Source organism: Idiotropiscis lumnitzeri, chromosome 11 (assembly GCF_059441095.1).
Source record: "Idiotropiscis lumnitzeri isolate Australia: NSW breed Sydney's pygmy pipehorse chromosome 11, RoL_Ilum_1.0, whole genome shotgun sequence".
NCBI lineage: Eukaryota > Metazoa > Chordata > Actinopteri > Syngnathiformes > Syngnathidae > Idiotropiscis > Idiotropiscis lumnitzeri.
Window position 1 is genome coordinate 20,386,955 of NC_142401.1, and position 288,358 is coordinate 20,675,312.

The 288,358-nt window shown below is 40.9% G+C and overlaps 7 protein-coding genes across 21 annotated transcripts; all 7 read left to right on the plus strand.

The window, feature by feature from the left end:
- The first annotated feature begins 11,405 nt into the window (after positions 1 to 11,405).
- On the plus strand, positions 11,406 to 15,255 carry LOC148328148 (uncharacterized). Its single transcript, XM_088309365.1, has 2 exons — positions 11,406 to 11,646; positions 14,333 to 15,255. The coding sequence occupies exons 1-2, from the start codon at positions 11,460 to 11,462 to the stop codon at positions 15,160 to 15,162; spliced, it is 1,017 nt and encodes a 338-aa protein (XP_088165491.1). The 5' UTR covers positions 11,406 to 11,459; the 3' UTR covers positions 15,163 to 15,255.
- Positions 15,256 to 15,951: 696 nt separating this feature from the next.
- nfasca (neurofascin homolog (chicken) a) lies at positions 15,952 to 130,765 on the plus strand. 15 transcript variants are annotated; one of them, XR_015845831.1, is made up of 34 exons: positions 49,972 to 50,223; positions 66,269 to 66,318; positions 72,804 to 72,972; positions 74,096 to 74,113; positions 75,459 to 75,564; positions 81,199 to 81,395; positions 81,494 to 81,616; positions 82,415 to 82,585; positions 83,250 to 83,297; positions 84,801 to 84,912; positions 85,775 to 85,959; positions 86,042 to 86,173; positions 86,341 to 86,484; positions 87,125 to 87,236; positions 87,317 to 87,483; positions 87,827 to 87,974; positions 88,973 to 89,097; positions 89,814 to 89,858; positions 90,632 to 90,733; positions 94,918 to 95,115; positions 97,469 to 97,539; positions 98,752 to 98,974; positions 99,849 to 99,964; positions 100,076 to 100,286; positions 101,040 to 101,162; positions 101,970 to 102,143; positions 105,029 to 105,055; positions 108,203 to 108,454; positions 111,080 to 111,202; positions 115,739 to 115,888; positions 119,473 to 119,601; positions 121,766 to 121,817; positions 122,115 to 122,184; positions 126,081 to 126,168. XR_015845831.1 is itself a non-coding variant. In XM_088309514.1 (33 exons), exons 3-33 carry the CDS (start codon positions 72,879 to 72,881, stop codon positions 126,307 to 126,309), a joined length of 4,125 nt encoding a protein of 1,374 aa, XP_088165640.1. In that variant the 5' UTR covers positions 15,952 to 16,112; positions 66,269 to 66,318; positions 72,804 to 72,878; the 3' UTR covers positions 126,310 to 130,765. The 15 variants fall into 15 exon arrangements, 14 of the variants coding, with proteins under 14 accessions (XP_088165640.1, XP_088165638.1, XP_088165641.1 ...); XM_088309514.1 differs by lacking the exons at positions 49,972 to 50,223; positions 121,766 to 121,817 and adding an exon at positions 15,952 to 16,112 and having other exon boundaries at positions 126,081 to 130,765; XM_088309512.1 differs by lacking the exon at positions 121,766 to 121,817 and having other exon boundaries at positions 126,081 to 130,765.
- Positions 130,766 to 153,549: 22,784 nt separating this feature from the next.
- cntn2 (contactin 2) lies at positions 153,550 to 189,571 on the plus strand. Its single transcript, XM_088308628.1, has 23 exons — positions 153,550 to 153,800; positions 157,726 to 157,864; positions 158,895 to 159,036; positions 162,032 to 162,207; positions 164,194 to 164,289; positions 164,428 to 164,640; positions 165,865 to 165,967; positions 166,601 to 166,782; positions 166,888 to 167,024; positions 168,320 to 168,449; positions 168,541 to 168,691; positions 172,609 to 172,736; positions 173,003 to 173,178; positions 173,896 to 174,016; positions 174,930 to 175,088; positions 175,279 to 175,428; positions 176,940 to 177,010; positions 177,092 to 177,326; positions 180,081 to 180,196; positions 180,495 to 180,681; positions 182,264 to 182,376; positions 186,261 to 186,429; positions 186,828 to 189,571. The coding sequence occupies exons 2-23, from the start codon at positions 157,792 to 157,794 to the stop codon at positions 186,923 to 186,925; spliced, it is 3,126 nt and encodes a 1,041-aa protein (XP_088164754.1). The 5' UTR covers positions 153,550 to 153,800; positions 157,726 to 157,791; the 3' UTR covers positions 186,926 to 189,571.
- A 2,318-nt stretch (positions 189,572 to 191,889) lies between these two features.
- Positions 191,890 to 199,760, plus strand: chia.1 (chitinase, acidic.1). Its single transcript, XM_088308668.1, has 11 exons — positions 191,890 to 191,908; positions 192,173 to 192,202; positions 192,656 to 192,860; positions 193,156 to 193,212; positions 193,302 to 193,467; positions 194,513 to 194,637; positions 194,801 to 194,924; positions 196,788 to 196,970; positions 197,166 to 197,282; positions 198,423 to 198,549; positions 199,552 to 199,760. The coding sequence occupies exons 1-11, from the start codon at positions 191,890 to 191,892 to the stop codon at positions 199,758 to 199,760; spliced, it is 1,362 nt and encodes a 453-aa protein (XP_088164794.1).
- A 54,085-nt stretch (positions 199,761 to 253,845) lies between these two features.
- On the plus strand, positions 253,846 to 256,903 carry LOC148328152 (chitotriosidase-1-like). The gene is made up of 12 exons (XM_088308462.1): positions 253,846 to 254,041; positions 254,153 to 254,218; positions 254,336 to 254,362; positions 254,451 to 254,655; positions 254,792 to 254,848; positions 255,153 to 255,318; positions 255,452 to 255,576; positions 255,655 to 255,778; positions 255,858 to 256,040; positions 256,184 to 256,300; positions 256,377 to 256,509; positions 256,594 to 256,903. Exons 2-12 carry the CDS (start codon positions 254,194 to 254,196, stop codon positions 256,842 to 256,844), a joined length of 1,413 nt encoding a protein of 470 aa, XP_088164588.1. The 5' UTR covers positions 253,846 to 254,041; positions 254,153 to 254,193; the 3' UTR covers positions 256,845 to 256,903.
- A 2,580-nt stretch (positions 256,904 to 259,483) lies between these two features.
- Positions 259,484 to 265,740, plus strand: arfrp1 (ARF related protein 1). The gene is made up of 7 exons (XM_088310097.1): positions 259,484 to 259,797; positions 261,029 to 261,116; positions 261,218 to 261,300; positions 263,138 to 263,219; positions 263,563 to 263,633; positions 265,307 to 265,407; positions 265,488 to 265,740. The coding sequence occupies exons 1-7, from the start codon at positions 259,705 to 259,707 to the stop codon at positions 265,573 to 265,575; spliced, it is 606 nt and encodes a 201-aa protein (XP_088166223.1). The 5' UTR covers positions 259,484 to 259,704; the 3' UTR covers positions 265,576 to 265,740.
- A 4,939-nt stretch (positions 265,741 to 270,679) lies between these two features.
- LOC148328154 (serine/threonine-protein kinase 35-like) lies at positions 270,680 to 280,089 on the plus strand. Its single transcript, XM_088309556.1, has 3 exons — positions 270,680 to 271,362; positions 273,558 to 274,299; positions 278,054 to 280,089. Exons 1-2 carry the CDS (start codon positions 270,876 to 270,878, stop codon positions 274,274 to 274,276), a joined length of 1,206 nt encoding a protein of 401 aa, XP_088165682.1. The 5' UTR covers positions 270,680 to 270,875; the 3' UTR covers positions 274,277 to 274,299; positions 278,054 to 280,089.
- The last annotated feature ends 8,269 nt before the right edge of the window (positions 280,090 to 288,358 follow it).

Sequence of the window (288,358 nt, forward strand, 5' to 3'; positions counted from 1 at the left end):
ACTCGGCCAACAGGTTATGGGCCCAGGATCTGACTGAAGCCAGGACAAAATCAGGAATTTTTGGACTGTAACACCAGAAGGAAGCCGCAACGTACTGCGACTCTGGTGAGCATAACTGCGAGTAAGCCAATGGCGAGTGCAATGAACCGGCGGCCGACTGAAACGAGTAGCCGCTGGAGTAGACTCCTTTTTGATGGGGATGAGAAAAACTGCAAACTGCGGGAGACAAAGTTTTTGGGTCACTTAAAACTTCAAGGGCTCCAAGACGCGGTTCTGTACAATCCTGCTGAAAATGAAACGGATGATAAAACTTTGAAGCGAAAAATGCCGATGCATATGCAGAGTTGATACAATTTTTGGATGACAAAAGTTTATCGCTGGTGATGCAAGAGGCAGCAGATGATGGACGAAAGGCACTGCAAATATTGAGGAAGCATTATGCGGGCGCTGGCAAGCCGCGCATTAGCCTCTACAAAGCGTTGACAACGCTCAGGAAGTCTAAAAGTGAGAGTGTCACTGAGTACATTATACGGGTAGAGACCGCCATCACAGCACTTCGAAAAGTCGGTGAGATATTGCATGACGGATTGCTCATCGCAATGGTATTAAATGGGCTGCCTGAATCTTTTGAACCATTCAACGTCCACGTAACTCAAATTAAAGAAGCAATGACTTTTGCTGACTTCAAGATGAGACTACAGCGCTACGAAGACAACAAAAATATGAAAGGACCAGTATCAGAGGACAATGTCATGACGGCACGAGGACGACCAATTACGAAAACAGAAAGTGCAGACATTGAGTGTTTTAAATGTGGCCAAAAAGGACATAAAGCTAAAAAGTGTCAACGTAAGCAATGGTGCAGTTTGTGCAAAAACGCCACGCACCGCGACTCAAACTGCAGGCGTAAACAATGGTCGGATAACGCACAAAAAGTTATCGATGACAAGGATTACGCATTCGACTTGAATGACAGATATCCAGCCGGTGCGCAGCATCAACATAAAAGGTCTGATGGTTGACACGGGCGCCACTTCACACATCATAACCGATCTGAGGAAGTTCAAAGCGTTCGATGACAGTTTTCAGGCCAAGACACACTGCGTGGAATTGGCTGATGGCACAAGATGCAAAGGAGTGGCAAAACATAGGGGAGACGCGGAGGTCTGCCTGATGGTCCACAACGGAGAATGGCACTAAGTGACGCTGAGACAGGGGTTATACATTTCATCTTTTCCGCAGGACATCTCTGTGCAGGCAGCTACATCCAGTGGTGCGACAGTCATCTTCAAGAAAGGACATGATGTTCTACGACACAAGGATGGGACACAATTCAACATTCACAAATACAACAGGATATATTATTTACACACTGTGAATGGAGACAATGATGACCAATGTAAAAGGTGGTGTGACGTGCAGTGACTGCAATTATGATGATATTCAAAGGTTACAAGAGGTTGTTGATGGCATCGTGACAAAGGGTAAAATTGACAAAGCAACAATACAATGTGATGTGTGCGCTCAGGGAAAGTTTATTCAAGCTAGAAATACAGAACCTGATGCGAGAGCTAAAACTGCACTCCACATGATCCACACAGACATAACCAATTGATCCTGAATCAATTGACGGACACCGCTTTGCATTATCATTTACTGACGATTATTCCGGTGCAGTATTTGTGGATTTCATGAAACACGAGTGACACAGTGTAAGCGACTGAGAAATTCTTGGCAGATACAGCTCCATACGGGAAGGTCAAATGCATCAGATCTGACAATGGGACGGAGTTTCTAAGTAAAAACTATCAAAATTTGCTGACTACAAATTGCATTAAGCATGAGACATCTGCACCATATTCGCCTCACCAAAATGGCACAGCTGAACGTAATTGGCGCACGTTATTTGACATGGCGAGATGCATGCTAATCGAGAGTGGTATACCAAAGATGTTATGGACCTATGCAGTCCAGATAGCAGCTATTGTGAGAAACAGATGTTTCAACAACAGAGTAAAACAGACAGCTTATTAAATGTTAACAGGGAAACGACCTAACCTCTCCAGGATGCAAAGGTTTGGTTTTAAATGTTTTGCTTATATACAGAACAGAAAGAAACTAGACTCCAAGTGTGAGGAGGGAATATTTGTTGGGTATGACAAAAATAGCCCCGCCTATTTGGTGTTCTATTCAGACAGTGAACAAGTGCAAAAACACAAGATTAGTGAAGTTTGTAGTAAAAGTAGCAGAGCAGGAAACACAAACTTTCACTTGTGATGATGACGATCTGGTACAGAACAAAACCAAGGGCAAACCAATCTGTACCAACCATAAGTGTGAGCCCGAATGTCACTCAGGGTCATGAACCCAAAATGACACCTGATGTGAACAGCCAGTCGCAAAACGATGAAACAAAAAGAAATGGCGCCTGAAGTGGTGAGGAATTTGATGATCAGATTTTCACTAATGTTGACTACTGTTACCGGTTAATGTGTAACATACCTGTAACATACAGCCAAGTCATAACCCAGGGGTGTCAAAGTCAAATAGACAGGGGGCCAAATTAAAAAATTGCCAACAAGCCGAGGGCCGGACTGATCAAATGGTCATTGAAAAAAATAAAATTATCACACATAGTCGAGTGAACTGAATTGAACATACTGAAAACCTAACATATGTAATACTATATGATTGGATCGGACAAATAAAGCAATATTTTGTTATGGCTCTGTCAGTAAGGCACAAAACACAAACTTTATAAAATCCTTATAACTTGCACATTAAATGAATGAAGCTGTCATGACCCGTGTCGGTCAGGTCAGTGTTTTTGTTATTGTTTTTGTCACTTTCCTGCCATGTGCACTTTTGTTTGTTTGTCAGCTGAGTAGGGCGTTTCCCCTCAGCACTCTGTCTCACCAGCCACGCACCTGTTCCCCGTTATCATTAGCGCACCTGACTCCCATCTGCTTCCCTAATCATGGACTATTTGAACACCTCATCCCGACAGCTCTGTGTCGGAACATTCTCCTGCTACGCCCGTTACGGACTCTCTCGACCACCCTCCTTCTCTCTCTCGTTTTGCCTTGCCCCATGCTCATGCCCCATGCTCAAGCTCACGGTCCCTAGCGTTTGTCACGCTCCTCGTCACTTGTCCTTTTCGTTCTGTTAGGTCACGTTTTGTCTGTCTTTGTTACTTTGCACCCTGCCACGTTAGTTTGTCCACGCCACGTTGTTTCCACGCCACGTTGTTTCCACGCCACGTTGTTTTTCCTCGTTAAGTGCAATAAATTCCCTTTAAGTTTACCCGTTCCCTGCTTCCTCGCTTTCTGGGTCCACCCCCTCTTCGCCGAACGGCGAACCCTGACAGAATGTTCCGACCTCATCCGGACCCAGCGGGAAGCTCTCGGCGGCGTCGCCGTCGTCGCCGCTCGGACTACTCCCCTCCGCCTGCCGACCAACCCCGTGTCCTCCACGTAGGTTCCATTTTTCGTTCCACATCGGTCTCACCCTTTTTGTTTCACGATCACGATAATGAGTACCCCTCCGTCAAGCACCCTCCCGTGCAATTCAACTCGGAGTTCGACGACGACTCCGAGTCGAATTCGCGGATGACTCTCCCTCTGACGATGAGTTGTGGAAACCCCTCCGGGGTGACCCTTTCTCCCCCATTGCCACAGCGAGCCCTTACTGGGGCACCCGGTTGGCATTCCGGGCACCCCCATGTAGCGGTCAACGATGGCGCCTCAGTGGGGGTTCGGCTACTCCCCACAGTACCACGCGCGCCTCACTCCCCGAGTCGCGCAAGTCACAGCCACGTCGTTCACCTAGTCACGTTCCCGTCGCGTCTCACGGTTCACGTACACCTCGCCCCCCATCGGTTTCAGCACCTGGTCACGTTCCCGTTTCGTCTCATAGCTCACGTTCACCAGCACCCCTAGTCTCGGTCCCTCGCGTCTCCCATTCCCCTGATCCCCTATGGCGGCAGGCGGATAGGGATCAGGTTCCCCGTCTCGGCTGCGCCCGGCCCGCCTGCTGCGCCCGGCCCACCGCAGCCTCCCCGTCAGCGGCACAGACCATGCCGCCTCCATGTCAGCGGCGGCAGACCACGCCGCCTCCCCGCCAGCTGCTGAGCCCCGTCCCGGCTCCCCGCCCGCTGCTGAGCCCCGTCCCGGCTCCCCCGCCAGCTGCTGAGCCCCGTCCCGGCTCCCCGCCAGCTGCTGAGCCCCGTCCCGGGTCCCCGCCAGTTGCTGAGCCCCGTCCCGGCTCCCCGTCAGCTGCTGAGTCCCGTTCCGGCGCTTCAAGTCCCCGTTCCGGCGGCGCATGTCCCGCGTCCGTCCCAAGTCCACGTTCAGGCGGAGCAGACCCTGCGTCCGCCCCAAGTCCACGTTCAGGCGGAGCACATTGTGCGTCCGTCCCAAGCTCACGTTCAGGCGGAGCACGTTGTGCGTCCGTCCCAAGCTCACGTTCAGGCGGAGCACGTTGTGCGTCCGTCCCCAGGTCACGTTCAGGCGGAGCACGTTCCGCGTCCGCCCCAAGTCCATGGTCCGGCGGTGCACGTCGTGCGTTCGCTTCAAGTCCCTGTTCCGGCGGCGCATGTCCCGCGTCCGTCCCAAGTCCACGTTCAGGCGGAGCAGACCCTGCGTCCGCCCCAAGTCCACGTTCAGGCGGAGCACGCTTTGCGTCCGTTCCTTGTTCCCGTACCTGCGGAGCCTGTATGGCGTCCGACCCAAGCCCTAGTTCAAGCGGAGCACGCCTTGCTTCCGCCCCAAGCTCACTTTGCGGCAGAGCACGGTCCGCAGCCGTCACTCCAGGTTCCTGCCTCAGCGGTGGACGGCGACCAGCCGCCTGCCGTATCGGCCTCAGCGGCGCCCGACGAAGCGCCGCCGCTCTCGGTTCCGGTGCCCGCGATGGACGACGGTCCACCGCCGCGTCTCGCCTTAGTCTCGGCGACGCACGACGACCCACCATCGCGCCCCACTCTGGTCTCGGCGGCATCCGACAACCCGTCGCCACTGCTCGTCATCGTCCCGGCAGCGCCCGACGACCCACGGCCGCTCCTGGTTCCTGCTTCGGCGGCGTTCGACGATCTGCCGTTACTCCAAGTTCCGGTCCCGGCGGTGTCTGATGATCCGTCGCCGCTCCACGTTCCTGTCTCGGCGGCGTTCGACGACCAGCCGCCGCTCCACGTTCCTGTCTCGGCGGGGCTCGACGACCAGCCGCCGCTCCACGTTTCTGTCTCGGCGGGGCTCGACGACCAGTCGCCGCTCCACGTTCCTGTCTCGGCGGGGCTCGACGACCAGCCGCCGATCCACGTTCCGGTCTCGTCGACGCTCGACGACCAGCCGCCGCTCCACGTTCCTGTCTCGGCGGGGCTCGACGACCAGCCGCCGCTCCACGTTCCGGTCTCAGCGACGCTCGACGACCTGCCGCCGATCCACGTTCCTGTCTCGTCGACGCTCGACGACCAGCCGCTGATCCACGTTCCGGTCTCATCGACGCTCGACGACCAGCCGTCGCTCCACGTTCCTCACTCGGCGGCGCTGGACGACCAGCCGTCGCTCCAAGTTCCTGTCTCGGCGGCGTTCGACGACCAGCCCCCGCTCCACGTTCCTGACTCGGGTGCGCCCGAAGGGCCTCGATGGGACTCGCTGGTCTGGCCTCCTGGACATCCGCCAGACCGGTCTCGTTCGCGGATCTTGGTCCCACCTCCCGGCCCCTTCCGCCCACCCTCGTTTTTGGACATTTTTTCTTTTTTTTATGTTTAAGTGTTTGGGACGTCTGGAATCCGTCCCTTAAGGGGGGGGTACTGTCATGACCCGTGTCGGTCAGGTCAGTGTTTTTGTTATTGTTTTTGTCACTTTCGGGCCATGTGCACTTTTGTTTATGTTTGTCAGCTGAGTAGGGCGTTTCCCCTCAGCACTCTGTCTCACCAGCCACGCACCTGTTCCCCGTTATCATTAGCGCACCTGACTCCCATCTGCTTCCCTAATCATGGACTATTTGAACACCTCATCCCGACAGCTCTGTGTCGGAACATTCTCCTGCTACGCCCGTTACGGACTCTCTCGACCACCCTCCTTCTCTCTCTCGTTTTGCCTTGCCCCATGCTCTAGCCCCATGCTCTAGCCCCATGCTCTAGCCCCATGCTCTAGCCCCATGCTCTAGCCCCATGCTCTAGCCCCATGCTCTAGCCCCAATTCTAGCCCCATGCTCTAGCCCCATGCTCTAGCCCCATGCTCTAGCCCCATGATCTAGCCCCATGCTCTATAGCCCCAATTCTAGCCCCATGCTCTAGCCCCATGCTCTAGCCCAGCAGTCGGCAACCCGCGGCTCCGGAGCCTCATGCGGCTCTTTCATCCTCATAATGCGGCTCTGATTGGCTTGGGAAAATAAATTACAATTTATTATTTTTTTTTTTTTAATTGAAGTGTGTTTTATTTGTGTTAGTTTTTATATTCTTTTAGTTCTAAATTTGAAGATTATTGTGATCTTGAAATATTAAAATATTAATTAAATTATTTGATATTATTTTTGTCACGATCCGTCTGTTGCGCTCCCAGCGAGTGGGCGTGGCCCGGCGGCTCCGCTCCCGGAAGCGGCCACGAGCCGGACGCGCTCCCGATCGCCACAGCTGCGCCTCATTGGGACGCTCATTACGGACTATTTAAGCGTTGCTCTTGCGCTTGCTCATGGTCTTGTTCATAGTTTGTTCTCCTCGTGATTTGCTCTCGTTTTTGTCATTTGCGTATTTTGTCCTTGGTTTGCTCACAGCTACTTTACTGCTCGCTTTAAGTTTTCTCGTTCCAATTGGTCTTGTCTTCACCCTTTTTGTGCTAAGCATTGTTTTTTGGTTCCTTGCGTTGCAAGCGATTTCTGTTCTTTCCTTATTTATTTCCTGGAGTGACCCGGTCACCCAGCGTTTTCCGTTTCGCCCTCCCGGCGGTGGTAATCATAGAACCCTTGCGGTTAGTAAATTTATAAATATTGATCCTATAGTGATTATTGTGTGTTGCTTGTCGGCCTTCAATAAACGCCCTGTCAATCCTACCTCCTGAGTCTGCGCTTAAGGGTCCACCTTACACCGCTTCAGGCTGGGAAGCGGTCCTGACAATTTTTTCGTCGCTCAAAATAGACGTCACATAATTTTCTCCGTAGCACTTCATAAGACATAACCACACTATAGTTGTTTATACAAAGTGTAAAGGTAAGAAAAAGCAATATATACAGTGTTATCTTCATTTTAGATAAGATAAATGGATATAAGGATGACGCCTCATGGCATTTTTCTGCTTTCGTTTGCTACATGGACAATTTAAATTCAGCTTTTTAATTTATTTGAAAGAGACATTCATTGTTATTATTTTTCAAGAATTCAAAATGTTCAAAATGTGTTCATTAAATGAATAAAATGTAATTTTCTCTGTAGCACGTGGATTTCATAAGAAACATGCTGCGGTAAAGTAGTAGAAGTTTTTTTTTTTTCATTTTAGATGTGCGGCTCCCAGTGTTTTCTTTTCCGTGGAAATCGGGTTCAAATGGCTCTTTTGGTGTCAAAGGTTGCCGACCGCTGCTCTAGCCCCATGCTCTAGCCCCATGCTCTAGCCCCATGCTCTAGCCCCATGCTCTAGCCCCATGCTCTAGCCCCATGCTCTTGCCCCATGCTCAAGCTCACGGTCCCTAGCGTTTGTCACGATCCGCGTCACTTGTCCTTTTCGTTCTGTTAGGTCACGTTTTGTCTGTCTTTGTTACTTTGCACCCTGCCACGTTAGTTTGTCTACGCCACGTTGTTTCCACGCCACGTTGTTTCCACGCCACGTTGTTTGTCCTCGTTGTTAAGTGTAATAAATTCCCTTTAAGTTTACCCGTTCCCTGCTTCCTCGCTTTCTGGGTCCACCACCTCTTCGCCGAACGGCGAACCCTGACAGAAGCGGTATTATTCAAAGCACCATCAGTCTATTTTCTCAAGGAAATGAAAAGTCAAAAGTAGGCTAGATTTACTTTTTATTAGTCACTCAACTGAAATATTTTTAAAACAATTGGATTGAAACAAAATAAAGTGCAAACTACCACTAATGAGAGAAAAACAACACTTTCTTTTAAGAAAATTCACATGTGCAATGAAAACAAATATTTAACTGAACGATATAACTTTTTTTTATTTTAACTGAGTAAAAAATCTAAATATGTTATTGCACAGTAATGTTCACTTGTTTGAGGCTGAGGATGATACTTGGTGGTGTCTCATCTTTTGTACAAGTTCATCAAAGTTCGGGGTCAGGCTCTGACCTGAGGATACCCTCAGAATTGAGTGAAGGTGTTCAGCTGTAAATCGACAATGATAAACTGTCGGCTCACCTGTTGCGTTTTCCTCCGGCATCTTCTCCCGTATTCTCGCCACCAGTCCACTCCTGTGTCCACACCATTGCAGGTGCTCCATCTGTTGTTAAACCCACAAGTTTGTAAGGCTCACGTTTAAAAAGAGTTGCCTTTTATCTGGGCAAACTGTCACAAACTTTAAGCATCCAGCCTTTGATTGAATCCCCATCTGTGAATGGCCGGGCTTATTTAGGGATCTCTTTGGCCACAATAAAACTAGCCTTGACAACAGCCTCACTTTGTGACTTGGATTTTCTGAATAGAGCCTGTCGCGATTTAAGACCTTTTTTTCAATTCTTCCACCTACTGTAGCCTTTGTTTCATGTCCATATTCTTGTCTTTGTCAGCATGTTTCGTTTCATGATGTCTGAGGTTATACACTTTCATTACCGCCACACTTTCTCCACACAGAAGACACACAGGCTTTCCATCTACCACCGTGAACATGTACTCCGCCTCCCACCTCGTTTGAAACCTCCGATTCTCAGTGTCCACCTTTCGTTTCGCCATTTTTGATGGTTATCTGAAAGTTGACACTTGCTGTTAAGATAATCACTGCTGATGAAAAATGAAATGAGGCGGACTTGCGCAGCATGTTCCCATCTCCCGCTCAGCACGCCACCGTTGCATTATGGGAAATGTAGTTTAGGCGCATATGAAACACCAGCGGCCTGCGGGCCGGTTCTAATAATAAATTAATATCATCCCGGGGGCCAAATAAATTCCTCTCTTGGGGGGGCGGCGGTCAGATTCCTCTCGCGGGCCGGATCTGGCCCGCGGGCCTTGACTTTGACATTGATCGCATAACCCCATCCAACACAAAGCAATGGAGTGATGCAATGGATGATGAGATGCAGTCGCTAAAAGACAACTACATCTTTACCCTGACTAACTTAAGTTAGTAATTAGTTAGGTAATTACCTAGGGGTTAGAAAGCAGTGGGGGGCAGATGGGTGTATGCGCTTAAAAGCAATACTGAAGGATGTGAAAATTACAAAGCACGTTTTGTTGCAAAGGTATATAGTCAAAAGATGGGTGTAGATTATGATGAGACATTTTCACCCACCGCAAACATGACTAGCATTAGAGTGCTAATACAAAAAGCAGTACACGATAACCTGATTTTACATCAGATGGATGTCAAAACAGCATACTTGAACGCACCAATTGACAGTGAAATTTACATGGAACACCCAGAAGGCTATGAAGTAAAATCAAGCACTGGAGACAAATTGGTGTGTAAGTTACAAAAGTCACCTTCCGGACTAAAACAACCTAGAAGAAATTGGAACAAAATGCTGCATGAATATTTGGACAAAAACAAATTTGTGCAAAACCCAGCTGACCATTGTGTTTATACAAAAGTGAGCAATGATGACAAAGTGATCATAATAATATGGGTTGATGGCTTGATTATTGCTGCAAGTAATGAAAAGGAGTTGATGAACGTGAAATAATGATGACAGCAAAATTCAAGATGAAAGACTTAGGAAAACTGAAACACTACCTAGGTATTGATTTTGAACAACATGACAAATGTATAAAAATGACACAGAGAAGATATGTTGAAAACTACTTGAAAGGTTCAACATGCACGACTGTAAACCAAGAATGACACCATGTGAACAGAAACTTGACTATACTGAGAACACAGAAGAGATGCGTGATGTCAAGAAGTAGAGAGAGGCTGTGGGTAGCTTAATTTATTTAACTACGTGCACAAGACCTGATTTGAGTTTTGTTGTGAGTAAGTTATCCCAATATTTCACTACGCCATCAGAAGACCAATGGTCTACAGTAAAACACATCTTAAGGTACTTAAAGGGTACAATTAGCAAGGAACTTTGCTTCACTAAATGTGATGACAAACTTGGATTACAAGCATACAGTGATGCTGATTGGGCAGCTGACACAAGTGACAGACGAAGCACAACCGGTTACTGTATCAGTTTAAACAAAAACGGTCCTATTGTTTCATGGAGGACCAAGAAACAACCTACCGTTGCATTATCCACATGTGAAGCAGAGTATATGGCTCTAGACACCACAGTGTGAGAATGTTTATGACAAACATCTATATGAGCGACCAATTATCTTTGAGGACAAGTCACCATAGCACTGGCGAAAAACCCTGTAAAAAGGAAAAAGTGCAAACATGTTGACAGAAAGTATCACTTTATCAGGACAACTGTTAATGATGGGGAAATAAGTTTGGAATACTGTCCAACCGACCACATGGTGGCAGATGTTTTGACAAAACCAGCAACAAAAGTTAAGTTGAATACATTTGCCATGTTCATATTTGGGAATTAACGGGTATGTTCAAATGCAAGCTTTTTCCCAATGTTTAGTGTGGTCACAATAACAATGGGAGAGCAGTGTTAAAGATGTGCTCTCGAATGTGTTCTTACTTTGTTACATGTATGTTTATGATGCAATGTTTCTTTGATTCTTTGTCGCTATATTAAAGTCTTCACTTCTTCCACACCGTCAGACGAGACAGGTTGTGTGTAGTTATTCCTCTGTCAATACAGAAATTCTGGTTTGCTACTCCTGAAAATAGTTGGACGCGATACTACTGCTGTGTATTACCACTCTGCCAAGAAGAAGGTTGGTAACATATGGATCAATCAAACTTACAATAATAGTTTTAAATAAAAGTGTGACCTTTGCCCCAAAAAATAATTTATAGGCTACAAATAAAAAATGAAATATTTTGTTATTTTCATCATTATTTTATTTTTATTTATTTTTTTGGGGTGGGGGCGACTGTTATGTGTCTGCATACCCCCCAGAAAGTAGGTAGTTGCACCCCTGCCTGTGCCTGTGCATCAAACTGCCTATTGGCAGTCCTTGGAGGAGAGGTGCAAGATAGCACTCCCGAAATTGGACTCTCATTTGAATGTTTTGCCATCATTGTTCATTTTTGTTTGATTATTTTTGCGGGTGGTTGTTATTATTCTTTTATGTTTGTTGTTGATAGAAAATGTTAAATAAAGTTTTTTTTATTAAAAAAAAAAAGATTTTACTTCCGGGTCAGGAGACGTAAACAGAAGGGCGTTCCGCAGCGGAGAGCTGGAGACATGACCAATCTGGAGCTGTTCAACGTGTTTCTGAAAGACAGAATGACAGCGGCCGCTGAGGAGATTTTCCGAGCCGTCAAAGACATCTTTGTTGAATTTCAGAGTGAAATTCATCGGTCTAAAGAAGAGAACGAGCGCCTGAAACGGTTACTCAATGTCGCCGTCCAACGACTGTTGCTGCAAGCAGGTAGGGACGAGAAGGTACCCGCTGACTGTTGGTCATGTTTTCAACGCATCATGTTCTATCTTATTGTTTTCTGAGTGGGCATCAACGATTCTTCCCCTACGCAAATGTTTATCAATTTAGCGGAAAGGGACAGGTTAAAGGGACACTGGGATGACCTTAACATTGGCACTTGCATAATAGGTTTGCATGCAAAAATAACACCAGTACTAAAAAGCTCCCCCCTAAAAGACTCTTTAGTGATTTTTTTTTCGATGACCTTTACAACAAATTGGCACGCCCCCTTTTGTAGCTGCTTGTTATTTTTCGGTCTCAGCAGTCTACGCCACAGCAGGGAGGCAAGCTTGTAATATTGCTTGCTTTGTCAGTTCTGAGCGTCGCCAAAAGGCATCAAATGTGAGCTCTTGTGATCACCTCCACAAAATCAAAAATACCGTGCCGATCGTTTCTCCACTTAGACAGGCTGAAGCAAACAAGCGCAAGAATGCGCTCAAGAACCCCAACTGGTTATATTTTGGACATTTAGCTACGCTTAAATCGTGTCAACACTCAGGAGGCGGACGGCAGCTGACGGGCAGCAGGTAGTCAGCAGGCGGGCATGGGCTTTGCTATGGGGACAATGATTTTATTGAATACAATACAACTTTATTTATATATCGCAATTCATAACAGCTGTAGCTCTAACAAAACACTTTCCATATGGTGTAATATAAATTGAGGAAAGTAGAACACAAATTAAAACACAAACAAATATACAATAGATACCAGAAGAACAGTGATATTCATGTTGAGTCGAAAGCTAACGAATAAAAATGTCTGCAAACGAGTTTTAAAATTGGTCAGAGAGGGGGCTTGCCTAACATTTAATGGGAAGTCTTTCCATAGAGAAGGACCAGCAACAGAAAAGGCACGATGCCCCCTGAGGCTGTGCTTAGTCCACTATTTTCAAATTGACAGACATTTATGTACAAAGAAAAAGTACATTAGTGTGGACTGTATAACATTTTGGAGTTTAAAAAATTCCATTTTATATATACAATTACACATAAATACAAAACTGTACTTGACTGAAAGTAGTTTTTAAAAACTTGAGAAAGAACTGTCCCCCTCACAAAACCTCTTTAGTGTCTCTGCATTTCTACAATTACAGCTTTTGTTGTTTAGAATGGTATACTGGCATTTTCTGTCATGTTTGTGAAGGTCACTGTACATTGTGAAGAAAATCGCGAATTGAAATCGCAATATCCGTCGGACAAATAGTAATACGATTTTTTTTTCCTAAAAGCATTCAGCCCTACTACCTAATGATAATTGTGTGAAACAAGCTTAGCAAATCGGCGGCACGTTGGACGACTGGTTAGCACGATGGCCTCACAGTGAGAGACAGCATCGGACTTGGGATCGATCCCGGCTCCGGCCATCCTGTGTGGAGTTTGCATGTTCTCCCCGTGCTTGCGTGGGTTTTCTCTAGGACCTAGAGGGGTCTCAAACTCGCAATAGTTTGCGGCCCCCGCCTTATTATGAAAGTTTAATGTTCGTGCGGCCCGCGAATTTGATATGTCTGTAGTTATAAAGCTTTAACTACAGTGTAATTAAAGCTTTATAACTACAGAAGTAGGCCTACTCATCCCAGAACTATGGTTTATGCTTAGGATCTCTGCTATTTGACAAGATTTTGATTTGTTTGACAGGAGACCCATGCGCGAACAGGATGTGCAGTCTGACGGAGCTTTGCATCAGCACTAGCACAGACGGGACAAATTATAAAATGTAGGATTACCTGGTCACAGTGGATAAAATTGAACCGCGGGTTATTGTTGGGCACATCTTCAGCTTTAAAACGAGGGTAGGATTGTAATTTTTTTTCGATGTTTTAGTAGGGGTTTGATTGATGAATGTTCCACTCATGTTCAGGATAATTCATGTTCAGAAGAAGATTAAAGAACTGTTAATACAGACATTTGACTCATTATTATTATTATTATTATTATTATTATTTATTACTGATTAATTTTCTTATTAATTCCTTATTTATTTTCTTATTAATTCCTTATTTATTTTTAAATCTTATTTTATGTTAAAAAATAAAAATAAAGACATTTGAGAAGATTTGATTTTTTTTTGGATTTTTTTCTTGCGGAAAACCTGATGCGGCCCAGCCTCACCCAGAGTCTGCCTCTAGTGGCCCACAGGTAAATTTAGTTTGAGACCCCTGCTCTAGGTACTCCAGTTTCCTCCCACATTCCCAAAACATGCATGGCAGGCCGATTGAACACTCTAAATTGCCCCTAGGTATGAGTGTGAGTGCGGATGGTTGTTCGTCTCTGTGTGCCCTGCAATTGGCTGGCAACCAGTTCAGGGTGTCCCCCGCCTACTGCCCGAAGATAGCTGGGATAGGCTCCAGCACACACCGCGACGCTAGTGAGGAGAAGTGGTACAGAAGATGGATGGATGGATGTAGCTTAGCAAATCTATGAAGTAATAATATGAGGTTTGCGGCTCTTCATGCTCAGGACAGAACACACGTGTAATCTTTTTTATATTCTAATATTAAATAATTATGAATGAAATATTAACTCATTTACTAAAGATGTCAAATATCCATTTTTTTTTTTTACTCGGCTGGACGTGAATGAGTTAAATAGATATAATATATTTTCCATAATTGACACTGTCTGTAACTTTACAGAAGCCTGTCCTGTCCAGTCCCAAGATCACCACATCTATGAATCTGAAAGGGGAAGCAGTGTGCAAATACAAATGAAAAAAGAGCCCAACTTTGGAGATGTTCTCAGCGAGTGTGTCGATGATAGAAGACACCCAGAAGAACAACATTGTGGTCAATTTGAGACACGACTTGGGTCACATTCTATGTTAGTTCCAACTGTGTATAGTAGAGATACCGTCTCACCTTCTCCTTTGCCATCCCGGGAAACAAAGACAGACTGGGACAATGAGCGACTCTTTGCAGCCAGCAGCTCATCATCCACTCACACTGTCCGTTCAGACAGCAAAGACGCTGAAAGTGATCGTCGTGGTACTGCTGAAAATAGCCACAGAACCGCTCAGAAAGATCTGTCAGAATCAGTTGCACAGCAGACGAAAGGACTACTTTGCACAAATAGAAAGCAAAGTGTAAACTTACTGCAGCTAAAACACATGAAATCCCTCAAGTCGCCCCCTTCTCGTAATTCTCACACGACCATACAGAGGTGGCACAGCTGTAAAGAGTGTGGAAGAGGCTTCAGTTTTGCCTGCCAGTTGGAGGTCCACATGCGTTGGCACACAAAAGAGAAGCCATATAGCTGTGCAGTGTGCCGAAAGAGCTTTACCACGGTCAGCATGCTCAAGAGGCACCATCGAATACATACTGGAGAGAAGCCATTTCGCTGCCATGTGTGTGGCAAATGCTTCAATCAGTCTGCGCACCTTAACACACATTTTAGGCTCCACACCCGAGAACGAGCCAGCTGGACCCGAGCATCATTTCCAAGGAACCCTCAGTTAAATGGAAACTAAATTAAATTTATGCTTCTCTGCACAACTGTGTAAAAAGAGCGTCTTTGTCGCCGTTTTCATGTTCTCTGTGTGAATAAAATAGGTTGCGTGGTGCATTGTTTTATTTCAATTTTATTTTTAAAGGTCAATTTTGCATAACTTGTATCTTGCAATTAAATATTATTATTGCAAGAAAGGTCATCAATGCCTTAATGTTCAAATACACCATTGGATTATTTTTTGTCGTTCCATAAGACTATGGTAAGCGTTAGGCCAACTTACTCAAATGTGATGGCAATGAACGTATGTAAACCAGAGTTCACTCTATTGTTGTTGTATATTAAACAGAGTATACATAAGGGTCCTACGGGGAGAAATATCCACGTGTGAATCTTAGTGTTAATCAAATTGTTTAGGCTGCACTGTGGAACAAAGTGTGGAATTAGTACCGACAGGTTTTGGTGCGACGTAATAGGCAAGGCACAAAACTCTCAAGTCACTAATACATGTACACTCTGCTCACATTTCTATTAGTTCTACTTTATGTATTTTGCTTCTGTTTATTTCTGGTCTTTGTTTGTCCACCATGTTGACCAAAAGTAATGTATTTTCATCAGACATTTAGCTGCAATTGTCATTAAATAAAAGCAGTTATTGGACACTACTAATTTGGATAGCTGTATGTCAAACGTGTCATTCAAATAATCATAAAAAGTACAGCATGAGCCAGCCACATTTGTGATTGCGTACTCGCTGCACGCTTGTGGATCAACGCGAGAACAGCTGTGAGACAGAGGGAGGAGTGCCGAATCCACGAAGTGAGCGAGGAGTAGAACCTGCGTCGCATTGAGTGGGAACACACGGTGTCCCAGCTCGGGTAACACGGACAGCATCGAGAGGACGTCGATCGCTTCTCTTCTGATGCCGCCGCAGAGCTGAAAAGGTGTCGATCCGCGACCAAAAGAGCGCAGGTAAAGGGAAGCGTTTCTACTTTATACACTGCTGTTTTGTAGTTACTGTGACGCCCATCATAGTGACGCATTGGTTACCGCTCTCAGTGTTAAGACGATGATACGGAATATGACAACAGGACACAGTGCTGCAGATCGAGTCTTTTTTTTTCCGGTCACAGTGTATATGCCGACATCATGCTTGCCCCTCCTGCGCATCCGCTGGATGATGCTGCGGTTTGGGGAGCTCCTTTGCTGCTCTGCGCAAACTGAAGAGACATGTTCCAAAGTCCAGTGAAATGATTGGGCCTTGCCTCGCCGTCTGCTTCTGCAGAGGCCTGTGAGTGTGAGTGTGTGTGATGTAAGCATACAGTAAGTGTCATTGCAGAGGATGTGCGGACAGGAAAATAGCTACCAAGTTGTATTTGCTTGGTTTATCCCCAAGGTTGCAGCACGGGATGCACCGGGCCTGCCAGAACTGTCTTGCTGCACCACATCATATTGAAATTGAAATGGGGCAAGCTAGTTACAATATATTGGTTTCCATCACTTCTCAACTTATGGACAAACTACTGTATATTGTTTTGAGTGGAGTGATGTGTGTGCAGACCATGCAGTAGATATGCACAATGACCTTGAAGTTCAGTGGCAGTTGCTGCCACAAAATGAATACAGTACATGTACTGTATTCAAACTGTCCAGGCGCTACAACCCATGATTGACAGTGACAGGCCACTGAAATGTTTCATTTTATATCATGAAAGTGGTGTGGCCCAAAGAGATACTTTTCTCAGAGACCCACAACATTAAGTTTGAACATTTCCAGTCAAGCAAGACCTGTAGTATCCACACCCAGAGGTTCTTGGGACGTTACAGGGAGGTGCTGCTGATTTCCACCATGAGTGGTGAGTCAGTCGGACGTAGAAAATGCTGTCATTATGACCATGAAACTGTTACAATCATGTTACTACTTTGAAGAAAATCCTGTTTCATAGTTCATGCTTCAAATATATTTTAGAATAATGCAAAATACAGCCTAGAGAGGTGTTACATGTTTTTCAATGAGCCTGCATCTATATAGAAAGGCCAACCTATTGACGAGTGTAACGGGAGCTGAACGGATATATGGAGTAAGAATGAGCTGAGGTATCTGTCTGTGCTCAGTGCTGACTACTATATAAAGATGTGCGGCTCCAAAAAGAAATTGTGTTGTGTTTCAATATGTGCTTCAAGGTTGTATGTGAGTTAAAGTAAAGCAGTCAATATTTCAAACCAATAAAAATACGTAAAAATGCTCATGCAGCACTGCAATGTACAGTTTGTCCTGTAACTACAGTACATAATTGAAAGCTGTATTATTGTATTTTTTGAGAAAACTAAGATGTAGGGAAAAATGAGGAGACGTAGCAAAAGTGCTGTGTACATTTTTGCAGCGCCCCACTTGTGGAGATGAAATAATTTCCAGCCTCATTTTGACTCAAGGTAAAATAAAGTAGCAAACGTAGCAGCATGGTGATACGATTTAAAACAATATCTAAAAATACTCTTGTTGCAAATTAATGGGGAGCCCCTCCTAAATGTTTTTCTTAGGCATGTGTGTCTGGCATACTGTAACTGGCAAACATGGTTAGCCCCCTATGGTGTGTTTTTCCTTAAAATTGTAAACCTTCCCTCCTATCACAATTGAAAGAGGGACATTTAGACTGTTTATATGATTACGATCTGAACATAAGATGCAATAGTGGCGTCTCGTTTCCACTTTTTGTTTCGCATTTAGACGAGCGTTTACCAGAGAAAATATGCATGCATACAGGGAAAAAAGAGTGTGTGGAATTTTATGGTGTGCGCATGCCAGGCGGCTTGGTGGTGCTGTGGTATGACGCCACAATGTTCATGCACACGCATAGTCTCCCTTTGTCTCTGATCTGCGTTCTACGTCAATGATCAGCACAGCGCCAACCGAAATGATGGCTACTAGCAAAAACATGTGTTTACTTTCCTGTACTGGCATATGTACGTGACGTGAACATGTTGCGCAATGTGAGCAGATCTGAGTGCAGTTTTGGGCTGTGTATATGGGAATGTAACGGCGGACTGTATTCAAATTTTCCGCTCTGGAGAGTGGTTTCAAAGTTTTGCATATTCAAGCCCCCAAACGGCATCACCATCCAAATTAAAGGCACTTTCAATAGAATACTTTGGAGTTTTTACCTGCACGTGTCCTCATACAAACGGGCCCTTAGCCTCTGCAGCGGCTCATGAGAAGGATTTGTGTTCATTGCTTGAAATCGAGTGGGCACAGGCTTGCTGAGTGAAAAATAACCGGACGTTAAAGTTGCAGTCCGCTATGTACAAGCTTCTAGCAAGATTTGATCAAAGCTACACTCCGCACATAGGTTCATGCAGCTATGCGTCCGTGCACAGTATACAACCAGGCAGTAGCTAAGGTTGCTTAATAGCATGGCATGTTGGAATGTTGCCAAACATGAAACGTTACAGGTTTGATGTTTTACAAATACATCTAGAAAAAAAATATATTCTGGAAAAAAGTAAAAAAAAATTGTCAGTGATTTCAGAAACTGGAATTATTAGTTTATAGATTCAGTACACATTAAAAAATTTTGAGCTTTTATTTCTTGTCATTTTAATTACAGATAGGCTAATGGAAGAGTAAAAATCAGTGGCGGCTGCTCGTCAGAGGGGCAGCGCTATTTTCTTTTCTGGCATACTTCATAAGCTTATTTATTTAGGTAAGTAAATAAGTCAACCCTGCGATTGACGCTGTGTATAAAGCGGCATGGCGCAGAGGTGAATGATAAGGAGGTTGTGTCGTCTCTTACCTGTGCTCAGTAGCTGATTCTGAACAAAGGATAATAGTATTGTAGAGCATATTTAGTACACACAGCAGGACATATTTTACCTCTGTTCTTTGGTAAGGGGGGTGGCATTTTAGGGGGAGTAATCACCACTGCTAAAAATCTGTAATGTCATGTAAGATCAATCAAAAAGGATTTTTTTAGCACAAATGTAGGGTTTCTGAAAAGTATATTCATTTGTATGCATTCAATAGTCTCCCTTTGCATGAATGACTGTATCGCTTCAGTGTGCCGTGGCATGGAGGTGATCAGCCTGTGGCACTCTGTAAGTGTAATGGAAGCCTCGAGCTGCGTCCAAATTCACAAGGCTGGGTCCTCCAAAGGCCGCATTTGTCGGCCAAATGACCTCAAATGCCCTTTACAGGACTATTAGAGCAGGGGTATCAAACTCTTTTTTGTGGACGGGCCACGTCCTAGTTATGGTTTCCCTAAGAGTGCTGTTATGACTGTGAACACATGTATATGTATGATCACTTTACTTTATCACATACGCACAACACATTGATGGGAAGCCAGTTTAGAAATCAGAAGGCAGTCAGTGATTGTTTGTTTTTAAAATGGGAGGATTGGTAACAAATAAATGGCAATATCTCATATCTGTTAAAAGTGAAAAAAATGTGCTAGAAACAGGAAGTTGACGCAGTTAATTTGCCCACATAAAATGAGGTCACGGGCCAGATCTGGCTCTTGGCCCTTGAGTTGACTCCTGTGTAGTAGAGCGCTAAGGCTGGATTTCTTAAAATGAAGTTAGTAAATAATATAAAAATAAAAAATACACATTAGGTTGTGTTTATGCTTTATATTTCCATCTCAGTTTTCGACCAACCTTTACGGACGAAAAGTAATTTTATGACTTGGTTGTCGGACACGTCAGGCTTCAATTTTATATATTTCTTTAAAAAAAAAGTGTTTAAGTCATGCAGATAAAGAGCTCGTGCTATATGCCTTTTACAGGGAAATGTGAGCCTCGGGTGTCAGGTGTCAATTGTTTGACTTCCTCCCATGAATGACTGAAGACGAAGCTAAGAAGGGTGAGAATGCATATTGTAGAAGTTTTCTTTATTTGTACGCCATCATGTTTGTTAAAAAAAAAAAAAAAACTCAATTCAATGCGATATAGCTTACAAAAGCAAATAAAAAGCCACATATTGTCCTCTATGTAATGTAGTGTTATCTTTTGGTATCAGTTTATTAATGAAGACAACCCTGGAGAAATAATTCCTCTATAATTCTTTTTATAGAAGTGGTAAATAGAAAAAATAATCTTTGCTTGGTGCTGAAGATTCAGTAAATTGGGAATTTTTCTTTAAAAAAATTTACACTATAGTTTTTCACGTCAAAGTTTAATAGCATTTAATTAAGAGAGTGGTTATATATTTGCACAAACACAAAAATTCACTACGTAATACTCTCAAGATTGTTAAAATCTTGTTTATGGTCATAAATAAGAGAATAGTTAGTGTAGTGCAATGGAAAATAATACTGAATATATACCCTATTCAGTATTATTTTCCATTGCACTAAATATTCTCTTATTTATCTAATTTATATATTTATCTGAATTATTGTTGTATTGCACTGGAGAGGGGAGCTTTGCACACTTGAGTACAATGACAATAAAGGGATTTCTGATTTCTGATGTTATTTTAATGCTCAGTTCAGATTATTGCCAGTGGAGGGCAGTATTGTAAAACAGGCAAACCCAACACTTTTGACAGAGGCAGCATGTGAAAGTGTTTGAAGGTAAGAGTGCCAAAAGATTAATACGTTTTGTCATGAAAAATATATTTTGGAATTGTAGAAAACATATATATTGACAGAGGAAAAAATTACTGGCACAGAAAAAAATTGTTTGATTTGGGCTGTTTTGTTTCTTATGATGTATTTTATGCATGTCAGTCTTCAGATTTCCTGTACTTTTCCATTGTGTTTTTTTCATTGACAGTGCTTTTATTTTATTTTAATTTATTTTATCATGCGTTCCCAGATCCTCCCCTGGACACCAAAATGCTGTCATTAAGTTGAAAGCCCCAAAAAAAGAAAGTTCAATGTGAAAACAATTTGAAATTGAAGCATGCTGACCTTCCTTAACTCAGCTGCCATTGTGCCTTGGTATGTTGAACACATGACATAACACTGAGATGAGCCCTCATCTTAAAGTGAATGTTAAGTTGAAATACTGTTGTATCAGTGAGTGTACATGCAAAAATAGTTGTGCTTGCAAGTCTCAACGTTGTTGGTGGCTTATCAAGACTATTTTATTTTTATAAGTCCATAATTTTCTTGTAATTAGTTTAAATCAGATGAGCTATTATTTTATAATTATCGTTACAAATGTAATTCCAACTCTTCCTGCCTAGAGTTTGCATGTTCTCCCCGTGCCTGCGTGGGTTTCTTCCAGGTTCTCCAGATTCCTCCCACATTCCAAAAAACTGCATGGTAGGTCGATTGAACACTCTGAATTGCCCCTAGATATGCCTTGCGATTGGGCATATCTCTCTCTCTCTCTCTCTCTCTCTCTCTCTATATATATATATATATATATATATATATGTGTGTATATATATGTATATATTATATGTATTATATGATGTTGGATGGATGGATATATATATATATATATATATATACAGTGAACCGTCACTACTTCGCGGTTCACCTTTCGCGGGTTCAGTGCTTCGCGGGTCTAAAAAATATTCGGGGGCATTGTAGTTTCGCCGAGCGGCACGACGGGGCGCTGGAGCGGTTAGACGGCCGGGCGTGCGCCGAAGAAGAGCGTGGGCGAAGAGGAGAGTGGACGAAGAAGAGCACGTTCCCCCGGGCACGATTTGGGGCGACGTTTCGCGCGGTTCGGACCGTACCAGAGCTCCGGCCAGCGTGCGTGACAGTTAAGCCGAAGAGGAACAACTTCCGCCCGGGCACAAGCGGGGGCGACATTTCGCTCCGTTCGGGACCGTGCGAGAGCTCCGGAGGAGACCGGCCGGCGTGCGTGGTAGTTAAGCCGAAGAGGAACACCTACCGCCCGGGCATGAGCGGAGCGCGAGGCTCTCAGTTATGAATGAATAAATGAATTAATAAATCAATGAAGAATGCCACCTTTCATTTCACAGGGCACACCAGACGGCGTACCAGCAGGTAAAAGTCGAAGTAATTAAATAAATACAAAAAGAAGTAATTGAATAACTACAAAAATAATGGCTGGGGAATAAAAAAATAATAAGTTTTAATAATAATTAGTTTTTTTTTTGTTATAACATGAATTTCACTCTCTCTCTCTCTACCCGTATATATATATATATATATATATATATATATATATATATATATATATATTTTTTTTTTAAGCATTTTTGAAGGTGCGCCGCTACTTCGCACTTTTTTTTTTTTTTAAGCATTTTTGACGGTGCGCCGCTACTTCGCGGATTTTCAGTTTTCGCGGGTGGTCTCGGTCCCCATTAACCGCGATAACCGAGGGTTCACTGTATATCCATCCATACCGCTTCTCCTCACTAGGGTTGCGGGGGGTGCTGGAGCCTATCCCAGCTATCTTCGAGCAGTAGACACCCTGAACTGGTTGCCAGCCAATTGCAGGGCACACAGAGACGAACAACCATCCGCACTCACACTCATACCTAGGGGCAATTTAGAGTGTTCAATTGACCTGCCATGCATGTTTTTGGAATGTGGGGGGAACCGGAATACCCGGAGGAAACCCACGCAGAAACGGGGAGAACATGCAAACTCCACACAGGATGGCCGGAGCCGGGATTGAACCCACGACCGATGGTGTCTCTCACTGTGAGGCCATCGTGCTAACCAGATATATATATATATTTTAGGGCTGTCAGCTGTCAAAATTAAAGTATTAAAACTCAGGTGATTACCTCAGTTTGATTTACTTAAAAAATAATTTGCATACTTTGCAAATATTGTGCCATATTAGCTGTCTTTAGCACGTCTCAGAACAAAACACCTTGTTTAAGTTACCACTGGGCCTTGCAAACCAACACTGCTGGAGTGTGGCGCTTGTGGGCAGTTTTGAGAAATGTTTTGAAAATAAATGTCTGCAAAGATGTCTCCATTTGGATCGTATTCAAGAATCCAAGAAAGCCATTTGAACAGTCTTTGAATTAAATATACTTCATATTTAGTGATTATATAAAACAACATCAGAAACCAATATGGAAAAAAAAATATCTCACTGAATATCAGCAGGACATTAACAATGTAACATTAAATGTGAGTTGAGTGATTTAGTCTTTTAACACCACCAACATTGAATTGAATTATTTATATCTATACAGCCATATTTCATATAGAAATAATCATGTACTTTATTATTGTGGGGGTGGGGCACTGGGGAAGGCCAATGGTTGAGTCCTGGCTGGCTGCCAGGTGTTGAAAATAAGTTGAATATGGAGAGGTCAGTGTGCTGGATGGAGGCAGGGAAGCGTTCCAATTCTGCTGTTGCCCCAGGCAACAGACTCCACTGAGACCACCACTGAGATGAATATATGGCACCCCCCACCCCCAATAAAAGGCAGATTACAAATAGATCAGTAAGCATTTACTATATGACACATTTCTAATCTTTTGAATGTTAAATACACAACGAGAAAACAAATATTTGGCAATTACATATTCAGTTTCACAAAACATTTATTTTCATTGACTTTTCTAGATGAATGAAATCGGTCAAGGATGTCGCCTAGCTCCTTTCAGTTGTCCAGCTGAGAGCAGCAGAGAGCTGCTGAGAAAGTGACTTTGAAACCAGGGGTCGCTAAAGCGAGTCACTCGCATGATTTGTTTGGTCCAGTTTTCACGCTGGATGCCCTGCTTGACACAGCTCACCCATTTTTTTTTTAAATTTGGGACCAGTATATTGGAAAAATGGTCAGTATATAATGCAATAATAAATAAGATAGAAATATGCATTTTAAATTCAGTTTTAAATAGATCACCGGATAGATCTCACGGATCTATGAATTATTTATTTTCTAAAGGGGATTTCGGATAAATAACATAAAACATCAATTCAATTAATCAAAGAAGACTTCGATTTTTGTATTACAATGGACACAAAATTCATTTAATGAATGAAACAAATACTATACTTTAATTTCCCACTTTTTTGTTGTTCTCATAGTCACTAGTTCTCATAGTGACTAATCTTCCTTACTTTCTTTTTTTATTTAATCCAATTTATATAGCCTACCGCTTGTCCTCATTAGAGTTGTGAGCAACTGGAGCTGTGCCCCGTTTACTTCAGCTGTAAGGCAACAAATTTTTACTTTGAAATATTTTTCATACAATTTACAAACGCGTTGATTTTCTTGTTTTTTGATCAGTAACTGTCAATCCAGTTTTTATTATTAGCTTTCTATAGCATATTGAATCTTTTGAGATGTATTATATACAGTCATTTAACGTTCCTGTCAGTTCTATAAATGTTGGGCCATTTTCATGGGTGGGATCCAGATTTTAGTCTAATATCTGGAGACAAAGCAGCGAAGAGGAAATCCTGGCAGTATACAAAGGTCGCAACTCTGTTCAGATGGTGCACTGACAAAACTCGAACAACAATTTGGCCACAGGCTACTTTCTAAATCAAGCTGCGAAGTAGTTGAGATTAAAATATATGCAGCAGATCAGATCCCATGAGACAAAGCATCTTATTTGGTCAAAGCTGCTAGTCAGACAGATGTTGTCAGGATAATTCAACTATTTCATGCCGCTTGTCTCATATTTTTTGTCTTGATATTGACATACTGTACTTCAGGGTTAGGCATTCCCTGGTTCTACAAGAATGATGTCATATGTGTCTTAGTTGTTTGGATGTATCAAAAAGAAGTAATGAGCTGAGCTCAATCATACAGGACACCAATTTACTTTTATAAATGTTTCCCTCTTTTTATTCTACAATGAAAAAACTGCTCTGGGGGCACAAATAGATCTGTGTGCTGCACCACACATTTGTGTGTTGCACCCCAGCTGTAACTCATCCCAATTGCTGCATTACAATCTTAATCAAGGGCAGATGTGACACGTTGGCCTTTTCAGATATAATAAGGCCAGGGGAATGAGCAGGTTTACTTGACATGACTGAATGTTAAACACCATAGCAGTCTCTTTAATTTATTGTCATGTTTATTATTATTGTGTTTTCTGCTTTTTTTGGTCGTGTGCCCCATATGTAATAAATAAAACCAGAGTGACCTCTTTGCTTGTAGCATTTGTGGCCATCATCATGGTTACCTCAGTTGGATCCCTTTTTAGTGTAAATAAATAAAGCATCTCTACACCCTTGAATACTTCCTATTGCATGCTGGCTCGGGTAATGCATGGTTTTATTCACCCCCCCCCTCCTGTACACCACAATAATGCAATATTCAAGGAATCATTATGAGCAAGTTCATGTTTCGTCCCCCATCCCCCCCCCCCAATAGTACTGAACTGCTGCTTCAAAGCAGGGCCATTGTTAAGATTGTAGCCTGTGCCAAATATTGACGCCTAAAGGGTTGTTCCCACCATATATCCCAGCTGTCACCTGAACATTTTTTTTCTGAAGCTGATGGACTATGGCATGCTAGCTAGCTGTAGCCTATTAGTAACAAAAGTCATTCTTCAACATGAAAAACCACCAGAACCAATTAACAGAGGACTGCCTTCCTGTAGGCTGCATTAGCTGCGGCCTTTCCCACTCCTCTCTGACCAGATGTCATTGCTTTATTGATCAAGGTTAACACTTTACTACCGCTATGGAGTGGGAGGTGTATTAATAGATGACAAGATTAGTTGGAAGTCCCACGTTAAACAAACACTACTTTGGGCAAGTATTTCTGTCTTGGCCAAAGCAAAACATGCTCTGAACCATAAAACAAAAAAACAGTGGTGCCTCAACTTACAGACATAATTGGTTCTGTGAATGGTTCGTTATTCGTGGTAAATTCTCCCAATGAAATGAATGAAAATGCAATTAGTCCGTTACAGCTCCAAATCCAGCTTTTCCTTCTCTCTTTGGTCTGCAAATTGACGTTAACCGATAAACGGCAATAATTGCAAGAGAAAGAAGTCGACAGAAGATTATAGTAACAATGACTGAACATGCAGCTAAACGCACAGTTGATGGACAACCATGACTTGGCGTGATTTTCTGAAGGTGAAGCTATTTTGACAAGAGAAGTTCCTAACATTGCTTGTGTGGCAGTATATCTTCGGCGACGTGGTGTAAATATGGCATGTCGTCAAAAACAAGGCGATATAACACTCGTTTTGAACAAGTAGCACCCAAATGATGAAGTGGAAAGCATGTAAATGCGAGCAGAGCTTGCACAACATTCCCACATAAGCATTATCACTTTAGCCGTGAGTTGGTCCAGCCATTGAACAAAAGCAAGTTTGCAATTGTGTCAACTATTGCCAACTATTGCAGTTTTACTCTCTTTTCATCAGTCATCTGAGATGTGGTGATTTTACCTTGGCTGTGGCACAGGTTGTTGATCTTGGAAATAAAATGTTATGTTTTCACGCATTGCCTGCAATGTACTCAACTACCCATAAGGCTACTCATCCCCTGTTTTAGGGTACTGATCATGACAATATTAGCATCCAGATTGACGATAACGTTCAACACAATAAAAACATATCATGCTCCATTTCCCTATGAACATGGTCCAAGATAAACCAGAGAAGTGTGTCAACCAAATGAAAGGAGAACTCGAAACATCTGTCCATTAGCACAGTGATTCCTGACTGGTGTCCTTGGGCACATTGGTGTGCATGAGAAAACACAAGTGAGGTCTGGGAAATGATCTGAAAAGTATCATTTATCAATTACTTTATATATAACTTTGATCATCTATCTATGCACGCTATGCATAGTGATATGGAGAACAAGTAAATGTTCTTCTATTCGCAGAAGGTACAATAAACCCATGTATCCACCTGTTGCCATTCATATGTACAGTATCACAGAATATGCTACGGCTTCTTGGGAATATTTCAGTTTTGTGTTCAATTAAACAGATTTCACACCGAGTAAGGACTTTTAAGAGTAATTTGAAGCCATATCATCATTGTTTCCATCTTCAGAACTATATTTAATGCACCGTTAGTGCAGATGCACGCTAACCTGCCACAGCAATTGATATACTGGCTTGATATTAAAGCATGTGAATGATAAAAGCTGATTTAAAATGAAAGGAAACGATACAAATGTTTTTTTTTTCTCGCATTCAAAGGACTTTTTTTCTGTATGCATCAATATTGGTGATATTATTAAATGATGAGGATGTGAGCGGGAGAATAGTATGTATCGCCATCCTTTGCGCAAATCCCAATCTCATTCTCTCTTTGTCATCTGTCACCATCTCCTCCAACCCCCTTCTTTCCTTTCAGCACCTCAGCAGATGGGCACTAGGCATCTCTCACTCAGTCTCTCCCACTCCCTCTCTCTGTGGGGAGCAGTCTTTTGATAGTTTCACTTGCCCTGCAATCTACATCCCCTCCCGCTGCCTCAGGGGCTCGCTCCCCATTGTCTCTATTGTTTGCTCTTGAAAGTGGGTTAAGACAGACAGCAGCAGTGGACAGAAGGGATGAAGGGCTGAGAAATCTGGGGGGAAGTGATTGCAAAAATGACCAGATCAACCTAGAGGGGTGGGGCATAGGAGTTCAAGACTGAAATGATGAAGTGACGGGGGAGGAGGGCGGATTTGTAAAATAGAAACAGATTAGTAAGAGATGAGATGGATAAAACACATGTTGGCAGTTGATAAAAAAAAAAAAAAACAAGATGAAGAGTGGTAACAGACATCTGTGACATATAGATAATGCATCTAAAGTTAGATCTTTTTTTTTAGTGGTCATATTGCTGACTGCAGAAGGTTTGGGATTCAGTTCTTTCTCACTTAATGGGCTGTGAAAAGTCACCTTGCAACTGACTGGCAACCAGTCCAGGATGTCGTTTGGATTTTTCAGCAGGGGTCACCAACATGTTTTGACACTGAGAGCTACTTCTTGGGTAATGATTTATGTGAAGAGCTGCCAGCGTGACATACACTTCTGTAACAACAAATTTGCTTTAATTCTCTAATTCTAATTCTGTTCACTGGTATGAATGCTATAGTTTGGTCATGCGCTACAATACTGATCTTTGACGTATACTAAGAAAAGAAAAAACTCATTACTCTACTAGTTAAAATTCCCAAATGTGCAAGTGTGATTTAAAAAATAGCATCAATACAAGTTAGATTTAAGTGTGTTGCACTTTTATTTTTAGAATGGGAATACACACACATACACACAGTGAGATATTGTTAGCTATTGTTGCCTTGCCGCCTACCTGGTGCTCCTGGGCATGTTACCTTCATGCCCACAAAGTGCTGCCTGGAGTTTTTTTCTTTTTGTCTCATTTTGCGTATTCTTGGCGGTTGCATGGTTGTAGTGTGGCCTTCCATTTTCTACACTGCGCAATACCCTCACTACGACCAAACTGTATTATTTTGTAACCACGGAGTTACAGTGTTAAAATAATTCCTTTTGAGTTTAGTCACATTCGTAATACAGCTTCAGGGTGAAACTTGTGTATTCACACTTTTTTTTCAATTCAGATGTCTTCTACTAGCAGCAGTGTGACTCATTTCCCTTCCCAGCATGAAATCAGAAAGAGTTCTATCCAAGTTATGTAAATCATTATGTGTAAGTGATGACTAGACCACGGTTTAAAATAGCTATTCACCGTTGAACCTATTTTGCCCTTTTATTTGACTTGAATATATTTGTCTTCTCTGCATTATTCATTCCTAAAAAAAAGTATACAAACCATGCTTCTCGGATTGAGGCCAATTGCAGGTTACACTGTACACTAACATGCCCTCTGCATAACCTCTCAAGATTTTCTGATTTCAGGCAGCACCGAGTAACATGTAATTATAATTGAAAGGGAATGGTTCACGCAAATACAACACAATACAATACAATTGTATTTAATAGATTAGATTTTGATTTAGTAGTGCCAGTAAATGCATTTAGATCTCAACCAAGACCAAAATATTCCTTCCACAATTTGTAGTTGTTGGCCCTGGTGGAGAGCGAGCACACAAGCCAGGTGGACTCCAGCCCAAGCAGGCAGAGTAGTGATCATCACATCCCCCGGTCTTGGAGCAGTAAATAGAACCTTAACTTGCCGAGGAGCAGGAACTGGGGCTGAAGCGACCTGATCAACCTTCTGGGGGACCCCAGAGAGGCAAGAAGGAAAGTGAACAAGGGAACGCAGGTGGCACAGGAGAAGGGGTTACTTGGGGCAAGTTTGGAACGACATGACTTGACCGTGGAACAATATTGAGGACACCGGACAGAACAATTTGATAAAATAGGTGAGAGAAAAGGAGATGACAGCTTAGGTTTGTAACAAAGTGTGAAAACGACTGAAATTACATTGAATGAAAACAGGTACAAAATAACATGACAATGAGACAGGACCTTTATTCAGGCGACTCCTTTGGCCACCAAACAGTTGTAAATGGCCCAACGTGTACCCAAGTGAAAGGTCAGAGGGGAACGATAAGGCATACATGGGCTGCAATAGGAAAAATGTAATGCAATCTTACTAGAGGTAGAAAAATCTTAAGTGGGGGAGTCAGACTCAGAGTCCGGAAAGAGAGGTGTAAAGTTCGGCACTTAACCTTCAAAATTGGAACAATTGGAACCTATGAAAACATATGGAGGAGAAGGGAAGCTTGACTCGTGATGATAAAAATGGTCTTAAATCCAAGGGAAGTGAGAGGACACCGATTTGAGGCACAGACAGGAAAACAAGAGCGCTTACTGATTGAGGAGTTGCCTGGTCGGCAGGTTGTGGGGGATGACAGCCAGACTGATGACACCATGTGTCTGTGGATGACGGCTTGTGCTTCCCGCTGGGTCCTTGTACTTTGATTCATTCTGTTACAATTCAGGCGTTCTTTTAATGGTGGAGAGAGGACAAATAAGCCGGCTGGATCCAAGCCCATGGATGCAGGAGAAGTAAAGGAGGAGAGCTAGGGTCCTCCCCCTAAAATTATCTATTTGTACCCCCCAAAAATGTACAGTGTAGAAGGATCAAAAATACTGAATTAACATTGTACAAATATTTTGAGTTCAACTTACTTAGAAACACAAGAAAACCACTAACCACCACAGACTAGGGGCAACATGACGTGACAAAAGATAATGCGACCACAACAGAAACTGGGAACTAAATATGAACATAATGAGACAAAGAGGCACACATGGATAAGACGCAAATGGGTGGAGGCTGTTGATTGGTCGACAGACGGAACAGGGCTGACGAGAACACGTGGAGATGAAGACTTGAGGACCAGACAGGGATGGAACAAAGAAGGCAATAGCGACGTTTAGATGCAGTCAATAACGCTTTCAAAACCTGAATAGTGGCAATATTTGGCTTTCGAAAGGCCGTGCCTTGCTCATATTTGGGTTTTTAAAGACCCAAATAAGAACCGTGGGTTATCCCGGTTCTCATCTGAATATTTGGTCACAAATTGGAATTCATCCATTGAAAGGGACATTCATTTTTGTCCTGCAGATGCTCTATCCTTAAGGAATCTTGATCTTTTGAGTACAGGAAGTACCAGTAAGAGTCGTGATGTCAGAATTTTGACTTTAACCCCAAACATTGACTGAGTATAAATATAGTCAATAAGAAACAAAATCAAGTCAGATAGAAACAATGGAAAGCAAATCCAAAAGGTCAACAATAACGGAGATTATGACAATTCCCTCAATGGCCGTAATCCCCAAGTAGTAGAAAATTAAATTCTTAGTCCCAGTTTCAGCATGTGCTTAATTAGAGAGGCCACTGAGCTCATTTAAACTGACTCAGATAGACTCAGGCAGTGGACATTCTTGGATGACTAATCTGTTGACAAAGCGATGGTGATGGCCTGTGAGTGTGACTACTCTTAGTTGTGTTCATGCAGTCTTAAGAGCACAGGGAGTCTATCAAGGCTATGAGTGACAAGACACTCAGTATGGCCTCAGGCAGTGACGTGTCATAGCAATCTGTTCAGGATCTCTTCTCAAAAAGTCATGAATTAAAGTCCAACCGCCCATCCATTATCTGAGCCGCTTATCCTCACATGGGTCGCGGGCGTCCTGGAGTTTATCCTAGCCGTCTTCGGGTAATAGATTGCCAGCCAATCGCTGGGCACACACAAACAAACAATCATTCACACTCACAATCACACAGAGGGACAATTTAGAGCGTTCAATCAACCTACCGTGCATGTTTTCGGAATGTGGAAGGAAACCGTACGTGGTAACCACTGTGCCGCCCTGAATTAAAGTCATTTTACTTTATTAATTGCATGATACACAACAACAATACTCAAATACTGTAGGTATTTCAAAATAACTGCAAATGAATTGCAATGTGAGTGAGGAGTGTGGGAGGTGTTGGGTGATTCAGGCTGGGGATGCCCATCTATGATCGGCTTGGCTCACAGTGGTCACATGATGCAGTTGTGTCAAGTGATAGTGTTGATCATGTTTGCTTTTAGTTGAATTCTATTTGAAACAGAATGCATCATGTGGACCTGTGTTGTGAGTGCAACAATTTTGCTCTGAGCAGAGATAGTTGATTTGTGACCAATGTTGCCACAGTTACATTTAAAAAGTAATCGTGTAGTTAATTTACTGATTACTTGATATATACAAGTTAAATTACAAATAAATTATTATATTATAAATTACATTCAGCAGAATCCTGCTTAATAAAAATGACCCCGGGTTTTGTCACTTAAGCCTCGATTCGATTCGATTTTCCAGTTTGAATTCCAGATTTCGATTCAATTTGAAATCTTTTCAATCACTGCCATGCTTGTCTCTGTGCACTCGTGTGGTGCTGGAGTCATCCACTAACGCAACACGGATTGATATTTAGCGCAGGCGTGTAAAAGTTTAGTATATTTGAATTAGAACCATAAACCATACATGTGCTGAGTTGCACTAATACTATGAAGCTGCCTATAAATACTTAATATATTGCACTTTATATCGGCGCCTATTCACTTATTTTATGTAGACCGGACTGAAATCATGACTAAAATTAGGGAAATGTACTGTAGTAAAAAAAAGTAAAATAAACACACACAGTTTGATTTTCTATTTTGTTTTTATTTGACCTTAAGTCGTTTTGTTTTGTTTCTCTAGTAAGCATAATTAGATCTACAGATTCAAAATGTGGGATGTACCTCTAATTAACATCTATCCATCTTCTGTACCGCTTCTCCTCACTAGGGTCAAGGGTGTTGCTGGAGCCTATCCCAGACACCTTCGGGCAGTAGGCGGGGGACACCCTGAACTGGTTGCCAGCCAATTGCAGGGCACACAGAGACGAACAACCATCCGCGCTCATACTCATACCTAGGGGCAATTTAGAGTGTTCAATCGGCCTGCCATGCATGTTTTTGGAATGTGGGAGGAAACCGGAGTACCCGGAGGAAACCCATGCAAGCACGGGGAGAACATGCACACTCCACACAGGATGGCCGAAGCCGGGATCGAACCCACGCCCGACGCCGTCTCTCACTGTGAGGCCATCGGGCTAACCAGTCGGCCACCGTGCCTCTAATAAACATACGTTTTTTAGTTCGAGCTTTATTTGTTCGTCATCATTGGTAAATGTTAGATTTTGTCTCTTCAGTAATTTTTTAAGCTCATCTCTATTTGTTTTGGGAAATTCCGGCATGGTATTCATATTGATTTGTTAATAAGCACTTTGCCATCTTCTAGTGTAGTATTTGTACTACTTTTGTTCATGTTCATGGAGCTAAATCCTGATGTCACCATTAGCTGTTAAGGGTCCTCCTATACAACTAGTATTTCTGTCATTCACGGCTGCGGTTTTCTTTGGTCCACGTTTGAGATTGTTAGTAAACCCAGTTATACGTTTCTACTTCAGTGCATTTAAAATGGCTCAGAAAGAGTTTCCATCTTCTCTGAGCTTAAAAATTGCTCAAAGGCTAAAGGTGCTATCATCTTGTTTGTATATTCGAACCAGATATACAGATGTACTTTAAAATAAAAAAAAATATTTAATCCACCTTTTGATATATACAGCAAATCTTTTCAGTCTAGTGCAAAGATAAATTTAATGGCCTCACTATTCCTGTACGTTTGGGAGGAAAAGTATAATATTGGGACACAGTGCCTTGTTGTGTGTTGTCACAGTGGAAAGAGCGAGGTCAAATAAAAGGAAAATTAATAAGCAAAGTTGAATTCCGGTCTTCTTCGACTGAGTTTCTCTTTGATTGTGTTATCTCTTTGCATTTAATTAGGTCACCCTGAGCCACACTCTAATTTTATTATACAGGGTCCCATCATGGCAGGGTAGATGGCCAATCACCTCAAAGGTCGTACTCTAAAAGAATATGACACACAAACACACACACCCACACACCCCCCCACGCACAACCCCACACACACGCACGCACACCCCCACGCGTGCACATATACATTTTTATGTTTTCAAACTGAATTGATATGCCTGCTAAAGTTCAAGTAGATGTGTCTAACAAAGATAAATACTGTGATCCCCTCCAAAGGACACAGATCACGCTATAAAATGGTTCACTTCACCGGCCTGTATGGACAGGTTTTTTTTCTTTTTCAGAAGATAGTCTATTCATATACTATCGCACATTTATGCTTGTATTGAAGGTTATATAAAACCTATAATAAATGAATTTACTCAGATTATTGAGCTATGTTTGTGGTGAACATAGACAAATAGTACATCCTGTACATACTGACACAAACAAGCAGGGCTATTTCCAAATTAATTCCGTGTCAGAAAGCAGTCAAAATCAAATGCCAAGATGGGAATTAAAGCTCGGTCAAGGACATTAAAACTTGCAGCGTGATCTTTAAAACACACACTGAGTCAGTGTTGGCAGGTTAACAATGCTTGAGTGATGGAGGTCAGACTTGATGGAGTGCCATTAAAATAAAATAAAAAATAAATGTGTAGCCTTTGCAGATTACATGATTATAAAATGTTTAAGTTCTTTACTTTAAATACTGCAGCTGATACATTTAATTGCAAGCTTCAATCACTGGTCACGCCATTAGGCACGCCTGAGCAATATTCCCCCCCTAATCGCTGTGTACATTGTTAGCAGGATAAAAAAAAAATACTTAAAAGGACTTATAAAATGTCAAAGTAGCACACTAGGAATGGCTGAAGTGAAGCATTGTGGTGGCAACATCAGGTTTTTCTTCAGATGAAACTACGGCCTTAGTCGAACTCTGTGAATTATGAACAGTTAAAATACGTCACTTTTGGCACAAAACGTTCAGACTTCTGCTTGAAAGCAAAGAATGTTATGGGAGGGACCGATCACAGTTTGTCCATACAAAATCATTGTAAATACATTGCTAATAACGTCAGAATAACGGTACCAACTGGCTCCAAAATGTATGAGGACATCTCTACTTCAGCCCACTTCAACCTCTGAAAACATCCCATAACGATTTTCCTTTCCATGGCAGAGTTAAAAGAAAATCAGAAAATGAGCAACTTACCTCGGCTTTCTGACATGTTTTGTATGTCTTCTTCAATAAGTCACATAGATACGCAAACACAATGCGTTCCGACTGACTTTTTGTTCGGTTAATTGTTAACAGGTCTATATTTATTAGATTTTAATCCATAAATATTACCTTGACTTCCTTTTTTTCCCCACAAGACCACTCAGGGAGTACACCTAAACCACTCATCCAAAAATGACACGTCCACTTAGCTCTGGAGTTGGAGCTTCTGTGCTCAGAATTTTTCAAAATAGGTCCATCCATCCATCCTTTTTCTGCACCGTATTTCCTTACGAGAAAAGAAGCAATTTTTTTTTCGTGCTAACATTGTCTTTTATACAACCAAAAGCTAATTGCTGTCAATTTGAACATCACTGCAGCACCTACTATTGTTACCCATGGGGAGTGAGATGTAAACATCCATGTCTGGATACCGGCTGCCTCTTGACAATTAACAATACTTTAGCGTAGCTAAACGTCTGAAATATCACCAGTCTGGATTCGTGGGCTCATTCTTGCTTTTCTCCGCTTTAGCATGTGTAAGTGGAGAAGAGATTGGCACGATATTTTTGATTTTGTGGAGGTGATGACATGAGCTCACGTTTGATGTCAATAAATCCAAACTAATGTGCGAAACGCTTTTCTACTTCCACGGGTTGAAGTGGACAAGGGTAGTAATCTGCATTTGCATTTTGGTGGCGATCGGTTGCCGTTTTAGATAACAGAACTGACAAAGCGACCAATATTACCTTGCTTGCTTCCCTTGTGTGACATAGTTGCTGAAACTGGAAAAAATAACAAGCCCAGCTCCAAAAGGGGGCGTACCTATTTGTCTTAAATCTCATCACAAAAAAGCCTTAAATCTCTTTTAGGGGGGTGAATCTTAGTACTGATTTCATTTTTACATGCAAACCCATTATATAAGTGCCAATGTTCATCTCAATGAGCCTATAAACTGAGGCACTTTAAATGGTGTATGCCAACTGCCAAATCCCATTTTACAGAATTGTGTGTGATTTGTTAATTTTGAACATAGTGACATCCCAATAAGAGTTTGTGCACACTGGTGCAACCACATCATCTTAGTTGCCTACTTTTATTTTCATTGTTTTGGTGCATGTTATCAGTCACATTAACAGTGGAAAAAGGTTTGAAAACATTCATCATGATGTCGATTACCCCCCGAAAAATGTCAATTGTTCCCGAGCGAGTTGACTTTTTCTGCGCAGCTCACCACTACTAACGAAAATAAACACTGAGAGAGATTTATAAAAGTATTGCCTATTGATATTTATCTGATGGTAGTACTGGACACTTTCTTCCGTGGCATTTTCACAATGAACAATAATAATAAAATAAAAAGAAATTCTTACCAATATGTTTCATGGTTCGTGCCAGTTTCAGTGTAATTGGTTGAAAATTATGCAAATAATTAAACGAGAGTTCGATCCCGGGTCCGGCCTTCCCGTGTGGCGTTTGCATGTTCTCCCTGTGCCTGTGTGGGTTTCCTCCGGGTGCTCCGGTTTCCGCCCACATTCCAAAAACATGCATGGACAATTAATTGGACACTCTTAATTGCCCCTAGGTATGAGTGTGAGCGCAGATGGTTGTTCGTCTCTCTGTGCCCTGCAATTGGCTGGACACCAATTCAGGGTGTCCCCCGCCTACTGCCCAAAGATAGCTGGGATTGGCTACAACACCCCCCCACGACCCGAGAGGCGGTACATATAATGGATGGATATTCACGCTGAAGGGCAAAAAGGAAATAACCCAGCCTGTGTCCCTTTTGTCTGTGTATTTTTATATGGTTCATTTAACAAATAGAAACCAAGTTCATGGCTCTCCTATGCATTTCACACATTGAGATCTCCCACACGTGCATTTACACCATCATGAGCTCTTGTGAACTTTTCTAATGTCAGCAAGTTTTGTTTTTTCTTTCCTTCCCCCATCTCAGTTAGTTTGAAATTCCATACATTACATGTAGTTCAGCCTCTTTTGTTGGCTCCTGAAGCCATTACAGCATATGCTGGAATTAATTTAACAGAACATATTAATAATGAACTGTTTATTGTTTCAAGATGTTCTCGTTTTATAGAAGCACGTATCCTATATAATTGTGTTCAACACTTGTTTTTCTGTGATCTTAAGAGGAGGACACACATGAGAGTAATTGGTATCGATGACTTCATGTTCTGTTCCACGGAATGAAAAAATCATTGCTGGGGATGCTTCCCAGAAAAACGTATGTGCTTGTGTGTGTGTGTGTGTGTGTGTAGGGGTGTATGTGCTGTGTGTGTTCGCGCGCACACGTCTGTAAGCCTCTTCACTAATTAATCCCAGTGTCTTTGTTCAAGCAATATCATGCTGTGATGTGTTTATTTCCATGAAAAGATAATATTTTTTAGTCACTTGTAATCTGCTGGTCTGTGTTCTTAGTTCAAGTGATCGGGCGACACAACAATGAAAATAAATGCAATAAAACCAGTAAAAAAGAAGCAAAAGTTTGCAAAAAAAAAAAATTGCATCACTCATGAAGTTTAGTTGTTGTCTTTCATTACTGTTTACTGACATTTAGAATTCCTTTGTAAATTGAAGAGATCAAAAAGTTATTGTCGAAGTATGGGTGTGTTTTTTTTGGCATGTTTACTCAAGCATGCTGTGGTTTGTTTATGAGAGTAAGTCTGTTATTGATTGTCACAGATGTTCCTCAAGGCTCCCATGTCACAGATGGCCAGTCAAGTCGTCTCCACTTGTTCTTATGTCGTCTTGGTATGTCATTAGATATTCGGTGGCTTGTCCATGTTGCATGTTTTGTGTATGTGTGTGCGTGCATATGACACGTACGCCTGCTGCTGACCACCTGCTGCCTCAATTTATTGTGTCACTAAACACCAAGTACTACTTTCAGTATGTTTATGTGACTGTCAGTGACAAATGCGTCACTAAAATATTGAATTTCTCATGAGCAGTAATATTAAATCACTTTGAGATGTGTGGTCCAATTGTTTGCATAGAGTGTGCGCGTGTGTCTTTGTGTTTGTTTGGCAATGGGGGGGCGTTAGTGGGTGGTGGAGGGGGGTTGTCGAGGTTACATAGAGGTTTAACGGGCTAAATGAATAAATGACTTGAGCCTCCGCTTGGTCCATGTGGCCCTCGCTAACTCATTAACTGAAGAAAAAAAATACCACACCTTCTGTTGTAGGAGACAAACATGGGGATTGGAGTTAACGTGTGCCTTTGGGGCTGAGGCAGCTTTTCATGTGTGAAGTGATGGGGGGGTGAGGGTGTAGACAATAGGCTTGGCACGTGTTTGACTTGAAAATCTGGAGTGAAGTGTGCTTGGGCACAGGCAATATACTGCTCCCGCATCCTGCTGAGCAGGGCCGGCCCAAGCCTTCATGGGGCCTGAAGCAAAATTTGATTTTGGGGCCTCCTATTGATCATTCATACACCTATAAACTTATTTCATATTCTACTCGGTCATTACAAACACATTTATAAAGCTATATGTGATTGTAGTTATTGTGGTTTATTTATTAATATAGATTGCGATCCACAATGATTAAGGCCATCAAAGCAGACAACTGGTTAGCAAACTTGAAGGATTGGGAATTTCAGCCAATCCCACTACTGGCCACACAAAGAATGAACACAGTCTGTCATGTTTTAATCTGGATCATTATCAAATTCAGCAACAATACAATACAATGCATCTTTATTTGTACAGCGCATTTCACAGAAACTGTAAGAAAGTGCTGAACACAGAGTGGAACAGAAAATAGCAATAATCTAATAACAAAGACAGTCAAAACAGGAACTTTAAAAACAAATTAATGCTACTAACACATTTACAGTAGACACCAGAAAATATCAGAGCAGTAAACTGTCTCAAATTGTGTCGAAAGCCCAAAAATAAAAACGTGTCAAGAGCAGCTTGGGGTGGCTTTACACAGAATATCCAAAGTGATACAGTAATAAGTGAGACAGCGAATGCCCAAACCAACATGATAAAATAAACCAATCATTTACTGTAAACACAATCTGCTTTGTTATTTTGTTTTAAATAAGTACAGCAATAAATGTACAGAAAAGTCAGTATTAATTAATGTGAAAAAATAAATACCAAAGAAATATTAACCGAGGTAGAAAATTATTTTATATAAATAAAACATAATCACAATTATTTTGGTAATAATTGAAATCACAATTATTCAAACGATCATTTATTTTTTGGTGCAACACTGTACATTTATCTTGGATCAAATAAATCATCCTAAAATAATTTATATTAAAATTAAGAAAATGTGAAAATGTGTACATTCAAGTATGGTTTCATTGTTTAAACAAAGATTTTTAAATTGCCATAGAACTTAATTAACTATTATCAACTTCATTTTTTTTTTTATAACCATTTTTAAAAACTGTCTATTATGGCTTGCTAGCTGGCAGATGAAGTCATCTGTGCATGGCTCAAAACAACTCACAATTAGTATTAATAATTGAGTGTAATAAAATTTGTAGCTGAATTTTGATTAATTGCACAGCCTCATGTAAGACAAATCTTAAATTCAAATGGGTGGAAAGATCTAAATAATCCACAGCAATCTGTTTTTGGCCATAGTGTGTTTTGGGGAATATGAACGTCTCCTGCATACTGCGTACATTTAGCTAATTAGACGGTGATGTTAATTTACCAGGTATAGCTGAGGTTAAATCAGGCACAGTGGCAGAGAGGAAAGCGGATGGGGCTGAAGATGGAGATGGAATCAACAAAACACTAGCTGTGATGGATATCATATACGGTACTTAAAAACGATGATACTTATTTTGTGTTTCAACCAGTACAGCTATCTGCCAGTGGCACGATTGAAAATTGCTTCAGAATTTATTAAATCACATGAATTTGTCTAAAAGTATGTGATTATACCTTATGTTAGTATATCTTGATGAGATCATTTGATTTAAAATTAAATACATTGGCATCATTTTCCCCTCTCCGGATTCTTTTGAATTAATATCCATCCATTATCTGTACCGCTTCTCCTTACAAGGGTATTAACAATTATTGCAAACAATATACTTCAAACTACTTTTAGTTTACTGATGCAAAAACAGATTGCTAGCAATCTTTTGTTAAAAGTGTGTATTCATATCATCTCAAGATTTCATTAAGTATTTCTGTAAATTTATGTAAAAATATGACCACATAGAACTTAATACTACAAATAATTTTAAGGTTGATCTAGGTGTTCAGTATACGTCAAATATGTTTGTTTTATGTTAACTTGTACTAGATTAAATGTAGCCATCTCTGTGTGTTTGTGACTTGTTTTTGGGCATGGCCAGACATCCGGCATCAATGTATCCATGGCAACAGTATCTCAATAACCGTTGTGTCTCTTGTTTATTGTGAGTCTCACGCTCTCTCTCTCTCTCTCTCTCTCTCTCTCCCTGGAACAACTGACACCTCCTTCACATATCCTGCCTCTCGCTTTGTCTCCCTGTGCCTGTTGCTTTGCTTCTATGATGGTGGTTGCACGTGACAAGTTACACGTGTTACATGTGCCTGGCGCATACGAAAAAGCATTCATTGAGCTTACATTCTGATCAGAGTTCAGATACTGTTTCAAAGGCTAGCTGGTTCTTCGAGTTTAGTTGAGCGGTGATAAAAGTAAGCTAATAACAAAAATTTCCCCAGAATGCATCAAAAGCGCCACGACCAACTGTGCTTACTCACAGGTATCCTGCTGTTTGGATGTGGTAGCTTGCTAATCAATCCAAAGATTCAGCAGATGGGAGCAGCTTCATGGAGAGAGAACCACCTGATGGTCTTTTTGGATGGTGGATCACTTGATGAGCAAACACAAGCACAAAATGGATGCCATTTTATAATTCCTCCGTAAAATGGATGTCGCCGAGGAGCAATTGGCAACTTGCCTTGAAGAAATCATGATGAGTTACAGGCTAAAGAACTCAAGGTTGACCGAATTGATGTCAGACAGTTGAAAAACTTTTGCCCTGGATGAAAACTACTGCTTTTGTACACTAGTGTCCTTTCGTCTTACTGGTACAAAAAATTAACAACCTCTGCATCAATGTTAAGAAGAGCAAGGTGACAGTGGTCGACAGTTGCCCTCTGCCCAATTGCACATTGGTGGTCTGCAGCTATAATTACTACCTTAAATCCACTTATCCGAAGACCTCAACTCAAACCAACGAGCGGAAGAAGGCTCTGACGCACCGGAATAGGACATCTTCTACAGATGGGTGATGGAAAGCTTCCGCAACATGTGATGCCGCTTCACATTTTCAAACCCCAGAGAAATGGGTGAATAAGCAGATTTGTGAGTGCTCGCCCACACTTGCGTCACATCAACAGTTTCATTTGCACCGCTCGGCATGCATTCTTATCTACCCACACAAACTCCTTCGAATTGATATGCAATCTCACCACGAGAAATGCTCAACATGCGTTCACTCTCTCCGTAGCATGAGAGTGTTTTTCTCAAACATTGCTCTGTGGCGCCAACATCAGCATCAGCTCATGTGTGGGATATGAATCCTTTCGTAAATATGAAGAGGAAAAAAAACAAACAGTCTCAATCCAAAACATTTTTAAAGTAATGCGTCTCAATAAAACTTTTCACTGTTTTCCATCCCAAATAAATACACCGTCATAGTTGCACAAACTAGGACCAGCACCAGTAAATACAACATGATGTTCATTCATATTACACGTGTGTGTGTGTTCATGCGTATGTGTATAAAAGTTTTTATGTATGTTTCAAATCCTATAAGGCCTTACTTTATGTCAGGAGAGTTCACCGTAACCAATACTTCAATTAATCAATTAATTGAAAACAATTGGCCCAGGTGTTTCAGTGCTTCTGTTCTTGTTTTTGGTATCTGTTTTCCAAATGTATCAATCTGCATATGTATGTGGTCAAAAGATTAGGCACCAAAAACAATGCATGCAATTTATATTTATTATTATTTTTTGCTGATTAGAAATGTTTATTCTGTACGTGTTTCTGATATGCTGTTGGTTAGCATTAAAAACAAACAAAAAAACACCACCCACTCATGTGCACACGCACACACACGCACGCACTCAAGCTTGCATTTACTGGACTTTATAAATAACATCTGAACCCTTTTAAAAAGTCATCTAAGTGTTAATTTGTTGAGTGCTGTTTTCATGTTGACATGATGAGCCCAGACATGCAGCTCGCACACACGCATCCAAAGCCCGTGAAAGCGAGAGAGAGAGCGAAAGAGAAAACATAAGTGATTTTGGCTGCAGTCCGAAACTCCTTGTTTGTTCAAATCAGGCAACTCACTGCTCATCAAATTGGATGGAAATGAACAACAAAGGACTGTGGGAAGGTTGACGATGTCCTGGTTCGGTTGCACTTTGTGCTACTGAATTACAAAGCCAATTCATGACTTTTGTTTTATTTCTCTCAGTCATACAACCGATTTGTTTCTCCCACATTTTTTTTTATTCACCTGTCCCCATTTACACATTTTCTCTCTTTTTGACTACCAGATCTTACTTAACTTGTTTTCAAGGACCTCAATATGTCTGTGTCTGTTGCAGGAGCTTAATAATGTGTAATGTTATGATGTACTGTAGATACAAGGTTTTTCAATAGACGGGAATTAATTTTGTCTCAACGGAATCACCATTGTCACTGTACTGTTATTTTGACTTTCAACAATGATGAGATCTACGTCAAGTCAACGTTATATTATCAGTGTGTTAATGTCTTGGTGAACACAACATCTAAAACAGAAGTTTTGAACTAATCGTATTTGTAGGAGATGGTGCCAAGACATACACTTGAATGTGTTGCGACCTTGTTCCCCCCCCCCTGGGTTTCTCAAGTGACTGCTCAGTGAAATGTCTTTGTGTGTTATTTGAGAAAAGTCTGTTGCTGTACAATGGTACAGTCGTGTGTTCGCTCTCTGTTGTTTATCTTAATGTACAATTCACAATCCTCCTTCACATGGACAAAGCCTAATTGACAGAAGCCCACACACATGCCGAGCATGGCACGCACTCCACGCACACGCGCACACACACAAATTCTGATGTTTACTATAGACTTGTTTATAGTTTAATGAAGGGAATGAACTCCCACCCACACAAAACACAAGAGTGTGTTTTTGTGTGTATATCATTCGGTCTGTAGATTGTTCCAGGTCGCGGGCACGTACACACAACCCCACACACATACAATGTATTTATAAAACAACAGGCATACACTAATTAAAATTTCTCATAGGCTTGTGACTAATGAATACGTCCATATCTGCATAAAACTGGGCTCCTAAATGAGTCATAAATCTCCGTGTTTGTTTGTGGCCTATGCCTTGGGTCAACTCTGACCCGACACCCGGTTCAATAACCACCGGAAACAGTTGCTGTGTGTGCGTGTGTCGGTGCGTGTTGGGGTCATTACAGAGTTAATTAAGGCTAGGAACCCCTGGGCATAAATCGTTTATGTTGTCCTAATTTCTTCTATCCTTCCTCACATTTCCTTTCATTCCCCATTTGTTTAATAATTTTTTAATACAGGTTTCCCTTGACTAATGGTCTATATTTTTCTTTGTTTTTTATTTGTTTGACCCAGTTGATGGCAGTAGCACACCTTTTAGTCTCTGACTCCAAAAATTATACACTTTTCTTTAAAAATGGTTTTATTTGTGTGACAAAATAACATATTTTTCGTCATACTTGTTAAAGTAAGAATCAAGCCGTAATACAGTATAATAGTTCATTCTATCATAATACTAAATGACAGTTAATTAGTACAAGACACGATATTCTTCAAAAAGTAACACTTCCAGCCTGAAGTGATCAGTTGCTCTTGTATGGAGCTTAAAGCTATTTATTTTTATTTATGATTTGCTCACATACTTAATGCACAAAATGTTGGTTTCTTTCCTGATTACAAAGTCCCCCAAATGTTGCCGTAATGATAATTCCTAAAGCTTTTGTCAGGGGTTCTAAGGTATGTATAGGATATGATGGATGCTAATATTTGCTATGACATCTTTGTCTGGCTTGGGCAACTTAAATGCTGGCGCGGCCACAATTTTTCACAAGTACTCATGGATAAAATACATGCATGCGTGCTAAGCACGTGCAAGTACAAAGGGCTCTCTTGCATGACTCTAGGATGACACAAAACTGCTGAACAAGAAACTAACAATAAGGGTCTTATTTTGGTAGACTGGCGTAAAAATGAGCATAACTTAATATTGTGCAACATGTTCTGAGCGTACAGGCACACAGAGCTGCCTCGCTCTTAACTCATCTGACAATTTGGTAACAGAAAGTACGGTAGTCTGCGCTCAGCACATCAGTTTCATGCTGGGACCATGGTCTTAATCAGCGTGTTTGTAAATTTCGTTGAATTTTGTAGATGCGCTTTGGTAGATGGTGTTTCTGCCATGCCCCCCCAGTGATTCCAAGTGACTAGGATTTAACTTGGTAAAAGCAGGTCTAACCCATGGCGCAGGTGGTGCAATGCGAGTTTAGTGTACTTGATCAATTTACAGTCAGACAAATTTGGCGCGCCACCTAAGGATTTCTTTCATAAATATGACACCAGCGTAGTACAATTCCTCTGCGTCATTGTAGGAATCAATTGAATTAATTGTAATCATTATCATCTTAAAATTTGTTTAATAGCACCACAGTCACTATGTGTGTGTGTGTGTGTGTGTGTGTTTTGAGGGTTGTGTCACGCACAGATGCACGAAGGTCTCCAATTGGCCACGTCATATGCACGGCTGACGGCATCATCCGCAAGGGGAAATCTTGCAGTTTACCTGCCAATGTCATGCATGGACTCCAGCGACCGTACTTTTGTTTCCAAGCATGGTCCACTCAGATGTACTACGCCCCAACCAGCCTGATTTTGATGCAAATGAGGAACGCTGCAAGGATTGAGACTAGAGACTATGGTATTTCCATCCCACGGCACATAAAGGCCAAACTGCTCTGTTATGCCCAACTCTACCCGTTAAGAGTCTAGCAAAATACCAAAAAGAATGATAACTCCACCAATGCGCACAGTTAGATTGAGCTTTGCGTTAGACTTGTGTTGGGAACAAAAATAGGACCCTAAGGGCAAGAACTCATTTTGTAATTATTTTCACAAAAATCAACTCAGTCAAACTGTTAGTAATTATGTTTGTCCTACATCTCATTTCAAATCTGCCCAAAAATATTCGACCCACTCATGTAGTACAGGGCAGTACATGACCAAGACCCAAGACATGTCTGCTATCGAGTGGTGATTGGTTGGGTATATTACAGCATAAATCTACCCCTGTCCATATTCGCAGTTAGGAACCTGCAGATTTGCTTATTCTGTTCTTTTGAAATTTTTTCATGATACTGATATCTCTTGCTTTTTCTCAGATTTTTCTTCACATTTCCCTCCTTTTTTGGGGTCAACACATTGTTGGGATTGTAAAAGGAAAAAAAGCATTTCCCCGAAAGATTATTAGCATTTAATTGAATCTTATACAGGTTCAGCCCGCAGGTCACCAGTTGCCCAGTTGCCCGGTTCTGTTCTAGATCATCATTCTACATTATCCTTTAGCCTGCATGTAATATTCATGCAGTTTGTCGTATTATATGGCAGGAAACGTGTGTGTGTGCGTGCGTGTGTGCGCGTGTGTGTGAGGAAGCTTAATTGCATTGTGTCTGGAAGTGTGTCTGTTTGGCGTTTATTGTATGCAGAATTGATCAGAGGTCAACTGCTGCAGTCCATCTGGACACAAGTTCATGTCCTTGCTTTGTCTCCTTGCTGTATGTGTGTGTGTGTGTGGACATCTTAAGGAAACTCAGAAAGGAGATGCGATCTTCCTTTTGTTGCCATGGCATTATGATATATTATATGCAAGGGTGATTTGCATGACATAGCCCTGGCATATTGAGGTCTTGGGGGTTGGGGTGTGTCATGACAGAGGTTGAAAATGTTGGCTGAGGTCACGAGGGCACATTATCACACTAAAAAAAAACAACAAAAACTCTAAACTGTATACAGGTATGTCCTGTATGCCTCTGCACTCACTTTTGCTCATTGAGTTATTGTCATTCCACTTAGTTGGAATGTGTAACAATGCCACATTTATATAAAATAATTTACATTTTGATTTGGAAAAAAAACAAACCACTAGTATAGCTGCTCCTGTTTTAGCCATGAATAAAAGCCCGACTGCTGCGTTTTATTAGGAGATCAGCTCAAATTTATGTTTGATAAATAAATTGCTATTTTTTTTAAACTAAGTTTAGTATTCATTTCAGTGAATTTGGAGCATCATAATTCAAATCTCAATCTAAGCACTAGGAATGAATCTTTGCAGAAATAAATATTCAGAATGGAATTGTATTAAATCTAGTCTGAAACTAGTTGGTGGACTGCTTGATTACTTAGAAAATGTCATTCCTGCTGTCAGTCCTGCTTTTAGTCTGGAAAATTTTGTAGTTTGCTGTTTTTTGCCTACCCAGTGCCCCCCAACACACATGCACATACAAATATGGGTGCATACTAATTTACCGTGACTGACCTTCCTTCCAGCCATGTCGCATCCATGAGAAATCTCGGATAGCCTCCAGCCAAGGGGGAGCTTTCTCGCCTGTACATCATACGTGTGCAGCAATGTGTGTTTGTGTGTGTGTGTTAGAGCGAGAGAGAGAACGAAATAGAGTTTTCAGTAAGCACGCTTGCCTTGCCTTCATGCATGATCAGCCCTGTCTTCTCGGTGACCTGTGCATTTTGCGTGTAAATGTGTTCATGCATGGCTGCCGTGTGTTTCAGCTTTTGCTTACATGTTCATGTGATGACAGCGTGACTGGAACTCACGGATTTATTTAATCAGAAAGCCACACGTACATGAAGAGAGCTATGAAATTGAGAGAAGAGACTGTCGGAAATATAGTAATACATTTTCTTGGAACAAATAGATTTATACGTTGTAAATGTAGGTCATTGCTTGTGAAAGTGTTTAGAACAGGAAGATTACCAAAGTCTGAATCTCACAGAGAAACGAATGTTTGCAAACGTAGCGAATTTTATGTTTTGTCAGGATTCCTAAAAGTTTGCAATGATGTTTGCAAACAGATTTAATTGTCGCAGGGAAACGGCTAAGCATTCCTTGCCGATGCATTGTTTTGCTAACCGTGATAAGGGTTTGCAAAACAGTCATAAGAATTTGTAAAAGATTGTAAGACTCTTTTTTATTTGCCAATGCTAGAGACAATGTGGCCATTGGTTACTATGGTTACCAACTTATACCAACCCATTCATGCGAAGGCCCAAAGAGGAAGGCGATGAGGAGTACCCTGTGTTCTACAAAGCCTCTTTGAATGAATTTATTTAAGGAGACAAATAGCAAAAGGTGCAGTGTAAACAAAATGCAAGTGAAAAATCTTTATTGTCTGGAACTAAATATCTTTGGTTATGGACCTGATGCAGTGGCCTAACATATGCTTTTGGCATTTAAGTGTTTCAGTAAAAGCTATCGTCTACAGCCTACACATTTACCACGTTATTATGTTCAACGAAAGAACAAAACAACAAACAAATAACCAGAAGGGAGCGGTGAAGCAGTTTGAAAGATAAGTTTGAAGACACGGGCTGGCCTGCATCAATTTATAAGAAAATATTATAATCCATCTTCAACGGTGGACAGCAGCAAACTGAATGCTGGGAAAGGTTTGTGCACCTTTTCATTTAGTTGGGTCTGCTTGCTACTCCAAGAGTTGGCAAACAGTGACAAAGGAGTGGAAATATAAATAGCTGCGAATACTCACCCATCTATCTTTCGCAAACACTTTGCCAAACATTTGCTTGTTGCCTCTAAGCAGTGCTAAAAATCGCTCAGTCTCGCAAATGACAGAGGTGACCCCCTGATTTCTGCCAATATTCGGCAGAAAAGTTGACATATGCAACATTTGCTCCCTTCGCAAGCATTTGCAACTCAGTGAACTGCCACTAGTTTTTATGGGTGGCCAACGGTCGCCCACTCGTGCTGCTCAAAATTGTAATTATCGGTTAATGGCATTGCGACATTGCACTGTATTCAATGTAATGCTATTTGCTGTAATTTAACAAATGTTATCAAACATTAGTCGTATTTTTTTAATTAATGATGACCTAAAATTATATTTTATTATTATTATTATTATTATTATTATTATTATTATTATTATTATTATTATTATTATTATTATTATTATTATTATTATTGTTATTATTATTATTATTATTATCTAGTCACAATTAAAATAGTCATACAATGTCTAATCTCGACAAATACAATAATTTATTTACAGCAATAAATGCCAATTGCAATTAGTTGCCCACCCAAATACCTTGGAAAATCCCATTTTATCATCTATATGTCTTATCACATTTTAAGGGAAAATACAGATTAGATTTTTATTTTTTGAATGCAAATGGTTTTGTCTTTTAGCTCATGATTATGAAATGATACTGAGGGTTCTATTTTCGTGACCGGTGTAACTCCCACTGGAGGTGGGTCAGACTCGATATTGCTAATTTTGCTGATGAGTACCGTCAGATCTGAGAGAGGGATTGCTGCCCCACTTTTGGGAGTGGTCACAGCAGACTTAAATCATGGTCAATCAAAGAGGCTCCGCTCAATATGGTTGACTTGGAGACCGCCCCTAACCCTGATCTTTACTGCGCCACCCCTTATAGCTGTTCCGCCCAGTAGGATGAAACGTCCATCCATCCATCCATCTTCTGTACCGCTTCTCCTCACTAGGGTCGCGGGGGGCGCTGGGGCCTATCCTAGCTATCTTCGGGCAGTAGGCGGGGGAGACCCTGAACTGGTTGCCAGCCAATTGCAGGACACACATAGACGAACAACCATCCGCGCTCACACTCATACCTAGGGGCAATTTAGAGTGTTCAATCGGCCTACAATGCATGTTTTTGGAATGTGAGAGCAAACCGGAGTACCCGAAGGAAACTCACGCAAGCACAGGGAGAACATCCAAACTCCACACAGGATGGCCGGAGCCGGGATTGAACGTTATTATTATTATTATTTTTATTAATAACAATAAAAATAATTAAGAATGAATTAATTCATTCATTTGTACATTGATTTTCAGTGGGTTTGATGCACTGATTCAAAAATGAGGATGATCCAGCATTTGTGCCACTCTGCGATGCACTGTGCTTGAAAATAGGGCCCTCAATATTTTTCCTCGTTCTCTTTTTGCCTCTTTCTGAAACTGTCTGTGAGCAAGATATTCAATTGGCCCATCAAGAAAAATCCTTCATTGGATTGTAGTTTTTAAATATATATATTTTATATATCCATACAAAAACAATGTAGAATTGCTTATCATTTATTGACCTAAAATGATGAATTGGTTTTAGCTTGTTTAATAAAGTAAAGGTGAAGAATATCAAAGTGGCCCTTGCCTCTTTTTCATTCTTTTGTATGTAGGCAAAAATAAAATAGATATTCTAACTTAAATTAATACCACAAACAATCATGCGCATGTTTTCATGTTTTTATTGGACACGCCATGTAAATTGTTCACTGTCCAAGGTGGAAAAGTCTTTTTACGGCCATGAGTTCTCCAAGAACTATCACAGTCAGGAGTCAGAATCAGATCAATGTGACCAAATTGGAGGTGCCTGGGTCTGAGTTATAAAAACCACACCGGTTTTCAATGTTTCTATTCTCGACATTCTCTTTGCACAAAAGCGCCCTCGGAAGACCTAAAACTGACAATTGTTAACTTGTATGAAGTCGGAAAGGGTTTGCGAACTGGTAACGTGAGGAGATGTTGTGTTTAAGCACATTGAGTACCTAAGGTAGACAAGCTTTAAAATTGTGAAAGCCCATCATAATTTGGGGCGGCTTTGCTTCTTCTGAGTCTGGATGCATTACCACTTGATCTGTAATGCTGCAAATAGTCTGGATACTTTACGTTGCTCTTAATCAACTTTCTTTTTTTTCATGATTTCCCAATTTAGAATGTTTCAAAGGTTTCATTAATCTTATTTACTTCTAAACATACAGATGTAAGTCGCACAGTTTTAGCCATTCATGCAAGGTGGCAAGTATTTGATGCTTTGCCTTTGATGCATAAACTTCAATCTGAGTGACATCTGTATATTTTTGCTTTAAATTTTCCAATTGTATATTTTAAGTATTGTGTTGTTGGTATAGTGCAGGAAAATCCGCTTCATTTCATAGTTACGTGTGTGCGTACGTGCGTGTGTGCGCGTGCGCGTGAATTTGTTTGACCCGCAGTGCGTGTCTGAGGCTCATTAATAATTCATGAGGTAGGAGGGGTGAAACCAGGGGGCGGTGACAGATGGAGAAGAGAGTGAGAGGGAGAGCAGAGATTGCACACAGCCCGAGATACACCGATTTCTGAAAGAGCAAGAGAAACACAGTCAGAGAGATTAAGAAAAAAGAGGATGAATAAAAAAGATGGTTAGCAAATAGCGACAATGACATTTTTCTACCTGTCACTTGTGCTCAATGATTGTGTATTTGATTAACAGTTGTCCAGTCATTTTTCGTATTTTTTTTATGCGGTTGGAGATACAACACTGTGTGACAACCTGGATTTAAGAGTTACATTACAAAAGGTAATACAGTGCGCATTATGCGAATGTGTGTGCGTGTGCGTGTGTGAATGCGCGTGAGTATACCGTGTCATGTTTGCTGAAGAGTTTCAAGACAAAAAATTATGTTTTTTCCCGAATTGATTCTTCTGAATGTCATAATTACCTGTCACAAACCATTTTATGGGTTTTGCCATCAATGCATCTTTATGTTTAAAGTATTATTTGTTTTGAGGCTGTCTGGAGGTAAATGCCACCTGCTTTCATTGCTGTTGTGACTTTTATTGCACACACAAAACAGCAGAATTATTTTCCAGTCACAAATGATTGGAAAAGATTGGTTATGTAAGTTATGTTTTGTATGCATACTATTGCACTGGTTATAAATCGCAACTATTGGTTGTAATTTGACAGACAGTGCTAGGTCAGGCAGGGTTCAAGCTGTCATTGTTAAATTAGCCTGAGACTGATGACGTATTGAGCTTGCTGATAAAGATGTCACTGATGATTGTCTTCCATATTAGCACATGAATATTAATACTTCTATAAATATCATTGGGAGAATTCAGTTACCTTTTACTGCCTGGATTATGCTTGCGTGTGTTGGTGCATAATTCTATAAGGAATTTGCTTTTGCTTTGAGTGATAATAGAGCTTCGATATACATAATGCTTTGTATCGGTGTATGTGTTGTGGTCTGGTTAACGTGTAAACTTTTGGGCATGCAATGTTTGTTGGATTACATGATATTTCTTGTTTTTCATTTTTTTTATGGCTATGTGTTTGTGTGTCATGCAGGACCATGGATGTCCAGTATATGCACTGTGGTACACGTGTTATACACACGCGCACAAACACACGCACACCCACGCACCCACGCACACGCACACACATGTAAGGACACAAACACTCTCACACGTGCACGAACATGAGCACACGGCAACACACAAACACAGACACACACAAATACAGCCCTTTCTTTGTTCTGGAGCACTGTGGATCTGAGGTTAATGCAGCCAGAAAACAGAAAATGAAACAGAGAGTGTGAGAGAGAGAGAGAGAGAGAGAGAGAAAGAGTGAAAAAGACTACATGCCAGTGAGGTCTTTCACTCTTCCACTGCAAAGAATTTGTTAAGAGGACTCGTATGTCTGCCTTAAAGTGCTACACGTGGTTCAGTTGCTGCATAAAAGATAGTCAGGGTATTGGCTGAGGTGGACCCAAATGCGGGGAAGTGAGGCAGGGAGTGATTTAAAGGGGTATTTTGTTTAAAGAAACAAAAATACCAACAAGGGACTGTGAAAATAAAAAATATTACTATACTAGTACAAAACATCATGGATAAAGTAACAAAACAAACACTAGCAAACTAACTATGACTGTGACTATGACCTAGACTGTGAAAACGTAAACATGCTGAGGAACGGATGACAGACAGTAGACAATGAACCAACAAGGACTAAAAGGAACCAGGGAACTACATACAAATTGACAAGACAACAAGGAACACCTCGACAAGTCACGGAGGGTTGGAGGGACCTGATTGGTCAACACTAGAGATTGGGTAAATGAAAAACACTGGACACAGTAAGCATGATGAGAGAGGAACACAAATCAAGTACTAAACAAAAAACACAGATCATGACAGGTATGGCTAAACTTTTGGGATCAATGGTCACATTTGATTTTTAAGAAGAACATGCATTAAAAAGAATAAATACAATTTGAATAATATATATGTTCAATTCCGGCTCCGGCCTTCCTATGTGGAGTTTGCATGTTTTCTCCCACGTAACAAAAATTAAATGATCATTTGTTAATTATTTATTTTGAATTAAATCATAATTAACTAACCAATCACTTTATATTTATTATGTTACTATTTACAATAAATTAAAAACTACACAAATAATGAAATAATACATTTTAGTTTAGTAACCAATTTTAGTAGTAGTACAGCAATTATTATACAACTCATGATAACAAGTGGACTGGTTTAATGAACGCAGTGGGCCACATCTGACCCCCGGGCCATACCTTGCCTGCTATACTCGTAGTTTATTTGTTTAACCTCCAGGTGTCAGTGTGTTGTGGAATAGTCACAAAGATTTTGGCTCATACGACAGAATGAAGTTCCACAAAAAGAGATTACTAGATAAAGTTTTTATTTGCAAAGTTACGTAATTTTACCACAACTTTTGTCTTTTCCCAATCAGGTTGTCACTGCGAGTCAGTTATATCATTTGTGCGGCACACTTTTTATGACAGGTGCCCTTTCTGATTTTACCCATCCATTTTGTATTTGGGCTTGGGACTGGCAGTGGCTGAGGATTGGGACACGGGCTGGGACCAAAGTCAGACAGTTGCATGAAATAGATTTTCCACAATACTTGACGGCAAGGTGGGGCATGGATGTACTTGGGATCTGTTGAGGGTAGGCCAATTTTTCCACGAACAAGCTACGAGCTTTGTTCGGGGTTAATGCGAGGGATGCTACACGATAACGACACCATAATATTAATTTGCTCTAATGGAGAATCAGTAAGTAATAATCTTCTTTAACAACTGCACCCCAACATACTCCGCTATCCAGGTAATTGGTTCTGGTGCCAACAAGAGTAACATATGCTGCTTTTTTCCCCATTGCAGCCTTTCCAAAGGGTTCATTGCAAATTACAATTAGAATTTTAAGTCTTTCCAACTATTAATGTACAGGCAATGCCGAATGTAACATTTTCCCACTTTATACAATGCAAGTATAAATATTGACAAAATCACTCCAAGACATATCAGTGATAAAATCTGGTACATTATTCTGAATAAATATTCAAAGAACATAGTATCCTGTTTATTTGTAATATGATATTGTTTTCCTGCCTTGCATTTGTGCTTTTGATGATTTATGTAATGGTGGAGATTTAGCTTTTGGATGACTTTTCAGTTAATCTGTTGGCTGAGAGCAAGAGAGACAGTAGCCTGCCAGTCCCACACATGTCTGTGCATGTGATGTCAGATAGAATTTATTACAAAAATGCCAACTAAAACAAATGAACTACCCACCTGAAGATTAACCTTTTATTTATTCAAGCTATACAAATACATAGATAAAATCAAAGCTACCTTTCTGGCCATCTCTGCTAATGTATGATTGATGGAAAATTGCTTTCAAATACTTTAAGCAAGAAGAAGAGGGTCGAGGAATATGAAATTTAAATGAGCAATATTTTTGTGGGATATTATGGAACTTCTACTGTTAAGGTGGTTATGAAAATATATTGTAGACTGCGAATTTTAAATAATTAATTAGAAGAGGGTTAGTTTAAGAGGAAAGATGAGGATACTTTGTATGAGTCCAGGTGGGTATACAGATGTTGCCCCCGAGCCAGGTACTTAACCTACATCGCTGCTCATACTTCTGTCAGTGCATGAATGTGATAAAAGGCCCTGGGATACATCTGTCTGCTTCACTAAGACACAGTATCATGTACAGTGACAACCTACATTTAACACCATGCAACCTTGGGCTTTCAAACTAATGCAATAGCCTCCGACTAGCTTAGGAACAACTCAGAGTGTACCTTGCTTCTCACACAAAATCAGCTGATATTGGCCCAAGCTTCCACTTGACGCTAAGGAACACAAACGCCATAGAGAATGGATGAATGGATGGATTAGATAGAAATGCAATAGCAACGCTGTCATCAAAAGATTTCCGCAGAGCTACATGATACTGTCCACCTTTATTATTATTTTACTGACTACTTTAAAATGTGTTGCATTTGGGCTGCCCTCTGTCTAAAAATGCAGTTTAGGGCGTGATTTTGCATGCATTTTCCCACCGAGTGAGTCGCTTGATCGGCTGGGACAAAGGGCTCAGCTTGCCAATGGCCATTGCTCCACTCATTCGTGAAATAGTTCCTTTAATTTGGGACCAATGATGCTGTCGCAACGGGCCATATTTTTTCTGTTCTTCTTCCAACTCAAAAATGACTATTACACATGATTGGCTTGTTATTTGTTGTGCCTGTGTGCATCCTGTGAGTTCCCATGCCAAGTTAATAATGATGCAGTGAAATGTAATGTCACTCTTCTTCAAACAGTTCCCAATATAGATATATACATATACACATTCAAAGCAAAGGTGTCCTGCAAAATGTGTTTCTCAAAATTCCTTGCTACTCTTGCCTCACACTGCTTGAGCAAATCAACAACTCAGAAACTTGAAAAACACGTTCAACAATCACATTTTCCAAACTGACTCCACAATCAAACTTTACAAGGTCTTGAGTTTCGTGCATAAACATTGATCAGAGTTCCTTTGGCTCCGGCAGACTTGGACAGAATTTTTGTTTGATAAACAAAACTCCGTTTTCACCAAACCACATTTCATTTATAGCTGCTGGCAGCACAATGTGTTCCCGGATTTTATTATGTTTCTCTGTATGTGTTAGACATTAAGGGCTCCATTTTCCTCCTCAGTGCAAGTGAAGCGCAAAGCGCAATCTAAATTCCCTGATTTGGTAGATTGGCACCCGTGCGCTCAGCATAAAAAAGGGCGTAATTTCATTTTCGTGCCCACGTATGTCCCTTTTTGGGGCTGTGTTGCACCTGGGCAGTCCGGCGTACGAATTTGCCTTGCCTCCGAGTAATCCGCCAATTTGGTAACAGAAAGTAGTCTGTGCTCGGCAAGAAAACGGGCACCTTGTCATTTTCAAGCTGGGACAAGGGTCCGTCCGGATCAGCGTGTTCGTGAATTCGGTAGCTGCACTGGTGTTTCTGTCTCGCTCACTAGCGCATCTGTAAATTTGGTTACAAAAATTAGACTAAATTTCAGACTGCCTAAAAGGAGATTTATTTTGCGGCACATGCGGTCAAACACAATTTTTGTGTATTTGATCGAGGCACGGGTTGCCCGATTCGACGCTTTGCGTATGTGTGTTGGTGGTCACTGGACTTCATTCATAAATATGAAACCAGCGTGGGACAGTCCCGCCGAATCATTGTAGATACCAATTCATTGAACAAATTCTCATCAAAACCATCTTCAAAATATTTAAATAGCAACCCCGTCACTATTGGGGAGGGGCGGAGAGGTAGCACAGGGACCTGAGCATCCATGGGAGATGGCATCCAGCACCCAATTCAAATCCTGTCCGGTTGTGGTGGCATTGCAATAAAAGCAGGGCTTACATTTTTTTTTTTAATTTAAATTTGCCTTTCTTGCTGCATTACAACTTCAACTGTAAGAAAGTGCCGTCAATCAGAGATAAAACAATCATTAAAATGTTAATAACACCATCACATCTAAAAACAATGAATTAAGACATTATTAAAACCATTACATCAATAAGTAAATAATATGCATCTTTAAATTAAAATACAAAATAGGTTCCTTGGCAGAAAGCATTCACTAGCAAATTAATAATAAAAATATAAACAAAATGAATATGTTAAATATGTATCATTTACTCTTCAGCAGCGACATGCACTTCATCGCATGCATGGGCTTTCTCTCTCTCTCTCTCTGTCTCTCTTTCGCTCACTCTCTCTCATCCTCCCTGAAAGTTTGAATCGCACTATCTCAAATGCACATTTTTAACCACTCTGCTACACTGGTGATTACTGGCAAACACTCATGCACTGACATGTCTATCATTTTAACACCTTCGTCTGTGGGGAACTCAATGGAATTTCTTTCTCCATTCATACACTCAAACATATGTGCACAATTTTGTAAAGACAACACACACAAAATGAGAAATCAATGTGAATTATTTAATACATTAATGTCACTGTAATTTATGTTTTGAAGGATAGGATGACTGGACGGTTGAACATAATATTGTATATTTATGAAGGGAGATGAGAAACAGAGATGCTACTGATCACTATGCGCTTGCAGATGGTAAAACACATTCACCTCATGGAGGACTAAATAGATTTTGTACAGATTTAATATCATTTAGTACAAGAAAGGAAGGGAAAAAGAGAGACAGTGTCTGTTCAGAGTAAATGAAATTTGGTAATAATATAATTATGTAGAGACATGGGAAAGGACAACTGTGTGCCTGCGTGTCTGTGTGTGACTGAGACAACAAGCCAGACCAGCCAATGGCAGAAATACTTTAATCACCACCATAACCTCGAGGCAGATGGGCCCATCTCAGAAAATTAGGCCTGGAAGACATGCTAACTACCCATGCACACCCACACACGCTTGTGTGCACTAACACAAACATGCTCTGTAGTTGGTGTGAATTACAAATATATGTTCAATAAAATACAGTTTGCCTGCTTTCTATCAAAAAAAGGAACAATTCGAAGAGATTGTGAAAACAAAGAATAAATAGACTATAAAAGAAATGAAATACACTTCCAAGGTGGCTTAATGTGTGGAAGTGACAGGCTTTCATCAAAATGCGCCACAAATCAAGAATTATTACAAGACTTTATTCCACATGCAGTCGATGCTGAGATTCCGAACTTAATTGGTTCCATAAACCTGTTTGCAATTTGAAACATTCATTAACAGAGGTAATATTTCCTGTTAATATGAATGGAAATGCAATTAATCCATTCCAACCCCAAAATTAAGTTATACTTAAATTGTTTTACCAGTGTGTGGTGAAAAGTAAATATAATGTAATATATAAATAAGTGAAAACACCCTATTATAAAAAAAAGAAAATAACACTAAAAAATGACATGCTGATAATCTCCCAGAATGCCTCAGTCTGATAATCTCCTTAAATATTCATATATATATATGTATATATATATATATATATATATATATATATATATATATATATATATATATATATATATATATACACACACACACACTCACACACACGATTACTTGAGCACACATTTCATAATCTTTTTGGAGTGAAGGTGTCAAACTCATTTCCAGCACATTGCAGGTAAGGTTGCCCTCAGGGCGCCTGTTTTAATTGTGAAAACACATTAATGTCCAATTGCTAAGGGTGTAACGGTATGCCAAAAATCACTCTTGGCTGTGTACTGTCCGTCCGTTTGGTTTTTAAGTAAACTGCTCATCTTTTAGGTAAACAGGAAAACATTTAATGTCATTGCAAGTCAAACACAGATGAATGATCACCTTGTGTTATCATATACATACAACAAATTAATGGAAAGCCAGTTTTGAAATCAGAAGCCAGTAAGTAATTGTTTGTTATTTTTTATTCCAATTTATTTTAAAAGGGGAGGATTGGTAGCAAATAAATGACAATATCTCATACCTCAATATTGTTAAAAGTGAAGACAATGTGCTTGAAACAGGAAGTTGACGCCCATGATTAGCCCTTTGCGAGCCACATAAAATGAGGTCGCGAGCCAGATCTGTCCCCCGGGACTTGAGTTTGACACCTGTGCTGTACAGGGACTGGATTTGGTCTATCGGCCTTATTTTTTACCCCTGTTTCAAAGAGGCAGTCCTGTTCCAGTTCAATAAGTTACTATAATACTCACCCCACTGCCCTTGACTTCAGGGTGTGGTTACATCTGAAGTCTTTAGTCTGAAGTGTGAAGATACAAAACCTCTGAGAATGGAGGCCCACTTTTAATTGTTATTTTTCTTTATATATGGATATGTAGTAAGCATTCGTGAAGGCTGTGTGCAGACTCAGGTAAAGATATGACATCCACACAGTTTGAGACTGCACTGGTGGCCAGGATTTGAATTGCTGTCCTTGGTGTTCACAGTACATTTTCATTTTGTTGAGTTCAGCTTTTGTTCTATGATCGAACAAATACAATGAAGAAACACCTGTGCACATGTGTACAGATACACACATATTGTCAAAGATAAAAAAAAACAGTGAGTGCATTTTTTCTCTCTGTCCCTTTGAGCACACCTTTAAGTTCTTCCTGCCTACAATGTATTTTTTTTTTTACATGCGTGCACACACGCACACACTCACATGGCCTTCAGTTGCACACTCGCCATCTTTAGCCCTCCTTACCCTTATCTCCCTCATATTTTTCTGCCCCCATTTTCATCCGTCTTTTCTCTCGTGTCACTGTTGCTAGGGAGCCCTGCTGACTGGGGGCGTTTTTCATTGGACAGGAATGAGAGGATGAAGTTGAAAAGGAGGGGGGATTGATATTGAGGGGTACTGGGGGAGCACAAAGTGAAATCCAGATGTGCTAATGAGGTTGTATGTTGACCGACATTGTTACCGAGGGTTTCTATACATGGAGCAAATGATGGTGAATAAGGAAATGATGCACATTATGAATATATTGCAGATAAAAATACAGACTAATAAAAAAAAATGAATTTGCAAATGCAAAATTAAGGATGCGTTAAAAAAATAAAAGTAAAAACAAGATGAAGTGTTTTTCTTGCCGTGTGGGATTGTGAATAGAACTACTGGGACATACATGGCCAGACTGTACAATCTCATTTATTTCCGCACAAAGGATTGAAAAATTCTGACATATACTTGAAAGTCTATTGTGGAGGTTGTGGCAATGGGCATTCATCTTTTGCACAGAAGCGATTGTGGTTTACGTTGGTGTTTGTCTTCTTTGATGTCCATCTTTTGGTTCAAACACCAAAACTGGTCACCCATCTCAGACATCAGATTTTCTGGTCTTGTCCTTGCATTATTCTTAGTGTTATGTTGTCTGAGGACTGGGATGTGCAATAAAATAAATGATGTAACTCAGCTAATGTTTTGATGTGGATATATTTTAATGAGTATAGTTGTGATGCTTGAAAAGATACAGTAGTGCGATTGGAAAAGCATTTTATTTTGGACAATGAACATGCCTTCGGGGCTGCCAGCGGGTAGGAGTGGCTTTTACTGTGAGCAGTGTGCCTGAAGGCATCACTAAATGGTCTCTTTGTTTGTCATGAATATGTGATGTCGTGACAAAGGTGAGGGGCAATGTATTTAGTGTGATTTGGATGTCGGCACGTGGTCGTCAATATTTCAGACAGCATATTGAGGAGTGAGATTCATTGTTAATTCATGTAGAAAGAAAAATAAAGGAAGAGGCCAAGCTGCATAATGAGTCCTTTTTGGTCAGTGGTACTTTAATGGTCACGTCTGAGAGGGAAATTAATTTAAAAAGAAAAAGAAAAACAAAAGAATGTCCATGTTCATCTGAGAAATAAGAAAACCTTGTTTAACTGCTGTGTTATATGTAACTAACCTTGGAAATCTTATTTTGTAGTTTCACTTTGCCCCCTTATAAAATCTTTTTTTTGTCCATTGCATGTTTCATTTGGCGTTTTCGTTCAGTTTTCCTTTAACCTCTTGCCTCTCCTCCCCCAGTCCACCTCACTGTACGCATCCCTCCATTCTTTCTTTGTGTCAGTGATGGGTTGAAACTGACAGGGGGCAACAAACTGATTGGGGTCTCCTGCCTTTTATAACACCCATTCAGAGGGCATGAGCTTCCATTGATCCTCGGTTCTGGGTGAGCTGCAAAGGATTTGGATTTCAACCAACATGCGGTTGTGTGATTTGCTTGGCTTGCTTTTCCTTTTTTTGTATAGCAATATTATGGCTCATATTACTTTTTTTCGTATCTGTGTGGATAAGATGCCGTTTGACTGACACTCCAATTGTATAATCCGGGGACATCAGAAAAGAAAGCATGACTGTATTAAATGTAATATCTAAATATGCTCTGCCCCAACACCATGAAGCAATAAAAAGACACCAAGTTACTAGATACGACTGAACTGAATCTAACCCTGGTTAGCATCAGTTATTATGTATTTTGGAGATTTAAGTTCATTCAAAGTCTTATCAAAGTAGTTTTTATCTAAATAGTCAAACTAGAGTAACGTATTTTTATGGCCAGGCGCTGGCTCGCGCTGGCTCGGCTCGCGCTAGCTCGGGTCAGCTCGCGCTGGCTCGGCTCGCGCTGGCTCGGCTCGCGCTAGCTGGGCTCGCGCTAGCTGGGCTCGCGCTAGCTCCGGCTCGCGCTAGCTCCGGCTCGCGCTAGCTCCGGCTCGCGCTAGCTGATGCCAGCTCACCAGGACTCAATCCCTCAAAGGATGGCTGCCAGAGGTATCACCCCAAATCAATGACAGATGCCCTGAAACTATAAGGTATCACTGGCAATAAGACTGCCTCTAACCAATAAGAGGTGTCATGGGAATATGTCTTCGAGACAACGTCAGGGGAGGGACTTCACTGGTCACCACACTCCTTAGAGTCACGGTTTCAAATCAAAACCAAAAAAACTCATCATACAAGCAAACAATGAAACAAAGAAATAAGATTATCATGTATCACTCATGCCATCTATACACCCAAAAGAAATAAAAATAACACAAAAGGATTATAGCAATGGCTTCTTGGGAGCCACTCAGACTCAGCCAATCACATGGCTGTTTAGAGAGATGTGCATGGCTGTTGAGAGAGATGTGCGTGTTGTGCTTTGGGCTTTTTGCAGTCTGTTGTCTAAACCTGGGACGTTTCTTGCTTGCAATAACATAAATGATAAGACAGACTACAACATTGTGGACAGCTGGCCTTTTGTCCAGCTTTCTCCTACACCATCACCCAAACACCATAGTCACATAATGTATAAGTCACGGTCAATTCGAAGCATAGATGACTCAGACTTTGACCTGCAGGGAGTGCTAACATGCATTCTGAACAGCCCAATGAGTAAAAGGGTTGACGGTCGAGAGTGATGCTCAGTCCATATAATGTGCGCGTCGCTTTACAAGGCGCCGATGCTCAGTCCATATAATGGGCGCATATGGGCGCGTCACTTTACAAGGCGCCGATGCTCAGTCCATATAATGGGCGCATATGGGCGCGTCACTTTACAAGGCGCCTGCGCCTCGTTTGTTTTGGGGAAGATTTGGGACTTTAAAGTGCGCCCTATGGTCTGGAAAATACGGTAACTCGTGTAGTTTGATGGTATGAAACTCAGTAAAATATCAGTGTTGCCATATAAATACAATCTGCTCAAGGCCGTCCGAATCCTGAGTACTGATATTGAACACATACACACGCACGCATAAACCACTGATTTAGCTGGCTTTCACATCACATTTTAGATTCACCGCAGAGTGATGTCTGCATTTTTCCATTATCTGATTTATTCAGCTACGTAGTCTGCCATGTTTAGTCCTCTGATTGGTTGATCTTAATATGCTCACCAAAGATTGATTTACAAGGATGGACAATGTCGAACATGATTAATCATTCATTTTCAAGGCACATTTTTCAAGAAAATTTATGAGGTCAACCAGCACCAATGCTGGCTGGTTTGTTTTATTTGTTTTATTTCGGATGTTAATTTTTGGGGCACTTTCAGAGCAATATTGTATGAACTCTACAGCTAGAGTAGCTTAGAGTTGTTTGGAGTGATGTGATGTATGGAAAGGTAAAGGCAACTGCCTCTCTTTCTTCTTTAATGCCAGGCATTATTATATAGCGTTTTTGGACATTATTTTGCCACGTTATGGTGTTATTAAGAGGTGGAATAAGTCGCTTAACAGACCGTCACTGAGTCAGTGTTGTTTGTTATATTACATGGCCTAAGTGCAAGCTCTTTCCATTCTCCTCAGGTTCTGATGAATAAATTATAGCGCAAGCAGGACAATAGCATGTCTGGTTCTGAAATCTGATGGACTACATATAAGTGACACAAGAAAATTTGTTGTGAGACATTTGACAAGATTTGCCCCAAGAGTTCCATATTTCAGCTTCTTTTTCCAGCTATTTAAATCTGGATCTGATCTACAGTGGATCTTTAAAAACTAATCATTTAAGTGAACTACAACCTGTATAACTCAAGTGAATTTATTTCAATTATTTCAGGAGGGCAAGTAAACATGAACAACTGAGATAAAGTTGTTGACTACGTGTGACAGCCAGCATGTGCTGGATGAATGTACGTTAGCCGAACATCGCTCGGCGGAATCCTCAAGAGTGTGATGCCAATGAGTTTAGTGGCTCGAGCTGTTCACTTAGCATTCAGTGCACTTGACTTCCAACCGGTGATGCGGTGGCAGTGCAGAGCCCAGGTGTGACTGGAAAACGCAGGATTGCCACCATTACATATGTACAAGTACAAATTCAGGTTATAGTATCACCATAGAAAAGGAACTCCATTAAACCAAATAATACTTGTATGTGCCCCGACTTCTGATGGATGACTGGCAAACACTTCATGGTGTAGCCTGCTTCTTGCCCAATGTCACTTACTATAGGCTGTTCTTCACCAAACCCTGAACAGCATAAGCAGTTTTGCGACGAGGTTAAAAGACATTTTGTTTTTGCCCATCATGTCAGTTGTCATGAGCTTAAGTCCAAATGTATCATTTAATCTTGATCTGTGTAATGCTGTGATTCTTGGACATGTGTATTCCCCATCTGCTGCAAGACATAATTTAAGATGACTCTGATATGTGGACCCAGAATGTGCTTTGGCTAATATCACTCTGGGAAGCATTGGATTGATTTATCTGGAATCTCCCTGTAAGGCCCGCCTCCACAGAGCAAGCCCTCGAACACTCGACCAATCAATCAGCTTTGTATTCTTTTTCTATATCTCCTCTGTCTCTTCACAGCCTTCTCAATTTTTTCCAATCAACCTTATTTGCAAGACACTAAATATTTTTTCCAATTCAAACTCAGTTCTCACTCTCCTTGTGCATCTTTCTTTTTTCCTAATCTTGATCTTTCTTTTCTTCGCTTGTCATCCCATAGCACCCGATCGCCTCTTCCACGTTCCATTCATTTGTTCTTTCCCTCTTTTGATCAAAAGTAGGTCAGTCAGCATCATTGAGCCGCAGCTCCTTCCAAGCATGACATCCATACACACGTGCATTGATATGAACGCACGCGCGCACGCACACGCACACTTATTTCCTGACAACAGCTCATTCAACTTGCACCCCTCTATCCTCAAGTCTTGTTTGCTACATCACACCTTCCCTGGGGGATTTGAGCTGTGCAGTGTGCTGGGTTTGCAATCTGACACTGCTTTGTTTTGCCCCTCATGGGCAAAGTGTTAATTGAAGAAGACTTTGCTGACCTGCTCAAAAGCAGAAAGTTGGAACAAATGCTGCAACTCTGTATTTATAAAGGAATTAGAATAACTCTTTTAGTGTTCACATGAATACCACTTTGCCAGTTCATTTTTTACACCAAACTCAAAATGTTGCATAATGATGATGTTGACTTGCAATTAAAGGCTCCGATTCCAGAGACCCGAGAATCAGTCAGTTAAACTCACAAATACAAGAGCATTACTCGCCTACAAGTGGAACAATGATTTTTTTTTTTTTTAGTCTGATCACAACATTGCACGATAATATTCATTGGCAATGTAAGAAGTATATTTTGCTGCTGCAGAAAGGAATTAGCTTTTGTTTTTTAATCATTTATCATTCTCTTTATTGTTTGTAAAGAAACACCGATGACACAATCACTACTAATTAGCTCATTTCATGCAAATACCAAGCCTCGCCTCCCCCACATTTTTCTCAATTATCCCATCGGCTTTCAACAGTGGTTGCCATGGCAACTCCTTGAAAAGACATCTGCGCTACGGAAATGATGTAACTGACACAAGCCCGTCCCCCACAACCACTTTAACATGTAACCTGTGACCTTTGTGTGAGTAAGAGCCATTTATTTGAGTGTGTGTGCACGAGTGCGTTAAAAGACCATAGCTGGTGGCCTTTGGGACATTCATTAGGACTCACCCAGTTGCAGGTCAGCAGGGAAAAGCAGGTGATAGACTGTACATCAAAGTCTCCACACTCTCATCCAAATGCGCAGTCGTTATCCCAGGAGATGGGGAAAAGAGCATGTTTAATGGAGTCTTCGACTGTTATTCGGTATTCTCTTATTCACTTCACACATTCCATTTATTCTTGTGTGGAGGCCTGGACAGCTGATAGCAAAGTATGAGCACCAAGATATGTCCCCCCCCCCCCCAATAAGTTTATCGCACGTGGTCTGATTTTATGCATTGTAATATTTAATTCAGTGAAGACAATGATATATGGGGAAGTAGGGAAACTTGAGTTCACTTAAAAATAGAGTGCTTTTTCTTTGTATTGTATATGCAATGTATTTTATTAGACATATCCAAATCTACGTGGATATGGATTTAAAACGGTATATTGTTAAAATAAAATTCTGTCCTCAAGAAAACTTGGCTCTCAAGCGGATTTTGCTCTCTCAGACTGCTAAAAAAAAGCGGAATCTGCAGATTTGGTTGCACATTTTGATGCCTCGGTAACTAGAGCTGCTGTATGTGGAGCCCAGGAGGCAAGTTTTTAATTTTTAATTGGCTGTGTCTGTTAAAGATTTCACACATGTCTGTCTTTGCACAAAATGGAAGAACGCATTCTTTTGTGAAGTAAAGTTTAAAATACATTAGAGGAGGTGTGGGCAAACTACGGCCCGGGGACCACATGCGGCCTGTTAAACGTTTGAATCCAGCCCGCCGAACTTGAAAAAAATTGAATGAATAAACCTTGTTAATCTTTTATTTTCTAAATAGTGTGGTGTGTCATAGACAGATATTTTGTTGTCATGCTTTTGTTCATTATCATTTGAAATTAAATGTATTTTTTTTCTCCGATGAGGTGAGGTTACCAAAACACTCCATCCATCTGCTCCTGGTCTGGCCCCTCTGTCAAATTTTAGAACCCATTGTGGCCCACCAATCAAAAGGTTTGCCCACCCCTGCATTAGAGCATGTCACAAGCAACAAAAGCCTTCATCCACACACGGATGTCGAAGACAGTTTTGGAAACAAAAGCTCAGTTTTTAAGGACAAACAGCATTTGCACGTGGATGGTTCAAAATATAGTTCCCCCCAAAACGATTAAAAAAAAAAAATCATTATTTGTTTATTGGATTTATAGTATGTAAATGTCAGAAACCTGCATTAATAAAACATACTGAAATGCATAAGCTCATTGTACAGAATAATTAGAGATGCAAAATTTTAACTTCCTACTGAAGCAATTCCAAGTACTAGAATCAATAGGGCAGTCAGTTGGCGGCTGCAACAAAGAAAATAAATTTAAATGGAAATGACAAGCAAGCATCCAATCTAATCCAGCAATTTCATATGATAAAAATGTGGTGCTTGCGAAAAACACAACAACTTGGAAACATTGCGCTCAGATGATGTCAAAAAGGTTTTGTGTTTGTTTCTGTTTGTGTGCACATGGCAGTGTTAGTCATATACGTCCACTTCAAGTGGGGCAAATAAACTAGTGTGCCCTTTGGCAATGCACTTAACCCAGTTAAACATTTCTTCTCCAGATATTCCGTATGTAACATACTGCAGTCAGAAGGGATCTTGGTTTGGGTTTCTGGGGAGACAGTCGCTCATCTGTAAGAACTTGCATTCTGAAACTACAAGATCCCAGTTTGAGTCCCACTGTGGGCATAAATAGCAACTGATTGTTTGAGAGATGCCAGATTGCTTCCAGAGGACTGTTGAGGTGCCCGTAAGCATGGTTTTGAGGTATATTACTGGCACTAATGCGTGTGTGTGTATATTGTACGGCAGTGGATAATAGGTAACTTATGTACATGTTTCATCTTCTTATCAATAACATTTCCTTTTGTGTGTCAATATGTGAGGCTTTGTTGCTCTCGCAGACACTTTGTGTGCATACTGTATTTTTATTGTGTAGTCTTGAGTGAGTCTTTTCAAGCCTCCAGGCAGACTATGTTATAGTGTTTGTCTGTATAAGTGTGAGCCTAACAACCCAGGACAACAGAAAAAAATGGATAAAATAAGAGCACAGAGGAGCATCATGTGATCTTAAAGACCCCGGCTGGCGTACAGATGAGCTCTTTGAAAGCACAAGCTAGTTGGAGAAACAAGGCCGTTGCAGACAGTCCCGAGGCATGTGTGTTGTCTATAGTGTCTCTGCTGTCTGCACGGCTCCAACATGTTTCTTCCTCTGCTCAGGCTAACAGACACTAATGAGCATAAAACAGTCTTGCTTTGCATCACAAATTTGAGCCTGCTTTAATATAACATCTACAAAATAAAGATGACTAATATCTCTTTTGTTTTCTGTCTCATCAGGTCTGCAAAGTGGTCACACACGAAATATAGGTGTCCTCGTCATTATTAAGGTAAGATATCACTGTATGTATACAGAGATAAACTTGAGTGACTGGGCCTCATCTGACTGATCCTCAGTTGTCAAGAGCTTGGTTTTCCTAATTTTTTTCAGTTCAACACTCATTTAGAAATTTTATTTAACGTTGTTTTCGTCCCAGGCTATGGATCAATACCTTATGTGAACCATTTTCAGAATTCACTCACTTATGCCTTGGTTGTACATTCAGCCATCCATTTACTTCCGGGTTGGGTCGCTGCGACAGCGCCTTTAACAAAGATGCCCAGACTTTTTATGTCCCTAGCCACTTCATCAAGCTCTTCCACGTGGATGCTCAGGTGTTCCAGCACGTCCTGGGACTCCTCCCGGTGGGATATGCCCGGTACACCTCAACAAGGAGGATTCCAGGTGTCATCCTAATCAGATGCCCTCGCCACCTCACCTGGCTCCTCTCAATGTGGAGAAGCAGCACCGTACTTTGTTTGGTCCCTCATCAATGAACTGTTTACCGTGGGTGACCCTGCCCTCCACTATGATAAGTTGAGGGCTTATAGAAGGGGTTGTCCATTTAGTATTTACTTATTTGTAAATTAATGAATTGCTCCCACCAGTCTCAGCCAGACCATTGCAGAATGCTGAGGCTAATTGTGTATGATGGATGGACTACTATTTATTGGATCTTCAGTGGAGGAGCAGATTCCGACTCTGGTCTTCCTCTGTGGAGTTTGCATGTTCTCCCCCGTGCCAGCGTGGGTTTCCTCAGGGTTCTCCGGTTGCCTCCCACATTCCATAAACATGCATAGCAGGTAGATTGGGCACTCTGAATTGCCCCTAGGTTTGAGTCTGAGCGTGGATGGTTGTTCATCTGTGTGCCCTGCGACTGCCTGTCAACCCGTTCAGGGTGTACTGCTCGAAGACAGCTGGAATAGGCTCCTGCACCCCCCGTGACCCTTGTGAGGAGAAGTGGTTCAGATTATGGATGGATGGATGAATCTGCAGTGTTGTGTTAGAGGCTATATAGAGGTCAGACAAGTAGCTGTGGGGGAAGTGGATGTGGTAATGCAAATACTGTACTGTTTTCACAGTCTCGCTGTTTCACAGGAATTTAAATATGATCTGTGATGTCTTTTGACTCTTTTAGAAAAAGGTTTTCTTTGAGAATTTTTACTTAACCTTTCCAAATGCAACTGAATGTAGAGAAAACAATTCCTCTATGTATCTTTTTATTTGCTTACCTTACATTATAATATAAATTTATATTCTCCATTTATATGTTGAATTAAAAAAAATACTTTTATACAGTATAGTAAAAAAGCGCACAACAATTTCAATGTCAATTCTGTGCCATATTATATTTAATTAAATGAAAAACTAAGTATTTTTAGTGGATGTTTAATGCTAAGAACTGTTATATTATAACTACAATTGTTCTGTAGGTTTAGTATGTGAGCTACAATGATTTTGCATTTTTGTTATATTTGCCGTGTTTCACCTTTTGACCCCGAATATAACTTAGATTGATTGTCACACAATCCGTGTTGTCACACAATCCGTGTTGAACTTTCTTTGTTTATTGACAATCTCTTTTTTCATGGACTGATTAATTAAGAGTTTCAGAGATGCTTTCTTGACTCTCTTCAGCTTCACTTAGTTCAGTAGTTATCAGTGTTGTTTTTGACACGCATTTTAGATTTAGTCTTAGTCATTTGGACGAAAATGCTTATTAGTTTTCGTCAGATTTAGTCATTCCTATTCGTGATAGTTATAGTCGAGTTTTAGTCGACGAAAACTCAAAATGGTTTTAGTCGACGAAAACTCAAAAAGGTTTTAGTTGGTTTTGGTCTACGGAAACACACAAAAAAGGTTTGTCTCGTTTTTGTTAATTTATTAGACCAAAACTCAAGTCTGTTTTAGTTAAAAATAGCCATACAAGGTTTTCCTCTCAATAGCAAAGACTTTCTGTTGGACTATTCAGGATTATGCATGACAAACAGATAATGTAACAGTGGAATCAATGTTCATTGCTCCAAAATAAGCCGAGAACCAAAACGTTTTATAATAATAATATTGCCTTTATTAGTCCCACAATGGGGAAATTCGAGATTCGAACCCAGGCCTCCTGGGGAGACTGGGTCCTGAACGCGGCGCCTTAGACCACTCGGCCATCCTGTAACTGGCTTTATTTCACTTAAAGCAACATAAAATAAAAACGTTTTAACAACATAGAGTTGTAGTAGACTTGTTCAAAAGTACAGTAACACAAGTACAAACTCTATCAAACATACGTCATGTTTACTTGCACCAGCTTGCGGTTATCAGAGCGAAGTAGCCTTGCGAGTGTCCCAGTCGCCATGGTCCGTCAAAGGAAAAGCGTGTCAGTGTGTGCGAGCCAAGACACATGACCGCAGGCGTGCTCGTGCGACACCAGTAAGTGTGACGGTGCGTCCTGCTTGCTGTCCCGGTGGTGGGCGTGCCCAAACGAAAGATAGGTTGCACTTCATAGCAATGTTATGAAAGACAGAAGGGAAAGGATGTCATAAATTTTGAGCGTCTGACGAACGACACACTAACAATTTCGTCCAGTCTCGTCTCGTCAACGAAAATTTCATGTACGTCACGTCATGTTTTCGTCATCAAATAACCTCGTTTATAGCTCGTCATCGTCTTGTTGTCGTCATGAAAAAAGGGGCGTTAATGAAATATTTTTGTCATCCTCATCGTTGACGAACACAACACTGGTAGTTATCAATTCATGACTCTAGGTACTCTTAGATGCTTTTGTGTGAGAAACGCTTCTGTTGTGTGTTGTTGTTTTTAATCAGGGCAGCTTTAACCAACACCTCTAATATCATCACATTCAACTTGGTTGGATGATTTAAGACTTGACGTAGCTCTCGGAAAAGTCAGTCAGCCAAGAGGTGTGGCGTCAGTTTATGCCGATTTATCTTTTCCATGGTTGTGCCTTAAATGAGGATCAGATCAGAATTTCTATCCAATATACATATAAATTTAGGTAATTCCAAAGTGTTCATATACTTTTTCTTGCAACTTTGTGTTTTTAAAAAAATGTAGTCAAAGCACATGTCAATACAGATTTTTTACTGAATCTAAATGCAGCGTGAGCTTAACTTTTTATTTTACTTTTAGATTTTTTGGACCCGTTGCTCAGCTCATGTTGCACCCCCAACTCTCATTCACACACTAAGTAAAACTCATAGAACTTCATAGATCCCCTTTCGGATCATTTTCTGCAGTACATAATGCTAGTGAACGTTTATGTAATTTATGTTAAAAAAAAAAATACAATACAACTTTATTTATATATGACCTTTCTTGTTAAGATACTTGTTTGTTTGTTTTATATGTGCTAATGATTATTGCCGGGGCGGCACGGTGGACGACTGGTTAGCACGATGCCCTCCCAGTGCAGAAGTCGTGGGTTCGATTCCGGCTACGACCTTCCCGTGTGGAGTTTGCATGTTCTCTCCGGCCTGCGTGGGTTTTCTCTGGGTACTCCGGTTTCCTCCCACATTCCAAAAACATGCATAGTTGGTTGATTGGCCACTCTAAATTGCCCCTAAGTGTGAGTGTGGGCACGTGTGCCCTGCGATTGGCTGGCTACCTGTTTAGGGTAGCCTGAAGGCAGCTGGGATAGGCTCCAACACCAACCCACATAATGGATGGATGGAGTATTGCCTTCTGGCAGAAAGTCAAATACGTCTTCCCCCTGATTTGGATCTTGACCCTCTTTCTTAGGATTTAAACATTGTGTAGATGTTGCATAATCGAAAGAAGCTTTGGGGATTAATACAGAGTTATCCACATCCAAATCAAATTGTTGTGTTTGATGACAAGATTACAAGCTTAACGTGTTATTTGCAACCAAAGCCTTGTTGTAGACTGTAAATGCTTGTCTGTTCTCGTGGATCCATTGCCTAACATGCACTTGAAGCAGACATTTCTGAGACTGCCAGAACTGAGAGACAGTGCCAGATATTGTGATATATGTTTATTTTGGGAATAACAACAAGGGCCTGCACTCGTGGAGGGGATATATCGATATTTTTTTATGGTAGTATCGACTCGTAAACCGGAGGGCAGACGCACAAATTTAACGGCTGGCTGGGGATTTATATGTTAGTTTTGAAAGCTCATGTGATATGGCATGGTATTTAAGATTGACTGTTACATCTACAATGTGGCAAATTGTGAATTGCAGTAAAACTTGTGGTCTACGGTCAGCCACTCTTGAAAAATATTTGTCCAACACTGCACACAGTGGCAACAGTGCGGCCGTTGCTTGGGGTGTGCTGGGCGTAAGGCAGCATCATCATTTTGCTTTGTTAAATCTTTATTTCATTTGTATCATACTTAAAATATTTTCATTCATTTCAATTTCTGATGTTTATGGGTCAGACTCTCCTGAGCCATGTAACTGAGACCACAACACACAACAGTTCAGCTTCTAAGTATAAAAATCAAACAAGACCATTCCTGAAATTACTCAGTATTTAATTTAGGCCTTCCTGTGTGGAGTTTGCATGTACTGTCCATGCCTGCGTTGGTTTCCTCTGGGTACTCCGGTTTCCTTACACATTCCAAAAACATGTATGGCAGGTCGATTTGACACTCTAAATTGCCCCTAGGTATGAGTGTGAGTGCAGATGGTTGTTCATCTTTGTGTGCCCTGCGATTGGCTGGCAATCAGTTCAGGGTGTACCCCGTCTACTGCCCGAAGACAGCTGGGATCGGCTCCAGCAACCTGCGTGAGGAGAAACGGATTAGTTGATGGAAGGAGGAATGGATTTAGGCCTGCTGCACGTATAAAACTTTTTTCAAATCTTAAAAACCACAAGATCTGTGACAGACCCTAAACATGGATAGAAAATGAGGCGTTTAATACCTTTGGTGGTATTGTGTGTGGTCTTCTCCCATAATCCCAGCACAGAACACCACACACATTAAGATTCTGCTCCATCACTAGTCTACAATCGAGTTTTCTGAGTTATTGTTCTTGTGTGATCACACGTGATCTCAGTAACTCGGCCCGGCGCGATTATCACTGTATCAAGTTATTGTTTAATGAATAAAATGGACAGATAGTTGTTTTACGGACTCGATGAATGGTCTGTTTTTTTACATACCTGCTCAACATTTCTTTGCGCTGCTTCTTCCCTCTCCTGTCTGTCATGTTGCTCACCACTGTAGGAGTCGGTACTCACTTGCACACATACAATCTAGGGGTGGAACAACTTTTGAAAAACGGTTCGGTTTGCATGTGTTTAGTCAGTTCATATGCACGTTTCTCCTTTTCTCATTGTTTAATGAGGCGTAGCTGTGTACAGTAGTGCTAATTTTACCTAAGTAGCATTACTGCTCTCTGGCGCAGTCATACTATCCTCTTCCTCTGGAGACTATTTCAATGCTTGTTTATTTGTTTATTGAGTCTGTGAACATTCGCTAGGTCCACCAGAAACTTAAAGATACTGGTGATTGGCACTAGGTCCCTGTTTGGAGGGCCAACTTTTGCGACGGATGTCATGGTCTGTGTTTGTTGTCGTGTTCCTTTGGTATGTCTCTCGTTAAAGGTTATTCTGTCCACCTGTGCTTGTCGTCCACTCCCTGGTGTTAACCAGCTCCCTCCAGGTGTTTCTTGTTGTCTCGTCAATTTGTATGCATTTAGTTCCCTGTTTTTTACAGTCTTGTCTCATGTATCTGTCGTCCGGTCCTGAGTAGTTTTTTTTTTTTTAACTTTAAATTAAATACCTCTTTGAACCACTCCCTGACTTGCTTCCGTGCATTTGGGTTCTGCTCCTCAACCAAAATCCTGACATTCCAGCTTGCTGGAAGTCAAAGACACATCAGTCTATGTGAATCATTTAAAACATTGAATAACCTCAGCTTTTCTTTTGGAGTGTATTAGTTGGTTGAATAACTTATTCTGTTGAAGAAATAGCAACAGTTCCATACACAAGTTGATTGTACCTTTTGTCATCCAATGGAAGAACATTGCTTCCGCCTGCAAAATACATGCATGCTTTAAATTGCTGTAAACATTTTACGAGTGGATCTGTTACACATGCATTTACTACTAATTTGCAAAATGAAATATTTTAAGCGGGCATACTTTTTTCACATTTAAAATGGCATTTTTGTTATACATTCGGTTAGGAAATGCGCGGGCCATTGTGGCCCCCCAAGTACCACTGATGGAAAAGTATGACCCCCCACCAGCATTTAAGTTGCTTATCCCTGTTCAAAGCTATTTTAGCTCCAGAGCCGCACACAGATTCAGCTGTGAATGTAGGCCATTATACAGCCTATTATGCCTTCATTGATACACGTTGCAGTACACTAATGCACCAAAAACATGCACGCACACACGGACACGCACACACACACGCTCACACACATACGCGTCATTGTACATATACCTACAGTACAGTCAGTGCAGTCTTCAACTGACATAGACAACTATCTGTCCATGTCTGTTAACAGGTCAGCTGTGTGACTGACCTGGAGAAGTATCAAGTCTGTCAGGAGTGGTGAGACCGACTAATCAAAGGAGGAGAAATGTCTAGGCATCGTGGGCATTTGGCCCTAGCTTTAATGTCATTACAGCTGCTGCTATGGCACGAATCAGTGACAATCGAAGTTCCGCAAGATCGTAAGTGACTCAACAATGTTCTGTCATCAATTTTGCAACGCAATCATAATATTGTTATATTTCAAAATAATCCCACGTCTCCTCTGCATGCCAGGTACATTTATTGAACTGTGTACATATTATTTGATTCATTATATTGAGGGAAGAGAACCAGCTTGTCTCTCCATTACGTCTCCTTATCTTGGTTGCAACAAACTACACTCTTGACAAGTGATGATCTGTGCTTTCTCTCGATTCTTGTAGGACACACAGTTGCACACAATCCCACACATTATCTCTTACCGTTGTTGTTAGTCAACTAGTGCAAGCCTGAGGAGTTACTATCTGTATGGAAGACTTGGAGTCAAAAGATGCATATTGGTGCACACAACTATGTTAATGTCATTTATCAAAACAAACACAATGCAAGGAAGGCCATGCAAGTTGCTTCCTTAACTCATGTTCTCAAAACCTTAAACTTCAACAGAATATAATGGATGATAATGTATGTTTAAAACTGCACTGTTTTAGTATTTAAGGTAAAAAAAATAAAATAAATAAAAGTAGGAATTAGGAAACCTGTATGTTGAGTTTAGGAATTCTGTCTTACTGTGAATGACATTCAACTCCAACAGCACAAAATTAGCCCTGATACTAAGATTGCATTTATGTGTTTTTATGTCTGCCGCGTATAATGACCTAGTTTGTGTTTCCTTTCTTTTTTTTCTCATCATTTGTAAACTACAAACAGGTAAGTTAACCATCCGAATGCCCATTTATTGTAGTAGAACCCATGGAGTTATTGAATTCTGTCTCTTATTAATATTTGAAGTCGTTGGTTCTTTTATCACAAACAGATTATTAGGTTGTTATTTACCTGATATGTTTGGACGACATGTCAGGTGAAAACCTAATAGTCTGTCTGTGATAAAAGAACCAAAGACTAAAACTTATGTAGTGGTAGTGTGTCTAACAATATGCTAATGATGTAGAATGTGGAGAGAATAGCTAGATAGGTTAGTCAAACACGATAATGTACTAATGTGTTTGTGTGTGTGTGTGTATATCATGTACTGCTATTAACAACATTTTTGCAATTTGCCTACACTTTCTGTGTCCCTGTTGCTTTACGTTGGACTAACAGCAAAGATCCTGGCAGACTGTAAGTTAATATGTTCATTGTCGTCTTTCACACTCAATTTATGTGGTTCCTTTCCTATGCTGTCTACACGCTCTGGGAGCCTGCTTCCAGAAACATAACTGTAGTAGTATCAGTGACAAGCCTGTTCTGTAATGTTACAAGTCATTTATTTAATACTTAAACTGGGTCAGTTAAACCTGGACAATAACGCTGAGATTCCGCGTGTTTGGAAGGACAGAGTGCGCTCCGCTCACATTAATTTCCAAACGCGGCAGCAGTGGTGCACTGGCGTGCTGAATAACCGGACAACAAATGTGAGCAAAACTCAAGTTTCTGAGCTGTCGGAGTGAATCCGTGCACACTCGCAGAGTATTTTCAAATGCGCTCTAAATCAAACCTTTCTAACGTAAACTATCTGGTTCTTACTGTCATGGCGTCTTTGCCAATCACTCATGCTTTGCTTATTCACTTACCAGTTGACATTGGACAGTTTACATTTTGCTAAACGTAGGTATGGCAAGTCACATGCATAATAGGTCTTAAGGAGGAAGAAGAAGAATTCATTAGAATTTGCATACCATTTGAAGATGTATGGTAATTCTATTTCAGTCTTGCCTGTGGCACAACTAACCACTTTGTATCAATATTCAGATGGTTACCATGACAGTATACAACACATGTGCAATTAAAAATGTGTTTGTTGTGGAGTTGACCGTGTAAGTTGCTGTTAAAAAACGAAAGAAAAGCATTTCCCTCATGATAGCCAGGAATTCAGTCCTCTTTTGGAGTCTCACTCTTGATCGTTTAATTGTGTATAAGTGTGTGAGTATTTCTGTGTAGCGATTTAAAGCCCTGAAGGGCTCAGTGAGCCAGAAAAGCAAATGGGCAAAGACATGTTGGCTCTGTTTAGTGAGAGGAGGTTGTCTTTAGTAAGCCATTAAATATGTATCGTGGACTGAACACAGCTGGACGTAGACATGATGGTCTGTTCATTTATATCAGGCTGCACAACAGTTCTAGACTGATCATACACAAATTGCTATTTCCTCTATTTTAATTCCATATAACATTAAAAATTAGTGCCAACAAAATTAGGCACATATATGCCTACAATGAACAAAAAGGTCCAACAAAAATGTGAACAATAATGAGACGTTGTTCGGTTTAATTTATTTTATCCCAGTTTGAAATGTTAAAGGCCAAATCAAGTTTCCTCAGGACATGTTTGCATGAAGCAGGTTTATGACTTAGGTTGACACTCTCAGCAAGAGCTTTTGTCCGAATGATTTCAACAAATGCATTTGTGAAGCGTGTGTGTGTGTGTGTGCGTGTGTACCAATGTAACCACACTCCTGTTTCCCCTCAGTGAGACAGCCCCCTACTATAACCAAGCAGTCGGTGAAGGACTACATTGTTGACCCAAGAGATAACATCATCATCGAGTGCGAAGCCAAAGGCAACCCGGTGCCAACGTAAGGAATGTCTCTAATGGTTACATCATCAGGGAACAGGACAGTGGCACATTGTTTATTTGGGGTACTTAGCTGTGCATAAGGCACACACTTGCATCCATCTATCCAATCATGGGGCAGCTGCTTCAACAGGGAAGCCCAGACTTCCCTTTTCCACGACCGTTTCAGATCTTCCAGAGGCATCCTGATGTGTTCCCAGGCAGGGATGGCGCTACACGGGGCTTTGGAAACCTATAGCCTCTTCAGAAATCTGTGTAATTTTTTCAACCCCCTATGTATCAGTCAATCCCCTGGAGAAAAAAGATCCTCGAGCCGCCCCTGTTCCCAGGCCAACTGGGAAACAGTCCCTCCAGCATGGTCCGAGTTGACTTGGGCCGTCTGCCCGGTGATACATGCCCGGAACATTTCACCTCATACATATTAACCAAGTGCCCGAGCCATCTCATTCAACTCAATGCGGAGGAGCAGCAGCTCTACTTTGATCCTCTCCTGGATGACTGCGCTTCTCACCTCATCTCTAGAGGGCATCCCAGACACACATCTATCCATAATCTTGTTCTTTGGGTTATGACCCACATTTTGTTAGCATAGCTGAGCGTGTGAAATAGATTAGCCAATAAATCGAGAGCTCCTTCTTCACTATGCAAAGCAGATGACTCAGCATCACAGCAGATGGTACACCAATCTCCTTATCGATCGCATGCTCAATTTTTGCCTCAATCCTGAACAAGACCCCATGATATTTAGACTCTTATGCTTGGCACAGAATTTCATCCCTAACCTGGAGAGAGCCCAACACCCTTTCCAATTGAGGATGGCGGTCTCAAATGTGGAGGTGCAGATTTTCATCCAACCTGTTTCTGAGCCGTGCTTTGTCTGGTTCTTCACATTGGAAGTGTTTGCTCAGGGTGACTATGCCAGGGGCGTCAAGCAACTGACAACTTACTATTATTCCTATCCAATGTGGCTCTCCCCTTCCCTCCACAATCATGTTTATTCAACGTAAGACACTGGAACATGCATACAACACTTTTGGATTACTAAGTGTACTTGTCAGTGTAGTATTAATGCAACATTCCTGTTACTTGAGTATTTTGGGTGAGAAGAAATGCTAATTTTACTCAGCTAGATTGCGCTACATTCCGCTTGCTAACTGTATTTTGATCTACGGGTATTTATTATTGCTTGCGCTATTTTCATTTAACACTCTTGTGACTCTTTCAACAATCAGTTTCATTTCATTTGAGTAATCAAAGAGCCAGGCAGTCACACGGTAACACAAAGTCAGCCTGCCACAGCACCTAACGCAAGTAAAGGTTTCAAAGTGACTGATTTCCTTAAAACATGGCAAATCTATATTTACCTTATGCACAGGGTCCAGCTCACCCATGTCATGTGCTGTCATCTGTGTTTTCCTAAAATGTCAGAATTTTAGCCCACAAGAACTCCACACGGAACTTTAGAACCAAACAAGAGGCTCGGACTTGGTTTGCAAAATGTAAAACAACACAGGAACGCAAGCTTCATGTTTTTGACCTTGTCTGTTCCTCCCTGTGCAAAGGGTTGTCCACATTCATAAGGAGCAGGGAGATTAGCACTTTGCAATGTATGCACATCACTGGAGCTGAAGATCTAAGTTTGCAGAACTAAAATTGTTTTTGACAGCATGGCTTATAAATGACAATGAAACCACCTGTTGAAGTTCAACATAATACACTTACTTATATATAATTACATAATTAACCATCTCTGCCTGGTGACCCTATTGCACTGTTTAGTGTATGAATAAAGTTGATTTAAGACTCAATTTTCCTTAGTTCATGTTATTTCATTTAAAGATATGGCTTTGAAATTATATTGTTGGGCAAATCTGAATTTGCAGGTTCCTATTTTGTACTTTTGGCTATTTGTTAATTTTATAAGAATAAATCAATCAGAAATCACCCCTCTCCAATATATATCTGTCAGAGACAATATCAAACGGGATGCCGTGGAGTCGGAAAACGTGCTGGGTGAGTAGCTTGGCCGTCTCCAGGGCAGTGGGTAGCTTGGGTAGGGGGACGTAATGCACAAACTTGGAGAAGCGGTCAACGATCGTGAGTATGACGGTGTGTCCGTCGGATGGGGGGAGACCCGTGACAAAGTCCACGGCGATGTGGGACCAGGGACGGCGCGGGATAGGTAGGGGACGGAGGAGACCCGCCGGGGCGGAGTGAGAAGCCTTCCCTCGCGCACATACCGGGCAAGCCAGCACGAACTCGCGGGTAGTGGGCGTGGGCCATTCCACCACCGCCTGGATCTTGGCAGGGTCTGGCTGGAGCTGGCCCTGGGCGATAATGTACCCCAAGAAGTGCACCGAGGGGACGTGGAATTCGCACTTCTCGGGCTTGACGAACAGGCGGTTCTCGAGGAGGCGCTGGAGTACCAAGCGGACGTGTCGACGGTGATCGTGGAGTGAACGGGAGAAAATGAGAATGTCGTCCAGGTAGATGAACACGAAGCGGTTCAGCATGTCTCGGAAGATATCGGTCATCAGGGCTTGGAAAACCGCCGGTGCGTTCGTGAGGCCGAATGGCATAACGAGGTACTCGAAGTGACCCAGGGGGGTGTTGAACGCCGTCTTCCACTCATCTCCTTCTCGAATACAGACCAGGTGGTAGGCATTCCGGAGGTCCAGCTTAGAGAAGATCTGGGCATCGCAAAGGGGCTCGAAGGAGGGGTCGATGAGGGGAAGCGAGGTCTTATTCTTCACCGTTATCTGGTTCAGGGCTTTATAATCTATGCAGGGGCGGAGCGAGGAGTCCTTCTTCTTCACGAAGAAGAAGCCCGCTCCCAGGGGAGCGGAGGATGGCCGAATGAGCCCGGCGGCAAGGGAGTCACGTATGTAGGTCTCCATGGCTTCCTTTTCCGGTCGGGAGATGTTATACAGACGGCTGTTGGGAAGGGGAGCCCCAGGGAGAAGGTCGATGGCGCAGTCGTACGGCCGATGGGGAGGAAGGGTGCGGGCGAGGTCCTTGCTGAACACCTGGCCGAGGTCATGGTAGTCAGAGGGCACCGAGGAAAGGTCGGGGGGAGCAGGAGCGGGGGACGGAGACGCAGGAGCTGGGTCCGCTGAGCGCAGACACTGCGAGTGGCAGAGCTCGCTCCAGCCCAAGATGGAACATCTCCTCCAGTCGATGGTGGGGTTGTGCGTCTGGAGCCACGGAAACCCCAGCACCAGGGGAACTTGGGGAGAATTAATGAGGAGCAGCTGGATGGACTCCCGGTGGTTACCCGAAACGATGAGGGTCAGGGGGTTGGTCTGCTAGAACACCTGGGCTATGAGGTGGCCATCCAGCGCCACCACTCGCCGGGAGGAAGGGAGAGGTTCCAAGGTAACCCCTAATTGGCGAGCCAGGGCCAGGTCCATGAAGCTCCCGTCTGCTCCGGAGTCGACCAACACGGAGACTGGGAGGGACTGGTGTTGCCACAGGATGCGTGCGGGGATCGACATGCGAGGGGAAGAGCCAGTTGCCGACGCGATAAGGCTCGCCGTTGGGCTCTTGGTCAGCGACGAGCCTGATCTTTTGGCCTGACAGGTAACGAGGTAATGTCCGGGGTTGCCACAGTAGAGGCAAAGTTGGTTGGCAAGGCGTCTCTGGCGTTCTTGGGCGTCCAGGCGTGTCCTTCCCAGTTGCATGGGCACCTCCGGACAAGCGGGGGGCTGGGCCGGACCGGGCGGGCTGGCTTCGGCGAGGGGCGCGGAGGGGCGTGCGGCTGCCCTGGCCGTCCTCCGCGACCGGTCGGCCAGCCGTTCTCGTAGCCGGTTGTCGACCTTGATGGCGAGGGCGACTAGTTCCTCGAGGGTGGAGGTCTCGTCGCGGACGACAAGCTCGTCCTTCAGGGGGTCGGTCAACCCGTTGAGAAAAACTTCGCGGAGAGCGGGCTCATTCCAACCGCTCTCGTGAGCCAGGATGCGGAACTCAATAGAAAACTCGGCTGCGGGTCGGGACCCTTGTCGGAGAGCGAGCAGCCTCCGCGCCGCCTCGCGTCCCTTGACGGGGTGGTCGAAGACGCGCCGCAACTCTCGGCAAAACTCGGGGTAGGAGGACATCGCCGGCGACGATGCCTCCCACAGGGCAGTAGCCCATTCTGCGGCGCGGCCGCGGAGCAGATTAACCATATAGGCAATCCTGGCTCGGTCGGAAGGGTAACTAAGGGGTTGCAGGTCAAAGACCAGCGAGGTACTGAGGAGGAATTGGCTGCACAAACCCAAGTCGCCGGAAAAGGGCTCTGGCGTGGGGACATGGGGTTCCCTGCTGCCCGGAGGGAGCATTGCGGGAGCCGGGGGGTCTGGGGAGGAGCCACCGGGGGGATCGGAGGAGGAGGCGAGAGAGCTAACCTGGGTGGAGAGATGCATAAGTTGGTGGTGGAGCGCCTGGACGGAGTCCATGAACTCCATCATCATCTCGTGGCGCCCTAGCTGTCTTCCCTGGAGGGAGAGCGCCTCCTTGAGGGGGTCCGCGGTCGCTGGGTCCATGGTTGAGGCCGGATTATTCTGTGACGGTTCGGTGAACCGTGAGGAGGGAAAAGAGGACCCAAGAGCAACCGGGGTGAGGTGAAGAGGATTTATTGAGAGGGGAGGCTGCGGAGCAGCGAGAGCGGGAGGGGGAAGCTGGAGGCGATGCGGCGCGGCGAGTCCGGCGAGTCCGGCGAGGCTGCGGAGGCGGCGATCGGCGGGCAGGTGGCGAGGTAGCGGGAGCTGGGCGCCGGCGGTGGGCGGCGGGAGCGCCGAGAGGCGGGCAGGCAGGCGGCGTGGCGGAGGGAGCGCGGGCGAGGCGATCGGCGTCGAGGGGGAGACGTAGGCGAGGCGGCGGGAGCGGCGAGCGGCAGGCTGGTGAGGTCGGAGCGGCGCAGGCGGTGATCGGGAGCTCGGAGGTGGGCAGCGGAGGCACGGACTCGGATGAGCGCTGGGCGGCTGGAGGGGGAACACGAAAGCACAGGAGTTAGGCACGAGCGAGCGACGAGGCGATCAGGTGCGAGCGAAGCAGGCGAGGACATCAGTCAGTACCACGTGAGAACACGGGATAATCCGGCGTCTGGCTCCTGGCGACGCTGGGTCTTATACCGGTGGTGATTGCCGCTGATCAGCAGCAGGTGCGCAGGAGCCGACGCCCTCTCGAGCCGGAGGCGTGCCCGGAAACTGCCGAAGACCTAAAAACAATACAGCTCGCCAAGCCCCCCCCCACAAACCCGAACCACCACAGTAGCGTTGAATAAAAATCGGGAAAATCCTCTTTGTTCATTAAAAACAAAGCTATTATATAATCAGAAAGCATCATTATGCCCTTCAGCAGCACCACAATTAAGACAACCGTGACAGCAAGTAGGGTAACACAGTGGTGAGATGAAATTTAATTCCATTATGGCCAAAATGTCATTCTGCGAGATCACTGAAATGAAGATGGAATATTATCTCTAATTTGCCACGTGCCTTATGTTTTCTTTGAATCAATAGCAACTGATAACTTGGATTCACTGAATGAGATGCTTAAAGTTGAGATGATGATGATGTCAATGAAGAAATATTACAGCAGAACTAAATCCATCCCGTGTCGCAATGTTAACTCTTTCTTCCTCTATTTAATGGCTCAGGTTCTCATGGCGAAGAAATGGGAAGTTTTTCAACATTGGAAAAGATCCACGCGTAACAATGCGAAAACGCTCAGGAACCCTGGAAATCGGATTCCGTAATGGAGGACGGCCGGAGGATTATGAAGGAGAATACCAGTGTTTTGCTGGCAATGATCACGGAATGGCCATGTCCAACAAAATTCTACTTCGGGTTTCCAGTAAGATGACCAGCACACCGTTTATGATGTATCAGAAAATATTTACTTTTGCTTTTTAATTTGATCAAACTACATTTACATGCCTTGTCATTTTCCAGAGGCACCTCTGTGGCCGAAGGAAGTGCTGGAGCCAGTGGTGGTGACGGAGGGCTCCTCACTAGTCCTCCCCTGCAACCCCCCTCCAGGCCTCCCGCCTCCATTTACTTTCTGGATGAACAGTCGTGAGCAGCAATTTTTCATAAGAATATATACCTTCCACAGCATTAGATGGAATTGTACACCAAAACACACATGCATTGCATATGTATACCAAATAGGCTTGGTCTAAAGACCAGGCATTATAGCACACCATTGTACGAATGCTTTCTTCAGTTTCTCTAATGCCAAACTCTACTTTACCTTGCAAAAGTATTGTAATATTCCAATTGTTTTATTTTGTGCCGTGAACTTAAAACATTATGCTTAAAAATGAACATGAGAAAAAAGATCATTGTAGAATTAGTAATTTCCATGTATTACATCTGCATTTGAGACAGGATAGCACCTTTTGTAATGTCAACAAAAGCATTGGACCAAAGCCGTGTGGCGCATACAAGTGCACACAGGGTAATGTAGTATAGCGATGGAGTCAGAGTATCACATAGCGCAAGAGAGAAATAGAACAAGAGAGGGTACTATGGGCTGTAAAAGTCCCTGTACAGTCAAGTCTGAACTCAAGAGGTGCTGGTATTCAATATTGGTGCGTACAAGCCCACTTAAGGCACTGCATTGAATGCTATGTTTGCACTATAAATCAGAGAAAGATGTAAATACCTAGAAAGCAAACCTTAAATGCTCCTCTTCTCTCGTTTTTTTCCTCATGTGACGTCAAAGCATAATGTTTTCACTCCGCCACAAAAATAAAGGAATTGGCCACCATCGGATGTAGAGTACACATCATATTTTCACTGACACTAACATCCAAGATGAATATTGTTTAACTCCATCTCTCTCTATCATTGCCCTCCTCACCGTACAAGTGATGAGTCCGATTCCACAGGATAAGCGAGTGTCGAAGGGTTTAAATGGAGACTTGTACTTTTCCAATGTCATGGCTCAAGATTCTCAGAATGACTACAGCTGCAGCGCTCGCTTCCTCTTCACTCACACAATCCAGCAAAAGAACCCCTTCACTCTCAAAGTTCTTACAAGTGAGTGGACAACACACATCCATACTCCAAACCCAGACTAGCCATGCGGATAGAGGATATCACTGGCGTCGAGTGGAATCCTTGTATTGTACCTCCAAAGACCTACAAAAGGCCATATTTGTTCGATCAATAACAATTCATCGTCAAGGAGAGCCAGCCATTTTCAACACTTGGGATTAGTTGATAATTTGTAAAAAAAATAACACACACGTGGTTCAGAAAAAGAATGAGTGAACACCCACCCACACTTGTGGACGGCCCAGTAGTATACATTAGTGGAAAAAAATATGAGATTTACCAAATTGGGACATAGGAGGTGGTTCCATCCCAATGCCAGCGATATAATCATACTCATAAAAAATCAATATGAAGAAGCTAATCCAAGCGGTAATATAATTCTTAGCCTTTTTGGCTATGTATATTTTGACTATTACCTCACACTAACGTACCTGTTTTGGAATATGTCCCCATCTAGAGGTGATGCCATGTCATGGCATGAAATCCATTTATCCTCAGAACAAAACAAAATAGATTTTCTTGATAGTATATTACAGCTATTTTTGTCATCACAATATTGCTAGCATGTTATCCGAATGTGTTGAGCTCTGGTTGGTTTATATGTATAAATGTTTGTGTATGTGCATGCATATTCGTGTGTTTTCAGACGATCCTTATAATGACACCTCTTACAATGACAGTGACCCATACGGTGGTGAGTCACGATGTGTGGACAATTCCGTCTCCTGTCCAATATAACATGATTAGCACAATAAGTAGCTGACATCATACTCAATTCACTTACTGACAGCTTACCAAACATTCAGTCTTAAATTAACATACTAACATTTTTGGGGAATATTGCAAGTTATGTAAAGGACAAAATGGCCCAAATATGAATCTATTTTGCCTTTCGCCCAAAGTCAGATGGGACTAGCTACAGCTCACCCTCATTGCATCTTAATTTCTGTTGAAGATAATTTTTTTGGTGTGTCTTTCTAATTTAGCAATACTATTTTGAGCAATCACTTTGTGTGTAAATATCCAGCTCAATGGGCTTCATAATATTTTTCTTCTTGGTCATGGTACCTTTCTGTGGTGGCATCACACACAAAAAATAGTAATAGCAATACTAATACTAAGACTAATAACAATAGCAAGGCCAATGAAAATGCAAGACTCTTATGGAATTGGGCTTTAATGTTTACGATGCTATGCGATCATGAGCGATGCTTGTATTCTCAAAAGAACGTCTTATGTGATATAAAATATGACAGTTTGACAACCAAGATTTTGTGATTATGGAGGAATATTTAATTTGTTTCCTGCGAGGCGTTTGAATACATCGTGCAAGTTTCATGTTAAAACAAATGCATTGTCAGATTGAATGTAGAGATAATTGTGCATGAAGAACTGATATCTAATCCATAATGACTTTATGCATGTACTGTATATTTGGAAGACACATCGGGTACCTGTTTAAGATACTACTCACGTTTAGATATTGTTGTCTGTGTACAAAGACAGCACTATGTTGCTGCTGACCTTCCGATCTGCCGAAACCTTTTACCTATTTATACTGTAGCTCAGTCTCCATTCCTCCAGGTCACACATTTCTTAATGTGTTAAGCTTCTACACGAGGCCTGATGGTGTGAAAGCCAACTCGTTGAGACAAAGGTTCTCTTTGAAAGACTTTCATTTTGGCAAGCTTAGCTTGGCAAAGCAGAAAAAGTAGCCAGCAATGTAAGTTTTAGAAGCAAACAAAAACGTACCAAATAAATGATTTCAAATCTTCTTCATTGCGATGCCACACTAATGTCATCATAGAGAAAAATATCCGACAGATTTCATTGGCTGTTCTCTCTAAGCTTTTAATGAGAATCTCAGCCACCTTTGTTCCCTTGGACAACATTAAGGAAGATGGATGGCCCTGTTGTTGTTGTTTCTGCTTCTTTTAATGTCTTCCTGTGAGGCAAGCCAGAGGGTGTTGGAACCATTTACTGGCCGCAGTGACCTCACCAGACTCGAGAGAGCGACAATGCCTTGCGGAAATGGAATACAACCATTAGGAAGTTATCACAATTAAAGCATTCCATTGAGGTGGCAATAAAGCTCAGAGTAGACAGAACTGTCTTATAAAGAACCTGTAATACTTTGGTGTTTTGTCGTGAATAGGTTTGAATGTGTTTGAATGCCCCCCTTTTTCCTCATTTGTAGGCCGTAAAGTAGCCGAGTCCACGCCAACCTTCCTCTCACCGTTGGGGAGTGAGAGCTCCAAAATGGTGCTGAGAGACGAGCAACTGCTGCTGGAGTGTATTGCTTCTGGACTGTGAGCTTACACACGCTCGCGCACACACGCACACGCACACATACGCATGGCTCTTTTTCAGCCCAGCGCAAGCCATGCATGACAAGCTGTTGAACTCTGCATGGAGGCTAAACTAGATCAAATTTGGGCATGTTTGTGGAGGCATGCAGTGTAGCACACTTACTTAAAAACAGCCGTTTTGTGTTACTGTGGGCTACTAGATTCGCCGCCAAGCGAGGCATTACCCGGGGGTTGAAGATATTGAAGGGGTGTATTTTTCAGCTCTTACGCATTTTTCCATGCTGAACTCAGTCATTTCTACCGATCAAGTCACATTTATAATTAATGAAGCCTTCCTTTGAGTGTTTATTAAAGCTCAAGGTGTGGCATTTTTAATATAATTTTTTTTTTGTGGAATTTGCCTTTTTTATGCAAAATATAACATTTAAATGATCATCCTCCGGGAGCGGTTCCACAATTTTTGGTCGCAGTTCTAGAATAACTGAAAATAACTGAAACATTGATGTACTTTCTTCTCATTTCCAAGTATGAAACAAACACAATATTTTTGTTTTAGTTAATGCATAAGTGTGTTTTAGGTGGATGGATGTGCCATTTTGTGTTACATTTTATGTTTATCAATGGTGCTTCTGCAGGGAGGCCAGTCCATCACTGAGCCATGCCTGCAATGTTTTCAGAATGGATGCCTTCTTTAGTTGCAACCTACATTAGGCATCTTTGAGAATGGTTAAATACATGCATGTTGCTGTACATACTTGTCATTAAAATCTTCCTATAAATTCACAGCATGACAAGCTTGTTTATGACATATTGGAGGGTTTATTTATACCCTATGATGATCTGTGTATGTCTTCACCCACAGCCCCACACCAGCTATCAAATGGTTTAAGAAGGGTGGTGATCTGCCAGGACAGAAAGTGAAGTTTGAGAATTACAACAAGACTATGAAGATTACCAGTGTGTCAGAGGAGGATGCTGGGGAATATGTATGCATGGCCAACAATCATTTAGGTAGCATACGTCACTCGATTTTTGTTCAAGTCAAAGGTGAGTTAATGACAGCCAGGTGTTTTCTGACTGCCTATCTGTAATATACTGTCCAGCATGAAATCGAGTTTGTGTTCCACAGCTGCTCCTTACTGGCTGGACAAACCAACAAACCTGGTGCTAGCTCCAGAAGAGAATGGCCGCCTGGTGTGTCGGGCAAATGGCAACCCGAAACCGAGCATCCAATGGCTGGTTAACGGCGTACCTATAGACAGTAAGTACTGTGTCACTACTACATTGCAGGCTAACATGAGGTCACATTTCTTGCTGGTTTTTCTAATGTGTTATTCTATACAATTATCTGGCACTTAATGTAACCAAATAAAACATTTAATGATAATAATGAGTCTTCGCCATACTTTTTTTGCCCCTCCTCCAAAGGCTCTCTGCCCGATCCTAGTCGACAACTTATGGGTGACACCATCATCTTTCGCTCAGTGCAGATGGGAAGCAGTGCAGTCTACCAATGCAATGCCTCGAACCAGCACGGTTATCTTCTGGCAAATGCCTTTGTCAGTGTCATTGGTGAGATACAGAGGGTGGGAAGCCATTTTAAAAATGGAGGAGTTGCTGTTTACTGACTTTCATTAATTGACTGTTTGTGTGATAATGCATATGAGCGTTATGTGTGTGTGAGTTGATGCCAATGCTGTTAGTCTGTAGTCTTTTCACAAAGAAAGGATGTTGGTGAAAAGCACAATAAAAAATACACACCATTTTACAAAGGAGTGTTTTGGCTGTACCAAAAAGAAAAACATATATTATTACAGGGGGAAACGAGTACCTTTGAGAATAATGTCACAATTTTAATGTCATGATTCCCATGCAAATGTAAACACACCTGTATGAGACTGGAAACACTGGTCTCTCCTTTGGGACCTGCCATATATTCAATACAAATGTTATTTAATATTTTAAAGCAAAGCACTTTCATGGTTGAAAATGTTGAAAAATGTTCAAGTGTAATTAACAAAGAGCATGACAGTACTTACCTTAAGATATAAGTTTATACTGTACTATCCCAACATGACAAAGTACTATTCAACAAGTTTAATCAATTATTAATGTTATTACTATTTTCTTTTCAGTGTTCTACAAAGTTTTTTATCTTGACTAGACACGAAATTCAAAAATTCAATTCAAATTCAAAAATTTCTCTTTCTAGATATGCGTCCAAGGATGCTTGGCCCAAAAAATCATCTTATCAAAGTCATCGAGAACAACCGCACCTTTCTGGACTGTCCCTTTTTTGGTTCTCCTTTTCCAGAGTTACGCTGGTAAGCATGCGTGAAAATGCGCATTATTCTTTCAGAACGGAATTAAATTTTTAATTTTTGTCCCTTTTTTTTCTTCCCAGGTTTAAGAACGGGCAGGGCAGCGGCCTGGATGGCGGACATTACCGCGTTTACGTGAACGGCACCCTGGAGATCAAACGTGCCAGAGCAGAGGATGAGGGGACCTACACCTGTGTGGCCAGCAGCATTCTGGGCATGGCTGAAAACCAGGTCCGCCTGGAGGTCAAAGGTCAGCCACATCACGCTGTTGTGACTCATCTCTCTCATTCTGACATTGAGGTTTTAATTGTGTATCCTTGCTGCATTGAATCATATGAACTCTTTCTTTGTGCCAAATAGGCAACGCCGCAGTGTGTAAAACGCGTAGTGCCTTTCTCGTTTGTTTTTGAAAAGGTCATTAAGTGCTTCTTTTTTTTCTTGCATTGACATTCAGATCACAGCCAATATACAAATAGAACAAAGTGATACGTTGTTTCCATGTCAGTGTACTGAAAGACAACGATAATAAAATCAGTGTTCTCGAATCACATGAGTATATATAAGTGTCCCTCTTCAAACTCACTCTTCCTTAGAGCCTAGCCGTATAGTCCGTGCCCCAGAACACCAGTCAGCCATCAGGGGCTCCACAGCTCGTTTTGACTGTAAAGTGAAGTTTGATACCAGCCTGCCTGTCACTGTGACTTGGACAAAGGATGACAAGCCGATTTATCTCGGATGGAGGTAACAGCATCTTTGAGTGGCCCTCACACAGCTCAGAATTTTAGACACAAACTTAAGTGCATATCCAAATGTGTTGGTGTGATGGACAACATGTTAGTCAATTTTCTACAACTTTATTATAACGATATTATTCGCCTGATTTATTGTAGTTATTATACAAAGCAAGGGATGGGCAACTGGCGACCACATTCAGAGTGGCCCCTTGATCAATTTACGGATTTTTTTTTCTTCAGGGGGGAGGGAAATTATGAACATGTGTCCTCTACTACAGTGGACCCCATTTACTCATTGCTTGGCACCATTTGAAGATTTTTTAAAAATATTTTTTTCTGTATTTTAGGTTTTTATCTGTTTTCTTTGTTTTCATTTTTACCCCATTTTTTTGTGGAGATTTAGTGTATGAGGTATACCATAACAATGTTTTGGGTTTACAAAATATCTTAGTTTATATATGTACTTTTTTCCAATAAATTTCAATGGACATCAATAATGTGCAGATTTTCACTATTTAGTCCCTATCCCTTGCATATAGCAGGTGTCTGTGGTCTAGTTGTTGTAATAGCATCATTCACCTCACTGCTGCATCTTATATTGCCCTATACTACGTCGTGAGTTGGCATAATTTTTTTGCGGATTTGGAATGACATGCAGGACATACTATCATAATAATATTAAAATTCAGATTGTGATGATTTTTGTGAATTTTTTTTCAAAACTTAAATGTTTTAAAAAAAAAATGAAAAAAGACAACCTTGATGGTGATTTTATTTTGCTCTGGAAAAAAATCCCTGTGGCGCACTGATGAAACTCATCTTATTTAACTGCCCCACACTAGCTTTATATTCTACTTATTTTTTTCTGCAAAATGTGTTTTTTTTTTTTAAATAATTTTCCAAGCAATGTTTTCTATATTTGTGACTATTGTGATTAATAGTAAACCATAAATACGGATGATGTGCTAAATACTGACTAATCCTTTTTGATTAATTGTTTAACAGGCTGAGGAAAGATGAGGAATCACTGACCATTCCTAACATCAACGAGGGAGATGAAGGAATTTACACATGTACTGTTAAAACAGAGATTGACCAGGACTCCGCCTCGGCCCGTCTCACTGTGTTAGGTACAATCACATACTGTACACAACATAGTTGAAAGACAGCATTTAGCTTCAGTTTCACCTGCAACGCTGGGGTTGGAGTTGTGATAACTCCATTGAAATTATAAACAAACTCCACATGCAGAATAAATGGAAGTCTGTCAGATGATAGACAGAGATGCGCTCATACACTCACGCACGCAAAAGCCTTTGTTGTTGGATGTTGCATGCATATCATGCATGATGCTAGTAATGTAACACACTAATTACATTGTATGTACTTAAACTTTCTTTTAACTGCATGTATTGTATCTTATTCAACAATATATTTTGTGTGCTTTGTTGTTGTATTGTCGCAAAATTGAACGTTGTGTGTCTTAAACCTGATTTTAAACATTTGAAGTGATGGTTGTATTTTAGGCCCATGAATAATATGCAATATTTTCAGGAGGTATATTTACAAAAACAAATCCTCTGTTGCACAGGGGCTTAAATTGGTGGTTGTTTAATGATTGTTTGGGTAGAATAATGAAATCTTTGTCACATTGCTGGCATTAATTTCAAATCATCAATTCAAATGTGTCAATTGTAACTGTGTCTTAATCTAATCAATTTATATTGATTATTCACCGAATCACTTCTGTTAATAACAATTGTGCTTCCATACATTCTGATTAGCAGACTCATTTGCAAACTCTAACCACTATACCCATTTCCTGGTCCTTGACCCCGCCTTACAGAAGAAGCCTCCCTCAACCCCTCAGTTTCTAGTGCCTTGCCTCCAGGTAACATACAATTTAGGTAGCTTTTCTTCCCTTTCTTGTTTTTGATGACTGCTTTGCTTATTTGATCTGTTTCACTATCCACATGTGCCTCTTTTATATTGTAGTGATTATGTCCAGGCGGCACGGTGGCCGACTGGTTAGCACGATGGCCTCACAGTGAGAGACAGCACCGGGCGTGGGTTCGATCCCGGCTCCGGCCATCCTGTGTGGAGTTTGCATGTTCTCCCCGTGCTTGTGTGGGTTTCCTCCGGGTACTCCGGTTTCCTCCCACATTCCAAAAACATGCATTGTAGGCCGATTGAACACTCTAAATTGCCCCTAGGTATGAGTGTGAGCGCGGATGGTTGTTCGTCTTTGTGTACCCTGCAATTGGCTAGCAACCAGTTCAGGGTGTCCCCCGCCTACTGCCCGAAGATAGCTGGTATAGGCTCCAGCACCCCCGCGACCCTAGTGAGGAGAAGCAGCATAGATGATGGATGGATGGATGGATGGATGGATGATTATGTCCACTTAAAATTCACAGACTTGAATTTTACACGTGAAGATTGCATTCCATACTTATTTTATTGAAAAATTCCCCCTGTTCAAATTGTTCAACTCAGTTAGGCATTCAGTCGCACAATGTGACTCACTTGCTCATTGGTAAAATACTTTGGCAGGTCCAAGCTATTTGAATTATTGTTCAGAATCGCACTGACTTTGCTCAAATCATCTTAGAATTTTAAACATACAGTACCTGTGTAATGTACTTATAAGATCTTGTTTCCTTACAGACCGCCCAGATCCTCCTATGGATCTCGAGCTGTCAGACCCAGCAGCCCGCAGCGTTCGCCTCACCTGGATCCCTGGGAATGACCATAGAAGCCCCGTGACAGGTTATTATAGACAAATACACCCCCCCACCCCGACACACACACACACACTTTGGGAATTTGGCTTACAGGTGAAAAAAAAACCGTGTGAACAGGAAATGTATTTGTTGTGGTTGGTAAACAGCAGGGAGCTTGATAACAAAGCAGACACCATAGACAAGGACCAATCAAGTAATATTTATTAAAATAGAAGTACAAAAATCAAATACTGAAAACCAAAAACAACTAGAAAAAGTCATCGCGAAAGACAATTGCTCTGAAGTCAAATGAACAAAAAGTACTTAACTGAGCCATAGTGGAAAGAAGGCGCATGTGCTGCGAAACAAAAACAATGTAACTTACAAGTTAAACAGCGACAAGAATGACAATGATGCAATACTCTTAAATTCTAGGAATAAAATCTGACACACCAGACTTTCTGTTATGTGGCCATGAGGAATCCTCCATAAGACGCTTCAAAACAACACATAATTTCAGATTAACTGAAACCTGACAGTTCTTCCTTCACGGGGTTCTTCTTTGTTTGGATGGGCGGAGTTAAAGCTAGTCAATGAGGAGGACAAGATCAAGGACCCACGAGTGGGGGACCCTTGACAATTTTCTGTAGCATATCCCTCCCAGTTGTACCTCCTTCTGAAATGTAAAATAGAACTCATTGTATAAACTGGCTCCCCAGGGAGTGCGGAGAAGGAGGAGACGCTACCGTAACTCAGCGAACTTGTAAAGACAGACTTCATCAGAAAAACATGAAACACAGAGTTAATGACAGAGTTTATTTTAAAAGGACCGATGAAACTTGGAGCCAAACTCCAAGTAATTCACGCCAAATGAAGATCCTTTGTGGAAAGCGATATTTCTTGACAGGGACAAGAAGAAGGAGTCAGAATCCTGTCGGCTGTGGGTTGCCGAATGCGCAGCACAGCACCGGTATCTCGTCTGACCTGATGGGTTGATCATAGATGAAGATGGACTGACTGTATAGACACTTCATTTTCTTACGAGGGAAAAACAGGAGGCTGATAGGCATAAAACGTGTCATTCCAACCTCAGACTACACAATTCTAACCCGTTCTGGACACGACAAACTCTCACTGTCGTGGCGGATTACGAGTTGTTCTGAAGTGTCATATGGAGGACTCCTTACGACCACAACACAGAAAGTCATATTTGTTTTTATAATTTTTTTTTTGCATAGTGGCCCCACAATTTGTTCCTAGACATTGACCAATAGTGTGACGGAGCGAAACGCTCTTCACTCTCTATCTGCACACACCAGCTCTCAATTCTGCCTGAAATATCAGGCGCATCCTTCTGGCATTGGCACTCACTGAAAACCCGTGCCATGTGCTCATTGTTCTTTCAGAGCCAAGCACTGGCGTCGACCTACACTTGTGTCCCTCGGTCCTTGCATGCCCTCCAACTGTTCTCCTCCTGACTTCGCTCTTTTCTTTTTGTCCCGTCTCCCTGATGATGTGTGCCATCAGACAGTGCTCTTGGTGGCAGCATGTGATGGTCTGTGTCAGACTTGTAGTGTGGCCACTCATCCATGAAATACACAACAAACAAACACATTTGTTTTGTAATCTGACATATTTTCATTTATTTATTGTTGAGTAAAAACCTTGCTTCATGTCCCTAGCATTAACCGGGAAAAATTGCTCCTTAAGTTTATAAATGTGCCCATCAATTTAAGTCCTTGATTAACACAATTGCTCTTAAAAAAGTTATTTCGAGCCTTGATACACTGTGTTCCAAAGTATTATGCAAATTGGATTTAGAGTTAAAACTAGGGATGTACAATTCACACAAAACCTGATTCGATTCGATTTTCAGTTCCCAATTTCAATTTGATTCGATATTTCATTCTATTTTATTTTTTTAATTACTGACATGCTTGTCTCTGTGCGCTCGTGTGATGCTGCAGCCATCCACAAATGCTATATACGTATTGATGTTTAGCACAAGTGTGTAAATGTTTAGTGCATTTTAAATGGAACCAAAATCTATACACTATGCGATGTAGCACTATTACTATGAAACTCCCTATAAATAAAATTAATACTTGTAAACATTTTTCACTCTTTTCTTGAGCACCAATACAGTTTTTTTAGTTTATAAGTGACTGGAATCATATGAATAAAGTTGTGGAAATGCACTGTACTAAAGAAAACTAAAATAAACACTTGAATTGATTTTTAATTTAGTTTTTATTTAACCTGAATACAAAACGTTTTGTTTTGCTTCCCTTGTATGCATACAATCTAAGAGTGAGACAGAGCGAGCGAGAGATCTTGCGTGATGCATATCATAAAACTCGGAAATAACATAGCTCAGCAAAACAACACACATAACCCACTTTTTTCAAGACTTTTTTAGCACTGTAAATTTGTATATTTGAATGACTGAAGTAGGTGAGGTTTTATTGTTGGATGTTGCCGTTCATGGCTTGCGACAAATGCATCATGTTGTACTTTGGCTAGTGAGAGTTCTGAGTTCATAAACGCAACGCGCCATATGTGGTCGCGACTTCGCACATGTGCTCTTGCTGTCTCGATGTCATCCTGCCATTATCAATCTCGAGTATATAAAAAAAAAAAAATTAATACACGTGAGTTCGCTGACAAATGCTGTACCACTACAGCACATCGCGTGCGACGTTCAATCAGATGCACACGGTAGCCTGTGCGTGCTAACTACAGCTAGCTTTCAGAGACAACTGCCCCCGTCATAAATGAAATCGGGTATCAACCGCTACATTTTTCCTTTTAAGGCTTTGCTAAGAAAGGGTTGTTTATATCATGTTGAGAATTTTTACACATGCAATTTGTTTACAGCACAGACATAAGAGAACTATTCGTTTATTTTTTTATATCGATGTATATTTTGAGCAGTTTGTATCGATATTAAATCGATTTTCGATTAATGTTTACATCCCTAGTTATAACCCTTTTTTGTTTTTGTTTTTACATAAAACACGTGTGGCATTGTGTCTCAAGGCTCTGTAGATCATTGGCATACATCTCAGAAACCTTTGATAAATAGTCTCTCAGGTGTGCCCAATTAAAGGAAAACTGCTAGTGATGTTCCACGTTATTAAACAGGTCACAGGTTTCAAGCGATATGGGGAAGAAAAACCCTCTGCTGCTAAATGTATAATATAGTACACGACCTTGCTCATGGTATGAAAACATTGGATAGTTCCAAAAAAAAGTATGAGAGATCATCGAACTTTAAAGAAATCTGTTGCTAATTCAGAGCAGTGCTTAATAATTTCCAACTGTAGACTGTGAGTTATTTAACTTTGAGTTAGTTATTGTATTTATTTATTGTAAAAATACCATCATTTTGAGATTAGTTCAATGAATTTGAAATAAACTAACGGCTGATGACTTGAAAATTATAGTGACTGACATTAGCATGGGCGGCACAATGGCCGACTGGTTAGCACGATGGCCTCACAGTGAGAGACAGCATCGAGCGTGGGTTCGATCCCATCCTGTGTGGAGTTTGCATGGGTTTCCTCCGGGTACTCCGGTTTCCTCCCACATTCCAAAAACATGCATGGCAGGCCGATTGACCACTCTAAATTGCGTGAGCGCGGATGGTTGTTCGTCTCTGTGTGCCCTGCAATTGGCTGGCAACCAGTTCAGGGTGTCCCCCGCCTACTGCCCGAAGATAGCTGGCATAGGCTCCAGCACCCCCCCCCCCCCCCCCACGACCCTAGTGAGCAGAAGCGGTACTGAAGATGGATGGATGGATGAATGACATTTGCATAAATTATTCATGAAAATTTGAGTAGAATGTACTCTGCTTAATAACACAGAACACAGTGTCAAGGAACAGAAACTGAAAATCACAGAAGTATTTTGGTGAGAAAAAAAAGAAAAGTGGCAGAAAAAAAGGAACTTAACAATATTGGTTAATTCGTGGCTCTCTGTTGAGAATTTTGTCTGTAATAACCTTGTTAACGAACAGAAAGTTGAGCAAGCAGTAGAGAAACAGCAAAGGTCAAAATAACCTGTATGTCCTTAACTTTCCAGCAAACTTTCAAATGACAATCAAAACAGTAGCTATGGCGCTGCATGAGCATATGCTCACTTTTAGAGTAACTTGGGGCCAGAGCGTAGATGAGATAGATCTATACATTGTATTCAGTCTTTCTAATTTTGTTTTGCGCTCCTTTGCAGAGTTTTTGGTCCAGTTCGAGGAAGACCGCTGGGAGCCAGGTCGATGGCAGGACCTGGCCACCTATCCTGGGGACCTCAACTCTGTCATTCTGCAGCTTGCTCCCTTTGTCAACTACCAGTTCAGAGTTATCGCCGTTAATGCAGTGGGCCAGAGTGCAGCAAGCCAGCCCTCACCAAAATACCAAACCAGTAGCGCTGGTGAGTAGCATCCTGCTTGGTTATAGGACTAGAAAAAACTTATCCTAAAATTAGCAGCAAGCTATAACAATATTGCATATTTACTAGGGCTGTCAAAATGAAAGCATTAACTCAGGTGATTAATCCAATTTCTTTTTAACTCAGTTAAATATTTTAACTCAGTTAACTCAGTTTGATTGACTTCAAAAATAATTTGCATACTTTGCCAATATTGTGCCATATAAGCTGCATCCTTAGCACGTCTCAGAACAAAACACCGCGTTCAAGTTACCACTGGGCCTTACAAACCAACACTGCTGGAGTGTGGCGCTTGTGGGCAGTTTTGAAAAATGTTTCGAAGAAAAATGCCTGTAAAGATGTCTCCATTTCGTTCGTATTCAAGAATCAAAGAAAGCTATTAGAACAGTCTTTGAATTAAATGTACCGTATTTTCGCAGTCATACGGCGCACTTAAAAGTCCCAAATCTTCCCCTAAACTAACACAGCACCTTGTAAGGCGACTGCGCTCATTATATGGACAAAGTATGACTCGCGACCATCAACCCTTTTACTCATTGGGCTGTTCGGCGTGCATGTTAGCACACCCTGCTGGACAAAGTGTGAGTCATCTATGCTTCAAAGTGACCATGACTATACATTATGTGACTATGGTGTTTGGGTGATGGTGTGGGAGAAAGCCGGACAAAAGGGCAGCTGTCCACAATGTTGTAGTCTGTCTTATCATTTATTTTATTGCAAGCAAGAAACGTCCCAGGTTTAGACAACAGACAAAAAGCCCAAAGCATAACAGCACATCTCTCGAAACAGCCATGCAAATCTCTCTAAACAGCCATGCTGTTAAGGATGTTTCTATCAAAACAAGCCTGAACAAATGAATCAACCAGCCAAGATTGTCTGTCATTTACGCGCGGGGCAGCCCTCGAACTCCGAGGTGAAGCCAGCGTGTTCGACTGCACACATGGTTTTTATTTGCATCAGCATAAGCAATTTGAATATGCAATACAGAATGGGAAACTTGACATTTGACTCCATCACACTCTTCCAGCCTATTCTAATGGTTTCAGATTACAAGACATCTTTTGGTGTATGGTGTATTTTCACAAGGCCTGACACATACAAGTTATCTTTCTGGCCATGACGATATTGTTGCTTTAGAGATACCAAGCCTTGTGCTGAACCTCCCTAATTCATAAATTACGGCCTTATAAGTGAGTGAGTCTCACTTTATCTGCTAAGAGTCAGCCATTTGAACAGGGGTCATCAACGCCCCAAGGAAGGTGCCTACAGAAAAGGGATCTAACGTTGGGGAGTCACATCTGCAATGGAGCCGGACCTGGCACCCATAGGAAAGTTCAATTTGAGGCCAAAAAGATACGAATGCATGTGCAACAAAGGGGGCCTGTAAGATTAGTTATAGTTTGAAACTTGATAAGATGACAAACTAAACAACAAAACTAACAGATGAACATACAAACTTAAATTTCTTTAACACATGCAAATCTCTCTAAACAGCCATGTGATTGGCTGAGTCTGAGTGGCTCCCAGAAGGCATTGCTCTAATGGCTCTCAAGAAGCCATTGCTATATCATTTTGTGTTATTTTTATTTCTTTTTGGTATATTGATGGCATGAGAGATACATGTTTTGTGTTAATCTTATTTCTTTGTTTCATTGTTTGCTTGTATGCTGAGTTTTTTTTTTTTTGAAACCGTGACTCTAAGGAGTGTGGTGACCAGTGAAGTCCCTCCCCTGACATAGTCTTGTAGACTATTGCCATGATACCTATTATTGGTTAGAGTCATTGTTCATGGTAGTGATTGTCAATGGGATCATGGCAACTGTCTTTGAAATGTGGCGATTGCTTATGGTATTGAGGCAAAGTGAATTGCCATGGCTGAGTCAGCGCGAGCAGCCGAGCTATTGCTATGCTAAAAGCAGCTGAGCTATGCTAAAGCTAGTGCCTTGTAAGGCGGTGCGCCCAGTGTGTGCTTCAAAGACAGAAATAGCACCCTCAACAGGTGTTGCGCCCTTTGAGGCAGCGCGTCCAATGACTGCGAAAAATACAGTACTTCATATTTGGTGATTTTGCGTCAATTCCAAGATATTATTCAAGTAAATATCTGTTACAATCTTCACAAAAAAATAGTAGTTGAAAAATGTGATAGATCACGATTAATCATGGAATTTTTTGTGATTAATTAGTTAAAAAAATAATTGAAAAAAAAAATCACTTGACAGCACTAATATTTACCAAGAGGCTGAGGCAGGGAAAGATGACCGCTCACCTCAATCTGGTATAAATATTATCAGTTATTGTTTGATGGTAAGGAAATTATGTTCTATTTCAAATATAGCTCCTGATGTCATACCCAGAGGCCTCCGCGGCTGGGGCTCAGAGAAAGACAACATGGAGATCACTTGGGAGGTAAGTTATGTGCATCGTAGGCATTAACGGCATATCGTGATCGTTTAAATTATATGTTAATTCACATAATCACATCCTGCAAACTGTTACCATATCCTCAAAATATTTGGGTTGTTTTGAGCAGTATCTTATTAACAGTGATGGGCAGTAGCAACTTTGCGAGGAGTGTTACTAGTTTAACTACAATGCACGTTCTACTGTAGGACTACTTTTGTGATCACATAGCTTGGTACCGTAAGCTGACCATATTTTTAAAAATTCCAAACTGGAACCCTACAATTTCACTGAAATCAAATACAATAAATTCTCACCAGGAACTATCAATCCATTTAGAACAAATTTAATTGCTAGTCAATCTAGTGACCGCTGGTTGCGGTAATACTTTAGCTAATGCTAAATGATATCTTGGTTGACACTTCAATCGCACAAAAAATGAATCATTAAAATGTCTTTGAAAAATCTAAAAGTCCGGAGAATGAAGGAAGCTGTGAGGCAGGGCATGGGCGGATAGTTAGGAAGCTCCAGGCAGACACGAGAAGAACCAAAGCCGCAGGGAGTCAGATTAGCACAAATCAGGCTAGATGCAAAACAGGACAACTTCTTGGAGCACGGATTTGGGCCGGAGTACCACGACAGAACCGGAAATAATCTGGCGCTTGACTCCTTAGCTGCACTGATCTTATATTTTTGTTTGGATGAGGCTGATGAGCTGCAGGTGCGTAGTAGCCGGAGCCCGAAACTACAGGGGCGTGACCAGGAGTGGAGAGAAGAAGCCACCCATGCCCTGTCGGGAAATACAGAGGCTCCAAAACAGGGTGAAAACACCAGAACCCCGCAATGATGGAGATCCAGAGTCTAGCCGGTTCGAGGCCAAGACTTTTGGGAGTCCATTTCGAGACAATACCTTCCAGTCTTAGTCTTGAGACCGGTCTCAAGAACAAGACCAGTCTTGAGTGTAACAACACCAGAATGAAACCTCAGTGTTGTCTCTGCCTTGATAATGCAGTGGTAGTAAGAAGCATGATTATCCAAACATTTCAAACACTTTTATCTTATTTAACCACTTTTGTTGTTTGTTTTTTGATTAATAATTTACAGTACTCTAGCTCACTACATTTTTCAATTAGGTTGTGCAACAATGCATATTTAGAACTGTATCCAGTAAATATTTACACATGAGCATTTATTCTCCATTCTTATTTATTTCTTCAGCCCCTGCTTGATCTGGAGAAAAACGGCCCTAATTTGCACTACAGTGTGTGGTGGAGAAGAAAAGATTCAGATGGGGAGTGGAACAATGTGACCATAACAGGGACCAAACATGTTGTCCACAACACAGAAACCTATGTTCCCTATGAGATCAAAATCCAGGCCAGAAATGAGCTCGGAGCAGGACCAGAGTCAAACGTGGTAATTGGATACTCAGGAGAAGACAGTAAGTTGATGCACACTTTGAGTACGTAATCTTTTGTCACAATCGGTTTGAGTGGCTTTAAGCCCTTCTCTCGATCTCGTGTGTTATTAAATACTACTGTATGTGTATATTCTTCTTCCATTTGTTATAATTTCATGTATATGTATTTGGGAAGAACTCTGATGTTTAAATTTGTGCTGTTAAGTGATTACATATTTAAACTAACAACACACAAAGAATTTCCATGATTAATTGCGATTAATCACATTTTTCAACTACTATTTTTTGTGAAACTCGTAACAGGTATTTAGTCGAATAATATCTTGAAATTATTGCAAAATTACCAAATATGCAGTATATTGAATTCAAAGACTGTTCTAATGGCTTACAATCCTGAGACATCTTTACAGGCATTTTTCAAGGCATTTCTCAAAATGCCCAAAAGCACAAACTGGAGTAGTGTTGGTTTGCAAGGCCCAGAGGTAACTTCAGCAGGGTCTTTTGTTCTGAGATGATGTGCTAAAGATGTACTGCTTATATGGTACAATATTTGCAAAGTGTGCAAATTATTTTTGAAGTAAATCAAACTGAGTTAACTTAGTTAAAATATTTAACTGAGTTAAAAAAAATAGATTGATCTCCAGAGTTAACACTCTAATTTTGACAGGCCTAGTTTAAATATTACTCATTATATTTTCAAGCCACAACTTAATTCTCTAACCACAAGATACGTAATAATAATCCTCCTCCTCCTCCTCCTCCTCATCATCATCATCATCAAAATTAGAATTAAAAAAAATACATCAGTTTACAGTATGCTTATCTGATGTAAATTAATAAATGAAGCATTTTTAGGTCCTTCACTCTCTGTGTCTTCACCTTCTTATGTCTTTAGAACCCACCAGCGCTCCTACCGAGTTGCGCATTTCAAAGGTGGCCAGCACCAAAGGAAACATCCACTGGAAGCCTGTGAACCAAGACTCAGTCCGGGGAGAATTCAAGGAGTACAGAGTGAGACTGCCACGAATTCAATGAGCTCAGACAGTTCTTATTGATTATTTCCTCCTCCTTGCAACCCCAAACCTTTTAAATCCCTCTTTCTCTGCAACATGTCCCTTGTAGCTGTACTACTGGCGTGAGTCCAGTCATGTCCCTGGTCTGGTGTTTAGTAAAGAGAACAAGACCAAAGGTTTCTACACCACCATGGCCGAGCCCTCTGCCATCCTCAGTGAACTTGTGCCCTTTTCGCGGTACAAGATGTTTATGGTTGTGGCCAATAATCGTTACGAAGGACCACCCAGCAACGCTGTTGAATTCAGCACAAAAGAAGGAGGTAATGAATTAAAATTGTAATTTATATAATGTATGCGTACTGTTCTTAAAAATGTCTTTTAGCAACATGAAGAGGTACAACTCAAACCATTTGATCCAGATTTTCTTGGGGGGAAAATATGTAAATCCACGTTCATAACACATTAGATTATTGTTTAGAATTAAGTAAAGAATACCATTTAAAAAAGGCTTCAAATGGCATACGGAGTGCATTTAACGCGCTTTAGGTGTTGACAATTGACAATATTTTTTCTGACACATTGTTGGTATGCTTTGACTCAGAGGGTCCATTGAAATCATAAGTCAAGGATAATAGTTTGTTAAACTATTCTGTTCACGTTACTGTAAAAGCGGGTTTGAGTTTGATACCTGTGATCCACTCCACCAACTTCGCTTGTCAAAGCCTCACATTCAAACCCACTCATTCATATTCAAACACCCAAGGGCATCTGCTGCCATCCGAGGCACTGCCTTAGCCCGTTAAGAAAAAATTAGGGTACGGACACTGCCTCAATGGACAGTCAGAGCCAAGATTCAAACTGTGACCCTTCAATCAGTGGAAAACCCATGCAAAGACAGTAGCAACTCAACAAACCGTCTTTAAACATTTAAATACTGAATACATTTCATTTATTATGTATTTTTAGCACATACTGTAAATAGGACATCTTTATTTCAGTTCTGATGGCAACCACTGGAGTTTCGTGACCTTTTTGATATCCTTTCTTTTCTCTGTCTGTTTGTGAATGTGTAGTGCCTGATGCTCCCAGTTTTTTCCGAATCAAGCGAAGAGGTTTTGATTCTATTCACCTGGAATGGGACAAACCTCTGGAGCCAAATGGAATTCTGATCGGATACCAGCTCAAATACCAAACAGGTTTAGCATTTTACTTGATGTTATTAGTCAATCTACAGTTTGTATTAATTGCACATTTAAAATGACATTCAGAATGAACACATGGACAAAAGTGTTGGCACACCTGAACATGCAAATTCCACACTGGCAGGCCAGAGCCCAGGTTCAAACCCTGCTCCTCTGAACTGTGAGGCGGACATGCTAACCAGTCGTCCACCAGGCCGTACTATCAAGGTAGTCTAGGGAAAAAATGTGCTGCTTTATGTGAAAAACCTTGGTGTGAGTCGCAGGTAATGGGTTTTTAGATAGATTTTCAGATATCAACCTGTAATGGCTAAGAACAAAACTTTGGACTATTCTCAAGTGGCTTTGCATGAGCCCTGATCTAAATTTGACTTAACATCTGTTGAAGGAGCTGAAACATGGCATCTGGAGAAAGCAACCTGTGACAATTGGAGCAGTTTGCACATGAACAGTGGGCCCTTCTGTCAGGTGCAGAAGTCTCACGGAAGTTCCGAAAATTGGTTGCTTGCAGTAATTGCCTCAAACGGTTGTGGAACAAAATGCTAGGTTCTGGGTACCATCATTTTTGTCCAGGCCTGTTTCATGAGTTTGTTTTTTCTAAGATAACTGTTGAACCACCATTCAAAAGCAATGTCTGATTTTCTCTAGTTCATTTGCATAATTTTACATTTACTAGAAAAAAAAACTTTCTTTGATTATTATTTTTTCTTTCATTATTGAGGGTTTCCGACAGTTTTGTTCACGCATTTGTAGCTTTCACTCACGTGTGTGTGTGTGTGTGTGTGTGTGTCTTTGTGAGTTTAGCCAATGGTTCAAGAGAGAGTCGACCTCGTCTTGAGACTTTCCTCCCAAATGTAACAGAGTTCACTCTCCGTCTTCCTGATCGATCAACGCGCTACAATTTCTACCTGTCAGCGCTCACCCAGGTGGGAACAGGGGAGATCTTTGTTGAGGAATCCCCCTTCTTTGCCAATGAAGGTTAGTTTTTCTCTTTGCTCTTGTCATGATTAGCTAACAACAAAATCAGACATATTGTCTGGTCTTAGCTCCACTGGTCACACTCAAGACAAAGTCATTGAGACATTGTCAGAAGATGAAAGTGCACCATTTCATCGGTTTTTCACTTCTTGTGACAAGGGCGTTACGAGTTCTTTTCTTTTTAAATGAATTGGTTAAGTGTGTGGCAAAATCAGGTTCAGCCTAAAACTCATTTCTGTTATAGTGATTCAATTGGAAGCACTGGTGGACATGGAGAAAGCAGGAAATACTCACTGTTTCTGTTCTCTTGCTGTCCTTTTACATTTTACCATGCCGAGGTGTCTTTCATGGGTATGCTCATGCATTGTGTTTATTCAATTACCATCATGTCTTCATATCTGCACATACACAGTATGATGGAACACTCCCTGTACTTGTATAAAAAATCTTTTGTCTCCTGTATGTTCTATTTCCCAATGAATTTAAAGTCGCAATCTTGCAAGGCCATTAATATGTGCTGTATTCATGGTGAAATGTCGTTGGGGCTCATTTTAAAATGCATTAAGTAAGATTAGGAATATATTCTTTAATGAAGTTGATTCCCATAATTTGCAAATCAGTAGAGGCAGACATCCAGTAAACTTGTACTTTCGACTGATCAGGTTCCACACCGATCTTCCGACAAGAGCATTGCTGTGACCCCTAAAGGCCACTATTCTCTGTTCCGTTGAAGGTCATTTGGGATTCACTGTAAGGTGTTCTCCTGGCTTTCATTATGTTTTTGCTGTCTATTTTTCCGACACACAAGTGACTTTGGTGCCTTCCAAATCATCTATTATGGACACTGCAGAGTTGATACTGAATCCCAAGAAATGCCCAACTGGGATACAGTGGACCCCCTCTATTAAAAAATTCCCATAAAACTGACTTTTGATAACTTCATTAATTGGAAGACATTTCACAACTGACATGAGCAGCACAGGAAAGTCCTGATCCCAAAGATTTTTTATACCTTTTCATCTAACCCTTTAAACCAAATGATTAAAAGAAGCACCTTTTCCAAATGTAACAAAACAGAACATTAATGACGAATAAGCCATGAAAAAAAGTAGTATAGTATAGCATAGTATAGTATAGTATAGTATAAAGCCTATTCCAAGTCACGAAAGACAATCAACTTCGGTGGGTTTAAACTTGGAGAACAGTCTATATTTAACAGCCTTCTCGTGATATGAAATGAGTGCCTCTCAGACATAAATTTTGATGGAACTAAAGAATATCTGTACTCGGTAGAACCCATTGAAGACGTTGGCCAAGAATCTTTGAAAATATATTCAGATCCACATTTAAACGTGAATGGGTTGATAACTACCACAGAAGAGCGGGTCTGTCACTTGTTGGAGAAAAGGCCTTCACCACGGTGGGGTCCCTCATTATACTCGGTCTGAAGGACAGGAGCAATAGTAGCTGAAAATAATTTGAAGAACTCAGAAGTGAACCCCTCTGGGACAGGAGTTTTGTCATATTGGAAAGCTGAAATGGCGTCCCGCCCTATGACGGAGATCAGATCTCTCAACTTTGCACCCAAATCTTCATTTATTTTTGGAAAATAATGACTATCCAAGGAACATTCCAAGGAATAGAGATCAGCGTCAAAGGCAAAGGATTTAATCAGAGGAATCAATCTGGATAACGTAGATGCACGTACGTGCCTGGTGCGCTAATAGCCTCCCCCAACTAAAAGAAAATGTTTTGTCCGAAACAACTTTTTCTGTATTTTAATAACTTCAATTCAGGCTGAAGATGGAGGCGTTCCTTGTAAAGAGAAGGATTAGGGAGAGAAAACACTGAACCTCCAGTTGGTTCTGATACTGCATCATCAGTCGGCGAATGAATGAGGAGTCAGTGTGAAGCGCTTTGAGTGCCTTATAGGTATAAAAGCGCTGTACAAGTGAAATTCCATTTGCAGTCCATCTAGAAAATGTGGCAGGTAGTCTCCTCCAAAGAAAACAAATAAATTAAAACAAAATATAGGTCCATCAAGAAAACCGGGAGTATCAAAGTGCAACTTGATTTGTGGCCATCACTCACTCCTGGCAGAATGACTGGGCCTCTTTCTGAGTCTCAAAGGTGAAGGTTTCATTCCCGAGCAAAACATGAAGGTGGGCAGGGAAAGAAGCCTGAACTTTACTCCTTGGTAGAGAGCTTGTTTGACCTTGTCAAAAGAAATTTGCACTGCTTCACTCACTTGGAAATGATGAAGATAGACCACAAAGGGCCGAGGGCTTCGACCACTCCCAAAAAAGAAAAAAAAGGAAACCTTTTGAATAAGTACGATATTTTTTTTCAAATATTGAGGGAAAAAAATTCAAATAGGTGAATATGCAGGGCCGAACCACGAGTGTGTGGGGGTCCACTGTGGTTCTGACAAACTGCTGCACTGATGCATACTGACACTGAAAATATTAATCTGTTAAAAATAAAATATTTTTAATTTAACTTTATCTTACATTATTGATTTGAATAACCCTTAATCCATATTGGGGAACAGGCGCAGTTGGCGCTTTGAACACGATTGGCATCTTTTGTGGAAAATGCTTTTTACATGTTCGAATTCGTTATACTTAAAATGAAAGAAAAAGAAAAGAAAATATGGCCTATGCTTATCATCCAAGAAACCAGAGACTCTGGTCCACGAATCTGAACACAATTTAAGAACCACTCGGCTAAAAGTTCCAACAAATGGGACATCCTGTAGTCTGGAATAATTGGAGCCATGCTACAGTACATAAGAGGGACTGTGTGAATGTGAGGATATGTTTTATCTACTTTTCCTATCCAACACATCCCCTCTTCATTGTCTCTTCTGTTCTCTGTGTTGGCAGAAAACTTTACTGATGCTACAGGTCTAGGTAATGGAGAATTAAGAACATGTCTGCCTGTTCCCACCTCCATCCTCCATGTTTCACTTTATATCTGTTCACCTAAGCGCATAGCAGCAGTGCAGTCCTTTTTTTAACAGAAGAGATTCAGTGCTTGCAGTTCAAGTAAAATCAACAAACAACCATATGTATTTAACGTCATTTACTGTCGCATCATTTTTCAAGTCCAGCTCAAATTATTCTCTGAAATGCCTGAACAATCTAATGTATCCATACAAGACAAAGTATATAAACATTTTAATTTAAAAAGAAAAAAAGAGCACTTATGTGCACCTTTGTGTACAGAACTGTAGTTTTTTCTTTTGAAATGGATTCATCTTGATTATCTATATTCAACATTATTTCTGAAACGTTTGTATGAAAATAAACCACCGTCAATTACATTGTTCCTGGTGACAATTTTAATGCAATAATTAACGAGACTTGGACTGTGCTGCTGTTTATGTTTTATGGAATGTCTATCAGCGGGTCTGCCTCCTGATCGCTCTTTCGTTTCGCTTTGTACAAAGCTGTGGTGATTTGCCATCAGGGATTGAATAAGACCAATAATATTGGTCAGATTTTGATTAGAGACTATATATGGCACAAAAATAAGTCACATAGCTGATTTCGCTAAATATTTGTGCTGATGTGGTACATAATTTGTTAGTTTTCATCTGTGTGATTTCCTTTACACCCTTAACATCTTTGAATCTTCATTGAAGTTATCCGTATTCACTGTATGTTGACCTTGGACTTTGTGATTTATTTGGAATTGATCCCTGATGGTATCCTCTTACTGTACAATCTTGCAGTATTCCCACTTTTTGCCAACTGCTGCCAGTTTGACTTCTGTCGCAGCAACATCTATTTTAACATGGTTTGCCACTAAATGCAGTTAATAACAGGCATGCTGCTGAGTGTACATTGGAATGGAAGGTAACATGAAACATTTGAATCTCAGAGGTCCATGGTGGACAGCATATGACTGTCTATCTTACTTACTCACTGGCTTGATCATTTTGATTCTCCCATCCTTATCCATCACGTCTGGTCACTGCTTCAGTCATTTATGGAACATCTGACTGAACTGGTTGCATTACTGCTTTGCATCTGCTCCCAAACATGATAATATCGTCATTGCTTTTGAGCATGCTTTGAAAATAGGATGCAAGCATGCTGGCATTTGGGCCTATCATGCAAAAGAGATGTTTGTGGGGGAAGCATTAGAAATAGAAGCTTTGGTGGCTGGAGATGGCACAAGGTACAGTATGAGTCATTGTGACGAACAGTTCATGTTGGAACCTTTGATCATGGGTAAACAGTTTGAATAAGCCAAGTGCTGTAGTTGTTTCAGTTATTTTTCTTTGTCTGCAAGAGGTAATGAACTCCTTATGAAATACAATCGAAGTTGTATAATCATATAATAATGCTACTACAATTGTATATGTGAATGTGGCTATAAAAAGTAGACGCCCCCTGTTCAAATGCCATGTTTTTGTGATTGAAAATAATGCCACTAAGATAAATCATTTCAAAACTTTTTCTACTATTATGTAACCTGGAACCTGTACAACTCAATTGGAACAAAAAAATTGAAAAGAAATGTGACAACCAATTCAGGACGTACCCCGCCTTTCACCCAAAATAAGATCGGATAGGCTCTACCTCACCGCCAACGCTAGTGAGGATAAGCTGGACAGAAATCCATTTTCTGAAAGCTTTTCAATAGGTGACAAAAACGTAAACGACTGAGAAAATGTGGTTGCACAAGTGTTCACACCCTCTTCTAAACCGGTATTTGGCTGTGTTAAGAATCAATTCCATTCAAACTCAAGTAACTCATAAATTGAAGTCAACGATCACCTGGCACCATTTAAAATGCCTCAAAATAACCCCAAATGAAGTTCAGATGTCCTAAAATGCTTTTCCTGATAATTTAGTCAAAACATTTTAGAGCACAAGCCATGGTCCACATAGAGCTTACATAACATGAGATGGATCTCATTGTTCAAAGGTATCCATCAGGAGAAAGGTTCAAACGAATGCCCAATTTATTAATTATACCATGGATAAGAGTGAGGTCAGTTATTAAGTCTTAAGTAGAAAGCAGAATAATGTCACGAAATGTTTTAAATAGCGGCAGTTGTATTCTGATTCACATTTAACATGAGTATGAATGTGATTGGATAACTCTTAACCTTAATAAGCCATCTCGAAAATATATTTTTTTGTTTCAACTGAGTTGTACTGTTTGCAGAGTTCGCATCGATGGTGGGAAAAGTTTTGAAAGGATTTATCTTGCTCTAATTTCTTACATTATAAAAGAAAGGTTTGTATGCATTGTGTAGAGAGAAGGTAAAATGTTTAATTCAATCCCATGGATGGAAACTCGAGGGACAATCAATACATCAAAGGAAACCACATATAGACTGAGGCAAAAAAAAAGTGCTTATTGTTTTTGCAGACCAATCACATAATTAAGAGCACTTGCTCAAAATAATTTCATATACAATACCTGAATAAAATATTCTTCTTTATGCAGATAATAATGCTATGTTTTAATTGACAGTCAGAAATGGATTCATTTGACAATACCGTATATGTGTGTTCTTTTGTAGTACACCTAATGAAGAGGTGTAAAACACGAATAATGAGAGCCGCCGTCTCACATTTTGCTCACCTCAATCACATGTGAGACTCAAAATTATTAGCAATAGTTCTTCATGACTGCGAATCACAATCGTTGACGTCCCAAAATTAAACACTTTTGTAGTTGTGAAGGCGAAATGATACAGCGCTTGTGCTTGGTATATGAAACAAGTGGCCATAATGTCATGTCTTCAATGTTTCTCATTCAAATATGCAGCATCATGTAATATTTGTGCTTGTCCACATGATGGTAGTGGTACCCACGTTTCCATCACAGATTCACTGCACTTGCCTCACAGTATTTTTGTTTTCTTTGTTATAGTGAGAGGACTTAAAATAGATGTGATCATTTAATATCATTTGTGGGAAATCATTTTGGTTTCCACTCCAGCCTCGAACAACCTATTATAACCTGTCCTATATACGTGTTAAGTTCCTTGTGCCTTGTCTTTAACTCTTTGTTCTTTCCCCGCTCCTCCCTTGTAGTTGAGCTTACGGATGCCTCTTTGGCTTCAGATTTCACTGTTACTCCTCCTCCTCTCGCTCCTCTTCCTTCCACTACTGCTGCTCCGACAACAATTAGTGTCTCACCTTCTACTACTCCTACCACTACCACTATTACAATGTCAACGACGACTGAGACAACCACTACTACCATCATCGATACAACAGAGGCAGCCGTTTCCACACCACCTTCTGTGCTGGTCATCAACAAGAATATTGATCAGAATGTGTTGGGTACATTCTATTATGATTTTCATCTCTTGAGTTGAACATAATGCATTGTGGGAACGTGGTTTACGTCTGACCTGTTCTAAACATTTTCAATCCCAATTTCTTTATAGGGCTGTCAAAACTAAACCGTTAACTCTGGAGATTAATCCAAAAAAATGTAACTCAGTTTAATATTTTAACTCAGTTAACTCCGTTTTGATTTACTTCAAATTAATTTGCATACTTTGCAAATATTGTATCATCTTAGCTGTACATCTTTGGCACATCTCAGAACAAAACTCAATTACCACTGGGCCTTGCAAACCAACAGTAATGGAGTGTGGTGCTTGTGGGCGCAATTAAATGTACTGTAGAAGTAGAGAATTGGTTCTGAGAAAAATGCCTGTAACGATGTCTCAATTTAGATCCTATTCAAGAATCAAAGAAAGCTATTAGAACAGTCGTTGATTTAAATAAACTTCATATTTGGTGATTTTGTATTAATTCCAAGATATTATTCAAGTAAATATTATATAGCAGATATATAATAAATCGTAGGTTGCAAAGTTAGGTTGGATCCAGACTTCACAGACGGGCTTCAATCTGACCTCACTCGACAATGGTTCATGCTGATAGCGCTGTTAGCTAATAATGCAACTCTCTTTATCTTTGGCTTTGACAAAATGTTTCAGACAGTGCAGTATGGTTGTGACTTTAAAGTGGCAGATCTGTGCCCAACCTCGCTGCCAAGTCCCGGTCATAGAAACTGTGTTGGAGGAGTCTTATGTACATTAGCTGCATTGTTACCTCACAATCAGGCACAAGTCAGACTTGCTCAAACTTACATTTTCAGAAATAGGTGACAACCTTAATATTTGCTTGTTTTTTTATTGTCACACTTGTATTTTGTGTACAAGAAACATTTTCTAAACAACTAAATAAAATGTCCATTTTCCATAAAGCAGTATGTCCCCTGTAACTGTAATGATGACGTTAAGTGCAAATTAAAATGAAGATTTTTTAAAAAAAAGTGTAGCAACAAGTTCTAAAAGGCTTGTTAACTGTAAGACAACAGAACAGTCTCCCTCACATTTGATAACAGGACATTTTGATAACAGGACTCTTACTGCTTTAAATGCGAGTCTGCTAATGTCACATGATCTCCATATAACTTCAATTTAACTTCCATCTTCTGTCTTCTCATTCTCCTTCCATTAGCACTACTTTTAGGCTGAGAAAGATATTGCAAAGAAACAGCAAAAAACATGCATAGAATTATTCTTTTGTTGCTTGGGGAATAAGTTCAACACGAGTCTAAGGTGATGCCATACGCGATACTGTTCAAATTCCAATTTAGAACCCCTAGCAGGAATTATGGAATCACTGCTCCTGGAGGAGGATCATTTAAATGCAATTTTAGAAAGATGGAATATCAGTGATTTTTTTTTATTCAAAACACCACACTTCTGGCTAAAAGAACTCCCCAAAACAGTAAGAACGAAAATTATTATCATTAGTCACAAATGTTTTGAGCATATCAAGGGAAAGGGAAATGGGAAATGTATTTTTCTACCTCAATTGTTTTGTTGCGCATTTTCTATTTTCGAGGCATATTGCTTTACATTTTCTGTCCTGACACCTGAAGCATTTCTTGGTCTCCCAGGTCGCTTCCCTTTTACAACCTATAAATTTCGTTTGCACTTGATCAAGATTTTAGACACTGTTGACTGTGAACAACCAACATCTTTTGCACCAAACCGCAATGTTTTACCTTCTTAAAGAAGTTTAATAATTAAAAACTGTCATCTCTAGTTTTGGAGCTATGATTTATGTCAGTCCACTCGGTGCAGCAGCTCTCCAGCCTATGAGCACTCTTATTTCACTTCAATCTGATGGACGTGTTGGTTTTAGAACTGAAAATTCCAAGCTGTTTACCAGCAATTTTTTTCTCAGAATTGAGTGATTGCATATTTGTCCTGACTGCAGCAATTATCTTTCTTGCTATATCTTCTCGTGTTTTTTAGAGCCAAATGGGTGCCTTCCCATTAGTGATGCTTCCACAATTTTTACCAGGGGTTATGGATTTTTAAATAATATTGCTGAAGAGTCAAATTCTGGAACAAAAAACAAAAACATTTACAGTGTTTAAATGTGTTTGACTTTAAAGGTTACACTGTTGATACTGTATGTGAAGTGAACTGTCCTCTCTCACCTTAAAAAAACAGTAGACATCAGAGTTACATAGCAATCAAAATAGAAAACTACACCCAATGTATTGTAATGAAGCCAGAAATACATTCATGTGGTCAAGGAGTGTGAATGATTGTTTTGAGCTGCACACCCTCAATGTCTGAGTTATCTTTTTTCACTCCAATGTCCACTCTAAACTCAGAAGTAAATATTGCAATTTGTTTAATGGATTGAGAAATTGTCTGAAATTTTATGACATTATGGATGAATTTTCAATCCATAAATACTGAATTTACTCTTGGATTAGAGTGGACCTGTCTATCTTGATTGAAAAACCTCCGTAGTGGTAGCACAATGCATAGGACTGAATTGTAAATTCACTCCATTCCTCGAAACTGAGGATTTGGATCTGTGCCATGACTGACCTTTGACCCTTTACCTCTAACACTCATTGTGCAGTGGCCCATGGGCGAGAGATCTGGAATCTGACGGTGGAGCATAACAGTAACTACGCTAACGTCAGCTGGAAACACAACTTCCCGGCCGGCAGCAGCGAGTTTGTGCTAGAGTTCACACTGGACAGTAAGAATCCAGATCAAGCCCGTTACTTTATGAAGTTATAAAGCTTGAGCCCACCAAAGACAATGCCATTTGTGAGCTATTAACCAAATTAGAATTAGGTATTTGTCATTTCAGGCCAGAACATATTGTTGAAGTTCTAAGCATACTATAGTCGATTTTTATGGCAACATATTTAAAAAAAAGGTTTATACTGTTTGGTTAATTACCAGTTAGTTACAATAGTTAGGTTCGAGGAGACCACATAGCGACGAGTTAGTCAGACGTCTTTAAAAATAAGATTGCAGTACAGAATTACTGAACTAAAATGTCTCCATTATTATCTCTAGTACAGATTATTCTTTTTTTCCGTTTCCTTTGCCCCAAGTGGCCGAAGAACAAACAATAACAGCAGCAGCACCAAATAACTTCTGAAGGGGATTATATCACATTAACATACAAATAATATGCCCAACAATTGTTCAATGTCATTTTCACTAAAAAGTGAATGTGTTTTTTTTTTCATGCTTTAAATTTAATTAATTTAATTTAAATTTTGTATATCATATACTGTGTATAGATAGATAGATAGATATTACCGTAGTATATAGATAAAATAAAATCAAATAGACTCCTGTATCAAAACTCAACCACAGAAAACATCCAGTTGGTCGGATACAATAGGTAGGATAATTTAGCCCTCGTTGTTGGACTTGCTGTACATCGTTGTTGTTGTTTGTTCTTACAAACCATTAAAAAATGTGACTTTGTCTTCAAGATGTTTAAAAGCAGATGTTTTATCCTGGCACAGTCTGCATGCATTTCTATTTTAGTCCTCTTTCATTGACCTTCAGCGTTCAGCATCTTGTGCAGTGCATAGTGAATAAGTGACATGGCTCATCTTTTCTCATTCGCTTTTGTGACTTTCTTTCTTCAAGGCCAGAATTGCACAGATACTTTTGTTTTAATTTTGTCTTGTGCAAGTTTTGAGTCTGCTTTTGTTGAACACCGCAAGTTTTGAGTCTGCTTTTGCTAAACACCACTCTTTTTATGGAATCAAAGAGCTTGTTGAGATTGGATATCCTTGCATGTTCCTATAGTGTCTATAAAAAAAGTATTCACCCCTTCACTTTTTCCGTTATGTTTGGGCCATATAATAGAATCGCTGAAAATTTACCTCAAAGTTACCTCAAAGTTTTGCTGGCACAAAACATTAATCAGGTTTTTAAAAAAATAAGTGTAGAACTGTTTAGAATATTTAGAAAATAAAACATTTCCATATCTCATGCCCTTACATATCACATTGTTTTCCAAGAGATTGAAATTGAGCTCCATTGCATCCTGTAGCAAGGGCTGCCTAACACAAATCTAATGTCTGCCTGGGCCGAATGCAAAATCACCAACATTAGACTGGCTGTAAGGCTGCCACAAACGATTATTTTGCTCATCGACGAATTGCGACGACTGTTGGTGATTAGTCAACGAATCGGATCTTATGTAAATTGCTGCATAATGCTGGTGCAAGCAGCTCATTTGGTGTTATTTTGAGTGATGATATGTCATAATCGCAACGCACTATGCGTGGTCGCTAGCGACCATGTGTTAGCGTATGTGCTCTTGCTATTCAATGTCAACCATGGGTGTACAAAAACAGTTTTTTGTTTTTAATAAAGGTGAGTTAGCTGATTAATGCCACCATAATCTATGGTAGATGCAACATGTTAGGGTACCGCAACAGGACATAGCGTTCCATCAGACACTCACCCTAGCCTGTGTGTGCTAACTACAGCTCGCTTGCAAACGCAACTGTTCCTATGAAATCGGAAACAAAATTGGCCCTCAGCCACAACGTATTTCCTTTTTAGATGCTCGTTTATCACCGCCGTGCTGCTATGGAAGGGAGGTTCATCGTATTTAGGCATTTGGTGAAATGCATCCGGACATCCGGTCTCTGTTGCTCATGCTAACATGGGGTTAGCCATGAAACTCAATTACACACAATGCTTCTGTTTTACATCACAGATGACCCGGATGACCACTACTAGGCATGTGCGTTGCAGGCAGGCATACCGCCAGTGGGAGATGAGGCAGTTTCCAGAGAAAAACAGTGCCAAATGTTGCGTCAACTATTGAAATTTATTGCAAACGATTTTGATTGGTGATGTTGTCATGATTAGCCGACTAACCTTGGCCGCCCTAACTGGCTGTCTAACCAGTGTTGGCACTTAGCCACAGGCCTAAAATCAGATCGACTTCTGCCACTCCCCCACGCAAACACGCACAGTAATCTTTGCAATCACTCAAAAATAAGCATCCCACCCCAGTCCTTGAAAATAGAACCCTTGAGTGTCAGAACACAAACCAAGCCATAATATCAAAAGAATTCTCTGCAGACCTCAGAGTGCATAAAAGCAAAGATGCGGGTATCAAAATTATTCCGCAGCATCAAAGGTCTTAAACAGCACAGTGATTTACATCATTTGAAAAGAGAATACAGGTTTTAAGAGGAAGGTGAGAAGAAAGTTATTTTCTTCCCTTAGTCTTCATGATTTATTGTGTTTTGAATGAGAGATGAATTATTTGAAGCCATTAGTGTATGGTTGTAACATAAAAAGTGAAAGCTGTCAATATATTTTGTAGACACTCTACAGAAGTTCTGTTGTTGCTTTTTACCAATTCAACAAGACTTTGACCCTCTATCATGCATGAAAGTGGATATGTATTTTTGATGTACGCTGGCCATGTCTTTAATTTTTAATGATGTTAGATTGTGAACAGCCTAAGAAACAGAGGGTGTGGGGGATGGGAAGGGGTGGGGGCTAAGTGTGCGTAAAACGAGACTGATCTAATGGGTTTTCCCCACCCCACCCCACCAACTGCCCAGCCATCATTTGTGCTTCAAGGTCGTCTCTAAAAGTATTGACGCTCAACAAGGGAGTGGCCCTTATTGTCTGACACTCTACTAGCATTCTTTACCAGAGTGTTACACTATCTGCACAACCATTTAGACCTGGTTTTCGGTAGTCTAAAAAATTGGGTAGTTTGTACCACCAAATTGCGAGATGCTCCGGGGGTGGTCAGCCAGAACGCCCAGCGAGGCGTAGCGTGTCTATTAAATTCATAAACACGCTAATGAGAATGCGCTCATTTTTATGCCCGCCGCAGTCTACTGAGTGGCAGCGCTGTGAATCGTGACGCTCTGTGAGGGACATCATGGTCCCAAACACGGTAGCCTACATTTTTTTTTTCCACGTCTTTTTTTATTATTTTCCAAAACCGCAATGACAAAGAGCACAATCAGTCACGTATACTTATCCGTTTTTGCAATTTTAACAAAGAGAGAACAAAAAAAAAAAACAAGCCCCCTGACAGCGAACTCATTCACACCCCCCCACGCAGACGCACGCACACACACACGCACGCATACACAATAAGTTGTACATACAATAATCATATAGAAAAGCCTACATTTGTCCTGGTTCTATAGTGTTACGCCCAGTTTTACGGACAGGTGTCTGTATACTAAAATAAATCCATTTGACTGAAATGAGCAAGCCTGCCATTTTTCTAACAAAACGAAATTACTCCATAATCAACATTTTCAAAATTTCTCCATAATCTAATTGTTTTTTCTAATTGCGTATTTTTTCGTGTTGGCATAAATTATTTTCACAGGGTACGTACGGGTGTGTGCAAAAATGGATTCCTACATTGAATGCATCCGCTATACGCACATATTGTACAAATATTTTTATCTGGTAAAAAAAAAAGGTTTAAAACAAGATAAGATAAAGATCTATCTAACAATGAATAAGAAATATTAAATGTTACTCCTATATTACAAGGGTGTATTGATTGGTAATACCTACCTTCCAATTGGAATTTGAGGATCAGATAGAGGCGTAGCATGTTTTTTCTTGTTTTACTGTTTGTTTGTCTTGTTTTTTTTTTTTGCTGATGGATTGGTATGGAGAGGAGCTGTTGGAAATGGTTGAAAGCATGGAGCATGACATCACCACCTTGTGTTGCCTTCTCTCTTTCACTCCCTCCTCAGTGTCATGCTCTAGTATTATCCAAGTTCTAGTTTTTAACTGGAATGATACCGTTTCCAAAATTGAGGGCTTTGACTGTTCCAATTCCCTCTGTTGGAAACAATGAGAGGATGCACTTTGGATGAATCAATTCTGATCTTTTGCTTTGTTGAACACCGGCTCCAATTCCTTGCCCTTTTGTGATTTTCTCTGGAAAATAGTGCCTTTCGGATCAAATATGCTGCTACAAGAAGGTGACCGTTAAAATGACCATTACTCACTGGCTGCAAGGATTAGAAGTTTCAAAAACACACTATCATCTTATCTTATGTGTTCACGTATTGCAGAGGCAAATCAGCATCGACGATAATGATGACGTGCATCGCACGGTTTGAAATCCCTGACATAATTCTGTCATAAATCAGTCTTGATGATGCTTGGTCATTTTAAAAGCGTAACAGTAGGCCGAAGTGATAAACGTAACGCCACCCCCCCTAGAGGATGATTGGCCCTTTCTTGTGTCTCCAAGGCGACAAGACAATGAAAACTGTACCAGTGACACAACAACCCCCCATTACGGTGGCCGATTTGATTGCGGGTGCCAAGTATCATCTGAGGGTTTACTCCCATGAACTCAGCAGCGTCACCAGCAAATCTGTCACCTTTGAGACCAAAGCAGGTGAGACCACACCTGGCCTGGTGGAGTCGGATTGGCAGGCACATGGGCTACACTGGTTGCAAGGATGAAGTGGTTTCCAAGTGCCAGACCTAATCCTTCTCTTTTAATGTGGTCATTTTATAAATGGGTGTAAAAGTCAGCATTTTAAAAGAATGGACAGTTATGTGGGAACGCTTTAGACCTTGATATCTGAACTGAATGTTTGCCCTGTTTTAAAATGTTTCTTTTTTGGATAGTTACCCAATTTTAATGTTTAAGATCATCAAACATGTATATAGCATACAAAGATAAGTCAAGTACGGGGAAAAAAAACTATTCAAAGTTCCCAGTGTTGGGAAAGTACTTGCCCCCTAAACCTAATAAATTGTTGGGCCACTCTCAACAGCAACAACTAAAATCAAATGTTTTTTTACTGGCAATAAGTCTTTCGCATCACTGTGGAGACATTTCGGCTCACTCTTCATCGCAGAATTATTTTATTTCAGCAACACCGGAGGGTTTTCAAGCATGAACTGCCTTTTTAAGCATACTTGTTTTTGAGTGCGCCACTTCAAAACCTTAAATTTGGGTTTCATAAGGCGATCAACCGTTGACATGCTGGTGGCTTTTGGATCGTTGTCCAGCTGCAGAACCAAGCGCTCTTCAGCTTGAGGTAAAAAATGAAAAGTCGAACATTGTCTCTCAGGATATTCTGGTAAAGAGCAAAATGGTTCCATCAATCAGAGCAAGTCACCCAGGTCCTGAATTAGCAAAGCAGTCACAGACCGTCACACTACTGCCGCCATGTTTGTTGCTATAATCTTTTTTTTAATGCTGTCTTTTACATCCACAAATGATGTAATGAGACTCACACCTTCCCCAAAAATGTAACTTATATCTTGTCGCACCATAGAATATCGTCCCGAATTGAGATTCATCCAGATGTTTTAAGAAGTACAAGCAATTATGTTCTGGTTTTCGCCTTGGAAATCTGTTAGGCTCTTCCTTATTGTTGATTCATGAACACAGACTACCTTTACATGCATTCAGTAACACGAATAATAACACGAAACATGTAACATTTTATTCACATACTGAGAATTTTATTGATATGCAGTACTGTATAAAAGTAGTCGGGCCCCAAAAGATTTGTTTTTTATTTTTTCAGCCTTTAGGTCGTATAAACTCTCATTGATTATTTAAAGTTGGACCTCCAAACCACTAATACTGGTAAAACTTGCAGAATGGAGGATTGACACCTAGTGATTTGATTATGTACTGTAACATACAACTGATGGACCATTGTTGTCATTAAAGTGTACCTCCGACAACCCATTTCGAGGTATTGAAGGGGAAATGGAGCATCATTGCAAAGTTTCATAAATATCTGCTTTCCTTTCCTGTCTTTTTTCCTGACCTTTTGACTCATCATGTATTGGTCAAAACGGCGTGCCCGCAATCCCCCAGGTTAATTTTACTGCAAGTTGCCATGTTAGGAGCGTCTGTGACATAACGTTTCCCTTGCAGCCACCGGCTGCTCATGAGTGGTATGCCACATCGTTGTTGTTTTCATATTGTCATGGAGTATTCTGAGGAATGTCAACATGAAATCAACCAACAGGTATTTATATACAGCCAGAAAGTTCTTCAGATTCAGAAGAAAAATAACAATACCTTCAAAAAGTCAACTTTTACAATCCCGGTGAGTGCGGCATGGACTTGATGTAACTGTTTCAAACCTTGCTTGCCTATGGAAGTAAATCTGTCTTGTCTTTTTTTTCTTGCTAGGTGACCCTACTACGTTGTCGCTGATTTATTTATTTATTGATTTACCGCCAGTTATCAGTTTTTGGGAATTATGTTATAAAATTCATGGTACAATACTTGTACTTGGAGCAACACTCCTGTGCATGTTCTATTCACAAAGAATCTTTGTCTTTTGAGTACAGGAAGGACTTGTACCTGAATATCACATTTTGGTTCAGCTTTTTGAGATATTTTGGCTGACTGTTTTGTTATAGAGATTGTGTCTAAGTGGTTTCTTGATTTTAAAGATCTGGAGGTTATCAGACTTGGTTTTGGTCAGTGACTATGAACTTTTTTTTTCTTTAATAGTTAAAACCACCAATTAAAAACTTCATTTTATATTTACTTGGTAGATGTGACTTATATATACATTTGTTTGATGATCTTAACCGTTAAAGTGGGGAAAAAGAAAATGTAGGGGTTAGAGAAAAGTGCAAATACTTTTTCACTGCATTGTAGTTTGAATAGCCTAAAAAGTATGCTTGGTGAAACGGCATTATTAATCTGGTCATGTTCAATCACACCTTTTACTGGATTTTGATCATGTCAATTTAAGCACAGCACATTTAATGCACTTGATTTTATTGTGACATTTCACTAATGGAAGGTGGTTTCCTTTTTTCGTGTCAAGCTTGTTCTCTTATTTGTGCACAATTCAGAATTTGTTGGATCAAATCAACAGATTGACAATGTTATGGGAATAACGTGATGTTTTTCTACCTATAAGACTTTCTCTATTGTATGGTTCCATAGATGGTGACAACCAAATGAGGTGTTTTCTTTATGACATATTACTGTATACTTAAGGCACTATCGCTCTTTATATTGTCTTGTCACTATGATTTTTTTAAAAGGAAATGATTTGACACTTTATTCTTAGTGGCCCTCATGTACTAACCATGCATACACACTAATTTGTGTGCAAAATGTGCATACGCATATTTGATGCACAAATGTGTCATTTATCAATATCTTCGGACTGCTAACAATTTTAGAACAGCCTCAGATCATCTGTACACGCAAATAATGATCTGATACTGAACATATGTAAAAAAAAAAAAAAGAATCTTTTAACCCACAATGCACAATGTACTCCCAGTACAGTCATTTCAATTAACACTAATAATCATTTTAATGGTAATCAGTAAGTGAAGAATTGACAAATGTCCTAAATGTGAGACACTTCCCATCACTTTCGCTCTCTTTCAGTTCAAGCCGTCTTATGTTTTACGGGATGAAGGAATCTACCACTGTCTGTGTGTTGCCACTCAATGAGCTGAGTGCTTGAGTTTACGCTCATCGCACCCGCAAAAGCTGGTGAACAGCTCTCATTTCTTGGTTAAAGTTTTGGTACGAATCAAGTAAACATGCAGGCTACAAGAATTTCCTGACATTAGTAGTTGACAAATGACCATGCAAAAGATCCTACACACATCCCTGCTGGTAATTGTGTCGTAACTCCGACCTGTATAAATGTAATCATCGACAAATGCCACCCACAAATGAAAAGAAATTACAAGAAAGGAGATTGAAAACCGATGGTTATTTTCTGAATATGCTCAACTTGTGCGCAGAGTACAAACATTTCTATGCATTCTTTTAGTAAATGAGGGCCAATGACACCTTCCTGCATGCCTGATAATTATAACGTGACAAGGATTTTGAGGTGAAATTTTTAACAGACTGCCCTGTACTCTGAACTGAAAAGAAAAACTGACATTGTCTTCACTTCTCTTCTCCTGCCCCACTCGGTGCATGTGTGTCTGCGTGTGTGTCTTGTCCTATGTGCACGTGTCCAGCCTACATTGACCAGGTCGACATTGCAACTCAAGGCTGGTTCATCGGCTTGATGTGCGCCATTGCCCTCATCATACTGATCCTTCTTATTGTCTGCTTCATCAAAAGGAGTCGTGGAGGCAAATATCCAGGTAGGACTTAAATGTGGTGCTGAGAAAGGGGTGTAACCGTGTGCCAAAAATCCCACTTTGGTATGGTTCCTTGGTTTTAAGGTCACAATTAAGTTTGCATTAGGTACAGTAAGGGAACATTATGCAAAACAAAATGGCTCAACCTTTGTCTAAATAGGAAAAATGTGAATGTTGATTTAAATGAAAAAAAAAAATGTCTAATGGAGGATGGCACGGTGGCCCTGGTTAGCACGTCTCGGCCAATTCTATAATTAAAACTAAAAACTAAAATAAACTGCCAGGTTATCCAACCTGGGCAACCTAGTGACCCGACTGGTGAGCACGCTGGCCACACAATGCGTAGATCGTGGGTTCGACTCCGGCCTTCCAGTGTTGAGTTTAGATGTTCTCCCGGTGCTTGTGTGGGTTTTCTCTGGGTACTCTGGTTTCCTCCCACATTCTAAAAACATGCATGGCAGGTTGATTGAACATTCTAAATTGTCCCGAGTAATGAGTGTGAGTGCGGATGGTTGGTTTGTCTTTGTGTGTCCTGTGATTCGCTGGCAACCAGTTCAGGGTGTCCCCCGCCTACTGCCCGAAGACAGATGGGAGAGGCTCCAGCACCCCCTGCGACCCTGGTGAGGATAAGTGTTTTAGAAAATGGATGGTTGGATGTGTGACCAGGGTACCTCGTCGTACTGAGGCCAATTGAAGAACTTGGTTTGGTTTTTGAGCATCTGTGCCATAAAAATATCCTAATTGGCTGGGACCAGGTGTGAGCTATCTTGAGTTAAGTTGTCCTCCGGACTAAATGGATTTGTTTCTTTGCGTCAAAGTGAAAGGTACTAATGTAATGACAGAGGTGTTCATACACTGTCAGGATGGAATTTAATGACTGTTCTTGTTAACAGTTGCATTTAATGCTCATTACCTGGCTAATTATTCCCAGAGGCCACCTTGTTCAAAGGCAGTGCACCTCCACACCACGCATGCACACACCCCACACACGTACAGAGTTCCTTGTCACTTTCTTGTCTGACCATAACAAAATTCCAAGATTAGTTCTTATGCAAGTCTGCAAATTATTATTTGCTGATTCCATTTCCACGTCCACTCGAATCACAAATTGTATTGCTAGCCACAACCTAGACAAGTCACTAGATTTTGAGGCTGAGTTGCACTTTCTTTGTTCACATAGTAGATGTATGGCTAAAGTGCGAGGCAGGTATCTTTTCCATTAGGAAACGCTACTATACCGAATGTTCCAGACTGACTGAGTCATACTTGTCCAACCATAGCCCAATGGCATTTGTTACAAAAACTCTACTCTAACTTCTGTATATCTATTAATGGATCTTGAGAATGATTCAATTATTTTAACATCCATCCATCAATTTACTGCGTTGCTTCTCATCAAGAGAGTCCAGGTGAGCCACCGCAGACAAAATTAAACACAATAAAAATAGAAGACTTGGCTTGGAGACTAAAGGCTTGTTAGTTTGAGAAGGACCACCAATGCCAAATCACTCTTAGCTTTTTGAGAAAAGCCATTTTAGTTGATGATCATTGTTGAGGTGCCTTTGAACAATAAACCGCATAACTGAATATCATCACTCTCCCTTGATTGAATAATTGTAACATCCATTGTATAGTTATGACATGAATTGGTGATTTGTCCTTTATATATGCAGTGTAACCTAAACAACTGAATCTAATAAGAATTTCCCCTCCGGTAGTGAATAATTTTTTTTGTTTGTTTGTTTTTAAATCCTGTTGAGTATAATGGTATACATGCAAATCCAGAAATCCATCCAAATTTAGCTACAGTCAACTGGATAAGAATCTCACCAGATGTTCTGCCATATTTACGTTGGGTCTTTGAATTCAACAGTTAGATATAAGATATTATTGTTCATCAATGATGTCCTTATTGGCTCAAAAGGTCTAATAAAAAAACTGAACTATAGCAACTAATAATGAACCGTTTTAAAATCAGTACCATGAAAATCTGCTTTGGATTCTCAGCATTCAAAAGAGCAAAAATATTTGTTTTAATTTTTTATTAATAATTGATTGCTGTTAACAGCTGCAATTCACATTTTCTGGAGTATTACAGTTAACAATGATTGAAATGAACTTAAATTTATTTTTAAACATCTTTATAGATGACTGTAATGTTTTGCAGTTTCTATAATGTCTAGATGGTGGTTGCATCACTGGTTTCGCAAGTCGTCTAGGTAGGTGGTGATGTTATATGTAAAGTTTTGAACTAACATCCTTGTGGTGCTGAGTGAGATAACAGAAAAGCAATCAACACGGCCATCAGGACCAAATCATTGCAGCAGTACTAAAGATGCTTGTATATGTCAACAGATGACAAAGTAACACATACTGAATGATTGTTTGAATAAAATTACCTTCACACGCAAATCTATTCTTCAACTAAATATTTCAAGTGATTTTGAAATAGTCAAAAACATATGAAATATATAACAAGAGTGTAACACCTGTTTCTGCTTCTTTTTTTTTTTCAGTCCGAGATAAAAAAGATCTTCCTTTGGATTCTGTTGATCACAAAGACCCGGATGGATCCTTTGATTATCAGTAAGTGTCACCAAACAGAACCTGCTGTAGTTTATCACCATTTCAGATTTAGTAGTGGACTCTCTTCCGTAAAGCAAGCTCGTCTGAAACATCTAATTTGGTTAGCCTCTAATACCATATTTTTCCGGGGCTATATGGCTCACCTGTATATTAGCCACAGCAACTCTTGGGAAAAAAAACAAAACAAAAACAATATACAGGACACTATAAGCCACAGTTTTCTATGTTGAAAAAAATTGTTGTGTACTGCATGTTCAGAACGATTTTGTGCTGTGAATGCACATAAAGGTACATAAACAGATTCTTAAAACAGTGCCTTTTAACATGGCAACAATTAAAACAGAACAGACCCAAGAGAAAAAAAACATCAAGATTTATTTAGGTTATTTTCTGACTATATAGAGCGCCCCAAAGAAAAATCCACAGAAATGCTGCACTGTTGTATTAGCCGCACAGTTCAAAATAAAGGAAAAATGTAGCGGCTTATAGTCCGGAAAATACGGTATACAATAGAAATTGTGAGGCTCTTTCCTGGAGTCGTGTTAACACTTGTTAATTTTTGCCCCTCCACAGTAGAATGGACTTTATGCCCGCATCATTTCCACACTTGTATATGGAGGCGTGCTAATTTATAGCCACTAGTCTAACGAATAGTGATTGCAACACACTTTAAAATATATGGCATCAAGTTATTGTAAATTATGTGTTTCCTTAAAGATTGGAGTTATTTTTTCGTCCAGATGGCGTCCCTGTAAATCTAAACTGAAAACTTGTAAGCCTCAAAATCAATCCACTGGAAATACGTCATGAACTACCATGCATATAGTCCATTTTGGTCACAAAGTTGTTTTTTCACACTTTGGGGACTACAATTAGAGAAAGTTACTCTGGCCAAAGAGGGTTGCAGCCACTGTAAAAGCACGATTAAAAGTTGAAAAGTCTAAAGTTGAAAGACATCACAAATTTCTATTGAATTATTTAATCTTTAAATAATCTAATTTATATATTTAATAAAATCATTGTTGTATTGCACTGGAGAAGGGAGCTCTCTAATCATGTTGCGCACTGAGTACAATGTTTCTAATTTCTGATTTCTGAAAAAAAGCATGAACCAAAAAAACAAATGGTGGAAAAAAGACAGTGTTAAAAATACAAACATTAAGTATTATAATTAACCAAAAAATACAACAAAATCAAAAATAAGTTTAAATTAAATAATTAAATTCATTGACAGCGGATTCACTATTTTAAATTCAATGAAACCATACGTCCAAAATCAGTTACGAAAATCAAGTACACAAAATCCAAGTTGGATGAATTAATACTATAGCTCACCATAGATTTTCACCAAGACCAAACAATTTTTGATTGTCCAATTATGAGTTTAAGGATCTTTGAAGCAAAAGCTGGCAGCCACGGCTTCATAGGACAAGTGCCATCCAGTCTAGCTGCACATAGGCCAAGGGTGGCATGGAACATGCTTCTAAAAGAACATATACTGCACCTTCTGTTTGAATTGAAAGTTTCTTGCCAGTGCTACACAATTTCACTTTGCTCGAGATTAGTTTTGAACACGTTTTTAGCTCCAAATAAATTGGAACTATGGTCACAGCATATTGTCCAGTAAATCCCAAATTTTGCTGTAACAGTTGCAAGCATCAACCTAAGAAGACGGACTAAACTTAGCAGGGTTTCTGAAATTTTTTCTGACATCCTCCGATGAAGATAAACTCTTATACATTATATTAAAAAATATTTGAATCAGACCAAATGTGTTCCATGTGGTAGTATGCTGTGTCACGTTATGTCTTTTGCTCATTTCAGGTTCCACTGATGGCTGAAGCATCGTTCTTCTAAAAGAACAATGACTAATGCCTTGTTTCCCCAAAATTTGACTAAAAAAATGTTTTGTGTCGCATGCTAACTACACTTACCCAGCTGTACCTTTTTGTAATTATTTATAATCCTGAAGAAAAATAATAATAGTCATATTTGTATAATATAAATCATATAAAACATGTTTTATTATGTTTTTTTTGTTTGTTTTTTTTAATACTCGTAAATCTCACCTTAGCTGAAAACCCGTTGCTATAGAAGTCTGCAAGTCTGTCAGGGAATGATAGGGAGCTATGTTTGATGTCACAAAATTTAAGTTAAAGTTCCTCCTCAGTGATGTGGGAAATGTATACAAGCAGCATTTATCATCACCTGATGGGTGTTAGTTTGATGCTTTGAGAAATCTTGTGTGTACGGTAATGCCATATAAGTATCACATTCAGACCCAAGCACACATCTGTGGTCAGACCCGTGGACTAATCTCTGAAGCATGTCCAGCCCCATGTGTTTGCAAAGAGCTATTCTTTTCTCCATTCAAGCTAACTCTTCACTCCTTTCTTGCCCTCTCATCACAACTTGTCTCTCATACGCTGAAATGACTCCTCAATGCCTCACAGGAACCAAAACAAGAACAGGTACTTTGGTTTTGCCAAGGCCTCTATCCTGGCACAGTGCATGCCATGGATTTATGATGAGGAAATCCGAATTTAGGGTGAATAAGATTTGCCAGCTTGTTTGACTAAAGCATTGTTTGCTTTATGGTCAAGTTCAATCTGGTAGAAGTCCCATCCATCTGTTATGGCTTTGCAGTTTTGAGCAAGTAAAGGTCATCCAATCCATAAAAGCCAATATAAAGCTTTCATTTCCATTCTCTAAGCAAACACACATAATGCACACATGCCCTTGCACACGCACGCACACACAAGCGCTTGTCTCTCAAGTGTTTTATGCCATTTGACTGAACGCGTGATTGACTTTGGATAAGTAAGCAAATGTATATTTAGCTTGAAATCAAGGTATTTTTAAAGTCAAGAAAATCACTTTCACATTTGTCTCTTCAGTTATGTCAACATGTTCTGAACCTGCTGGTCTATATGAGATATTTTGCATAATTGTATTTCTTGTCAAGAAATGTTTTCTACCTTTTAGAGTTTGGTTGCTATTTATAAAGCATGCCAACTGACACTATTAGACAAAGTGTTGCAGATAAATCATTTCGGATCAAGGAAGTACCAGATGTGAAAATATTACATTGTGGTGGAATTTATGGTGAGGGAGTTCCCACGAAGGGCAGCATAGCAGAGCATGTGCTGAGCATGTCTCCCGCACTCTCAAAGGTCCTGGCTTTGAATCTTGGCCCAGAACTTTCTGTGTGGAGTTTGCATGTTCTTCCCATGCTTGCATGGGGCTTCTACGGGTCTACCTTGCATTCCCAAACCATGCATGTTAAATTAATTGAATAAAATAAATCCTTTGAGTATCAATCTATATAGTATAGTGCGTTGTAATTGACTACCGACTACTTTGTATCTTGCCTCTCACCGATTGTCAGTTGACGGCATAGCTTTATATTCTTGAATGGTACACATATGTGAAACATATCTGTGCATATATGCGTGCATATATATTATAATATATATTGATCTATTGAAAAAATGCATCTTTTGTGGAGAGATAGACAACCTAATAGGTAAAGAGGGAGAGAGAGCAAGCGTAGAGTCACTAGTACAACAGACATGTTTGTGACACTCATTGCTTCAACGTTGTATTTAGGAAATATAAGTAGTTTGTCTTTTTAACTTTTTTTCCCACTAAATAACCGAACCATAGTTAGCGAAACTTTTTTTAACAGAAATAGCAAACAGGTAATAACGCCACAAGCATGCATGTGGAAAATGTATTGAAAATTGTCAGTGATCATATTAAAGAACGGAACAACTGGATATTGTATTTCCATGGCCTGGGCCCAGTTCTCAGTTGATTCCTCAAGAGTTACATGACCTTCCTTACTCTTTCTGGCCTCACAAAAAGATAACAGTCCACTTTTGTTTGACTTGCAGCAGCGATGAGGACAACAAGCCTCTTCAAGGTAGCCAAACATCACTGGAGGGCCACGTGAAGGAGAGCGATGACAGCCTGGTGGACTACGGCGAAGGTGGCGACGGGCAGTTTAATGAGGATGGCTCATTCATCGGCCAGTACACGGTAAAGAAGGACAAAGATGAGACGGAAGGCAACGAAAGCTCGGAGGCCACCTCACCAGTCAATGCCATCTACTCGCTGGCATAGTGCTGCATCGCTCAACTTTTGAGACACACTTGCACGACCTGCTTTGAAGTGTTGTTGACACACACGCTGATGAGAACTCTAAATGAATATGTGACACGAACTGGGCCTGTAAAACACCTGCGTTGGTTCTCCTCTGCGGGTAAAGTGAGATGATACTGGAGAGGAATTAGAGGTCATGCCTTTATTTTGAATTTCCAGAACTTGGAAATTGTTCCCATGGAGAAGAAATTTGGTCCAAGTGCTCATTTTTGTGCTCAGCCTGCCCTTTACCCACACAGACTTCAGTGTGCCTTAGGGGTAGCTTTCAGCATTTTAGGGCATAGAAAAGCGCTCTGTTTACTTTTTCCATTATTTTATCACGATTTTCAGTCGAAGTAGAATGAGGTCTTACAACATATCAGCCTACAACCGTCAAACTCACCAGGATGCTAGCAGATATGTTTATCATATTGATATATACACAAAGAAAGATTTTAAAAAATTTCCTCAGCCGGTAGATGTCTCGTTAAATCTTGAAATGAATTCTGGACAAAGTCCTGGCACGTAATTTAGTGCCCCGTACATCTATGCACTACCACCGCTACCATGCCGTTTCATATTGCTGAATACACATCTTTTTTTTTTCATACCACTTGCAGGGTATAAATCACATGCTCATAATCACTTTGCCTTTTCCACTGTGGTAGAAATACTTTTCTTACCTCAAATCCAATGTTGTAGTGCGGATGTCCAATATGGTAACCACAAAAAAGCCATATCTGCTTGTAGCAGCTCTGACAATGTATGTTGCTAATGTATCCCATTTGTACAAAAATCATTTTGGAGCATGGTAGTTGTTGAACGAAAGAAAACTTGGAAGGTGTCAAAGAGTTACTTTTGCTTCAAGAGCACCAGTAGTCAAAATTTAGTCTTTCATATGCATGCTGACTGATGCTGTCACATTTGTTTACTGAAATAGTGTACACCTTGTACATGATGATGAACTTTTTTCTCATTTGTTTTTTTTTTTTTTACTCACTTTTTATTTGACTAATTTCATACCAACACGGCAACATCTATTTAGCAGAATAATCTCATAATCACGAGTGATAATGGAGTAAATAGATAGTATATATTATTATAGCCGACTACTTTTTTAAAAGTATTTTCTTATTGCTGACATCAGCAAAGTACCGTACCCCATTTGTTTTTAGCTAAAGTTAAAAAAAAAAAAAAGATTACATCATGTACGCATGTAGTTTCATTGTAGGGCATGAATGGAGCGCCAGAATCTGAGATCCTGAAGGTTCAAAATGTCTTCTTCACTGTTTGTGTTTCGTTTTAAGCAACGGTATTCACCACAGTTAGCGAGTTTGCTCCCATATCCTCACCTCTGAAAAGAAAATGGAGTCTTTTTAAGCGTTGGCATCATTCCAGATTTATGGCATTGTATACTGCAATATTTGCATAGTAGCATCCTTGCTCACCCTAAATAAGGCATTCTTTGTTAATTGCTGTCCTGTGAAGTGCTGACAGCAAACTGAAGTAGTCACAATCATCATACACTCATTCGGACAAATTGGAGTGGATTTTTTATTTTTTTTGCACGCAATTTCCAAATACATGTGTAGCATTGTCAATGTACGATAATGGTCTCGCCCGTCAAAAATAGCAAGACTCGATGGAGGAGTAATGGCACTAAGGTCATGTCTTTTGCCTAATCTGTCTGACAGAAACGTGTCAGTCAGTCCAAGTTCTTTTTAAACAATCCTGTGTCACCTTTGCATCAAATGTCAATCTATAAAATCATCTCCAAATTTAACCCGAACCTATCTTTCTTTTACAGAAGTGTCAATTCCTCCTTTTTAGGGTTTTTATAAAGGCAAACAATTTTTCAAACAGTACAGAATCAAGTCAGAATGCTGAAGAAAGTTTTATATATGCATAGAAATGATCAAAACATATAGCATGAAACAAAGAAATACATTAATTTGACACAACTTGGAAATGATAAATGTTTCGGTGCTCTTTTTCGAAGGAAAACATAAATGAGAAACAGGCACATGCACCGTATGTATGCTTGCTATTCCCACCTCTAATTACTGCTTTGTCATGGCGTTACTCGGACTAGAATGGTTGACTTTCTACATTCATTCAGCACAATTAAATTTAGCACAAGAGAGTAGTGCTAATAAATCCAATAGATTTACATTTTTACTTCAGATAACAACTGGAGTTCACGTTTCATTTTACAGATTTAGTTTATATGAGTATTTATTGTTTTTTGTGGATACTATTAATTCATTATTACCAATAATTAAGAAATCATTTATTGAATAATTGTTAGGTAAACATTTTGGTCCTATTTATTGTTTTATGCGAGAAATAACCAAAATGTACCCACTGTTCTTTATGACACTCATTAAGTAAGTAAGTGTACCATGTTCAATATATTTTTCTAGCAGCTGGCTTTTCGGAAACAACTAATGAATCATGTTGTCATACATGAGAATGGGTCATGTTTGTCTAGACAGTGTGCTGCTCTTCTTGTATCCATGTTGTATTATTGTTGCTCTTGTTATTCAGATTTATGTCCAACCACGTATAAAAAAAAATATTGCTGTTTACTATTTATTTGGCATATGTACATTTGCATCCAGAAAAAAAAACACTGTTGTAAATATTTAAATGTTTTTCCCAAATGCTATATCTGACAAACAAATAACAGTCACCAATTTGTACCGAAAATGCGAAAGGCATTTAGTCTGTCAGGCACCCTTGTTATGGAGTTTTGACTAACATTTGCTCTCTGGAACAAAACTCATGCCCCACTTAATGTTACCTGTTGCTTTGGCATTGTAATATATTGTCACAAATACATCCATTTATTTATTAATGGTTTTAAGTTAATATTGTAAAAATGACAACTGTTGCTCAATTCTTTATACTAGAAGTGCCGCTGCAATGTTATGCATTTGTAGCACAAATTCAGCATATAGGCCTGGAAAATTTAATCCAAAACGTCCTTTTCAGTGCTACTCTAACTCTCATATGATAGGTTTGTTGCCCTGCATCACGCAAATTACCTGCAAGGCACCAGACTATCTTTCTTTTTTACGAGGAGCACGGTGGCTCCTAACCTGAAATTTTAGGAAAAATGTTAGCAGACATTTGTTAGCAAACTAAAAATCTCTAATAATAATAATAATAATAGTAATAATACACATATCAGAAGATTAACTGGTTACACAGGTGTGAGTAGAAAAAAATATACTTGCACTGTCTAAAATTGTAGGAGTTAAATGCCATCATTTCGGGCAGTCTGGAGCCCTACTTGAATCTGAACCTTTAAAAATCTTGTGAGGCACATGGAATTGCTTGTGGCAACTTCCATACCATCAACCATAGTGGAGAAAACCTTTACTGGATGTAATTGAAAAAGTTGTCCCCAAGACAATACTAAAAAACATTTTCAAGGTATTGGAAAGTGACTCTTGAAGATTTTTTTTTTTTTTGTTCAAATTTAGAATTATTTTGCGGCACGGTGGCCGACTGGTTAGCACGATGGCCTTACAGTGAGAGACAGCATCGGGCGTGGGTTTGATCCCGGTTCCGGCAATCCCGTGTGGAGTTTGCATGTTCTCCCCGTGCTTGCGTGGATTTCCTCCGGGTACTCCGGTTTCCTCCCACATTCCAAAAAAAACATGCATGGCAGGCCGATAGAACACTCTAAATTGCCCCTAGGTATGAGTGTGAGCGCGGATGGTTGTTCGTCTCTGTGTGCCCTGCAATTGGCTGGCAACTAGTTCAGGGTGTCCCCCGCCTACTGCCCGAAGATAGCTGGGATAGGCTCCAGCACCCCCTGCGACCCTAGTGAGGAGAAGCGGTACAGAAGATGGATGGATGGATGGATAGAAGTATTTTATCATTGTATTCCAATTCTGTATTTTACTGAACTTCACCCGCTAGTCAAAAAAAAAATGCTCGGTCTCCCCACAGCCATAGCTCATAGGAAGGAGATGCTAACTGGAAGTATGGCAAACAAAAAAGATTCATGCATATTACTGTTCATTGTCCTTTTGTCGTGCTAATTTTTTTTCTGAACGGAAATCATACCCCAGTGTCTCTTTTCACTGTCTCCTAACCCTTTATAAAAGGGAAAAAATGTCAATGTGCTGTTGTACGCTGTGCTTGACTTCATCTCTAAATGCTGCAAAGAATAGAACTTTTGCAACTTCATTGTTTATTATGCTCGTTGGCTTTTATACAATTAATTATCATATGGGCATCTTTTTTCATTATGTTTATCAGAGCAGTGAGTCTGAAGCTTGTTTTGACACTCAATTAACAGCTTTTGTAAGAAACATCTACTCAATAAAAAAAAAAAAACGTATTCACCATGTACGCGAGTATGATGCGATGTTGCAACCTCTGCTAGCGAAGCCCTCTTTATAGTAAAGCTATATTCTTTTCTCTACCTTCTGACTGATGGTCTTTTGTCCAAGCAGATGTTGCCTTTATAACAATTCCAAAGAATTTATCCGTCTTCAAAAAGCACACACGGTATAAAATCCATCCATTATACCAACGTGGGCAGCATGTTACTATCACTGCTATAAGTCGCCTTAATTGAGTCAAAAACGTAAATCAACATGACATCAATCCTTTCCAATCAATTTGATACATATGAAATAACTTAATTTATGGATGTTGTTTTGCTATTACTTCAAAATCAAGCTTTTTTAAATTTCCAATAAATAATGATATTTGTTACTTTATCAAACTGTTGCAATTAAAAAAATGCACAGATGGACAGTACAGAAAAAGTCTAATGGATAAATATATACAAATTGAGGAAATTTCATGGTGGACATTAAATTTATTCATACATTAGGTTTCTGGTCATGTGAGGGGAGTGTCAAAAACTGGTGAAGAACAGTACTTAAAATACACTACCGTATTATCGCAACAATAGTGTGCACCATATGAAAGGGCACAGCCTCCGTTGTGGGCGCTATATCTGTGTTTAACACTTACAAAGTACGCACCGTATTATTGGGCGCAGGCATGTGAAAAAATACCTCATCTTAGCATGCATGCTAGCTTATGTTTTAGCATGCATGCATGCTAGCATAAGTTCTTAGTAACAAGGCGGTGACAAAACTGAGTTTGGTCTTGCTTTATTTAAGTATTTAACAATGTACTCACATTATTATTTTTTTTATCATTCCTCATCCACAAATATCTCAAAGACTGTATCCGTAATGAATAGCTGGGCAAGTTCTCCATCCTACGGCAGGTTTTCAGTCAAACTACCTGGCTGCCAGCAGTGCAAGCTAACACATTAGCTTCAGAGTCTCTTGATCACACAATGCCAGTGTGGGTAAGTCACTTTCTCAACAGACTATGTACGTTGACGGTTTTATATCGAAACCAAAACTATAACTCAACATCAATTGAACTACATACTAGCAAACAATGACACAACCAAAAAAAGGAACAACTAATACAAAACATGTTTCTCTCATGCCATTCGAATACATTAATACATGTACATTTAATAAAAATGTGGATCATTTTCTCTGAATTACATTTTTAATATAGGGATGAGAAATTGCACAGTCAAGTCCTCGCCATTGTCAAAACTTGCGTGCCTAACAAGATTTTGTCCCAGTTATTTTGCTCGTGTTTGTTTTGTTACTTTGATCCTTGTTTTGTACTTTGATGATTTAGTGTTTGAGAGTTTCTTGTTTGCCCTTTAGTTTTCTTCTATTAAATACCCTTTAAGTTACCCCTGCCTGGCTTCCCTGCGTTTGGGTCCACCTCTACCTCCACCCGCAACGTGACAATTGCACACCCCATTTTACATATTTTCATTTGCCTATTTTTATGAGCTAATTTTCCTTGGTTGATTATGTCAAATCTCTATTATAAACATTGAAGTTTGTGGCTGAAAAGTGGGAAAGTGTGACACATTTGAGGGGTTATGAATACATGTTTAGTACACTGTAAAAGCAGTGCACTAAATTTTTATTACCTGTGGACTGTATATAATAAATGTATTTTTTATGGTAACTGAGTTTTGGTTTCAGCTGATAAAGGATCAACTAATATGATTTATTTACACATTAAAGCCAAAGCAGCACGGTCAGTGATTTTTAATAGCCCTCCACAACAATTTCACATCTAATAAACAGTCTGACCTTCAAATGTGAACCAAACCAATTTAATCCAATTTACTCAAATAGCAACTGAATTGTGATTGGGACTGTTGATGCAACACGGTTCTAATTGAGATGCGCAAACAGTAATTTAACTCCAATATAATGTTGCGCCGCCAAAGGCAAGCTTCATTAGCAGGAGAAAAACAATACAACTCCTATGGTCAATAAGCGGAGAACATTGCTACACAAAAATCCAAAATATTTTTCCACTTTACACTGAAGAGGTATTCTGTTGAGTAAGTCATGGATTTTATTTTTTATCTGTTGTCCTACTGAGTTATTCTTTTAACCTCTGAGGTATATTTAATGTAGACTAATGTTGATATTGTATTAGTTCTCTTCACTTAACTATAGAGGGAGTGGGCCTCATAGTGTCACCAAGTCTCTGGGTTGAATTTTCAATGGAAAAAGAGACACACTGTAGTTACTGTGAAACATTCTACTGGTAGTTATCAGATACAATACACTACAATAAAATTTTATTTACATAGCGATGTATCCCAGGGTAATAAAGTAAAAGAAGTGAATTTCAGGAAGACATGTTGGCTCTGAAAAAACAATAGTCGAATCTGCCTCCCCCTTAAAGTATCTGGCAGGCCAAGATGGCCCATTTTTCACTAAAAAGCTCAGTTTATATATTTTTTAAACTGAAATTAGTTTGCATTTTCTTGGAATAATTAGGAAACAAGTGACGACTTGAAAAATGCCTATATTGAATGAGGAATATGGCCACTCTGACTCTCTATTGGAAATCATTGTATATATATATTGCTTATAACGTCCAAAAACTGTGATCAATTGGCACCAAAATTCATGTCTACATCCCTACTACCTATGACCACTTCAACATATCAAAAGGATTCAGCTCTCTGTGTCTGATTTATATGAGAATGTGGAAGTGATGCAAGTGCGGAGCTACATATACGAACCAGAAGCGGCTCCAACTAAAAGCACATGCCGCCCCGCGATGCGCAACGTTCAAGACAGTCCCGGTGTTCGATGAGGGCTTTATCTTAAACCCCCCCCCTTCTCACTCTCGTGCCGAAGCTTGCGGCTGCAAGCGGTGTCGGACAACGCATGCGACTGCTTGGTAGGCAACCCTACAACATGAAGACGCAAGCTGGATAGTAAGGCGCTAATTTTGTTCTGCCAATGCCTTTTGTTTTTATGGCTTGAAGCTAATTGTTGTTTTTTTATTGCGCCGTTATCCTACTGGTAGGGAAAGGAGGGGGGATAAAGAGTCATGCACACCTGCTGGCAGCCTGCTCTCCGCTGTCAGCCGCTGTCTGCCTCCTGAGAGTTGACATAACTTTGTGGTAGTAATTAAACCAGTCGGGGTTTGTGTGCGCATTCATGCTCTTGTCTGCTTCAGCCTCTGCAAGTGGAGAACGGATTGGCGCGGTATTTTTGATTTTATGGAGGTGATCACATAAGCTCACGTTTGATGTCAATAAATCCAAACTACTGTGCAGAACGCGTTTATACTTTCACAGGTTGAAGTGGACAAGAGTAGTAATGTGCATTTGCATTTTGGTGGTGAGCGGTCGCCGTTCTAGACAACAGAACTGTCAAAGCGAGCGATATTACCACGCTTGCCTCTTTGCAGTGATATTTACGCTCAAAATGGAAAAAATAACAAGCCAAGCTCCAAAAAGGGGCATGCCAATTTGTCGTAAATCTCCCCCCCCCCCCCCAAAAAAAAAAACAATTACTTCAGAGTCTATTAGTACTAATGTCAGTTTTACATGCAAACCTTTTATATAAGTGCCAATGTTAACATCAGGGAAGCATCCATTTAAGGGTTTTGGAGGAGATGAAAAGACTGAGATGTTTTAGTTGTTGGCATTGCATATGTAGTAAGTAAGTTTGAATGTTCAAACCGCTCCCTCAGAAGACAGACACACGAGAGGGGGCGCAAGCACACACACACAGCATTTCCAGAGACTTCTTTTGACATCACAATGTGAAATAAAGTCTTTATCTAACCAAAATGGCTGTGTCAGAGAATTTAATTTTCTTAACATCCAACCTTGCTCCACGGCCCCTCCGGAAGGCCGCTGAGACGGACCTGCTCTTCAAAGAAAATTCTCTACACCTGTCAGAAAGATCTATTATTCTTATGGAAGACTATATAATTCATCTGTGTTTATTCATCTGTGGAGTAGGCAGTGTGACCCATTTTTTAAAAAAAGTCCATTACATTCATTCCCTTCCTTGTCTAGTCTGAGGAAACCTGATTAACAGGGCATGAGCTCTTCCCTGCTATAAATGAGCCCACCTCTAGTCACCAGACTGTAATTTGTTATGTTCATTAGTTAATGAAGAAATTACAATGTCTTGCAGGAAAGTCATCAATGTCCATTCCTCATATACTCTCTGGCACTACTTTCATGGTTTCATCCTACTGAGGAGCGCCACACCAATTAAGGAAAGTCAGAATGCCATTGCACTCGTCTAAATTTAACGATTTTCACAACCTCAGATTAAAAACTGAAAGTCTGCGTGCTCTCGTCATCATGATCGTTTATTGTAAAGTGGTAATCGCTGATGTTCTCTTGCAAGCTTTATATTGTCTTCTCCTTATTATGTGTTTGGTCATAATTATCATAAAACTTTCTGTCTTTGCGTTGATGGGACAAAACCAATAACCAAGAGGGCTTGTGCACCTCATCATCACGACGTCATCAGCCACCATTTTGAAGGTTACAGCCAAATGTAAGCAAACGTGTACTGTGAAGGCTATGTTATTTCAGAGTCATAAAGCATAAAACTGAAGTGAATTTACAAGGACATACCAGAGTGCAAAGCCATAGACCCAATGTGAAAACATACATTCTGAATGGTTTGGATCCCTATAGAATGGAGTGGAGCTGCGAGCCAATGTTAGTCGGACGTGGACCTATTGCCTCCTTAGTGTGAGCCAGACATAAAAGAGACAAGACTTGTCCAAGATATTACTATATTACGATAATATGAATGGATTTTTATTGCAAAATGTCTATCCATCCCTTATCTGTACCGCCTCTCCTAATGAGGGTCGCGAGGGGTGCTGGAGCCTATCCCAGCTGTCTTCGGGCCGTATAGGCGGGGTACACCCTGAACTGGTTGCCAGCCAATCGCAGAGCACACATGGACGAACAGCCATCCGCACTCACACTCATACCTAGGGGCAATTTAGAGTGTCCAATCAACCTGTCCTGCATGTTTTTGGAATGTGGGAGGAAACCGGAGTACCTGGAAGCAACCCACAAAGGCAGGGGGAGAACATGCAAATTGTAAATTGTGACAAATTAATGGAGCTTTACAATGCTTTGGTGTTCTTTCCACCAATATTCAAATCGCTAAATTCCATTTGAGCAGTTAAACATGGCACAGAGTGCACCTGTCATTTTGTCACTTTAGGCTTAAAGTGCTTGTGTGCGGTAAGTTCAGAAAATGACAAATCAAATCCATTTGTGTCACAAATAATTACACATAATACAATAATAAAGCATTATTTTATTATTTGATATATTTGACAAAATAACATTTTTTCCAAACTAAGTATTTAACAATGTTTTTTCAAAATGGATTGTAATCACCCATACATTTTAGCGAACCTTTTATCATTAGCAAAACGTTTGAGAAAGCAGAGATCTTCAAGTGTTTGTGGCAAAAAAACACTCATCAACACTGGCTTGAAATTTCCTCTATTTGCCAGAACGAAATTGGTCCATTTAACATGCTCAATTTTTCTTTTCTTTTTTAATGGGGCGACTCAGAAGATTCCCAGAATGTAAACAATGCATTGCTACACAGCGCCGAGGCATTTCACCGAAAAACGAAAAACTCACCGGACAATAAGCAATGCATTACAATGGTGACTGGCAGCTCTTGGTTCTCCTAATTCCGGAAGAATACTGGCAATTGCCGAACAAAAGTATTTTCGTTGTTAGGGCGTTGTGATGGATCTAACAATAAATCTGGGACGTTTGCATTAAAAAAACTAAAGCGAGCATTCTTAAAATATAATTTTAATCTAAAATATGGAGGCTCAAGCATACCTCAAACTTGCACTTCAAAGGTGCACAGTTAGGCATACACCTATTACTGTCATAAAACCGCTTGTTGTTTGGTCGCCTCTCTTTTTTTCACCATTATTTTCACACAGAGACCTGCAAGTGGCTTATTGAAACATTTAAATCTACTCTCTGACATCAACAGGTACAGGTGGCTGCATAATGTAAGAACTACTGTGCAACATTATAATGAGTCGTCTTTTCAAAGCCTCCTAGGTCACCTGGAAAGGTTCTATATACTTAAAGGTACAGTGTGCCAAATGCTCTTGTCACCTAGTGGTGAACTAATAGAATGCAAAGACCAACAACAATACAACTTTATTTATATACAATACAATGACACTTTATTTATATAGCACATTTATTTACAGCTGGCGCTGTAAATAAATGCTTTTCATATGGTGTGATATAAATTTGCGGGAGATTAGCACACAAATTAAAACACATATACAATAGACACCAGCAGAACAGCGACAGTCTCATGTTGAGCCGAATACATGCTCGAAGCGCGTGCACTATTGTGCCTCAGAGAGACCATATTTTAGCCTACCACCAATTTCTTCAGCAGAGGTGCAAGCAAAATGCTACTTGAAACGACTTTTGGTATTCCTTCAAGCATGACGTAAGCTCATTGCATTTGTTCCACAAACTGTAGCCAGTGATCCAGCAAATTTTTGATCATGTGATTTGTCTCCTTCTGGTATCCGTAGCAGAAAGATGGTGGTGAAACATGTTGGCCTCATGTAAGGTGAGGCACGACCAACTTAATATAATTTATGATTATATTTTAAAAAATTTACTTTGATGTGCTTGGACATAATTTTTGTGATATCATTGAAATTAGTAGTAGGTTTTTTTTAAAATGAATGAATAAAAATTTAAAAATGTAACATTTCTACACACTGTCCCATAAAAAAAACTTGTTGGTTGTTACTTGGTTGTTAATATTATTCCTTATCTTACATGAAATTACATTAATATTGATTTCTGGTTCAACAAATGTATATATGATATAAGTTCCAGACGGAAGGCGAGAGCAGAATGGGGGAGGGAGGTTGGAAGGAACAGTGGCAGTGGTTGCGGGGCGTGGGGAGTTTTGGGGTGGGGGGTTTGTGGATGGATTTGGGTGTGGGTCATTGGAGGAGGTCTAGATAAATTAAGTGCCTGGGGGAGGTGTGTGTGGTTTGTCAATGTGACATGAGCTAATGGCTCTCTGCTGGCATCTGGCTAATGTGCATACGCAGAGCTCATTTAAGAGTCAGGGAAGAACCCCCAAGGGAGGCAGAGGGGGCGGGAAGGGGTGTTGGGCGGGGTCTGGAAAACTAGCATAGTCTCATAGTGAGATGACAGTTGATTAGCTCTATTTCTTCACAAAGACATTGTCTCATTGATTTTTCTAGCCATGACTCCATGTACTGTTAAGCACTGAATAATTGATTTATTTTTCTTATCATGCCCCACATGAGATTTTAAAGTCTTTAAATTACAATCTGTTCTCTAAATATAAAGCGTAATGTGATGTTGTTCAGGCGCAATTGTTGGAAACGAGTTTGGTTCTTTCTACTTGATTTGTGTTGCGTGCATCAAATTTTCAAATGTATATAATGAAGACAAAGTGGTTAACCTAAACTGATTTTATGTCATATATAACTGGATGAACTACCAAAGGAGAGTTTTCAAACTGTATGATGAATAATTTACCTTTTAATATGACATCATTGGGGGTTTTTTTGTTTGTTTTCCAAAAACTAGTCGCACAGTTTTCTGGACACCAGTCAAAGCCACTAACAATGTAAATTAATACAATTCTACAAATAACTAGGGTTTCGCATCGATAACCGGGGATCAAGTGGAACCGGGACCATAATTCCGGTTATACCGGAATCAATCAGGTTATAGAATCTCGGGGCTAAATTTATATTCCTAGTTAACTGCATGAAAGAAGCACAAACGAAGTAGGATTTACAGAAAATTTGTGCGCATGTGCAAGGTACCTGGACCCGAAGTCAGACTAGGCTAATTCTAATGCAAACATTGTTTAAAACAAGTTTAACTGGAAATAAAACAGTTGGTCAAATAACAAATGCACATATCCAGCTAGTATTTAGCTGTTAGCATACACAGCTGCAAAATATATGTCCATACATACATATAGCGTACTGCGTATGGTTACATAGATTCCTTAGATTACCATCGATACATTTGCCTTGCTTGCCCTAAAAATGTAGCATCGTATACCATATATATTGTCATATAACAATATATTTTTCTTTCTAAAGAAAAACTAGCCCATCAATTGGTGGTCAGTAGCGTACTTTACTGATCTCCACGTCACTTTCGGCGCGACATCTGATCCTCCGCTTTCATCCACCGGGCGAGTAAACGCAACTATGGTTTCGTGCACCACCACATGCAATACTTGCACCATTCTCATGGAAAGACTCTCCCTGATAGAGGGACGTGTCCGCCAGCTAGAGCAGAGTAATGTGGTAAGCGTAAATGTGGCGGACACGACTCTTAGCACGGGTTGTAGCCAACCTGCTAGTCCGGTTAGCATTGGCCGTAAACGGCTTGCTAATCGCGGTGAGCCTGTTAAGACACATAGCAGTTCCATTCCACCTCGGTCTCCTGGCTCCCGCACTTTAGTGATAGGTGACTCCATTACCCGCAACATTAAGCTTGAAAATCCAGCCACAGTAATGTGTATTCCTGGGGCCAGAGCACCCGACATAGAAGCTAATCTTATGGAGCTAGCGCGCAAGACACCTAGACACCAGCGCAGTGCAAACAACGCTAGCTATTCAGATATACAGTGAACCCTCGCTACTTCGCAGTTCACCTTTCGCGGCTTCAGTGCTTCGCGGGTCTAAAAAATATTCGGGGGCATTGTAGTTTCGCCGAGCGGCACGAGGGGGCGCTGGAGCGGTTAGACGGCCGGCGTGCGCCGAAGAGGAGAGTGGACGAAGAAGAGACTGGACGAAGAAGAGCACGTTCCCCCGGACACGATTTGGGGCGACGTTTCGCGCGGTTCGGACCGTACCAGAGCTCCGGAGGAGGCCGGCGTGCGTGGCAGTTAAGCCGTAGAGGAACAACTTCCGCCCGGGCACGAGCGCGGCGACATTTCGCTTCGCTCGGGACCGTGCGAGAGCTCCGGAGGAGGCCGGCCGGCGTGCGTGGCAGTTAAGCCGTAGAGGAACAACTTCCGCCCGGGCACGAGCGCGGCGACATTTCGCTTCGCTCGGGACCGTGCGAGAGCTCCGGAGGAGGCCGGCCGGCGTGCGTGGCAGTTAAGCCAAAGAGGAACAACTTCCGCCCGGGCATGAGCGGAGCGCGAGGCTGTCAGTTATGAATGAATAAATAAATAAATGAAGAATGCCACCTTTCATTTCACAGGGCACACTGGACGGCGTACCAGCAGGTAAAAGTCGAAGTAATTAAATAAATACAAAAAGAAGTAATTGAATAAATACAAAAATAATGGCTGGGGAATAAAAAAATAATAAGTTTTAATAAGAATTTGTTTAGTTCTTTTGTTATAACATGAATTTCACTCTCTCTCACTCTCTACCCGTATATATATACAGTGAACCCCCGGTTATCGCGGTTAATGGGGACCGAGACCACCCGCGAAATCTGAAAATCCGCGAAGTAGCGTCGCACCTTCAAAAAAAAACAAAAAAACACTGTGTATATATATACTTCGCACCTATATATATATATATATATATATATATATATATATATATATATATATATATATATATATATATATATATATATATATCTACTGGTAGAGAGAGAGAGAGTGAAATTCATGTTATAACAAAAAAACAAATTATTATTCAAACTTATTATTTTTTTATTCCCCAGCCATTATTTTTGTATTTATTCAATTACTTCTTTTTGTATTTATTTCATTACTTCGACTTTTACCTGCTGGTACGCCGTCCGGTGTGCCCTGTGAATGTTATGATCCTCCAGCAGAACTGGAGGATTGAACAGGACTCTCCAAACGCAGACACGGGAACAAAGGTGGTGATACAAAGATAGTGTAGCGACTTTGTAAATAGTTCAAAGGTTCTGTGTTTTCCTCTTTTCTGTGGAGGCTGTGAAGGCAGCAGGGGAGTGAACGTTATGTTGTTGTTGTTGTGTTGCTCTCTCTCTGATCGGCGTGGTTGCGGCCAACAGCAGCCGTTTTTGGCTTAATAATAAAAGCGTTAGCTGATGGACAAATTGGCTTGATTTATTATACAACGTTACAATATTTATTATAATCACAATATAGTCAGTGTAATCAGCGCGTCTCGCAGCAGCTGATGGCATGGCGCGAGACGATCGCTGGAGGAACGCCCACACAGCTGAAAAAACAAAAACACACGCGGCATGACAGACACGGATCATGACAGTGAAATGAAAGGTGGCATTCTTCATTTATTTATTTATTTATTTATTCATTCATAACTGACAGCCTCGCTCTCCGCCGTTGCCCGGGCGGAAGGTGCTCCTATTCGGCTTAACTACCACGCACGCCGGCCGGTCTCCTTCGGAGCTCACGCACGGTCCCGAACGAAGCCAAATGTCGCCGCGCGAGTGCCCGGGCGGAAGTTGTTTATCTTCGGCTTGACAGCCACACACGCCGGCCGGTCTCCTTCGGAGCTCACGCACGGTGTCCGATCGTGTCCGTCGCCACCAATCGTGTCCGGGGGAACCTGCTCTTCTTCGGCCACTCTCTTCTTGGTCCACTCTCCTCTTCGGCGCACGCCGGCCGTCTAACCGCTTCAGCGCCCCCTTGTGCCGCTCGGCGAAACTACAATGCTCCCGAATATTTTTTAGACCCGCGAAGCACTGAACCCGCGAAAGGTGAACCGCGAAGTAGCGGGGGTTCACTGTATATATATATATATATATATTTTTTTTTTTTTTTAAGCATTTTTTAAGGTGCGCCGCTACTTCGCACTTTTTTTTTAAGCATTTTTGAAGGTGCGCCGCTACTTCGCGGATTTTCAGTTTTCGCGGGTGGTCTCGGTCCCCATTAACCGCGATAACCGAGGGTTCACTGTATATGACTGCTAATAATCAATTTGAACCTTTCCAATCGGGCTTTAGAGCCGACCACTCTACTGAGACGGCCCTTGCTCAAGTTACTAATGATCTTCTCATAGCTTTGGACGCCGACACCTCATCAATATTACTCTTACTCGATCTTAGTGCCGCTTTTGATACCGTTGATCATAATATATTATTAAAACGCCTTGAAAAGTGTGTTGGCATTTCAGGTTCAGCGCTTTCTTGGTTTAATTCGTATCTGTCGGAGAGGACGCACCGTGTAATTTATGGCAATGCGACTTCGGATCTTTGTAAGATCACATGTGGAGTTCCGCAGGGATCGGTACTTGGACCTCTATTGTTTAGCATCTACATGCTACCGCTTGGTGATATTATACGGAAATATAACATTAGTTTTCACTGTTATGCTGATGATACGCAGTTATACATGCCGTTGGATATAACGAATCCGCGCGACTGCTTTAAATTAGAGGCATGCCTTGCCGAAATTAAACAATGGATGTCTTTCAATTTTTTGCGTCTTAACTCAGATAAAACCGAGATGCTCATTATTGGACCAGCGCGTCATCGGTACCTTTTCAAAGGCACCACTCTGAGTATCGATAAATGTAATATTACCCAAAAGGATTCAACAAAAAATCTCGATGTTATATTTGACGCAACTATGTCATTTCAAATGCACATTAAAAATATTACTCGAACTGCGTTTTTTCATCTGCGTAACATTGCTAAAATTTGCCCAATTCTATCAACGTGTGACGCGGAAATCTTAATCCATGCGTTTGTTACGTCTCGCCTCGACTATTGTAACGTTTTGCTCTCGGGTCCCCCCATGTCTAGTATTAGAAGTCTGCAGTTAGTTCAAAATGCAGCAGCTAGACTCTTAACAAAGACGAGAAAGTTTGATCATATTACCCCGATATTAGCCAATTTGCATTGGCTTTCCGGTCCACTTGAGATATGATTTTAAAGTTCTGCTACTTACTTTTAAAATATTGCACGGCTTAGCACCTTCCTATCTTGTTGACCTCGTGGTACCATATGTTCCGTCCCGGAATCTTCGCTCACAAAATGCTGGTCTTTTAGTGATCCCGCGAGCCAAAAAGAAGTCTGCAGGTTCTAGAGCGTTCTCTATTGGGGCACCAATGCTTTGGAATGCACTACCCTCAGATATTAGAGGTGCCACCTCAGTAGAAATGTTCAAAACACTATTAAAAACGCATTTATACTCTTGTGCATTTAGCTGAAATATATGTTGGCCTGTTTACTGCCGCTTTTTTTTTTCTCTTTTCTTTTCTTTTCTGCCCCCTTTTCCCCCGGCTGGGGGATAAGGTGACGGTGACCCACTAGGAAGTTTAAGGCATTGACCAACTGGGCATGCACCTGTTCCAGTGATGTCGTCTTCCTGCAGCGCGACATTTGATCAATTTATTTATATACTTTAGCATCTAATTTAATTATTTGTTGGCCTGTTTACTGCAGCTTCTTTTCTTTTCTGCCCCCTCTTCCCCTGCTTGGGAATTAGGTGATGGGGACATGCTTTGAAGATTACGGAACTGACGAACCGGGAAGGGACCTGCTCTGCCGAAGTCGTCTTCATGCAGCGCCTCTTCTGATTTCCTTATATTTCAGCATTTCGTTGAACTACTTGTTGGCCTGTTTACTATTTCTGTTCTTTCTTTTCTGTTCCCAATTCCCCGACTTGGGAATTAGGTGATGGTGATTCACTTGGAAGTGGCTGTTCTGAATTTACACCAACTGACCGGTACAAGATCGAAGGCTCATCCTCGGCTATGCTGCCATGGATATTACGGCCCTGGATGAGGACCCACTCCACTGAAGTCATCTTCCTGCAGCACTTCATTCAATTAACTCTCACATTATCTTATCTATTATTGCATAGCATCATTGTATGTGTCAAATGTTGCCCAGTTGGCATCCATTGCAGCCTGGTCATCCTGGAAGGGGGATTCCCCCATCTGTGGTCCCTTCTCAAGGTTTCTCACTTTTCCCCTAATGAGGTTTTTTTAGTTTTTCCTTGCCCTCCTGGGGGTTAAGACCGGGGATGTCGATTGTGGTTATGTAAAGCCCTTTGAGACTGTCTGTGATTAAGGGCTATACAAATAAAATTGACTTGACTTGACTTTACAAATACAAATACAATTCCTCCACTTGTCACCTGCAGAAGTTCTCCGATGACTCTGCGATTGTCAGCCTCATCACTGTCAGAGACGATCGGGAGTACAGAGGGGTTACGCAGGGTTTTGTGGACTGCTGTCAGCAGAACCGCCTCCAAATCAACGTTGGGAAATCCAAAGAGCTGGTGGTGGACTTTTGCAAGCGTCGGCACTCTCCACCTGCACCGGAGAACATCCAGGGAACAGACTTTGAGAGGGACTCAACTTACAATTACCTGGGTGTTTATCTGAACAATAAACTGGACTGGAGCGACAACACAGACGCTCTCTATAGGAAGTGTCAGAACAGACTCTTCCTACTCAGGAGGCTGAGGTCCTTTGGCGTTCGGGGGACACTCCTCATGAACTTCTATGACTCGGTGGTTTCACCGGTTATTTTCTATGGAGGGGTCTCCTGAGCAGGAGGCATCTCGGGCCGGGACAAAAAGAGACTGGACAAACTAGTGAGGAGGTCCAGCTCTGTCCTGGGCTTCTCCCTGGACTCTGTGGACTCAGTGGGGGGCAGGAGGATGACAGCAAAACTGTCATCAATGCTGGACAACCCAGCCCACCCACTCAATGACACTATTAGAACACTCCACAGCTCCTTCAGTGATAGCCTGTTACACCCTCGCTGGACGAAAGAGAGATTCTGCCGCTCCTGCCTGCCGGCTGCTGTCAGACTTTTTAACAAGAACATTAGGTCAGGCCTACAAATGGGCGGGCATTAGTGCAATTGTACAGTCCTAGAATGCAATACACACTACTACTGGGCTTTATCCAATGCTGTACTTAAATATTGACCAATGCTGAACGTACGTATTTCGTTTACCATTTCAGTACTTTTATCACTGCAGTATTTTCTATCATTGCAGTACTCCTACTATTACAGTACTTTTATCATTGCAGTATTTTCTATCATTGCAGTATTTTTCTATCATTTCAGTACTCTTACCATTACAGTACTTTTAGAATTGCAGTATATTTATCACTGCAGTATTTTCAATATTCTTTTTTTATCATTGCAGTGTTTTCATTTATTTCCCCTCTGTACCATGGACAGACATTAGGAGTGTTTCCTTATACATGTATATGTTGTGGGATGTAAACATGTATATACAGGGGGATTTGTGTATACACACATATATACTGTATATATTTGCATACTTTTTATGATGTCTGCTGCTAATGTTATACATTAACGGCTACATTACGCCGCCGCTTCTGTGTGATCTATATCTTTGCTGCTGTAACACTGCAAATTACCCCATTGTGGGACTATTAAAGGACATCTTTATCTTTATCTTTAAGTAACTGCTTGATACAAACAGTAAAAAGCTCATAAAATGAAAGAACAGAGAAGTTCAATTGATTTGCCCCCCCCCCCCAAAAAAAAACTATTCCTCCTTTTTTTTGTTAAGAATTGTAATCAAGAATTGTTTAAAAACAGAATTGAAACAAAGAACTGGAATCAGAGCCAGAATCATGCAAATTAAAACTAGGTCCAACTCTACCAATAATGTTTTTAGAACGTGGAAATTAAGAGTTTAGTTGAGGATATACCAAGTGTGCGGTCTAAAGGTGTTGTCTACCTACTATGTACAGTAATTGTAATTGGAATAATGATGTATGAGATGGCTACAATCTGTCGTCTGCATTCACAGAGGCTGTCTGCAGTGTCCTAATTGGACATTGGTTTGTAATAGATTTAACATGAAGAAATATTTAAGAATATAAACAATACAGTTTAACTATATTGGGGGTGTTGTGTCCTATACCACATCACGTTCTCGAGCATCTCATTTATGAATGAGTTGTTTCTTTAGGTATTTTGTTTGGACTGATAAGCTAAGCCACTTAGCATCTTCTCCATCCTTGCGTGGAGCTCCCCAGTTCCACATGATTAGATGCGCCTAGCTGAATAGACACTTTACCCAAATACTAGGTCCCAGAAGGGAATAGTCCTGTGTATGGTCTGTCTAGCTGACACAGGACGGATGTGGTGAAGGAGAACAGGCTCAGCAGGGGGTGGAGGTGAAAACAAGCACATCTTTTTTTAATTGGCACTTCAGCCTGAAGGTGATATTTATTAATCATTCACATGCTATATATTGTTATAGATGCTGTCACTTTAGTGGACTGAAAGCACAAAACAGGCATTTTAGAAATGTATCCATTTAATTAGTAAAGCTCGTCTTTAAAATAGAATATAATGAAATAAAAAGTGGTGGCGGTGTAAACCGACAACAAAATAGTATTTTTTAATTCACAATTTCATTGAAACACAATCGTAAGTCAAGCCAAAAAAGTCTGTTTTCTTATTTCATGACTATTTCAAAATAAACCATAAGTTTACAAATGAATGTAAAGAAACAACTGTGACTCATTACCCAAGTGTACCAGTAAATAGAAGAAAAACATAGTAAATATTTTAAAAGGTTGGGAAGAGCTTTTGCAAAAACTAAAATTAATTAATGTAAAAGTAAAAAATAGTTCATCTGTCAAATAAGATGTAAGTTAAGTAATTATTCTGATCAACAACAATTTCGACCCGTGCAGTCATCAACATGAAAACAGGAGAGCTGTAATGCGTAAAAAAAAAATAATCTATTGTTAATTTGAGAGAACGTCGGGAGGCATTGCACAAAAACTGACCATAACCAGGAGGCTACAAAAAAAAAAGATACAAAAGCTATAAATCAAGAGCGGAAGTTTTCGTCCGTCCCTTTAATAATCCCTAATCTGGTCAAGTACCGTCCATCCATCCATCCATTATCCAAGCAATTTATGTACTGGCTCCTGAGAGAGAGGGAGAAGTGATATGCTGGCCATGTGTGAAGAAGCAATTGAGAGCCAAAATAAGCATCTTAAACTGTGTTTCATTTCATCTAAGGCACAAAAAAATGGGATGAATCTGAATAAATTTATGGTCCAGAAAGTACGGTAGCTTCTTGGATCATTCTGACTCACAAACCCTCCACCACAATAAGGGGAGTCTCAGTGAGGAGATTTTGTCATGTTGTCATCATCCACACCGCTTATCCTGTACAGCAGAGGTATTCAATTAAAGGTCACAGAGGTCCACGACTAATATTTCTTCCAATTAAAAGGTCCGAACCAAAGTCCTACTTCCCTTAATGTCTAGCCTATGTTCACATTTTTTATAGTTTCAATATTTTGTCATTTTCAACAGAGCACACTTATATACTAAATATTTAGCAATGTTCCCATTGAACACCTTTGCCAGTCAAACAAATATAAGGCGTTTATTTCACATTCAAGAAAATGTGGCTCCAGGAACTTAAGTTTGCCACTTCCAGAAAAAACAGTAAAATATCTCCTGCAGAAATATATCAAGTGCTAAGCATTGAGTTAACATCTTTTACCTTTTTTTCTTAAATCAAAGAGTTATCAGCCTAAAAAAAAACTAAAGCCTAATTATCCAAGTAAAACAAGTCAACATGTTCAGTTCACAATCAATAAAAATGGCTGTCCTCATGAAAAACGAATTCAAAATGAGCTTTGACACCACCTTTTCTTTTGAATATTTTTTTAACATCTCTTAATGAGAAAAATGAGTTTGTGACTGCCCTGCCAGTGACTTAATTCTGGGTTGGAACGGAGTCAGGGCCATTGGAATTTGGTAGATTATTTCACACATCTGGCCTTTGTGTTTTCCTTTAAATAATGTTTGTGCAACTGTATTTAAGCACTCCTTCACAACTTTCCCCTCACTGAATGTTTTTTTTATGTTTCCCCAAAATCCATGATAATTTTAGTGAACATTCGTTTGCATGCCGCTGGGCTGTAAACGAAAATGTAAAAATCTGTTATACTGCACTCGAAGTACGAAGTTTTGCGTGCGCTCACCTCAAACTTTAGCGGATAACTTTGCAAAAAAGGGCGGTGCTTTGTTTTGTAGTGGCGCTTCGCAATGTTGCAACGGTTTTGGAGCATATGATGCACAATGGTTTTGAATCGGCTGCAGCCAGAACGAAACTAAATTTCTCCGTCCATTCATTTAAAACAACACGCATCGACCTCGCTAACCTTTTAGCAAGGCATACTGTCAGCAGCACTCTCTTCCGGTCTGCTGTGCAATTGGCAGTCGATCGTAAACAAAAGATTTGATTGGCTCAAATCAGTGACGCATTTTCCGTATTAACTAGAATTGCAGTGCCAACGTTTGCGAATGCGCCCTGAAAAAAATCCATCATAGATGGATTGGTCATGGGTCCGGTCTGAACCATTGCGGGGTCCGGATCCCGACCGCGGTCCGCCATTTGGTGATGCCTGCTGTACAGGGTCGCAGGAGGGTGCTGCAGCCTATCCCAGCTGACTTCAGGCGAATGGCGCACAACACCCTGAACTGATCGCCAGCCAGTCACAGGGCAGATGAGGAGATTTTATGGACACATATTAGACAAATTCCATCATTCCTTTTGACCTTTAACAATGGGGTGGAAAGTCCACACCAGCCTTTGCCAGTCGCCCAGTCAGGCAAGAAAATACAGACTTAGGGCAATGACGACACCAGACTCCCAACTCGCACATACCTTTTGTGCATGCATAAGAAGTCAGACTCATGCATACCATCATACGTTGGTAGCCCCTGTTCTTCATTTCATAAAGGTTGACCAAAAACTCTACGACCAAGGATATCAAATCTTGATATCAAAGCCAGAATCCAGCCAGAAGTCAGAATCGTTCCCACGACCTCAGTACTGTGAGGTCATTGTGCTCACCTGTCCTCCACCGTGCCGCATTGGACGCTTGATTTGAGTTTGAGTATGTTTTTGGTGGCCGACTGGTTAGCACGATGGGCTCACAGTACAGAGGTTGTGGGTTCGATTCTGGCTCCAGCCTTCTTGTGTGGAGTTTGCATGTTCTCCCGGTGCCCTTGTGGGTTTCCTCCAGGTACTCTGGTTTCCTCCAACATTCCAAAAACATGAAGGCAGGTTAATTGGACACTCGAAATTGTCCCTAGGTATGAGTGTGAGCAGCGGCGCGGATGGTTGTTTATCTATGTGTGCCCTGCGATTGGTTGGCAACCAATTCAGGGTGTACCCCGCCTACTGCCCAAAGGCCGCTGGGATAGGCTCCAGCACCCCCCCGCGACCCTTGTGAGGAGAAAGCGGTACAGATAATTGATAGATGGATGTCTTTTTATATGAATTTGACAAAGGGTACTTAACTGGACAGAAGTGATTTAACTCTTCTCCTTGGCAAACAACTTAATTCTCATCATCTACACTTGCGAGCACAGACTAGAGTGCAACATGGGAGTGGATTTTCATTTCTGTCCCATTCCACCCCACAGAAAAAAAATGTTGTCCCGTCCCAGGCCTGTTTTTTTTCTTCTACTGATAATCCTCCTCTCGTTAGCATTTTATCCTGTACCATCCAAATGTAGTGATTAAAGGTAAAGTTGACTTTCGTGACCTTTGGGATTCCCCAAAAAACATTCACACCTACAAATGATTAAGAATCTCCAATTAACGTACAATGCAGATTTTTGGAATTTGGGAGGAAAACTCACAAAGGTATGGGGCGTGCAAATTCCACATAGGATGACTGCAGCCAAACAGAAAATCAATGTCTCTACTGCATACACTACATTGTTTTCTGGACATATCGTAATGGTCTGGTGTAACCGTAGAGGTGAGAAGAAGACCCAAGTGCAAGTGGTGTCAGAGGTGGCGTTCACAAAGGGTTTATTTTGAATAATGAAGTGAAGGGTGTGGGTCCGGAGTTCTGTAGGCGGAGACGCAATCCAGGATTCGGGAAGTGACGGCTGTGGTGACACTGTGCTTGGGCGGACAGGCAGGAGGCTTTGAAGAAGCACACGAGAAACACAGGGAATCCAGTTAGTACCACGAGGGCAGAAGTTAGCTCAGAGCAAGTTCATTGAAAGCAGGTATGAGCCCAAGTACCACGGTTGAAGCAGGATAATCTGGCGCCTGATTCCTGGCTGCACTGAGCTTTTTTCTGGTTGTTTGATTGTGTGTGCTAGCTGCACCTGCACTGGATCAGGAGCCTGAAGTTCCAGGGGTGTAACCAGGAGTGGAGAGAGGGAGCCACCCAAGCCCTGTAGGGAAAGACAGAGGCTCCAAAAACAGGTTAAAAAAACACAGCAACACTCCACATATAGGACAGAGTAAAAAAAACATACTGGACAGAGTTTGATGAGGCTGTGTCATGGTTTTGTTATATTTTTCTGGCATCAGTCCTGTTTTTAATTCTCATCAGTGGACTTTAAAAGAACTGCGGCGTCATCTACCCGCTGTCAGATTATTCACCTTGCTCGCTACTATTGCTCCAAGTGTTTGATTTTCTTGGCCTAACAGCTAATGATTCATTGTTACATACATAGACTTATTAGTTTTGTTAATCGTGCGCGTTTGTGTTATGCGATTGGAATTTCTTTGTCTCTTTTCTAGCACGTGATTTTGCTTTGTAACCCTTGCTGATTAAAAGCATTTCATGTTATTTCCTTTCTTCCCTGGCTTGGTGTTGCCAGCGACGTCTGCTGTATGTTGTCGACATTCAAGTTTGTTTTAAATTTACATAAAATTAGTTTTCTTTTATCCCTGTCTACACTTGTGGGCTCCCGTTATTCATCGTTATCATGACAGGCTGGTCTCCTGAGATCCAACGATAAGATGTCATCAAAGTTTTTTGGAATGGTGGTTGCGGGTCACTGTGTGACAGCTTTGTGAAAACCCCTCTGTTATAATGAAGTCAGTATATTCAACAGACTGGCTACATTGAGTATTAATCAGAGTCAGGTTACACAGGAGGCCATCTGTACGTGACACAGCTCTGCCACTCCTCAAAGGAAATCAATGCGAAAAGTGGATAAGAGACAAGACTGTGTTTTTGAGTGGTCCTAGCCCACCCGACATACACACATGCGCATTCAACAGATTTCTTTCTCAAAACATGTTAATACCTCAAATATTTGTGTTATTTATTTATTTAGACCACAGTTTAATTCCAAATAGTATAATTCTGTAATGAATGTGCATAATACGACCATTGCAAAAGAAAGAAATAATTTAGAATAAGTAATTACATTAGCATCAAAGTTAATATATTGTGCCTGAGAATAAGACGCCAATTGCCAAATGCAGTGATGTATTTTGGGACGCGTTTGTATGTTAATTTGAAAGCGCCCGCGCATGATTGTCAATTACTATTTGTCAATAACTAATTGTCAATCAGTCAATGACTACTAAGAGCTCACAGAGAAGATGCTGGTAAGGAATAGTGATGAAAATGAGAGAGCAGGAAAAGGAGTCATATCTGGAACCACGCATCATCTGCTCAAAGCAGAAGCATTTTTAATTTTTAACACTGCCAATCTGAACAATATAAGTTATCTGGATGCGGATATTTTTGTTGTTATTTTTTTCATTTTCATGTAGCTCAATGTGGAGTAAATAAATAAAGGAATACCGGCAATTTCAAAATAATAACAAATTTGATGTAAAATTATGTTACAGCAGAGCTTTGTTTTAAATCAATTTTGGTTTTCTTCAAGACAAGAAAATAAAATGTACTGTTAAACAAAATAAAAAGAAGTATATGTGTAAAAAAAAAACAATTCTACATTTATTATATTATACATTTTTATTGTGTAATAAAATCATCATTCTGCTCATTTCCAAGCCACTGTATTATTTTGAAGATACGGTTCCTGTAGACCATTTCTTGTGCCTCAACTTGACTCGCCTCATTACTACCTCTTTGTGTTCACCTGTCCCCTGCACTTGAGATAATAAGAATTTTATGGACGCCATGTTAGTAGTGACTTCAGCTTTGTAGTGGGCGCCCTTATCAGGAGAAAAACACCCACAAATCTGTAATACTTGGGTGATCTTTCTAATATTTTGAGAAGTTGTTGTGAGGATAACTAGAGGCCACAAAAGAGCCATTTGAACCATCTCCACGGTAGCCACAAAGACTTTGAACATTTACAATGAAGATAATTTTTCTTTTGTTTTAAATTTTGCACCAGACACGCGGATTGAACCGCCTGTGCAAGAGGGAGTAACTTCACTTTGCTTCAAATGAAAAAAAAGAGCACTCATCTGTTGTGTCTAGTACTGTCTACTGTACTGTATCCATGCTTTGCAACCTCCATTAGCTAAGGTGTGGTGTAGTGTAAAAAGAGAAGGAGAAAGTGAAATAGAGAGATGTGATCTGTGGTAGGAGAGAGAAAGAGAAAGACATCACATCGTCCTTCGTTAAAAAAAAGAAATAAAAGTTACCTGTCAGTCTGGTGACCGACGGCAAGTGTGTTACAGCTAAATGATATATTGGTTGATATTTAAACATTGCAAACATTTCAATGCACTCACAAGATACTCTGAGTTTAAGAAAGCTGGCTTCGTTGTATGCTCCCGATGAAGAAAGACTACTGCCGTGCATTTCACACGTATGCCTTCAGTGGAGTCCTACTTAGTCCAACTTGAATAAATACCCCTCATAATACCATCGTTTATGACACCACGGCTGGACAAATAATTTACAGACACACACTTACGCACAACCGAGTCAGTGTAGGACGACCTTGGTTTATAAGAGCGAGCTTCTCTTGAAAAGTCCATCTTGAAAATGGCTTTGCAAGTATATCTGCAGTCAAAATCAGACTTTCCCTTCCTTTGGTCTTTGTAAGATAAGAAAGCAAGAATACATTTAAGATTTCGAACGGCCACTGGGTAAGACTGACTGATGCGGATTTGTTGATTCTGTATAGCGCTGCCCTCTCACAAGTGAGTATTGACTCAAAAGACATGTTTGTCACCTTCAACGTGAGGCTTGCGAGAGGGCCTTACGGTCAACAAATCATTATCTGATTGGCTATTGCAACTCTACTATCAACTCTAAGAGACTGTTCACTCACACAGAACTGATGCTACCATTCTGAAGGCCTGGCATCACTGGCTAGGGGAGTTCTGATATATATATACATAAAAATATATATATATATATATATATATATATATATATATATATATATATACATATATATATATATGAGCGAGAGAGAGAGATGTATTTATTGCACTGCATTTTGGCTCTCAATTTCTTCTTCACACAGCCGGGTATGCTTCCGTAATTTTGCCGACTTCGAGTCTCTCTCTCTCTCTCTCTACCCCCCCTCTCTCCCCCTCTCACTCTCAGTTAAAGGGGCAGTACACGCAACAGCTTTACACAATGTCATTCTGAGTCCATCCTTTAAAAAAAACAACTTCTCATCCTCCACCCATTTTGGGGACGGAATGTCCATTGATGATAAAAAACTTAGTTTGTTTACTATGCAATACAATACAATGTAATTTTTATAGAAATCTACACTTTGCAGTGCATGCAATTCTCATAGGTCAAGATTAATTAATCAATTTATAAAACGAAATACAATATAGAGAAATGATGTGCACATTTCCAGCGTGTGAAAAGGCACACTAGTAAATTTCTATTTTTCCAATATTTCAACTAATGTTTACTACCACCCCTTTACTGGGTCGTCAAACGAGCAGTTAGCACGACATGAATTACTTGTTAATACCTTGTGGTCAACCCATCTATGTGTTTCATTTTATTAATTATATGCAATCAGACTTGGGTTTTAGCAACCAATAAAACATTCGGAAAAACGCTAAAATTTACCTTTACTTTTACTTTGTAAAATCGAAATCACCGGAAGTGTTATTTTCGTATCGACGTCAACTTGGTTTTGTGCTAAAATCGACCAGACGGTGATGGAAAGAAAGGAGGGATGCAAAGAAAACGAAAAGGTGGGAGCGAGAAGGGGAGAGCGCGACAGTAAAATGTGGCTCAACAGAGAACTGGATAATTATAAAACTGCGTTCATCTGAATCACGATTTTTGGTTGCTTGCCGCGGGGTTACCTCTTCCCAAATAATTGAGCCGCTCCCACTGCTGCTGCTTCCGTTGGGGAAACATCGGTGGGATTCAAGGTAAGTAAATAAACAAGCATATGCCTTCATCTTATTTAGAATGACTAAAGCACACATTTTTTTCACCAGCGAACATGCGTATGCTTTGTTTTTGCACTTACTGGAGGAGAATACAATCTGAAATGTGCTGAGTTTGACGCAGTAGCGTCAGAACTCGGGCAGCATCTCAGCATCATTAGTTTTCTTCTCGACAGAACGGGTTTCACGTCCAATGTGTGTTGCTGAACGCTGTTTCAGACTTAATTTAAAAAAAACAACGATTAATACATGCGTGCACACACATACGATGCAGATCAGCTCATTTTAACATAGGCAATTGAGGAAAGATTATTCACGAGAGAAGCACATTTAGAGATTATTAATATTATAATCATCATTTGCTTTTAAGTGATTACAATCTTGTTTCAGCAGGTCACTGACCATTCCTGGTAATTCTATCTAATATGTTAGAGCCTGGCCGCCCTTTGAGTGGCTCCTATTATTAACTTATTATTTTTATTACAGTTTTAAAAAACAAACACACAAACACAAACAAAAAAGACAGAGGACTTCAAGCAAACAATACAAACATGTTTCCAGAAACTCATAGACTCTAATAAAACTCATCTTTAGCCTTTTCACAGCAGCTGCAAAGCACTACAGAACATGTTAAATAAAAAAATAACTAATAATACAATTATAACGAAAACATGCCCGTTAATGCTGTGATTTCTTTTTCATTTAACAAATAAATAAAAATGACTCATTTCAATTTTAAGATCTGGTCAAACATTTAAAAAGGAAAAACAGGCTATGGGACTGAATTATATATTAAAATTAGTGCTGTCAAGCGCAAACATGTTTTTAAACTATCTAATCGCAAAATAATTCCGTAATTAATTGCGATTGATCGCCTTTTTTCCACGACTATTTTTTGTGAAGCTTTTTGCAGGTATTTACTTGAATAATATTTTATAACGTAAAATCACCAAATATGAAGTGTATTTTAAATCAAAGACTGTTCTAATAGCTTTCTTTGATCCTTGAATACGATCTATATCTCATCTTTACAGGATTTTTTCTTGGGAACAATTCTCCAAACTAATACAATACATTTAGTTGTAAGCACCAGAGTCCAGCAGTGTTGGTTTGCAAGGCCCAGTGTTAACTAAAGCAAGGTGTTTTGTTCCGGGATCATGTGCTAAAGATGTACAGTTAATATGGAATTTGGCTTTGCAAGATATGCAAATTATTTTTTTAAGTAAATAAAACCGAGTTAACTGAGTTAAAATATTTAATCGCTATTTTTAAAAAAAACAATCTTGAGTTAAATCTTTAATTTGGACATCCCTAATTAAATTGCATTTGTAGCTATGTTAGCTTGCTAGCACCAGTTATCAAATGGTCAGTCATATTACTGGATATCTTGAGCAAACTTGTTTTAAACGTTATTGCCTTTCATTATCGAACACAAAAATTAACACTTTGCAGTCTGCAGCCAACTAGGGACCATCCTGTGTGCAGTTTACTGTCCCCCTCCCCTTTTCTTAAAATTAGACGTTACAGACCAAACTTGCATTATGTTTGTGAACTTTTTGCACTGTCAATTTGAAATTATGTGGTGTTTCATTTTTAAATTAAAGGATGGAAATTTGGATAGAATGTTTTTGTTTTTAAATCTGATTCATCAATTCATCTAAGAATCAACTGACATTAATCGCTTGTCTGTGTTAATCAATGTAATCGGAATCAATACTGGCCAATCTAACTCAAGGGTGATCAAAATGATCGAAATCCGCAGCAAAAAAAACATCATTGGAATGCCCCTACTTTTCAGTTCTGTGGCCTATTTTTTTGTTGAGTATTTTTGATCTGAGCCTAAGATAAAAACAAATCTGGAGAAGGAAAATTCCTTTTCCTTTTTAAAGATTAAAATACACATTAAATGAATAAAGGGAAAGAACGAATAACGCACGTATTTGTTTGGATTAAGGTGGTTTATTTTTTACCTAATTTTAACACCCAATGAAATTACAAATGTACAGTGTATTTGTATATAAATTATTTTTGTCATCTTGTTTGTCACGTTTAATGATTACGCACACATACCGATTAATTTATAATCTCTCTCTGCATCAACTTTTTGAGTAGTTTTGATCGACAAAATACTGACAGATTAATTTGTAAAAAAATAAAACCGTTTTAATGTTTTATTTAGTGCAACTTTCTCTGTGCATTCATGACAGGGTAAGGTGCATCTTGGCTCAACAACAACAACAAAAAAGTCTTTGTCACGTCAGAATTATGTTTTTCCGGAAGCTGTCATGAGCCTGGTAACCCAAGTAATTAAAAAAAAACAAACAAACAAACACAAAATCCCTGGGACATGAACACGGCAAAAACGTGGGGTCCTCACCACACTAACATTAAAGGGATCATTCAACCAGGATGGTCCATTTTTCAATAACAAGCTCAGTTTATTTATTCCTCTATAAGGAAAATTGCATTTGCTTGTATTTTCTATTTTATCTATTCGTTTTGGAGAAATCAGTGAATAAATAATGATTTAAAAAACACTACCTAAAAGTAAGTAATATGGCCGGCCACCCCCCTCTCCTTCCTCCATGTCTTGGTCACGTCTGGGACCGATCATAATTTGTCCCTTTAAAGTCGTAGTAAAAACATTGCTAATTATGTCAAAATAATGGGACCAACCGGCCCGAAAATGCATGTGGAAATCTCTACTTCGGCTACCTCACCCTCTGAAAATATCACCTAACTAACATCATCAGGATTTCCATGCCTGACTTAAAAGAGAATGAGGAAATGAGCAGCTTACATGCACTTTCTGACATGTCACCAAGATACACACCCACACTGAGTTCTGAAAGGCCTTTCGTGAGGTTAATTGTTTGTAGGTTGTTATATAATACAATTGCATTTTCATAGTTTTTGACCAAGGCCATTCATGGTGCACAGCTACACCACATCTGAAAATGACACATCCAGTGTGGCCACGCTCAGCTGACGAGTCAACCTCCTCACGGAAACTTTGGTGCTCTGAATTTTTCAGAGTGTCTCCATCCATCCATTTTCTGCACTGCATATCCTGATGGATGTTTCCAAAGTCTAACTTTTCACCAAGGCACGACAATGGGCGTTGCCTTGAAGCTTGCTATCCGATATATATAGTTTTTGACTTTGACAATGTCGTCACATTGTTTACATATTGTGAAGGGTTCTTAAATTGGATGACAGATGACGAACACAGCTTTACCAAGACTGTGAGGCTGTGCTGAGTGCGTTACACCACCATTTGTGAATGGTTTGTGGCGGCTTGGGGTAACGTGTCTGCTTGCACTGATATTCGAGCTTTCGCAAAATCATCAAATCATCATTCTTGAAGAGGCGCACTCTCTGAGGGAACCTGACGTGTTAAATACTTCAGTAAAGTACAACTGAACTCAGCTTTTGCTTTTTAAAAACATGCTAGCATGTGTTTTAGCATATATTCATTCTAACATAGCTAATGTGTGCTTGACCATGATTGCACCCAATAATAAGGTGTGCCATATATAAATGTTTTATACATAGAAATAGCACCAGTAACCAAGACTGCGCCTTTTACTACGGTTCGTCTTATGGTCGTCAAAATACTGTATATTAACCTACAAACAATTCAGTTTATGAAAGGCCCTCAGAAGGCTTTGAGTTCATATCTTGAAGACTTATCAAAGAAAACTGATTTGAATGAGAGAAACGGCATGTAAGTTCCTCATTTACTCATTCCACCCAAACGACCTCACCCAAGCCTGATGACCTCTCAACCAGTTCAATCAAGATATCACGTGAATGGAATCTGACAAAAATACACCCACATACAAATGTGTAAACAGTAAACACATGAATTTATGTCATTCAACTAATCTTTTTGTTCTGCTTTTAGGCATTAACAGGACTCACCTGTGAGATACTGTCAGAAGACTTTACTTGCCCTACACCACATCTCTTCATGACGTGGATCAAGTCGATGGAGCTTTTATTGACCCTTCTGGTCCTCAGCTCACTTACCTTCACAGCTTTTGGCAAGTTCCTGCAATCACACACATGCACATCCTGTTCAGAGCATTTTCTTCCAAATGTCTTTAATGTATGCCTATACATGGATACAACTAGATAAAGGTCAATAGGGTGTGAATATAAACAGTGCGCTAGTATGCATGCATGCTGGAAATTGAAAATTTCGCTGCCGTTTAGGCCTGACTGTGCCATGCATTTTGACATTTTTGGGGGGAAGGGGGGTGTTCTACAGGGCTAAAGTGTTCATGTCTGAGTCATGAATGACTTGTTGAAACCAACAAATCTCTTTGACTGGAGTCACTGATTGTTGCTTTATCACGTCACTTGAACCCTGCCGCGCATGCATGCCGCTGACTCCCCGACAACCGGGACATGCAGGACAGTGGTGGAGCGGAGTTGGACTTGTGGGTCTCGCTGCACAGCTGCTACAATGGTCCGTGGTGCAAAAAAGATTGGGCAGCAGAGACGCTGCACTAAAATAGCTGTTTGCCTGGTCCCATACTGCAACTCAGGGGTGCGCAATTAATTTTCGGTCATTTCTAGACTAGGTACATGGACAAAAGTCTTACTATTAAATTACCTGCTGAGACGCTCTCTGAAACGTGACTGTATCCTGCTGATTCGCAGAATGAAGGTTTATCACTTCCTATTCCTTTGCCGTCCACGCACACTGATTTGCTGAATGGCATTTCATCACTTCCTCCGACTTTGCGGTCATCAATGGATTCGTTCATCTTCAAAGCAGTGTCAATACTCGATAATGTAAAATATGATAATGTTTCGCTCAAAAACAGATTATTTTCTTTGGCTTTCCTCTCGTTTCAGACACAGGACCCGTTTTAGTGTTTTATTAGTTTTATTGTTTGAGATGTTTTCTGAAATTGTTTCTATTTCTTAAGGTTTGTCACATGCTTTATCCACCTCCGTCATTTTGCTAATTTCCATTGCAGACCTAATTCTTATATTCCTTAACAGGATTTTGAGTCTTTTATTTTTCTCGATCTGTATGGTGTGTGTGTGTGTGTTTATTCGCAGGTGGAGATGTGTGTGTCTCTGGTCATGACAGTGGGCCAGTCTTTGAAGAACAGCCAAGCAGTTTAATTTACCCAGAAGGTCTGAGTGAAGGGAAAGTAGTTCTCAGCTGTCAGGCCAGGGCAAGTCCAGCTGCTTCCTACAGGTGGGTAATACTGCAGACAAACTTCTATTGGCATTGACCTATGTTCATCCTCAATACGACCAATATAATATTGATCCATCCGTCAGTCTGACGGAATGCTTACCTCTGCCTACCATCATCAATTTTATCTACTACTAGGTGGTGTGTACACTTGTGTTGTATTTTGTGTATTTATTGCATGTTTGAGTCAAAGCGATGATTGTAAATACTATGGAATATCTTTGTTTTAGTTTTCACCGTATGTGGCATAGTTTTTCACTGCAATGTCTGTGACTTAGTAATAGCAGTACTAGAAGAAGAAAAAGATCCTTTTGTCCTAATATAGTGGTAACCAACTGTAATTTTAGTGATGAGGAACTGCAATTTCGTGATGATGAAAGTGTGGTTAAAATATCGAGGACGGACTGACTGACGGTCAGAAGGTTATTTCATTGTGCAAATTATGGCTTTTCCTCACAGGAGCTCACATTTAATTCAATGAAATCCCAAATATTGTGCCGATCAAATTTATTTTTTTCACAGGTTGACATGAGTAGAGCTGCGCATCTAAATTTTGGTGACTAATGTTAACCAATTTCAGACACTAGGAGGCAACATATTGCACAATGTCACCATGGAGTTGAGGCTGACATTTTTTCTCTGGTCAGAATCCCGCGGGAATGGGAATCAACTTTACCTTTAATCACAGGATTAGGACAGTACAGGATAAAAAGTTCACTGCAACAGGCAGGAGCGAAAATTTCCATTGGGTAGCTGTGTCACGATAATTACTATTTTGACTTATCGCCAACATGCGTTTATTTTGTTTTATTTTTTTTTTTTATTTAGCTGAACAAAATATGCAAATAGAACAACCAGGTGTAAAAACAAACACAGAGGCAAATAAATATATTTGAAAAATATGTGTTAAAGCGTGACGTCATTAGCAAGCTTGCAGCCTCAGAAGGACCCCGTCCACATCTAGCATCCCGTCCCTATCTAGTACCGACACCGGTTCTTCAAGGGAACTAACAACTTATTCTTATACTTCTCTCTGTGCAGTAAAACAGATTTATTTATCTGGGCTTTTATTTGGGTGAGTATTGAGAGATCAGGAAAACAATCTTTGTTGAGCCAAGGGACCAAGGTATTTTATTATTTACAAAAATCTCACGGTGACCAGTCAACCATAACACAAAAATGTATCTTGTCTACTCTCAATTTAGTCTTAAATGTACTTAAAAAAATGTACTTTCATTATTTTTGCAATGACTTCATCAACCAGTGCCACTAAAAACACAAAGATAAAAAAAAAAAAAAAAAAAAAAAAAAAAACATATTATGGTTCAGCGCGCTAGTTTCTGGGCAAATATTATTGTCCAGAAAAATTATTATCGTGTCAGGGCTACCAGTAGGGTTCATGAGAAAGTTCAATAAATGAGTAAAATGCATATTTAGTTCTTGTTTTTTTTTTTGTTTTTGTTTTGTTTTTTTAATGTAGCTGAACTCCAAAATGGTATTAGAGTGGGAGTGGGAGTAATTCTGAACAGGAGGACAGGACGGGACAGGATTTATTATTTTTACTATATTTGGGGATAGGACGGGAATTTTTGTGTGGAAGTGGGAAGGGACCTGACTGAAAATCAACTTTATGTCACCTTCTACCATGGAAGCTGATGCAGAAAAAAAATAGGGGGAACAATTTTCCTCCAAGGGAACCCCGGGCCATCACACTGCAGTCGCCACGTCATGTGTACTGTACCAGGACACAATCCTGCCAATGGCCTTTCTGAATTTCAATGGAGCCAGAGCAGTGACTATGTTTATATGCCATCAATAGTCACGTTCAGGTCCAAATTCGAGTTTCTGGAACATTCAGAATAAACCATTTCCATGTGTGAGCAGACAGAGTTACTCCTGTATCGATGGTAATTGTGAACAATTGTAATGTCCCCGTCTCAACCGCGATGCACGTCGTTTCTTCGTTTCTGCTTCTTAGTTTGTTATTGTCAATAAAAGACAGGATCCTGTCTATACATTTTCAGCGATAAGCTGACATTATAGATTTTAGTGGGGGATTTCAATGTGGATATATTAAACGCAACTGGCCACCAAAAACAATTGACTTTATTAATACATTGCATGGTAATTGTCTTTTAGCTGTAATTATGAAACTGAGTAGGATAACAGTAGATAAAGCCACATTAGTACTTGACATATTCACAAATGAAATCAGATCATAAAATAAAATTATCATAAAATAGTGGAGGGGCGGCACGGTGGCCGACTGGTTAGCATGATGGCCTCTCAGTGAGAGACAGCAACGGTCGTGGGTTCGATCCTGGCTCCGGCCTTCCTGTGTGGAGTTTGCATGTTCTCCCCGTGCCTCCGTGGGTTTCCTGCGGCACTCCGTTTTCCTCCCCCATTCCAAAAACATGCATGGCAGGTTGATTGAACACTCTAAATTGCCCCTAGGTATGAGTGTGAGCGCGGATGGGGTTTCGTCTCTGTGTGCCCTGCAATTGGCTGGCAACCAGTTCAGGGTGTCCCCCGCCTACTGCCCGAAGATAGCTAGGATAGGCCCCAGCGCCCCCGCGACACTAGTGAGGAGAAGCGGTATAGATAATGGATGGATGGATGGATAGTTAGTGGAATTCTCATGAGTGAGTCTATATAACCAACAAGTCGGGTTAGAGAACGAGTCCTATTTGGGTTTTTAAAAACTGGTTCAGATGTTTGAAGGTGTTTAAATGACCTTGCACAACCGAAATACTGCTTATATTATTGTTTTGAATGAGCAATTGACTGCCTATACTGTAAACTTAGTCAGTGAAGAGACATGGTGGCCTCAAGACAACCACATACCGGGAGCGAACAAATCAGAGTAAAGCTGTTTCCCGTGTAGAATGAAGGATAACAGTCAACCAATTTATTTATTTATTTATTTATTTTTGAGGTGCAAGGGACCCTTTAAACTATTCTTGTATGGCATATTTTTGAACTTTTTCTTGTCCAGGTGGTTGGTGAATGGTACTGAGGTCCCATTGGGTTTAGACCTCCGTTATACTCTGGTTGCTGGCAACTTGGTAATCAGCAGACCCGAGTCTGGTCAAGACACAGGCTCTTATCAGTGTCTGGCCATCAACCGCTGTGGAACTATCATCAGCAGAGCAGCTAACCTAAAATTTGGCTGTAAGTAAATGCATGGCTTTCTTATTCTATTGAGGTGCTCAGCTGTAATTGTTGCTTTACCTGAAAGTTACTATTTTTTTTCTTTACATTTTCCAAATTATACGTCAATAGTTCTTATTCAGTCATTCTATGCAACTCATAAGATTTTTCTGTTGGATGAGTTTCATGTGTCAACAAATCCAGTTGTTAAAATATAATGTCACAGAAGAGAAAAAGATGTGTAAAAAAAAAAAATAAAAAAATAAAAAATTGAGAGAAATTGTAGAGTATCCCTTTTTAACGGCCATCATTTATTACCGAATTTGTACTGACGACTACGATTAATCAAATTTTAAGTCATGATTTTGGCTTCTCTTAAACTGTGCAAAATAGTTGAGTACATTTATAAGTTCCCAACATTGTGAAAGTACCCTGAATGCACCATGTTACTTGTGGATCAAGCGTGTAGCATATGTGATTCTGTCCGGCGCTAATTTTGTTTTGCCTTTTCACCATATGGAAGCGCTTTGTTAGGGCTCCAGCTATTGTGAAATGTGCTACATAAATAACGTTGTATTGTTGTATTTTATTTTAACGGTCAGAAGCTAGTTGTTGCTTTTAGTCGTGCCGTTGTCCTGCTTTTAGCCGGAGGAAGGAAGGAGGGGGTATAGGTCCATACCCCCCATCTGCCTGCTGCCCACTGTCAGTCGCCTTCTGCCTCCTGAGAGTTGACACGACTTTAGCATAGCTAAATGTCCGAAATATAACCAGTCAGGGTTCATGTGCGCATTCTTAATCTTGTTCGCCTAAGCCTGTGTAAGTGGAGGATCGATAGGCACGGTATTTTTGATTTTGTGAGATGATCACATGAGCTCACGTTTGATGTCACTAAATCACAGGTTGAAATGGACAAGAGTAGTTTGAATTTGAATTTCGGTGGCAGTCGGTCGCCGTTTTAGACAACAGAACTGACAAAACGAGCAATCTTACCTCACTTGAGTGTTGGTATCAGGGTTACCTCTAATTTTCCATCGCATTCACTCAAACTCCCTGAGCATTACTTGGACCATGGTGAGATGCACACGGCAGCTACCAAACCAGTATCAGACCTGTTCAAAACCTGAGATCATAAGTTATATGATGTAGGTATGTTACACAAAAAAAATCAAGCCACCTATATATCCAAATGGCACATATCAGTAAATAGAGATTTGTGATGTGAATGAAATCAGCCCTAATTTGTTTTATTTGAGCTCCAAGGACATTTGAAGCATAATTAAGTCTCGATATAATCTGTTTTGATATGGTGCAACAGAGACCAATGACCACTCATAAATAATGGAAACATAATTTCATAAAACGAAAATTTCTTGCAACCTCACCTCTGAAATGCGTGACAAAGACAAGAGAGAACCTGGCGTGTTAAATACTTCAATAAAGTCCAACCAATCTCAGTTTTTCTCCCGTTGCCTTTTAAAGACTGCCCTACCAAAATTTAATCAACATTTACATTTACCAATATTAATAGTCAACACTCTGGATCTAGCCTTCACCGCCCACAGGGCCACACCTAGCCTCACCCACATCAGAAAATCTGATCACATCACTATTATGTTAATGCCTGCACACAAACAGAGTGTGAGAGTTGCCAAACAAGCAGGCTAGAGTGTTCTTGCTACTCAAGATTGCTTTGATTCAACAGACTGTGAAATATGCAAGCAGATAGTACAATAACCACAAACTGTGACCTCCTATATCACTGAGAGCATCGATGATGTGGCCCACATTAAAAAAAAACCATCACCACTAACCAGAAACCATGGCAGGCAGGAGATGTTGAAGGAAACTTCACCTTCAGAGCTTGGCATAATCTAAAAAAAATATAGAAAAATACATGTGTTGATCCCATCTAAGTTACTCAGTGGCAGTCGACAAGTTTCTTCCAAGTGGGCATCTTCATTGCTCAGTTTTGTACGATGATCATTTTATTTAATTTTTTTTTTTTAGACCTTCACGACTTCCCTCCTGACAGCAGGAGTCCTCAGACAGCTTATGAAGGCATCGGAACATTCTTAGCATGTCAGCCACCTCCACATTACCCAGGTATTCTTTTCATGCCAAAGATGCTTTGCATGTAATATTTCAGACTTTTCGGAATAAAGGGTTACTTAGTTCGAAAAGGTTAAGTATCTCAACCTGCACTGTTGCTTAATCAGAAACACTCATCTTCCCTCTTTGCAGCTCTGTCTTACCGGTGGCTCCTCAATGAGTTTCCCAACTTCATCAAGAAAGATGATGGCCGCTGGTTTGTATCCCAGGTATCAGGTAATCTCTACCTTGCCAAAGCAGAACCCAATGACACCGGAAACTACTTCTGCTTCACTACCATCAATATGGACATCAGTACAAAGAGTACCTTCAGCAAAGCTAACCAACTCTCCGTGCTGCCTGAAGGTAAGACGTAAACGCCATACCTTGCTGATACAGCTGCCGTGCATGCCACACTTGTACAGTTTATACTGTCGCACATAGTCATTAAAAAAAAAAGGCAGAAAAATGCTGACTAAAGTACTTAAGACCTTAACATGAGTTCAAAAAGGAAACTCAATTTTCTATCCTAAAATTGGACTTCCATCCACCCATCCATCTTCTGTACCGCTTCTCCTCACTAGGGTCGCGGGGGGCGGGGTCACTGGAGCCTTTCCCAGCTATCTTCGGGCAGTAGGCGGGGCACACTGTGAACTGGTTGCCAGCCAATTGTAGGGCGCAGAGAGACGAACAACCATCCGCGCTCACACTCATACCTAGGGGCAATTTAGAGTGTTCAATTGGCCTTCCATGCATGTTTTTGGAATGTGGGAGGAAACCGGAGTACCCGCAGGAAACCCACGCAGGCAGAGGGAGAACATGCAAACTCAACACAGGATGTCCGGATGAACCCACGCCCGATGCTGTCTCTCACTGTGAGGCCATCGTGATAACCAGTCGGCCACCGTGCCGCCAAATTTGGACATATTAATGATTTTTTTTTCTATATGGAAATGTTTTGGCTTACTTGGTCCCCTAATCATTTTTAGATTTAATATTAAGTTTAGAGTAGATGAAACAAATTGGGAGGCAAAAAAAAAAGGCAATTGCTAGTTTGGTAGAGTTTTGACGTACATTGATGTACGGTGACGCATGCAACAGCCGTATGACTGACTGCTCTGTACGTCAATCAAGTGACATAGGCGGGCGGGCTACTTTTTTTTCTTTTTTCTTCTCATTCTCTGCCGTTAACAGGCAGCTAAATCAATAACATTAAACTAGTAGGGTTGGCAGTGATTGACTTAATGCCATGCGATTTACTGCCAGTCCTTTGGCAAGCTACTAGTTGACCTAGAAACGACGTAATGGTCACCCCTGAAATACAATGTTGTGTTTTCATCCATTAAGATACTGCAATGTAAATAAGAAATATTAAAAATATTTCCTGTCAGATTCACTGTGAATGGCTCTGCACGAGTTTTTTGTATGCTCATTTATGCACATAATACCACCACAATTGGGTGTAATTATCTAATACAATGGTTCTCAAGCTCTAGCAATCAACAAATTCAATGTTTGCACACCAATAATTATCATTAAACAAGAACAAGTCAATGATCTCAATGAAATAAACTGCTGGTTTGACCCTAGCCAATCCAAAGAAGTCAGCTCCAAGCATAAAAGTACGCTTTCCAGCGGAGACCTACGCCCTTGCCGGACACACTACCCAGTTAGAGTGCTTCGCCTATGGAAAGTAAGTTTCAAAACTCTTCTGCAGTCTTCTCCTAAACCAGGGATCTTCAATTCAAATTTGGAGGGTTCGGGTTGCAAGGGATTTTACAGGGCAAATGTTTAAACCTCAAAAATGTTTTTCTCAAACATCAAAATAGCAAGTGTCCTTATTTAATAAGGAAGTACCGGTGAGCATTTTTGTGCAATCTAATGAAAACTAAAGCTACAGAACTTAGAACTAACTTTATTGAAAAACAAAAGTTTAAACGAAATAAAAACTACTATATATAAATGATAATGAAAAATTCGAAGTTATTATCTTCTGCCTCAACTTTGCCATGCCGTATCTCATATTCTCAGTCCCCTCAAATCTCATCTGGTAAACAAACGGTTTGATTACTCATTATGGTTATGTGAGCACAACAAGGACTACTATAATACTCACTATAGCTGCATATACAGTCTGCGACAGTGGTGTGCGTGACGATGCACACACTCTCTTCATCTAACCACAATTGCCCGTGGGTCCACCTGAGACTACGACTTGTTCTGGACCAGAAACACGGTCTCTATTTAAAAATACCCATGCTAAACCTTTGATCATGTATGTTTTCTCACTTGGGGCACTTACTTGTCTCTATATTTCCTCTTGTAGTCCAGTCCCAAAACTGAGATGGAAAAAGGTTGATGGACTCATGCCGTCCAAGGCAGGTTCTAGTGTTGCGGGTCCCACTCTTATCCTACCAGATCTCTCTTTTGATGACGAGGGCGTCTATGAGTGTGAAGCCCACAATTCAGAGGGAGTTGATGTGTACCAGGGCCGCATCAGTGTGCAAGGTTTTTGTTAGCATTTATTTACTTTCAAGTCAATCAATGTTGCTTTTATACATTACCACTTTTTAATATGTCATTTTCCATGCAGTGCTTCTTTTTGTGCTTCAGCTCAGCCAGACTGGTTGCAGGTGATGAGTGACTCTGAAGTCGAGATCAGTTCTGAGCTTCACTGGAGTTGCGTGGCTGCTGGCAAACCACGACCTTCAATTCGGTGGCTCCGCAATGGGCAGCCGCTCACTACACAGGTGCAAGTACTACACAGTTAAAAAAAAAAAAAAAAAAAAAAAATATATATATATATATATATATATATATATATAGCGTTTTTTGAGCACAATGATGCACACATCAGTGTTCTCAAAAACAATGTATTTAAAAAAATCCAAAAAGGCAAACAAGACACTTGGAATAGAAATCCCATAAAACAAGATTCAAAATGACTAACAAACATTAAGATAAAGCTCAACATATTATGACTTTGGGACGCGACAACTGATGCTGCTCCCATCAGTCAAGCAAATGCAACAAACTCACGAACAAACTAGTGAAGTATTTGCTGCATTCGAGAAATGTGGGAAAAGTGCACTAGATAGCCCCTTTGAACTGAAGAGGTCCGAAAAAAAGGACCTCTTACATTTGACTCAAACACTTTGAGATCAGAACTAGGACAATTAGAGTTCATCTAATAAATGTAATTAAAAATGTTATATTCATCTACGGCGGCACAGTGGCCGACTGGTTAGCACAATGGCCTCACAGTGAGAGACAGCATCGGGCATGGATTCAATCCCGGCTCCGTCCATCCTGTGTGGAGTTTGCATGTTCTCCACGTGCTTGCGTGGGTTTCCTCCGGGTACTCCGGTTTCCTCCCACATTCCAAAAACATGCATGGCAGGTCAATTGAACACTCTAAATTGCCCCTAGGTATGAGTGTGAGTGCTGATGGTTGTTCGTCTCTGTGTGCCCTGCAATTGGCTGGCAAGTTGGCAGTTCAGGGTGTCGCCCGCCGACTGCCCGAAGATAGCTGGGCTCCAGCACCTCCCGTGACCCTAGTGAGGAGAAGCGGTACAGATGATGGATGGATACATGTATTAAATTTATTTGACTTTCCACCTTCCTCGAATATAGCAAACACACGCACACACACAAGCAAACAGACGAGACAACGAGGAACATCTGGACGAGACAAGTGGCTCAGATCGTTGATTGGAAGACACAAAGGACTCGTTAACTCGACTGTGAAAGTTTTGTAAAAACAAAAAATCCAATGAGAAGGACAAGACAAGAAACAAGACATCTCAATATAGATCCAAACACCAATAATGACACATGCATTATTCATTGATTCATATATTTTCATAATACTGTCTAAATTGATCCAAGTTACTCAACTATGGGACGTTACATTTTATACATATATTTCACGAAAGGTAACCCTGTATACAGGGTCAAAGAAATAATAACACAATAACACAACTTTATTTCTTTTCACTTTATAAGCTCCCTTCTAACTTGTGTCTTTCCATCCACAACCTCTCAGGATAGAGTAGAAGTAAATGCAGCTCGTCTCAAGATCAGCAACCTCGCCCTGGAGGATTCTGGGATGTATCAGTGTGTTGCTGAGAACAAGCACGGAACAATCTACTCTACCGCTGAGCTAAGAGTCCAAGGTAAGGCAAAGTATCCTATTAATTAGAACAACAAACTGCAACATTTCATCTCTTTGTCCAATCTCTGTTCTGCACCTTCTCCCTGCTCCAGTTCAGGCTCCGGACTTCCGATTGAACCCTGTGCGGAAACTGATCCCTGCAGCTAGAGGGGGACAAGTGATGATTGAGTGTCGCCCACGAGCCGCCCCGAAGCCAAGCCTGTTCTGGAGTCGTGGGACTGAGTTGCTCACAAACAGCAGCAGGTAACAACCACAAATCATTTCTTGATTATTTTCCTTTACTGTCCAATAATAAGGGGATTATCGTCATATCAAGAAAGTGGGGATAGTGAGAGAAACCAAAGGATATACCCTAATATTTTCAACTGAAATAAAAAAAAACTGATGTTTTTTGCTCCTTCACAAAATTAATGTGGATATAATTTTGCAGCGATAGGGGGACCATCGTACCACTGAAATGTCGCTTTTCCATTACATATTTCTCCTCCATTGTAAAATATATTTTTTTAAAATAAGTTTGTTGTAAAACACAATATGTATACTGCATATGCTGTATTTTAATGACTTTGCTCGCTTAAAACCAGGAAATGGGTGTGTGCAGTGGAGTTTCTTAACTGCATTGGTCGGCCAGTCAGATGATAGTGACGTCACGGCCCTACTTGGCCTGCGTTTTCAAATCAGGTTGAAAGAGGTTCTGAAAACGGTTCTATTGTAACTGCACAGTAGGGCTGGGCGATAAACCGAAAATTTACCGTTACCGAAATTTATTACAATGACCGACATAATTTTGCCCATGTCGGTAAATTCGGTGTTTAAAAAAAAGAAAAGAAAAGTCTTTTCTGTCTGCGGCTATGTTCATGCCCCTTTAAGACGGCTACAACGCGTGTAGTCACGTGACTCCACCCATCTGAACAGAAAGAAAACAGACGACGCGGTCGTAGCTGGCGATTCAAATCAAGAAGACGAAGTAACGTTAGTTGAAATTGTTCCTGTCGCGCTTGTCCCGAAACGAAATTCGACATCTGTCGTTTGGAAATGTTTTGGGTCCCATAAAGACGATGTTTGAGCAAAACAACACGTACTACAAAGTGCGCCGTAAGCACCCAAAACAGCGCGTCCAACCTTTTCTTTTTCACCACCCACAACACAACCATGCTGTTGACTTGGAGCTTGTGCTAAAAGTTCAAAGTGAGAAGCAAAGTTCAACAAGTGACAACAGCCCATAACGGAGGCGACACCATACGAGAGAACGATGAAGAAGCGGACGCGATATCCGAGCACATAGCTAAAGATAGAGCTCCTCTAGTTACAGTAGAGCACACGGGATTTAAACGCCTCTTGAAAGTAGCAAACAAGAGGTACGAATTTTTTTGTCTCAAACCGTACTTCCCAATATGGACAACATCCGGACGGGAGTGTTGACATGTCAAGCATTTTGCATCCACATCCAACTTGCGGTCGAGTCGCAACAACCTGTTTGAGCCTGACTGTGCATGACGTAGACGACAAGTGGCGACTGTGCACCAGAGTACTCGAGACGGCACATTTTCCCAATGATGCACACTTGTTTATTTGACTTACATTGAATCTTTTTTTTCATTTTATTTCGCATTTTTTATTTGGCATTATTTATATTGTTTACAAGAGGCCACACAAATCTAGTGCTTTGCACATATCATTACAGCATCTTGACACAATCTGTTTTCAGAAAAAGATTTTGCAAGAGCGGTACCTTTTTCTCCTGTTCTTTGTGACATTGTTCACGTCCTGCAAAGCAAGCTATTTGGAATGTTTATACAAATGATTTTTGTACTTTTATTTTTCATTGAAAGTAATGTGTACCAGTTGGTCAAAAAAAAAGCAGTTAATATGCATTCCTGCATTTATTTAGATTTTGGTTTAAGGGGGGAATTTATCGTGCATTTATCGTTATTGAGGTAAAATTGCTCAATTTATCGCGATATTGATTTGAGGTCATATCGCCCAGCACAGTACTGCACAGCCCCGAAAATGTGTAATGAAAGCGATCACACATTGGACAACGAGACTGATTGTGGGTAGAAAAGGGCCTGTCATAGAGAAAGTATGGCTGAGCGCTGTAGTAGTTAAAATCGTAACAGGCCGTCCGGAAATTGAATCTTTTCCTCGCAACCCCTGACACCAAAGAGATTAAGATGAGCGCCGAGGCTGACAATTTTTCAAATGATATTTTTTATGCAATTACCTCAAACTTTTTTTTTCCCATCTTCATCCATCATCACGCATCTGTATGTCCCCACCCATCGCCAATAGTTGTGTCGCACAGTTGGAGGGGTGCTAATAAAATATTGTTAAAATCATAATAATTATTATTCGTTCTGTGAATTGATTTCTTCAATGATACAGAGACATTACACCACACAGTTGACATTTATAAATGAAATACGATGACATCTACCACATACATCACCATTTACACCTACTTTTAGGTAGTCTACAATTGTGCGTGTGTGAGTGCATGTGCTTGTGTGTGTACTCGCTGGTAACACGTTTTGTCTCTACAGTCTCTAATTAGCCAGTTTCGTCACGCTGTTGACAAGATTAGAAATAATAATTTTAAGTTAAATTAGAAGCACAAAAGGGGGCTAAAATGGGATGTTATTTCAAAGGATCTGTATTGGTGGGCTTCAGCCGTGATGGGGAACCCAAAGTAAACACGACAACTGTCACGGCTGAACTAAGTTTGAAGCCAAATGCATAAATCAAACCAAGCAAAAGTTCAAATAATAAATTATTTAATTAATAAAGTTCAAGACAAAGTCACTTGTGAGAGGAAAATGCAATTGTGCTAAAGGAAAACTAAATGAATCGATTGGGGAAAAACGGTCACCAAAATTAAAGAATACAAAGTACCAAAAGAAAAATTCAAAAATAATATTCTAAACATAAGATTCTAAAATGACAAAGGCTTACTTGAAACTTGACGTGAATAATAAGGCATAAGACACTGACAAGACAAACTAGCACAGGACAACAGGAGAGACATACTATGTATGCACACGGTAATGAGCAACAGGGGAAAACAATCAGGGTGGGAAAGACAATCAAGAGAAACAGGGAAAGAGCATATTGGCCGAAATGAGGGAAGAGACCATTACAAAATAAATCAAGTTGTGTACACAAGACAAACTTAACTTGGCTTTGTAGACATGACAGCAACCATCGACTGTTGAGAAGGTTTTATGGAAACCAATGATGCACGCAAGTGTGAAGACACAAAAAAAGGCTGAACCATTCGGTCGTTGAGAAATAACAAACCAATTATTGTACAAAAACTGCTGAAGTGGACAGAGCCACAGGGGAAGGAAGGTGCCTTACTAAAAAATACAGAAAAAAATGAAACCTAGACTCTAAGATAAAAAAGCACCGCACTTGAACCCATGCAAGGTCCAGAGAACCAATGAGAGAAAACACTTGAATAATCAATGAGATTTGGTGTCGAAGACAAACTAACAGGAAGAACGAGGCGGGTCAGCGAATAGGCACAGAGAGTGGAAATAAGCAATTTGAACGCAATCCGTCACCTTCCTTCTTCTGTGACCGAGTTTAAATAATGTGGCAAATAATTGCCACCAGGTGCAACATGGAAGCTTCACCCACCAACACTTCCAAAGGTGTCTGATGAGAAAACAAGATTATACTTTGAAAAACTGGACCATAACACAATCATTGTAATATTATTCTACTGTCATGTTTGACAGATCGTTGTAACTTACCTGTATGTGACAAAAAGTGTTGTCGTTGTTTTTGTTTTTTAAGACGGGTAACACCTTGAATTAATGTTATATAATTCAAAAACCAATTTATTATGAGCATCCCAGAGGGTTCCAGTTGGGTGAGCCAGGCCCAGGAACGTTATTAACAACTGTTACATTCTGAACACGATGTCAGAGCAAGTGGCTCTGTAGCAGTGTAGTAGTGATCATATAGTTACATAATTTCAGAACTAAACATGGAGGTAAATGTCAATCAATGTTAAAGAACTCCAACTAAACTCTACTGTTTTGACCTCAGGCATTTTTATTAACAATATTCAGGTATTGTGTAGTGATTTCTCATAATTTTTCCACCGTCATAAATATTAAGGTTGGTAATTGAATTTGTGTGAAATGTCTGCACAGGGTGACTGTGACTCCTGATGGAATCTTGTGGATCACTAACATAAGCAGAGCAGATGAAGGGAAATACACTTGCTTTGCTGAGAATTACCTGGGCAAAGCGAACAGCACAGGACACCTGTCTGTCAGAGGTATCATTAACAAACACTCAGAGTAATTAATTTTCTCGGACAGACTTGCCTCATGAAATCAAACCATGCCTCCTATTGAAATATATAATGACAGTTTATCGCTGCCGTTTGTATTTGTAACTGATAAGCAAATACCAAACATCATCCAAAAAGAAATATATATATACTCTGTTGCAGACTAAATACAATCATCTTCCCTAATACTTGACTAATTGTTCAATGATTTGTGTTGCTTGAAAAACTCTCAATGTGGTCATAACCCACAGACGCGACGAAGATCACATTGGCTCCCTCCAACGCCGACATCAATCAAGGTGAAAATGTGACACTGCAGTGCCATGCCTCTCATGATCCCACCATGGACCTGACCTTCACCTGGGCCCTCAACGGGGCTCTCCTGGACCTAGAGGACTCCACAGGACCTTACCATAGAGTAGAGGGGGTGAGTGATTACAGGGATTTATGGTGGATGGAAGAAGTGTCAAAATTAATTTAGCAAACTTAAATTGTCACAATTTCTGCCTCTTGATTGTAATTATTCTTTGATTTCTGTAGTTCTTCATGAAAGCAGACAGATTATTTAAAAATAAGATGTTTGCAAACATCTGATTTTAGTTTGGACAAAAATGACCAAACCAGTAACAATCAGTGATCTGTTTCAGAAAGGGTGGTGAGGGCAACAACAACTCTTGTGATATTGCTTAATTGCAATTCTTTTTTTTTTTTAATCACTAAACAATACCAAATTAACAACAATAATTGGTTAAAGAGTAACCAGGAAAATGTGTTTGTAATACACTTAAATGCAAATTAAAATTGTATCTCAATATTTGATTAAGTGATGGAATAATCAATAGATTCTAAAAATATTTGATAATGACAGCCATAGTGGATCGCAAATGTTGATGGGGACACATTGACTAATTTTTAAGGCTTTAAAACACAGTCAACTGTTGGTAGTTTTTGCTCCTTCGGGGAGAAGAAGAGTATACAATTCCATATTATTTAGGTTAGTTGTCAACAAGATGCTTCTCATGGTTCTGCAACAATGAACTAAAGTAAACAAAATAGTTCTGAGCCTGAACTTAAAAAAAATGCATTAGTTTTGTCAGGATAATGCTTCATGTTGTATTTTTCATCTGTGATTACACCCTTTTAGAAGGAAACCATTGGAGACCTGTTTATTGTGAATGCTCAACTGAGTCAGGCAGGCGCTTATACATGTACAGCTCAAACTGTGGTGGACAGCGCCTCAGCTACAGCCAAACTGGTGGTACGAGGTAAGATGCATTCAATTTCTCATGTAACATATTGTAGATCACAAATGCCCCGCTGTGGAAAAAATTAAGACACCCAAAAACTCTTTGTGAGTGTTTTGACCTTGAATATTTCTGTATGGAATTTGGGAATTATGCTGTCAGTGGGTTATAGACCGATCGATTTATTTTCTTCTACTTATCTGGATCGCCGACTTCCTTCGACCTGGTTACTTTGTCTTGTTCTTCTGGGCGTTAATCTGAAGGCTTCAGCCTAGAAACAGAATAGCCTCTCCAGTGTGTCCTGGGCTTCCTTCGGGCAGTTAATACTATATTACAAAATTGTTTATTTTACTCATTCATATTGTGTAGTTAGAAGTTGCAAAAGCAGAGAAACTGATAACTTTGTAGTGGTCTGTGTATTTATTCCGCAGCTGAAAATGCCAATTAATATTAACATAATTTTACAAGAAAACTAATGCAAAATTTGAAGCATTTTCTCCTGACATTGTGACATGTGTGACTGGCCACGAGACCTGTTTTTTTTTAAGGGAAACCTCTCAGGTAATTTGTATTTCTGCATCACAACTGTGGGCATGCCAGTACGGTGACAATTGACCACACAATATAATTCATTGTAAATTTCTTTTCATACTGGTAAAATAAACAATTATGTACTCAACTGTCTAGTTATTCTTTCGGTAAAAATTTACCCGTCTAATAAAAATATTGCAGTTTACCCCCAAACAGTACATTAAAGTGTGACTGTACACATACAACTCGGTCTCACACTCGTGACGTCACTCAGCGACACTTCAGTGGCGTGTCAACACGTTACCAAACAATTACTATTTATATATTATAATACTATCTTCTCACTGTATATGACTTGAGATGGCTATTCTAATGTTCATGTTGGTGTCTGTGTTGTGCACAGGCCCCCCAGGACCACCTGGAGGTTTGCTGGTAAGAAATGTAGTGGAGACATCAGTGGAGCTGAGGTGGAGTCGTGGCTATGACAACCACAGCCCAATTGGCAATTATGTGATTTTGGGCCGATCTTCTCTGTCATCAAAATGGAAACAGATGCGGACCGGTGTGTAAACTGTCAATAAATAGTTAAAATGTAAAATATCAGGTTGTATTGTGAAGACTGTTTGCGAGTTTGCTGTTTAAAAAGCAACATAACTAATTTATGTAAGTCATTACAAAAAATATTTGAGATGTTTGATATAAGTTTTGATGACCCTTTACATCGACATGAACGCGTCTCATTTTCAAAACAGATCCAGTGAACATTGAAGGGAATGCAGAGTCTGCAAATGTGATTGGACTAGTGCCCTGGATGGATTATGAATTTCAGGTTATTGCCAGCAACATACTGGGTAGTGGTGAGCCCAGCATGCCCTCAGATACCATCCGCACGCAACAATTAGGTAAGAAAACACAGTTTACTCTCACACACATGAAATAATGTTAGTATCATTAATTTGTGTTTGAAGTTACTGCTTTCACTGCCTTTTTTGTTGTATTATGGCTCTTTTATGTTATATGTAAAGTGGTTTGTTACAGCTGCATCTGTGACATGTGCTAAATAAATAAAATTTTATTTTATTGTATCACTATGGCGGCACGGTGGCCGACTGGTTAGCACGATGGCCTCACAGTGAGAGACAGCATCGGGCGTGGGTTCAATCCCCGCTCCGGCCATCCTGTGTGGAGTTTGCATGTTCTCCCCGTGCCTGTGTGGGTTTCCTCCGGGTACTCCGGTTTCCTCCCACATTCCAATAACATGCATTGCAGGCCGATTGAACACTGTAAATTGCCCCTAGGTATGTTCGTCTCTGTGTGCCCTTCAATTGGCTGGCATCCAGTTCAGGGTGTCCCCCGCCTACTGCCCAAAGATAGCTGGGATAGGCTCCAGCACCCCCGCGACCCTAGTGAGGAGAAGCAGTACAGATGATGGATGGATGGATGTATCAATATGACTCGCACGTAGAGCTTTGTGGGAAGTCAAACAGCATTAATTTATTGCCTTCACAAAGCAACGCAAAAAATGTTACATCTAGCTTTTATACAAACAGCTCAAAATTGAAGAATGTGTTTTTACATGGGGGTGTGCGCGTGGGGGTGTGTGTGTGTGGGGGTGTGTGTGTGTGTGTGTGAATTTTGGTGCCAATTGATCACCATTTTTGGACGTTATGAGTAATGAAAGTACAATGATTTCCAATGGAGAGTTTGTAATCGGTCCCCGAAGAGACTCTCACATTAACATGGAGAGAGCATAGGGGGGCGTGACCAATATTCCTCATTAAAAGTAGGTATTTTTCAAATCGTCACTTGTTTCCTAATATCTCCAAAATGAATGGATAAAAAACAAAATGATATCTAATATCAGTCTCCTGATCAAAAAATATATAAACAGCGCTTGTTTGTGAAAACTGGATAGATCCTTTTATACGTCACTGCGGAAGCTACCCGAAAAGTCTGTACATAGTAACTTGGCAAAAGGTTAAATATATGGAAATTCAGACAAATTGTTCTGAGTTTTGATAGGTTGGCACCTCTGTAACTGTTAACGTACGGCGACATCCCTGTGACAGGAAATAATTGCTGTCAAAATAAAGTAGTGTTGAGTCTGTTGACAGTGAGTGTTCACTGTTTTGAACAACTTCACACTCTGCTCGGAGTTGGCAGTGACCAAAAAAAAAAAAAATGAAATAGACAGACTTAGACAACCAGTGCAATAGAGGTTTGCTTCTGGTGGATGACTAACCGCTGGGAATTTAAGTGGTTGCAAATCGTGACCTCATCCAAAGCATGTGTTGTAAATTAAAGGGAACACTAATGGGCAGTCCTGATACGTCACTTTTTGTATACAATCAATTACAAGTGAAATCCCATAATATGTCCCCTTTAACCACTATGAATCTGGTTTGGTATTCAGCTCCATCAGTGGCTCCCAGCGGACTTGGAGGTGGAGGGGGTGATCACAATGAACTCATCATAACATGGACAGTAAGTTGAATACTAATGTAATGGCACATGGGATACTGGTACGTCATTTGAAGCTTGGTTTTCTGACCATTCATCTTCCAGCCCATGGCCAGAGAATACCAGAATGGTGATAGTTTTGGCTATATCCTGGCTTTCAGGAAGAAAGACACATCATCATGGACTGAAGTTCGTATATCATTAGTGGACTCATCCCGATATGTGTACTACAATGCCACCCTGATGCCATACAGCCCATTTGAGGTGAAAATTAAAGCCTTTAACCGAAGGGGAGAAGGTCCATTCAGCCAGATTGCTGTAGTCCACTCTGCTGAGGAAGGTCAGTTTTTCTGATGTTTCTTTTTTTTGACAAATGCATACAAAAAAACAACAACAAAAAAACAAGCCACGCTCTAAAAGGGGGTGTGCCAATTTGTTGTCTCAAATCTCATCCTGAAAAAGTCCTTAAATCACTACAGTCTTTTGGGGGGGGGGATTTTAGTTCTAATGTAATTTAAACATGCAGACCTATCATGTTTTCACAACCATAAGGCACATGTGAAAAATCCACAATGACTCCAAAATAGACAGCATACCCAATAATGCAACACGCCTTCTTTCTTAAGCAACTTACCTGATTAACTTAGAGCACTTGTTTTTGCACATTAGCAATCACTGTTGGAAACGTCTGAGACTACTAAACACCGTGGAAATGACTGAGAAGAACTACATTGTCTAAAGCACTCCTTTTGAAACAGTTAGTTGACAACAGACCAGTATGTACGTGTAGGAGAAAGCTGGATAAAATAGCAGCTGTCCACGATTTCAAAGACTGTCTTATCATTATTGCTATTGCAAGCAAGAATCATCACAGGTTACACTAGGGCTGTGACGATAATTCAATATCGATATGTATCACGAAAGGTGGCGGAGTGATATCAATAGAAAATTGTATCGATAAATTATCGATCCCCAAAAAAATAAACAACGGAGCAAATTCAACCTATCACAGCCCTACTCGTCACAAACTCCCTCCCATTGAGGAAATATAACCGGAGGCTTACGCATGCGCCGCTGAGCTAGCAGGACTCAAAACAAACAAAACAAAAACGGGTGGCTAAAGTGGACTTACCGGCCTACTTGAGGAAACGCTTGCTTAATAGTTAAGCCGAAAACAACCACCCCCTCCCGGACACGCACGGGAGGAAATTAGTTTTATTTGAAAATGTACAACGGAAGAATTCTGGTGCTACGGGCCGTTTTGTCCCGTGCGTGTCCGCGGTGGGTGCACGTCTCGTGCATGTCCGCGGAGAGTGTTTGTTAGCGGCTTCACTGCTACGTACGCCCGCTTCCCTTGGCCCGGAGCTCTAGTACACGAGACCTCCGTTGCATGGCAGGCGGGCGTACGTAGCAGTGAAGCCGCTAACGAGCACCCTCCGTGGACACGCACAGGTCGTGCACCCACCGCGGACACGCACGGGACAAAACGGTAGCACCAGAATTTTTCCGTTGTACATTTTCAAATAAAACAAATCGGAATTCAGCCCTTTTCACTGTTTTATTTTCAATAGTTGTTGTAAATTCCTCATTACTGCTCTGTTTATACAGGTATTGGCTTGCTGTTTAATTTGTGTATTTAACAACAGGCATGTTTTCGGGCAGCTAATGGGTCCTTGTATTTATGTTAATTTATGTCGGGCATGTTGTTGGACAGCTCAGCGGTCCTAAGAGAGACGCATCGAGTCCGTTAGCAGTTAGCTCGGATTCTCGATTGCTACACTTTTCGTTGTTGTGCATGCTCCAGAATGAAAGTGAGTTATTGAGCTCTGTTGAATTGATTGGAGTGCTATTAAAGCTACGTTGTTCTCTATCCCTGCGTGCGGTCACGCTCTTTGATTCGAGTGACTGTTTGGATGAGGCGCTCCGGTGAACCCCCCCCTCAAATTCACATATAGTCTCGCAACAATCGTAAATGTATATATCTATCTATCTATCTATCTATCTATCCATCTATATATATATATATATATATATATATATATATATATATATATATATATATATCGTTTTCAGCCATATCACCCAGCCCTAGGTTACACTACAGACTCGAGAGAGAGAAAAAAAACACACACTGCCCAAAGCACACCACTCATGAAAGCTCTCTAACCAGCCCATCTGATTGGCTGAGTCCGAACAACTCCCAGAATGCTTTGCACTAATTGTTAATTTTATTTCTTTTTGGGATATGAATGGCATGAGAGATACATTTTGTGTTAATTTTATTTATTTGTTCCTTGTTTTGGTTGTTTCATTGTTTTCTAGTATGCTGTTCAGTTGATGTTGTGTGATAGTTTTGGTTTTGATTCAAACCGTGTCTGTAAGGAGTCTGGTGACCAGTGATATGCCTCCCCCAACATGGTGAGACCACATATGGTTAATGGCAGTGTGGCTTATCTGTTGGTGATTGTGGTGTCACAAATTCCCATTTCAGTATAGTTACTCAAAACATTGTATTGTTTTGCAATTTGACCTTTGAACAGCAATGTATCGCAAAACCATGAAGGTACCACACTGCATTGTGCGGTGCTTCAATGCAGATTTTTGAAGAGGCGAGCACTTGATTATACATTTTATCTCCTAAAATATATCCATTTGTTTTACAGTCGTTTGTGTTATACTTTTGGATTAAAAGTGTGGAATTTCTCAAATTCCTTTTGACAGTCATTAGTCATTTAAAACAAGGCTTTGCTGACGACAATGCTTCATGAGACTTGCAGATCAACAATTTTATAAAGGTTACTTTCTGGTTCACTTTTATTATGTATTTTTGTTATTCAATTGAAAACACAATTCAAATCACACTGACATTTTAGCAAACATTTTCTACCTGTAGTTAATGCTATACGTTTTGACCACCAGTGGGCATCCCAAACTTTGAGTTGACACTGTGGTTTATCTGTACATTACCTCCATGCGTCTAGACAGCACGGCTGTGTTTTCATTAATTCATACACAGTATCTCTTCAGGGAAATTGCAAAAGGCTTGTACGCTACAACATTTTCATATTCTAACATCCTTAACTGTTATTCACAGAGCCGACAGTTGGACCATTAAGCATAAATGTCACTGCACTGACAGCTTTTGCGATCCAAGTGTCATGGGAGCCTGTCCTGCAACCGAATGCCAATGGCATCCTGAGAGGATATGAGGTGACTGGTGGCGTCGTGACTCAATGCAACAAACAATTGTTGTGCATTTTAGAGTGCTGAAAAACCAAAAGGAGATTATGTGAAGACTAGCTATGTTTCTTGATTGATTTTATTTTTCTGTTGAATTAAATGTATGTATGTTTAATATTATTTACCATCACCCAAATAAAGTACATTTCATCTCTGACAAGACATTGATTGTACCGTATAATTAATTATCATCTGTTAGTGAGATGAATTTCTAAAGAGAGGGAAAAGACTATGTAAGCTTCTGACAGTCTGTTATGGGTGCCTCTAGATCCGATACTGGCGACAACATGAACGGGAAGCAGCAGCAGACAGAGTGCGGACAGCGGGACTAGAAACAACAGCAAGGGTGTCTGGACTACGTCCGAGCACTCGATATCATATTGCAGTTCTGGCATATAACAGCGCAGGCACTGGCCCACCCTCGCCACGATCCACTGTCACCACGAGGAAACCACGTATGTTTGCTTAATTTGCATGCATGCACAGATGTAGGGATTGATATTGTCATCGATCACTTCAGTGAATTTTGTGGCTTGTGTGAAATTTATTGTGTAGGATTCTACACTCGAACACAACAAAGAGACATGTGGCTATTGTTTGAAATATTCAAAAACGACACTAAAAAAAAAAATCTTCACACCTTCATGGTGTCTTGATTTTTTGTTTTTTTTGCACCAGTGAAGCGCGCATACCTTTTGATGATGTTTAATGGAAAGGGGTTTATGCAGTCAATGGAAGCAACCCCTGCTTGTATTCTTTGTCTATTCTCTGTCAGTCATCAGCGAAATGGTCGTCTGACTAGAGTCCACTGACGGACAAAACTCACCAACTTCAATGCTGAGGCCGTCATATTTTTGTTTCCCGTCATTCGTAAATTGTTCTCGGGGGCCTGCACCTGTTGATGATGTCACACTATATGATTGGCTGGAAGACAGCAGGATCACGTTGAAGATTGTGGTTGGTCAGTTTTGCGCAATTGGGATTGTTGTTTAGGAAAACGCGGATGTATTTTGCGAGGAAATCGCTTAATATGAGGGATTTCCGACAGCCCTGAGTATCACCTCTAAAAACAATCGACATTTTTAAAGGCAATGTAAAATTTCCGCTCACCTCTGGTAGAGTTATGTAACTTGTAATGTGGTTAAATGTTTTTAAACTATGGTGGGTGATCACTGACTTTGATTAATAATTAAATCAATAACAAGATGTATTTTTTCAAATATAACTATCAAAATTTATATTCAGTCCAATTAATAAATAAATGAATCCCAAACTACGCACCAAAAAAATCAATGATTTATACACTTAAATTACTTTACAGAGACAAAAATAAGCTTATATTATTAATGTGTTCTCACTATGAATAAGACTATGTATTTTTTGATATGTTGAAGCATAATTGATAGCTAGTCTCACAACAAATAGCTTGAAAGAGTTCAAGTATAATTGATTGGTCAAAAAAATGTTATATTTACATCTCAGTATTAGCGTACATGGAGTTATAATTCTCTATTTTACAAAAGTAGACAATGTTCGTGCCTCTTTGTGAATTGAATGAACAAAAGCTCATAAAGAAAACACTAGCACGCCCTTAATTCTATTTAATGAGGCGTAGTTAGTCCGATTGAAGTTGCTGCAGCACGACATCATCAGGCAGTGCAGGCCTTCTCTGCCCATTTTCTTCTCGCTCATGTATGATCCTGCTCGTAACAAAACAAAGGTCAATGAGTCTTTGCGACCCAACCACTATTGTCAAAGGGATTGTTCCTGTTAGCTTTACCATCTCGTGTTCTTGTCAATACTGAGATATAATTGCATAGAATGGTCTTATGGTTAAAAGTAAAAATCATTTTACTTTACATCAACTGTGTCTGCTTTTGACCCTTCAATCTAATCACACACGCAGACTACAAACTCACTCAGTATCTAACATCAGAGAATAAGAGCTATTTATTTATAGTTATGGTTTCCTCGAATAAAATGAAACTACTTCTCATGACAAGATAAGTGAACTTTAGTGAACTCTTCTTTTTGCAGCTCCTAATCGCCCTCCTGGAAATGTATCCTGGAAGACTGACGGTTCATGGGTAACTGTGAGATGGGACCACGTGAAGGCCATGCACAATGAGTCAGCAGTACTGGGATACAAAGTGAGTGTCTTCTGCTCTTGCTTCACAAACAACAATATAAGTAAAAAATAAAAAAAATATTGTGGATATTTGATATAAAAGTATTATAATGTGACTTGATTATTGGGTAAGGCACGCTTTGAATTGTCAATATTATCTCTTACATTAACTTCCTATATGCAAACGCCACAGAAGGATAAAGAACTTGCTGGTTACTGTCAGCCACCGTCTGCCTCCTGAGAGCAGTGTTGTTTTTGGCAGGCATTTTAGATTTAGTTTTAGTCTTTTGGACAAAAATGCTTGATAGTTTTCATCACATTTAGTCATTCCTATTTGTGATGGCTTTAGTCCAGTTTTAGTCGGCGGAAATTCAAAAAGGTTTTAATCTATAGTTTTAGTCCACGGAAATTCCCCAAAAAGTTTTAGTCTAGTTTTTGTAAATTTAGTCGACGAAAACTCCAAAAGGTTTTAGTTTAGTTTAGTTCAAGGCATACAACGTTTCCACACAATAGCAAACACTTTCTCATCGCCTACTAGGGATTGGTGGGCGTGCCCAAACAAGGATAGGTTGCACCAGCATTGCAATTTTTTGAAAGACAGATTTCATGTACAATAGTAAGGGATGTCATAAAATTTTAACGTCTGACGGGCCACACGCTAACAATTTCGTCCTGTCTCGTCTTGTCACCGAAACTTCATGTACGTCACGTCATGTTTTTGTCATCAAAGAGCCACGTTTAGTTCGTCATAGTCTCGTTATCGTCATGAAAAAAAGGGGCATTAACGAAATATTTCCGTCATTGTCATGTTTGACAAAAAGAAAACATTGACACGACTTTTGTGTAGCTATTTGTAGAAATATAACCAGTCGGGGTTCACGTGCGCAGCCATGCTTTTGTCTGCGTCTGCCTGTGTAAGTGGAGAACCGCTCAGCACGATTTTATGGAGGTGATCATTTTAGATCACGTTTGATGTCAATAAATCCAAACTATTGTTCAGAACGCTTTTATACTTTCACAGGTTGAAGTGGACAAGAGTAGTTTGAATTTGAATTTCGGTGGTGATCGGTCGCCGTTTTAGACAACAGAACTGACAAAGCGCTCGCTGCTGTGACGTAGACAGCTGAGACCGGAAAGAAAGGGGGCATGACAATTTGTCGTAAATCTCTTCAGGAAAATCAACCCTAAATCACACATTCTTTTAGGGGGGAGCATTTTAGGACTGATGTCATTCTTACATGCAAACCTATTATATAAGCGCCAATGTTAAGTGTCATCCAAGTTTCCCTTTAATAGGAAAAAAACTGCTGAAACTTCAAAGCTTTAATCTTACTCAAATTCCAAAATATCACATGGAACATGACACCAGAAATTTCTCTTGAACCTTTGAGCTTTGCAGCGCATACAGTATGTACTTGATGCAAGAACCCTATTACACTCTTGTTGGATCATAAAAAAAAAAAAAGTAGCTAATTATTAATTAGAAATGTTCTACGAACAGGCATTCAGATTGATGATTTGTTTAAGTGAGTAATAAAAAGCATGTAAAACTAAATCAAAGTTCATATTAACAGAATCAGTATTACTTTGTTCATCTAAGCCAAAATTGGACTTAAAGTGTTTGTTTATTTTATGTGTTATAGGGACATCTTGCATGGAAATAACACCTAAAGTTTCTAAGACTGTATGATGTCAGTAGCGATACTAATTTCAAGGCAGATTTCTTTTGGTGTTTTATTACAGTTTACGTGACTAAAATCACTCATAATGTTTCTTAATATCGGATATCAATCAATCCAAATTCATAAATTTTATGAGAATAAAGTGTTTTCAGTCCGGCCTGCAGGCCATTTGCAGTCCAGCGTACATTTTCAAAATGATTCAAAAGGAATACAATAATTCAAAGTGTGGGACTGTGTGTGTCAAACAAGCGAGGGAGTTTTGACACCAATTTATCTGCACAATGCCCTTTTAAAAGGACGCTTGATTGAAGTTTACATAGGCACTTATATAATAGGTTTGTGAAAATTACATCAGTACTAACATGCCTCCACCCAAAGACTGTAGTGATTTAAAGGTTTTTTTGTGATGAAGTTAACGACAAATATATAATATATTGTATAGCCCCCCTCCTGCTCTAAGTCAGCTGAGATAGGTTCCAGCACCCCTCCACGACCCAGTACAGCAGGGGTGTCAAACTCATTTTTGTGGACTGGCCACATCGTAGTTATGGTTTCCCAGAGAGCGCCGTTATCACTGTGAACCCATATAAATGTATGATTGATCACCTTATGTTATCGCATACACACAACAAATTGATGGAAAGCCAATTTTGAAATCAGAAGCCAGCAAGTAATTGTTTCTCCAACAATTCTTCAATTTATTTTAAAGGGGGATGATAGGTAACAAATAAATGTCAATATCTCATAATGCACTGTTGTTAAAAGTGAGGAGAATTTGCTAGAAATGCAAAGTTGACGCACATGATTTGCCCTTCCCGGGCCACATAAAATGAGTTTACGGGCCAGATCTGGCACCATCAATTACACAAGGAAAATTTCTTTCAGTGATAAGCACGCCTCTACAAATAACTCCAATTCGTCCATCAATTACTCAGGGAAAATGTCTTTGAGGAATAAGCACACCTCCACAAATAACTAAGTTCGCCAAAGTTTAAGGTATACAACAGCCTGCTCAAGAGCCTCTCAAAGCCATTCATGGCTGATTTGTGTGCCATTGTCACACTCGCTGTTCAGAGATGAATTGAATAACTAAGTTTGCCAAAGTTTAAGATATACAACAGCCTGCTCAAGAGCCTCTCAAAGCAATTCATGGCTGATTCATGCGCCATTGTCACACTCGCTGTTTAAAGATGAATTGATACGAGTCGCAATTAATAAACTATGCTAACCTAAGATAGTTGGAGAAGCTTTAACTTGCACCAAGACAAGTTGTGCCAAAACACCTCTGCAGGGAGGAATCAAGGAGACATCTTAACCAGATGCCACCTCATCCGGCTCTTCTCGCAAACCAAAGCGACAATCAATCATGTCATCTTTTGAACATGGTCATTTGCAAGAAGCAGCGATGTTAACGCAATATGTAGCATCATAACTTCAAAATCATCATGGTGACAATTTAAGGTCTCATCAGTATTCCCAAGAAGCAATTTGGTTTTTGGGAACTTGCATACCTGTTAAACCGCTCTAAACTTGTTTCCTATGTTATTTTATATTGTTCTATATATTTGTTCTATTGTTGTTAATATTAAAATTGTTTAATGTTTTCATTTCTTTTATTTTGTTATAACATTTTACTAAATGTATTAGTAAGAGAGGGGACTTTTGCGAAAGTGTGCACGCCTAAGGGCCTTTGATTTGCCGTAAATAAAGTTCAGCTGTTATTCAGGTATTCTTTTCCTAACATATTTGTTGTCACATCCCCCAGCACAAGACGTGATCTGCAGAGAGCTTCCACAACTCATTGTCAAATATGTCAGTCAAGAGAAGGGTACAAAGGAATTTCCTAGGCATTAAACATACCATGGAATATACTGAAGAGAGTCATAATCAAGTGAAGAAAGCTCGTGAGCAACATGAAATGAGCTACTGGACACTAGTCAGGAGAAGCCTACTCGCAGATCAAAATTTTATTTCGGTTTGAGTTTGAATGCGATGGGTTAATTCTGAACGGAGCCATTTAGAGGAGAGTATGCGTTTGTGCGTGTGAGTGTGTATGTTTTGCAAAATATTCAAGATTAGTTTGCGTCTTCAACTACCATTTCCAATTCCTTGACTTTTAACTTTATTTTGTGCTTGTCGCAAATGGCACCCCAGTCCTCATAGATCACAGCCACCAACAAGTGTGGCTTTATGGTAACCAAAACTGTTACTTCCATGATGACAGGTTCTGTACAAGCATGAGGGTCAAACCGTCTTGAAGGTCCTGGACATGTCGAAGACATCGGTGAAATTGTCCCTGCCCACAGACAATGGATATGTTGTATTGGAAGTGCGATCCTGGGGTGAAGGCGGGGACGGACCTGCGCACGAGATTATTGTCTCACGGGACTCAGGTGAATAACTATAATGTAACAGCTTTCTCATTAAAGTAAAAAAAAAAGTGTTATTTAATAAGTACTATACTTTACAATGTTGCTTTTGACTGAAAACGTTTGCGTATTTACTTCTGGATCGGCTAAACAATGTATAGTCCATTAATATATTTCTGCAGTCATCCATTGCTCAAAAGGTGAGGCAACTACTGCATCCTGGTCTCCATTTTGTGGGCAAACAAAGAGAGAGGGAGTGATTTTGCCTCGGCGATATGGTATTTTAAGGACTGCAATTGTTACGTAATTGAAGTACAGTAGGTGCAAAACATTGCCCGAGTGATGTCTTTTCAGAATGAAGGGTGAGGTAACTACATCGTATGACATTGTGCTAAATAGTTGTGTGTCCTCATCTTTTTCAGGAACCGAAATGATGGTGCAGAACAAAGCAACCGTCTTCAGTCATTCACTCCACCTGGTCTTTGGCATGTTTCTTCTCACAAGTGTCTCAGGCCTGTGATGTCACTCAGCTTTTTCATTTACTAATTTCAATTGAAAGCATCTTTTGGGTGGGAATAGGTTTTTGTCAAGTGGTGCAAGGATGATTGTGTAGTTATACACTGGAATCGGTCAACAGTTTAAGGGGAAAATCTCTTGTGACGTATCAAACCAACAGTAAGACAACAGTTATTTTATGCTGAATGTGGTAAACTGCGTTTTCAGGGTTTCAAAAGTACAGTAGTTGTGTAAACATTATTTTACTTTGTGAGAATCAGTTGCAGCCATTGATTAAATTTAACACAATTTTGGCTCAAATGGAACATTTTTGATTCAAGGGGTTTCCTCCCTGGGGATGTATGTGGCTTTTTAGAATTGCATAGAATTAGCTATTCTTTAGTTCATAATCTTTATGAATACAGGCCCACACTTTTAGGAATGGACTTCACCTTGCCAATACCCAATTGGGCAATAACTTTTGAGCCCCTGAAAAGAAGAACGATAATCCCAAAGTGAAATTATTTCGTGAAGATCAATCACATCTTGCTATTTCAAATCAACTTTGATGGTGTATAAAGGTTTCCCTTTATACTCATCATAAAAACTGAAGACTGAAATACTCATAACTGTACATATTTACTGTTTGACTTTTGCATGTTCAATCGTTTGTTTTTTTTAGGTTTCTTTTGGGGGATTAGGATCTGAAATTCTTTCTGTCAGAGGCTGCAATAGGGAGCATTTTAAATGAGTCATTTTGTTTTTGTGAATCATGCAAGCGAGAGTCCTAAATTAAAAAAAATAGCCATTTTTGATTGTTTAATTGTACCACATAGAATGACAAATGACAGATCAAACTGTAGTCCTCTGCTGTTTCACAATGATATGGGGCTATACTGTATTCATTGTTGCTCTTCTTGAATGAGCTGTTTGGAAATGAATGTAAAACACAACCATTATAATAGTTAAATTCTAGCTACGGGTTATGTTTGCCTTTGTCTTTGACTTGTTGTAATCCTACACCATTAATTTCCATTTTACCACATATCCTATTCAGGGCTGCAAGGATCTGGAGCCTATCCCAGCTCACCCTTGACTGGTGGCCAGGCTGTCAAAGGTCACAGATAAGACAGAAAGCCATTTTCACTCTCGTTCTCTGTGTCACTGAAGGAAACTGAACGGTTGCTGCCTGCACCAAAGTCAGGCGACTGTACCAATACACCATGCGTGACTTGAAATTATTCACACTTTTGGAGATGTAATTTTGTCACGAGTCGGTTGAAATCCTTTCTGTTATTTATTTACTGTATTTTTATGTATTTTCAGGGGAGTTGTACAAAAGAATACATTGTGTTTCCTTTAATTGTCCCTGTTGTTTGACAATAATTATGATCAATTGGAAAAAAGCTAGTGTAACGTATTTTATTTTATTGCAGCTGCTTTTAAATGTTGATAGGTTGATATTAAGTTCCTGACAGCGATGAAAGGGTTGGCCACCAAAACACCAGAGTTAACAATGTCATATATCCCCCTCATTGTAATCCTGTCATTTTTTATCAGTGCTTATGTAAAACTTTGTCACATTTATTCCACTATACAGGAAGAGATTAAACCTCAAGTGTAATGATTATTTGAAACTTTTCTCTGATTATTACAAATCAGATTTCTTTCATCCACATTTTCTGTATCCACGGACGCAGCAGTTCCCTACCCACTGAGTATAGTGGTGGTCCACGCTTCTTATTGTTTTTAAAGGCGTTGCCTTAATTTTATTGATTGTCACTAATTTTAATAAGTTTAGAATCGCCCCAGAGCAACCACAAAAAAATTACCAAAATAAAGCCCCAAATTTACTCTAAGCCATTTCCCATTGGTTTTATTTTATTATTTATTGTGCAGAAAAAAAAGTGAGGTTTGTCCTAAAATACGTTATCATTGGGCATTTTAAAATCTAAGAAATTTTATTTATTTTGTTTTTCATTTAATTATTTATTTAGCCCTTGCTCTCTCATTCTCATAAGGTTGTGGTCAGGATGAAGCATGACAAAAGGGGAAGAAATTACAAAAACACTGTAATGGGTTGAACCCAAACCTGTTGATACAGTTGACCAACTTGTAGTTTCAAAACATGGTTATTGTCATTGGAATAGATCTGTCATCCGTTCAGCCAATTTTTTTTTTTTGTGTGTGTGTGTGTGTGTGTTTTTTCTGTTGAGGGTCACAGGTGAGCTGTAGTCAGTCTGGGCTGACTTTGGGCGCCTTCTTTATTCTCTTAGTCTAGACAGCGCAGATAACTATTCAGACTCTCATTCACCTTAGGCAATTTAGAGTCTTCCCTTATCCCAACATGAACAAACATTGAAAGAATGTGCAAATTCAACACAGAAAGATCAAAGTCATCACTCAGACCAAGAATCTCTGACTGTCAAAAATTAATGTTGGAATTGTGTATGCGTGTGGGTGTTTTAATACATAATTTCACAATGCCTTTAGTATTGTAGTAGTGAGGTGTACTGTTAGATTGGTTTGAAAACCAACACAAAAAAACATGGAATTAGTAATGTGCAATTATCATGTTGCCTTTCAGCTTCTCCTGAATAATAAAAATAAATCATGGTGGGTTCATATTGTTGAATATGTTTTAAATAAACACCCTATGATTGTTTTGTGATTGTCGTGTGCATTTTATTTCAGTGTTCATCCATTACTTCACATGCTATCATTTTGTTGTCAGAGCAGTAATTGAGAGGGCGCAGATAACAACTGATTAAATGATATAATTTAAAACAGGAGCTGCCATAGTCATTTTTATTTTGTACCGCTTCTTTTCAGTGTACTGGATGCTTGTCATTTACTGCTCACATATAAATAAAGCAACAAGTAATATCAAACTCTCAATCAACTAATTCTCAATCTTATGTCATGTCGCATCAGTTAAATTTAAATGTTCCAAATGGAAAGGCCTGGGTTTGAACTCCGGCCAATCTCCTTCATCTGGGCCTGAGTCAAGTCCTGAGTAAAGTAGTATTATGATCATTGGGACTTCAAAATGCATCATAAGGTCTGGTCACTAAGAACATATACTGAGATAATATTTCCCATTTTTGAATGTTGTTTTGTTTTACCGTTTTGTCGATGTTAGTTTTAACAATTTATGCAGTATCTTCATTCAAGGGGTGTAGCGCTTCTTCACATTACGGTAATCACTCGTTTCGCGAAAAGTGAAAATCCACAAAGTAAAGGTTGCCTTTTTTAAAACTATATTATTTGGGTGGTTTACACCTCTATAACGCAGTTGAAACATTCCCAACATAGTCCCCATTCTTCTAAATTGTTGTTACATAACAAATTTAACTTTAATAATGTGATTACAACAGAACATTGGCCTATAACTATGTTAGTTTTATTTTTATCACAAAATTAGCCTACCTGAACTAGAATCCCGTGGTGTATTTTAGCCAAAAATGCAATCCGGGTGGTTTAACACTAGACTCTAGTAGAGTGCCCAGGATTTTTTACAACCCCTTTAATGCCCTGAACACGGTCAAAAGACACCTAAATTCTCATCGAACAACTCTGCTGGCTACCATTAGCCAACTTTCATTTGTAAATGAGGGCATTACCTGCCAAAGCAGCAGCGGGTACAGCTGCAGAATAACATTAACAAGGACCTTTAGATAAAACGCAACAAGGGATGCTAGTTCAGGTAAGCTGTTTCAAAACTTAAAAAAAACATTAACATTTTATTTGCTGAAGTTTCGTCCTCCCTGTCGTGCTGAGCGCACTCCGCGCACAACTTTTGAACACAACTGTTTACTTTCCACTTATCCGGCTCGACACTGACGAAATGAACGAATAATGTTATGAGTTTTCGAACAGAACGTTTAAAAGTGTCGTTTGATTATTAATGTTGACGAGACTGAAGACGTGGCCGAAGAGAAGATGCTGGGTCATCACAGCCAATCTGCTCACGGGATGAATCCACTCGTGCTCTTATTGGTCGATCAAGCCACGGGAACTGATGACGCGCCTTATACAAGTGCCGGTGGATACGTACAACGCCTCCGAGTCAACTCATCTCTTTGAAACAATGTGTCTCTAGGCAATATGGTTGCCGATAAGGCTTTATTATTTTATTTTATGAATGTTTTGGAAAAACCTGTAATGCACTGCAGCTGCAAAACGTGAAGTGCAAAGTGGTGAGAGCACACTATACAGAAAGGTTATTTGCCACTTTTTTGTAACTATTAAGTAGAAGTAATCAAAATCTACACCTTGTAGTTAAATACATCCATCCATCCATTTTCTGAGCCGCTTCTCCTCACGAGGGTCACGGGGTGCTGGGGCCGATCCCAGCTGTCTTCTGGCAGTAGGTGGGGTACACCCTGAACGGGTTGCCAGACAATTGCGGCAATTAAATACAATAATCATAATTGTATAAATGTCTATTTTGATAAAAAAAGTCTATTGTCAGCTGTTTGCAGTTATTAGGCATGAACGACCATGATAATGACGTAAACGACACTGCTCTGCCCATTTCCTCGTTACAATTATGATGATTGATTATGGCTTTGTCAGATCTTGACTCACTGTGGGCCAATAATGTTCATTCAAAAGGACACCCACTTATCTTTATCATTTGCACTTTGTCACTGTCTATTAGTCATTAAGGAGCAAAATATAAATTGGACCCAACTGGCCATACGCAGCACTGGTTCTTTGGATCCTGTCGGGAAGGTAAGGAGGCAATCGTGTCTTAAAGACCTCAAATTGAATCTGTAAATATTAAGACGCAATCAAACATCTGTCAATAAGAAGTAATGTTTTGGATCTTCATCTTAAATTTGAATCCGGAAATTGATCACAATTTTGCAGTGGTATTTTTTTTTTGGTAGGTCCTATTTTTGTTGATTTTGTGTCATTTCAATTTACAATTCTTTCCCTCAATTATTTTCATAGGTCTACCAGATTGTCTTAACAAACAACAATATGGCGAAACTCCTTACAGGTAAATATATATCTGGAAAAATTCCAGATTCAAATAGCAAATAAAACAAATGATTCTGACTATAATTTATTATTACGTATAACCTATAAAAATGTGAATTTCAAATTCCTAAATGAAACTTTTTGGTTTTAATGAATAATTACTGCTATTGTGCTTTTTTTTCCTCCATTGTATTGGGGAGCATCTTTTTTGCAACACTGTACTATACCATGAAAATGTGCTTTGCTCCCATCAGTCAAACATAATTTTTTTTTGTTTATGAAGCTCTGGGCGTTCTCCTGGCTCTGCACATGGGTAAGCAATTTGCATGTCTGTATATTTGACCTTGTCAATTGATAATGACTCACTATACAATTACATCCATTTTCAGAATGTAATCCAATAAAAAAATGAAAGCTGTATTTTTAACGTTGCTTTTTGAAAGTTAATACGTTTAGAAAAAATACAAATAAGACTGACTGGCTAATAATTGTAATGTAAGCATATTCATGTATGCCCGAAAGTTCCTTGATCAGTAATGCTACAATGAAATAATTTTTGCTTAAGTATAAATTAAATGAATGATGGATGACACTGCGCAGCTTTATCACAGAGCCAACCACACATTTTCATTTGAACTGTTTATTTTATGTTGTAAAGTGTTTTTATTTTTGAAAGAGGAAAACCTCAGGAGACTAATTTAAGGAATCGGTTTCCGGGAGCAAATGAAAAGACAACATTTACATTCCCTCTTCTGTTTTCCCTCAGCTTCTTCCAATAAGTTGGTGTGTCACATGACCAACTGGGCCCAGTATAGGCCTGGCCAAGCCAAGTTCACCCCAGACAACATTGACCCTTTTCTGTGCACCCATGTTATCTATGCGCTTGCCACCATCAACAGCTTCAACCAGATGAACATCATTGAGTGGAATGATGTGCAGCAGTACAAGTTTCTCAACAACCTCAAAAACATGTGAGCTACAGTATTGTGGTCTTCTTGTGGCTTTCAGCTAAATCTCAATAGGGTTTGTGTCATCCGAAATCATCAAGTTGGGTTTGGGCTGATGTGCACAGAATGGTATAAATACTTGAGAAGTATACAAATAGTTGTAATGATAACAATAGGAAGATAAATTATAGTTATTATTTATATTATTATCAATACAAGTTTATTTTCACATTTGTATTATTTGCTTTAAACCCGAAGTAGGCCACTCATTTTCATACCTGAAAATTCATAGTTAAAATTGTTGATTATCATCTTTTAGTAATCCGACACTCAAGACCCTGCTGTCGGTTGGAGGCAACGTCAATGGAATGAGCCCGTAAGTACCATTCCCAAAGTACATGATTCATTTTGAAATACAACAAAGTGTTCCTCTTCTTCAATGACAGTTTCCTCTTGTGTCACCAGGTTCATTGCCATGGTTGCCAGGCCAGAGAGTCGAGCTGTCTTCATAAAGTCGGCCATCAGCTTCTTGCGAACTCATAACTTTGATGGGCTGAATTTGGCTTGGGAATATCCGGCACACAACGGGAGCCCACTGCAGGACAGGCAGAGGTTCACTTTGCTGGTCAAGGTTAGCATATGTGCAGTAGCTGTTTACTTTCAACAATAACACACTACACACAACTTTATTTATATAGCGCATTTCACAACAGCTGGAGCTGAAACAAAGTACATTTCTAAAGGCTAAAAAACTCTAGAATAGTACATCTGCACCAAAACTGTCATGTTATGGTGCAATCAATATTAAACATGCACTTGTGTTTGTAGCTAATTTATACTGTTATTTTCCACTTGAATGAAGGAATCCTATTCATTTTAAATAATTATGTGCATGATATGATAATACAGGAAGTCCTCGAGTTACAAGATACTCGACCTGCGACGTCTCTACTTTACGACAGCCGTGCCCTGTCCGACATTTTATATTCACACAGCAGGAAAAAATGCGACTCAGATCGATTTGTTTTGCCCAAAATGCGCTCTGCGTAGATGGAGGTAGAGTGCTGGCAGCTGGAGATCTAATCTGCACAGTTGTTTTGAGTAACAGTATTGACTTTATATTTAACTTTAATGCACGGCAATGATGTGTAATCTACATGAAATGAGATCAAAAAGTCTTGCCTCATCATTATCGCCAAATACTGTATTTCTACCTGCAATCTAATCACTCCTCGAGAAATGCCCCGACACGCTGGATCACACTTACTTCTGATGTAGTCTCTTCTGCACTTTCACTGGGGACGCATAATGCAAGGTTGTGAACACTTAAACAAAAACCTTTTTCACATGTTGGCCCCACTTCTCAGCAATATCTTCTTTTTTTATTTTAATCAAATTTATTTTAACCATATTTAGTATAAAATGTGTATTTGGATATTTATTTAGAGATTTAGGGAGTATTAAAGGTTCAATTTTGATTTACACAGAAATTCAGTTTACATCGCCAGCGTAGAAACGGAGCTTGTTCATAAATTGAGGGATTCCAGTATAGCGCATATTTTTACAAAATAATGAAACAGTCCATACTTCAATGTTTGGTAGGCCTGTAGTAGGAGTGCTTGTACAAAAGAAAGAAATAGTGACCCACAAATAACGATTGTTTGTTCCATCTTTAGGAATTGGCTGCAGCTTTTGAGAAAGACGCCAAAGACTCCAAAAAGACTCAACTATTGCTGTCAGCCAATGTTGCATCAACCCGTGCCTCTATCGACAGAGCTTACGAGGTCAACCTGATTGCACCGTAAGTTGGAACACACTCATCTCACTTTACTGTTTAACGCTGCTAACTAACAGGCATAAAAAAAAAAAACTAAGGAAAAGTACAAAAACTGAGACGTGTGTTTTAATATGAAGGGAAAAAATTCTGGTGTGTATTGAAAGAAAAAACATTTTCAAACCCACAGACATTTGGACTTCATCAACCTCATGACCTATGACTTCCATGGACACTGGGAGGCAGCAACCGGACACAACAGCCCTTTGTATGCAAGTGCTGGGGACTCTGGATCACATGTCCATCATAATATTGTAAGAAACACGCTGCAAGCATCCCCAATAGTTCAGCACTCTTCCGTGCCTCTTTCTCTCTGAACCTCTCTTTGCATGCCTGCATGTGTGTGATCTGGTTCTGTGTGAGGCATGCAACGTAAACTGTACTTGGGAATGTGAGTTGAATTCCCCCTTGAGGGACTATTATGAATATAGTGAATACATACTAAAGTGAATTATAATAATAAAACAATTATAGTTCTATAATTTAAAATGGTTAGTATGATAATGGTGGCGATGTATATCTCTTATATCCTCTAGCTTTTAATTCTTTTCACTAGAGTGGTATAGAAATTAGGGCTAGGATGATAATTCAAGATCAATATGTATCGCGATAGTCGCGTGAACGATATCAATAGAAAATGCCTTCGATACAATGTTCGAGGGAAAAAAAATAAGAACGCATGCCACGACCGCGGCATTGTGTGTGTTGTAGCAATTGCAGCGGCCTCCAAACATGAAGAAGAGTCATTTAAACCAACGAAGAAGAAACCACTAAACAAACGAACTATTTAAACCAATGAAGCGTACTCAGCTAAACAAACAAGTTGTACGTGCGTCATGCACAGAACGAGAGATCGGCGTAACTTCGTTCAAATAAATGACCAGTCAACTCGTATAGTACAATATTATGCCCATTAACGTGATCAATTAAACACCTCAGAATAGAGACGTGGTGAACAAGTTAAAGGAGTTCCCTATCGCGATGTGCGAGCGCCAGTGTAAGCCGCGTCCGACGCTTGCCATCCCAGTCAAAAGTCAAAACAAGGCAGGAAAATATGAATGGACTGTTGGCAATAATGAGTCCGCTAAAATGATAAAGTAGTCCAAATGTGGTTGACCTACGCAAATGCATGCACCGCAAGAGAGTATTAGTTCACTACACATTGTATGAGCATTAAATGAAGGCTCATCTATCAATATTGTTTTGGGGTAGCATCTAATGCAAATAACCATTAATGCACCGGTGGAGGTGAAAAAGCATAATTACACTATATTATAATGTAAGGTAAAAAAATAAATAAATAATTATAACTTATAAATCATAATTATCAACATTGACTGATAAGAAATACAAAAAAGGAGTTTATTTAATATTTCTTTTCACCAGTTTATTTGACGTTTTCATAGTTCCGTTGACTTGTTTAAGTCTTAAGTTTTATATCGTTGCTGTTCTGTGAGAAGCATGCATGTCCAGTTTTGCCTTGTATTTTATTTAATTTTCACGTTAATGTGATATCTGTAATGGGAAATTCCATTAACGTAAAACAAAAGAATGTACATGTGTTTTTTTCACGGGACAGTGGAAAAATTAGGAATTAAAATCACATAAATTCCAATCTTTTTTCCATGGGTTCAACAGTACAGAAATAAAAAGAAAGAAATTCAATATATATTGATATCGACCAATATGAATACTTCTATCGCAATATACTTTGTAGCCATATCGCTATCAACAATATGTTGTAAATTATTATAGGTGGCTTAGAAGAACAATGAGGGTGTATATTTAAAAAAAAAACTACAATTACGAGAACCTTCTCAAAGTTTTGAGCAAATAAAGTCACAATTAAAGAAAAAATCTAATTTTGACAAGAAACAAACCTAAGAGCATTACGAGAATTAAGATGTAATCCAAATGTTTTTTTTCATGAAAATGAAGAATAAGACTTTACACTTTAAATTAAATTAGAAAATCATGACGTTTGCTTGCACTATTGTACTTCATTCTACCAATATTGTTCTCATAATTTCAAGAAAAATTCTCCTTTGTTGGCGATTGATTAAATTTTCTGAAAATGTTGACCTCACTCAAAATGCATGTTCATTCAAAAATTCCAGAACTCCTCTGTCTCCTATTGGCTGAAAATGGGAGCACCAGCTGAGAAGCTGCTTCTGGGTTTCCCTTCATATGGAAGAACCTACCGCCTTCAAACTGGTGCGACTGGCCTGGGAGCCCCAACAAACGGACCAGCTGATGCAGGACCATACACTCGCACTGCTGGTTTCTGGGCTTTCTATGAGGTCAGATAATTCAGACTTCAAAATATGATCCTCTTTTTTTTTTTAAACACAATCTTGGTTTGATAGTCTGTCAGTTGGTGCTGTTTAATAATAACCTTTCAACTGAACTAAAAAATGAGATAAGTGAAGGTAATGATGGAGGACAATTTAAAGTCCAAGGAGATGATCTTGATCTTCACTTATCTTTTGTCTCAGATCTGTGACTTTATCTCCAGTGCTACTGTTAAATGGATTGAGCAACAGAGTGTTCCATATGCCACCTTGGGCAGTTCTTGGGTTGGCTATGATGACCAACGCAGCTTTTCATCCAAGGTAAAAAAAAAGCGCCATAATCTGCAGACACCTGTTTTCTGTACAGCCTTTCATGATGAGAATCATGAGGAAGCTGGAACCCATACAATGCCTTTTGGGCAAATAGATTAATAGCAGGGCAATTGGTAATGGGGTAAAGAGACATCACAGAAGACGTAGGATACATTTTGTAGGGCTGGACGATTATCGTTAAAACAAATTGTCTTAATACGGCAAAAAAAAGTCCCTGGCTTTGTATCCTTAAATTTTGAGGAAAGGAAAAGTCTTTGAATCCTTGAAAACACAAATTGAAATCTAACTTGAAAGGACAACACAAAAATAAATTAGTAGGAAGGTAAACAAAGGTATACTACAACAACAAATATCGGATGTTCCTGTGTGTTCTGGCCTCTCTACAGCAGTGTGGTGTTGTGGATGAATGGCGTACACATAGAATGAGAACAGAAGAAGTTGCAATCAAACTCTATTAATATAAGTAGTTTTTCACAGATTGGGAAAAATGTCTGCTTTTGAGTAGGGTTGCATAACCTGCGTGATTGTGTTTCCACAATAAACATTTGTTATTTGAGGAAATATCACTCCTGAATTTCACGTTATCCTTCATTGACTTTAGCATGACCACTAGCGATGTTTTTAAAATGAAGCATGTTTTGTATTTAAATTTTGAATGTGTGTAATTCATTTTGTTGTGTGTTTAGTTTTACAGTAAACTCCAAACTTCATTGAACAGCTTAAAGCACACTCAGGGATGACAGATGCTATCCGTTTGTTATGCAAACATCATAGGCTTATGCATTCAGGGCAAACATCATAGGCTTATGCATTCAGGGTAAACACACTACGCCATTCTGCACATTCATCGTTTTTCTTCGATTTGAAATCATGATTTAAATCATCCAGTCCTACTTCACTGTATTCATTTTAGTACACAATGAGAGGAGCTATAGTTATTAGAATTGCGCAAACCTCTTGTTTTGTGTGAAAACACGAGCCATTTTTGTTTCAATCATATCTGTTTTTATTACACGGTCTTTGTTTGAATATTCCTGTCAATCCATTGGCCAGAGTGGTGTCCATTTGTTTACATTTTTTTATGGAGACATTGCTTTTTCAGTCCTTTTGACATGAATCCTATTTTAGGTTGAGTGGATGACGGGCATGAACCTGGGAGGTGCTCATGTGTGGACTCTTGACATGGATGACTTTGTTGGAACCTTCTGTTCAGCTGGCTCATATCCACTCATCAACCACCTCAGGATTTCAATGGGTGAATATTGTAACTTGTTTTGCTTACCAGATTTTCCATACTATAAGTCGCACTTCTTTCATGGGTTGGCTGGTCCTGCGACTTATACTTTGAAGCAATGAAACATGAAATAAATATAGACTTTCACAGACAGCCACGGGAGGGCAGTATAGTCTTATGCACCGATATATCCTACGCCGTACAAAGGCATCTGAGAATGACTGAACATAAATTCTGCTCAAGAGACTCATATTCTGCAGACTACAAAGCTGCAAAGAAGTGAAATTTGCAGCTGAAAACCGTAATTGAGCAGAGAAAAAGTTTTGAGTGAATTAGAAAATTGTTAGGGACTCACGAATAGTGCAGGCTACTCTTACTGCGATTAAGAAAACAAAACAAAAAATGTTGCAGGAAAGGCTCGTTACCACTGCAGTTATGGTACATCTCCACACTCAATTTGTTGCCAGGGCGATGATTATGAAGTATTTTGCGGCAAGCCCTTCTTGATGCTTCCGCTTCATGCCAGGCAACTGCCTCTCTATCAGAGCATGGACAGCAGTGTCCCAAAACTATTAACATTGAAATAGGACACTTATTCTGTTCTGGTTTATTTTCCATGTGGTTAAATAACCTTCATTGTGTTAGCATACCTTACATATTATCATATTCATCTTACACATATTCAGTATGTTCTTTATTCTTTTATTAATGTTATTAGTTGCCTTCCAAGATGAAATGTCTGTTTTTTAGCTAGTATTGTTTTAAGTAAATCACCCGCAAAAAATGCATCTTATACTATATTATGACTTATATGTTTTTTTCTACTTCATGACATATTTTTGGGCTGGTTCAATTTATACTCTGGAGCAACTTGTAGTCCGGAAAATACGGTACTGACTATAATATTTCCATATCAGTTTTCTGTTCCAAGAAATGTGACAGCAATCAAGTTTTCAACTCGCAGAGACTGTGTTGGCGAAATTGAGTTATTTACAAAAGCAATTTACATGTTTGACAATGCAGGCTTCGCCCCGAAACCTACCACCACCCCAGGTCCGACCACCACAAAGGACCCCATCGTCCATTTCTGTCATGGCCGCCCTGATGGCCTGTACGAGAACCCAGCAGACAGCACCACCTACTTCCAATGCTACTTAGGAACGACCTACCTGCACCACTGCCAGCCTGGTCTCATTTACTGGGACTCCTGCAAGTGCTGCAACTGGCCTTGATGCAGTGTCTCTGAATTAAAATATTTGGGAGATTGTTTGCCATGTTAAGTAAACATCTTGAATAAAAGAACAGTAGTTAAATCCGTCATTGACTCATAAAACAACATTTTATATAATGAGATATTTTATATTACTGAAGTTCACATTTTGATTCCTCCAAAATGGAATGGTAAACATTTCAATATGTATGCATTCACTTCTCATCCAAGTTGATGCCATGCAGAGATGAATACTCCAAGAGAAATGTATTTTTAAGTTTATTATATCTTGTACCACTAATAGAAAAATGAGTGCAGTGGTACATGCTGCTACCAATCAATCAGCGTCTGCTGACTCCTGTACTCATTTAAAAATTGGGGGGCTTTTTCACTACTGTAAGTTAATCATTCCAAAAATGAACTAGTTCAAAGTTTTGTTTACAATCCCTTACTCTGAGCCATCACACTCAAAATACGGGCATTTCCCCATTGTTGCCACCCATTCAGTCCACACTTGTACACGCTCAGATGAAAAGGGGTTAAATCTGTACCTTTTTAGGGTCACTGGGTACCCTCAAGGGTAAAATCAACTCCTGTCAGACTCCAAAACTCTGTGTTCATATAGCAGATCTTTCTAGATGCCTAACAGATTTTTATGGCTGAACAAGAGAGAGAAAATCCGATATAAACAGATCTTGAGTGGTGCTTTCAGATCAAGCACCTGCGATTAGTTGGGGCTCCACGCTGCCTGCTTGTGCTTTTGTTGACAGTTCACACAATATCAGAATTAGACCTAGTGTCCAACTCCTGATTGGTTAAGAATTGTGGCACTGTTATCGCGCCTTGTCAAGGGAGAATCACACCAAGTAAGGTGAAGTGACCCTCGCCCCGACAAGTAGGAAACTCAGAGACAATAGACACGGACACCAAGTGGCAAGAGTCTGGCGGCCAGGAGAGATGATACCCCAGTGATCGGGTCGGATCTCTGAAACTTCTATACTCCCCGGGCCTTTTATTGAGAATCACAGGTTACATCAACACATTACAATCAATACAGAATTCAATACAGGTTTAAACAACAGTATCAAAGGTACATTTATTCTCAAGGGTATGTGTATTCTGGTCACAGCTGGTGTTTATCCTGTCCACGTCCGCCCCCCTTTCATGTTTATTTAGAGTGGAGTTGGTTCGGTTGCCCTGACCTGGGTGGTTGTCCTAACCTAGGTGCAGGTGGCTGTGTTCTGTTTTCAGAATTGTTAGTTAATGTGTGAACCAAGATTAGCAACAGATCCTACAACATATTGTTAAAGTTGTGTAGTGTGATATTACATTTGTTAACATAATTGTTCCTATAATATTCTTCACATGCCTGCATGGCAAGCGTGAATCAGCGTTTTGTATGCGTCGAGGAGAGAGAAGCCGTAAGCGTAAAACCTATCTTTGTGCGTAAGCTTGGCGGCTAATCTACACACGAAACAAATTTTTGTATGCGCGAAACATGTTTTTGTATGTGGTATTTGACACTAAGTACATGCCAAACTAATTTTTATATGCGGTAGTTGACATTACGCTTTAGTAATTGTGACGTAAATCTAATTTCATAAACTTGTTCTGCTAACGTTGCCATTGGAAGCTAACTCTGCCTTGACAAGCTATCGGAGTTACTGGGAGTGAAAAGCCATAGCTGCCTGCCTTCTGTCTATGAAAATATAACAAAACTTTATCATCGCTAAATGTCCAAAACAACGACCAATCGCCACCAAAATTCATATGCATGTTACTACTATTGGCCACTCCAACTTGTAAGTGCACTTTTCAACACTCTTTTAGTTTTGTTTTTTATTTATTTATTTTTCTATTTATTTATTTGCACTGGACGCCAATCTGGTTATACACTGAGTACAATGACAATAAAGGGCATTCTGATTCTTTTGAAAGGCCATGCAAATAAATATGATCATAAATTATTGATTATGTTAGGCCAGCAGAGAAGGCTTTGACCGCCCACCACAAGGGTATTCACGTTGAAGCTTGTGAATCACACCACAGTGTTTCTACAACTACTTGATTCAATTTCACCTTTCATTCTGTATAAAGAGGGATTCAAAATGTTTAACCGCTCAGTTCAAAGTCAAGTCCATACAGAATGAGCCATTGTTGCCCCTTATCAATTCTCTTGTTGCGTAGTGGCATAAAAAGGTGTTAAGAGTCCCATGTATTAATGAATGTCGCCCCACCGATGATAACAGATTGGAGAATAAATAAATCATTAATCCTGTAAGTGATAACATTATGTGAGTGACTTTGTGTAAATATTGTGTGGCATTTTGTGATGCAAAAAGGTTTTGTAGTTGTCGCAATAACAAGAAATACTTCATGGTATTTTGCAGAGATGGGCCAATTACAACAGTTTGCCTGCCATTGATGTGCGGAGGCATGCGTTTCCCCGGTACTGGACAATGACCCGCGAGTCGGAGGAGCCGTCCACCACCACAACTGGCAGTAGCACTGGCAAACATCAAGTTCAAGTACCGTAGTACCCAACGTTCCTGATGTTCATTGGGAGGTGTACGCAAGGCTCGCTATTTGAGCTAAAGGAATGATGAGACCTGCCCCGGATCTCGTGGAAGTCCCCCAGACGACCTTACTCAGCAATGTAATTTTTTGGGGGGCGGCTAAATGTTTATGATATGAAATGTATGCATTAAAAGGAACTTGTTGAAGCCTATGCAGCTGAAGCAAAGACCACTGGCAAATCCCAACACACGTTGACTGCAGTATCTGCATCAAAGGAAATGGTCGAAGCAGGTTATGAGATTGCTCAGATCACAACGTATGTAGTTATCAATTATGGTGTTTTTACCAAATTTAACACAGTTCTCATAGAATTTGTAATACTACTACCCTTTTAAGTCTAACACCCCTGATAAAGTCATAATGTTACTTTCTTTCTGACATTATTATTATTATTATTATTATTATTACATTGTTCTAGTTCAACTGGTCCTTTCACCAAAAAGCTGGATTCTTGTCCTACTATCAGGTAAAAAAAATAAGAAAAATGAAAGTGGCCCTTGAGATATTAAAATGTCCAGCCCCCCTCACTGCTAGTCGGTTCTCTGAAGCCTTTGATCAGCTTTGTGTTCCCTCATCAAACACAGAGGCACTCAGATCTTGGTTCCATTAAAAATTATGTGGCGAAAAGTAAGACAGGAGCCATGGTTTAATGACGTTGAGAGAAACAAGAATGTTGCTAAGCTGAACGCAGGTGGAAAAAAGACAGGCTGCAGGTCTAGTATCATCCTAAAAGACTGCTTGCACTGCTGCCAAAGCAAAGTGAAAGAGTCCAAAAGGGAATACTAGGTCAGTCTTATTTAGGAAAATCGTCATAATCCGTGTACTCTATTTAAAACAATCGATTCTGCCCATAAACCTCAACAGCCGATTTGCACAAGCTCGTCCCCTGAAATGTGCGATTTTTTTTTTTAATGGGCAAGCTTGCTACAGCTAGAGCTCTTGTTTCGAACACTCCATTTGACCCCTCTGCCCATGTTCCTTGTGTGTTGAACTCATTTGAGGAGGTCTCCTTGACATTTTGGAGGATGTGGTTCGCCATATTAAGCCATCCGGTTCTCTGTATGACGCCATCCTTCCTTAGTTCTTTAAGAAGGTTCTCCCAAGTATTTGCGAATTGGTTTTGGCCGTGATCAACAGCAGTCTGTCTTGTGGTGTGGTCCCCCAACATTTTAAACATGAAACCTGGCCTTGATCAAGATTTTTTAATTTTAGACCTATTTCCAGACTGCCTTTTACTTCTAAAATTCTGGAAAATGCGGTGCACATGCAGATCTTTCTTGGATGAACACAATGTCATGGAGGTTCTCCAGTCAGGTTTCAATAAATTGTGTCATCCCTGCTACGAGTTTTTAATGATATCCTCCTGGCAAACGACTCTCGATTGTCGTATGTATGTGTGTCTTGTCTTGTTAGATTGAACTGCAGCTTTTGACACGGTGGACCACAGTATTCTTCTGGCTTGTTTACAGCATCAGGTGTGCATTAGTTGTTGTTCTCTAGGGTGGTTTAGATCCTATTTGGCTGGCAGGATCTTTTGTGTTTGATTGAATAGGTTGCTCTGAGCCCCTTTGTCGCTCGGTGTTCCAAAGGGTTCTGTTTTGGGGTCTTTGCTGTTTTCTGTGTACTTGCTGCTTTTTTGACAAAATTGAGGTACTGGCACGGTGGGATAGTGGCCCGTTGGAGTTAGAATTTTTGTTCATACGATCAAAACCAATTTTGACAAAATATAACTTCAATGAAAGGTCAAAATTTTTAAAGGAAATTAAAAATGGCCTACTTCCTTTTGAGACCAGAACATGGGTTGTTACATGTGCCTCAAACTTTTGCTAGACCTTCTTGACACGTACAACCTGGAACGTTTTGTTAAAAATTTATAGGGGCATTATTGACACATTATTTCTTTAAATCACACAATAACCTAATGAAATATCGATGCTGCTGTTTCATGAGTTTTGGTACGAATTTATGCCCTCAAATGTAGCGTTTTATTGGCGAAAAGAATGCTGCCAGGGCAGCATTCTTTTTGCTAAAATGCACAAGCTTCGTGTTGCAGCAGCATACAAGGCAAAACACCAACCAAATATGAAGTATAACTGGCTAACGGCTGGCAGAAATTTTTTTTTTAAATTTTGCTTTAGTCAGTTGGTGTCACTACCAGTACAGTTAAAGAAAAACATTTGGAGGTGTCTTCAGGCGTTGACTCTCACCAAATGTTTTTGCAAGATATGTTCATGTGGGTCAAGTTATAGACGCTTTGGTAGTCAAGGTGATACAGAATTGTGCGGTAAATGCAAAATGGCCGGGACCTTTTGTTTTTATTATATGGCTGCATGAGACTTTTTTGTAGGTCTTGGCCTGTCACATTTACTATAAAATTTTTCTTGATCGAAGTGAAACTTCCAACCAGAGCTGCTTTTTTAAATATTTTTTGGGGAACCTAGCAAGCCATCTTTTAAAGATTGCACAGTAAACAAAGAAAATGATGAGTTTGCCAGAGCAGATAAGTGTGCAAGGTTTCATGAGTTTTGCGATGTTAGGCCTCGAAAAATGAGTGTCGTTTACACGGAGTATAAAAGTTGGCAAGGTAACAGCTTGTTGAGTGTTATTATATGATTGCTTGTTACTGTAATGTGCTTATTTGCCACAAGGGGTGCTGACGCTAACAGATGATGTTAGCATGCGATGTTAGGCAGGTGTTCACGCCTTATTTCACTCTCTCTGCTTTTGGCTCTTGTGAAGAGCAGTTGCTGAAATAAACTACGCCAGTTAGCTAAAGAGAGAAGTTGTCTACATATCAGAATTATTCTTCTGCTGCGACTTGGCATTAAGCTATAATCCTACAATGCCACATAACCGTGGATTTTATCACAGCTTTGCATAAAATTTCAGAAATTTTGTGTTGCAATTTGATGAAGGCCTAAAATCTCATTCGAAAAAATATGAGGTAAATCGGGTCAACCTGTATGGAGAAAAATACCAAACATTAAAAAAATATATTTCCCTCAGTAGGTGAAACTTAACAGCAGTGCTAGCCAATCTGGATGGAGTGATTATTAGCGAAAGACAACTTAAGAGAATTCTGCGAGACAGAGGACACTCAAGACGCAAGCAATTCTCCGACTGGTTGAATTCATAAGTAATCAACTTCAAGGTTCTGGAGAGATTCATGGATTAATGTGGATGTACGCCGAGTGCAGAGAGAATGGTCTACAAGACAGTAACAAAGATGCATGTTACTAAGGGAGTTGGATCCCAGTGGCGTATCCCATCGGCAAGCGAGGAGACTTCGGAGAAACTACTTTTCCTGAGGACCTAATTTTATTTGGCATATCACTCTTGTGTTCTCCGAGATAATGGTGTTTTTTTGGACAAAAACCTTGTGCAGTTTTGCTTCATGGTTTTAAATACAGTTGAGTAAATGGACACAAGAGAAACAGCTGATGCATACAAATCAGCTATTTTTTTTTCCATATACATATTACTCTTTGTCAACATTGCTTTACCAATCTTAGCTATTATTATTATTATTACCAGATCTGCAATGATATAATGCAACACGCCTCATCAAAGCACCTGGCAAAAATAAACACCGATATTTTAATTTACAATTACAATTTTTTGGTCGCGAATACAGTGTCTGTACACAAGCAACAAAACATATAGGCACATAAGTAAGAGCACTGGTGCCGCCTACTGACAACAGGATTAATGGTCAAATTGGTAAACCCTATTACAAATTATCATTTAATATATTAACATAGCGTACAATACATACTACCTTGGTCACACCACCGCTTGGTCGCTGATTTTGGCTGCTTTTTAACTGAACTCTATGTAATGTGAGACTACCTTTCTCCAGTTGATAATGACAACCTGCAATTGCGCACAGGTGAAGAACAAGATGTACATTTCGCCAGTCAATACCTTGTGATACAGACGTCTACAAACTGTGCAACATCCTGATGACAGAGTTCAACTTGTTGATACTATCCGACATGTATAAAGCCCTGGACCTGTATATGACTGAGAGAGAAGCTTAAAGCATTACTGTAAACCAGAGGCGTCAAACTCATTTTTGTCACGAGCCACATCATCCCTCGGAGGTCCGTTAGCACTATGAACCCAAATAAATTCATGATTGACTTTTAGTAACACTTATACACAACAAATTGATGGATAACTGGTTTTAAAATCACAAGTCAGTGAATAGTTTGCACAACTATTTTTAAATAATTTCAAAGGAGGGGTTGGCAACAAATGATCTTAACTTATGTCGTTTAAAAAAAATTAAGATAATTTGAAAGACGCATGTCAAGTCAACGCCTCATAAAATGATGGTGCAGGCCAGATTTGGCCCCCTGGCCTTGGATTTGAAACCAATTCTTACTAAATCATTTACTATATTGTGTGTGTTGTCTTTGAAAAAGCTCACAATAAATGCTGGAAAACATGTAATATTTGTTGAAAAATGTTAATTTATTTACCAGTGATCAGAATACAAATGGCATTTGTAGTTTTAAAAACAGAATCAGTGCATGTGCAATATGCAAAAAGCGCAACATAGTGTAGCGACTTTGTAAAATAGTTCACAGGTTCTGTGGTTTCCTGTTCTCTGGGGTGGCTCTGAAGGCAACAGGGGGGTGTATGGCGGAAGGCGGGAGGATAGGAGATTGGGAGGTGAGACTGTTTTCTAAACTGGCGCTTGTCAGCGTTGTGTTGGTTGTCTCAATGTGGTTACGGCCAAGAGTAACTGTTTTTGCAAATAAAATAGATTGCTAGATTGTCGCTTCTCTTGATTCCTCGTACATTTCAATACAATCCGAGCAAGGCCGACCAATGACACTTATTTTACTTTAAAATGAAACATAGAGAGTAAACTGTGTCTTTCAAAAACTGCACTGAATGGCAAGGAATTGAAAAATTAGTGTCTAAAGTTAAAAGAAATATGAAAAAGATCCATTTCGGAAAAAGTGCAAAAAAAAAAAAGAAAAAGTTAAAATCTGTTTGCCTATTAAATGACAATATTTTTATCAACAGCTATAACTGAAGATCCTGTAAAGAAACGTCGTAATCTCGCTGCCTTGGCTTGGTTAGCCTTTCTCGCTTATTGCTGTAGGTAAGTGAGTGTAGCCTGTTCCATCTGAGTAAGAGCAACCTGAAAGGGCACAAACAGCTGTTAGACCTTCCATCCCGATGCCTGTTTTGATTTGTACATAGCAATGACACTTTCCTTATTAGGCAACAGCATTTTGACATGTACCATGTGTGTCCCGAAGCAATCTATTACATACTTGGCCTCCTGAAGAATGGCCTTGCGAGCCTTCTTTTTCAGGTAATGTGTGTGAGCCCATTCTTAAGAATATGTCCAGCAAGACCTCTTCATCCAATTGGTCACCAGTTTGCCATTTCATTTGCAAACTTCATTTCTACCTTTGAAAGCATTGTGCTTTTGTCCATAAATGCTTGAATAAGAGCGCGGCTCCAGATTGTATTCTCTCTTGACCCTGTGAAGTCTCTGTTGAGTCTGATGGGATGACTTTTTCCCTCAAATTCACAAGTGAAGAATTTATCATATTGGCCTCAAAATCCTATAGAATAAATAGTCTGCAAAAAGAATTACATTCACACCATCCCTTGAGCAATCCTAGCTTGCTGTTAAAGGGGAAGTCATATATTATTCGCAATAGAAATCTAATTTACCGGTTGGATAAAGGCATGTGGTCATTCCGCCATCTATTGGATGATCAGGGAAACTGTCTCACTTTTTCACAATATCAATTGTAAAAGAACAGAATTTAAAAAGATTTTGAAAGCGATTCCTCAAGCGATAAAGAAAAGGGAACATGGATCTCGTAGCTTGGCCAGCTCCTGACTATTTAATATTGCAATTTTTTTTCAGGAAAACTAAAAGAACATACCAAACAAAACCCTCAGAAAATACCCAAACAATCACTTATTTCCTGTGAAACCAAATAAAAGCCTAATCATCCAAAGATTCCCTGAAACCGAAGTGAATATCTGGAACTCCCCGTTAGTCCTAAAACAAAAGAAATACACTTTAAAATTTTAAATAAAATGTATCCATCAAGCGAACTGCTAAGAAAAAGATTTAATATTGCACAAAAGACTTGTACTTTATGTGAAAGGAAACTACAGAACATCTGTTCTACTACTGCATCGACACAAAGACATTCTGGGATGACCTCTGGGACTGTCTATCTTCAAGAATCCAGCTACAAAACAGTTTGAAATGGGACAACAATATTTTTTATTTTCTTTCTGTGGACTGTGAATGTAAAAATGTGATGAACAATGAATAATTGCTGGCAAAATATTTAATTCACACGCAAATGGCGCAAGATAAAGCCCATATTCAAAGCCTTTTAGAGACTGATGCAAGGCAACTAATAATAATAGTAATATCCCTGAAACGCGTGACATAAGAATGCTGCATCCATTGTTGGAGTCGGGTCTCCGTGGAAATGAGAAGTAGTTAGTAAATCAACCTTTAAAAGCCAAACTTACTCCAATGCGTGTTCGTTTTTTTGTACTGAAGAAGAAAAGGGTCAAATAAAGACTCAACAACTGATTAGAGTTCCGATATTTAGTTTCTTCAATTTCTAGAGTTCAGGAAATAGTACAAAGTCAGATATCTGGGCAGCTTTTTCTTTATCTCACGAGAAACTGCACTCGGGCGAGCAAAGTCGAAAAATGCGCGCCATCTTTCAGCCCAGCTTCAGTTTTTATAGTAGTTTTTTATGTCAAGGGTAATGTAGGTTGAATCGGTCGTCCTCGCTCCCTCCCACGGCACGGGTCCACGTCCAAGGGAAGGTTTTCCCCAGGTTAGTCATCGTCTGGATAGTTGATGATGGTCGATTCCCGTCTGGTCCCGTAGACTGGCACGCCAAGGCTGGCCTTCTCCGGCGGTGTATGTGCAGGTGTATGTATATGTCTGTGTGTGTGTATGCATATGTGCATGTGCTCCGATCTCCAATTGTTATGTCTTTCGGAATGTGTTTTTCTTTTGATAGCGTCTGTGTGAGTCCTCCAGTGCCCAATTTGGTATGTTAGCATCGCTACAGCAAATGTGGAGAATGTGCTTCGTCGTATTTGTCCATGAAGTGCTGTGAATGTGAGGGCAGCTCATGGAAATGCTATGTGCGCAAATCTATTCTCACTACTGAGAATTTCAATAAAGTACTATAAATTTAGCATATGAGAATAATATAATAAATCAGTAAACATCAGGACTACAATCCCAGTCATTCTTGTGACCCGTGCTTCTAGTTTCATTTGATAAATGCTTCTTGTTTCATCGATGTTTAAAATATTCAGTAAATATGAACCTGCTAACTTTAATTATCGACATTCTGTCCCGTATGTGTTTACAATAATGCGAGTAATCGTAATAGAATTCTTCACCATGATGCAAAAACTCTCGGACTTAGAAATATTGATGACCTCTGATGCATGTGTGTGCGTGTGCGTGTGTGTGTGTAAGTGTGTGTGTGAATGATCATAATTTTCAAGAATTTTAATTGTTTCCCCATATGTTAACTGCCAAGATGTTTCTGTTTCTCATCAATAAAAATGAATAAATAAATATTCCCTAATCTTTGCTTGTCACTGATTGATTTTGTTGTTTCTTTTGGAGTTTTCTGAGATGTCTAGTTATGCATTGGAAGTTTAAATACTGCATGTTTTCTTCTGAAAAAAGGGCTCAACTATTCGAGCACTACCGCTTAAAGCATGTAAGCTATGCCAGGACTACCGTATTTTCACAACCATAGGACGCACCATATTAAAGGGCGCAGTTTCAGTTGTATGTGCTATTTCTGTATTTAATACATACATAGGGCCGATTATTGGGACACGTGTCAAAGCATACCTTAGCTTAGCATGCTGCCTAGTGTATGCTTTGAAAAAGGCAGCGGGGAGCAAAATTGAGTTCAGTTGTACTTTATTGAAGTTATCCATCCATCTTCTGTACCGCTTCTCCTCACTAGGGTCGCGGGGGCTGCTGGAGACTATCCCAGCTAATTTCGGGCAGTAGGCGGGGGACACCCTGAACTGGTTGCCAGCCAATTGCAGGGCACACAGAGACGGACAACCATCCGCGCTCACACTCATACCTAGGGGCAATTTAGAGTGTCCAATCGACTTGCCATGCATGTTTTTGGAATGTGGGAGGAAACCGGAGTACCCGGAGGAAAACCACGCAGGCACGGGGAGAACATGCAAACTCCACAGAGGATGGCCGGAGCTGGGATCGAACCCAGGCCCAATGCTGTCTCTCACTGTGAGGCCATCGTGCCGCCCCTTTATTGAAGTATTTATGTTATTTTTTTAATCAGTCTTCACCAGCAAAATCATAGTCCTGGTTCAAACACGGCAGGCTGCCTCTTGTCATTGTCAGTCTCACTCGGATATCATGTCTTTTGTGACAATTCGAACAACGGTGCAAGTCATTAACTTCACAGTACGTGGTAACACAAAGTCGGTGCCGGAATGTGAGCACTTAGAAGATCTGTTTTCGCAACCGTTTTGCTTATGATAAAGGGTTCGCAAAAAGGTAGGTGTGATTGCAATCCATTATGGTGTGTTGCGTGTATTGTGACAGCTTGTGTGTGACTGACGTGATGTATGGATGCAGGGTGCGCATGCAAGGAGCCGAGGAGAACAAGCGAGCAGGTGTTAAGTAGAGAGTTGAACAGCCAGCGTGTATATATAGTTTAAATACCTTACCAATGACAACCAATGAAACCAACCCATTATAACGTGGTCTCAGTACGAGCAGAATAAATGGACCTAATCACACCGTCCGTCATTTACAGAATGAAATTTAAAACAATAATGCAAAGCTAACAACCCGAGCCTATATATCTTAGCAAGTTTTCTTTTTTTCAGACAAAAAACTTTTTTTGTGGCAAAGTGTCAGGTTTAATCACCGAAGCATTCACTGAACATAGGAAAATGAATGAAAGGAAGACAAGAGTTGATCTTTGTACTCGCGAGGAGAACAAACAGAGTGTGCTCAGTTACAACTCTCCATCTGCTCTGAAACCCACTCTGTCGTATCCTCTCTTTTTATTGGGGAAGTCCCTAACTATACAATGTATTTGCACTAAAGACTAAGGGGGAAGACGAACCAGGGAAGATGTAAACATTTCAGACACGAGAGAAAAAACAGACATCAATGGCAGTCATTTACTGATTGAAAAGGCAGATATGCCTTTTAGTGCTCTGGCACTAAAGTCCCAGTCCTTTTGTTTCAGAGGTGTGTCTCGGGCACTCCTTTGATGTTGCAGACGTTTATCCAGTCTTCAGGCATCCGCTTCTCCTGAAGTCTTCTCATCCCTATGCTTCAACCCTCAGTCATACGATGGAACAATTCCTTTGCAAGACTAATGGAGAAAAATATGGGATAACTTATATACATTCACCCTAACACGAAGATAAGTTTCGGCAGTAACTTCAGCCTTTGACAGAGGTGTCACACTTCCGCATAACGAGTCTTAAAACAGCTGATCAGGTTGGGGAACCTTCAAATTAAGGCTCCCCAACCTGATCAAAACTGCATTCCGTCCCGTCACATGACAGTGACATGAGGAAAATTTCACTCACTGGGAAACTACAAACACTTGACTCACTTATTGAGAAGCTGAGCCTTTAGTACAAATTTTCCCTGCCAGACAAACCCACCCTGAAGATAATTACTCTAGTTTCAAAACCCACACCAAGCACAGCTGACACAGAGATCTTCTCCATTACCTCCTCTGAAAGTTGTCCAGACACCTTTGAAATACCTTATTTTCCTGTGGACATCAAGTACAGACTATGGCATGGGAGTCTTCTGTATTTGAGAGACAAGACATACCTGCATGTACCCAGAGACATGAAGCTTGAGTTACTTGAATAACTTGCAGAGGCAATTTACAGCTTGGAAGCGTTTCCCTCTGATGCAGAATTCAGTGATGTTGCAACTGCACTGATCCCCAAGTATCCATGCCTCATTGAACCAGGCTCTGTAAATGGATGTAACAGCTGGAAAAGTAGCCTCAAATTTCAAATGGGAAACTACTGCACAAAACTGCATTAAGGCGGATGTATAGATGTGGCCTTAAATCAAGGGAAGAGAAAGGGCCAAACGCCATAGAGAAGACCAACACAATTTGAAATAAATTTTCTACCCAACTTCCCTGATGTTGAAGATGGGTTTGTAGAGGAAATGAAGAAATGTCATCCAACTGCTGCTCTGATGACCAAACTCATGGACACTAATTTTGCCTTGAAAAGAAAAGAGTTGGTGGACTTGGAACCCCCAGTAAAAGACATAATGGAAATGGAGGCGAGAACTCATTACTGAGGGTCTAGTAATTATATTAAAACTCTCCCTTGCTTTTATCCATTTTAGTTTTCTTTTTATTATTCTTCATGTCTTTGACATACTTAGAATTTGCTTTGGTGGCCTGCCTGTAAAAAATAGCCCTAAGATTTTAAAAATCCCTCCAAACATTTTTAGGATGTATATAGAATATCTACTATAAATAGTGATTTTTCAGTTTTTTCCGCAAACGGACAATTATCATGGAAAAAAATCCTTATTATATCTCCGCCATCTCATTGGAATCACAATATTTTTTGCAGATGAATGTGCAAAACCACCTTTCATTGTCAAACTATGTATACGGTAAAGGCTCAAACATTCAACTCCAAACAGGAAAAATAAGAGAAACATTTTTGAGGGGTGGGTGACTTCTATGAAGGTATTTGTGACTTTTTTATTCAATCAAAAAAAAGTTTGGGTGATTAAAGCAACTTTTTTATTGATTGAATAAGACACAAATCTACATTCATAGATGTCATGATTTTAGAATTCATTTTTGAGAACTCGAGTGTCTCAACATAGAGTAACAAAACACAAAACTGCGTGAGGCAAAGAAGCCAGAAGTCAATTCATTTTCATCCCAGCGCCCTGGGTGGCCAAAGCTTTAAACGCCCTCAGCGCGTCCAGAGCATCCAAAGCGGCTACAGCATCTAAAGCGACATTAACCGTGACGTGAGCTAATTTTTTTATATTTAAAAAAAAAATCTACATTTTCTTGATGTTGTCTTCTTCCTTGCACATCCTCGGGTGTCTTTGCCGCGTTTGGTGTGAATGCACAGTCACAGAGGAAACAGTACTGTACTGGCCTCAAAAGATTAGCGACAGATTACAGGGTTGTACATCTTGAATAATAATTTGTCATACTTGTTATGTCGCTTGTCAAGCAAACATTTTAATGCAGAACATTGCAATTAAATTAATCGCTTCTTCAAGGTTTTCAAGACCATGGGGGTGGGGGGAGTGTCGGCCAGAATATTCACATCATAGGCAAGTTTCTCAGATCCAATAGTTTTTATAATGTGGGACACAAATTGTTATACTGTACCTGAGTGGTTCTCAAACTTTTTTCCAGTGATATACTCCCTGTAAAATATTCTTTCAGACAAGTACCCTTGAACCAGCGCAAAGCATTTTGGGGTAAAAAAAAATAAACAAGAAAATATATATATATATTTTTTTTCTTTCCCAAGATGGCGGCGCGCATAGACGCAGCGGCTAACAGCTCTCCCTCCCAGTGCTCCTTATTACTTTTTACTAGGGTTTGCTTGCTCTTATTGGCACCAACTGAGGCACAACATCGATATACCCGCCAGGACATCGTGGACATTGGATATCGATGCGAAATAACCATCACAGAGGAATTTTGCTATGATCGCAAAATTCCGGACGAACTGGCGAGGCTGCCCGGCTCACCGTGGCTTGTCATCGGGACCGGGAGGCGGCGCAGGCGACGCAGAGAGAGGAAGCAGAAGCGGGGCTGCAGGTCCGGTGTCTTGCAACGGCTGCGGCGGCAGCCCCACAGGCAACCACTGCCGAGTCTATACCTCACCAACGCCAGATCCGTGGTCCACAAAATCGACGATCTGGGATTACAAATCCTGGGAAACCGCTATGTGCGAGATAGCAGTGTGATCGTCGTCACGGAATCCTGGCTGCACGCAGACGTCCCCGACGCTAGCATCCAGCTGGCCGGGCGCTCGCTACATCGCGCGGATCGGACGAGGGACACCGGTAAGAGAAGGGGCGGGGGACTCTGTGTTTACGTGCATGAGAACTGGTGCGGCGATAGCACAATCGTCGAGAAGCACTTTTCCCCCGACATCGAGATCATGTCCGTTAAATGCCGGCCTTATTTTCTCCCGAGGGAGCTAACGGTCGTGATTGTCACAGCTGTTTACATCCCTCCCGACGCTAGCACTAGCACGGCGCTCTCGCTACTCGCGTGCGTCATCAATAAACATCAGCGGGCCCACCCTGATGGCGTTCACGTAGTAGCGGGAGACTTTAATAAGGCCAATTTAAAGACTGTACTCCCAGAGTTTCACCAGCATGTCAAGTGCCCAACGAGGGGAGACAACACTTTCGACTATGTGTACTCGAACATCAAGCACGCATACAGGGCCCTCCCACTCGCCCCCCTCAGCCAGTCAGACCACCTGTCCTTGCAGCTCGCACCTGCGTACACCCCTCTCAGGCGCAGATTCAGGCCCACCACAAAGACTGTGAAAACCTGGCGTGACGACGCCATGAGTGAATTACAGGACTGCTTTCAAGACACAAACTGGGACCTCTTTGATCATCAGGACCTTGATGTCTACACACATTGTGTACTGGACTACATCAAGTTCTGCATGGAAACTGTGTCCCTACACAGGACTATACGGACCTTCCCAAATGCGAAGCCCTGGATGTCCAGCAGGGTTCGCTCTCTCCTCAAGGCCCGTGACGCTGCCTTCAGGTCAGGCGACAAAGCCCAGTACAGGGTGGCCCGTGCTGACCTGAGCAAAGGCATCAAGCTAGCCAAGGCAATCTACAAGGGGAGGCTGGAGGCCCACCTTGCCAGTAACAGACCACGGGAGGTGTGGCAGGGTCTACGGAGCATCACCAACTTCCGTGGCGGCAGCACGACCTCTGTAGACCCGAGTGCATCGCTGGCAGAGGAGCTTAACTGCTTCTTTGCTCGCTTTGACTCGCCCCAACCGTCACACCCCCGCACTTCATGCTCCAACTCCCCCCCACTCATCGTAGAGGAACACGATGTGAGGCGCGCGCTCCTGGCGGTTAACCCCAGGAAAGCTACTGGACCCGACGGAATACCAGGCAAGGTCCTCAGAGCATGTGCCCACCAACTGACACATGTTTTCTGCAGGATCTTCAACCGCTCCCTGGCTCAAGCAGTCATCCCCTCCTGCTTGAAAACTTCCACCATTATTCCTGTCCCCAAAAAGTCACCCGCCGTCCACCTGAATGACTACCGTCCTGTTGCTCTCACACCAGTCATCATGAAGTGCTTCGAGAGGCTGGTTCTCCAGCACATCAGGGACTGCCTTCCTCCCACTCTGGACCCCTACCAGTTTGCATACCGGGCTAACAGATCCACTGAGGACGCCATCGACACTGCTCTGCATGTTGTGCTGGGCCACCTGGAACAACAGCAGAGCTATGCAAGGATGCTCTTTGTGGACTACAGCTCGGCATTCAACACGATCATCCCAGACATCCTCGTCGCCAAACTGGACATTCTCGGCCTCCCTGCCCTCACACGCATCTGGATTAAGGACTTTCCGACCAACAGACCCCAGACTGTGTTGCTCGGCCCCTACACGTCCTCCACCCGCATGCTGAGCACCGGTTCCCCTCAGGGATGCGTGCTGAGCCCTCTCCTGTACGCCCTCTACACCTACGACTGCAGCCCGGCCCACGGCAACAACACCATCGTCAAGTTTGCTGACGACACGACAGTGGTCGGTCTGATCTCGGAAGGTGACGAGACAGCCTACAGAGAGGAGGTAAAGAGACTGACAGCTTGGTGCAAGGACAACAGACTGCACCTTAACACTGCAAAAACAAAGGAGATTGTCGTCGACTTCAGGAGGAACAAGACGGTGCCGCCCCCCCTCTGCATCGAAGGCGTGTGTGTGGAGAGGGTCCACACGTTTAAGTTCCTGGGAGTACAGATCTCCGACGACCTGTCTTGGACTCACAACACCACAGCAGTGGTAAAGAAGGTCCACCAGCGTCTGCACTTTCTGAGAGTCCTCAGGAAATTCAACCTGGACAGGAAGCTGCTGCTAGCCTTCTACCACTCGTCCATCGAGAGCCTGTTGACGTACTGTGTCTCCACCTGGTACAGCGGCTGCACTGAGGCGGACAGAGTGAGGCTCCAGAGGACAGTCAAAACAGCGCAAAGGATTATTGGCTGCCCTCTCCCCTCACTGTCGGACATCTACACCGCCCGGTGCCTCAGAAGGGCTCTCAACATCGTCAAAGACAATACCCACCCAAACTCACACCTGTTCGACCTGATGTCCTCTGGCAGGCGCTACAGATGCATCAAATCGAGGACCAATAGACTGAGAAACAGTTTCTTTCCAAGAGCCATCTCCATTCTGAACGCTCACACACACACGAGAACACCCTTACCTTGCAGAACAGCATTGTGATGTGTTTTTATATACCCTATTCAGTACTAAATTCCATTGCACTCTCTTATTTATTTATCTAATTTATATATTTGTCTGTATTATTGTTGTATTGCACTGGAGAGGGGAGCCCTCTAATCTCGTTGCACACTTGAGTACAATGACAATAAAGGGATTTCTAATTTCTAATCTAATTCTAATTCTAAAACATGCCATCACTGTCTTATTAAAATTTAGAACCTTTCAAACTTTATTTGTATTGGTCCACAGAAAAAAAAAATCAACATAAAGTGTCCTCGTTTGGATCATAGAGGAGATCCATCTATCATCTGTACCGCTTTTCCTCACTAGGGTCGCAGGGGGTGCTGGAGCCTATCCCAGCTATCTTCGGGCAGTAGGCAGGGGACACCCTGAACTGGTTGCCAGCCAATCACAGGGCACACAGAGACGAACAACCATCCGCGCTCACACTCATACCTAGGGGTAATTTAGAGTGTTCAATCGACCTGCCGTGCATGTTTTTGGAGTGTGGGAGGAAACCGGAGTACCCACGCAGGCACGTGGAGAACATGCAAACTACACACAGGATGGCCGGAGCCAGGATTGAACCCACGACTAATGCTGTCTCTCACTGTGAGGCCATTGTGCTAACCAGTCGGCCACCGTGCCGCCCTAGAAGAGATACAATATAATACAATACAATTTTATTTTTATAGCGCATTTCACAAAAGATGGAGCTGTAACAGTGCTTCCGATATGGTGAAATATAAATTAGCAGGTAATAAGAACACAGATTAAAACACATAAAGACATTTACAGTAGATACCAGAAGAACAGCAGAACAGTGACAGTCTCATCTGCAACTTGCGGGCTTAAATCCAAATCAAACATAATCTTCAACAGTGATGGGCAGTTAAGGCCTTCACGGCCTCTTCTGCTGGGCTTACATAATCAAGAAAAAATGATCAGATTCTTCACATTGACGTGATATTATATGCTAGTGTTTTATTTTTAGGTGTGAGCTTTTATCCGATCAGAATTCAGCTCGCTTGTGTTCCCAGGCAGGTTTCACAAAACCAGTAGCACGAGCAATCCGTCCGAGGCCTTCATATACAATCGAGCAGGCATCTGTTCTGTCAATGGGGAGCAACTACCTACTATACCTTCACAACCATAAGGTGTACTTTGAAGTCTTAAATTTTCCCTATAGCAAAAGAGGTACCTTGCAATGCAACACGCCATGTGTATGGACTGAGACCCATCAATACGCATACAATTAGCAGTTTGATCCATTGCGGGAATTTCAGAGTGCATGTTAACACACCCAGCTGATCAAAGGTTAAGACTACTATGCTTTGAATTGAATGTGACAAATACATTATGTGTATTGTTTTTTTGGTGATGTGCAGGAGAAAGCTCGACAAAAGAGCAGCTGTCCACGATGTCGTAGTCCGTCTTATCATTCATGTTATTACAAGCAAGAAACATCACAGGTTTAGACAACAGACTGCAAATAAAAAAAAAAATAATAAAAAACACTGCCCAAAGCACACCCCTCACATCTCTCTAAACAGCCATATGATTGGTTGAGGCTGATTGGCTCCCAGAATCCATTGCTATTATCTTTTTGTGTATTTTTTTATTTCTTTTTGGGATGTGAATGGCAGGAGAGATACATGTTTTGCGTTAAGTTTCTTTCTTTAATTGTTTGCTTGTATGCTGTTCAGAGATACTTTTGGTTTTGAAATGAAACCGTGACTCTCAGGAGTGTGATGACCAGTGACATCCCTCCTCAAACGTTATTGGTCAACCGTGTTGTAATGCAAGCACTCTTAACATCTGGAGTGCTGCCCTTCACAACTATGCCTTGCTCTTCATGAGAGTCCTCATGCATGAGCCCTCATGTGCAAGCTACCAAGACCCTCGTAGTGTGATGCACCCCGTGTATATAATAAATACAGAAAAAGCTCTCTCACCTGATTCTGGCCCTTTGATACAGTGCGTCTTTTGGCCAGACGTGAAAATACGGTACTTTCTGGGGTGTATGCCCGCACATATCAGCCCGCCCCCCAACCAAACACCCCCCCCCCCAAAAAAAAAAAAAAACAATTAAATTTTTATATGTAAATAATTTTTGGGGGGTAGTACAACACTTTTATTTAAAATGTGGTAAATTTCGTTGTTGATGTGCGGGTCTGGCTCAGCTCCCCTCCGGACAGGTCGCCGGGCAAGGTTGGTTTGGTGATGGAAAAAACTTCTGACCCACACCGGTGGTTGGAAAAAGAGTTTATTGATCTCAGCTGATGTTAGAAGTTCCCAAAAGAAAAAAAAAGGCCCTTCCCCTCTCGAGCCTTCCCTTCTTATAGGGAAGGCAAACAAAAGACATGAATATCTAATTGTCCCTTATTGCATATGCATTTTTATCCGGCTGCCCATTAACTGAACTTTTCAAAACCTCCTCTGGGTGCGAGGCACAGATCCCCTTTGCAGATGCGACTTCTTGGCGCCAGACGCCTCTTCTGTAAACACCTTCCTTGGGGCGTCGATGACCCCTGTTCAAATCCCTGACCCTTCCTAACTCAAGGCTGTATCTTAAGTGTTAGGGAGGTTCAACCCAAGAGTTGGTATTCCTAAAAGCAACAATCTCGTCATGGCCATAAAATGGGTTGCACATGTTAGACCTTGTGAAAATACACTACACAAGTTTCATATTACAGCAGGTGATTACCTGCGTGAAGTTGGCCCCCCATTTGTTGCAAAAATAGGTGGAAATAGTTTGTTTCGTTTGTGCTGCGTTTGTGCCCGTTTGTGCTGTTAAAATTTTCGTTTGTGCTGCTTCGGTTCGAAAGATATTACACTTTGTTTTATTTCGAGTGTGACGTCACCCAGCCCCCCATTTTCATCCGATTGACTTGGGAATGGTGCCATTCGTTTGTGCTACGTTTGTGCCCGTTGTTGGAATTTATCTTTATATCAATGTTAGAATTTAACTTTAACCCAATGTAAACTCAAATAAGTAATCTGACTCCAATTTGCGACCTTACCCAACTCTCACACATCCAACAATATGCGCGCTCGTTCTGCAATAGAAAGGTATCAGGAAGCCGGCATTTTCACACACGAATGGATTTATTCCCAATACACAGATTTCTACATGGCACCTGGATCTCGAATCCCTCTCAATACAAGTCTACACCTCTCTTGCCACCAGCGAATGTGTTTTTCCCCCGAGTTGCCCAGTACTGATTCATACTATACAACATGCAAATGGCACAGACAAAGGCATCCTGGCATGATTCTATTGGCTATGTGTATTGCAGTTAACTTTAGCTCGCTCTCATTGGTCTTTCTCCTCCCGCCGAATCCCGTGGCGACTCCTCCTGCTTGTGCTATCCCCCGATGGCCGCTCCTTCCCGGAGTCATCTCGTCTCGCTCCCTCCTTGCTGCTATCACCCTTTGTCCTGAAACATTCCACTCGTGCACGCTCTTGCAACCCCCATTCTGTTGCGCTTCACCAGTCACACTCTCAGCATTTTACAATATCACATTTTCATACATTGGATGCACCAACATCTAATGAACTATGTTAAGCTCAAACTCTTATATTCCTTTAATAGTCAAATGTATGAAATCCTTTAAGTGTAACTGAAGTTTAGACCATGCTAATGACCAGACACTCAAGAGAGGAATGCAGGAAGATTAGATCACAGCTGCACCACAGGAGGTGTGAACGAGACCCCTCTGAAACAATGGACTTCCATGCCAGGATCACAAAAGTGGCTCAGAGCAGTCTAACCTTTGTTCAGTTTTAAATTGACTGCCATTTACATTATCCTTTACCGTTTGTGCTGTTAAAATTTTCGTTTGTGCTGCTCCGGTTCGAAAGATATTACACGTTTTAATTTCGAGTGGTGACGTCACCCAGCCCCCCATTTTCATCCGATTGACTTGGGAATGGTGCCATTCGTTTGTGCTACGTTTGTGCCCGTTTGTGCTGTTAAAATTTTCGTTTGTGCTGCTCCGGTTCGAAAGATATTACACGTTTTAATTTCGAGTGGTGACGTCACCCAGCCCCCCATTTTCATCCGATTGACTTGGGAATGGTGCCATTCGTTTGTGCTACGTTTGTGCCCGTTTGTGCTGTTAAAATTTTCGTTTGTGCTGCTCCGGTTCGAAAGATATTACACGTTTTAATTTCGAGTGGTGACGTCACCCAGCCCCCCATTTTCATCCGATTGACTTGGGAATGGTGCCATTCGTTTGTGCTACGTTTGTGCCCGTTTGTGCTGTTAAAATTTTCGTTTGTGCTGCTCCGGTTCGAAAGATATTACACGTTTTAATTCACGCGGTGACGTCACAAACAGGAACGCGCCAGCGTCAGTTTGTTTTGTTTTGCTGTCGAACAAGGAGCTCGGTATCGCGCTACCGCGTTCAGTCAATCACTTGAATCACTCGTATTTGTTATTAATTAGGGTTATAAACTAGTTCCTGGAATGAACCGATGTTTTGTATGTTTTTGCGCATTTTACATTCTTCATGATCCTGGAAAGCAACTGTTGCCGGACGAACTTCAGGTAAACATGTCACACTCACTGTTGTAGCTTTTTTGCTAGCATACAGTAATCTTAAAACCTTCCTGTTTTCACTGCTGTAAATTACTTTAAATTCGGTCTTATTTCTTTTAATAGTGTTGTTCTACTGCTCATTCATTTATTTCATCAGTAGTCATTAAAGCTATGTGATTATTTCTTAAAATTATAGTAGACGTGAGGCTGAAACATATCCGTTGAACTTTTTGAAATAAAAACAACTTAAAGACACCCCTCGATGAAGCATTCCCTCATTTGAGAACAACTGAATTAATATAAAAACAGTCCGTGTGTAATTGATGAGAGCCTGCAGAGAAACTTTGGGTGAAACGATAGCTTTATGTGTAAAGAAAACAGCAACAAACAAAACCCCAAACTATTTACATTTCAACAATTAAGCAATCACTGCTTTGTGAAGCTCTTTGTCTTTTCTGATGCTGCTTTCACTCTACTTTCCAGGTCATTGTGCATCTCCCAGTCAAAAGCAGCCCTCCTGCAGTATGCCACATAATGTCCTAGAGAATCCTCTTCGAGATGATATGACTGCTCTAAAAGTAAACTGTCAGCATCAGACTTCTGGGAATTTCCAGCAGGGCAACTTCTGTTCAACTCATACCTAGGTCGGTGTCAATCCACTAAGCCTCTCCATTTCTCAACTTCAGTAGTATGAATACTGTAGCAACATCAGACTCATCACAGAGGTCAACATAATTTTTTAATATATTTTTTCCTCAGTATGAGAAGTAGTAGAGGCATCGTCAGGTCTTAAGACATGACCTACATCAGCTTTTTTGTTTTGCAGCAGAAATCCACGTTTCCCTCAATGAAGGCATGATGATGAGCAACAAACCGGTCAACACGAATGGGAAGGCTTTCATGCTTGAAAAGTCCTTTATGTTGTTGAACTCTGCTTCAACAGCTGCCAAACTTGCAGTGATACTGGTACTTCGGAAGAGAGGGACCACTACGCCTGACCAGAGTGGTAATTAACTTCCCTGTCTTATGATGTGGGTAATAATCTCAGGGAGGAAGTGGATGTTATCCCTGTCTCCCTCAGCCATGGCAAGTGACCTGATCTCTTCGCATAATTCAGTCACCCACTGTCGAGCATTAGTGTGGATCTGTTGATGCTCCTCAACGGGTTCCTGTGCCTGAACCTCTTCATCGAGCATGCCGATTCATTCTTCTTGTGCTATTTGTGTTTTCAGGTATTTCTTGCACTTTTCTGATGGGAGAGGGGTTCCAGAACTGTCATTACCTTCGGACTCACTCAGTGCCACAATAGTGATGGCACATAGAAGTTTTGTTGAATGTTCCACACATTGTGACTTGAGTAGTTGTGCTAATGATCTCACATAAAAATCTTTGACACGATGTCTTTTATTTTTCAGGCAATCCCACTGGCAGATCATTTTGATGCAGTGTGCAACATCTACCCTGACAAAGCATGGCGGCAGGTTTGCATGCTGACTCCCAAGCAAGACTTTAAAGCACTCATTAATGTAGCTCTTCAAATCGGGATGTTTTCCTGCTGACAGGTGCAGAAGTCCAGTGAAAGTTACCAAAATTTGTCCTGATTGCCAGCATGTTTTGCAACAAAATATAGTATTAAAATAAGTCTTTGTCGACGCCTGTTTCATGAGTTGGTTTTCTTCTTTCTGTTGAACCGCATACAATTAAAAAGCAAAGCCTGATTTTTTTTTTTTTTCAATTAAAATTACTTCAACAGACATGACCACTAGTGATGAGTCTATAAAGACAGGAATGCGAATAACAATTCAGTTTTATTGATAATGCCTGTTTCAATTTCTAGTGGCATAAGCCAGCAAGTCCCCACAACTTTTCTAACTTTAATTTTTGCTGTAAAAACATCCCCTTTTTGGTTAAACTAGTCTGTCGATGGTGCTGTTTTGGGCCTTAAGAACTTGTATTGTGTTGCTACTGTTTTTCAATAAGAAATTATTTTAGGTCATTTAGAATTCATCCAGCCGCTTCTCCAAATGGACACAATCGTCGACCTTGCGCGTGTAAGGACTGTTTTTATATTAATTCAGTTGTTCTCAAATGAGGGAATGCTTCATCGAGGGGTGTCTTTAAGTTGTTTTTATTTCAAAAAGTTCAACGGATATGTTTCAGCCTCACGTCTACTATAATTTTAAGAAATAATCACATAGCTTTAATGACTACTGATGAAATAAATGAATGAGCAGTAGAACAACACTATTAAAAGAAATAAGACCGAATTTAAAGTAATTTACAGCAGTGAAAACAGGAAGGTTTTAAGATTACTGTATGCTAGCAAAAAAGCTACAACAGTGAGTGTGACATGTTTACCTGAAGTTCGTCCGGCAACAGTTGCTTTCCAGGATCATGAAGAATGTAAAATGCGCAAAAACATACAAAACATCGGTTCATTCCAGGAACTAGTTTATAACCCTAATTAATAACAAATACGAGTGATTCAAGTGATTGACTGAACGCGGTAGCGCGATACCGAGCTCCTTGTTCGACAGCAAAACAAAACAAACTGACGCTGGCGCGTTCCTGTTTGTGACGTCACCGCGTGAATTAAAACGTGTAATATCTTTCGAACCGGAGCAGCACAAACGAAAATTTTAACAGCACAAACGGGCACAAACGTAGCACAAACGAATGGCACCATTCCCAAGTCAATCGGATGAAAATGGGGGGCTGGGTGACGTCACCACTCGAAATTAAAACGTGTAATATCTACCTGCGTGAAGTTGGCCCCCCATTTGTTGCAAAAATAGGTGGAAATAGTTTGTTTCGTTTGTGCTGCGTTTGTGCCCGTTTGTGCTGTTAAAATTTTCGTTTGTGCTGCTTCGGTTCGAAAGATATTACACTTTGTTTTATTTCGAGTGTGACGTCACCCAGCCCCCCATTTTCATCCGATTGACTTGGGAATGGTGCCATTCGTTTGTGCTACGTTTGTGCCCGTTTGTGCTGTTAAAATTTTCGTTTGTGCTGCTCCGGTTCGAAAGATATTACACGTTTTAATTTCGAGTGGTGACGTCACCCAGCCCCCCATTTTCATCCGATTGACTTGGGAATGGTGCCATTCGTTTGTGCTACGTTTGTGCCCGTTTGTGCTGTTAAAATTTTCGTTTGTGCTGCTCCGGTTCGAAAGATATTACACGTTTTAATTTCGAGTGGTGACGTCACCCAGCCCCCCATTTTCATCCGATTGACTTGGGAATGGTGCCATTCGTTTGCTCTACGTTTGTGCTGTTAAAATTTTCGTTTGTGCTGCTCCGGTTCGAAAGATATTACACCTGCGTGAAGTTGGCCCCCCATTTGTTGCAAAAATAGGTGGAAATAGTTTGTTTCGTTTGTGCTGCGTTTGTGCCCGTTTGTGCTGTTAAAATTTTCGTTTGTGCTGCTTCGGTTCGAAACGAAAATTTTAACAGCACAAACGGGCACAAACGCAGCACAAACGAAACAAACTATTTCCACCTATTTTTGCAACAAATGGGGGGCCAACTTCACGCAGGTCAGGTGATTGGCTTCATGAAAAACCCAAGATGTACAATAACCGATAATGTTCAAAAACGAATTTAGTTAACTTAATTATTTGCTAGCCAGTTGTGGCTCTGACAACGCAGACACATTACAACTTACCTACTGTCTTCTAACCACATTGAAAAGATCGTTTTCCTGGCTGCATAAACTTTCTCCTGTGGCGGACATTAGGACCATGCCTCTCACCCAGCAGGCATCCCGTTTGGGGGCGTATTCATGTTAATGTTTGTTGGCGCGAATTTGTGATTGTGCGTTATTCTGTTGTTGGCAGTCTTGGAATAAAGACGTGTTCACAGTCAGTCGTGTGTGCTCATTTCAACTGCCACATTGGTGACCCCGACGCTGAGTATGTTTCAAGTCGTAGATGAAGAGGTGTCTTCCTCGGCCATGCCGCCCCAACTCCCTCATCTTGCAGCCGTCACCGCTACCGTGAGGCTACCGGAGTTCTGGCAGAGCGATCCGGCTTCGTGGTTCCAGCATGTGGAAGCGCTTTTCCACCTTCGTGGAATCACCTCCGATGACCCGAAGTACTACATGGTCGTGGCGTCCCTCGACCAACTGACCACACGTCGTGTTATGCAGCTATTGCGAGCACCTCCACATGGCGGGAAATACGACGCGCTCAAACAGCTTCTGCTGAGGAGGTTCTGTTTGTCGGACTCAGAGAGGGCAGATAGGCTCCTTTCCCTGCCCGGTTTGGGCGATGGCACGGCGGTGGATCTCATGGACAATATGCTGTCGCTCTTGGGTTCGGATGAGGGCGGTTTTATTTTCCCGCACATTTTCCTGCGACAGCTACCATCTCCGGTGCGCGCGGTGTTGGCTAACTCCGCTTGTCTGGCGACCGGCGATCATCGAGGTTTGGCTGAGGAAGCGGATCGAGTTCTGCTGGCTACGAGACGGTTCGCCGTGCAAAGTGTGGCGGCCGATTCCACCCTTGGGACGACACCAGACGTGGATCCGTCAACGGTGGCCGCAGTGGTCGTTCGAAAGCGTCGTGGGAAGGTTCTCTGCTTCTTCCATCAGCGGTTTGGCGCCAGGGCTCGGCGTTGTGTTCCCCCCTGCACCTACGAAGCTCCGGGAAACTCCAACGCCGGCGTTCAGTAGTGGCTGTGGGCGCCGGCAAAGAGAGCGAGCTGCTTTTCCTTACAGACTCGTCCTCTGGAAGACGTTTCCTGGTGGACTGCGGGTCGCAAGTCAGCCTGCTTACACCCTCCGCCGTGGACAAGGCGGGCGGCGTTTGCGGACCACCCCTGTGTGCGGCTAACGGCTCGCCCATCATCAGCTTTGGTTCCAGGTCGGTGACTCTGTGCTTCCATGGACGTGATTTCCAGTGCAACTTTCTTGTTGCCGCAATCACGGTTCCCATTATCGGCGCGGATTTTCTGTGTGCACATGGACTGCTCGTTGATGTCGCAAACCGCCGTTTGATTGACGCTGTTTCTTTTGCTACTTCTCCGTGTGAGGCTGGGGGACTCGGGCCATTAACGCATGCGAATTATTTGGCATCGGGTGACATTTATCAGCGCCTGCTGACAGACTTTCCCTCCCTAACGACTCCAGCCTTTTCCACCGCATGCACTAAACACGGGGTGGAGCATTTCATACCCACGGTCGGCCCGCCAGTTTTTGCTCGCGCGCGTCGCCTTGACGCGGCCAAATTAGCGATAGCAAAAGGGGAGTTTGCTACAATGGAGCGTTTGGGGATTGTGAGGCGTTCTAACAGTCCGTGGGCCTCGCCTTTACACATGGTGCCTAAAAGGGATGGTTCCTGGCGGCCTTGTGGTGATTTTCGTCGCCTTAACAATGTGACTACGCATGACCGTTACCCCATTCCACACATTCAAGACTTTTCCACCCGTTTGGCGGGCACCACCATTTTTTCAAAAGTGGACTTGGTCCGTGGTTACCACCAGGTGCCTGTGCAGGCGGAAGATGTGCCCGAAACCGCGGTGATAACCCCGTTCGGTCTTTTTGAATTCTTGCGCATGCCTTTTGGACTGAAGGGGGCAGCACAGACTTTTCAAAGATTGATGGACTCTGTGTTGCGCAACCTCGACTTTGTGTTTGTATATCTTGACGATATTCTGGTGGCCAGTCCTTCACCAGAGGAACATCTGTCGCACTTAACAGAGGTTTTCAAGCGTCTTGATTCGCATGGTCTGATCGTTAACCCAGCGAAATGTCAATTTGGTCTGGCTGAGATTGATTTCTTAGGCCACCGGATTTCAGCACAGGGCGTGGTCCCCTTGCCCGCCAAGGTGAAGGCAGTGGTGGATTTCCCCCGCCCGGCCTCAATTAAGGCGCTGCAGGAGTTTTTGGGCATGGTTAATTTTTATAATCGGTTTCTCCCGCGTGCGGCCCACCTCCTGCATCCTCTTTACAATGCCTTGAAAAATAAGAAAGCTAATGATACTGTCGAGTGGTCTGCACGGCGGGAACAGGCTTTTCGACAAACTAAGGACGCCCTGGCGAGTGCGACTCTCCTGGTCCACCCGATTGCGACTGCGCAAGTTGCCTTAACTACAGATGCTTCTGATATAGCTGTTGGGGCAGTGGTTGAGCAGCTCGTGGCAAATGTGTGGCAGCCTCTTGCGTTTTTCAGTCGTAAGCTGCGGGATAACGAACGCAAGTATAGTGTTTTCGACCGAGAGTTGTTGGCTTTGTACCTTGCGACGCGCCACTTTCGCTTCCTTCTTGAAGGACGCCGTTTCACGGCTTACGTGGATCATAAGCCACTTACGTTTGCGATGTCAAAGGTTACTGAACCATGTTCGGCCCGTCAGCAGCGGCACTTGGCGGCCGTTTCAGAGTTTACGACGGACGTTCGGCACGTGGCCGGTAAGTGTAACCCTGTGGCTGATTGTTTATCGCGCGCGATCGTGTGTCCAGTCCAGCTCGGGGTTGATTTTTCGGAAATGGCTGCCGACCAGTCCATTGATCCTGACATCCGCAACCTCAAGGCAGTGAGTACGGCTCTTAAGCTTGAGGAGGTGGTGTTGCGGGGCGGTCGCACTGCTCTCCTCTGCGATGTGTCCACGGGCCGCCCTCGTCCTGTAGTTCCGTTGGAATGGCGTCGCCGGATTTTTGATTCGATCCACTCCCTGTCACACCCTGGCATCCGTGCATCGGTCAAGCTGGTTGGGGCAAAGTTTGTCTGGCCCGGGCTTCGTAAGGACGTCAGGATGTGGGCAGCGTCCTGTGTAGCATGTCAGCGTGCCAAAGTCCACCGACACACCAGGTCGAGCCTTGAACCTTTTCCGATTCCGGCCAGGAGGTTCGACCATGTGCATGTGGACTTGGTAGTTCCCCTTCCCCCTTCGCAAGGTTTTACTCACCTACTCACTATGGTGGACCGGACGACTAGGTGGCCAGAGGCGGTTCCTCTGTCCTCCACGACCTCGGTGGATATAGCCCGTGCGTTTCTGTCGTCCTGGGTCGCGCGTTTCGGCACGCCGTCCGATATCACCTCGGACAGGGGCCCCCAGTTTGTATCTGAGCTCTGGTCAGCCTTGGCAGTATCGTTGGGTGTGCGCGTGCACCGCACTACTGCCTACCATCCGCAGGCTAACGGTTTGTGCGAACGTTTTCACCGGTCACTTAAAGCTGCGCTGCGAGCTGCGTTATCGGACGGTAACTGGGTCGACCGTCTGCCATGGATTTTGCTCGGCTTACGTTCAGCGCCGAAGGAGGATCTTAACGCCGCTCCTGCTGAGTTGGTGCTCGGTCAGCCGCTTCGCGTACCTGGTGAATTTCTGCCAGACGGTTTGGACGCTCCGCCCTTTTCCTTTTTGTCGGGGGGGCCCCTGAGCCCTGCACCGGTTCACCACTGTGTTCCCAAGGTATTCGTGCCGTCCACGCTTATGTCAGCCCGTTTTGTTTTTGTGCGCCACGATGCCCACCGCTCGCCCTTGCAGCCACCGTATGACGGCCCGTTTAGGGTGCTGGAGCGCGGCGATAAGAGTTTTGTGCTTGATATGGGTGGGCGAAGGGAGTGCGTCTCGGTAGATAGGCTAAAACCAGCTCATTTGGTTGCAGGCGATGTGCTGTTGCCGGCCCACGTCCCTCGCCGCGGTCGCCCTCCAAAGTCCACGCCCTCACTTCCGCGCGACGACGTTGTGTGTCGTGCTCCCGCTCCTGTCTCGCCTGACCCCCCTGCCCACCGGGTTTCAACTGCACCACTAAAGGATGGCCTGCGTAGTCGTTGTGGCAGGCCGGTGAAGCCCCCTGTGAGGTTTTCGTTCTGAGCGACCTTCTGGGTGTTCGGGGGGGGGGCTATGTGGCGGACATTAGGACCATGCCTCTCACCCAGCAGGCATCCCGTTTGGGGGCGTATTCATGTTAATGTTTGTTGGCGCGAATTTGTGATTGTGCGTTATTCTGTTGTTGGCAGTCTTGGAATAAAGACGTGTTCACAGTCAGTCGTGTGTGCTCATTTCAACTGCCACACTCCCTCTTTTTTTTCGGTTTTGAGCCCCGGAGCACTTTCTTTTTTGCTTCTCCATCACGACTACCGTATTTTCCAGGCCATAGGGCGCTCTTTAAAGTCCTGAATCTTCCCCAAAACAAACAAAGCGCCTTGTAAAGCGACGCGCCCATTATATGGACTAAACATCACTCGCGACCAGAAACCATTTTACTCATTGGGCTGTTCGGAGTGCATACTATGCACACCCTGCTGGACAAAGTCTGAGTCATCTATGCTTCTAATTGACCGTGACTTATACATTATGTGACTATGGTGTTTGGGTGATGGTGTAGGAGAAAGCTGGACAAAAGGGCAGCTGTCCACAATGTCGTAGTCTGTCTTATCATTTATGTTATTGCAAGCAAGAAACGTCCCAGGTTTAGACAACAGACTGCAAAAAGCCCAAAGCACAACAGCACATCTCTCTAAACAGCCATGTGATTGGCTGAGTCTGAGTGGCTCCAAGAAGCCATTGCTGTAATTGGCTAAGGCTGAGTGGCTCCCAAGAAGCCATTGCTATAATCATTTTGTGTTATTTTTATTTCTTTTGGGTATATAGATGGCATGAGAGATACATGTTTTGTGTTAATCTTATTTCTTTGTTTCATTGTTTGCTTGTATGCTGAGTTTTTTTTGGTTTTGATTTGAAACCGTGACTCTAAGGAGTGTGGTGACCTGTGAAGTCCCTCCCCTGTGTTTTCTAGTAGACTATTGCCAAGACACCTTTTATTGGTTTTGAGTCATTCTTATTGGCAGTGATTCCTAATAGTTTCATGACATCTGTCATTAAAATGGGGTGATACCTCTGGCAACGATCCCTTGGGGGATGGAGTCCTGGTGAGCTGACATCAGCTGAGCTTGCTCGAACGAGCAGCTGAGCTAGCAGTCGAGCTAGCGCCTTGTAATGCGGCGCGCCTAGTATATGCATTAAAAACGGAAATACCACCCTCAACTGGTGTTGCGCCCTTTGATACAGCGCGTTGTATGGCCCTAAAAATACGGTATTTTCAGACGTTTGTATTGTAAACACGGGCTGCTCGCGTACTTGTGTGGGCGCACACTGGACTATGTCTGGGTCTGTGTGCATGCGGCGCCAGGAGTGGGGGCGCCGGTGACAGTCACCGAGCAGAGGGGTGCCTATCAGTGACGTGCCTCTATTAGTATTAGTGATTAGACCAAACCATTACCACACCTGTGAACAAACAGTTGTTTAATACATAAAATGGCCACTCAAAAATTATTTTCCTCCCATCTCTTTGGCGCACCCTATAGCGCGCATTCATACTTTTTGCGCCACTGGATAGACAGTTGCAATAGCCAATCAGATCACAAATTGGTTCCAGTGAGCCTTCTCGCTGGCCTTACGCTGAAGGTGATGAACGCGTTTTGTGATTGAATACTCACTCGTGAGGGGGCAGCGCTATGCTGAATCAATACACCCGGAAGTCGTAACTAGCGACCGTTCAAAAATGTAAAATATATTCTTGCTTTTTTTAAACCACAATGGCCGAAGGAGGGAAAAGTGTGGATTTAATTGCAAATCCACTTGCAAGGCCATTTTCAAGACAGGCCTTTCAAGAAAAGCTAGGTCATCGACATTCACTAGTACAGTGTAAGTGTGTTTCTCGACATTATTTGTCCAGCCATGGTGTCATAAATGATGGTATTATCAGGGGGATTTATTCAAGTAGGTAAAGTAGGACTTCACTGAAGGCCTAAGTGTGAAATGCATGGCCCGCCACTGATCTTTATCATACAAACTTGTGCCTGAGCTTTTTCAGAAGACTAACGCTTCCACCACGATTGTTTGCGACTTCAAGTGATAAAGATAAAGATGTCCTTTATTCCTCCCACAATTTGGAAATTTGCAGTGTTACAGCAGCCAAGATATAGGTCACTCAGAGACAGCGGCGTAGTGTAGCCGTTAGTGTATAACATTAGCAGCAAACATTCAGAAAAAGCAAACGAATGCAAATATACACAGTATATATGTACATACACAAATCCCCATGAATATACACACTTACATCCCTCAACATATGCAAGTGTAAGGAAACACTCCTAATGTCTGTCCATGGTACAGAGGGGAAGTAAATAAAAATGCTGCAATGAGAAAAAATACTGCAATGATGAAAATACTACAGTGGTAAACAAAATACAGAATTGGTCAATATAAATACACCATTGAATAAAAGTACAGTAGTGTATTGCATCCTAGGACTGCACAATCGCACTAATTCCCACCCGTTTGTAGAGTCGACCCAATGTCTTGTTAAACAGTCTGACGGCAGCCGGCAGGAAGGAGCGGTGAAATCTCTCCTTTGCACAGCGAGGGTGTAACTGTCTATCACTGAAGGAGCTGTGGCATGCTCTAAGAGTGTCATTGAGGGGGTGGGCTGGGTTGTCCAGCATTGATGACAGTTTCGCCGTCATCCTCCTGCCCCCCAGTCCACAGAGTCCAGGGAGAAGCCCAGGATAGAGCTGGCCCTCCTCACCAGTTTGTCCAGCCTCTTTTCGTCCCGGCCCGAGATTCCACCTGCCCAGGAGACCACGCCATACAAAATGACCGATGAAACCACAGAGTCATAGAAGTTCCTGAGGAGTGTCCTCTGAACGCCAAAGGACCTCAGCCGCCTGATTTGGAAGACTCTGCTCTGACCCTTCCTATAAAGAGCATCTGTGTTGTCGCTCCAGTCCAGTTTATCGTTCAGATGAACACCCAGATACTTGTAGTTGAGACCCCCCTCAACATCTGTTCCCTGGATTGACAGGTAACTAGAGATGGCATGTGACAAGTTGGGTCGATCCATTCTAGTATGGGGAGAATCTGGGTTTTTAAGATTATGAAATTGAACAAATTACTGAATATAAAATTTGTTTTATGAATGTCTATTTTCCTGAAACATTAAATTAATTCAATAATTGTCAATAATAATTACCAGTATCATCCAATTAAAAAAAAAAAAAAGGTCACTTGCTCCTGCAGCGAACTGCAGCCCTGAACAGGACACGAGCAGAGAAAAATCGAAGGATAGCTGAAAGCATGTGAGTATATTTTTTGTTTTATCTGTAAGCCAGATGGAATCATCAAAAGAGCCACACCTGGCTCGCGACATTGCAGTCATCAATCTTAGTACATTTATATTGTTTTTCATGTCTTTATTACTGACTTATTTTAATGTGGGGCTTCCTCATCTTTGTCATTAAAAACTCATATTGACATTGATTAGTGTCTTTATTCAATTTCCATTTTACCAGATATCTTATCCAGGGCTGCGGGGAGCTGGAGCCTATCCCGGCTGACACCCTTGCAATGTGGTCAGGCTGTCGTAGGGCACAGATGAGACAGAAAGTCATTCTCACTCACATTCACTGTTTCACTGAAGGTAACTGAACCCTTGCTGCCTGCACCAAAGTCTGGCAACTGTACCAATACACCATACACGACTTGTAATTATTCACTCTTTCTGAGATGTAATTTTGTCACTAGTCAGTTGAAATCCTTTCTGTTATTTATTTACTGTATTTTAACGTATTTTCAGGGGAGTTGTACAAAAGAATACATTGTGTTTCCTTTAATTGTCCCTGTTGTTTGACAATAATTATGATCAATTGAAAAAAGCTAGTGTGATGTGTTTTATTTTATTGCACCTTCTTTTAAACGCTGATAGGTTGATCTAAAGTTCCTGACAGCAATGAAAGGGTTGGCCACCAAAACACCAGAGTTAACAATGTCATATATCCCCCTCATTGTAATCCTGTCAGCCTGAATTGGTGCTTTGGTAAAACTTTGTCACATTTATTACACCATACAGGAAGAGATTAAACTCAAGTGTAATGGTTATTTGAATCCTTTCTCTGATAATAACAAATCAGATTTCTTTCTTTCACATTTTCCATATCCACGGACCCATCCGTTGCCTACCCACTGTGAATAGTGGTGGTCCACGCTTCTTATTGTTCTTAATGGCGTTGCCTTAATTTTATTGATTGTCACTAATTTTAATAAGTTTAGAATCACACCAGAAAAAAAAAGCTAAAATAAAGCCCCGAACTTGCTATAAGCCATTCCCCATTTGTTTTATTTTATCATTTATTGTGCAGAAAAAAACTGAAGTTAATCCTAAAATACGTTATTATATGGCATTTTGACATCTCAAGAACTTTTATTTAGATATTCATTTATTTATTAATTAACCTTTGCTCTCTCATTCCCTTAAGGTTGTGGTCAGGATGAAGCATGACAAAAGGGGAAGAAATTACAAAAACACTGTAATGGGCAGCACCCAAACAAGGAAAACGGGGGGTGTAATACAACCAATGTGTTGATATAGTTGACCAGCATGTAGTTTCAAAACGTGGTTATTGTCATTGGAATAATTCTGTCATCTGTCCATGCAGTGTTTTTTTGTGTGTGTGTGTGTGTGTTTTGTCTTTTGAGGGTCACAGGTGAGCTGTAGTCGATCTGGGCTGACTTTGTGCGCCTTCTTTATCCTCCTAGTGTAGACTGCGCAGATAACTATTCAGACTCTCATTCACCTTAGGCAATTTAGAGTCTTCACTTATCCCAACATGAACAAACGTTGAAAGAATACGCAAATTCAACACAGAAAGATCAAAGTCATCACTCAAACCAAGGATCTCTGACTGTCAAAAGTTAATGTTGGAATTGTGTACGCGTGTGTGTGTTTTAATACATAATTTCACAATGCCTTTAGTATTGTAGTAGTGAGGTGTACTGTTAGATCGGTTTGAAAACCAACACGGAAAAACACAAAATTAGTCACATGCAATTATCATGTTGCCTTTCAGCTTCTTCAGACTATATGGGGAAAAAGTGATGGGGGGGTTCAAGTTGTTCAATATGTTTTGAATAAACACCTTGTGATTGTCGTGTGCATTTCATTTCAGTGTTTATTACTTTGTAAATGGCAAAAAACACAACCTAATTAAGTTTTGTTTCCAGCTCCTCGCACAGGTTCAAAAAACAGTGCTAAGAGTCTTGCAGGTCCTCGCAATATCCGCTCACAACATGCATGATGTCAACAATCTCCCTCTTTCTTTAAAATAAAAAAATGGTATTTAACAGAAGACAAATCTAAGGAAAAATTCACACAAACATGTATAACTTCATTGTACTCATACACATTCTTCTAGGGCTTTAAAGAAACATCAGGGCAGAAGCACCTTTTTTAGTTCAACAGTCAGCAAGTTGTGCCTTTGCATCTGACCAATGCATTTTGTTTCCCTGAAGGAGTTCTTTAATACTGTTTATTTCTAACCTAAGACTCTTTTCTGTGACCTGTTTTGTGGATTTAAAAGCATCAAACAAGGAATGGTTATCAGTAAGAGGAAGTGTATTCAGGTCATCTTTTCCAGTGGTAGCTCAGAATAGAGTGTAACCAAGAACATGGCATTGTCGATACCATCTGACATAGCCAATGTTTTTCCTGCCAGTGCACTCCTCACTACACGTCTGATTTTCTTAGATTGACAAAACAAGGGGGAGAATTTTCCCAATATTCCATGAGAGCAATAAACCACACAAAGTGGTACAAAATATATCTATTTTTTTAAGAAAATAGGAAACTCAGTGCTTTCTTGGGGCTGTTTAAATACATTTTGCTCAACACTCAAGGCATAGCAGGAATAACTTCAGTTTCAATGAGACATTTCGTTTGTCCAATCTTGGCAGGGATCTTTACTTTTCTATTGGAGTGCACTACTCGACTCTGACTAAGTGAACGTCACATTTTAATAACATTATGAGTATCAGGACAACACATAGTTTAAAAGTGCCATTTGTTTATTAATGTGGACGAGGATGGAGACATGGCCTAAGAGAAGATGCTGGGTCATCACAGCCAATCAGCTCACAGATAAATCCACTCGTGCTCTCATTGGTCGATTTAGCTACGGGAAACAATTACGTGCCTTATATGAGTGCCCGTGGATACATAAAAATCCTCAGAGTCAGTTAATCTCTTTGAAACAACACGTCTTTCCGCAATGTGGTTGCTGATATGGCTTTATTATTTAATTTTATGAATGTTTTGGAAAAACCTGTGATGCACTGAAACCACAAAGCGTGAAGTGGCGAGGGAACGCTATACAGATTTTTGCCCCTTTTTTGTAGCTGTTTAGTATAAGTAATCAAAAATCGACACCTCATAGTTAAATACATCCATCCACCCATTATCTGAGCCGCTTCTCCTCGCGAGGGTCACGGGGGTGTTGGGGCCGATCCCAGCTGTCCTTCGGCATTAGGTGGGGTACACCCTGAATGGGTTGCCAGACAAAAAATCATTATAATTGTATAAACGTCTATTTCAATAAAGAGTCTATTGTCAGCTGTTTGCAGTTATTCGGTATAAACGACCATATCCTGATAATGACGTAAACGACACTGCTCTGCCCATTTCCTTCTTACAATTATGATGATTGATTATGGCTTTGTCTGATCTTGACTCACTGTGGGCTAATAATATTCATTCAAAAGTACGCCCACTTATCTTTATCATTTGCACTTTGTCACCGTCTATGAGTGATTTAAGAACAAAATATAAATTAGACGCTGGTTCTTTGGATGCTGTCGGGAAGGTAAGGAGCTAATCGTATCTTGACCTCAAATCTGTAAATATTAAGATGCAATCAAACATCTGTCAAAAAGAAGTAATGTTTTGGATAATCTTCATCTTAAATTTGAATCCAGAAATCTGATCACAAATCTTTGCAGTGGTGTGTTTTAGGTAGGTCCTATTCTTGTTGTTTTTGTGTCATTTCTATTTACAATTCTTTCCCTCAATTAGTTTCATAGGGCTACCGGATTGTCTTAACAAACAACAACATGGCAAAACACCCATGACTATATTTAATATTATGTATAACCTATAAAAATGTGAATTTCAAATTCCATAATGAAATAATGCTGTAGTCACTTTTTGCTTTTAATTCATAATTACTGCTTTTATGCTTTTTTTTTTCTTATTGGGGAGCATCTATTTTTTGCAAAACTGTACTGTACTGTGAAAATGTGCTTTGCTCCCATCAGCCAAACATACTTTTCACATATCTTTCACATATATATGAATCCATAATACTTCCTTTTTTTCATGTAGCTCTGGGCATTTTCCTGGCTCGGCACATTATGCGTGTCACCAGATTCATTACCATGGTTGCCAGGTCAGAGAGTCGAGCTTGCCTTCATAAAGTCAGCCATCACCTTTCTGTGAACTCATAACTTTGATGGGCTGAATAGGGTTTGGGAATATCCGGCACACAACGGGAGCCCACTGCTGGGCAGGCAGAGTTTCACTTTGCTGGTCAAGGTTAGCATATGTGCAGTAGCTGTTTACTTTCAACAAGTAAATTTCTAAAGGTTAAAGCTCTCGATGATATTACTTAAATCTGCACCCAAACTATCATGTTATGGTGCAATCAATGTTAAACATGCACTTCTGTTTGTAGATCATTTCTATTGTTATTTTCCACATGAATTAAGGAATCATTCATTTTTCATAATTAGGTGCATGACATGATAATACAGGAAGTCCTCGGGTTATGATGTACTCGACCTGCGACGTCTCTACTTTACGACAGCTGTCCCTCGTCCGACATTTTAGAGCAGCAGGAAAATGCGACTCAGATCTGATTTTTTTGCTCAAAATGCGCTATGTGTGGGCGGAGGGAGAGTGCTGTCAGCTGGAGATCGAATCTGCAAAGTTGTTTTGAGTAACAGTTTTGACTCTATATCTAACTTTAATGCACGGCAATGACGTGACATCTCCATGAAATGAGATTGAAAAGTCTTGCTTCATCATCACCGCCAAATACTGTATTTCTACCTCCTATCGAATCATTCCTCGAGAAATGCCCCGACATGCTGGACCACACTTACTTCCGATGTAGTCTCTTCTGCACTGTCACTGGGGACGCATAATGCAAGGTTCCATTCAGTGTCATGTGGTAAATCACTTCTGATGCAAAGTTGACATTGATCAATGTAAAGTGACATAATTTGCAGAATGGAACCTAATGACATCTGTCATAAGAATTCATTGTCATGTCATGATTTTGACAGTCTTATGAACAAACGTAAAAAAAAGTGTTACTTATATAAATATGTTCATGATCAAATGCTCACAAGCATATACATCATTATAAGAACATCAGCAATGGTCTATTAGAGACGTTTCATATTTTCATGTCATTGCTGATGTGGAAGATTAAAGTGTAACTTCACAGTCTTCACTTAAATGTAAAAACGTGCTGATTGCATGCTTGTCAGACTACTTTATTCTTAGAAAGCCATGACATTTGCTTGTACTATTGTACTTTATTCTTGCAGTATTACAACATTAATCTCGGAATTTAATGAAAAAGTCTCCTTTGTTGGCGATTGATTCAAAGTTGGGATACAGGCACAATCAAAACTGCTAAAATTATTGACATGTTTCTGAAAACAAAGACCTTACTCAAAATGCATGCCCATTTAAAGATTCCAGAACTCCTCAGTCTCCTATTGGCTGAATATGGTCGCTGCTTCTGGGTTTCCCTTCATATGGAAGAACCTACCGCCTTCAAACTGGTGCGACTGGCCTGGGAACCCCAACAAACGGACCAGCTGACGCGGGGCCATACACTCGCACAGCTGGTTTCTGGGCTTTGTATGAGGTCAGATATTTTAGACTTCAAACTATGGTCTTTATTTTAAAGCACAATCTTGGTTTGATAGTCAGTTAGTACTGTTAATAATAACATTTCAACTGAAGTATTAAAAAATTAGATAAGTGAAGGTAATGATGGAGGACAATTTAAAGCCCAAGGAGCTGATCTTGATGTTCACGTATCTTTTGTCTCAAATCTGTGTCAGATCTCAGTCTCAGATCAGCATCTCCAGTGCTTCTGTAGAATGGATTGAGCAACAGAGTGTTCCATTTGCCACCTTGGACAGTTCTTGGGTTGGCTATGATGACCAGCGCAGCTTTTCATCCAAGGTAAAAAAAAAAAAATGCCATAATCTGCAGGCACCTGTTTTCTGTACAGCCTTTCATGATGAGAATCATGAGGAAGCTGGAACCCATACAATGTCAATTGGGCAAATAGACTAATAGCAGGGATATTCGTAATGGGGTATGCAGACATCACAGAATGCAGGTTGGATTCTTTTTTGTAGGGTTGGACGATTATCGTAAAAAAAAAAAAAAGTGTCTTAGTATGGCAAAAAAAAGTCACTGAATCTTGGTAACCTTGAATTTTGAGGAAAAGAAAAGTCATTGACTCCTTGAAAACACAAATTGAAATATAACTTGAAAGGACAACAGGAAAATAAATTAGTAGGAAGGTAAACAATGGTATACTACAACAACAAATATCGGATGTTCCTGTGTGTTCTGGCCTCTCAACAGCAGTGTGGTGTTGTGGATGAATGGCGTACACATAGAATGAGAACAGAAGAAGTTGCAATCAAACTCTATTAATATAAGTAGTTTTTCACAGATTGGGAAAAATGTCTGCTTTTGAGTAGTGTTGCATAACCTGCGTGCTTGTGTTTCCAGAGCATTTGTGTGTAAATATTTGTTATTTGAGGAAATATCACTACTGAATCTCCCGTTATCCTCCATTGACCTTAGCATTAGCACTAGCAATGTTTTCAAAATTAAGCATGCTTTGTATTTGAAATTAGAATGTGTGTAATTATTTTTGTTGTGTGTTTAGATTCGTCATCTTAAAGCACACTCAAGGACAATATATGTTATACGCCTGCTATGCAAACAACATACTGCATTTGGCGTACTTTCACAACATCGGGAACTTGTAAACGCACTCCGCCATTCTGCATATTAATCGTTATTATTCCATTCGTATTCTGCAGACTACAATGTAGTGAAATTTGCAGCCGAAAACCGTAATCGCGTAGAGAAAAAGTTTTGAGTAAATGAGAAACTTGTTCGGGACTGGCGAATAATGGAGGCTACTCTTACTGCGAAGAAGAAAACACCAACAAAACAACGTGCAGGCTTGTTATCAGTGCAGTTACGGTATGGATCCACACCTAGTTCGTTGCCAGGGTGAGGAATATAAAGGACTTTGCGGCAAGTCCTTCTTGGTGATTCTGCTTCATGCAAGGCAATTGCCTCTCTATCAGAGCATGAACAGCCGTGCCCCAAAAACATTAACATTCTCACTAGACCTTTTCTGTTCATGTTTTTTTTTTATGTAGCTAAATAACCTTCATTGTGTTAGAATATCTTACATCAATTCCGCAGCATGTTCTTGATTCTTTTTTTAATGTTATAAGCTCCCTTCCAAGATGAAATGTCTGTTTTTGAACTAGCATTTTTTTAAAATAAATTACCCACAAAAAATGCAATTTATACTTCATTATGACTTATAGATTATCATTACACATTTTTGGGCTGGTTCGATTTATACTCCGGAGCGACTTATGGTCCGGAGTCAAAGTTTTTGTTTGTTTACAATCCGTTACTGGGAGCCATCTCCCTAATAATACTGGCATTTCCCCATTTTGTCCAGCCATTCAGTCCACATTCTTACACTGCCAGAAACTACTGTACCCTGTCCACGTAATTTGTACCCTTTGTAGGCCAAATATGTACTTTAGGGTACAATTGTGTGCAAATATGCAATGGTCCCAATATGTACTGTACCTTGTTTACAGGATGTCTAGGAGGTACAATGGTGTACCTTTGACGATACTGCCCCAGTGACGAGACATTGGATCCTTAAAGGTACATATTTAGCCAAACCTGTGCTCACTCGGTCCAACATGAAATTGGAGAAATAAATATATTTTAGAAAATACAATTTATCAATATACATTTTTCTTTAACTTGACAAATATTTTTACTAACAACATTTGCAAAGATTAACGTTCTAACATAGCCTTCACCTTATATAACTTGAAGGTCCAAAATAATGACGAGATCTATGAAAATGAGCTGTCACATTTCTGGTGCCATAAGGCAGTGGTTCTCAACCTTTATTCAGTGATGTACCCACTGTGAAATCATATTTTCAGCCAGGTTCCCCTGAAGCGCAAAACATTTTTGAGTTAAAATTAAAAAAAAGACTTTAATAAATCAGACACTGAACTGATGGTATGTTTAAACTTTAGAACCTTCCAAACTTCATTTGCCTTGGTCCACAAAAAAATAATCAACAAAGTGTCCTGTTTGGATCATTGAAGAGATCTGTTATCAGGCAATAGTGAATGGCTTCTTGGCTTTAGCTGCGAGCAAAGATGCCACAAAAGAGGATTCCAGATCATATCTTGAGATGATCAGAATTCATTGAGATTATCTGAATTCAGTTTCCTCTTGTTACCAATGTGACATCCATGTTTTGTCACAAGATGGCGCTGGAGATGTGCTGGCTTCATGAAACTGTTAGCAACGTTTTATCATCCACATGTTACACATCAAATGACTGTTGATCCATTTCTTGGCATGCTTGGTTAAAAAAATAAACTTTGAGTTAAATTTGAAAAATAAATTAATTAAATCAATCCATTTTTTAAAAATCAACTCCAGTCAAACTCCAAGACTGTGTCTTGACATAGCAGCTCTTTTTAGGTGTCTAACAGATTTCTGACACTCGCCCGAGTTGTGTGCGGGCAGCGTGGGTTCGGTTCCCACTCAGTGACGGCGTCTATGTCTACCCTGTGACTGGCTGGCAACAGTTCAGGGCCGCCGCGCCGGATCATCACGTTGTCGTCGTGCGGTGGCATAGTACCCATACGGGGAAACCAAGAATGATCCAAAAACCCGGCGTCCGAACCGAAACTCTGTTTCGCTCCCGGACCCACACCTCTATGAATAGAGGTGTAGCCATACGAAACTTACTTTACAGATTTCTGAGGCTGAACAAAACTAAGGACATCCAAAATAAACAGTTCATAAGTGGTGCTTTAAGATCAGGCAGCTGGGATTAGTTGTACTGCCTGTAGATCGACATTTACATGGTAAGATGATTTTTACATTTTTGGTGCTAGCCTACCATTTCCTAGCTTGAGCAATGAATGGAGCTAAAGGGGATTTCCATGCGCATTGGGTGGACTAAATGAAGTACACACACACACACACACACACCCCCACCCACACCCCCACATACATACACATATATATATATATATATATATATATATATGCATCATATGTGTGTGTGTGGGGGTGGGTGTGCGTGTCAGGGTTCGCTGGAAGGCGAGGTGGAGGAGGACCCAAAGATGCAGGGAAGCCAAGGCAAGGTAACTTGAGGGGAGTTTAATTAACAAACAAAGGCAAACAAGGGACTTGGAAACAAATGAACAAAACGACGAGGACGAACAAAACACGACGGGACAGAACTAAACGGACTATGGAACAGGAACTGTGACGAATAACATGAGCAATGAGCACGAGCGAGAGCAACAGTGGCATGCCAATAGGGCAATGCAACAATGGGCAGCGAGGTCGGGGAAATTGTGCAACACACCGACGACGAACCGTCGGCACGGGGTGCTTAAATAGTCCGGTGATTAGAGGAGCAGATGGGAGTCAGGTGTGAGGCTAATGGGGAACCAGTGTGTGGCTGGTGGGTGCGTCTCCTCAGCCGGAACGAGACAGGGCGGGAACGAGCGCTGAAGGAGACGCCCCCCACTCAACTGACAAAAACAAACAAGACATGGCCTGGTGCGTGACAATAACAAAAAACCCTGACCTGACCGACACGGGTCATGACAGTACCCCCCCCCCAAGGGACGGATTCCAGACGTTCCAAAAAAAAAACAGAAAAAAGGAAAACAATGTCCAAAAACGAGGGTGGGCGGAAGGGGTCGGGAGGTGGGACCACGACCCGTGTTCGAGGCCGGTCTGGCGGATGTCCGGGAGGCCAGACCAGCGAGTCCCTTCGTGGACCTTCAGGCGGCCGTCCGGGTGGCCAGACCTGCAAGTCCCGCCGTGGCCATTCGGGTGGACGTCCGGGAGGTCCAGATCGCCACACGAAGTACGCCGACGAGGCTGAGACGAGAAGCGGCGGCGGGACGCCGGGCGCAGCCGAGGCAGGAGCTTGGAGCAGCAGCGGCCCGAGCGCAGCCGAGACAGGAACTTGGAGCGGCGGCGGACCGTCGGGTGCGGCCGAGACCGGAACTGGGAGCAGCGGCGGACCGTCGGGTGCAGCCGAGACAGGAGCTTGGAGCGGCAGCGGGCCAGGCGCAACCGTGACAGGAACTTGGAGCGGCGGTGGGCCGGATGCAGCCGAGGCAAGATCTTGGAGCGGCGGCGGACCGTCAGGCGCAGCCGAGACAGAAGCTTGGAGCGGTAGCGGACCGTCGGGCACAGCCGAGACAGGAGCTTGGAGCAGCGGCGGACCGGGCGCAGCCGAGACAGGAACTTGGAGCAGCAACGGACCGGGCGCAGCCGAGACAGGAACTTGGAGCGGCGACGGACCAGACGCAGCCGAGACAGGAACTTGGAGCGGCGACGGGCCAGACGCAGCCGAGACCGGAACTTGGAGCGGCGACGAGCCAGGCGCAGCCGAGACCGGAACGTGGAGCAGCAACGGGCCGGGCGCAGCCGAGGCAGGAAACTGGAGCGGCGGCGGGTCGTCGGCCACCACCGAGGCAGGAACCTGGCGCGACGATGGTTCGTCGGGCGCCGCCGAGGCCGAGACGAGAGGCGGCGGTGGGTCGTCGACCGCCGTTGATGCAGGAACTGGGAGCGGCGGCGAGTCGTCGTCCACCGCCGAGGCAGGCACCGTGAGCGACGGCGGTTCGTCGGGCGCCGCCGAGGCAGAGGCGAGAAGCGGCGCCGTGTCGTCGTCCACCGCCGAGGCAGGAACCTGGGACGGACGCAGGACGTGCGCCGTCGGAACATGGACCCAGGGCGGACGCGGGCCGTGCTCCGCCGGAACATGGACCCGGGGCGGATGCGGGACGTGCTCCGCCGGAACCTGGACTTGGGGCGGACGCGGGACGTGCTCCGCTGGGACATGAGCTTGAGGCGGACGCAGGATGTGCTCCGCTGGAACATGGGCTTGGGGCGGACGCAGGGCGTGCTCCGCCGGAACATGGACTTGGGGCGGACGCAAAACGTGCTCCGCCGGAACGTGGACTTGAGGCGCTGGCGAGGCGCCGGAACGGGGCTCAGCAGCGAGCGGGGAGCCGGAATGGGGCTACGCCGCTGGCGAGGAGCCGGAACGGGGCTCAGAAGCGGGCGAGGAGCCGGAACAGGGCTCAGCAGCTGGCGAGGGGCCGGAACGGGGCTCAGCAGCTGGCGAGGAGCCGGAACGGGACTCAGCAGCTGGCGGAGAGCCGGGACGGGGCTCAGCAGCTGGCGGGGAGGCAGAACGGGACTCAGCAGCTGGCGAGGAGCCGGGACGGGGCTCAGCAGCTGGCGAGGAGCCGGGACGGGGCTCAGGAGGCTGCAGCTGATGAGGGACCGGCTCTGGAGGCTGCAGCTGACGTGGAGGCGGCATGGTCTGTGCAGCTGACGTGGAGGTGGCATGGGTTGCTGCAGCTGACGTGGAGGCGGCAGCGGGCCGGGCGCAGCAGGCGGGCCGGGCGCAGCCGAGACGGGGGTCCCTGATCCCTATCAGCCTGCCGCCATAGGGATTCAGGGGAACGGGAGACACGAGGGACCGAGACTACGGGTGCTGGTGAACGTGAACTATGAAACGTCGGGGGAACGTGACCAGGTGCAGAAACCGACGGTGGACGAGGTGAATGAGGTGGCCGTGACTTACGTGACTTGGGGCGTGAAGCGCGCGTGGTAGAGTGGGAGGTGGTCTCCGAAAACTCAAACGAATAAAGTGTCAGGAATTGTTCGGGGGGGGGAAGGTGACTGGTCCTGAATGAATCCGGGTTGCGCTGGGCGTCTAAAAGATTGTAAATGAACTCGAAGTCGTCCTCGTGTTCCGAGTCGACCAAAACGTGAGGGGCATGGTGCTCAAAATCATCGGTTAAATCGGAAACCATCAAAAAGTGAGGGTGTGCAAGGGCATGGTGCTCAAAATCGTCTTCGTAATCGGAGTCTATAATAAGGTGGTGAGGTATGACAGGGGGGTAGTCGTTAACATTACCAAGAGACGAAGGAGAAGAGACAGACGAGGTACGGAAGGCTGAACCTACTGGAAGGGCCCGGGCTGGTCGGCAGGCTGATGAGGGTGGTAGGCGCTGGAAGGCGAGGTGGAGGATGACCCAAAGATGCAGGGAAGCCAAGGCAAGGTAACTTGATGGGAGTTTAATTAACAAACAAAGGCAAACAAGGGACTTGGAAACAAATGAACGAAACGACGAGGACGAACAAAACACGACGGGACAGAACTAAACGGGACTATGGAACAGGAACTGTGACGAGTAACATGAGCAATGAGCACGAGCGAGAGCAACAGTGGCATGCCAATAGGGCAATGCAACAATGGGCAGTGAGGTCGGGGAAATTGTGCAATGCACCGGCGACGAACCGTCGGCACGGGGTGCTTTAATAGTCCGGTGATTAGAGGAGCAGATGGGAGTCAGGTGTGAGGCTAATGGGGAACCGGTGTGTGGCTGGTGGGTGCTCAGCCGGAACGAGACAGGGCGGGAACGAGCGCTGAAGGAGACGCCCCCCACTCAGCTGACAAAAACAAACAACACATGGCCTGGTGCGTGACAATAACAAAAAACCCTGACCTGACCGAGACGGGTCATGACAGTGCGTGTGTGGGGGTGTGCGTGTGTGTGTGTATGTATGTATGTAAATATAACATGTAGCCCAATGTCTAGCTGGTAAGAAATTGATTTTGTTCAGCTAACCTTGACTTGTTCACCATTGAAAGATAGCCACTGGAGCTTGTGGGAGAAAAATAACCGACATCCATCTTATTTTGGTCTATGAACTCACGCCGGTTTATTTTGTGCATGCTCTGAACAACGATCTCATTTGCGCAGGCACGCACGCCTATTGCCTGGAGTAAAGTAATATTAACAAATATACTCAACACTCCCACTCAAAGACATGTTCACAGTGGTAAACAAAATAAAAATAAATATTTTGCATGGATAACACTAGAATAACAAACTTAAATTTGTCTTCCTGTTGTTGTCGTTGTTTTTTTTTTTTTTAATTCTCCAAACAAATACCCCTTGAACCTTTCCATTTTTGCACAGGTTTAGTAAGAACATCAGCTACCATATTTAGAGTAGGGCATTATTCTATAGAAATCTTCCCATCTATGTGTGCAGATCATACAAAATGGTATTTTATATCCATGCTTGCTCCTTTGTCTGCATACTGGGTTCTTAGACAGAGCTATTACCCCCGATTATCCTTATAGACCCTCTCAAACAATTTATTTCTTCTTTCGTTGTGTCACTCCACATTTTTGCCTTGTTAGAATCTGTATTATCTCTCAATGTTCTTGGTACACAATAAGACACTGTTGAAATAATCCACAATTTTACTTTCATCATTGTTACATTCAGCTTTACATTGGTACTGGTACTGGTATTCAGTAGCCTTTTTTTTGTCTGGTAGGATATCTCCCTTCTAACTATTCTTTTTGAGTGGTATCTATCTGGGTCACACCTGACTCTGTACTTTCCTCTCTATTTTCCTCAGGTGGTGTCTGACCCAGCTTGACTATCCCTTGGTAGTGTATCTGCATATCTGTCAATGTAAAACTGTATGTGATATGTCTGGGTCAGTTTATCTCTGTTGTCTTTGATGATAGATTTTACCAGTCTGTTTTAGGTCTTTTCCTTTCTCAGGTAATAAGTGTTATATGCCAGGCTATATTTATCATAACCAATGAATACCCTTTTTGCACCTGGAATCCAGCTTTCTTTTATCTCGTTTTGAAGTGTGGCATTCAGAGCCAAAAATCATCATGTTTGATAAGTAAGGGACTTTTCCTATAAAAACACAGTAAGGTGTCTGCTCAAGACGTCTACTTCCTGTAAAAACACAGAAAGCTGTCTGCTCAAGACTTCTACTGTAGCACCTATTTGGAATTTGAGGTTTTGTACAGCATATGTCCATAAATGTATTGGAAGATTGCACTCCAAAAGAATGCATTGCGACATTTCCAATAGGGTTCTCCAGCCCCTTCTCCAGCAGTTCCGTTTTGGTGAGGCAAGTAGGGTGCACTGGTCTTGTGCCTTATCCCTTTTTTCCTGAGTAAAAGTTTCCAATCAAATACATTTTATCCTTCCATAAGCTGCCACGTCTGCTATAAACTTTTGTAGTGTCACACTTTGCCTTGAAAAAATATGTGATCATCACTAAATGTCATTGCATAGCTGTATCCATCTTTATCAGCTGGATTCATTGGGCCACTTAGGTCTGTGCGAACGAGCTCTAGTACACCTGTAGCTTTTACATCTGCCTCCCTGTTTCTGCCTTGTGTATACGTTCCTTGTACACATATTTCACAATTTTGATTAGACCTATTCTTTCCTTTTACTGACATCCCTTTTATCACCTTTTCAAGTTTGATAACATCAAAGTTGCAATGACCAAGTACCCTATGCCATGTTTGGATGTCATAACTAGCCCACACTTTGTCAACATCTTCACCCGCTATTGTGCTAAGATAGTACAGCCTAGCATACACATCCAACATGAACTTGGTACCATTCTTATGGATCAGCCAGTCGTCCCCATCTATGAAGTGGATTTCTGCTCCGCTGCTTTAACTGAGAAGACGTTTTGTGGAAATGATGGGATGTAGAGTGCAGACTTAAGCCTCGCAAGTCCAGCAAGTAGACTTCAGCGTCTTCTGTCATCTTCGCCATGCCGCTCATCTTTGTTCTGTCAGCAAGTTTGACCATACGATCCTCGGGTCTGAAGCTTTTTTCGACTGTTTGGAACTTTGTGGCATCATTAATCATGTGTGTTGTGGCACCGCTCTCCACCATTAGCCCCTTCTTGTTGTCTTATTGAGTAGGGTAATCAAAAATTTTAAAAAAAAATTAAATGATTCAAGCTCATCCTCCGTTTCCTCGTCAGCTTTCCTCACATGGTCACGGACTGTGGCCTCTTCCTTGCCGTGACGGGACCCATCTCTGACTGTCTCGTTGAGCCTGGGACTCGTCGGGACAGGTTCTGGCCATGTGTATAAGTATAACACTCGACCTCAGCCAGGTCCATCTTTTTTCCTTGTCCTCAGCCACATGACCTTGTGGTCCCGTTCGTCCTCATTACAAAGTCTTCTTCCACATTAGCGTCACTATGTCTGTATTTTTCAGTGCTCTCATAACTTCAGAGTTTCATTTAAAACTCACTCAATGTAACACTGATTGACACCACTTCTAATCAACAGGAGCCACACCTGCCACGGAGCCCACCGCAAAACAAAATTCCTCCTCTAACTCTGTGTGGAAATACTTTGCTTATGTGTTCCAATTAGTACTTTAATATTCAGTTAAGAGTTGACGGAACAAAATGAAAACACTAATTTTGCTAGTTAGCGCCCTTGTTTGTGCATGCGCAGAGAAGCATGCAACAGGTCTATGACTGGCTGTTTTCTGCATGTCAGTGGGATCGACCACACCCCCTTTGCTTGTCTACTGGTCCGTCACAAACGACACAATGGCCTCCCCTGATTTAGAGCATCCAATCAACCTACCATGCATGTCTTGGGAATGTGGATGGAAACCGGAGTACCCAGAGAAAACCCATGCAGGCACGGGGAGAACATGCAGACTCTACAGAAGAAGCTCGTGGCTGGAATTGAACCCATGACCTCTGCACTGTGAGGCAGACATGCTAACCAGTCATTCACCATGCTGCCCAAGCTTTAAACAATGTTAATTAATTATGAAACCTCTGCCGTTAGCCTTTATTTGGGGGGACTGTTGAAATGCAAGGACGGGAGCGCTTTTAAAGAAAGAGGACAGATGGGGACACAGGAGGATTATCATATACATAAGGACAGAGGGACGATGACGGAAATGTGCCCAAGCCACGGACGGAGGACCGACCAGCAAAATAGGGTTTAATGCCCATCTTTGCAAAATACCACAAAATATTTCTGGTCGTTGCGGCAACTACAAAACCAAAAACCTTTTGAGTCACAAAATGCCACACAAGTCTTACACAAAGTGACTGTTATCTCTTATAGAATTAATAATTTATTCATGCTCCAATCTGTTATCGGTGGCGCGACATTCATTTATACAAGGGACTCTTATGCCATTTCACAACAACAGAATTGATAAGGGGCAACAACGGCTCGTTCTGTAAGGACTTGACTTTGAACTGAAGGGTTAAACATTTTGAATCCCTCTTTACACAGAATGAAATGTGAAATTAAATCAAGTAGTAGAGACACTGTAGTGTGATTCACAAGCTTCAACGTCACCGTCAAAGTACCCTCAAGCTAGGCACCAAAATTACCACCACACTCTACACATCAGGGGGAGCTCTCTAATCTCGTTGCACACTTGAGTACAATGACAATAAAGGGATTTCTGATTCTGATTTCTGATCACCTATGACAACTCTGAGGACTCTGCAATATCTTGCAAGACAAAAATTTAAATTCCAATGTGCCAGTACTCCAACCTACCCAACGGCTGTAAGGGCCCTTTATTGCTGCTTGTAGCTGTAGTTGTACTTGACTTTGCTCTACATTGTTGTCATCCCATTTTACAGCACAAGCTATTCTCTGCGGAGAGCATCCACAGCATCATGACATTCTCAAAGGTATCAGTCAGGCCTTAGTACAAAATAATTTTCAAGGCATTAAACACAATGCAACACAGTGAAGACAGTCATCAAATGGAGAAATAATACAACTGTGACATTAGTAATAACTGGACACCCCTCAAAGATGAAGAAAAGACAAGTAGAAAACTGAACAAGGGGACGACCAACAGGTCAACAGAAAGTTGGCTGTTTGGTACTGAAGGATTGTATTACGATTACTGGCATTATTTTAAACACATACGGGACAGAATGTCGATTATTAAAGTTAGCAGGTTCATATTTACTGAATATTTTAAACATTGATGAAACAAGAAGCATTTATCAAATGAAACTAGAAGCACGGGTCACAAGAATGACTGGGATTGTAGTCCTGATGTTTACTGATTTATTATATTATACTCACATGCTAAATTTATAGTACTTAGTTTACATGTGTGAACTTTATTGAAATTCTCAGTAGTGAGAACAGATTTGCACACAGCATTTCCATGAGCTGCTCTCACATTCACAGCACTTCATGGACAAAGACGACGAAGCACATTCTCCACATTGGCTGTAGAGATGCAAACATGCCAAATTGGGCACTGGAGGACTCACACAGACGTTATCGCAAAAAACACATTCCGAAAGACATAACAATTGGAGATCGGAGCACACGCACATAAACACTTGCACATACACAGACACATATATACACTTGCACATACACACGCACATACACGTATACCTCCATATACATGCACACCGACAAGATTACAGAGGAATGCCAGCGGGGAGAGAGACGGAGAGACTGCCCGCCGGAGAAGGCCAGCCTTGGCGTGCCAATCTTGGGGACCAGACGGGAATCAACTATCCAGACGATGACTAACCTGGGGAGGACCTTCCCTTGGACGTGGACCCGTGCCGTGGGAGGGAGCGAGGACGACCGATTCAACCTACATTACCCTTGACATAAAAACTCCTATAAAAACTGAAGCTGGGCTGAAAGATGGTGCGCATTTTTCGACTGTGCTTGCCCGAGTGCAGTTTCTCGTGAGATTAAGAAAAAGCCGCCCATATATCTGTCTTTGTACTATTTCCTGAACTCCAGAAATTTAAGAAACTAAATATCAGAACTCCAATCCATTGTTGAGTCTTTATTTGACCCTTTTCTTCTTGAGTACAAAAAAACGAACACGCATTGGAGTAAGGTTGGCTTTTAAAGGTTGATTTACTAACTACTTGTCATTTCCACGGTGACTCAACTCCAACAGTACTGTACATGAGACATGTCTGATTTTTACTTTATGATCAGCACTTTGTATGTATCTGTGATGTTTTCAAAGTGCTCTATGGATAGAGTTGAGTAGATTTAAAATGGACAAAGAAATCTTGCATACAAATAAAATGGACATGGACAGGTAGTTCATGTTCATGTTTTGGACTTATTAACTATGGAAAGAAGGTGTGCACTATGGTCCATAGTCCATAATAAAGAACAGTATGGGTCAACTTGGACTACACGTATATCTGTTGACAGAAACCTTATCTGTCAAGTTACTTTTTACACATTCTGGATTACTATTACTGCAGACGACTGTCACCCATGTAACACATTTGTTTTCTCCAGCAAACAGATAATTGTCTTATTTGGTGATGCTGCTTTGGAGTTCAAAATTAGAAAGTATTTGTAAAATATGTGCTAATTAATTTCTGGAATTGCGTCTTATGTCTTATGTTTTAGTCGTATTACTAAGGTAACCTAGCATTTGTAAATGCTGCAGGAAGTTTAATCTTAAGTAAGATATGATTTCTTAAATTTAACCAATATTTGTTTCTTTTACTTTGATGTTATTTTTGCTAAAAAATAAAACTGCCAATCAAGTACATTGTGCTTGTTTAAAGACACATTACTTAATTATCGTACATACAAACACTTTCAACATTTTAAGATGACTGACCAACAATCATAGGATGTGATAAAATACATGAAAAATACAAGTTTGAAATCAATTGGATAAAACTGAAGTTTTGCTCTTTATTTAGGTGTCGTATTTTGTTTACTAAGCTCATTTTTCCTATTTCCAATAATGATGTGTCAGTTAACCAACTATATTTCCTTTAAAAATTTCATTTCAAAACTGCTGTGGTTGATATGGGCCTGCTATTATTTTCCTATTTTTCCAAAATCTTGTCTAGTAAAATTTCCTTGTTCTGTTGGCAGATAATTTTGCTTATGACTTTTCTTAGTTTAATATTTTTTTTCTTAAAATTTTCATTGGGCTTTTTGCTGTCCAGACATTAAGAAAGATGGTCAACTTTATTAAAATGATTTTGTTGAATGAAAAATGTGAAAATCTCCGTGGTTAACTAAATTTTACATTTGACCCAACAACAAGCAACATTGTTATTTATATCCATGTGTATTTTAAAAATCAAAACAAAAATCACGTTTTGGTAATACATTGTTAATATCGTTCTGGTGTGAAAGACTTACAAAACAGTATAAGTGGGCTGATTTTACTATGGAATAATGAAATTCTGCTAACTCAAATTGCATATTAATGAACATTCATTGAACAAATTTACAATGACAATCTGTATATTTGTTGGTTTTTTGTTTGTGATTTTTACTGCTTTTTAAAGCACACTACTCACTTGCACACAGAAAATGTAGATAGCTTTAAACTTATCTCCAAGACAGCTGAGTGTTGAATGGAAAACAAGCCCCCAGCAACAGAACATTATGATGATCAATGGTCATAGTTGCTGATCAAAAGCAGACCAAGATAACATAATCAAAGCTATTAATCAGGAAGCTGGAACAATCACAAACCTGACTAATCGTGTTTTGTCACGCTTCCCTGTGTGTGCTTGCGCTGCAAAAAACCCACTGGAAATAAAAAAAAAAAAAAAGAAATCCGCCAAGAAAATCATACCTAAAATAAGAAAAATGATCTGTCTACAGAAAAAGTAAATTTAACTTGGGAAGATTTTGAAAAATAATTTCAATCATATCAACCACAAAAGTCTTGAAATGAGTATTTTTAAACTTAAAACAAGTAACAGTGACATTTTTCAAGTTATAATATTTCGAGCTTTTTTTAAATAAAGAACTATTCGCTTGTATTTGCTTAACCGATCGCCACCAAAATGATGCACGATGCAGCACATTACTACTCTTGTCCACTTCAACCTGTGAAAGTATAAAAGTGTTCTGCACAATAGTTTGGATTCATTGACATTAAACGTAAGCTCATGTGATCACCTCCTCAAAATCAAAATACTGTACCGAACACTTCTCCACTTCTAGAAGTGGATAAGAGCATGAATGCGCACTTGAACACTGACTGGTTCCATTTTGGACATTTAGCCACACTAAATTTTGTCAAGTTTCAGGAGGCAACCTGCATGTGGCAGCTCTCGTAATAGCCTATAATAATGTAAATAATATCTTACGACCTACAAACAATTAACCTTATGAAAAGCCTCTCGCAATGCAATATGTTTGTGGTGACTTCAAAGAAAACAGACAAGACATGACCGGAGTTGCATGTAAGCTCTTTATTCCCTCGTTCTCTTCAGTCAGCAATGGGAAGGCTAATTGTTTTTTAGAAGGGCTACTTGTTTTTGATGTTTTCAGAGTTCAAAGTGGGCTCAAGTAGAGATTTTTTGCCGGTTGGTCCCGTTATTTCGATGTTATTACAGAAGTATTTGCAATGAGTTTGAATGGACAAATTGTGATTGGTATTTCTCGTGCCCCCCACCAACACATGGAGGGACGGGAGGCGACGTGGCCATAATGCACCTTAGTTTTGTATTGTTTTTTCCAAAACAAATTGATAAAATAGAAAATACAAGCTAATATTATTTTCCTGAAAAAGGGACACATACATTTAGTTTGTTATTGAAATATGGCCCATCCTGGCTGGATGATCCTTTTAATACAATACAACACAGTACAACTTTATTTATATAGCGCATTTCACAACAATTTAAGCAGTGAAGCCCAGGCTTTCATCTCCTCAGTCACTTCATTCAGCTTCTCCAAGGCTTCAACTTCCTGTTGGACTGTTCTCTCTAGAATGTTGAATAGTCCTTGCCAGGGAGGTTGAGGAGTGTAAAACCCCTGTAGTTGGAACACGCCCCCTGATTCGCCTTCCTAAAAACCGTGACCACCACATAGGTCTGTCAATTCACAGGTGTCAAACAGGGCAGCAGCCCGATATCCAGGGCCTTTGAATGAATTCAGAGCGGATTTCATCCACCCGTTGGAGCCCTACTGCATCCGAGGAACTTTTTAAACACTTCTGTGACCTCAATGCAAGAAAGATCAGGGAACCTGTGAGTCGCCAGACTCTGCATCCTCAAAAGAAGACGTGTCAGTTGAAATGAGAGGGGCTTTGAATTATTGCCACCCTCTGACTCAAAACACCTCTAATGAGGTCTGCACTCAGTTGCATCACATCTCCACTATACAGTGTTTGTCACTATTAAATTGTGAAATGTGCTATATAAATAAAGTTGAGTAGTGTAAACATATAAAAAGTACATTAAAAATGCTAAAGCAGCAATGTTCTTGATAGGGACAAATAATGTCACTGCCAAAACTTTTAACCGGGGCAATAAAATGAAACACAAGGCTAATAATGGATTATACACTGGATGTCAGTCTGACAAGCAAATTACATAACATGACACTATGGTCACTGACCTAATTTATTCATAGATTAACTATGAGGTGCAGCGTTAGAGAGTTGTTTATCTGGTGAATTATTGTCAACGTTCACGTAAAACTTGCATGTTTTTATCAAGACAGGTGTTAATATTAATGTATTTTACAACTTATGTGATAATAGCTGGCTCAGCTCTTTCTGTCAACTATATAAAGCCCCAGCTTTGTGTCTGTTTTTTGGGTCTCTCATCTGGTCCCAAGGTGAGTTTGTGAAGGAAAGAAACCTACAAAGGTTACTTTTCTTTACTCTATGTTTGATACTGTAATTGTCTCGATTAACTAATTCATGTCTTTGCTATGTATTTCTTACAGTAATCGAGTCAAGTTGTGTGCAATAAAGAAATACAATCAAGATGACCAGGCTTACAATACTTGCAGGTATGATGTGTGTGTGCGTGCATGCGTGTGCGTGTGTGCGTGTGTGTGTGCAATTGTTTATTTGCACATCTTCCCTCCTTATGTAAAAAAATCTAATTATTTCTCTACATTCATTAGGCTTATGTCTGGTGATATGCCAGCTGGGTAAGTTGTCATCTAACACATTTTCATTTCTATCATATAAAATTAATTCACATTCATTCTGCTATCATTTTTCTCTTCTTCCACTCAGGATCTGCCACCAAAATGGTGTGCTACTTCACAAACTGGTCCCAGTATAGACCTGGTGAGGGGAAATACATGCCACAAGATGTGGACCCCTTCCTGTGTACCACCCTGATCTATGCCTTCTCTATCATCAACCACAACAATGAGCTGGTTACTTATGAATGGAATGATGATGTTCTGTACAAGTCTTTCAACAACCTTAAGACCAAGTAAGTGGCCAGTGTAGAAATGTTGTTTAAACTCAAATGTCAGTCCAAGCTACTTTACATTATTAGTAACTATGTGATGACAATAATCAAGATAAATATGCATAGTTGTGATGATGTACTAAATTACTGTTTGCAGGAACCCTCATCTTAAGACTCTCCTGGCTGTTGGTGGATGGAACTTTGGTTCACAACAGTGAGTTACATTTTAACCTTGAACATGCATTATGTGTCAATCTGGAAATTGTGTCGTTATATCGGCATCACCGTGCACTGGGAACAAGAGTGATATAGTCATGGGTAATTAGGTCAATTAATTAGGATTTATAAGACCAAGAGAAATTTTAAAATGTTTTAATCATGAACTAAATTTCAAGATATGCAATATATTGATCATAATGCATGTCTAGTCATAGACCTTTATTTCCCGAAAAGTATTGGTTTTGGAGATGCATCAATTCACAATGGTATGTAAAAGGCTTCGATAATCTTTCCTGCAGGTTTTCTATCATGGTGTCCACTCAGGAAAACCGTCAGAAATTCATCCAGTCTTCTATAAAATTCCTGAGGACTCATGGCTTTGATGGTCTGGATCTGGACTGGGAGTACCCTGGAGCCCGTGGAAGCCCCCCAGTGGACAAGCAGAGGTTCACTTTACTCTGCAGGGTGGGGACATACTACATATCTATACATTTTTAGCTGCATTTAATGTTTACATTTTAAATGGATACAGTTGCGTACATGAAATGCACTATATAAGTATAATAGTATTGTATTAATTTTGGCTGTATTTGTACAGGAACTTGTTCAAGCCTATGCTGCTGAGGCCAGGAGCAAGGGTAATACTCAGCTGATGTTGACTGCTGCAGTGTCTGCTGGAAAGGGGACAATTGATGGAGGATATGAAATTGCTGAGATTGCCAAGTAAAGTGCATTCAGTTGTTTCTTATAGTTGCAAAAATATCCACATGAGCTTCATGTTGTTTTTTTTACACAACTCAGGGAATTGGACTTCATCAATGTGATGACCTATGACTTCCATGGAACATGGGAGAGGTTCACTGGTCACAACAGCCCACTGTTCCGTGGCTCCGAGGACTTTGGTGACCTCATCTACTTTAACACCGTAAGCAATAACAAATTGCTTGGGAGGTCCAGTAATATTTTCAATAACAAAATCTTAAACATTTTTTTATCCCTTTTAGGACTTCGCAATGAAGTACTGGCGAGACAATGGCACCCCAGTAGAGAAACTGAGGATGGGTTTTGCTGCCTATGGTCGTACTTTCCGTCTGACATCAGCAAACACTGGAGTTGGAGCCCCAGCGAGCGGACCTGCATCAGCTGGTCCATTCACACGTGAAGCTGGATTCTGGTCTTATTATGAGGTACTATAAATGGCTAAGGTTTTGAAATGCTGTATGTAATGTGATTCTGAACACTCCAGGTGCAAGTTATATTGGTATTTAACAGGATACCTATATGATCAGTTACCAACTACTGAAACCTGACATTGTTGTCTGTGGTTCAGATCTGCAACTTTATGAAGGACACTACCATTCAATGGATCGAGGACCAGAAGGTTCCCTATGCCACGAAAAACAATGAGTGGGTGGGATTTGACAACAGGGAAAGCTATGAGACCAAAGTAGGTTGCCATTAACTGGAAATGTTTGACCTGCCCTCCAGACCTAATTGAATTTTATTTATCTTGATCCTTCTAGGTGCGTTACCTGCAGGAGCAGAACTTTGGCGGTGCTTTTGTGTGGGCCCTTGATTTGGATGACTTTGCGGGACGGTTCTGTGGAGCGGGCAACCACCCACTTCTGTCTCATCTTCGCAAACTTCTCAATATTGGTAAAATGAAATGTTTAAGCTGCCAGAAACACACATTCTTAACTTCAATCACTAACAAACCTTATTTCTTGCTGTACCATTCAGAGTTGCCCCCACTCCCTTCTACCACCACCCCAAAACCTGGCGCAAGCACCACCTCACGTCCGACCACAACAACCACGGTCACAACCCATGCCCCGGGGTCTGGCTTCTGTAACGGCAAACCCGATGGCCTGTATGCCCACCCAAATGACAGAACCCGCTTCTACATGTGTGCAGCTGGCAACACGTATGAAAGGAGTTGTGGAATTGGATCTGTCTTTAACGAGAGCTGCAAGTGCTGTGTCTGGCCATGAGCAATTAGTGGAGAAAATGTATATACCCACTGACACAAACATGTAATAAACAGGCAGAGATTATCAAGCATCCATTGAACGTGTCATTTAAATGTTTTCTTTGAGTATGAATAATGTAGATCACTATTATATAACCATAACATGTTGCTATGAAATATGACATATCAACTGTAAATGCCCAAAAATGACAATCACAAAAAATATATACTGTATGTATTATGGTGAATATTGGATAAACATCCTGGCAAATCCTACTGGTGAGAGAGACTTATGTATGGAAACTTTAAACCTTCAAGTATATCCACCAACATTTAGGTGAGGATCGAGTGTTTACCATTTCCTTTGTGGTACAATACTGCAAATATAGTGCCTCAAATTGAAAAAAATGAAGTATTTAATGTATCAAACTTGAGAATTGATATAGTGGTATCAGTACAAAGAGTATCGATCCCAAATGAAAGTGGCCCTTCTCCGCTTCGGACGAACAGTGTTGGGGGCAACATGTTACCAAAGTAACACGTACAGCAATATGGTACATCTTGGCAGTAACAATGTAATATAATGAGTTTCTCTTATTTTGTAATATTGTGACAGTCTCATAATGCTTGACAAATTCGATTCACTTCTCACATTTAATCACATGATTTAAACAGGTGAGCTATTCAACCCTCAAAAACAATGGAAGCCATTTACTTATCCAAATACCACGATCAGAGAAAAGTTGATTGTATTTCCCATTTTTTCTCTCTTCCAATAGTTTCCAATAGTTTTTATACGATGCTCAAATTGTCGTGGCTGAGATGTTATTGTTTCTGACTCCAATCACAGTCATGTTTTCCTAAAACAAAATGCAAAACACAACACGATACTCCAAATAAAAGTAACAAAACTAAGTAAAAAGCAGCGAATAAATTGCAAAAATATTTGTCATTGTGCTCTTTAGAACGGATTTGAAATACTGATATTGTAATATATAATGACCTACGAACAATCAAGCTTAGGAAAAGTTTCTCGGAATGCATTGCATTCACGTATCTTGGTGAATTGTTAAAGAAAAGAGACAAGATGGGCGGTTGAAGTGTGCTCAATTAGAGATGTCCACATGCATTTTGAAGCCAGTTGGTCCCATTATTTTGATGTTATTAGCGATTTATTTCCAATGACTTTGAATGGACAAATTGTCATCTGTGCCTGATGTGACTACCACCAAGACATGGATGGAGGGGAGGAGGGCGAGACCAAAATGTTCATTACCAGAAGGTGTTTTTAAGCTCCTTATTTTTCTGTTGTTTTATCCTAAACAAATTGATCAACACAAATTTAAAATACAAGCTAATATAATTTTCCTGAAAACTGCATAAATTGAGCTTGTTATTGAAAAATGGGCCATCCTGGCTGGATGTTCCTTTATAGTTGAGTAGTGTTAGTTCCACCCACTGTTATTTATGATTGTGTTTAAAGTAAAATAAATTAATGAGGACAAGAAAATGTCCAATTAAGAATAAAATGTGTATAAGTAGTTTTAATACGGCACAGTGGAGAAATGGTGAGTACGATGGCCTCACAATGCAGAGGTGGATTCGATTCCGGTTCCGGCCTTCCTGTGTGGAGTATGCAGGTACTCTTTGTGACTGTGTGGGTTTCCTCCGGGTACTCCAGTTTCCTCCCACATTCCAAGAGCATGCATGGCAGTTTGATTGGACACTCTAAAATTGCCCCTACGTATGAGTGTGAGCGTGAATGGTTATTCGTCTATGTGTATTTTTCTGTTGTTTTATCCTAAACAAATTGATCAACACAAATTTAAAATACAAGCTAATATAATTTTCCTGAAATCTGCATAAATTGAGCTTGTTATTGAAAAATGGGCCATCCTGGGTGGATGTTCCTTTAAAGTTGAGTTGCGTTAGTTCCGCCCACTGTTATTTATGAGCGTGTTTAAAATAGAATAAATTAATGAGGCACTGCGACGTAGACAAGAAAATGTCCAATTAAGAATAAAATGTGTATAAATAGTTTTAATACAGAGGTGGATTCGATTCCGGTTCCAGCCTTCCTGTGTGGAGTATGCATGTTCTCCCTGTGACTGTGTGGGTTTCCTCCGGGTACTCCAGTTTCCTCCCACATTCCAAGAGCATGCATGGCAGTTTGATTGGACACTCTAAAATTTCCCCTACAAATGAGTGTGAGCGTGAATGGTTATTCGTCTATGTGTGCCATGCAATTGGCTGGCAACCAGTTCAGGGTGTACCCTGCCTACTGCCGGAAGACAGCTGGCATAGGCTCCAGCCACCCGAGTGAGGAGAAGTGGTACCAATAGTGAATGGATCGTTTTGATCAAAATAAATTCCAATAATTCTGAATTGATTTTTCTTTAATAACTGAAGGACGCAATTGAACAAATGAATGCATTCAACACCCGCTAATCACAGACATTTGTATACAAATAAGTACTTTGTCAAAAATTTCTAGTGTCCTTTCTATATACGGTGTGTTTTGGCCTCTTTGGGCTTCCATCGCCACAAATGACTGTATCTTTTGGGAAATGTAGTTTAAATGTCGGTTGACAAATACAAGCAGAACGTTGACAAGAATAAAAATTGACTTCATTTCCCACAATTCACACTGCACTACTTTTGTTTAGTGTACGGAAATATATCGTGATCTACGTCCGCTTCAGTGATTAAACTGATGTCGACGTTTTCAATTGTATTTTCTCCATTGGTGATTCTAGCCCCTAAACACAATTTTTTTTTTAAATCAGCAATGGAACCACATTGGAAGGAATCAAAATTATTGGCTCGTGTAGGCTGAACTTGGTTGGAAGTCGAACATTAACATTTGGACATTCTTCCTCGCGATGTATACTTTATTGTCTGGATTATATAAATACATGTTTCAAAAGGACGAATATTGCATTTTAATCCTTGGATTGGATAACGCTGGAAAAACGGTATTTTCGTCTCTTCTGTCTGACATGCTGTTATTGTGAGGTTCGCCATTCAGTTGTTCACGTCACCTTCGTAATGTTAACTTTGATCGTCTTAGTTTACCTTAATAAAGTTCAGAACTACATTCCATTGTTAGTTTTACTTAAAATTAATCTTTTGAAAATTAAGGCGAACTTGTTTCGCTTATTATCCGTAAATATTGGGGGCGGCTACTACTTTCATTTTATAATCGTCGCGAGAGGTTGTTTTTGTTCGAATTTGGTTGCAGGTGAATTGATCTATTTCAAAGAAATTATATAATCGAATTCCATTAAAAGTGTGAAATAGACCATAGTTTGGATACAGAAATGCACTTTGGTCGCAGTGAAGTGGGCTACTCGATAAGACAAATGGATGCGGCGACATATTACATTACAACATATTTGAGAAGTGCTCCTGTATACAAAAATACAATATAATTTTGATATGAAACGTGTGACTCGAGAATGTTAATGCATATGTGTTATTAATCAACTATCATTTACACGAATGCTATCAATAAAGAGTAAAGCAGAGGGCCATTCACAAGCACATTAATTACTTTTATTGTTTAATATTTAGTAGGCCTTCTCACAACTTTGCTGCCAAGTCATCTATACAAATGAGAATCTGTTCCCAAATTGCTTTACCTGGCTAAATCAAGATTAAATAACTAAAAGTACCATTGACATTTTAGGTTAAATAAATAAAGATTACCACTGTAATTTTTCTGAGAATACGACCTTACTCTTACTTTGATGTAATGTGAATTCATTAGAACATGGCAACTTACAATTGTCCATTGCCACGAAATAATGAGGACTCTGTCACTGCTTAGCTTGTCTTTTTGATTACCGGAGACAAATTGCTTGTTTATTTTAACTTACTTGGTTAATGCAGATGAATCTGATTCTCATGATCCTGTTTACTCAATGGCATCTGACATTCTAGCCTCCAAAATGTACAGTATTTGTCCTGAAAGCTCAATGCAAGCTCTAGACATTATTTTCAATAGTTGACTGAAACTATATTATTTTATTCACCTCTAAAGCTAACAGTGTAGAGTAGTTTCTTTTGTTGTTTTTTTTTACATCAACCGATCATTTCTATGGTTTTGCAACATATCCGCTAGACTATGTGACTGTCATGTCATGGTAATAATGGAATACAAATGTTCTTGTTTAACTCCTGTTTGTATGATAACTATCTTCACAGACCTTTTTGGAACAAACCAAAACAAGGTTCAGCAAGAACTATAAGGCAATGAATTTATCCAAGATCACAAGTACAGTTGGACTGAACAGTAAGTATGGTTTGGTGTGTTTGCGTGTATGTATATGTGTATACTATAGTCTAGTTTACAGTTGCTGCTAGATTATTTGTGCTAATTTTATTCTTTTACAGTTGGAACTATTGATGTGGGCAAGGCTCGTCTAATGTTCTGGGATCTGGGAGGCCAAGAGGAACTCCAGTCTCTCTGGGATAAAGTTAGTTTCTTCGAGCAATAACATCCACCAATCATGCAGCGGTGTCTGTTGAAAGGATTTATTTTAAACATTTTCTATAAAATCCTGCTATTTAAGTTTTGTTATTGGGTCACTTGACTGATCTTAACATTGGCTCTTATATGATAGGTCTGGAGTAAACAATGTCAGCACGAATAAAAAAATCTGAAATGATTCGAGGATTTTTGGATAGACTTGCCGGGGACTTTGTCACGCCCGTAAATTAGGTGGAGTCTGCTTGACGGACACATCAGCCTGGCTGCGTTATTGAAGGAAGCGCGAAAGCAGTTCACTATTGTTTCCTGGCTTGCTCTATCCCCGGTCTGTGGTTTTCAAACGAATTTAGAACATTTAAGGCAGTGAATATGCCAAACTGATGCATTGTGGCTGGGTGTACCAACACATCGAAAGAAGAGGTCAGCCTGCATAAATTCCAGAAGAATGAGAAAGTAGGGCTGGGCGATATTACCTCAAATCAATATCGCGAGAAATTGAGCAATTTTACCTCGATAACGATAAATGCACAATAAATTCCCCCCGTGGACTAAATTCAAAATAAATGCAGGAAATCCATATTGACTGTTTTTTTTATTGACCAACTGGTACACATTACTTTCAATGAAAGATAAAAGTACAAAAATCATTTGTATAAACATTACAAAATAGTTTGCTTTACATGACTTGAACAATGTTACAAAGAAAAAGGGTACCACTTGCAAAATCTTTTTCTAGATTGCGTCAAGATGCTGTCATGATGTAAATAATGCCAAATTAAAAAAATGCTAAATAAAATTAAAGAAAATGTCAATGCAAGCCAAATAAACAAGTGTGCATCATTGGGGAAAATGTGCCGTCTCGAGTACTCTGGTGCGCAGTCGCCACTTGACGGCTATGTAATGCACAGTCAGGCTCAATCAGGGATCCATGTTGCGACCCGACCACAAGTCGGATGTAGATGCAAAATGCTTGACATGTCTAAGCTCCCGTCCCGATGTAGTCCATATCGGGAAATACAGCTTTCATGAAGCGTTTAAATCCTGTGCGCACCACTGTAACTAGAGGATCTTAACCTTTAGCTATGTGCTAGGCTATCCCGTCCACCTCTGAGATGTTCTCTCGTATGGTGTCGCCTCCGTTAATGGGCTGTTGTCACCTGTCGAACCTTGCTTCTCACTTTGAACTTTCAGCACAGCATGGTTGTGTTGTGGGGAGTGAAAAAGCTTCTGGATTTGAATCGCCAGCTACGACCGTGAATACAGGAAATACAACCTGACGCTTACGCATGCGCTGAGCTAGCGTGACTTAAAAAAAAAAAAAAAAACGGGTGGCGTTAAGTAGACTTACCTGCCAACTTGAGGAAATGTCCCTCAGTTCCATGACATCCATGTTGCTGCAGCCATCCACAAACGCAATAGGCATTGATGTTTAGCGCAAGCATGTAAATGTTTACTATGAAACTACCTATAAAAACTAAGAGAAATCCTTGTAAACATTTTTCACTTTTTTGGGCAACAAGGCATTTTTTAATTGACAAACTACTGACATCATGAATTAAATTGGGTAAATCCACTGTGCTAAAGAAAGCAAAAATAAGTGCTGGAATGAAAATAAGCATTTGTTTTGCTTCTCTGGTATGCATAAATCTAATCTAAACATTCAAAATGTGCTATGTGCCTGAAAAAATTTAACTTGAAAAAAGTTTTAGGGGAAGACAGAAACAGTCTGTCTGTCTGTCTGTGCACGTGTGCGTGCACGCATGTGCGTGCGCGCGCGTGCAGAGGGAGATCGAGATTAACAATGATTTGTTTTTTATATTTAGTACTACGCAGAGTCCCATGGAGTTATCTATGTGATAGACTCAACTGATGAAGAACGACTTTCTGATACAAAGGAAGCTTTTGGTAAGTCACCCAACACGCCGCTTTTATATGCATATATATGCTTTTCCTTTAAGCATGGTTAAAACTGTGTGGTTAATTTCAGTTTTGTTTTAGCCATTCTCAAGTGGTACAGTGAACTACCACTACATATGTATGTATGTATGTATGCGTGTGCATGCGTGTGTATGTGTGTGTGTGTGTGTGTGTGTAGGGGGGTGCATGCGTGTGTGTGTGTCTGTATATATATATATATATATATATATATATATATATATATCTCGAGAGAGAGGGAGAGAAATTGATTACATTGATTACATATGTAGAACGATATGATAATAATTAGCCGTTTCTTACATCATTCCAGAGAAAATGATCAGCAGTGATGTGTTAGAAGGTGTCCCACTCCTTGTCCTCGTCAACAAACAGGACGTACCGGTACTGTATATTTCTGTTCAATTAAATGCAACCATCCATCCATCTTAGCTGGGTTTGGGTCACGGAGGCGCAGTAGCTGTGGCAAAGAAGCTCAAAGACTTTTCTCTCCCAAGCCACTTCATCCAGCTCTTCCGGGGGTATCCCAAGGTGTTCCCAGGCCAAAAGCGTGACTTAGTCCCTCCAACTTGGCCTAAGTCGTCCCCAAGGCCTCCTCCCACTATACACAGTGTTGATGGCGCACTGCTTGCCCCTCATGAGATGTCGGATGGTGGATGACAATTTCCTCAAAGCCGTCTAGAAGTCGTTCTCCTTGGCCACATTAAACTCTTCCCACGCTCACTATTTTGCCTCAGCGACCGCCAACGCTGCATTCTCTTAGCCCAACCGGTACACATCAGCAGTTTCAGGAGTTCGGCGTTGCCGCCTTGATAAGAACTGACCACCTATGTGCCACAGCTCCAGTCGGCCACCTCAACAATGGAGGAGCGGAACATGGTCCGCTTGGATTGTGTCAGATGTTCTTCGTGGACCGTCACAATATGTTTGGCCTTGCTAGGCCAGACCAGCATCTTCACCCACCATTGTAGCCAACACACCACCAGGTGGTTGTCAGCTTACAGCTCCGCCCCTATTTTCACCCGAGTGTCCTAACTTCGTGGCAGCAAGTCCTATGACATGACCACAAAGTCAATCATCAAACTGCGGCCTTGGGTGTTTTGGTGCATGGATTCTTGAACATGGTGTTTGTTTCTCCTGTTGTTTGTGACATTGTTCAAGTCATGCAAAGCAAGCTATTTGGAATGTTTATACACATTATTTTTGTACTTTTATTTTCCATTGTGTACCAGTCGGTCCATAAAAAAAAAAACTGTTAAAATGCATTTCGTTGGGCAACTCAAAATTGCTTACAAGAGGACTGGCATCAGAGCCCAAGTTGTGTGTGGAGGTTACCCCGACTACATTTAGTCTGAACTTCTCAACCTCACACACCGGCTCGGCCTCCTTTCCTGCCGGAGAGTTTCATTTTCCCTAGACTTTAGTAGGATTGGATGGGCAAGGTCTCCGCCTCTGGCTGTCAGCCCAGTTCACACGGCAACCACTTTGGTCCCTCCCATAGGAGATGAGCCCATGTGAAGGCGGCCCCACATTGTCCTATTGTGCCGGTCCCAATGGGCGCTGAGTATTGAGCCCCACCTCCAGCGGGTAGTCCCAGTAACCTGCATCTGGGCAAGGGATAATGTCCATCTATTACACTCGTCATAAGGGGTCTTTTGAGCCCTGCTTTGTCTGGTCCCTCTTTAGGGACCTGTTTCCCGTGGGTGACACAACCAGGGACTTGAAGCGGCAGACAGCTTAGCTCCTCGGCTCATTGGTACGCACAAACCCCTCCACCATGATAGAGGTGATGGCTAATGGAGTGGCGGTTAAATGCAGATAAACATTTTCATTTTTCATATATATACATACAATACATACTCATTTCCCCTCTGGTTATATTTGTATAGACCAACTCAACAAAACAATATAGAAATCTCATTTGTGAAAAAAAATAATTTTATCAGTTGCTATGATGAGTTGATCTTGCCTTAAACCTTCCCAATTCAGTAAACACTTGGAATTTTCAAACAGTTTTGTTGCAGTCTTATCATGCCTTGTGTCTGTTCCTTCATCAGAACTGTTTGTCCGTGCCAGATATCAAAACTGCCTTCAGTGACTGTGCACCCAAAATTGGCAAGCGAGATTGTTTAGTCCAGCCATGCACTGCCCTCACGGGGTGAGTAAGCCACTTCAGTAATGCCACTTATTTTCTTCAAAATTCATCTTGGAGATCAATTCTGTTCATTTCTGATGCAGGAAAGGAGTACATGAAGGCATCGAATGGATGGTGAAGTGTGTGATCAGGAACATTCACAGGCCACCCAGACAGAAGGACATCACATAGATGTGCATCACATCCCTTTAATCTGATTTGAGACTTTCACATCAAGAATACTTGTAAACGTTGGAGCTGAAAACTCTACCCTTGTTTGTCTTCTGTAACTTTGGTCAGCTTGATTATTTACCGATTTAGGACTGCCTTTGACTGATAAAATGATACTAAACTGTTGTATGGACGTTGTCTTTCCCCACACTTGTTAAGATAGTTAACTTTTGATGGCTTTTCAAAAGATTAAAAATACAGTGAACCCCCGGTTATCGCGGTTAATGGGGACCGAGACCACCCGCGAAATCTGAAAATCCGCGAAGTAGCGTCGCACCTTCAAAAAAAAAAAAACACCGCGTATATATATACTTCGCACCTATATATATATATATATATATATATACTGGTAGAGAGAGAGAGAGTGAAATTCATGTTATAACAAAAAAACATTATTATTAAAACTTATTACAGCCATTATTTTTGTATTTATTCAATTACTTCTTTTTGTATTTATTTAATTACTTCGACTTTTACCTGCTGGTACGCCGTCCGGTGTGCCCTGTGAATGTTATGATACTCCAGCAGAACTGGAGGATTGAACAGGACTCTCCAAACGCAGACACGGGAAAAAAGGTGGTGATACAAAGATAGTGTAGCGACTTTGTAAATAGTTCAAGGGTTCTGTGTTTTCCTCTTTTCTGTGGAGGCTGTGAAGGCAGCAGGGGAGTGAACGTTATGTTGTTGTCGTTGTGTTGCTCTCTCTCTGATCGGCGTGGTTGCGGCCAACAGCAGCCGTTTTTGGCTTAATAATAAAAGCGTTCGCTGATGGACAAATTGGCCTGATTTATTATACAACGTTACAATATTTATTATAATCACAATATAGTCAGTGTAATCAGCGCGTCTCGCAGCACGAGACGATCGCTGGAGGAACGCCCACACAGCTGAAAAAACAAAAACACACGCGGCATGACAGGCACGGATCATGACAGTGAAATGAAAGGTGGCATTCTTCATTTATTTATTCATTCATAACTGACAGCCTCGCTCTCCGCCGTTGCCCGGGCGGAAGGTGCTCCTATTCGGCTTAACTACCGCGCACGCCGGCCGGTCTCCTTCGGAGCTCACGCACGGTCCCGAACGAAGCCAAATGTCGCCGCGCGAGTGCCCGGGCGGAAATTGTTTATCTTCGGCTTGACAGCCACACACGCCGGCCGGTCTCCTTCGGAGCTCACGCACGGTGTCCGATCGTGTCCGTCGCCACCAATCGTGTCCGGGGGAACCTGCTCTTCTTCGGCCACTCTCCTCTTCGGCGCACGCCGGCCGTCTAACCGCTTCAGCGCCCCCTTGTGCCGCTCGGCGAAACTACAATGCTCCCGAATATTTTTTAGACCCGCGAAGCACTGAACCCGCGAAAGGTGAACCGCGAAGTAGCGGGGTTTCACTGTGTATATACATACACACCCCCGCGACCCTGGTGAGGAGAAGCGGTACAGATGATGGATGGATGGGTATATATATATATATATATATATATATATATATATATATATATATATATGCTGTCAAGCGATTTAATTGTTTTAACTAATTAATCAAAAAATTCCATAATTGCGATTAATTGCATTTTTTCTACAATTTCTTGATAAGCTATTAATAGTTATTTTCTTGAATAATATCTTGTAATTAATGTAAAATCACAAGTGTATTTTAAATTGAAGACTGTTCTGATAACTTTATTTGATCCTTGAATACGGTCTAAATTGAGTATTTCTTTACAGGAATTTTTCTTAGAAACAATTCTCAAAACTTATACAATACATTTAGTTGTAAGCACCACACTCCAGCAGTGTTGGTTTGCAAGGCCCAGTGGTAACTTAAGCAGGGTGTTTGTTCTGAGATGATGTGCTAAAGATGTACAGCTAACATGGTACCGTGTTTGAATTTGGCTTTACAAGATATGCAAATAAAATTTTGAAGTAAATATAACTGAATTAAAATATTTAATTGCGTGATTTTTTTTTCAATAAATGTTTAGTTAACGATTTAATTGGAGCCTATCCCAGCTATCTCTCTCCAGCAGTCGGTGGGGTACACCCTGAACTGGTGAGAAGGGTCTGGCTGTAGCCGGGGCGTTCATGTTAGGATAAAAGAATGCACACTGGGCGTTACTGTCAGCGTTTAGTCAACCAATGAAAAGGATCCAGTTAGAACCGGGGTGTTCCCAACGTGACACTGTGTGCGTAGTGGGCCTTGGTGATATTATCTACCGCGTTAAATTTATGCCACAATTACGTAAGTGTAATGTCAAATACTGTGTACGAAAACATGTTTCGTGGGTACAAAAACGTGTTCCGCGTGTAAAAGACCCTCCAAGTGTACACACAAAATCGGTTTTACGCTGACAGCTTCTCTCTACTCTACACGTATAGAACGCTGATTCATGCTTGCGATGCAGGCGTGACAATTGTGCCACAATTCTTCATCAATCAGGAGTCGAACACTAGGGCTGATTCTGATTGGCTGTTTACAATCCAAACGTAACCCGGAGATGGGGTAATAAAATAGAATAGAATAGAGCGGCGCTATTGCAAAACGACTACTATGGTGACATCTAATGATGAAGATGCAAATGCACAACTCCGAGAAGTGATTTCTGATTATGAAAAAAAAATACTAAAACAGAGAAATGTTTATGGATGGACATAGAACTAAAGGGACAATAAAGTGATGCCAATCAAAGATATTTGAAAAAAATATATTTTTGAATTAGGACCAATAGACTGAGAAACAGTTTCTTTCCGAGAGCCATCTCCATTCTGAACTCTCACACACACACGAGAACACCCTTACCTTGCAGAACAGCATCGTGATGTGTTTTTATATACCCTATTCAGTACTAAATTCCATTGCACTCTCTTATTTATTTATCTAATTTATATATTTGTCTGTATTATTGTTGTATTGCACTGGAGAGGGGAGCCCTCTAATCTCGTTGCACACTTGAGTACAATGACAATAAAGGGATTTCTAATTCTAATTCTAATTAAAATGCAGAAGACCCTTCTATCGACTGTTTGTGTCTGTGTTCTGTATTTGACATTACGCTTACGTAATTGTGGCATAAATCTAATGCCATAGAGAACAGGTGACACTGGACGTGGCCCTTGGTTTGAGGGGGTGTTCCCGTTGTAAGAACAGGGCATTCCCGTTAGAAAACAAGAACGCCCATTTGTGGCTGCAGCTGGACCATATTGGGAACTGGTTGCCAGCCTATCGCAGTGCACGCCAATCAGTGAACACTCTACGAGCCTGCCATACCATTAACAACACATAGGGGGTGAAATCATTTCAAATATTCAAAATGACGAAAGTACAATATCTATAATATCAAATTGAATCAAATCTGAAATAAAACAATATGGCTACAACATTTATACTCTTAAAACAATGGAGCATCACAACACGTCTTACCCACACAAAAGCTGTCTCTGCTTTGCTGGGAAAGGGCAGTTTGTGTGTTATTAATGATTGCCCCGCTTGGTACCAATACCAATACAAAATGGTCAATGCAGATTAATGATGCACAAAAAGAACACTTCAATTGTTTAAACAGGTTTTGACAAGTTTTGAGAATGTTCACAAAATTGAAACAGAAAAATATGATAAGACAAAATATTTACTCGGCTACATGCTGTCCTGCTAAATTATGTGTTGTAGTCCCAAATTTGTAACACGTTACAAGACTCAGTAACTGTAATAATGACGCAAAAATATTCAACAGTAACTCATTATGTCACTTCGTTACCGCCTAAATGTAATATATTACAGGACCATGTATCGTTTGTAACGCGTTAACCCCATCATGTTTTATAAGTATGTTAAATTTGGGATTTTTTTACGCTTGTGCAAGGGCGTTTTTAAGCTTTATCCTTCATTATGGCAAAATAAATTCAAAGTTCTAAATGCCAATTTTGTTGCCCCGTGCCCATCTTATAGTATTTTGAAAACTGATTTTTTTCCCCCTGTTGTTTTCCCAGGTCGTAAGATGATAGAGCTGAAGTTTGAAGTCAATCAGATGAATCCTCGAGGGTGCAAAATTATGACCCCTGTAAATGTGCAAAAATGGGCCACAATTGGACATTCATAGCTTATTTCCTCTTCATTTTAGCATATGATTGGAAAGGACATTTTTGTGTCTTGGAGTGTTACACGTGCCTGCCAGTTTATGTAGGCCCAGGTAAGACGTACCGGAATTCTATTTCGTTTTTCTACTCTAGGCGGCGCTACAGGGCCATATCTGTTTTTTAATGACAACTTTAAAATATCAAAATATTCACCAGGCCCAGAAAGTATGTTCTGCCGCCCATAAACCGCAATGAACGTACGTTAACCACAACGCTGCTATGCAGTGGCGCAAAAAGTATGTATGCGGTATATGCGGCGCACAGGGGCGCCACGCAAGAGGGGGCGCCAAAGCGATGGGAGGAAAATAATTTTTGAGTGGGCATTTAATTATTAAACAGCGGATTGTTCACGGGTATGGTTTGATCTTATCACTAATATTAATAGAGGCACGCCACTGATAGGCACCCCTCTGCTCCGAGACTGTCCCCGGCGTCCCCCCTCCGGCGCGCCGCGCGCACACAGACACAGACCGAGTCCAGTGCGCACTCATTCGAGTACGCGAGCCGCGAGTGCTTACAATTCGAACGTCTGATGATGCTAAAGATGTAGAAGCAAAATAGAATGTGCTCAGGGGCACAAAACCGAAAAAGAAAGAGGAAGAAAGATTATGCAGGCATAAAAACCAACTTTTCAAAGTGGTTAAAAGAAGGTAGGTAAGTTGTGACGTGTCAGCGTAGAAAGAGTCACATATGGCTCAGTGAAACATTCAATAAAGGTTTTAAATAAAAGTGTGACCTTCCCCAAAAATATTTTTTATAGGCTTCATATAAAAAATGAAATCGTTATTATTAGTAGTATTATTATTCATTTTGTGGGGCGAGGAGAGGGCTCTTTTGTGTTTGTATACCCCCCAGAAAGTAGGTAGTTGCACCCCTGCCGCTATGGCACAGCTGCACGATATACTCGTCGATCAGCAGACTTCAAACGCCTCGCTTTTATTTTGATAGGCATGAAAGCGGAAGTATTTTCGCGCATTGGCTTTGACTACTGGTTTCCTCCCGCTATGCCACTGGGCCAGTTTCTTTCCTGTTCCGACAGTTCAAAACGCAAATAATTAGTGGCACTGATAGTGCCATCGGTGAAACCATGCCGACACATTCGTTTGTGATGTTGGAACCACTGGATTCACGATGAGCACAGTTGGCGACAACTGGCGGAGACGCACGAGGAGCTCGCGAGACAGCTACAAGCTAACAGGAGGGCAAGGTGAAGAGTCCGCCGTGCTACGATGCCTGAGTGAGGCCAACACAGAAGAAGATCATGAGATGGAGGAAGACATTGGCTTCTTCAAGCAACACGACTTGGAGAGAAAGGTCATGGCCCCGCGCTACAACCTGCTCCGCGAAATCGGGAGGGGCACATATGGTGTCGTGTATGAAGCGGTGGCTCGAAGATCTGGTGCCAGGGTAGCTGTGAAGAAGCTTCGGTGCGATGCACCGGAAAACGTCGAGCTCGCCCTCCAGGAGTTCTGGGCGCTAACAAGTTTGGAGAAGCGCCACCAAAATGTTGTCCAACTGGAGGAGTGTGTGCTACAAAGGAACGAAATGGCCCAAAAGATGAGCCATGGGAACAAACGGTCAAAACAGTACCTGCGGCTTGTGGAAACCTCTCTCAAAGGTAACGCGTTTTTTTTTTGGTGAACGTGAGCTGTTCATGCTGAGTCACCATACAACACTTTGAGTGGTACAGGTTCTATCGAGTGTGTTAGTGTTGTTTCCGGTTTATTTAAGTGGTTTCAAAACCACTGACCACTTAACATGCCCGAACATCTGTTTGGTCGCTCTCTTGTTTGTAAGCTATTGTGGTTTGCCGTGCTGACATGAAATGTAAGCTATACGTATTGATAAGACAGAATGAGAAAATCAAAGTAAACGTGTGTTACAGGTCAGTTATCGTCATTCAATCTTTACTGGGGGAGGGTCCTTTTTTAGGGTGTTTGTCTCTCTAAAGTGGAGTAATATGTTTGCTGTTTTTTCAAAGGTGTTTAGTCCATCCCACACAAGTGTCATGGCACCTGCTAAGCATACTTCCTGCTAATTTTACCATATCTGGAGTGCAAATCCTTGCCAATAACATGCTCATTCATATTGACTTGAAAATGTAACAGCAAGAATTACAGTTAAGCAGTGGAAGACGACATAAGACCACTTTGTCAGTGAGATAAATAAAAATACAAATCTCTTTTGTGTTAAATCTTTTAGCCAATTGGCTTCAGACATTTACAAGATACTCTCAAAGATTTTGTTTAACAAAGTTTGCTACAATCCATTTTTTGTCACATTTCACTCCTATTGTTGCGCAGAACTTACAACTCTACCTGTACAGTCACAGTGTTCCAAGAAACGTCACAGTATCACTACTTCAAACTGTGCGTCAGTGTTAATATGCATTGTAAACCAGCAATGAATACTTTGAAGGCCATATTTTGAATGTTTATCTAAATTCAATGAAAGAACATCCATTCAAAACATTTGAACTATTTGCAGTCTTTCGCTTTTGTAATATTTTGCCGTCTCACCCATTCATTTTCCTTTTATACTCCTCTCAAGCTTCATCAGGTTGTCTAGGGAGGATCTCTTCACTGCCATGACTAGTCCCTAGTCCAATGTTAATGCTCCCTGTTCAATGTAAAGATCGGTACAAACGTAAAGACAGTCTGGCTGTTTTTGTCCAAAATTCTAAAAATGTATGTTACCTGGCCTAATATGGTGTTGCCTGAGTCTGTGGATGCAATGCCACTGACCTGCCCAAAAATGCCTTTTGCTGAGGGGCTGTCATCATTTGGTGCAGCATGTAACTGTTCACAATGAAGCAGTCAAGTATTGGAAGTAGCCAAAGAATACTTCTATTGCCTTTCCATGGCTTTTCCAGTCCCTTTGTATCTCTTTTGTAACCTGCTGATGACACTCTGCGAAACTCCAAGCTGTGTCCATTTCCCTTTGAGAACATCTTGTTTAAAGTAGTGCTGTCAAAATGAAACCCAAGATTAATTTTTAAAAACATTAATGCGATTTAATATTTTAACTCAGTTAACTCCGTTTTATTTACTTAAAATTTTTATTTGCATATCTTGCAGAGCCAAATTTAAACACTGTACCATATCCGCTGTACATCTTTCGCGCGTCATCTCAGAACAAAAAACCCTGCGTAAGTTACCACTGGGCCTTGCAACCCAACATTGTTGCAGTGTGCTGCTTGCAACTAAATGTACTGTATAAGTTTTGAGAATTTGTTTGTGTTGTTTCTAAGAAAGATTACTGTAAAGATGACTCCATTCAGATCGTATTCTAGGATCAAAGAAAGATATTAGAACATTCTTTGATTTAAAATACACTTCGTATTTGGTATTTTACATTGATTCTAAGATATTATTCAAGTAAATACAGGTTAAAAACTTCACAAAAAATCGTAGTAGAAAATCTTTGATTAATCGCAATTATTTACGGAATTTATTGTCTTGGTCTGGTTCAAGAGGGAGTCAAATAATAAGTAAAAAAACAATCACGGGTCACCTGTTTTCTTGTTTGTGAGCTGAGCTGATGTCATTTTCACTTGACAACTACTTGGCAAAAAACACTTTAATATATCAAACAGCCCTAGATATAGGTAATTCTAAACTTTGTGTGTGTGTGTGATGAGGGTCACTATCCAGTGAACTTTCTTCAAATGAAGGAGTCTCAGGATCAGACCAAAATGCTTACAATGGCTGATGCGCTACTTCACTCTTCTCATCACATGGAGTATCTTGTTCTGGTACATTTCCATTGCAATAAAATTACTGCTCCTGAACGAATGTCCTCTGTGTGCTGCAGGAGAACGAGTGCTGACTCCTCCAGAGGAGCCGTGTTACTTGTGGTTTGTCATGGAGTTCTGCGAAGGAGGTGACCTCAACCAGTTCATCCTGTCTCGGAGGCCTGACTCACAAACCAACAATAGCTTTATGCTACAGCTTACCAGTGCTGTGGCTTTCTTACATGAGAACAAGATTGTACACAGAGACCTAAAACCGGACAATATTCTCATATCTGAGAGATCAGGGACTCCTGTCCTCAAGGTTGCAGATTTTGGCCTTAGCAAAGTTTGTGCAGGTTTAGGAAATGCCATCGAGGGCAAAGAAGTTGAAGATAAAACGAAAAATGTCAACGTAAACAAGTTTTGGTTGTCATCGGCATGTGGCTCAGACTTCTACATGGCTCCCGAAGTCTGGGAAGGTCACTATACAGCCAAGGCTGACATATTTGCTCTTGGCATCATCATTTGGGCCATGTTGGAGAGAATTACTTTTATTGATGCTGAGTCCAAGCGAGAGCTCCTTGGAACATATGTGAGACAAGGAGCAGACATTGTACCAGTGGGTGAGGCGCTGCTAGAAAATCCTAAGATGGTACTTAACATCCCTCAGAAACGCAGGTCATGCATGTCTGATGGAGTGAGGAAGCTGCTGCTGGACATGCTTGCCGTCAACCCTCAGGACCGACCTGATGCTTTCGAGCTCCAGACAAGAATGGACCAGGTTATGTGTCCTGTGTGACTTTGCTCCTGATCATTTCTCAGGTAAACAGTCCCATTACTTTTTTGATCTTGTTTTGTTCTTTATTTAATTGGTGTGAATTTAGATATCCACTGCAACATTAGCACAATATTTGCAATTATTTTTGGTTACGTGTGCAAAAAACAAAACAAACAAGCATAGAAAGCAAGAAGATGAATCTCAACTAAAGTAAATATGAAGTTTATTTTGTAAATCATGGTTTTACTTTAAAGGGAAAAACAAGTCCCTTGGCAGCATGAACTGAAATGAAGCATTCACAATAACTAGTGATTAGTGTTTAGCATTACTGTGGTCCTCTTTTCCTCACAGAATTGTATTAACTGAGATGGTTGTCGAGCATGAACCCATATAAGGTTATACCACAGCATCATAAAGGGACACTGGATTGACTTTAACATGAGCACTTATATCATAGGCATGTAAAAATGACATGATTTTTTGGTGACGAGATTTATAACAAATAGGTATGCCCGCTTTTGGCGCTCACTTGTTATTTTTTTCCTTCTCAGCAGTGTTATTTTCGTCAACGATGACGAAAATATTTTGTTAACGCCCCTTTTTTCAAAACGATAACGAGACGATGGCAATTTAAACGAGGTTCTTTGATCACGAAAACATGACGTGACGTACATGAATTCTCGTTGACTAGACGGGACGAAATTGTTAGCGTGTGGTTCGTCAGACGCTCAAAATTTATGACATCCCTTCCTCTTGTACATGTAATGTGTCTATCAAAAAATTCCAATGAAGGGTAACGTATCCTTCAGTTGGGCACGCGCACCGCCGGGACAGCACGCAGGGCGCATGCGCCGCGCACACACCGGCAAAACATTCGGTCATTCGTCTCTGCTCACACACTGACACACTTTACTTTGACGGAGCATGGTGACAGTGATACTCGGTAGGCTACTTGGTTCTGATAACAACAAGCTGTGACAAGTAAACAAGACGTATGTTTGATAGTTTGGACTTGTGGTACATATATATATATATATATATATATATATATATATATATATATATATATCGCGAGAAATCGAGCAATTTTACCTCGATAACGATAAATGCACGATAAATTCCCACGTGGACTAAAATCAAAATAAATGCAGGAATTGCATATTGACTGTTTTTTTTATTGACCAACTGGTACACTTTACTTTCAATGAAAAATAAAAGTACAAAAATCATTTGTATGAACATTCCAAATAGCTTGCAGGGTTCGCGGTTAACTTTAAAAACTGCTTGCCCATAGGGCAAGTGCCACTAAAATTTGCCTTGCCCGAGTGGCCAAATTACTTGCCCGACTTGGGCAAGTGACAATTTTTTTTCTCTAAGAATAAAATGTTTATGGTTGTAAAATGTGCGCCACAAATGTAAATAAACATATAATCTGATAAGCATACATTAATCTTGTTTTCATCATCAACCATGAAACCCTACTCACAACAGCAAATGTATCATCCTGTGCAGTTATTGAAAATGTTAATTGTAGTTTTAATAATTAACAAATCTGCATGTTAAATTGGGAAAATGATATTACAGCAATCCAGATGATCAATTTTAAGTCCAGGAGAGCGTATTAATTGAGGAATCACATGAGTAAATTATGAGTGTGGCAGATTTGTGTATTCCTTTAAGACCAGTGCCTGTGGTGCTGCCTCCATAAGTTTCATAGCATAAACAGAACACAGTCACTGACACTATGTCAGGTCACATCATGGAGCTAATGAATTAACAGCCAATAATCAAATATTACTCCCTTCCTTACTCACAACTGAATTGTCTACTTAAAAATATTCTAGCTATTTTAGTCATGTCAGAGGAATCCGAAATGTTCGGATTTGAACGAACTCGTCGCCACTTTGTAAACATGCGCAGAAGGTAAGAAAACTTCCGGCTGTCAATTTTCGGCCGAAATATCGTAGGTTTTTGTTGTGTTTTTCAAACTTCAAATGAGGATGCTACAACAGCGAGTTCCAATACTGCGGGATTTATTGACGTCCACTTTAACTCGACATTCACTGAACTAACTGATCCCCGTAGCGCCCGCCCATTGCCCCCGATAAGGCCAATGGACCATACCAAAACATAAGGGGTTGTCTGGGTTAAACCATCACCATACAGTGCACACAAACAGATCACACCACCGTTTTCGTCAAAATTAAAGATATTTGGCTGCTTTAAAAAATGCTTGCGCGGTCGGGCAAGTTGCCCATAATTTTACCTTGCCCGTGGCCTAATTTCACTTGCCCCGGGCAATCGGGAAGCGGTTAACCGCGAACCCTGAGCTTGCTTTGCATGACTTGAACAATGTCACAAAGAAAAAGGGTACCTCTTGCGAAATCTTTTTCTGCAAATAGATTGCGCCAAGATGCTCTCATGATGTAAATAATGGCAAATAAAAAAACGCTAAATAAAATTAAAGAAAATGTCAATGCAAGCCAAATAAACAAGTGTGCATCATCGGGGAAAATGTGCCGTCTTGAGTACTCTGGTGCGCAGTCGCCACTTGTCATCTATGTAATGCACAGTTAGGCTCAATCAGGGATCCATGTTGCGACCCGACCACAAGTCGGATGTAGATGCAAAATGCTTGACATGTCTAAGCTCCCGGCCCGATGTAGTCCAATACGGCTTTCATGAAGCGTTTAAATCCTGTGCGCGCCACGTAACTAGAGGAGCTTTATCTTTAGCTATGTGCTAGGCTATCGCGTCCACCTCTGAGACGTTCTCTCGTATGGTGTCGCCTCCGTTCATGGGCTGTTGTCACTTGTCGAACCTTGCTTCTCACTTTGAACTTTCAGCACAGCATGGTTGTGTTGTGGGTGGTGAGAAAGCTTCTGGATTTGAATCGCCAGCAACGAGAGCGACAGACGGGTGGAGTCACATGACTAGAGGCGCTGTAGCGGTCTTAAAGGGGCATGAACATTGCCGCAGACAAAAGGCTTTTCTTTTTTCTTTTTTTATTCACCGAATTTACCGACATGGGCAAAATGATTTCGTTCATTGTAATAAATTTCGGTAACGGTAAATTTTCGGTTTATCGCCCAGCCCTAATATGCATATATATACATATATACGCATGCATATATATATACATATATACGCATGCATATATACATATATACACATACATATATACGCATGCATATATATACATATATACGCATGCATATATACATATATACGCATGCATATATATACACATATACATACATATATATAAATATACATACATACATATATATATATATATATAAGTTTAGTATCCCTTTAAAATGATCACTCACTATAACTGTACTTAAACGAGCCGTGGCCATATGTGCAGTGTCATAGCGTTTGATACCCATCTAAGCATTTGCTTAACCATTTATCCTCACTATTAACGATTAGCCATAGGGTGGCTCAGCTGCCCCGCTTTAGTTTGTTGTCTCTGCCACCTACAGCACAATATCATATGTACATAAGTGGTGTGCGTGTGTCCTGATGAGTCTTTGAATTGCATTGTGTGTCATTGCAGATGTAGGCTTTTTTATTTGCACACCTGTACTTATGTTAAATGTAGTTGTCACTCGCAGCACTGTGAATATCACGTTACATTTTGTTGATCGAATACCTGAAAAAACTTAATGGGTCACATGACACGGCACAGATCAACATTCAATATAATTTGGGTGTTCATGTAATTGTTCTCCCTTATGCTCCAGTGATTGTGCTTGTTCTAATACAAAAAAATGTAATTCTGTGTGTCTGCAGATGTGTGTCTTTACCTGGAGCTGCTACTTCACTGAAGTGTCCCTGTTGTATGTGATGACTATGAAGAAAGAGGACGACAGCAATTTTATCTGCAGTTTAATGCTTACATTTGCTGACATAAAACTTGATCTTAATTAAACTCAATAGCTAATCCTGACCGGGAAAATTTGTTTTGCCTTGATTGTTCTAATAAAAGAAGAAACCTTACATCTGCTGCTCTTTGTGGGTACCTGGAAAAGCTTGACAGAATCGCCCCTGTCCAAGAAATTCGCATCAGTCATGGTATACACAAAAATGGTAAGCTTATGGTTACTTGTCTGAATCTGCGATCTCCCCCCTTTCATTTCTGGGCAATTCACTGTCATTGTAATGTTAATGCGATGCTGCTTCTCTTACTCTCTCTCGCACTCTAGCTCTCCATCATATTTGCACACGCGCACGGACACACTTCAAATGTCATGCATCTTTTTTTCTCCATTTAATTTTCCTGCTGTTTATATTTATATAAACTGTTATGTGCTCTCTCACTTGCTGTCTCTTGCACATTCTCTCACACAAATACAGTTTTTCCTGTCCCAACTGTAACTATAGGTAAATAAGTCCATAATTGTATTCAGTCTTTCCTCTTTGCTGAGATTGTATTTATTGTGCGTGTGCGGCAGTTTTGTTAAAAATTTTCACAAGTTCGGTCCCTCCCTTTCAGTTCTTCTGTTTAAATATATTGCAGAATTCTGATGAACCTTTTGGATTGAAACAAACTGGTTACAGCACTTATTCATGTAGCCATGGTCATTATTACAACTCAGCTTTATAGTTGTTTGGGAAATTATTATAAGTAACTTAATTATTTACGTTGATACTTTTGTAGTCGTTAACTGAAAAAACTAAAGCCAAAGTTTTAACAACAAAAATGAACGTACAATAGTGTTCCATACACACTCTTAAAGAGAAAGATTTGTAGAAAGCGCATTAAGTTTTTTAATGTATTGTTTGTACTCGTCTGAAGTGCACGGTCAACAAATTTAGTTTTGACCATCGAATGAACCACACATAACTTAATACTGACGTTAGTATACACCAAATAGTGCCTTCTAAGTCTGAGAAGGCCTTTCTTGAATCCTTTATTCAAGGAACATGAATGGTCTGGAGTTTGTGTTTACCGTGCAATTCGCTATCAGGAAAGACATGAGTGACGTGAAGCTGGCACCCCATCCTTTTTTATTTTTTCCCTGCTAATAGTTTTTATTGTTCAAGTAGCCTTCGTGTTCCAGGTGCAGTTATGTTGATGAATTTGATTCTTGTAAACATTAGCTTTAGTGAATTTAAATGGTGAACAAAACTATGATGTGGAAACATTGCTGACAAGCCTTTTGAGGGGTTTCTTTTTCCCTTACCAAAGAGTCAAAATGCACTACCTCGTCTTTTTTGCTGAGTTTTGTTCCCCAACAACTACATTCCACAGCCTGTTGCTATCTTATTTTATCATTTTTTTCAATGTTTGCAATTTTTCACTCTTTGCAGGAATTTGTACAAAACAGGGCAACTGTAGATTCAGGGGCATTTGGAATAAGCAACATTATTTTGCTGTTTCCTTTTTGTTCCCCAATGTTTACAAACCTTCAGGTACTGGTTCAGCTGTAATTTATCTTATTTTTTTAAATCTTTCACTTGGTAAAAATGCAGAGTTGAATTGATAATCTTTAATTGAGATGGTTAGATCAGTGTTCTGCTTTTATTATTTAAGAAAAATAAAATAAAATGTTTATTAGCGAACCATTTGTATTGGACGATGCGATGTTGGTGACATTTGCTGAAGAGCCTAGTTGACTACGAGCGGAATGATTTTGGATACAAATGTACCTATGCAATTCTCACTTTGACAGAAACTGAATGAGTTGACTCAACACACTTAGCCTGATGGATGTATGAAGCCTTTATTCAAACAGTACTGTTTTCTGTGCCGCAGACCAGCTTATGGGTTTCGTGACGTTTTATACTGCTTCCTCTCTGTTTCAATAAAGGTTGGAAATAAAGTACCACTTTGTTATCTTTAGTTTTTTTTAAACACTGCATGAGCAAGTTACAAAATGAAGAGTGGTTGTGGGGGTATTTTCTCAAGAATGAACCTGCAACAAAGAATATTTGAATAGCAAGGTGACAAGCCGCCATATGGAGTAAGTTTAAAAAAAACAAAAAAAAAACAACTATCACAAAAATTGTCCATAAAAATAAATTCACTGAAAGACAATTAACTGCTGAAGTATATGAGCTTTTCTACTGCCCACACTCCCCTTCTCACCGACGATCTTCCATTTGCACTCATGTTGAGTTTTCAGGGCAAGTATCAGCATTTAAAATATCACAGAAGTTTTGACCGGTCTGGGAATTTTGTTAGAGCAATTGGTGGATAATTTTAACTAAGAGGCACTGAGGAGCAGTCTTTGTGTGCGTGCGTTGGTGTGACACCGGCAGGGGTCCTTGGCTGCTAGTCTGCCTTCATGCACCACTAAAATTAATCAAACTAATTAAAGAACTGTTTACGACCCTAGGACCGTCTGTTTTAAATATAATTAATCTATCACTTACCACGGGTGTAGTACCAGCAGCTTTTAGGACCGCCGGATGGCCGAGTGGTCTAAGGCGCCGCGTTCAGGACCCAGTCTCCCCAGGAGGCCTGGCTTCGAATCTCGAATTTCCCCATTGTGGGACTAATAAAGGGAATATTATTATTATTATTATTGTTATCCGACCGTTACTTAAGCAACCAAACCTTGACCCAGAGAGTCTCATCAACTATAGGCCGGTTTCAAATCTTCCATTTATTGCAAAAATCCTTGAAAAAGTCATAGCGCAACAACTTAATGAATATATGACTGCTAATAATCAATTTGAACCTTTCCAATCGGGTTTTAGAGCCGACCACTCTACTGAGACGGCCCTTGCTAAAGTTACTAATGATCTTCTCATAGCTTTGGACGCCGACACCTCATCAATATTACTCTTACTCGATCTTAGTGCCACTTTTGATACCGTTGATCATAACATATTATTAAAACGCCTTGAAACGTGTGTTGGCATTTCAGGTTCAGCGCTTTCTTGGTTTAATTCGTATCTGTCGGAGAGGACGCACCGTGTAATTCATGGCAATACGACTTCGGATCTTTGTAAGATCACATGTGGAGTTCCGCAGGGATCGGTACTTGGACCTCTATTGTTTAGCATCTATATGCTACCGCTTGGTGATATTATACGGAAATATAACATTAGTTTTCACTGTTATGCTGATGATACGCAATTATACATGCCGTTGGATATAACGAATCCGCGCGACTGCTATAAATTAGAGGCGTGCCTTGCCGAAATTAAACAATGGATGTCTTTCAATTTTTTGCGTCTTAACTCAGATAAAACTGAGATGCTCATTATTGGACCAGCGCGTCATCGGTACCTTTTCAAAGACACCACTCTGAATATCGATAAATGTAATATTACCCAAAAGGATTCAACAAAAAATCTCTGTGTTATATTTGACGCAACTATGTCATTTCAAATGCACATTAAAAATATTACTCGAACTGCGTTTTTTCATCTGCGTAATATTGCTAAAATTTGCCCAATTCTATCAACGTGTGACGCGGAAATCTTAATCCATGCGTTTGTTACGTCTCGCCTCGACTATTGTAACGTTTTGCTCTCGGGTCTCCCCATGTCTAGTATTAAAAGTCTGCAGTTAGTTCAAAATGCAGCAGCTAGACTCTTAACTAAGACGAGAAAGTTTGATCATATTACCCCGATATTAGCCAATTTGCATTGGCTTCCGGTCCACTTGAGATATGATTTTAAAGTTCTGCTACTTTCTTTTAAAATATTGCACGGCTTAGCACCTTCCTATCTCGTTGACCTCGTGGTACCATATGTTCCGTCCCGAAACCTTCGCTCACAAAATGCTGGTCTTTTAGTGATCCCGCGAGCCAAAAAGAAGTCCGCAGGTTCTAGAGCGTTCTCTATTCGGGCACCAATGCTTTGGAATGCACTACCCTCAGATATTAGAGGCGCCACTTCAGTAGAAATGTTCAAAACACTATTAAAGACGCATTTATACTCTTGTGCATTTAGCTGAAATATTTGTTGGCCTGTTTACTGCCGCTTTTTTTTCTCTTTTGTTTTCTTTTCTGCCCCCTTTTCCCCCGGCTGGGGGATTAGGTGACGGTGACCCACTAGGAAGTTTAAGGCATTGACCAACTGGGCATGCACCTGTTCCAGGGATGTCGTCTTCCTGCAGCGCGACATTTGATCAATTTATTTATATACTTTAGCATCTAATTGAATTATTTGTTGGCCTGTTTACTGCCGGTTCTTCTCTTTTCTGCCCCCTCCTTCCCCTGCTTGGGAATTAGGTGATGGGGACATGCTTTGAAGATTACGGCGCTGACGAACCGGGAAGGGACCTGCTCTGCCGAAGTCGTCTTCATGCAGCGCCTTTTCTGATTTCCTTATATTTCAGCACTTCATTGAACTACTTTGTTAGGCTGTTTGCTATTTCTGTTCTTTCTTTTCTGTTCCCAATTCCCCGAATTAGGTGATGGCGATTCACTTGGAAGTGGCTGTACTGAATTTACACCAACTGACCGGTACAAGATCGAAGGCTCATCTTCGGATATGCTGCCATGGATATTACGGCCCTGGATGAGGACCCACTCCACTGAAGTCATCTTCCTGCAGCACTTCATTCAATTGACTCTTACATTATCTTATCTATTATTGCATAGCATCATTGTATGTGTCAAATGTTGCCCAGTTGGCATCCATTGGAGCCTGGTCATCCTGGAAGGGGGATTCCCCCCATCTGTGGTCCCTTCTCAAGGTTTATCACTTTTCCCCTAATGAGGTTTTTTGCGTTTTTCCTTGCCCTCCTGGGGGTTAAGATCGGGGATGTCGATTGTGGCTATTAAAGGAGTGGAAGAGTTTAAACCTGGCTAGTTTTATTCGATGTCCTGCATCTTGTGTCACTGTTATTCTGTGGAATGCTGAGTGTGTGGCTGGTGAAGCTGAACAAAGAAAGTGAAAGAATGTGGAGGTTTGGGAGGTTTTAGGTCCGTGCCTGCCGGAGACAGATACCGTGAGGGGGAAGGGGTCGACAAGAAACTGGACCCTTCAGCCACACGCAGGAGGAGCCACGGGATTCGGCGGGAGGAGAAAGACCAATGAGAGCGAGCTAAAGTTAACTGCAATACACATAGCCACTAGAATCATGCCAGGATGCCTTTGTCTCTGTGCCATTTGCATGTTGAAAAGTATGAATCATTACTGGGCAACTCGGGGGTAGAACACATTCGCTGGTGGCAAGAGAGGTGTAGAGTTGTATTGAGAGGGACCCGAGACCCAGGTGCCATGTAGAAAGTCTGAGTATTGGGAATAAACCCACTTGTGCGTGAAAATGCCGGCTTCCTGATACCTTTCTATTGCAGAACGAGCGCGCATATTGTTGGATGAGTGAGAGTTGGGTAAGGTCGCGAATTGGAGTCAGATTACTAATTTGAGTTTACATTGGGTTAAAGTTAAATTCTAACATTGATATAAAGCTAAATTCCAACACTATGTAAAGCCCTTTGAGACTCTCTGTGATTAAGGGCTATACAAATAAAATTGACTTGACTTGACCAGGCAAGTGTAAGCAACCATGGCTCGCACTCTTCTCCTTGAAAGTTTTTCCCTGCTTAGACGGTCAGCGTGTGGAAATTCCTGTTTCGCGGGCCATTGGTGCCAACTCCTGACACATGGTCCTAACCCTTACTGCCCTTGAAACACCTTGCTCAGAAACCTATCTGTGCTATACAACCCTTGCTTTGAACCCTAACTGGGCTTGTATAGATTGGAAACCGGACTGGACTGTGCTATAAAACCTGAGCAAGGAACCCGTGTTGTTCTTTAAAACAAAACAAAACAAAAAACTAGGAATCTGAATTGTATTTTAAATCCCAAGCTTGAAACCCTAACTGTGCTATATAACCCTAGAGGGGAACCTTAACTGTGCCTTGAAACACTAGCTGGGTAACTTATCAATGCTGTAAAACCATAGCTGGAACCCCAAACTTTGCTTTAAAACCGCAGCTGGGAACCCTAACTGTGTTTTCAAACCTGTCAAAGAAATTAGTCTGTCATATTATCAAGTTTCAAACTATGCTTACAGGTCAACTGAAGTTCAAGTGAACATTGTACCTTTGTGATTCAGTGTTAACAGAAGTGCCTGCACTTGCAGGAAGACACAAATTAGGTGCACATTCCAGACTGTTAAAAAGTAGCCGAAGTGCCTGGCACTGCAAGGTCAAGTGAAGTCACTCCCTTTTTCAGCAAGAGGAGTACCAGCAGTTTGAGCCAAAAAGACATCTTGTAAAAGAGAAACTGTTTAATAAGCAGGAAGAGTGTGGGCGAGTGTGAGAAAATTAAAAGTTTGAGGTTTCCCATCCTGTATGAGCTGCATGTTCAAATTGCTTTGATGTGATACAATAAAAACCACGCGGGAGCAGGAAGCAACAGCTTCGCCCCTGACTGCTCAGGGGGCTGCTCCTCGCGAGTGACAAAGACGATCTTGGCTGGCTGATTCATTTTGTTCAGGCTTGTTTAATAGAAACATCCCTAACAAAACCTGAGCTGGAAATCAGACCTGTGCTATAAAACACTAGCTAGAATACCTCTCCGTGCTTTAACATCCTAGATGGGTACCTCAAGTGCGCTTTAAAACCCTAGCTGGAAACACAATCGGTCTATAACCCTTGCTTGGAACCCTAACTGTGCTATAAAACCTTAGCTGGAAACCCTAACTCTGCTGTTAAACCCCAGTTGGAAACCAAAACGAAACATTGCTTTAAAACCTTAGCTGGGAATCCTAACTGTGATTTAGAACCCTTGCTTGGACCCCAATCTGTGCTAGAAAAATTAGAGGGGAACCCTCTCTGTGCTTTAACACCCTAGAAGGGAACCCTAATTGTGGTTTAAAACCGTAGCTGGGAACCCTAACTGTGCTTTAAAAACCCTCGCTGGCAACCCAAACTATGCTTGAAAGGTTAGCTCTGAAGCCAATCTGTGCTATAAAATGCTAGCTGGAAACCCAAACTGTGTTTGAAGACCCCAGCTGGGAACTCTACCTGTGCTACAAAACATCAGCTGGTTACCCTAACTGTGCTATAAAACCCTAGCTGGGAACCCAAACTTTGGTTAAAACCCTTGCTGGGAAGCTTAACTGTGATTAAAAGCCCTAATCGGGAACCCTGACTGTGCTTTAAAACACTAGTAGGAAGCCCTACTGCTATAAAACCTTACCTGTAAAGGAGTGGAAGAGTTGAAACCTGGCTAGTTTTATTCGATGTCCTGCATCTTGTGTCACTGTTATTCTGTGGAATGCTGAGTGTGTGGCTGGTGAAGCTGAACAAAGAAAGTGAAAGAATGTGAAGGTTTGGGAGGTTTTAGGTTGGTGCCTGGCGCAGACAGACACCTCGAGGGAGAAGGGGTCAACAAGAAACTGGACCCTTCCACCACAAGCAGGAGGAGCCACCACTTGAAGAAAGACCAAGAAAAGCAAGCTAAAGTTAACTGCAGCGTACACATAGCCAATAGAATCATGCCAGGATGCCTTTGTCTCTGTGTCATTTGCATATTGTGTCTATAAATTAATGCTGAACAGCGGAGACAAAGAGAGCTGTATTGAGAGGGACCCAAGCTCAAGTTGTAGATTTGTGTGTTAGGAATAAATCCACTCGTGTGTGAAAATGCCGGCTTCCTGATACCTTTCTATTGCAGAACGAGCGCGCATATTGTTGGATGAGTGAGAGTTGGGTAAAGTCACAAATTGGAGTCAGATAATTAATTTGAGTTTACATTGGTTTAAAATTAAATTCTAACATTGATTTAAAGATAAATTCCAACACCTGGGACGCCTAACTGTTTTTAAAACCCTCAATGGGAACCCTAACTGTGTTTTAAGACCCGAGCTGGGAACCCTAACTGTGCTGTAAAACCCTTGCAGAGAACTATAACTGTGCTATAAAACCCTAGCTGACCTCTCTGTGTTTGAAAACCTTAGCTAGAAACCCTAATGCTATAAAACCCTAGCTGGGAACCCTAAATGTGTTTTAACAACCTTGAGCTGGGAACCCTAACTGTGCTATAATACTAGTGTAAGATTTATTTTCACGAGAATGTCTATATTTGTATAGATCTATTTTATTTCTTATTTAGGGGGACTATTGTTTTGTTGTATTGGCGGAGGGATATGGAGTGTGTAAAGAGGAACGAGAGAGAGAGAGGCTCTCAATATATGGAGTGAGCGGACTAATGAATAAAGTCGTATGTGGAGCTATTTCAAATTTCCCCACTGTGGGACTAATAAAGGACATCTTTATCTTTATCTTATCTTTATCTTTATTCCCTCTCCGTGTGCTGTTCTTTCTCCCACGAACCCCGATGTCGGACTAGCACACACCACCCCCAGGAAATCGAGTGTTACACTGGTGGCAGCGGTTTGTGGACTTTCAGCATTTGGTGAGGTTGAACATTTGCTCGGACTTCGATGCTAATGCTATGCTATCGGCGCCTGATGACAACTGCGAGTGGCCCGATATTCCCCTCACAACGAAGGACAACGGGACGCTGTGTGGCTCACGTCTTGTTTTCTTCTGTCGTTGATTCGACTGGGAAGAGCCGCGTTTGTCAAGGAACGGAGGTGGACACTTTACAGATTATATTTTCGGGGCTAACGTGGAGCTATGGCAAATCATTTTTGGAACGAGCTCCCCTTTCAGTCAAACAGTAACCGCGCCATTACACAATGCCGCCAAATCTTCATGGGAGACGGAAAAGAAGATTTTACAAAATGTTGCAGACATTTTGAAGTGACTATTAGTGCTCATCCTGATGCTGACGAGGACAGTTAGGCAAAGCTGTTACCAACGTGCTTGGGTGGAGCTGCTTTTAGTTACTGGGACAGTTTATCTGATGCTGAGAAGAACAACTATGCAACGGCTAAAGAGAAACTGAAGGCTGTTTTTGGACAAACAGCATATTTGTCAACATTTCAAAGCTACATTAATGCTCGCAGTCGCCTTACTGGTGAGGCTCTCCCTGTGTTCGCTGCAGAAATCAGCCGCCTGGTAGACGAAGCTTTTCCAACATATGGCGATGATGCTAAGCGAGGAGAAAAACTTAGACGCTTCATTGCTGGACTTGATCCTTATCTACAAATACGATGTCACAAACAGGGTGTTACGACGCTGGAGGATGCTCTGAAGTTTGCTATACAAATTGAGACTGCCCATCAGGCGAGCAGAGTGTTTGCTGCACCTGCACCTCTTCACCCTTTTCCTGCAGTGCCAACGTACCCAGTTGTTTCACCCATCTTAACACCCCATCTGCCGAATACTTCCCCGGGTGTCCACTCAGCCACTGCTGATGAGATGACAAAGATGTTAAAGACTATTGAGACATTGTCAGACAAGGTGGAACCAGCGTTCGCGGTTAACCGCTTCCCGATTGCCCGGGGCAAGTGAAATTTGGCCACGGGCAAGGTAAAATTATGGGCAACTTGCCCGACCAGGCAAGCCTTTTTTAAAGCAGCCAAACATCTTTAATTTCGACGAAAACCTACGATGTTTTGGCCGAGAATTGACAGCCGGAAGTTTTCTTACCTTCTGCGCATCTTACGTTGGTCAAGTCAGCATGTTTGTCCAATTGTTATTTCCGTTTCCGTTTATTACCGAACATGGAGAAACGTGCGACTATTACGAAGTTTTTTTCGAGAATTCCAAGGCCAAGCCCTCCAAAACAAACGGATAAAGAGCCTCAGCCATCAACATCGGAATTTAAACGAAGGGCGAAGGGAAAATCCAAAATCCCAGCACTATTTAAGCAACGTTGTGACGCTACTAGTACAGTTACGAGTACATCTTCCGGTGACGATACAGAGCCCACCTCAACGTCTTCCAAACTCTGCTGCATGTTCTGCCATTCGACTGGATGCTGCAGTAATTTCCGGTGATTCCGATAGGGCTACATTTCCCAAGAAAAAGCAGCATGTGGACTCTCCAGTACGAAAAAAGAGCAAATTAGGACTAGTAAAGACTACTAAAAAAAGCAAAGCTGTGAATGTGATCTAAAAAAAAAAGACAACATTTTCTGAAATCAAAAAACAATATGAACAATCAAGAGTTCGGACATTTCAAGAAAGCTGGAAAACTGCAAACCCATGGCTTGACCATAAAAATGGCAAGATGTTTTGTACGATATGTTTAGAGTTTCCAAAAATCTCTGACC

What these genes read in the sequence shown, in the direction of transcription:
- LOC148328148 (XM_088309365.1), top strand. Translation starts at nt 11,460, where the DNA reads ATGACCAATCTGGAGCTGTTCAACGTGTTTCTGAAAGACAGAATGACA. An exon ending in ACGACTGTTGCTGCAAGCAG is followed by an intron (nt 11,647 to 14,332) that starts GTAGGGACGAGA and finishes GTAACTTTACAG; the next exon opens with AAGCCTGTCCTGTCCAGTCC.
- nfasca (XM_088309514.1), top strand. Translation starts at nt 72,879, where the DNA reads ATGTCTAGGCATCGTGGGCATTTGGCCCTAGCTTTAATGTCATTACAG. An exon ending in GGTCCGCCTGGAGGTCAAAG is followed by an intron (nt 87,484 to 87,826) that starts GTCAGCCACATC and finishes ACTCTTCCTTAG; the next exon opens with AGCCTAGCCGTATAGTCCGT. An exon ending in GGCCCGTCTCACTGTGTTAG is followed by an intron (nt 89,098 to 89,813) that starts GTACAATCACAT and finishes CCCGCCTTACAG; the next exon opens with AAGAAGCCTCCCTCAACCCC.
- cntn2 (XM_088308628.1), top strand. Translation starts at nt 157,792, where the DNA reads ATGACGTGGATCAAGTCGATGGAGCTTTTATTGACCCTTCTGGTCCTC. An exon ending in GCCACCTCCACATTACCCAG is followed by an intron (nt 164,290 to 164,427) that starts GTATTCTTTTCA and finishes CCCTCTTTGCAG; the next exon opens with CTCTGTCTTACCGGTGGCTC. An exon ending in AGGACACCTGTCTGTCAGAG is followed by an intron (nt 172,737 to 173,002) that starts GTATCATTAACA and finishes CATAACCCACAG; the next exon opens with ACGCGACGAAGATCACATTG.
- chia.1 (XM_088308668.1), top strand. An exon ending in CTCAACAACCTCAAAAACAT is followed by an intron (nt 192,861 to 193,155) that starts GTGAGCTACAGT and finishes ATCATCTTTTAG; the next exon opens with TAATCCGACACTCAAGACCC. An exon ending in AACGCAGCTTTTCATCCAAG is followed by an intron (nt 197,283 to 198,422) that starts GTAAAAAAAAAG and finishes ATCCTATTTTAG; the next exon opens with GTTGAGTGGATGACGGGCAT.
- LOC148328152 (XM_088308462.1), top strand. Translation starts at nt 254,194, where the DNA reads ATGACCAGGCTTACAATACTTGCAG. An exon ending in GAAATTGCTGAGATTGCCAA is followed by an intron (nt 255,577 to 255,654) that starts GTAAAGTGCATT and finishes TACACAACTCAG; the next exon opens with GGAATTGGACTTCATCAATG. An exon ending in ACCTCATCTACTTTAACACC is followed by an intron (nt 255,779 to 255,857) that starts GTAAGCAATAAC and finishes TATCCCTTTTAG; the next exon opens with GACTTCGCAATGAAGTACTG.
- arfrp1 (XM_088310097.1), top strand. Translation starts at nt 259,705, where the DNA reads ATGTATACTTTATTGTCTGGATTATATAAATACATGTTTCAAAAGGAC. An exon ending in TCCAGTCTCTCTGGGATAAA is followed by an intron (nt 261,301 to 263,137) that starts GTTAGTTTCTTC and finishes TTTTATATTTAG; the next exon opens with TACTACGCAGAGTCCCATGG. An exon ending in CCATGCACTGCCCTCACGGG is followed by an intron (nt 265,408 to 265,487) that starts GTGAGTAAGCCA and finishes TTTCTGATGCAG; the next exon opens with GAAAGGAGTACATGAAGGCA.
- LOC148328154 (XM_088309556.1), top strand. Translation starts at nt 270,876, where the DNA reads ATGAGCACAGTTGGCGACAACTGGCGGAGACGCACGAGGAGCTCGCGA. An exon ending in TGTGGAAACCTCTCTCAAAG is followed by an intron (nt 271,363 to 273,557) that starts GTAACGCGTTTT and finishes TGTGTGCTGCAG; the next exon opens with GAGAACGAGTGCTGACTCCT.